Below are 288358 nucleotides of genomic sequence, written 5' to 3'. Positions count from 1 at the left end.
CGGGAAAGACAGTTCTCATACAGCCAGGCGAAGAAAAAGTGTCACAAACGATCCCTAAACAGAAGTTTGTGAATCTTAAGTCCAAATTACTCCTGTTCCTCCTCTCACGCCAGCGTTCTCCAGACGTCTGCAGATAAAACATGGCAGAGAAGTCCTGGACTCCCGCTCGGTCACATCCATACCCGTGTAAACAACTTCAAAGTTAAATGGCAGCTATCTCATCTCCAAATACAGGGCCAAATCCTCCTTCGGTCTCGTCTGAAGCCGCTGACGCTTCATCGTCGCAGCCTTCCACAGAGACCGAGTGGGTGGCTTTGACGCAAGCGCATATGCTTTGAAACTTCTGGCACGACGGTATCTCAGTGAGACTAGCAGCAGTGCTTAAAGGGACGCGGAAGAAAGAGAAAGTTTCTGAGTTTCTCGGCTGATATGTGGCTCCGTTTTTTTTTTTTTTTTTTTTTTTTTCCAGGGAGGAAGCATGTTCTGGTGTGTGGATAGTGGGTTTCATTTTTATAAGCATCATATGCACCTAAAAGGGAAATAATAACTGCAGAGACAGATATAAATGAACGATTAAAATTAAACTGTATTTCCGTGTTTATACACAAATCAGTGCATTTTTTCCTATTTTATTTGCAAATTTTCTCAATTTTTCTCCAAATTTAGCGTTGTCAGTTAGTTTTCCTCTGCTGGAGACCTTGATTGTGTCCGAGGAGGGTATAATCGCCTGACACACGCTCCTTCTGACGCTTGCGCAATCCACCGAACTCTTCTTATTCGTTAGTCTCACACATTGAGAGTCATGCACTGATCCTTCTGTACAGGCATCTCACACTACTAACCAGCATCCTTATGCAGCGTCGAAGACCCCACCCTCTTATATTGTGGTCACTAAAGTTTATCATTTTATCATGACCAGACTACATAAGCTACTGTTATGCCTGATCAGTGTATATAACACGATGCTACCGCCACTACATTTCAAATGAATGTAGTCCAGTACCTTAACCACTTCAATGCACTTCAAACTGGTCAGTGCATAGGATGGACTTAAAGTGTCTAAAGCACATCACTACTGGTCTTAGGAGCAGTTTAACTTTTTCTGGAGTGCTCAGTGACTGGCTGATGCCACGAAAACACTACCAGCGTAAATACAAAGCACCTGCTGTGAAGTACGATGGAGGAAGATTTTTACCATAGCTTTATCCTGGTCAGGGTTGCAGTGGGTACAATTCACTGCAGGGAACACCCTGGACAGGTTGCCAGTCTATTACAGGTTTAATCATGGCACACACACACACACACACTCTTACCTAGGGCAATTTTAGTATTCCCATTAGTCAAAGGAAACCCACACAGATACTGGGAGAACATGCAAACTCCACACATAAAGAACCATGACTAAACCATGTCCTTATACAGCGTCGAAGACCCCACCCTTTTTATATTCCAGTCACTAAAGTTTATTATTTCGTCATGACCAGACTACACCGATCAGGCATAACATAAGCTACTGTAGCTCAAATTGCTGAAGAAGTTAATGCTTGATGGGTCAGGGCTGTTGTGGCAGCAAAAGGGGGACCAACACAGTATTAGGAAGGTGGACATAATGTTATGCCTTATCGGTGTATATAATACGATGCTACCGCCACTACATTTCAAAGTAATGTAGACTGACTGTGTTTTAGCCAGTGGTTGACAGTGGATGCTGGCGTAACCACTTTATCAAATGTGTTGGCCAGACCTGTCTAAAGCACATCTCTACTGGTCTTTGGAGCAGTCAAAACTTCTTCTGACTGATGCCAGGAAACCAGCACGAGCCTAAATGCTAAACGCCAGCTGCAAAGTACGGTGGAGGAGGAATAATCTTCTAAAAATCTAGGGAATACCCTTTCCTGTTTCAACACAATGCAACTTTGCTTTGATGTGGACCGAATTTCTGACCTGGATTGAATTGCAATGCTGACCACAAGCTGCCCCATAGGTTGAACAAAAGTTCTCACATTCATATTTCAAAATCTAGTTAAAAGTCTAAATCTCTTTTTCTTAATCTGAAACGCAGTAAAGGTTGGTGCTGGAATAACCATTTTAACAAACATGCAGGCCTGACCTAGGCGGTTTGGCTGTATATTTATCTCGTCATCGTGTCTTGCCTTCAGCCGGACATAAACTTCGCTTCAGCGTTTCCAGATAAGCTCGGCTCAGTCGGCTCTGGGATGAGTCTTTTATAAACTTTGAGCTGTGATTGACAGGAGAGAAGTCTATTAGCCGAGATCGTTAACTCCGGAGAGCGCTGGAAGCTGTTATCGGCTTCAGACAGGCGTGAAGAGGACCGGTCTGGTTCACCTGGCAACCCGTGTACAACTCAAAGGTGTCGACCGGCCGATCCGGGCTCGGGCCGATACCGTGCGGACGGACAGTCTAGACGGAGAGCAGAACGTAACGGAAGCGACGTCCGGCCGCGGGAAGAAACGGCAGATGGAGAAGCTGTTAAAGTTAAACTGGTGGGATTGACTCGGCCCGTCTGGCTCGTCTCCCGGTCCTGGCGTGTGCTGGGCTGATTGGCGTGACAGTAAAAACATGCTTCTCTCGAAGAGCCTGACATGTACAGCGCTGTTCAATCTTTCCTCCGAGGACTCGCGGGCTATAAATAAGCAACGTGCATTAAATGCGCTGGTGCTGTGCAATGTAGCCTCAGCTATGATAGCTAAATTTTCATGTATGACTGGGTATAAATAATACCATGGGCATTAATATGAACTTTCCACAAGATTTTGACATGTCCCTGTGGAAATTTGTGCCCATTTCCATTTCCATTTTTACCATTTCGACACTTTTATTCAAAGCGACTTTCAGTATTGTGAGTATGTTAACTCAGCAACTGAGGGTTAAGGGCCTTGCTCAAGGGCCCAACAGTGACAACCTGGCAGTGTTGGGCTTGAACCAGTGACCTTTTGATTACTAGTCCAGTACCTTAACCACTAGGCTACAACTGAAGCTTTTATTGACTGGTCAGTGCATAGGATGGACTTAAAGTTACTACCGAGAAACATACATTGTTTTGCTCCTTAGTTCCAGTCCTGAGGGACCTTAAGGCTACGGCATGCAATAACAATACATATGATGGATTTAAAGTGTCTAAAGCACATCACTACTGGTCTTAGGAGCAGTCCAAACTTTTTCTGGAGTGATCATTGATCAGTGACTGATGCCGTAAATGCAAAGCACCTGCTGCAAAGTACGGTGGAGGAAGATCTTCCATTCTTTAATTGTCTGTTTTACCACAGCTTTAGTCTGGTCAGGGACACAGTGGGTAGGATTTACTGTCATTCAAGTCATTTCAGGAGAGTGAAGGGGCAGCACAAAGCGACCGATTTCTTATTTACTGCTACGGTTCTGGTGCGGTTTCCAAGTTTGGACGATGCAGCGTATTTGTCAGCCAGCTGCTTGAAAAGAGACACAATGCTATTTTCTGTGTAATGCTGCAGAACGTTTCGCTCTATTACTGCTCACGCCGTTCCAACCCGATTCTCCGCTCCGATTGGCGGATCGGCTTGGCGGAACCGCGCGCGCCCTGCAATTGTCGGTGCTCGGCGGTGAAAAAAGGTTCTCAGATAGAGATGCGTTCTCTCGGCCCCAAACATATAATCGGTGTAAATAAGCATGCCGGAAAGGGCCGTGCACGTGATTTGGATGTTGTCATGCCTTGTTTTCCCCCCAGTTAGAGCCGCCGCCCGGCGTCATCATCCGAACCCCCCTCCACCTTCTTTTATCATCATCGCTCCACACAGCGGCGTGGAAGCAATTTCTCCTGCTGTCACGCTCCACACCGTGCGAGAGGACCAATCTCTTTCTCTCTCTCTCTCTCTCTCTCTCTCTCTCTCTCTCTCTCTCTCTCTCTCTCACACACAGACTTCTCTCGCGCTGTGTTCCTGGCCGTCTGCCCGAGCGTCTCTTCTCGTCCATGCAGTGATGTTAGGACAGAGGACTGAACATGCAGGATCGTACACCATCATCATACACTTCTTTATTTACGCTCTTCAGCACTGCACCGGTATATAACATAATCATATACGTATGTATACATTACATAGCCAAAAGTATATGGACACCCAAACATGAGCTTGTTAGACACCCCGTTATAGAACAAGACGCATTTACAAGAAGTTGCTTCTTTAAGATTTTGACATGTTTCTGTGGGAATTTGTGCCCAGTTAGTCAAAATAGCAATCGTGAGGCGCTTATCTTGGACAAGTTATCTTGTCTGATTAGCAATAGTCATTGAGAACCTATTCAGTGGGACCAAGCATTTTTTCATGTCTTTATAGAGCTTGCTTTTGTATCACGTATTTATTTATTTAATTCATTTTATGTTCATTTATTTTATTTTATTTTTTTATTTAATTTACTTATTTTTATCATTTATTTTATTTATTTATTTTATTTACTTATTTTATTTATTTATTGTATTTATTTATTTTATTAATTAATTGTTTTTATTTATTTATTTATTTTATTAATTTTTTGCTTTTTGCCTAACCTAACTAATTTTAATTTGGCATACATTATTAGTTAAGGAGTTGAGTAGTTGTTAAACACATGAAATGTGGCTATCATTGCTTTTTCTTGTGGGTTTTTAAAAAAACATTTATTTATTTATTTATTTACTAATATGTGTTTATTTTTTATTAATTTATTTACTTATTTAAATAATTACTTTATTTATTTTGTTTATTTATTCATACATTAATTTTATTAATTAATATATTTTTTATTTTTTATTTTAATAATTTATTTATGTATTTTATTTATTTATTTTATTCTTTTATTCATTTATTTATTTATTTTTTGCTTTTTGCCTAACCCATTTTAATTTGGCGTACATTATTAGTTAAGGAGTTGTTGAACACATGAAACGAATGTCTTTAATAGACATCTTATTAAATGTAAACTTCATCCCAGGAAATGTGGCTAAATGGCAGCTAAAAAAACGTCCTCGTGAAGCTAACCGCGTCTAGCTTTAAATGTTCCAGAATACCTGAACATGTAATTTTCCCGTGCGACGTTCATGGCATCGGCGATGAATAGAAGTAAACCGACCGTCGGTGCAAAATAAAAAGAAGTCGTGAGGAAATAATGAAAATTCCTGCTCTGATATCCATGCAGCGTTCTCATCAGCTACAGAGAGGTTTGATGACAGTTCAAATTGAGCGCACCCCGTGTGCCTAACCATCCAATTTACACCCACAATAAGGCTTGTGCCTGTCGTCGGGCTTCGCCAAACCAATTCAATTGTGTAACTATGACAACAGATGCTTGCGCGGTGTTTGGGCTGGATTCGGTACGGAAGAGGGGTCGAGAGGATTTGGTGAAAATGGATCCACAGATTTAAGCTTTACAGAGGAAACAGGAGGTGTGGGCTGTGGCCTGGTACACCTCATCGTCTTAAACGACGCGTTATGGGTATAGATGGCGGATATATAAGGGGACAGGCATGGCCTGGTTAGCCAGACATCTACCGTGTAGCTATAGAACAGGATATGAACCTGTGGGAAGTGAAGGAGTTATTACCGGTCCTTGTGTGTAAAATTGTGCTCCGTATTCAGTCCACGTCCGTGAGATTTCATTGTACGAGCTTCCCAGTGGGGACACCACAAAAAAAGAGCAGGAAGTAAACGCTTCAACCAAGAAACACTTAAAAAACACTAAATCACTAAAGTTGACACTTAGAAGAAACGTCTTCATTATGAACATTAGGGTTTCTTTCTAAACGTAATAAAGGTCCTGACCATCAAGCCCAGCCAACGGTTCCACAAGAGTTATCAAAACGTACAGCCATAAATTTTCCCACTTTATATGGCAAATATGCATTTATTTATTTATTTATTTTTATTATTTATATTAATTTATGTATGCATTTCATTTATTTATTTATTTTTATTATTTATATTAATTTATGCATGCATTTCATTTATTTATTTATTTATAGATGCTTTTTGCCATTAAAGCATCCGCTAAATGCAGTTCATTCCAAACCTATTTAGTGGGATTATTTATTTATTTATTTATTTACTTTGCCTTAAAAGCGTCTATTAAATGCTAAGCTGTTTAGTGGGATCAAGCATTTTTTAAGTCTTTACAGAGCTCGCTTTTGTTTCTAGTGGATTTTTTACTATTTTGATTTATTTATTTATTAGTTTATTTATTTAATTTTTATGTATTCATTTATTTTATTTATTTATTTTTGCTTTTTGCCTAACCCATTTTAATTTAGTGTACATTATTAGTTAAAGAGTTGAGTAGTTTAGACACAGACACAGATCGGTCACTTTCTGGCCCTTCAATGCAGTTCGTTTCAAAGCTGTTCAGTGGTGCCGAGCATTTCTTCATGTCTTCATAGAGTTTGCTTTGCGTATTATTTCTGTTGTAGCTGAACTCAGCTGAACACATGAACTCAGTAGTTAGACAAGGTTTTTTCCTCTACACTCTGACATCTGAAAATGAATGTCTGAAGCTCTGTGCAGCTACTAGAGAAAAAGCTCAGACTGCAAAAAAAACCTCCATCATTTCACAACCTTGAGCTTTAAGAGTTGTGAGTTCTGTTACGAGTGCAATAAAATGCTTCTCTGGCGCCAACAGACTGAAGGGAAAAATGATAAAATTATAGACGGGTACTGTGGTGCCAAAGCAAACAGACTGAAGGTACCAATTTACCGTTCGAACATCCTGTCTCTTCTTTTTATCTTTACCCCGGACTCTGGGTTTGTGCTCGGCGGGGTCGCGTAAAAGCCGAGGCGTCTGAAGCTGTGGCAGGTCATTGGCGCTAGATTAATTAAACATGCCCATCTGTCCTTTAACTACTTCTTAAGATCTATAATGCGAGGGCGATACGGTGGCTAAGTGGGTAGCACTGTTGCGTCACAGCAAGAAGGTCCTGGGTTTGATCCCCAGGTGGGGCGGTCCGGGTCCTTTCTGTGTGGAGTTTGCATGTTCTCCCTGTGTTTGCGTGGGTTTTCTCCCACAGTCCAAAAACATGCAGTCAGGTTAATTGGAGACACTGAAATGCCCTATAGGTGAATGTGTGTGTGTATGTGTGTCTGCCCTGCGATGGACTGGCACCCCATCCATGTCGTTATTGTGTGCCTTGCACCCATTGAAAAGCTGGGATAGCCCCCCCTCCCCCACAACCCTGATTGGATAAGCGGTTAAGAAAGTGAGTGAGATCTATAATGCCTGCTGTTAACACACTGTTGACCACCGTGTTTTATTTATAGCCGTGAGGGACGCATTTTACGTCATCCTACACGCTCCCGAGAAGAAGGCATGTCAAAATCCTTTCCTTAAAATGCTGCCTACTGAGGTGCCTTCATTCTAAGTGATAATCTGACTGAATGACTGAGTAAATAAACTCTTACTGATTTTTTTTTTTGTATAAAGGTGTTCAAGTGTCCTGAAATAGTCATTTTTTATGACCAAAATTAATTATACAGTCACAGAAAAAGGAACTTTGTCAGTAATAATAAAAATAAAGTCCCAAAACTGCTGTTAAATATGGGATGTCCTCTACAAGTCTCTCAATATAATGTGTTTTTAAGAACAGTAGAAGAAGTAAAAGAAAGATTGTTCTGGTCTCTTTAGCCACATTCTGATTTGCATAATGGAGTTCCTCGTCTCGTAATTTCCACTTTATGCCCCTTAAGTGCGGCTGATTTTTCAAACCGGTCCCATTCAGGGGTCAGAGCGCCACTCGAATCCGCCTTAAATAGTGCGGCGCTCTGAGGCACGAGTCGCTGATCCTGAGCTCAGAACAGTGGGGTGAAACCCGGGGGAAGAAAACGAGTCTGTGACCCAGTGTAGTTTCTATAGAGTTTGATTGATGTGTGGTGACATACTCACTTGAGCCCAGATCCATCACGCCAACTGGAGGCGCCGTGGACTCTGGGAAATTAAACGTGCTGCCGCTGAGTGGAAGGGACGACGAGCGAGGCTGAACACGGACTGAGGTAAATAAGTGGGACCGGCCGAAGAGCTGCCAGATTATTCACACCACTGATGGTTTCTTAATGGAACACACTCAACCTGTCTGGATGCAGGCTCACAGATGTGTGCAGATGTTTAATCTGTCACAGTGATGTTTATGGCAGAAAGGCTAGCAGGAGGGTGGACTGAAATGTCTTGAATTTACTTATTTTATTTTTTCTATTTTATAGAATATATATTAGTATATGGATACATATAAACATACAGTATATACTGTGTACACACACACACGCACAGCAGGGGTGGGGTTTGAACCAACAACCTTCTGCTTACTAGTCCAGTACCTTAACCGCTAGACTACAACTACCTACAACGTATTTATATATTGCATGTTTAGTATACACAGTATATATACTGTACTATTATATAGTACAGGATATGACAAACAGACATAGACAGATTGACAGACAGACAGATACATATAGACAGGCAGATAGCTAGACAGACAGACAGACAGACAGTCAGACAGACAGACAGACAGACAGACAGACAGATAGACAGACACATATAGACAGACAGACAGATAGAAAGACAGACAGGCATACATATAGACAGACAGACAGATAGATAGACATACATAGAGACTGACAGATTGACAGACAGACAGATTGAAAGATAGACACAAATAGATAAACAGACAGACAGACATACATATAGACAGACAGATAGATAGACAGACAGACAGACAGACATAGAGACTGACAGATTGACAGACAGACAGATTAAAAGATAGACAGACAGATAGATAAACAGACAGACAGACAGACAGACAGGCATACATATAGACAGACAGATAGAAAGACAGATACATAGACAGACAGACAAACATATAGACAGATAGACAGATAGACATATTGAAAGATAGACAGACAGACAGACAGATTCTTTTTTTAATATATTAATATATACTGTATATACAGTATATATATATATATATATTTTCTCATCTGAAAAACACAACCCGTAATCTTCTCAGTTCGCTCGTGCACTCTGTATTCCAGACGTAGTAACGTTACCCAGACCTGAGTGCTGCAGTGTCCCACCGGTGATGGTGATCTGAACACGGGGAGATAAAAGACAGGGACAGGATGTGCGAGGACGGAGACGTGTGAGACAGGGTGTCAAAAGAAAGAAGATGAAAACACCTGTAGCTGCCTGATAAAAGGAGACCGAAGCTTCACCTTGAACCTGATTCAGTGTCACACAGAGAGACGTGATCTGAAGGATGGCATTGATGCTTGAAGAGCAGCGTAGAGTTTTAATAATAATTATTTAATTGACTTTTTTATGAATCCTGGATTGATGATGTGCTGTAAAAGATACATTCTGCTGTACATTGTACTGGCTGCAAAATTATTCCGTAATAAAGGCTGTAATTAAGCAACAAAATACAAAAGAATATAAAAAATAATTTAAAAAAATAAAAAAATAATAATAATGATCATATTTATAATATCAATAATAATGATATAATAATAATAATAATAATAATATTTTATAACAATAATAATAATAATTATGATAATATTTATAATATTAATAATAATAATGATAATAATAATGTTTATAACAATAATAGTAATAACAATGCTAATATTAATATTAATAATAATAATGATAATAATTATAATAATAATTATTATTATTATTATCATTATCATTATTATTATTATTATTATTAATAATAATAATAATAATAATAATAATATTTATAACAATAATAATATTTATAATAATAATAATAATATTTATAATAATAATACTAAAAATAATGCTTAGGATTTCACAATAGGATGGCCAAAAGACTTCAGTCAGGTGTCTACATACTTTTGGCAATGCAGTTTTTTCTGCTCCAGTATACATAGGGGTTGCTACAATATGCACACCTGGCAGTTTTTACTCCGGATGCCCTTCCTGGCGCAATTCTCTTATTTCTATCCGGACCTGGGACCAGCACAGAGAGCACACTGACAAGTGCACCTGATAATAGCTAGGCTGTTTAGGGCCCCTCCCACCACTCGTACATTAGCCAATCATGTCCAGACAGACTCCTGAATGGTCGATAGTACCACTGAGACTAAAGAACGCTCAGACGTAACATCTGATCCGGGAGTTTATTTTCTCATTAGAAAAAATAATCATGTTCATCATGTTTCAGATTTTTTTCTCTATCTGTGGTGTATCAGTAGCTGAAATGACTTTCATTCCTAACGACAGCTTGTAAGACCTCCGCACAGACAGGTCAGCCACACTTTGTCTGAGCCCACACCACGCTCGTCTGATACAGGGTTTTTTTCTCACTCTTTGCAGATGTCAAGAACAAGATTGGACAGAACAGGGCGAGATGACATCTCTCGAGCCGTTGAAATTCAGATAGTTATTACGGACACTCCACGCGGCTCATTCCGATGCTTTTGAGCGGGAGCGGTGGGTCATTTTGTTCTCTCGCGGGGAGCTCGGAGGCTGTCGGATCACTAAAGTGAAGCCTAGTGAGTGAGAAAATTGGCTTCAAGTGGATGAGACGGGCTGAAAAGACTGCAGCTCCGTCTGCCATTATGTCTAGTCAATATTTTGGAAATAACAGAGCGGCGTGGTATTTAATCACTCGTGCTGTGACGCGTGAAGCTTTCGGGACTGATGGATGGAACAATAGACAGGGGTGGGGTGTGTGATTTTTTTTTGTTTGTTTTTTTGTCAAAATAATTGTGTGAGATAATAGTCGAAGGATTTCAAATATGTTTGGAGGGACGTTTCATTGAAAATCATGGGCTATACGGCCAAAAGTAACAAGGAGTGTGGCTGAAACAACGGAACTCAATAATTAGAAGGGGTGTCCACATACTTCTGGCCATATCGTGTATGTTCAGGACAGGTGTCTGGGTCAGATGGTGCACTACCAAAAGTATGTGGACATCTGACTAGCTTTCAGAAAATCACGACCATTACAATAATAATAATAATAATAATAATAATAATAATAATAATAATAATAATAATAATGATAATAAAATAATAATAATAATGATAATAAAATAATAATAATAATGATAATAATAATAATAATGATAATAATGATAATAATAAAATAATAATAAAAATAATAATAATAATAATGATGATAAAATATTAATAATAATAACAATAATAATGATAATAAAATAATAAATAATATGATACTACTACTACTAATAATAATAATAATAATAATAATAATAATAATAATAATAATAATAATAATAAATAATGATAATAATGATTTTACAGCAACTACCAAAAGTATGTGGACATCTGACTAGCTTTCCAAAAACCACAACAATTAGATTAGAGGTGGCACAGGTCTCTATTTTCTCTATGGGAAGGCTGGAGTGCATCTGTTAGAATGTACTAGTTCAGTCAGACTCACAGTCAATGTTCTAATACATCCAAAAGTTGTTTATTGGGGTTGAGATCAGAGCTCTATGCAAACCACTACGCCTTCATGGACCTCTCTGTGCACATTGGGAAGACCCTTTTCCAAAATGTGCTGCTAAGCTAGAAGCAAACTCGTGTTAGCGATGGGTGTGGCCAATCCTAACGATACATGAACCTGACACGCCCACCAGACCAGGCTAGAAGGGTTGCGTACACATACACATCCTCACTAGGTCTTGGGAGAGACGCACGTCTGAATGCACAGGGTTAGTGAGTTTCCATCGGTGCTGCTGAGGCGAGAATGAAAATTTCCGGGAGCTAATTAACTCGAGGCCATCTTCATCACACGGCCATTATGCTGAGCGGCAGGGCCTGCAGGGGCGCAGGCCACTCGCTCCACACTTAGCCCCGCCGCTGCTTTAATTGTGCAGAAAATGTAATTTGTGTCTCAGTTCGAGTTCCCCGGGAGAGTGCTGCTCGCGGTGGGGGGGACTCCGGTCGCATGAATAGCTCTGCCATTCAACTAGTTATGTGTGTGTGTGTGTTTGGGGTGGGTGTTCGAGGAGTGCGTGGGCATGTGCCCTTGCCGTTATCAGTGCACGTCTGCAGCTTTGCGAGCACCTTTCTCATTGCACCGCGTTCATGCTTTGTTCGGTAAACACGGCTGTTTGTCGGCGCTCGTTATAAATCAAAACCTATTGTTGGGAGAGCGGGTTTAATGAGGAATCTGGGATTTTATTCAGTACAATACAGTGCACATTCTGATCATAATAATAATAATAAACATAACCAGTCCATTAGTGGTACAAATTGTTCAATCTTTGTACAATACATGGCCAAAAGTATGAGGACACTCTTCATAATCATTGACTTTAGGTGTTTCAGGCACACTCGTTGTTTACAGGTGTATGAAATTGATCACATTTTATTTATTTATTAGGATTTTAATGTCATGTTTTACACACCTTGATTACATTCATGACAGAAACGGTAGTTACTCATTACACAAGATTCATCAGTTCAAGTTTTTAATATTGAACACAGTCATGGACAATTTTGTATCTCCAATTTACCTCACTTGCACGTCTTTGGACTGTGGGAGGAAACTGGAGCTCCTAGAGGAAACCCACGTGGACAAGGGGAGAACATGCAAACTCCACACAGAAGGGACCCGGACCGCCCCACCTGGGGATCAAATCCAGGACCTTCTTGCTGTGAGGCAACAGTGCTACCCACCGAGCCACCGTGCCTCCAATTACATTTTAAAAGTAACACAATTGTGATTATGAATAGATGTGGGTTATAAATAGAGGTGGCTTATGAAAACAGGTGGGGTTTAAATAGAGACGGGTTATAAATACAGGTAGAATAAGAATAGTGGCGGGTTATGAAAAACGGTGGGTTATGAATAGAGATGGGTTATGAAAACAGGTAGGTTACGAATACATGTGGGATATGAAAACAGGTGGGTTGCAAATAGAGGTAGGTTATGAAAACAGGTGGGTAACGAAAAGAGGTGTGTTATCAAAACAGGTGGGTAAAGAAAAGAGGTAGGTTATGAAAACAGGTGGGTAACGAAAGAGGTGTGTTATCAAAACAGGTGGGTTACAAAACACGTGGGTTATGAAAACAGGTGGGTTACAAATAGAGGTAGGTTACATAAAACTGAAAACAGGTGTGTTTTATTAGAACGAATTGCGTCGGGTTACATAAAAACTGAGAACAACCACAGTGGTGTAATGTAGCAAAATAATACAACTTCTTTACAGTATTAAAGTACTTTTTTTTAAGTATCTGTTTTTACATCGTCAACTTTTACTTCACTACATTTTAAATAAAATAAAACTTTTACAACCGAGTTTTTAATGCTTGAGTTTTTACATCCGGGAAACAAGGACATATGGTCACTATTTACACAGTCTAGTCCATCTTATTCTGACTCCTGACTGACGTTGCTACGATTTTATTTATTTATTTTGTGTTCAATAAAATGTAGTTTGGAATAATTTCATATTTTTATGGAATAATAGAGTATTGTAGCGAATGATCCTCTTTACTAACTGTGTGAGTGTAAACAGAGTATTGCAAGTACACTAAGCATTGGTATGTCCAGTGTGAGTATTGCAGTACGTTGTGGATTCATTGACTCGTGTATTAGACATAGCTGTGGGTGTGCAGTGTTTTAGGGATTATGTATTGAGTGTAAAGAGTACTGCAGTACATTAGGCATTGGTATGTCCACTGTGGGTATTACAATATGATGTGGATTCATTGCCTCTTGTATTTTACATATTTGTGGGTGTGTAGTGTTGTAAGTGATTGTGGGAGTGTGTGTATGGTGGAGGGCGAGGCCTAGATTTACCTTCTTTGAAATGTACTGTGTACCTTGTGCCTGGTTTGGGGGAAAATGCTCAAATGAGGTTAGTGATTCTGGTCGAAACTATGTCTACCTTATGCTTCATGATGCATAAAGTCGATGTTTACCTTCTTCACAGTCTTCAGCTGCTAGTGGTCTTCACCTGTTGTAGGATATCATCTTAAGGTTTGATTACAGTTATTTGAGCTACTTTAGCCTCTTACTTCTGAACTCTTGTCAACAAGGCAATTCTGCCCTGCATAACTGTCACTCACTGGATACTGCTTTTTGCTTGTTGAGAAGGTGCTGATGGTCGATGTTCATGTGAGTTTCTCAGCTGAGGAAAGATGCAACAAGGCTTGAGGAACATTTTCTGCCCTCTGACCTCCTTGATCTGCTCTAATTTCAATTATTTCTCATATGTCTTGTCTTCTAAAGCTGCCATTTGTTAGCTAAATGATACAGTAACACATCAGCGCAACTGTAACCAAAACTGTCCAACTTAATTTATGGATTTTGTTTTTAGAATAAACAATTTCTGGTTAGCCAGCTTGTCAGAGATGTGATGTGAGAAGTTGCTTGGTTGGTGCATCAGTTTATTACACTAGTCTGCTTCCTCTGAGACCAGAGTTCAAGTCTCTGTTATTAAGTATGGCTGGGCATTCAACAAACACACTTGGGTTTGTCTTGTCTTGAGGAAGGGTTTGAGAGCCAAGCCTTCGTCTAACATCAGTGCCTGAAATTAAAAATGCTCTTTTGATAGAATTGGCACAAATTCCCACCGACATTCTTGTCTTGTGAGAAAGCTTCTCTGAAGCCTTGAAATGGGACATCTGACAAGTGGGTGGCTCGGTGGATAGCACAGTCATCTCACAGCTAGAAGGTCCTTGGTTAGAATGGCAGGTGGAGTGGTTTGGGTCCTTTCTGTGTGGAGTTTGCATGTTCTCCCCGTGTCTGAGTGGGTTTCCTCCAGGTGCTCCATTTACCTCCTACAGTCCAAAGATGTGCAGTCAGGTTGACTGAAGATAGTAAATTGCCCCAAGTGTGTGTGTGTTTCTTGTACCCATCGCGACCCTGAATAGGATAAAGCGGTGGTAAAATAGACAATGAATGAATAAATAAATGTCCAACAAGCTCATGGTCAGGTGTCCAAATACTTTTGCCAATATAGTGTTTAAAAAGGAGGCAAAATTATAACAGTACATTTTTTACACATTTATTTTCTGGATTTGTTTACTCAAAGTTTGACCCTTTGGATTGAATTTAATGTAATGAGGAATGTGGGCGTGGCGGACTTTGATTTTAGTAATCTTGAAAGCTAAATGTTTTGTAGACTTACGCCAGACATCAAATCTCATTAAGAGGACGGCGGCCGGCCTCTGGAGACCACGTCAACAGTCAAGACACGTACGGATAGTGTACCAGTATCACATTCATGCTTTTATTCACCCGGTCTGTTTTATCCTCCGCGCTAAGCCTTTATTCCTCGCTCGAACCCAACTCTCGGTCTGGGTGTCCGTTACTAATCAATTCCTGCGAGCGCATGCAAAGTGAAATAATAGCCTCTCCATGAAAGAAAAGTACAAGGGAATTATCCCATCTCGCGGTTTGTCTTTTCCATTCACAAGCCCCGATGGCTTTGTAATCTGTCTTTATAAAGCATCTTAATCTCTTAATTCACTCGTATCACTCTGCTGGCTGGCCCTCGTTTTCTTCTGGCAGGCGCTTTGTAGCCGATAATCCTTTAAACTGCCGGAGATTTCCTCCCTCCTACTGAACTTTGGCACCGACACCCTACGAGAGGTCTACTCTATAACGGAGCCCTAAAATCTTAGAGTCTTTAGATTCACTATATGGACAAAAGTATTGCTGCACCCCTATTTAATGACTGAATACATGCATTTCCACCACCACAATATATAAACATTGGAGCAGTAGTTTAGGGAAGGCCCTGCCCTGTCCTGTTCCAGCATGACCGCTTCACTTGTTTAAAGAAACTCCAGTGGTCTGCAAACTTTGGAGCCCTGACCACAGCCCTACTGGACAGCTTCGTAATGAACTGGAACTGAACTTCAGATGTTCTGACTGAATGGGCACAAATTCCCACAGACATGCTTCCGTCTTGCGAGAAGCCTTTCTTAGAAGAGTGGTGGCTGTTATAGCTGAAGATTGCACAGAGGTTTTAATAATATTAGTTTTTGGAACGGGACGTCCGACAAGCTCATGGTTTGCATGTTCTCCCCAATTCCTCCCAGTCCAAATACATGCAGTCAGGTTAATTGGAGATACAAAATTGCCCCTAGGTATGAGTGAATGTGTGTCTTTGTCCTGTGGTGGACTAGCGACCTCTCGCCCAGTGAATCAGATCCACTGCGACCCTGACCAGGATTAAGCGGACGCTTTTGTCCAAGGCGACTTACAATTATGACCTAATATAGTTTGAGCAATCAGAGGTTAAGGGCCTTGCTCGGGGGCCCAACAGTGGCAACTTGGCTTTGATGGGGCTTGAACCCACAACCTTCTGATTACTAGTCCAGTACTTTAACTGCTAAGCTCCTGCTGTTTCTAGAATAAGACCTAAAGCTCTCAGGAATGAATTTCGGTGGCTTTTACAGATCAAAGTAAAGAACTTTAACCCCAGGGTACAGCTTTGGGATGAATTGGAATATCGACTGTGAGTCAGGCCTTCTCTCTTTACTTCAGTGTTTGTAAACAAACAAGCTGTTCCAGTAGAATAAGACCTAAACCTCTTAGGCCAAATAAAGACCATTCACAGTCTTAACCCTAGGTTACAGCTTTGGGATGAATTGGATTATCGACTGTGAGTCAGGCCTTCTAACCTCACTTCGGTGCTTGCATATAAACAAACAAGCTGCTCCAGTTAAATTAGGACCTAGAGATGTAGTTGTAAATGATACGATGCTGCTATACAGTGAGACTCAGTTCTGTTTTGGGCTGTTCCCCCCCCCCCCCCCCCCCCTACCGTGTGCTCTTTTCTCGCCCGAATAAACAAGAAAACACAGCCTCACTTTATCAAATGAAGTTTTTTACTTGGTTAGCGTGCAGAACCTCACTTCCCTCGCCGCGTTCCGGCGGCACGAACAACTTAAAACTTCTTTTGACACCTGATAATAAATTGCGCGCGCGAGATCCAAATTACATTGTTTAACCCCGGACTCCTGCGGTCTATTGCTCAATGATGTATGGCTCTGGTTTATTCACACCAGATCCCATGGTGCACTGCAGCCTCGGGGCCAGGTGGTGGGTGCTAGCGCTATGACGGAGCCACCTATAATGTTTTGCAACCCCCCCCTTACCGCGCTTTATTAAAAACTATGAGGGAGAGCGTTCGGGCGGACACGGAGACTGATGGATACGTAGAGGAAAATGCGCCGATCCCCTGAAGCCGCTCGCCGTATTGTTCTCTCTCTCAGATGATTCGATTTCAAGTCGACCTGGTTGACAAAACAGTTGTGACACGTGTGCAAAACATTGTGGATATTTAATAGTGCTTATTACTCTACGAGGAATACAATCCAAACTAGAGGTGTATCCTTGCAAATTTGTGCCTATTTGGTAAAATAAAAAGCCTTCTTGTGGTCGGTCGCTGATTCTGGACAGAGAGACGGATGGTTGAGGTCAACATTAAAACCACCTCCTGGTTTCTACACTCACTAACCATTTTATCCAGACACAGCAGCACTGCTGGAGTTTTTAAACACATCACTGTCACTGCTGGACTGAGAATAGTCCACCAACCAAAAACATCCAGCCAACAGCGCCCCGTGGGCAGTGTCCTGTGACCACTGATGAAGGTCTAGAAGATGACCGACTCAAACAGCAGCAATAGATGAGCGATCGTCTCTGACTTTACATCTACAAGGTGAAACAACTAGGTAGGAGTGTCTAATAGAGTGGACAGTGAGTGGACACGGTATTTAAAAACTCCAGCAGCGCTGCTGTGTCTGATCCACTCATACCAGCACAACACACACTAACACACCACCACCATGTCAGTGTCACTGCAGTGCTGAGAATGATCCACCACCTAAATAATACCTGCTCTGTGGGGGTCCTGACCATTGAAGAACAGCATGACATGGGGCTAACAAAGCATGCAGAGAAGCAGATGGACTACAGTCAGTAATTGCAGAACTACAATGGAGCTGTTAAAATGGACAGTGAGTGTAGAAACAAGGAGGTGTTTTTTTAATGTTATGGCTGATCAGTGTATTACTTTTTATTTTCTGTGTAACTGTTGTTCCTGCTGTTTTAAAGTCATCCTGCGACTGTGAGCTTTGTTTTTGCTTCAAAAGTCAGAAAGGATCTTTGGGAAATCTTGTAAATTGCACCTGTTTCAGGACAGTTTGTGGTTTTCTGAGCTTTGCGGGGACTTCCGCACTGTCGCCTCACAGCAAAAAGGTCCTGGGTTTGATTCCCAGGTGTCTGCGTGGGTTTCCTTCGGGTGCTCCGGTTTCCTCCAACAGTCCAAAGACATTCAGTCAGATTAACTGGAGATACAATATTGCCCCAAGTGTGTGTTTGTTTGCCCTGTGAATGACTGGCATCCTGTCCAGGGTGTTTCCTACCTTTCGTCCAGTGAATTGCACCCACTTTGACCCTGGTCAGGATAAAGCAGAGATAAAACAGACAATGAATGAATGAATGAATGCTCTTCAAAGGCTTAGCTTTTGGTCATTTTAAAATAATTAAAGAGGTTTGGGGTCATTTTTCTATACGTTTGCAATGAATCGGACCCAGGACCTTCTTGCTGTGAGGTGGCAGTGCTACCCACCGAGCCAACCCCATATAAAGAATGCATTTATTTGTCATATATACCTGAAGTTATTTTTCCATTTATCTCAGTTTGCTTGGAAGCTGTGGTCAAAGCACAAGATTGACCATTGTACAGACAGAGTTAGGGGCCTTGCCTTGCATAGCAGAGCCTGGATTTGAACCGACAATCTTCCGATTGATAGCCCAAAGCTCCACCCACTAGACTACCACTGTCCACATTTTCTATATCCTACCAAGTGCTCCAAGTAGAGCTGTTCCACATGTCATGAATGTTTTTGGACAAAGTGTTCCAATAATTCAGCCACAGAAAAGACCAGTTGCGGAAATCTTTGCAATCCCTTATTACTGCCATGACATAGGTCCATTCAAGCAGCATATTACACTAACCCGATGTCTCTATGTGCACGTCATGGACTCAGATCTTTTTATTTTTTTCATGATGGGGGCAGAAGCTGGAGAAACCCGAAATGCAGCAGAAATGGGGCAGCTGTGGAGTCTGTGTTTAAAGGGGAGGAGACGGGCTGCCAGAAAAACTGTCCATTTGCACTTCAGCCTTTTGTGAGGCTACTGCGGCGGTGGCTATAATCATCGAGCCTGGACAAAAGGCACGGGCGGGGAGGACCGTTCACGGCCTGACGGGCATTTCACCTTTTCATCTGTCTGTCAGCACATCCCAGGATCGGTCTGGTCCCGCTGTCACATGATCGTGGTCGGACTGTGTGCATTAGCAGTGGGATTAGATGTACTGCAGCAACCTGTGATAGAAACATAGAAATAAACTAAATTAAAAGCTTACTGCTCTGATACTCTGCTCCATGCATGTTTTTATTGATGTATGATGCCGCCATACTGTTTAATGATGCTCCAACTGTCTTATTGATTGTGCCACGGTGGCACAGCTGGGCCAAATGGGTACATAACGAGGACCTAGCTTTAATCCTCATCTCCAGCTACCCAAGTTTTGCATGTTCTTCTGGCGAGGTAAATTCCTGAATCCTGCAACTCAAAATCAGGTTGAGACTGGCAGTGAGTGCGGAGTCGAGCCTCAGCCAATACGCAAGATACGGCATGAGGGAAAGCCCGTAGGAGGAGCTCTACATAGACAGCATTTTACGTCATCCTGTGCACGCTCCCGAGAAGGAGGCTGTTCGAAATCCTAGATGCCTAAAAATCCTCACTTCAGAGGTATCTTCATATTTCAATGTTATTTTGGCTCAAGAACGAGTGAGCATCCGACGCTGCCTTAGTGATCAAGGCAATCCCAGAATTCATTGCGGGTCGGGCGCTCGTCTCTCACAGAAAAATAAACATGGCTGAAGGGGCGGAGAAACGAATGGAGTTATTTTCAAACGTAAATAAAATATTACTGATTTTTAACTTGTATAAACTCGTACCGAGTGTTTTTATTTGCAAGTTCGGGCTTGTCAGGAAATTTAACCGTAATCGGTACATGAAGGAAGATGTTATATTGACGTTAGCGTGCTGTCCATTGGTTTTAATGGCAAGATGCTAAACGCAAAATGCTAAACCCGATGGAATCGCTGTCTAAGTAGTGTGTTCGAATAACCTGCCTTATAAGTCATTGACTTATTAGAATCCTCTCTACTAAGGCAGCTGCCTATGTAGACAGTAAGACAGCAAGGCAGCTCCCTAGGTTTTCGAACACACCTACAGTGTTTGGGGAAGCCCGGGGGAGGAGCGTCCCCACACACATATGATTATGTTATGTAATGTATATAAATATTTGTGTAATGTAATATAAGATACATACATAAGATACATAAATATATATGTGTGTATTGTGTAATATACTATATATATAGTATATATAGTATGTTATGTATATATTTATATATGTATAATGTATATATGTTATATAAATATGTTATATATATATATATATATATAAACATACATATTTGTGTTATACACACACATATTTGTGTTATATACACACATACATATATGTGTGTATATATATATATATATATATATATATATATATATATATATATATATATATATATATATTAATTTACTAGCAATTTTGTTTTCTTTGTTTAATGCTCATAAATTTGAAATACAAGTAGGTAATTTATTAATTTCATACAAGCTCTCAATAAATAGCCGTACGTTTATTTTAATGGCTTGTTTTTGATATAAATTGAGTTTTTAATAATTCTCTAATTTATTTCCGCAGGCCCGTTTTCCCTCAGCGCAGCCTCTTTTAACAAGTGCTGTACGACTTAAATAGAAATAAATGACTTGCAACCTAATCCCAGCGCTGAGCAGGATGTAATTTGTTATTAAATCATTTAATTTAAGGGCTGATGAGGAACTTGAGCCTCTTTCGCTTTAAAAAGACTCAAAGGTTAAAGAATTCTTGGCGGTTTTGTAACTGTTTTACGGCTATAAGGAAGGATTTTCGGTTCACTTTGTGTAGTTAATTACTCTGGTACTACACACTGGAGGAGCATTTCTCACTCCTGTAGAGCTGTGCCTGAATACAATACAAACAGATGGGGGCTAAGGGCCTTGTGTAGGGGCCCAACAGTGGGATTTGGCAGTTATAGGGCTGAAACATTGACCATTGATCAGTACTCGAGTACTTTAACTGCTAAGCTTCTGCTGCCCTATTAAAAGCGGAACCTGGAACTTTTATTTATACACAGCTCATGGTGTTGTATAGCATACTTGACTGTGGACAGAATCACTTATTTATTTATTTATTAGGATTTTAACGTCATGCTTTACTTACTTTGGTTACATTCATGACAGGACAGGTAGTTACTGGTTATACAAGATTCATCAGTTCAAGTTCAATCTTGTATCTCCAGTTCATCTCACTCACACGTCTTTGTGCCGTGGGAGGAAACCGGAGCTCCCGGAGGAAATCCATGCAGACACGGGCAGTGCCGCTCAGTCAAATGGGTCCTGAAATAGGACCTAGCTTTAATCCTCATCTCCAGCTACACAAGTTTAGCATGTTCTTCCGCCGGCTAAAAATCCTGTGATTTAAAATCAGGTTGTGACTGGCAGTGAGTGCAGTGTCGAGCTTCCGCCAATGAGAACGCAAGATACGGCGTGAGGAGAAGCCCGGGGGAGGAGCTATAATATACTTTTTTAAACTAAACCTGTGGTTTATAGATCTAAATGTACCGACAGAAATGTTTAAGCTGTTTGCTTTGACTTTTTAGTTGAATATTTAAAATATTTTTTTATAATATAATATTAATTTTGTTTTTAACTTCCTCTTTACTTTTTTTTTTTTTTTTTTTTTTTTTGCAGCAGCAGCAGCATCAACAGCAGCAGCATTAAAACCTGAAGTCCCAGCCATAAATTGCACATTACGGGCGACCAAATTGACCAGTGGAGGTTCCTGCCATTCTGAAACATTCCTGCCATGTCAACGACTGATGCAAAGCTAGTGAGTGAAATATGTTTATTTATATTTTTTACCTTATATGATATAGGGTGTAGGTAGCGTATGGGGGGTGGCTTTGTAAAACCTGAAAACTATTTGATAGTAGCATTTTTATCAATATTTAATAACCTTTTACATTTCAAAATACACCGACCAGGCATAACATTATGAGCACTGACGGGTGAAGTGAATAACACTGATTATCTCTTCATCACGGCACCTGTTAGTGGGGGAAATATATATGGCGGCAAGTGAACATTTTATCCTCAAAGTTGATGTTAGAAGCAGGAAAAATGAGCAAGCATAAGGATTTGAATTGTGACGGCTAGACGACTGGATCAGAGCATCTCCAAAACTGTGAGATGGGATGTTCCCAGTCTGCAGTGGTCAGTATCTATCAAAAGTGATTCAAGGAAGGAATAGTGGTAAACCAGCCAAGGCTCATTGATACACGTGGGGAGCGAAAGCTGGCCCGTGTGGTCCGACAGCTCAAATTGCTGAAGAAGTTAATGCTCGCCGGGTCAGGGCTGTTTTGGCAGCAAAAGGGGGGCCGACACAATATTAGGAAGGTGGTCATAATGTTATGCCTGTTCGGTGTATTTATATAATATTATTTATATCAATACAATAATAAAATGTTAGAATATGATCCCTATTAATAACATTTTTAAACATACACAATGATAATGAATTTATTGTGTTGTCACCTTCAAAACATCTACAATGTTTTCGATAAACTTATTTCATTCTTTTCATTACATCTTTTTGATTATCCTATCAGAATGTAACCTACCATGAAATAAATCCCTAAGGCGTTTCATGTTTTACTATTAAGTACACCCTACAAATATTCCACTTGCACACACACACTCACACTCACACACTCGCGTCTTCAAATCAGCGGATCAGCCGATTCCATCACGTCGTTTTGTTTGGCTGATTTTACATTAATTTATTTCTCTATTCATCAAGATGTATTTTATTATTTTCCGTGTTTCCTTTTCCCTTCGCTCTTTCTCGCAGGACCCTGTTTTACTTCCAGAGATTAAAGTCGTGCACTGAAAAAAAAAAAAAAACGCCGAGACTTTTAATCAGAATTAAATTGCGGCGTGGTCCTCGGGTGCCCAGAAAAAAATTCATTTGCAAGATTAATACAAGCAATAAAAGCCGCTCTAGTGTGGAGCAACAATTGTACACGGTGCGATTGAGGATCTTACTGCCGGGATTCAGGGGTCAACCTGGGTTTCACCTTGTCACGGTCTGTAAGGAGGTTTTCTTTCACCACCTTAAACATGCCAGTAGTTGAATTAGCTGCCTTGCTAATGTGCTGTGCTGTTCCCAGTGGTTTGAGGTGGCCATATTCTAAACGTGTCTATTCAATACTTATGACTTATATTTAGTACACATGACTTATAAAGACTGCTCCAAGGTCCAACAGCAGTGTGCTTTACACTACTGGAGCAATGAATTGGACTGTTGTTCTGTGGAACTTGGTTCAAACCTAGGGTTGTCTTCCTGTACATACCAGTATATGTATTTGCTAGTCTAAATAGCTCCTAGATGTGAGTGAGAGTGAGCGAGTAAACAGGTGTGTGAGGTGCTTTGTGATAGACTAGACTGATGGAGTTTCTAAACACCTCACTGTCACTGCTGGACTGAGAATAGTCCACCAACCAAAAATATCCAGCCAACAGCGCCCCGTGGGCAGCGTCCTATGACCGCTGATGAAGGTCTAGAAGATGACCAACTTAAACAGCAGCAATAGATGAGCGATCGTCTCTGACTTTACATCTACAAGGTGGACCAACTAGGTAGGAGTGTCTAATAGTGGACAGTGAGTGGACACGGAATTTAAAAACTCCAGCAGCGCTGCTGTGTCTGATCCACTCATACCAGCACAACACACACTAACACACCACCACCATGTCAGTGTCACTGCAGTGCTGAGAATGATCCACCACCTAAATAATACCTGCTCTGTGGTGGTCCTGTGGGGGTCCTGACCATTGAAGAACAGGGTGAAAGCAGGTTAAAATAGTATGTAGAGAAACAGATGGACTACAGTCAGTAATTGTAGAACTACAAAGTGCTTCTGTATGGTAAGTGGAGCTGATAAAATGGACAGTGAGTGTAGAAGCAAGGAGGTGGTTTTAATGTTATGGCTCAGTCAACAAACAGAACATCATGGTGGTGCAGCTGGTAGTGTGAGTGTCATACAGAACCAGGGTTCTAGGAACCTAGTACATGTGTTCATATAGAGTATATCATTAAAATGCCAATAATTTCACATCCTTTAAGCTCTTTAAGCGTCCACAGTCGGGCGCTTTACTCTAGTCTCCCACAGCAAGACGGTCTCATAAATCTGGGCTGTCTGTTTATATTACAAGATATATTTCTTTTACCACCATGGTCAGCATTTCTTGACACCCTATTAATACAAAAATATTAAAATTGCATTTTGACAAAGCAAAGAAAATGATCTGATAAATAGCTGGCAATAAATCAACCCTTGAGCTCTTATATATTTTATTAAAGTTAAAAATGCTCAAACTGGGCTTTTGTGTGTTTTTCACCGTCTGTCTGAATGCTCAGATTCGCCTAGGAAAAATACAATACAATATATCGAAGCCTTTGAGTGTTAGCCTGGAACTCTCCTCGTCCGGCGTGGGGGTCAACCCAGGTAAACAGTATACAGTGTAATTGAGTATATACGATTCGGGAAATGGGAAATATCCTAAAGCGAAAGCTAGAGCCAGAATAAATATATATATTTTATTTTATTGAAGGTGATGTTGGTATGCTGCTCACTGTATCCGTTTTAATATTAGACTCATAACTTCAGTGCGAAACTGAGGCGGCACTCATCAGACACCGAACACATCTTGGCCGATCGCCTACATTTGAAGCTGGGCGAAAATTATATAAATGTCATTTTTACTTCAGCATTGTGTTACTTTAGATGGTATTTTATTGAACCAGAGTTCTTTTTATGGCCTTTTCTCTCGCTCTTGGGTCTATTCGATGCTCTGTGAGTGCAGTTGGCAGGACCATATTTAGGATCTGCTGTGCATGATGGCCTTTAGCAGAGAATGTAATTTCAGGCTCCAATGGGAGAATGAAGAAAAAGAAGAGGAGCGATAATACAGTGGAAGGTCAAATATTGATTGCGTTATTGAGAGCTACTATAGGCAGGCGGACTGTAAAAAGCCGCCGCAGGCTAGATAGAGAAGGCGTATGAAGCCGGCGAACGAGTGCCATGCATTTCCACCGAGCGCAGGATTCACCACCAGTTCTTTCATTCCGCACCTGTCCGCTGGTGTTTAGTGCAGGCTGGGAAATCACGCCTATGTCCTTGTAAGGCAAGCGGTCCCAGTAGACCACGATGAGACTGCAGCAGTGCTGAATATGTTTGCTCTCTATACATTTCCCAACGCTCTGTCAGCCCCCGGAGAGACGCTTGGACCGAAAGAAACGTCTTCACCAATCAGCACGGCCCCCCTCAACCTTGGGCCGACGACCCGGCCAATACGATCCTTCTGTGAATGTAAGTAAAAGCGACACGCAGACGGAGGTTGTTAGCCAGACTTATTTACTCCCCCCTAAAAAGCTCGGTTGGTATAAGAAGCTGTTTGCTGCAAATGTGCAACCTTTCACCCCCCCACCTTCCCATCCTGCATTTCAAACGGACTTTTGAAGCTGCTGTAACTTTTAGCAATTAGGAAAAGTGGGCGGAGCTGGTACATATCAGCAGCGCTGCTGTGTCTGATCCACTCATACCAGCACAACACACACTAACACACCACCACCATGTCAGTGTCACTGCAGTGCTGAGAATCATCCACCACCTAAATAAACCTGCTCTGTGGTGGTCCTGTGGAGGTCCTGACAATTGAAGAACAGCATGAAAGGGGGCTAACAAAGAATGCAGAGAAACAGATGGACTACAGTCAGTAATTGTAGAACTACAAAGTGCTTCTGTATGGTAAGTGGAGCTGATAAACTGGACAGTGAATGTATAAACAAGGAGGTGGTTTTAACAGATTTAACTACATACGTTGAGTAAAGCGGTGCCAACTTCTAACAGAAACCCCGATCACTTGCACTAACGCAGCATCGCTCTTCCAGGACCACAATCTTGACCCTGGTTGCCCTTTAGGCCCAGATTTAGATGGCGATATGTCACCACTCAGCACGTTCTCAATTTACAAAGAGCTTTTAAAGCTGGTGTCTGCAGCATCCAGCATCCATTTAAGTATATGGAGACCTTTCTTGTGGTCTTAAAAATGTTAGCTAAGCCGCTCAGGTGGCGCAGCGGTAAAAAGAAACGCGCTGCAACCAGGGCTGGATTCTGAGAAGCGTGGTATCGAATCCAGCCTTGCTTTACCGGTTCGAAGCTGAGTGGCTATATGAGCAACGATTGGCCGGTTGCTCATGCGGGGGGTGGGACAAAGAACCGGATGTGGGTCTCTCTCTGTCAGAATGCGATTGCGTTCTCTGCCGGCTGATTGGAGGCGCTTACACAGAGATGGGAGGGGGTGCCCTTAGGGTGTGTCTCTCCGCATGCAACGCTAGGTGGCGCCAAACTCGTCAATGTGTGGGTGGCAAAGATGCATCTGGCTGCTGCTCGTGTTTCGGAGGGGATACGGGTTAGCTTCAATCACCTCCGTCAGGGCAGGGTTCGGCATAGACAGAGAGGAAGCACGATGCTAATTGAACAATTGGATGCGCTAAAAGGGGAGAAAAAGGGGTAAAAAAAAAAAAAAAAAAAAAAGCTAGTGTGCAGAGTACAAATGGAAATCATTTTGTAACTCTGATGTCGACGAGACCTGAACACACTGTCGGTGATAAAAACGTATTATTTTTTTTTTAAATAACTCAGCCGGGAACACAAAGTCTCATGCTGAATGAAAGAGAGAGACAGCATGACCAGAACATTGTGCCAGCATCTTGCTGCCATCTAGAAAGCGATCGTCCAACGGGTGTCCCTTTGTAATGATGAATGATGGGTGTACAGATGGGCTACAGTCAGAATACAGTCAGAAAGGTGTTCCTAAGTAAATGCTCAGTGAGGGTTCATATTGGCATTTTTTTTTTACATTCTGATGTTTGATTGAAGCATTAACTGAACCTCCTCACCCGAGTCTGTGGGACACGTGGTTAATATTAGCGAAACTGTAGTACTTTGCTCATAATTCACTCAACAGATCCAGCTGGATGTGCCTGAGGGAGGGAGGGCCGGATGGAGATTCACTGTCTTGCCTTTGCAGCAGAGACTCAGACTGTCCGGGTAAGGCGCCAGCATGAGTGGTGGAGGAATACAGAAGGAGTAGTGTGGTCCTTCCAAATACTGGCAGATGAAGCTGGGAGGTTTAAAGGAAGCACATGTTAGCCAGTGGCCCTTCTCGGTCAGTGAGAATGTCAGACGACAGGCAGAGGTCATCAGAGTGCTCAGGGAAATTGAGTATCTTGAAGTTATGGGTGAAAATAGTGATTAATGATGGGAAACGTATTTATTTTCCATATTATCTTCAAAAAAGTCATAAAGTCGTCCTGCTGACTCCCCGGTAGTCGAGATGCAGTTGTTAAATCCACTAGTTTTATTCCTCCCTCTTAAAGGTGAGGGACGTTGGGTGGAATAAAAGCTCACAGCATGTAAATACAGTGATTTGTAAGAGCAGAGAACCTTCACGCTTCAGTTTAGTGAACTCATGAAGCACTTTAATGCAGGAGAAATGGACTCTAAGAATATCACATTTAGAGTCTATCTGGAAATGTGACCCCCCTTAGAGTTCAACACTCCCAGTTTAATGTGACTGTGTAATCGGACTCACCCAGCGTGGTTATGTTCCGAGCTGAATTCATCACTCACGCCAAACTGCTCGTTTCCTAGTAAAACCGAACAGCTTTATTTAAATGTGGCTCTAAAATGTGAGTAAACGTTCCTCTGCCACCCCTATTAGTGCAGCGCGTTTATGAGTCACTTATTCATGTTAATGTTGTTGTGCTTTGAAAAGTTCCGGCCGTACAGATGTTTAAGCATGAACAAAAGTGACAGCGTTTAGTTATTTGTTTAAAGAAATGTTCTGGCCCAAAATCTAATGTTACACATTATTTCACTTGTAGTCCATAAATGGTTTTCGATTTTTGCCTCTGAAACATTAAAATAAAATGTTCCAGCAATTAAAGTTAGATCTTAAATTTGTCTTCGCCTCAGTCATTCAGGGGGATCAAATCCAAGCTATTTCAGATACAACAGCAATAATAAAAATTAAAAAAATTAAAAATAAATAAATAATAATAATGAATAAAATAAAAAATTAAAAAAATAATGATAATAATAATGATAAAGAAGCAATAATAATAATAATAATAATAATAATAATAAAGCAATAATAATAAAAATAATAATGAAAATAATAATAATAATAATGAAGCAATAATAATTAAAATAAATAATAAAAAAGCAATAATATAAAGTAATAATAATAACAATAATAATAAAGCAATACTAATACAAATAAAAAATAATGCTAATATTACCAATAATAAAGCAACAATATTACTAATATACTATTAATAATATAATATTAATTACAGTAATTTAAATAATGTATATCTTAATACTATTTTAATTATACAGTATTTTACTATTTATATTAATAATAGCAATAATAATAACAAGGTAATAATAACAATAATAATAAATTACAACATAATTATAATAATAATAATAATAACAATAATAATTAATGAAATCTTTATCCAATTGTTATTTTAATTATATATTTTTTATTTATATTAATATTAGGATAAAGAAAATATCTAATTTTAATCAAATTTTGCTTGACCTTGTTAATTATCCTATAATAATAAAAATAACAATAATTGTATTATTATTTGATTTAAAATGAGATATTTTGTTGTGAACATTTATCTAAATTTATGTGTAATGCTCCTACTCTTTCTTTGCCCTAGCTATTACCAAAAGACATTTATTATAAACGCTTTTTATAATCACAATCTCTTCATTTTTACTAAATGCTTTATGCTCATCAGTGCCACAGGGGGTCCATAATGAGAGTGTGATGCACTGTGATAGATCAGCACCATGGACAGAGTCCTAATCTATCCCAGACTCATATTTTTGAGCGGTCAGTTTACCTCCTACTTGTTTTTGACAGGTGACAGAAAAATAAAGTACCTGGAGGAACATAACAAACTCAGCATTACAATGAGTACAATGGGTTCATAACAATTTGAGTTCCAGCATGCCCATAGGTCCTTTTGATGGTGGACAGTATTTAGGATGGGCAGTTTGAACCTATATACACACACGGGTTTGATGCACTGTGTGTTGTGACACATTCACATCACCAGTATTCCCATTATACACAATCTGAGCCACAGTAGCTCCTCTGTTGGTCCGAACCAGTGGGCTGATGCTTTCTGGCATTTACATTTGTGGCATTTAGCAGACGCTTTTAGTCCAAAGTGACTTACTGTTATCACTAAATACAATTTGAGCAATGGAGGGTTAAGGGCTTTGGGGTCAGGGGCTCAACAATGGCAACTTGGTGATGGTGGGGCCTGAACCGGCAACCTTATGATTATTAGTCCAGTACCCTAATTGAATTAGGCTGAGCTACTGCTGTTGGGTAAATAGGAAGATTGTGTCAGGAAGGGCATCCAGTGTAAATCATTAAGTTATTATTGAGTTATGGTCGCCCAACAACCTGCCAGCGGTTTGTGCTACTGTCAGCATGGCTGCCTGTGATTCTCCAACCCATTTGTTTGGTGACTTGGTCCCTGTCAAAGTCATTTATTATGAAATACGTATTATCAGCACATTTTTGGGTGGTGGTCCGAATGTTTTGTCTGATCTGTGTTTATATCGCTGTGTGAGTCGTTATATATGCGCGTTATATAAGCTGTCTGGATGTTATGAATTCAGTCGAGAGAAGAGCTGGTATAACTTAATTTCTGAAACCCAGGTGAGCGTGGAAAGAGCAGCGGCTTTCGAGTTCAATCTGGTGTGCAGGTAGAGAGGAAATTACACCCAACACACCCGCAGGGCACTTTTTTATTTCTTTTATTAGATGTCAAGCTTTAGATATAGATTCACGCCAGCAGGTAAACACTCTGACAGCTGCTAGAAAGGATATTTTGTGTGTGAAATGGAGGCCGGATTAGTACGAAGGCGGTGGACAAGATAGAGAGCGAACTGTACTGGAGGGATGAAATACCCTTCCAGAATATTTTTCATAAATATATTTTACTGAATTTGATCATGCTTGTGCGTATGTGTACCTTACCCCTGAGCATTAACGGTGCCTTTATAGATGTGTTAGTCACCCATGTACAAGTTACCCATACCCAATAACCTATACCATGCCAGACACTGGCATTTAAACCGCTTTGGTAAACATCAGTAAGTTGTGATGTGATGATGTTGATTAGGACTGTAGATAGTAATTTTTTTTTATCTCTGACCATTGTGCATAGACAAAAGTTGTTTTTAAACTGTTGTTGCCAGAACAAACCTTGACTCATTGTTACTCATGAACAACTAAGTCTTCCCCTCTTCTTATTTTATTTTATTATATATTTTTTTAACTGTTCCATATTTTATTTATTTACTTATTTATTTATTTGAAATGTGCTGCATGCATTAAATTAGGGATTTGCATATACTCACAAAACCAATATAGCTGACAATGTTAAACATTTAGACATAGATTTGTAATGCTAATTTCAACTAAAAAACTGCGAAAGAAATTATTTCGCTCGTAAGTCACTAATTTTGTTATTATTTGCATTTTACTTACTGTCCAAAAGTTTTTAGAAATTAAATTTGTAATTAAATATTGTAATAAAAAATTGTTTTTTTTATATTATTATGAAAAATTTTCTTCTTCTTCTTCTTCTTCTTCTTATTATTATTATTAATCATTTTTATTATTTTCTTTTTTTATTATTAGTATTATTTATTTTATTGTTTTTATTAGTGGTAGTAGTATTCATTATTATTATTATTATTATTATTATTAATTGTTTTATTGTTAATATTATTATTAATTATTTGTATTATTATTATTATTATTAGCAGTATTATCATTACTAATATAATTATCATTTATTTTATTATTATTATTATCATTATTGTTATTATTATTATTATTATTATTATTATTGTTGTTGTTTTTATGTTGTTGTTGTTGTTGTTGTTGTTGTTGTTGTTATTATTATTATTAATATTAATTCAGGAATTCCAAGAACCGCTTTGACCCCTGAATTGCGATTTTTAATCTACGATTACATACAGTAAATATTTATGCCTCATATTTGTCAGCAATCCATTTCTGTCGTGGTGATATATTGTGTTCCTCGATGCCTTTATTTTCATCCCTTCACCTGTTCCTGCCACACATTTCAGCAGAATGTGTGGAGTCGATATCAACGTATATCTATTTTTTCATAAATCTGTCCTTTTGTATTATTCATGCTCAGCTACAGCGTGAATGTGAGTGGGTGCGTCCGTCTGAACGTCTGTTTATGAGCGAGCGTGTGTGTGTGTGTGTGTGTGTGTGTGTGTGTGTGTGTGTATAAGAAAAAGACTGATTTCTCGGCTGTGTGAACCCGCAGAACGGCTAATTAAATTCCAATGCAAATCCAGCAGTATTTGGCGACAGCTTGTGATAAAAACCCCATTGTGTTTAATGATATGCTTTGTGAATGTGCATGAGTGGAGATGGAACGGAGGGTGGGGGGTTGAGTGAAGCTCATGAAATCCAGGCTCCACTCCAGCCTACCTGTGGATGTGCTACAGGCTATGGGTGTGGGGATAGATATTCATTCATTCATTCAATTATTCATTCATCCATCCCTGCTGGATATCAATCTGCTGGGCACAAACTTTATGGTGACAGTTCTTGCAGGGAATCAAACATTAACCCACTTCACTCACTCACTCACTCACTCACACCCAGCCAGTCTCAGTAATGCTCTCAGGGCTACAATCACTCACTCACTCACTCACTCACTCACTCACACCCAGCCAGTCTCAGTAATGCTCTCAGGGCTACATTCACTCACTCACTCACTCACTCACTCACTCACTCACTCACACCCAGCCAGTCTCAGTAATGCTCTCAGGGCTACATTCACTCACTCACTCACTCACTCACTCACTCACACCCAGCCAGTCTCAGTAATGCTCTCAGGGCTACATTCACTCACTCACTCACTCACTCACTCACTCACTCACTCACACCCAGCCAGTCTCAGTAATGCTCTCAGGGCTACATTCACTCACTCACTCACTCACTCACTCACTCACACCCAGCCAGTCTCAGTAATGCTCTCAGGGCTACATTCACTCACTCACTCACTCACTCACTCACTCACACCCAGCCAGTCTCAGTAATGCTCTCAGGGCTACATTCACTCACTCACTCACTCACTCACTCACTCACTCACACCCAGCCAGTCTCAGTAATGCTCTCAGGGCTACATTCACTCACTCACTCACTCACTCACTCACTCACACCCAGCCAGTCTCAGTAATGCTCTCAGGGCTACATTCACTCACTCACTCACTCACTCACTCACTCACTCACTCACACCCAGCCAGTCTCAGTAATGCTCTCAGGGCTACAATCACTCACTCACTCACTCACTCACTCACACCCAGCCAGTCTCAGTAATGCTCTCAGGGCTACATTCACTCACTCACTCACTCACTCACTCACTCACACCCAGCCAGTCTCAGTAATGCTCTCAGGGCTACATTCACTCACTCACTCACTCACTCACTCACTCACACCCAGCCAGTCTCAGTAATGCTCTCAGGGCTACATTCACTCACTCACTCACTCACTCACTCACTCACTCACTCACACCCAGCCAGTCTCAGTAATGCTCTCAGGGCTACAATCACTCACTCACTCACTCACTCACTCACACCCAGCCAGTCTCAGTAATGCTCTCAGGGCTACATTCACTCACTCACTCACTCACTCACTCACTCACACCCAACCAGTCTCAGTAATGCTCTCAGGGCTACATTCACTCACTCACTCACTCACTCACTCACTCACTCACACCCAGCCAGTCTCAGTAATGCTCTCAGGGCTACATTCACTCACTCACTCACTCACTCACTCACACCCAGCCAGTCTCAGTAATGCTCTCAGGGCTACATTCACTCACTCACTCACTCACTCACTCACTCACTCACACCCAGCCAGTCTCAGTAATGCTCTCAGGGCTACATTCACTCACTCACTCACTCACTCACTCACACCCAGCCAGTCTCAGTAATGCTCTCAGGGCTACATTCACTCACTCACTCACTCACTCACTCACACCCAGCCAGTCTCAGTAATGCTCTCAGGGCTACATTCACTCACTCACTCACTCACTCACTCACTCACACCCAGCCAGTCTCAGTAATGCTCTCAGGGCTACATTCACTCACTCACTCACTCACTCACTCACACCCAGCCAGTCTCAGTAATGCTCTCAGGGCTACATTCACTCACTCACTCACTCACTCACTCACACCCAGCCAGTCTCAGTAATGCTCTCAGGGCTACATTCACTCACTCACTCACTCACTCACTCACTCACACCCAGCCAGTCTCAGTAATGCTCTCAGGGCTACATTCACTCACTCACTCACTCACTCACTCACTCACACCCAGCCAGTCTCAGTAATGCTCTCAGGGCTACATTCACTCACTCATTCACTCACTCACTCACTCACACCCAGCCAGTCTCAGTAATGCTCTCAGGGCTACATTCACTCACTCACTCACTCACTCACTCACACCCAGCCAGTCTCAGTAATGCTCTCAGGGCTACATTCACTCACTCACTCACTCACTCACTCACTCACACCCAGCCAGTCTCAGTAATGCTCTCAGGGCTACATTCACTCACTCACTCACTCACTCACTCACTCACACCCAGCCAGTCTCAGTAATGCTCTCAGGGCTACATTCACTCACTCACTCACTCACTCACTCACTCACTCACACCCAGCCAGTCTCAGTAATGCTCTCAGGGCTACATTCACTCACTCACTCACTCACTCACTCACTCACACCCAGCCAGTCTCAGTAATGCTCTCAGGGCTACATTCACTCACTCACTCACTCACTCACTCACTCACACCCAGCCAGTCTCAGTAATGCTCTCAGGGCTACATTCACTCACTCACTCACTCACTCACTCACTCACTCACACCCAGCCAGTCTCAGTAATGCTCTCAGGGCTACATTCACTCACTCACTCACTCACTCACTCACTCACTCACTCACACCCAGCCAGTCTCAGTAATGCTCTCAGGGCTACATTCACTCACTCACTCACTCACTCACTCACACCCAGCCAGTCTCAGTAATACTCTCAGGGCTACATTCACTCACTCACTCACACCCAGCCAGTCTCAGTAATGCTCTCAGGGCTACAATCACTCACTCACTCACTCACTCACTCACACCCAGCCAGTCTCAGTAATGCTCTCAGGGCTACAATCACTCACTCACTCACTCACTCACTCACACCCAGGCAGTGTCAGTAACCAATTTAGTGCTTCACTCACTCACTTACTCACTTATTCACTCACCCATTTACTTACTCATTGTCTCCCTCACTTATTCACTCACTCACTCATTCACTTACTCACTCACTCACTCACTTACTCATTCATTCACTTCCTCATTCATTCCCTTACTCATTCACTTCCTCATTCACTTACTCACTCACCTACACACTCACTCACTCACTTATTCACTCCCTCATTTATTCACTCACTTACTCACTCACTTCCTCATTCATTTCCTTACTCATTCACTCCCTCATTCACTCACCTACACACTCACTCACTTATTCACTCCCTCATTTATACACTCACTCCCTCACTCACTCACTCACTCACTCACTCCATCACTCATTCACTTCTTTCCACATTGAGTCAATATTGGCCAATGTACCTATATTAAGCATTGTAGAAAACCATCAACACTGTGTCACCAACACTACCTGCTTATGCAGTACTTTATAGACATCAATATGAGTAGTGTGGCACAGTGGGCATAAGTGTTGCATGGCATCATGATACATGGGACCTGGGTTTGATCCTAGCCTTTGGTTATTGTCCTGTGTGGGTATAGGTTTCGTCCAGGCATTAGGCTTCCATCCAGTTTCCAAAAGATACTGGTAGGTGTATTGGCAACCCTAACTTGTATGATTGAGAGAGTGGCTTCATTTCGATATGTTCTATGTACAGTCTCTACCATATCGATAGACCTTACAAAGAAATTTGCTATTTATTCTTAAAAGGGATACTTGACGTACACAATATGCTTTCAGCAGGCTTAGATCGGCTAATAACATCTAAATTGTTTCTCACCCCTTTCTTAATGAGTCTTTCCCATCCTTTTAGCCCAAATCACCCGACAGGTTCTCTAGACCTAAACCTGATCAAAGTCCAGGTTCAGGATCCTTCTATTTAGAGGATTGTGTTTAATTTCAGGGACATTTGAAAGCAGGACGACTGATCCTGGTCCAGATCTGAACCACATGACTCTTGTCTAGATCTGAGACGCTCTGTCCAGCCTCGCCAACTGATAAGAATTCGCCTCAGGTTGAGACGTGCAGCATAAAATGTGTAAAACTCAGGAGGGTTTAATACCTTCCTACAGAGTTAACCGCCAGTCAAACCCGGGCAGTTAGGAGAAACTGCAGCGGCGTAGGAGTTCATTTAACAGCGGTGATTTTACTGCGCACCCTTCGCTCCTGATGCGCCCGTCCACCTGCCCCCCCTCCCTCCGACTGGAGGATGTACGCGGGGAGGATGAGGAGGCCTGAGGCCTTCATGGGACTGGATGTGATTAACCTTGACAGGCTGTTTGTTCAGCTTTCGGCGGTTGCCCTCCCCTTCGGCTCACCCTCCTCGCTAAGATGAGACGGGAACACGGCAAGGGGTCATCGCTTCGCTCCGATGCTCCACACGCCCCTATATGCACTTAGAGAAACCGGTATAGCGGAGACGGTCCGGCCACATTCAGCTGGTCAGGCCTCCTGCTTGTTCCTGTGATCATGCGATTTCATTTCATGTGGTCATAAGTATGTGGACACCTTACTGAAAACTTGTTGGGCACCCAGTTCCAAATCCATGGAGGTAAATACACAGAATTTCTGTCATCACTGATAACTCAGTAGTTAAGATCGGCCTAGTAATCATAATCAGAAGGTTGCCAGTTCAAGCCCCACCACCACCACCAAGTCACCACTGTTGGGCTCCTGATCAAGTTTCTTTACTTCCTCCTCGCTAAGCCGAGACGGTCTGGCGCGTTCGCGGTCGCGCTCTCATCAGCTGATCAGCCGTCCTGCTCGTGTACAAGTGATTTCATTTCATGTGGTCATAAGTATGTGGACACCTTACTGAAAGCTTGTTGGGCACCCGATTCAAATCCATGGAGGTAAATACACAGAATTTCTGTCATCACTGATAACTCAGTAGTTAAGATACTGGCCTAGTAATCAAAAGGTTGCCAGGTTCAAGCCCCACCACCACCAAGCAACCACTGTTGGTTGTATTCAGTCAGAAATGTAACTCGTTTTGGAATCAATTCCTTAAAAGAATCACTTCAATAGAACGATTCCTTGCCGGTCGATTCTGGTCAGTTTCTCTTGTTTATTCAGACAGGACTCCTTCAGAACCCGTCCGTGATGAATAAATCCATTTACAAATTCTACAGGCGCGTCACACATAAAACAAACCGTCGTCCTAAACGAGTCTTCAGATGTAATTTTCTGAACGAAGGCCACGACGTTAAGATTGAAGAGTTTTCCCTCTCGCTCTGATTTCCATGTTCTTTCTCTTTCATGGAGGGAAAATGTAATTACTTTTCAGATTAGAATGAAAAACAAATGGCAGAAACTGAAAGAGCACTGCAGGCAGATTTTTTTGTGTGTGTTCTCTAATTATTTTGCCTCCCTGCCCGTGTTATTCAGGTATTCCAGCTGTATAATCACTATAACTGCTGGTATTTCAGAACCTGTAGTTACAGTGATTACACAGGCTGGTAGCCACACGGAACCATCATGATTATTTGGATGTGTATTTGGATAATCCTGTAGTTTGGGCAGTTTATTAATGACAAAACTAACTTTTAATAGCATACAGTTCAGGTGACTTTGTGTCCTTGTTAGTTCTTTAGTTCCAATCAGAAACACTGGGCACAATGTAAAAATACCATACTTTAATCCATCCATCCATTCATGTATTCATCTATCCATCCACCATCCATTTATCCATCCATCCATACATCCATACATACATCCATCAATCCAACCACTCATTCAACCACTCATCCATCCGTCCTTTTATCCATCCTTTCATCTATCCATCCATCCATGCATTCATGCATCCATCCTTCTGTCTATCTATCCATCCATCCATCCATCCATTCATGCATTCATGTATCCATCCATTCGTCCATCCATCCATCCATGCTTCCATCCATGCTTCCATCCATCCATTCATTCATACATACATCCATTCAATCTTTTATTCATTCATTGTCTGTTTTACCACCACTTTACCCAATACAGGGTCACGTTGGGTCTGATTCACTGGGCGTAAGGCAGGAAACACCCCAAACAGGTCGTCAGTCCATCACAGGGCACAAACACACACACAGTCATTGGAGGCCTTTCTACAAGACTTTAGAGTGTGACTGTGGGAATTTGTGCCCATTCAGTCAACAGAGTCGACCCACACAGAGGAATAGAGGAAACCCACGCAGACATGCAAACTCCACATAAAATTTAAGAAAGGACCTGGAAATTCCACCTGGGAATCAAACCCAGGACCTTCTTGCTTTGAGGTGACAGTTCTACCCTCCGAGCCCAAAACAAAGAAAATAAAAAAAAAAACCATTTCAATTTATTATAGTTTAAAATCCAGCATACATTTATCACACGTCCTAACCTGTAGTAATGTAACTCACACACAAGTAAAATATTTTCATTTGTACCCATAATGTGTTTTCCATTGCGTCTAAAAGCGCTATTATTATTTCCCCCAGGCCGGACGTCTCCGTAATAGATTCGTCCCTGAGCGCGGCATCGCAGGATGGCAGCGGAGTACAGTGCTGCCTCACAGTATCCGTGTTTTCCTTCAAAATAAACAAAACAATTTTCAACACGAATTTCTTCCTCCCGAAACGTTCCGCGCGTAATGGAGCGGCACGGACGCGGCGGTTCTCTTCGTCATCCTCGTCCTCATGATGAAAAATCTGAGGTGCGAGCGAGTGTCGCCTAGGCGCTCTAGAAGCGACGCAGCAATCTCGACTAGGGATGCGACTCCGGGTGTCACAAACAAATTCTAATTCGCACACTTAGTTTGTGAGGTTTTGTCATGTGACGGCTGATCATCGTCATTTATTTGTACGGAACCACAAATTAAGAGATGCGGACGTTTTCCTTTGATGTTCAATGCAAATAAAAAATAGACATTTACATTTTCGGCATTTAGGAGACGCTTTTATCCAAAGCGACTTACAGTACTATGACAGTACACTGTCTAAGCAATTGAGGGTTAAGGGCCTTGCTCAAGGGTCCAACAGTGGCAACCTGGCAGTGGTGGGGCTTGAACCAGCGACCTTTTGATTACTAGTCCAGTTCCTTAACCGTTTGGCTACAACAGCCCTGTATAATATAAGTTTATCTACAATTTACGGGCGTGCACACTGATTGGCCAAAAGTATGTGGACACCTGAACATAACTTTGTTAGATGTCACACAATCATTCATTGTCTGTTTTACCACTGCTTTATCCTGGTCAGGGTCGCAGTGGGTGCAATTCACTGGGCGAAAGGCAGGAAACACCTTGGACAGGTTGCCAGTCCATCACAGGAACACACAAACCTGACTGCACGTCTTGTGGAGAACATGAAAACCCCACACAGAAAGAACCCAGACTCCTCACCTGGGATTCAAACCCAGGACCTTCTTGCTGTAAGGCGACAGCTCTACCCACAGAGCCACCGTGCCGCCCCAAGCAAGAAGGTGGGAATCAAGCCACATGATTTCGAAGTGTGTGGAAATCTGTGAGGTTGGGTTCTGCAATGAAGGGGAAAATGAAGGCCTGGCTCACTGTCAGCATTCCAATTCACTCACTCACTCACTTTCTTAACCGCTTATCCAATTAGGATCGCGGATTCTGGAGCCTATCTCAGCTTTTCAGTGGGCCCAAGGCACACAGTAACACCCTGGACGGGGCTCCAGTCCATCGCAGACACACACATACACACACACCCATTCATCTATAGGGCAATTCAGTGTCTCCAATTAACCTGACCACATGTTTTTGGACACCTCCGCGTCCACAGAATTTGTTGTTAGTTTTCCAAACTCAGTTACCCGAGTCGTGTTTTTAGATGCTTTACTTTGAGATCTTGGGCATTTTGACTAAGCGATTGCTAACTGAATTGCCGTAGGATTGCTAGGACCTCATAGTGCAAATTAACCAGTAAACGTGAGGCACTTGAATGCTATGTGAATGAAAAACAGTAAGGTAAGGTAAGGTACTGGACTAGTAATCGAAAGGTCGCTGATTCAAACCCCACCTCTGCCAGGTTGCCACTGTTGGGCCCTTGAGTAAGGCTTTTAACCCTCAGTGGCTTAGACTGTGTACTGTCACAGTACTGTAAGTCGCTTTGGATAAAAGCGTCTGCTAAATGCTGTAAATGCAAAAGTAAAAGATGTCTGCTATAGGTGATTGTCCTCAGTCGAGCAAGCTTAACGTCAGAACAGCCTTGAAAGTTTTTCGGACAAGTTTTAAGGTGCTGATTTTAAAGAGGTGGCTTTTTTTTTACCGTTTTTTTGCGCCGGACATCGTAATTGATGCTATTCTGCACAACACTCTGCGGTCAGATCGCACCACTGACTGTGACAGTACGCGAGCAATTTGTTTTAGTCGCAGCGCACTGACCCACTCTCACTCCCCGAGATTAGTCTGGCATCGCGGAGACCAGCTTAGCCCCGTTATGAGCTTTCATCTCACACCATGCAGCTGGATTTAATCAGGTCGTTTGATGTTCGGTCCATGCGCCCAGTCTGTACGTTCAAGTGACGCGCGGCTACGCGAAGGAGGCACGTCGCGAACGGAGATGAGAGCGGGAGAGAACTTGTGTCACAAATCCCATCTCCCTGACAGCTGTCATCACTCACTTTTGGCTGGGGGAAAAAGACTGGGTAGACGTGGGTAGATGGAGAAAATGGTATTGAATAACCCCCGTGGTCAAATATTTTTTCAGGATTTCAGGCAGTGTGATAAATTAGATGCCCTCTGGATCGATACCTGCTTCTTTTTTTTCGTAGCTCAAGATGGGATTTGTCAAAATAGGAATTCAAGAAAAAGGTAGAAAGTAATAGGAAGTCGTGGACGTGTGAGGAGGTGAAGTGCGTGAACGCGGTCGTATAAAATATTACGCCGTGCTGAGAAATTTACAGTCGGTAGTGGATACACGCTGTGTCATCATTTATTTATTATTAGTTGTTTCTAGTCTGGCTAACTTTTGTGTATGGGCGCATTCACATGATCGCCGTGCGATAAAACATCATCAAAGTGCAAATATGAGACGAATCAGCATTTGTGTGGAATAACCATCAACTCTAGGCTGAAAGCTCCACATGTATCTGTGTTTAGCTGGATTTTCCTCACTGTTTCACTTTTAAACTTGTGTTTTACAGCTCGAGGGGCTGAGAAATGCAGAGAATCAGCTTTTCCAAGAGTCTAAATCGCTTATTGTTAAAAAAGCTACTAAAATAACGACACACGAGCACTAAACTTCTCTTCATTATTACTGCTCATAAGTGTCTCCACTAATGAAATTCCTTACTCGTTGTTTTAGTAAAATAAGTCACGTTAAGCGTACGGCTACGTCATATTAGCGTCACGCCACCTGATAAGACAGCGTATCACTAGTATTTGCACACTTGTGGACTTTGGTGTGCCGTCATCTTTCTCCAGGGAATCACTGGTAACCCAAAGGTCGCTGGTTTAAGCCCCACCACTGCCATGTTGCCACTGTTGGGCCCTTGAGCAAGGCCCTTAACCCTTAACCACCTCCTTGTTTCTACACTCACTGTCAATTTTATCAGCTCCACTTACCATATAGAAGCACTTTGTAGTTCTACAATTACTGACTGTAGTCCATCTGTTTCTGTACATACCTTTTTAGCCTGCTTTTGCCAGAGTAGGTATTATTTAGCTGGTGGATCATTCTCAGCACTGCTGTGACACTGACATGGTGGTGTGTTGTGCTGGTGTGAGTGGATCAGACACAGCAGCGCTGCTGGAGTTTTTCAACACCTCACTGTCACTGCTGGACTGAGAATAGTCCACCAACCAAAAATATCCAGCCAACAGCTGATAAAATGTACAGTGAGTGTAGAAACAAAGAGGCTTTGTAAATGAAGATATGTTAAACTGCTCCTACTGTCTTCTGCAGGTGAGTAACTCTAATTTTAATTTGTTCTCTACCATACCACTAGACCTTACAAAGAGATTTTAAAATCAGATGTAAGCTGGTCATGTGAATTTCATGAATACGTTTTAGATCACATTATTTTTCTTGCATTATAAAAGCAGAAATCTAAAAATAGTTTGGTCCGAATCGTTTTTCAGTGCGCGGTGTTAACGCGATGGAACCAGCACCAGGGGCGCCTTAGGAATTTCGATCGGGCTCGTCTTCAGCCCGGCTCAGTGCAAGTTAATGAGGGGAGTCTTAATTAAAATGTCAAGGTGGCATGATGTCCCATAATTCCTCTGAACCCCCTTCATCTCTTTCTGATCCCCCCCGGAGACCTATTAAGCGCTGGCCGGAGCGATATGAGGTTCAAAGGGGGCGAGCCTGAAGGTTCACCCGCTCGGCGGCTCATCACCGGTGCTATCCCAACATCCTCTCCGGCTGACCTTTAGCAGACAGCGTCCTGGCTAATGCGCTTGCATATCTAATGAGCGGGTCAGGCTTGCTCTGACAGGCTTTGTGCGAGATAAGACATTGCCTCCCACTGCTTGCCTGTCTTTAAATGTTACAGCCCTCCTCGCTCTCGTCCTCTCGTCCTCTCCGTCTTGTCTCTCTTCCATGGTAAAAGGTTGCCGGGAAGGACGCGGCACTAGCTGCTAGCCGCCAGGAGTTAGTATGCGGAAGCGGTAGTGTAATTCTGTGATAGTAAAATCAGTGATGTTTACGATGTCGTTCTCGTCGGAACTGTTCAATCCTCAAGGAAGCTCCGTTAGTCGTTGGGTCTGTCTGAAAACCTAGTGAGCTGCCCTGCTGCCTACTCCCTACCTAGGCAGCTGCATCACGTCGGATGCTCCCTTATTATTATTCAGTCAGATTATCACTCAGAATTAAGGCGCCTCAGTAGGCAGCATTTTAAGGAATCTAAGAATTTAGACATGCCTTATTCTCGGGGGTGTAGGATGACCTAAAATGCGTCCATGTACAGAGATCACCAGGTTTTCGGACAGACCCCTTATAAGGACAACTGTAGGTTCCAGATTTCCTTGGGACGGACACTAACAGTGCATTGACTAAAAGTGCAATTCCCAACAATTAGGCTGTTTAAGCCACACCTCCTCAGACATTTATCCAATCATGTCCATGTAGACGCCTGACCGGTCGATAGCGCAGCTGATGTTCGTATCCTATATCTCTAGATCTCAACAGTAGTGGACTAGTGTCACATGAGCACCCTTATTTATTATAATATATACAAAAATAATAGGGTGGTTCGGTGGGTAGCACTGTCACCTCACAGCAAGAAGGTCCTGGGAGCTCCGGTTTCCTCTCACAGTCCAGACATTAAAAACTTGAACTGATGTCATGAATGTAACCAAATAGTGTAAAAAATGACGTTAAAGTCCTAATAAATAAATTTTAAAAAATTTAAACAATAATAATATAAATAATATAAATAAATAATAAATATAAAACAATAATAATATAAATAAATAATAAATATAAAACAATAATAATATAAATAATATAAATAAATATAAAACAATAATAATATAAATAAATAATAAATTTAAAACAATAATATAAATAAATAATAAATATAAAACAATTAATTTATTATATAGAAATATAAAAATATAGATAGTTTCAATGACTTTGAATTTTAATTTGTTACGTGTAAATTTACGAATCACTGCTGTGCATTTTTATCTGCCATTAAATACTGTCCCAACATTTTTGGAATAACAGTAAATTTTTATTATTATATATTTTTATTTATTATATAAGATTTTTGTTTTAAAATACCCCATCTTTTCTCAATTTCTGCTGTATTTAAACACACTAGGTATCCATCTCTGTGGCATCTCTGCGACAGACCCGTTTCCCTCCCACTCCCGCTCAGATTGCTGAGCCTGGTCGTTCGTCCTCATCAGGGATTCCCAGCACACCAGCCCCCCTGATAGATGTCTCCCGGACGCTCCCTGACCCTACAGTAGACCCCCGGCCATCTCTCTTAACCCTCCCTGAGACAATTATCCCGGAGCTGGCCTCGGAGCGGCTCGCCCAGGGTCAGCGCTCCGTCGGCCTCGCCTAATGAAGCGAGCCACACCCTTACAGGAGTTAAAGGATCTGCTGCTGACATCTTGGTGCCAGATACCACAGCACACCTTCAGGGGTCTAGTGGGTCCATGTCTCGATGGGTCAGGGCTGTTTTGGCAGCAAAAGGGGGACCAATACAATATTAGGAAGGTGGTCATTATGTTATGCCTGATCGGTGTGTGTATATATATATACTGTATATATATACTGTATTGTACCCACTGTACAGTTTATTAGAAGACACATGCGAGTGACTGAAGTCTCGGCTGACTTGGCACACATCACGTGGCAGGACTCGACAAGAAATGATTTCTGGGTTGAACAGGTACTCAGACGCGGTGTCCTACGCCGGGCTTCCCGCTGTGTCATAGCGGCCTAATGAGAAAGAAATCATTTCCACTCCGCGGCCTTGTTGAAATAGATTGGTGTAGCAAATGGGTACGAGGTAGAGGAGGGAAGGCGAGGGAGAGAGATTGACAGGACCATGCTGTTAATTGCTTCATCGCGGGAGGCCTCATCTTCACAAGGTCCCACTCCCTCCTCCTTTTTGCTTTCCCTCAAACCCCTCGGTGGAGGAAGTGGCATGGCTAAAGGATTTGCGCCTGCACCGGGCCTCCCTGCGGCGCCAGCCAAACAAAGCCAGATATTTCAATTTCTCCTCTGCAGGAGATTTCTACTGTACTCTGCTCTCAAACCTTCCCCAAAACCATTTCTCCGTGCTATCATTGCCATCGTCTTGTTTTGTTTTGAGGATTTAATGAAGCTACTAAATTGCTCTCCGAACATCTGAAGGAGGCTTATAATCGGGCGTCTCGGAAAAGACCCGGAGAAACAGGACGTCCTTTGTGGTGTTAGGGCCGACTTTTGTACTCGCCGTGGGCGTCTATCCGAAATGTCAAACCTGCTGACAATGACACACACGCTGCGCTTTTAAAAGTGTCCTAATACAAAAGTCCTCTCATTCAAACATGGTACATCCGCTTTTATTTATTATAGTTTATTTCATTATTTATAAAGACTTCTTAGAGATACACTGGGTCTGTTTTAAATCCTAGTGAGCTAATTCTAATAAGACACTGAACTATTTAGACGCACTTATTTACTCAGACGGCGATTACGCTGATTACTACACCACAGTTTTGCCTACTAAGCTAACACAGTTAGCCCAAGGCCATTCAAACCAATGGGCTGAGGTGACACAACTCGCTAGCACGCCAACTAACGTCTCCCTCCATGTTAAACTGTCCCTGACGAGCATGAATTTACAAATAAACGACACTTGTATAGTCACACCTTTCTACAAATTAAAAATCAATGAGAATTTACTTTCATTTGAAAAGAACTCCGTTGGTTGCTCTGCATTCGTCCACCATATTTGACATTTCTTGTGAGAAAAGTCATGCCGCACTGAATGCTGGGATTGCCTTTAGTGCTGAGGAAGCATCAGACGCTCCATCGTCATCGAGTCAGATTATCACTCAGAATTAAGGCACCTCATTAGGCAGCATTTTAATGTTTACCGCCGAAAGCGCCAACAATGGGCACGTGAGCATCGGAACTGGACCACGAAGGCGGCCTGGTCTGATGAATCCTGTTTTCTTTTACGTCACGTGGATGGCCGGGTGCGTGTGTGTCGCTTACCTGGGGAACACATGGCACCAGGATGCACTATGGGAAGAAGGCAAGCCGGCGGAGGCAGTGTGATGCTTTGGGCAATGTTCTGCTGGGAAACCTCAGGTCCTGCCATCCATGTGGATGTTACTTTGACACGTCCCACCTACCTAAGCATCGTTCAGACCATGTCCACCCTTTCATGGAAACAGTATTCCCTGATGGCTGTGGCCTCTTTCAGCAGGTTAATGCACCCTGCTACAAAGCTAAAATGCTTCAGGAATGGTTTGAGGAGCACAACAACAACGAGTTTGAGGTGTTGACTTGGCCTCCAAATTCCCCAGATCCCCAGGCCTCCAAATTCACAATCGAGCATCTGTGGGATGTGCTGGACAAACAAGTCCAACACAACTTACAGGAGTTAAAGGATCTGCTGCTAACATCTTGGGGCCAGATACCACAGCACAACTTGGGGTCTAGTGGAGTCCATGGCAGCAAAAGAGGGACCAACACAATATTAGGAAGGTGGTCATGATTTTATGCCTAATCGATGTCCGACTGTCGTTCATTAGAAACTGTTTTAGTTACCAAGCAAGGGTGCTGATAGAAGTCGGAGCCGGATAGATATTTTTTATAGTCGCTACACAGACAGGATTCAGACTTCGGATGCCTTTGTACTACGGTGGCGGAATGGAAAAAGAAATTCATGCCGCAGCGGCACTCAACAAGTCTCTCAATTCAAATCATCCGCTGCACCATCTGGCCTTTTCTGATTCTCATCCACTGGCGCGTCCCGTCCCTGTTTCCAGAGCGCATCCTGCACCCTCTCGAACCCCGTAATAACCTGTAACCTTGGAAACAGAAACGGAGTGCCGATAATTCTCGGCGCTGGCTGTCCGCTACGCCAGCCCGACTGTGAAATATGTGAAATACTGCGCCGACGCCTGAGCTTCGAGGACGATTGCTTTTTAAGAACGCTCTATTTGTATTTAAATAGAACCGGGAACGAGAGGGGAGAGGGAGCGGGCGGGACGCCCGAGAGCAACGTATAGTTATGGGAGCGGGATAAAAGGAGCGCGGTATATTTTGTCAGGGAGAAAAATATGTACGAGAGATGCAGGACACATCGAGGACCATAGTTTTTATTTTCTGTCAGAGAAACCGGACTGACCCTGGCTCCCAAGGTTGCTCTCAGAGAAGTGCATTTTCTCCAGGCAAAAAAAACCCACCAAGCTCTAGGACTCCACCCAACCACAGCGAGAACTGTTACTCTGGAGAGAAGAGCTCTAGGACTCCACTCAACCACAGCGAGAACTGTTACTCTGGAGAAAAGAGCTCGAGGACTCCACCAAACCACAGCGAGAACTGTTATTCTGGAGAGAAGAGCTCGAGGACTCCACCAAACCACAGGGAGAACTGTTATTCTGGAGAGAACAGCTCTAGGACTCCACCAAACCACAGCAAGAACTGGTATTCTGAAGAGAAGAGCTCAAGGACTCCACCAAACCACAGCAAGAACTGTTACTCTGGAGAGAAGAGCTCGAGGACTCCACCAAACAACAGCGAGAACTGTTATTCTGGAGAGAACAGCTCTAGGACTCCACCAAACCACAGCAAGAACTGGTATTCTGAAGAGAAGAGCTCAAGGACTCCACCAAACCACAGCAAGAACTGTTACTCTGGAGAGAAGAGCTCGAGGACTCCACCAAACAACAGCGAGAACTGTTATTCTGGAGAGAACAGCTCTAGGACTCCACCAAACCACAGCGAGAAAAGTCAGGGAGAAAAATATGTACGAGAGATGCAGGACACATCAAGGACCATCGTTTTTATTTTCTGTCAGAGAAACCAGACTGACCCTGGCTCCCAAGGTTGCTCTCAGAGAAGTGCATTTTCTCCAGGCAAAAAAACCCCCACCAAGCTCTAGGACTTCTGGAGAGAAGAGCTCAAAGACTCCACCAAACCACAGTGAGAACTGTTATTCTGCAGAGAACAGCTCTAGGACTCCACCGAACCACAGCGAGAACTGTTATTCTGGAGAGAAGAGCTCTAGGACTCCACCAAACCACAGCGAGAAAAGTCAGGGAGAAAAATATGTACGAGAGATGCAGGACACATCAAGGACCATCGTTTTTATTTTCTGCCAGGGGAACCGGACTGACCCTGGCTCCCAAGGTTGTTCTCAGAGAAGTGCATTTTCTACAAGCCCCCAAGGCACCGTGGGGGTCAGCGATGGATTAGAAGACCAAGATGGCGGCGCGTTAACACGCAGCGGCCGCTCTGGGGTCGAAAAACGGTGTTTTTTGTTGTTTTGCAGAAAAGTTTGTAAGTTTTGTTTAGGACAGTTTTGTTTATAAACGTATGGAAACCACTTTTGACTCAGTTTACAACCGCCATACACTGCTACAATTGAGAAAACAATCAGAAACCAACCTCCAAGATGATCTGCGGCGTACTCTGCATGAACTCTGCCTACTTCGCGAACCAGGCCTGCAGTCCTCGGAGTTACCTGAAGCAGGTGACCGGGGGAGGGGGCGCCGCAAGCGGTGCTCGAGGAAGCAGAAGCGTGGAAAGCGAGCCGGGGTCCGTGCTAGGCTAAAAGCTAACCCAAGCCGGCCGGCTCTACCATCGTTATTCCTCGCAAATGCATGCTCTCTGAAGAATAAACTGGACTGTATCAGACTTCAGCGAACTACCCAATGTGAGTACAGAGACTGTTGTGTTTTAATTTTCACTGAAACATGGCTTAGCGACAACATTCCAGACAGTGCCATTCAGCTAGACGGGCTAGCATCGTATCGCGCCGATAGAAATGCAGCTCAGTCCGGTAAAACACGAGGAGGAGGCGTTTGTGTTTACATTAACACCGAATGGTGCAAGGACTCTGTGCTTGTTGTGGCGTACTGTTCTCCGATGGTGGAATTTGCTATTGTTAGATGCAGACCTTTTTATTTACCACGGGAATTCACCAGTGTGCTTATTGTCGCGGTGTATCTCCCACCCAGCGCGAACGCGAAGGAAGCATTAAGCGAACTCTACAGAGCCATCAGCGAACTACAGACCATTCATCCAGACGGACTGTTTATTATCGCTGGGGATTTTAATCATGCAAATCTCAAGTCTGTTCTCCCTAAATTCCATCGGCATGTGGACTTTGCTACGAGAGGAGCGAACACGCTGGATAATGTTTACACGAACATTGCCGGTGCGTACCGGGCGGAGCCCCGCCCCCACCTCGGATACTCAGACCACATCTCTGTAATGCTAATTCCAGCATACAGAGCACTCATCAGGCGCTCCAGACCTGTACAGAAACAGGTGAAAACCTGGCCAGAAGGATCCATCTCTGCTCTTCAGGACTGTTTTGAGTGCACTGACTGGGACATGTTTAGGGAGGCTGCAACATACGGCGATTACACTGATCTAGAGGAGTACACGACTTCAGTGACCTGCTACATCAGCAAATGCATTGAGGACGTCACTACCACTAGAACCATCACTTCCAGACCCAACCAGAAGCCGTGGATGACTCCAGAGGTGCGTGCACTGCTGAGGGCCCGAGACTCCGCTTTTAAAGCAGGTGACCAGCCGGCTCTGAGAACAGCGAGAGCCAGACTGTCCCGGGCGATCCGAGAAGCAAAGCGCGCACACGGCCAGAACATCCACAGCCACTTCCAGAACAGCGGTGACACACGGCGCTTGTGGCAGGGCATCCAGGCCATCACCAACTACAGGACGACTCCACCCGTCTGTGACAGTGATGCCTCCCTTCCAGATGCGCTGAATGACTTCTACGCTCGGTTCGAGGCGCAGAACAACATGTTGGCGAGGAAGACGATCCCACCTTGTGACGACCAGGTGCTTCGTCTCTCCACAGCGGACGTGAGGAGAACTCTGCACAGAGTCAACCCACGGAAGGCTTCTGGACCAGACAACATTCCTGGCCGAGTGCTCAAAGGATGTGCAGACCAGCTGGCAGATGTATTCACTGACATCTTCAACATCTCCCTGAGCAGCGCCATCGTTCCAACGTGCCTCAAGACGACCACCATCGTACCCGTGCCAAAGAAGTCATCTGTGTCATGCTTCAATGACTATCGTCCCGTAGCACTCACGCCTATCATCACGAAGTGCTTCGAGAAACTAGTCATGAGGCATATTAAGACACTACTGCCTCCCACCATGGACCCACTGCAGTTTGCGTACCGTCCTAACCGCTCAACGGACGACGCCATATCCACTACACTTCACCTGGCTTCTACACACCTGGACAGAAAGAACACTTACGTCAGGATGCTGTTTATAGACTTTAGCTCAGCATTCAACACCATCATTCCTCAGCATCTAATTGGAAAGCTGAGCACGCTGGGCCTGAACACCTCTCTCTGCAACTGGATCCTGGACTTCTTGACTGAGAGACCTCAGTCCGTCCGGATCGGTAAGACCACCTCCAGCACCACCACACTGAGCACCGGCGCTCCCCAAGGCTGTGTGCTCAGTCCACTGCTGTTTACTCTGCTTACGCACGACTGTACAGCGATGCACAGCACGAATTCCATCGTTAAGTTTGCAGACGACACAACTGTGGTGGGACTCATCAGCAACAACGATGAGTCAGCGTACAGAGAGGAGGTACAACATCTAACGGACTGGTGCCAAGTCAACAACCTGTCTCTGAACGTGGATAAAACCAAAGAGATGGTCATTGACTTTAGAAAGACACTAAGGGACCACTCCCCACTGCACATCGACGGCTCATCTGTTGAGATCGTCAAGAGCACCAAATTTCTCGGTGTTCATCTGGAGGAGAATCTCACCTGGACCCTTAACACCAGTTCCATCACCAAGAAAGCCCAGCAGCGTCTCTACTTTTTGAGAAGACTGAGGAAAGCTCATCTGCCACCCCCCATTCTCACCACGTTCTACAGAGGAACAATCGAGAGCATCCTGAGCGGCTGCATCACTGTCTGGTTCGGAAATTGTACTGCGTCGGACCGTAAGACTCTCCAGCGAGTAGTGAGGACAGCTGAAAAGATCATCGGGGTCGCTCTTCCATCTCTCACGGACATTTTTAACACCCGCTGCATCCGCAAAGCTCTCAGCATTGTGGACGATCCAACCCATCCATCACATGGACTTTTTACTCTGCTCCCGTCTGGGAGACGATACCGCAGCATCCGGACTAACACAACCAGACTGTGTAACAGTTTTATCCCACAAGCAATCAGACTCCTAAACTCAGTACTGTAACAATTTCCTCCGGACATTTTCTGCTGCCACACACTGAACTGTATTGACTGTTACTTGCATTTTTGACTATGTTACTTGCATTTTTGCACACCTCCTGGAAATGCACAATAATTTCTGCACCTTACTTGTATTTTGCACCATATTTACTTTTTAGGCACCTTATCTGCATTGCCAATTTTACGCTGCTAATGTACAACATGTCACTACCTCAGGAACCATTGTACCATCTATTCACCATCATGTATTAACACTTGTCTTTAGTCCTGTGTTCTAATTACTTGTTTAGATTAGGGATAATAAGGAATATCTTTTGTAGTTATTTATTATAGGATTTTTTGTATTATTGTTGTATTTGCACTGTTTTGTATTGTCTTGCACTTTTTGTACCGTGTTACACCGTGATCCTAGAGGAACGCTGTTTCGTTTCAATATGTACTTGTATGTAGCTGAAATGACAATAAAACCTCTCTGACTCTGACTCTGACTCTGAGAAAGGGTTATGCCTTGGAAAGTCTGCACAGAAAAAAAAGGAAGTGTGTTCCCGATCTGCCGGTATCACCGGGTCCTTAATGCGGCGTTTCACTTTTATAACCCCGGTAAAGAAGATTGATCTCCCCACTTTTGCCCTTAAAAGTGAGTCTTTTATGAGCGGGGAGCCTCGGCGGGCAGGATTTAAGTGATGCCCCGGCGCTGCTCGGTGGGAGCCGGGGGGTCCGTGGGGAGCGCAGGGCCTTCTGAACCGCCCGAACATATTCGCATTCAGATTCAGCCCAAGGTCTCACCTGCCTGCCCCGTTACTCCCCCTCGCTCGCTCGCTCTGCACCTCTCTTCACTCTTCCTTCAAGTACTTCTCCTCCTCGACCACTCGGTCACAGCTGGCGGATCGGCGGCACCTTGGAGACCGACCGGCGTTCTTACATTCGAGACAGGGATTTAAATGGATATTCGGCATCATCCATCTTTTCACTGCAGTGCCGTAGTTTCAGTTCTGTTTCTATCTTTTGTTGTATATTGGGCTGTCAAAAGTATTAGGACGTTCCTTCTTTTTAGTTTATAAGCATATGGAGTTTAACACTTTACTAAACTCACTACTACACTCACTGTTCATTTTATCAGCTCCACTTACCATACAGAAGCACTTTGTAGTTCTACAATTACTGACTGTAGTCCATCAGTTTCTCTGCATGCTTTGTTAGCCCCCTTTCACCCCGTTCTTCGATGGTCAGGACCCCCACAGGACCACCACAGAGCAGGTATTATTTAGGTGGTGGATTATTCTCAGCACTGCAGTGACACTGACATGGTGCTGGTGTGTTAGTGTGTGTTGTGCTGGTATGAGTGGATCAGACACAGCAGCGCTGCTGGAGTTTTAAATACCGTGTCCACTCATTGTCCACACGATTAGACACTCTTACCTAGTTGATCCACCTTGTAGATGTAAAGTCAAAGACGATCGCTCATCTATTGCTGCTGTTTGAGTCGGTCATCTTCTAGACCTTCATCAGTGGTCACAGGACGCTGCCCACGGGGCGCTGTTGGCAGTGACAGCAGTGACAGTGAGGTGTTTAGAAACTCCATCAGAGCTGCTGTGTCTGATCCACTCATACCAGCACAACACACACTAACACACCACCACCATGTCAGTGTCACTGCAGTGCTGAGAATGATCCAGCACCTAAATAATACCTGCTCTGTGGTGGTCCTGTGGGGGTCCTGACCACTGAAGAACAGCATGAATGGGGGCTAACAAAGCATGCAGAGAAACAGATGGACTACAGTCAGTAATTGTAGAACTACAAAGTGCTTCTATATGGTAAGTGGAGCTGATAAAATTGACAGTGAGTGTAGAAACAAGAAGGTGGTTTTAATGTTATGGGCCAAACCCAGGACCTTCTTGTTGTGACGTGACAGTGCTACTCACCGAGCCACCGTGCCACCCCCAGTCATGTATATTTGCTGGTATGTACTTGTCCATCCGGTTGAGTCCTGACTGAGTGATTATGAAGCACATGGCCTCCGGTGTCTAACGCCATTAGATGTGAAGGTCACAATTCTTTACCCACAACTGACGACTATCATCGCGCGGCGTGTAGCGAGAAGTAAAAGCTTGGGCACGGCACTCCATCAAACGATCCGCTCTGACTGATCCGGCCAGCGCGACGGCTTTCCAAAATGGTTTTTCCCCTCCTCCTCCTCCTCCTCCCGTCCATTCCACTTCCTCTCATTTTTCTTGCCTCTTTTCTCTAGAGAATATGATCTGATTTGTCATGGCGAGTAAAAAAACGTCCTAAAAAAATGTTTACTCTGATAAAAAACAAAAGAAAAGTGTCTCCGACGTGGTTTAATGTATTCTCTTAAAAGAATCGATGCGGCGACATGGAAAAAGATTAATTTATCACGCCATCAAACACAGGAAGCGCTGTCGAGAGGGACGGGTGTAAATTGTGAGCCGACGACGATGGATTTCTCTTTCTGCGTCTTTTATCGAGACGGCGGAGGAGACGGGGGGAGAGGAGCGATCTCAACGGCGCTCGTCAAAACTTTCTGACAGGGGGTAATTTTGATCCATTAGCTCTTTTCTGTTCACCTCTGACAATTTTCTACTCCTCACTTTTCCCTTCTTAAGATCCCGGGGGTTGAAAACCCTCCTGAATGCATCCGAACGCAGCATCAGTTTCACATAAAGTGTTACCGAGCTGCACACGTGTCCAATAAGCCATCCGGATATACGTATTACATCCAGATACATGTTTACGTCCGCTGTGTATAAACAGCCATTAGGCTAAAGGACTCCACCGAATGACAGCGACAACTGTTATTTTAGAGAGAACAGCTCTAGGACTCTGCACACATTACAAAGGCGTGGCTGCGGAAGAGGAGGGTACGGGTACTGGACTGGCCGGCCTGCAGTCCTGACCTGTCCCCCAATAGAGAATGATTTTTTTCGATGTTTTGGTTTGGCCGAACAGCCCACACCACTATGAATATGTATGTATATTTTCCAAAGAATAGCAATGCAATTCCGTCGCTAATTACACATCCTAGCGCCGGCGGTCATTAGCACGCACTCCCCGAATGCATCTCCAGCCTCTAAGTACCAGAGCCTCCGAGTTCCACAGTTTGGATCTGAAAATTCATCAGACCAGAATGCCGCGCTGACAGGCTCCATCATTAGCATATGCCATTAGCAGCGTAATTGCCTGTTCTTTAACATTACAACGCCGACGACGCGCGTTTCTCTCTTCTCTCTCTGGTGAAACAGCGTGGTAATACGCACGCTCTGTTCTCCAATCCCCACAACGTTTCATGCTGCACCACTCACGGATGAGATGTGGAGAGCGCACCACTTAAACCCGGCGTGTTAAACCGCTTCGGTATCTCCCGTCCTTCTGCTCTCGCAAAATGCGTCCTGTGCGAATGCTAAACGGTGTAAACAAACAAACAGACTAGCATTCATTTGCAGCGGAATTGTGTGATTAAAAAAAGTTTCAGTTCCAGTGTAATGGTACACAGTTCCAGTATAATGGTTCCAGTTCCAGTGTAATGGTACACAGTTCCAGTGTAATGGTTCCAGTTCCAGTGTAATGGTACACAGTTCCAGTGTAATGGTACACAGTTCCAGTTTCACAACAAAAGATTGTAAAGATCACATTTCCAGTACAAACGGTTTAAAATACAATATAAAAACTATATTCCTAAAAATAAAAGAAATGTACATTTCAGGTTACAAGATTCCAGTTCCAGGTCAAGTAATAAGTAGTAATAATAATAATAGTAATAATAATATAATTTTAAAAAAATAATAATAAAAAAAATAATAATAATATAGTAGTAGTAGTAATAATAATAATAATAATAATAATATAGTAGTAATAATAATAATAATAATAATAATAATATAATAATAATTATAATCATAATATAAATAACAATAATAATAAAAATAATAATAATAATAATAATGATAATAAGAATGCTAATAATAATAATAATAATAATAAAAATGATAATAATAATAATAATAAAAATGATAATAATAATGATAATAATAATAAAAGTGATAATAATAATAATAATAACAATAATAATAGTAATAATAATAATAATAATAATAATAACAATAATAATAAAAATATCAAAACAACACCAATAATAATAACATTCATTTTTTTTATTTTAAATACACATTTCAGTTTTTGCTTTTAAATGAGAATCTGGACTGTAAACAACTTACACTACAAATAATTACTCAGATACAAACCACCAACTACAAAACTACATCAGTGCAAATGTTTCCTTTCCAGTTAGCCGGCACTTTTGTTCTAGCAGAGCTAAGAAAATAAATCACTTTGAAAAGGGTTACACAGCCGTTTTTGAGGCTCTAGGACTCCACCAAACCACAGCGAGAACTGTTATTCTGGGGAGGACGTGGTTAATTTATGTGGTTAATCTGTTAAACATGATGGCTTATTTATAAGATATTGTTAGCTAATTTGCAATATTAAGAACAATAACATATTAGCCAGTCGATTTATTAATTAATTTATTGATTTTTGGTTGTTTTAGTTGTACATGTACATTTATTCCTACTGGTTACCTTTTCTTACAGTGGTACCAATGTAAGCAGACGGCTCATTTTCCTTTCCCCAGTCTTGGACATAAGCTTTGGGTAATCACTGTCCAGGCTTTGGATGAGAAATCTCCCATCAAGCCAAGCACACCCCAGGTAATAGCACAGCGGTGTGGGATTGATAAGGGCGGCGGAAAGCTCGCCCATTATCGGTGAAGAGCAGCGAGCGTGAGGGATTAGCATGGATCAGGCTTATCCCGGCCTCTCTGATTCAGCAGGGCGAGCCAACCGTTCCCAATTTCTACCTGAGGTAAAAAACGCTGTTATACGGCTATCACGGGTTCCTCCAGACACCACGGTCCGGCCCGGGACCGACACCACGAGATATCTAACCGGCGGGTCCGGGATCCTCGGGATTCTCTGGAGAAGGGATTATGTGGGATTTCCGGGGGTCCCCGGAGGGATTCTGATTTGCAAAAGTGTGTCAGCGTAGACGAAGGGGTTTAGTATATAAGGAAGATAATCTGAAGGGTGTCGGATCAGTGTAACGTGTGATTCTCCAGGTGTCACTTGAAATAAGGTTCTGTCATTATTCACCATTATACCACCTTAAAAAAAAAGATAGATTAATTTATCTGTGTCCGTTTAACACACTAGATCTGGATTTTTTTGAATCAATGTAACATGATATATATATTTTTTAATTAAAATAAGGTAAAAGTCACTCATGGTAAGGTGATGGGGGAAAAATTGAGGTTTTGAAGGTGTGGGAAGGGAATGAAATGCAGACGAGCCGAGTTAATAAAGAAACCGTGTTGTCAGCTCACCATCTCTCCCACTTCAAACATAATTCAATTTTCTCCACGAAAAGAAGGGAGATAAAACGGCTTTTAATTAAATTTGTTGTATTTTTTTTCCCACGTCGGTGCACCAGGTGAGAGACCTCAATTATAACGTTCTAATTAAAAAAAATCTATATAAATATATTACAAAAATAATAATGAAACAGTGAGGTGGAAATGTTAGAATCTTATGAAGTTCAGTCCATCTTATCACTTAAAATACAATTTTTATTTCTATTTTTTATTTCTGCATTTTCTTCCATTTTCTTCCCAATTTATCGTAATGGGTTTTGGGTGATTTTTTTTATTATTATTATTTTTTTTTTTATATGTAAATCATTATTAATCTGTATATATGTGAAATAAATACTAAAAGAAAATGAATTATAATAATAATAATAACAAAAGTGGGTTTTGGTCTAAATCATTATTACTATTTAATAAAACATCTCTGTGCGAGTTCTAATTCAGAAAGTCGGGAGTCTAACGTTACCAGATTTGCATTTAAAATGATTTTTCTCATCTTATCTTTACTCACAACACAATCATGGTAGGACGTGATGCGTTCATCAGGAACGTGAGTACCACTGCTTATCTACAATTAGAGATTGTAAATTAAGGATCACATTGTTGCACCTGTGGGTGCTGATATAGGATCAGATTCCTCGCCAAGTCATATTTCAATTAATATGATTACGCTGTGAGGGATCTGATCCTGGACTGTGTTTATCACTCTCTCTTTCTGTTCTGGTTTTTATCACTCTTCCTGGGGGAGGGGGGGGGGGGAGGGGCTGGACAGAAGGTTCGTGATTGAGTTGTTGTTCTGGAGCATGATGCCAGTCAAGTGTGTCCTCCCATGCACCTATAGCATCTTGTGTTAGGGAGAGTCCACCATGGTAGCACTTTAGACAGAGGGGGTGGTTGCCAGGTGAATGTAAAAGTGTGAAGCAGTGCATTCATCCATCAATCCTTCTATTTATCCATCCATCCATCCAAAAAACCAATCAATCATCCATACATCCATCCATCCAACCAACCAATCACCCATCCATCCATCCAACCAACCAACCAACTGAACAACCAAACATTCATCCATTCATACATACATCCAACCAACCAATCATCCAACCATCCATTCATCCATCCAACCAAACAACCAATCATTCATCCATACAACCAAGCATACAACTATAATTCATCCATCTATCCATCCATCCAACCAACCAACCAACCAACCAAATAATGAATCATCCATCCATCCTTCCATCCATCCATCCATCCATCCAACCAACCAACCAACCAATCATTCATCCATCCATCCATCCAACCAACCAAACAACCATTTATCCATACAACCAACCATACAACTATAATTCATCCATCTATCCATCCATCCAACCAACCAAATAATGAATCAACCAACCATCCTTCCATCCATCCATCCAACCAACCAACCAAACAACCAATCATTCATCCATCCATCCATCCAACCAACCAAACAACCATTCATCCATCCATCCATCCAACCAACAACCAATCATCCATCCATCCAACTAACCAAACAACCATCTATTTATCCATCCATCCATCCAACCAACCAACCAAACAAACAAACAAACAACCGTCTGTTCATCCATCCATCCAGCCATCCATCTATCCAACCAAACAACAGTTCATCCATTCATCCAACCAACCAAACATCCATCCATCCATCCACCCAACAAACCAAACAACCATCCATCCATCCATTCAACAACCAATTTTGTTATTTTCTTTAAAATTTGGTCTTTAAATCCCACACCCAACCTCTCATGCTTTCATTATTTAAGTAACACCTTCCTAAAAAACAACATGTCAGGGATTACACCTTGTTTTTCTGCCTCACATCTAATAGACGGTGAATAAAAGTGAAAAGACGAGGGAGTTTTTCTTCAGTCCTCGTTTTTACTTCACGCCCAGACAGGCGGAGGGACGGGAGACCAGCAGAAGGGAGTGGGAATCGGCTCAAATTGGCTGCAGTATGGGAGGTGGAAAACAATTACGCGAGCGAGTCGAATACGGAGACGGGGCCATCGCCGGCGCCGTAATGAAGAGGGGAGGCGGCGCGCGGGCTTTGTCCCACTCCTGTATTGTTTGAATGTGGGGAAATGACTCGGCCGTATTGTCAGGGCCTGAAATGAATTGCCAATTATATCAGATGGCATCTCGCCGGTGCTTAGGTAACATTTAAAGTGATGGATAGAGACAGGGAGGATATTTAGTGGATGCAGGTTTTTTTAAAGTCAGAATTGCAGAAATTTCCCTGTGTGGAATGAGACGAATCTGGTCGGCGGCTGGAATATAAATTTCTCCAGGGAATCAAATGCTGAAATTTAATGGAAAGCAATTTTTTATCAGTGAATGAACATGTGACATTAAAATGTCGGGAAAATGTAAACGTCGTTACGTCTGTCAACGTTCTGTTTACTGGAAATGAATAATGGCTCAGGGTCTGGATGGCTAGTGATCTCTCCACATACAGTAGACGCATTTTGCATCATCCTACGCTCCCGAGAAGAAGGCATGTCTAAAATGCTGCCTACTGAGGTGCCTTAATTCTGAGTGATAATCAGACTGAATGACGATGGAGCATCCGATTCTTCCTTAGCAGTGAGGTGAAGGCACAAAAAATGACAAACATGCACCAGAGCTGGGATTTTGATTACATCTTATCGAATCTCAGCTCTGCCATCCGGCTGGGCTGGGCGGCCACATGAACAACGATTGGCTGTTGTTCATAAGGTGGGAGGACCAGACCAGGGTTCCTCATAACTGGTGCAATTGCGACCAGGTAATGCTGATCAGGGTGTGGCTCTCCGTGCACAAGGCTGATCCGCATATGAACTCGCCTCGTGCAGGTACAAAGATGCAGTCGGTACTGCACACGTGTCGGAGGGGGCGTGTCAGTTGCGAAGCTCCTCAGTTAGCAGTGGAGGGTTGTATCGGTAGAGGTGAAGCGTAATGCAATCAGGGTAATTGGATACGACTGGATTAGGGGATTCTCGTATATTTTGTTTTCGGTACATGGAGGAAAACATTAGGTGGCGTGCTAGCGAGTTGTGCCGCCTCTGCCCTTTGGTTTGAATGGCCTGAGGCTAACCGCGTTAGCTTAGTAAGCAAAAACTGCACTGGTGTCATCACCGTATTTGCTGTCTAAGTAAATTAGTGTGTCTAAATAATCTACCTTATGAGTCGATGCCTTATTAGGCAGCTGCCTAGGTAGGCAGCAAGGCAGCTCACTAGTCGTACTCCTTAAATTCTGTGCGGCACAACTTTCCTCAGAAAAAAACTACAAACATGGCGGACGAATGCAGAGCAACTAACTGAGTTCTTAATTGAGTTTTTAATTTGTATAAAGGTACGATGATACACAGAGGGAGAAGTCAGCTGGCGTTCTAGCAGGTTGTGCCACCTCAGCCTATTGGTTTGAATGGCCTAAGGCTAACAGTGTTAGCTTAATAAGCTAAAACTGTGCTGAGGTAATCATCGTAATCGCTGTCTAAGTAAATTAGTGTGTCTAAATAATCTGCCTTATGAGTCGATGCCTTATTAGGCAGCCACCTAGGTAGGTAGGCAGCAAGGCAGCTCACTAGTTGTACTCCCTAATAAAAGATTTCTAATCAGAATGAAGATCATGCGTCCACGAGCTGACGAAAATCTGACAGCGTGTCTGATTTAAAGCAGATTTAAATGCGTTAACGTACCAATAAATTGCGTTCATTGGTGTAAACATGGTGCGCCAGTTAGGGAGGGAGGGGGGGGGGGGGGGGGGGGGGGGAGATTTACTTTTCTTTATTGTCTCTTTTTCCTACTACGGGCGAACGTAAAAAAGAACCGGGAGGCTTTTCGCCAGCGATGAATCATCTGAATGAGTAACAATGGTCACCTACGCACGGCAGGTCTGTTTTTACACACTGAAGCTGTGCGCGGTGAGTCAGTCGTACTCCAGTGACCCCACGATCGCTATAAACGGATCCGTCGTGTTTACAAATTCGTCCGATCCTGAAACCAGACGGGAATTAAGTTTAAGACTGGCGGACTGGCATGCCAGTTCATGCGACATCCTTTTTAATGGCGCTGACGGACAAGAGCGGAGCACGGGGTCCCGTCCCAAGGCTGCAGAAGTGGCGGGAGGTCAGCCCTGGCACAGGTGCTTCATACAGGTGACACAGGTGGCAGTCTGTGTGTGAATAAAGCGTGTGTCAAAAGGACGAGCGCTGACTGACAGGTCTCATCAGGGACGGCTTAATGACGCCCCCCGACCACCAATTAAGGCTCATCAAGGTCCCCGATTGAATGTCGCCGATAAATAATGCATGGCCTCGGTAATTCCACATAATCTTGATATTAGAGAGTCAAAGGTGTATGCATTATTAATGGGACCAAATTGGACTTTAATAAGCGCTCCGCCGAATCCTACACGCTGAAGGAATTCGCTTATGTTAATACGGCTTTATTATTAATAGGCAGAGCGCTTTCCGAAATGTTAACCGACTAAAGCGCTCCGGAGCCAATTCCCGAGATTGACGACCCTCGGGCACGGGAGAACGCGAGCGCCGCTTATTTATTTATCCGTCTACCTGTGGCGTGTCGGCCCAGATCATTAGATCAATAATTTTCTCATCAAGTCATTAGGCGGGATCGGAGTAAGCGTAATTAGGCGCACCTTGCACGCGTAGGACAGCGCATCGTTAGCCGTATAATGACATGTGATGGACTGTTGGAGTTTAAACGAACATAGATTGGTGAATAGCGACAATCAGGCGATCTGCGTGGGGCGTCGGCATCGCATCGTTCGAACGAGTCGGACTGATTTGAATTATGCCACCAACATACACCATATGGACAAAAGTATTTGCCCCCTTTTTTGCAGCTGTAAAAACCTCCACCCTACTTGGAAAGCTTTTTAAATGATCTTAGAGGGTGTCTGTGGGGATTTGTGCCCAGCATTTGTATAGCAGGGCACTGATGTTGGTCAAAAAAGCCACAGTTGATGTTCCCATTCATTTCAAAGCTGTTCAGACAGATCCGTCCACTGCAGGCAGGCCACTCCAGCACACGTACTCTGTGTTAATTAAGCCACACTATTATAGTACATACAGATGTCGCCTTGATGGCAGCTTGTGTGTCTTAAAAATCCTAATAATATACAATCTCACTCATTCACTGTCTTAACCGCTTATCCAATTAGGGTCGCGGGGGGTGCTGGACCCTATCCCAGCTTTTCAATGGGCGCAAGGCACACAGTAACACCCTGGACGGGGCACCAGTCCATCGCAGGGCAGACACACATACACACACACACGTTTACTTATAGGGCAATTCAGTGTCTCCAATTAACCTGACTGCATGTTTTTGGACTGTGGGAGGAAACCGGAGCTCCCGGAGGAAACCCACACAGACACAAGGAGAACATGCAAACTCCACACAGAAAGGACCCGGACCGCCCCGCCTGGGGATCAAACCCAGGACCTTCTTGCCTAATAATATACAGTCAGGTTTTAATTTTAATTAAGCATAAGAAAACAATAAAGAAGTAAAAGTAAACAGCAGGTTTTATTGTGTTTGTGTTTTTATATTATATTTCTGTTATTTTTAGTGTGTCAAAAACAGCCTCATTATTTTACATTAGCCTAAAATATATGCAGTTCTACAGGACCATGGAACGCATTAACAGGTTTCCCATACATCCATATGGGAAAATGTACCTTAAAACTCAACGTCTTTTAAACTCAACGCCACTCCCAGAACCAATTGGCGTTGAGTTTCAAGGTACCACTGTACTACAAGAGTAGTAACTGGACACCTGGCAACCCAACCCATTTGTCGTAGAGAATATGCTCCAAGTTTTTTTTTTACATGCCCTCCCAAACCACGCCCGACTGTAAAGCAATTATTTAAAACGCCGCTTTCTTCTCACGTTAGCATTCAGCCCCTGGTGCCACTTCAGAAATCCAATCTGTGCAAGAAAAACAAGCGAATACTTAAAACCCACTCGTCCGCGGTCGCGTCGGCGGCGCGTCTGAGGCCTCGTTCTGTTCCAGTTCTCTCCGTTAATATATTTGGCAGAGGTGCCAAGATGCTGCTGTAGCTGGCACTCAGAGAGGGATCAGAGCCTGAGACGCTATCAGAGGGAAGCTAAATGAAAATATTCGGTGGGGGGTGACGGGGGTGGGAGGTGGGGGTTAGGTTGGGGGGGGGGTGTTTTTTCAGCGTTTGAACTTCGTCTCAGTTCAGATTTGCGTTTCTTGCTGATGGAGCTCGGAGACGATTATAGTTTGTGTTTTTTTATATTTAATTCACACGCGACGAGCCGAGAGGCGGAAATATAACGTGTTCTTTTACTTTTAATCTCTGATTTACATTTTTTATTTACATTTTTGCCTTTTGTGCTCCACAGTTTGGAAGATCAGATAAATAAATAATAAAAAATAATTTATCATGTGTTTTTTTACTAGTTAAAAGCTAAATTCATTTTATGATGCAATACAGGTGGCACATTTACATTTGCAGAAATACCTGAGGTCGGTAATTAGACTGGGTGTCCACATACTTTTGGTCATATTGCGTAATTTCATTCATTCATTCATATTGTATGTTTTACCACTGCTTTATCCTGGTCAGGGTCGCATTGGGTCTCTCTCTCTTTATCCTTTTATCACGCTCTCTCTCTCACCCAGTCCACTCTCTCTTTTACGCCGTCCACTCTCTCTCTCTCTCTCTCTCTCTCTCTCTCATCCTGTCCAGAGTGAGAATGGACGGGATAAAGAGAGAAAGTGGACAGTGTGAGAGAGAGAGTGGACGGCATAAAAGAGAGAGTGGACGGGACCATGCAACCCTGACCAGGATAAAGCAGTGGTAAAACAAACAGTCCACTCTCTTTCTCACCCCAACCATGCTTTCTCTCACCTCGTTCACTCTCTCTTTCACGCCATCCATTCTCTTTATCTAACTGTCCACTCTCTCTCTTTCATGCTGTCCACTCTCTTTCTCTCATCCTGTCCAGAGAGAGAATGGACAGGATAAAGAGAGAAAGTGGACAGTGTGAGAGAGAGAGTGGACGGCGTGAGAGAGAAAGAAAGAGAATGGATGGTGTGAAATAGAGAGTGGACGGGACCCTGCAACCCTGACCAGGATAAAGCAGTGGTAAAACAAACAGTCCACTCTCTTTCTCACCCCAACCATGCTCTCTCACCCCGTCCACTCTCTCTTTCACACCATCCATTCTCTTTATCTAACTGTCCACTCTCTCTCTCACCATCGCCACCCACTCTCTCTTACCCTGTCCACTCTCTCACGCTGTCCACTCTCTCTCCTACCCAGTCCACTCTCTTTCACCCTGTCCACTCTCTCTTTCATGCCATCCATTCTCTTTATCACACTGTCCACTCTCTTTCACTCTGTCCACTCTCTCTCTTTCACACAGTCCACTGTCTCTCTCTCACCCCATCCACTGTCTCTCTCTCACCCTATCCTCTGTATGTTTTACCCCGTCCACTCTCTCTTACATGCCGTCCACTCTCTCTCTCACCATCCAGTTTTTCTTTAATTCAGTCCACTCTCTCTTTCATGCCATCCTCTCTCTCTCTCCTCTCGTTCACTCACTCTCTCTCTCTCACTCTTTCCCTCTGAGTCCATCCTCCCTTATTTTCAGTACCTGTTGGTTTTCTTGCTTGTCTGTCAGCACAGCTGCTGTGGCAGATCGAACCGTACAGGTGTTTTTTATTTCATCACGTTTACCGTCTCCGGTTTCGGCAGGCAGCGTTGAGTTGGGTTGGGGGGAGGTTGAGTAGGCCGAGGTGAAGCCGGTGAAGCCCGGCATGTGACAGACCTGGCACTTCATCAGATGCATGCAACACAGGGCTGTAACAGACTTCCTGACAGAGCGTTCGATATATTGACAGGACCTGTCACTCCGCCCGGTTTGGAGAGGTGCACCTCTGGCACTGATGGCGCGCCTTCGATTCGCCATCGCTGTCCCTCCATGCTGACTTAAAACCCAGAATGCCCTGGGCAGGTCAGTTTGATGGGCAGAGAAATGCCCACAGCAAGCCAACAGATCCTCCGGACCATTTGTTCTCAGGGTTTGCAGCCAGAAAACTCAATTCAGTGTTTAGAATTTAGGCCTAAAAATTCATAAATAAAAATAAAAATGGTTCTTTAGTTCAGGAAACAGTTCTAGAAGAATCTTTATTTGTATGCCAACTTTTAATTCTGCGGACGGCTCTTTTAGATCTGAAAAGGGATTCATTTACTGTCTGATTTCACAACTGCTGAAATGGGTGGATAAAAAAGGGGGAAAGAGGAAAGCACAGCTCACCAAATGCCAAAAGTATGTGGACATCCCTTATAATTATTAAATTCAGGTGTTCCAGCCACACCCATTTCTAGGCCTTTTAAAGGCCGGTTCCTGTTTTAGCATGCTGACAGACAGAGAGACAGACAGATGATGGATAGATAGACAGACAGATACATATATAGACAGACAGACAGACAGACAGACAGACAGATAGATACACAGACAGATATCCAGACAGACAGACAGACAGACAGACAGACAGACAGACAGACAGATAGCTAGATAGACACAGACAGACAGATAGATAGACAGACAGATATATAGATAGATAGATAGATAGATAGATAGATAAAGACAGACAGGTAGATAGACAGACAGACAGACAGACAGACAGACAGACAGACAGACAGACAGACAGATAGCTAGGTAGACACAGACAGACAGATAGATAGACAGACAGATATATAGACAGAATAACAGATTAATAGATAGACAGACAGGTAGATATACAGACAGACAGACAGACAGACAGACAGACAGATAAATAGATAGACAGACAGTGAACTGGCTACCCCCAATTACCACTTGGGTAGGTATGGAACGCCCTGCACTGAGCCTTGCACCAAGTGTAATCAAGTTGGCGCCCAACCTTATAAATGCTCTGGACCAAATGGGCACAAATTTCCACAGGCACCTTGGCTACCAATGGCCTAGGGTTTTTAAATCGGATGGCCAACAAGCTTGTGGTAAGGTGTCCACATACTTTTGAACAATGATGTACGAGGGTCTGATCCAAACCGACACTGTACACAATCATGTTTCATTTATTGATTGCCAGGTTGGTCCCAACCCCTCTTTTGTCTGGAGAGAAAACGTTGGGTGAGGGGGAGTCGGTCTAGAGAGGCCAATGTCACGGTCCAGGAGCGCCGTCCCGTCGGAGGGGTGTGCGCTCGTGTGCGGAGTCGATCGCCGGGCGCGGCCCCTAAATTTCCATTGACATTTCGCCAGAACCTGCTTCCAATTAACCTTCAAGTGTCTCCTCACCCCTTCATGCTGATGAGTTTTTTTCCCTAACAAGCAGGCTAATTTGTTATTAGCAGGATGTGGGCGAGCGTGGGCTGCGGTTTGTCAGCCGGAGGGGTGGGAAGATGCGGGGTGGGGGGGGTTGATGTATAGCAGGACGGATGCTGGCTGGGATTAGTCTCTGTCAGCTGGCAGACGCGGCTCGATTCTGCCCCGCGTATATCCGATTTCATAATGACTAGGATGGCAAAGTGTGTGTGTGTGTGTGTGGGGGGGGGGGTTAGGGTTAGGGGGGGGTGATTATGTAGGAACTAGCAGAAATCCTCGCCCGTACTCGCTGAAGTGAAGTACGTCTTTTATCTTTCATGACAGCAGTGCATTGTTTGCTCGACGAGCGGTTTCGCGCGCCCTCACACGTAGACGTTCTTCCACGATTTGGGACGCTCCCGCCCCCGGGGTTCGCTTACAATGCTGCCAGGACGCTGAAGAAAGAGACAAAGTCCGGGCAGTGCAGGATGAGAAAGTCGAAAGGAGGGTGGTACAGGGGGGAGGGGGGCGCAGACTGCCCCTGCGCCGCCCTGATAAGGCGCCTCTCCTCTTCTGCCGCGAGCCTTTGGAGAAGTGCACGGAGCAGAACCCACCCAGGAATCTTATCTCCTCCAGCCTGTATCACAGCCTCTGCCCAGGCCCTGGTCATTTAGTTCTAGCACACACACACACACACACACACACACACACACAGTGCTTCGACGCCATACCAAATCACACTGCCTGAATTTGTCAGCATTGATTCCTTCTGGAACGTTCTGTAACTTAGTGCTGTTATTGTACACGATATTGGGACACATACTCATCACTCCTACAGGGGTTTTATGATCGACAAATCCACAGCCATTAATACAGAGTTGGTCCCCACTTTGCAGCTATAACAGCTTCCACTCTTCTGAGAAGGCTTTCCACAAGATTTTGGAGTGTGTCTGTAGGAATATTTGCCCAAATATTGTGGACATACACCGATCAGCCATAACATTAAAACCACCTCCTTGTTTTTACACACATTGTCCATTTTATATAGGAGCACTTTGTAGTTCTACTATTACTGACTGTAGTCCATCTGTTTCTCTGCATGCTTTTTTATCTGCTTTAAGGTGGTGGATCATGGTGGTGGTGCGTTAGTGTGTGTTGTGCTGGTATGAGTGGATCACTCATGTATCGTCCGTGTCCACTCACTGTCCACTCTATTAGACACTCCTACCTAGTTGGGCCACCTTGTAGATGTAAAGTCAAAGACCATCGCTCATTTATTGCTGCTGTTTGAGTCGGTCATCTTCTAGACCTTCATCAGTGGTCACAGGACGCTGCCCACTGGGCGCTGTTGGCTGGATGTTTTTGGTAGGTGGGCGATTCTCAGTCCAGCAGTGACAGTGAGGTGTTTTAAAACTCCAGCAGCACTGCTGTGTCTGATCCACTCATACCAGCACAACACACACTAACACACCACCACCATGTCAGTGTCACTGCAGTGCTGAGAATCATCCACCACCTAAATAATACCTGCTCTGTGGTGGTCCTGTGAAAGGGGGCTAACAAAGCATGCAGAGAAACAGATGGACTACAGTCAGTAATTGTAGAACTACAAAGTGCTTCTATATGGTAAGTGGAGCTGATAAAAGGGACAGTGAGTGTAGAAACAAGGAGGTGGTTTTAATGTTATGGCTGATATAAACTATATAAATATTAGTTTTCTTGACTGTATTAGACTAACGTGATGTGTGTTGATGTGTGTGCTTCTGTATGGGTGTGTCAGGATGAGCTTCATGGAGTGTTTTATCGCCGAGGGGTCTGTCCCTGAATCTCAGCGTCTGTGAAGCGTCTGTGAAGCGTCATCCGCTGCCCCGGGAACTTCCGTGCTCAGTTCAGCTCCGTCTTATGTTAAACTGCAATCTGGCGTTCTTTATGCTTTAAGCTTTATGCTACAGTCAGAAGACTCACAAACATCTGAGGAAAAAATAAAGAGAAGAATCATTAGTCTAGACCTTTAGGATTGTGGACGCTTGACCTGATTTCTTATGCTAATGAAACAGAACCATGCACGGTTCCCATATGGCACAGAGAGACATCAGATAGATTAGAAGTAACGTCGTCACTGCGGGCGCTTTGTGTTTGAGTGATGTACATGTACACGTGTGTATTGCTGGGCTCCTGCCCCTACAGGTCATTCTCCTCAGGGATCTGTGTGTGTGTGTGTGTGTGTGTGTGTGTGTGTGTGTGTGTGATTGGCATATGGAGGTCATTAGGAATGGGAAGCAGGACTGGAGATGGACCTCAGCAGCTGTGTCTCGATGGCACACATCTGCTTTAGAGAAACTGAGGGTCGTGTTCATCAGTTACGTGTGTGTAGGAAGGAATTGATTCCGACGTCGTACACACTCGTACTCGAGTGAGACTCACATCTGGACTAAAACACTGGCGGCTCGGTGGCTCGGGGGGGGGGGGGGGGGGGGGGTAGCACTGTCGCCTCACAGCAAGAAGGACCTGGGTTTGATTCCCAGATGGAGCAATCCAGGTCCTTTTTTTATGAATATATATATATACATATAGTATATATATAGTATATATTGTACAATATATAATATTTGTGCATTTTCTCCCCTTTTTCTCCCTTTTAGCGCGTCCAATCACCCGACTGCGTCATGCTTCCTCTCCAACAATGTCGATCCCCGCTCTGATTTAGGAGAACGAAGCTAACCCACGCCCCCTCCGACACGTGGGCAGCAGCCATATGCATTTTGTCACCTACACTTGACGAGTGCAATGCGGATCAGCACTGTGTACAGAGAGACACACCCTGACGGCACTCTTTTCCCGTCTCTGTGCAGGCGCCATCAATTAGCCAGCAGAGGTCGTAATTGCATCAGTTATGAGAGAGTCCCTATCCGGCTTCAATATCCCACCCCTATATGAACAACAGGCCGACTGTTGTTCATGTGGCCGCTCAGCCACACTCAATACGATGTATTCGAGATCCCAGCTCTGGTGTTCTGCTTTTTACCGCTGTGCCACCCGAGCGACAATCCGGGTCTGTGTGGAGTTTGTATGTTTTCCCTGCTCAGGGGTTGAGGAACTGGACCAGTGATCGAACATTCAGCACCACCACTGCCAAGGTTTCATTATTGGGCCCTTAAGCGAGCAAAGGGCCTCAACCCCCATTGGTATTCGGTCATAATCGTAAGTCCTTTTGAATAAAAATATCTGCTAAATACCTTGATGTAAATGAGTCATTAGCTCAGAAACACGCCCGCTAAGAATTTTCCAACAAGTAATCTTTTCCTTGATGTGAGCTAATTAAAATGTTTGAGAAGCCAATTAAGCCTGACATCATCTACCTTTCCAAACATAATTACCGGAAAATAGACGAACTAGGACAGAAAAAACGTGTGATCACGATTTTACATCTTTCTCCTCATCACAATTAGCCTTTAGATATTTACGTGACATTCTGAGTCTATGCAAATGGGATTCCAAAGTACAAACCCTATTTCCAAAAAAGTTGGGACTTTAAGTGTCTTAAATCTTTATTTAACTGATAAAAGTAGACAGAAGAAGATTTTCAATGTTCTAATGATTAACTTATTGTATTTGGTAAAGGGCGGCACGGTGGCTCGGTGGGTAGCACTGTCACCTCACAGCAAGAAGGTCCTAGGTTCAATCCCCAGGTTGGGTGGTCCGGGTCCTTTCTGTGCAGAGTTTGTGTGAGTTTCCTCCCACAGTCCAAAAACATGCAGTCAGGTTAATTGGAGACACTGAATTGCCCTATAGGTGAATGGGTGTGTGTGTGTGTGTGTGTGTGTGTGTGTATCTGCCCTGCAATGGACTGGCGCCCCGTCCAGAGTGTTACTGTGTGCCTTGCGCCCATTGAAAAGCTGGGATAGGCACCACCTCCTTGTTTCTACACTCACTGTCCAGTTTATCAGCTCCACTTACCATATAGAAGCACTTTGTAGTTCTACAATTACTGACTGTAGTCCATCTGTTTCTCTGCATGCTTTGTTAGCCCCCTTTCATGCTGTTCTTCAATGGTCAGGACCCCCACAGGACTCCCACAGAGGAGGTATTATTTGGGTGGTGGATCATTCTCAGCACTGCAGTGACACTGACATGGTGGTGGTGTGTTAGTGTGTGTTGTGCTGGTATGAGTGGATCAGACACAGCAGCGCTGCTGGAGTTTTTAAATACCGTGTCCACTCACTGTCCACTCTGTTAGACACTCCTACCTAGTTGGTCCACCTTGTAGATGTAAAGTCAGAGACGATCGCTCATCTATTGCTGCTGTTTGAGTCGGTCATCTTCTAGACCTTTATCAGCGGTCACAGGACGCTGCCCACAGGGCGCTGGCTGAATGTTTTTGGTTGGTGGAGTATTCTCAGTCCAGCAGTGACAGTGAGCACTGCTGTGTCTGATCCAGATCCACTCATACCAGCACAACACACGCTAGCACTATTACTACTGCTGATTCTATTCCTCTGATTTATGTGTCTGGCGTCATTTTTTACTCTAAATTAGACTGGACAGGCATTTTTTTTTCTTTTTTTAGATCTCACCCAATGCCCAGAAGACTTGATAGCAATTTAACCGTCATGTGAGTTACCGATGTCTGCTGTGTGTTTATGATGTCTGTTTTAGACATCGATTATCTTTAGAAGTCCAGTAAGATCGAGCGATTAATTATCCCGGCCTCTGCCGCCTGGCTTTACTTTAAATCTAAATATTTGATGAGCTGCGTTCGTCCCGCTGCGTTTGGGAGATCAGAAGGACCGGGTGTTTTTGGGATAGATAACGCCGGGGTCGTGCGTTCAGGTGCGGGAGGAGAGATGGCAGTGCCGTCTCCGTGGCGGCTTGCATTTGATGCCAGCTATCTCATCACTCCCTATTTTCATGCTAATGAAGGGAAAGATCAGACCTCTGACGATTGGCTGTGCAGGCGGGTGACGGGTGTCTGAAGGAGACGAGGTGACTTTGAACTCAGCGCTGTGCGTCTTCTTTTGCCATGACACGTGGGTGAGGCGTTTCCTCAGCTTTACACAGCTAAGGTCAAAAGTTTGCATGATTGTGTAATGGACATATGTCATCACACTCTTGGGACTCGAATGTGAACCAAAATGCTGCAGAAAAGTGAATAATTTGTTAGTGTAAAACCAACAAAGGCTATTTAGCTTGTATTTTTTTATATTGGGATACATTATACCCCTGTTGTTTAGTTTGCTAGCTTTCTGCTAGCTAGATTAGCTGTTAGCCATCACTTAAACCACTATGCCAGCTCGCTATGCTGAGGCAGTACATCATATTAATTTTTTACTGAAATAGAACAAACACAAACAACCACAAACTGAGTTGTTGTTTCTTGGGGTGTCACCGGGACCGGGATGTCGGCGGTAACCAATGCTATCCTTGCTAACTCTGACACTGCTTCTGCTTCTCACTAGCTTCTTCTCTTTTGTTTTGAAGACCGTACACACGGCTGTTCCCTTAAACGCTTTTAAGAAGCAAAGCCAAGCTTAATGGGTCGGGCATGTAGCCAGAGACCGGGTCACACCGGGGTCGGTAAATGTTAACCTCTTAAAGAGCATCCAGGGACGGGCGGCGGAAACACGGCGCGTAAACGCTGTAGCTCAGAGACATCATTAGATAATGGTATTGAAGCTCCCGAATCCTCCTGAGAGGGGGGCTGGGTTAGGACGTGCCAATGCGGTGGACATGGTCCATGTCAGGTGTCAGGAATAATGCGCTGGCCAGCCACAGAACAACATCTTCTCTTCTTATCTGCTAGCGGTCTTTGTGATGCTTTTAAAATAGCCTGGGTGCTATTGTTAAAGATCGGACATCTGATTGACCCTACAATGCCCCTCTTGCTTGCACCGCATTAATGCGGACAGAGATGCCAGTCGCTACAAAACATTGTGGCCTGCCTTAGACCTGTATGTGAAAACGTATGTCTAAGCGCACATGATAGGAAGACAAGACGCTTGTTTTGACAGAATGAGGCAGGCCTTAGATCAGGACGGGATGCATGGGAACTCTTACAGGGGAGCGTAGAGCAAATTTGGCCTTTGTGTCATAATATACAGCAATCCTGACCCTGTAGGTACAAGTGGTCCAAGTCCAATCATTTCCTTTATATGCACTGCCCAAAAGTCTCCAAAAACATCAGTGCCTGACGTCACAGATGCTTTTAACTTATCTTATGGGCACAAATTCCCACAGACACACAAAATGCTGTGGAAGACTAGAGTACTTCGACATCATCAAAGTTGTTTTTGGAAAGGAATGTAGCACAAGCTCATGGTTGTGTGTCCCAATACTTTTGTCCATTTGGGGTCTGTCTTAAAACCTAGCGAGCTGCCTTGCTGCCTGCTCCCTACCTAGTGAGCTGCCTAAGTACAGAGGATTTTAATAAGACATCAATCTCATAAGGCAGATTATTTAGACACACTTATTCACTTAGACAGCAATTACGCGATTACATCACCAGTTTTGCCTACTAAGCTAACACAGTTAGCCTCAGGCCATTCAAACCAATAGGCTGAGGTGGCACAACCCGCTAGCCTGCCAGCTAACATCTCCCTCGTGTCCCAAAAGCCCGAATTTGCAAATAAACGACACTTGTATAATGACACCTTTATACAAATTAAAAATCAACGAGAATTCATTCACATTTGATAAGAACTCCGTTGGTTGCTCCGCATTCGTCGTCCGTGTTTGAAATCTTTGGCAAGAAATGTTGTGCCGCACTGAATGCTGGGATTGCCTTCAGCGCTAAGGAAGCATCAGACGCTCCCTCATCATTCAGTCAGATTATCGCTCAGAATTAAGGCGCCTCAGTAGGCAGCATTTTAAGGCATCTAGGAATTTAGACACGCCCTCTTCTCGGGAGTGTAGGATGGCGTAAAATGCATCTATGTAGAGAGAGTAGGTTTTCAGACAGACCCATTATAGTCTATATAATCTGCCTAATGAGTTTGATGTTCTGTTAGAATCCTCTCTACTGAGGCAGCTGCCCAGGTAGGTAGGCAGCAAGGCAGCTCACTAGGTTTTCAGACAGATCCTTAGACTTTTAATTTCATGCAGCAGTTTTCAGGAGTCTTTAGACAAGTTAAATAATTGTTATGACGTGTCCGTGTCTCCCTTTCAGTCCATTAGGGACACAAATGTCAGCGCACGCCTTGACGTTTACTTTACAGCGCGTTTGAGACTTTATGTAAATGACAGAATTGCACGAGACGTCCTCAATACCGCAAGAATTCACATGGGAACCAGTAACACTGACAATCCTCATAACCATAACATCATTTCTGCCCCGTAAGATCAGACAAGATCAGACAGTTTGGTTAGGACCGGCGTACGAATCCCCTCAGGACCGTCTACACTCGCTGTAGAGAAGCAGGTGCCACCTACCCCCCGTAACAGCTTCTCTAGGGAGCAATCAGCGGCTCTGCGGGTCCAGACACCACAGTTGTCATCAGAGAGCCGGGCGGTGATGACATGACAGGAGGTGACACGTCTCACTGTAGCTCAGGTGCTCGGAGGCGGCCGAAAGGTCAGAAGTTGCAGGTCCCTTGACCCCTGATTAAATAAAAATAACAGTGTGGGGCGTGATGGGGACTCAGAGTTCTCTTTTTCTTTCGCTGTGGTCACTGGATTTTTGGCAGGTGTGCTGAGGATGAGATTAGAACAAATTAAATGAAATTTAATTCTCATAATCTCAAAATCTCATAATTATATTAGAAGGAAATCTGAGCTTGGCAAGTCACGAACCCCTCAGTCGTAAGAAGAGCTGCTTTTTGGGAACAGCGGTAGCCAAATGGGTAGCTCAAATTCAGGCTCTGCTATGCAGCCACTATTGGGCCCTTGAGCAAGGCCCTTAACCCTGTCTGCTCCAGGGGCGCTGTATGATGGCTGACCCTGCACTCTGACCCCAGACTTTACAGTGAATGTATTTTGGGTTTGTTTGGTTAATTAGTATCTACTGCAGGCACTGCCAATTATGCCCGCTAGATGGCGCCCAGCCGACCAGTGGCAACACCGAGTTTCGAACCGGGGAGTTCAGAAACTCAGTGCTAATGTGCAAGCGGAATATCCCGCTGCGCCAACCCCTTCTAATATTTAAATAAATTAATAACATAAAGGGAATTATATGCTTCCGAATTTGCAGCAACAGTTTAGGGAAGGTTCCTTTCCTGTTCCAGCATGACTGCGCGCAAGCTCTATAAAGACGTGAAGATAAGCTCCTGACCTCAGCCCCACTGAGCAGATTTAAAATGAATCGGGAATGTGAACGGAGGTTTACTTGACCAAATATTTCTTTGACTGAATGGGTACAAATTCCCACACACATACGATAAGATAGATAGATAGATAGATAGATAGATAGATAGATAGATAGATAGATAGATAGATAGATAGACAGACAGACAGACAGACAGACAGACAGACAGACAGACAGACAGACAGACAGATAGATAGATAATCCCAAAGTCAAGATAGACTAGTAATCAAAAGGTTGCTGGTTCAAGCCCCACCACTTACAGGTTGCCAATTTTGGGCCCTTGAGCAAGGCCCTTAACCCTCAATTGCTTGGATAATAATAACACTGTCACAGTACTGTAAGCTTCTTTGAACAAATGCGTCTGGTAAATGCCGAAAATGTAAATGTGATAGTTACACCCCTCCTCGGTCAGGAGTGGAGGTCTGCGAAATACGATTGGCTGATTGAATACGACTTAAAAAGCATATAATTTCCTTTATGAGAAGCTTTCTCAGAAGAGTGACTGCTGTTATAGCTGTTATACCATTTGTTTTTTAAATGGGACGTCCAGTAAGCTCATGATCAGGTGTCCGAATACTTTTGGACGTCTGGAACGTCTAAGCACATAGATCTAATCAAACCTTCATGTCGTGACTAAATAATAATCCCTAATTTCAGATCATGGTGGATGTACGTTCTGCGTTCCTGTACAGGCCCTGTTTTCCACCAGTAGCGAGCTGCGAGCGGCATACAGCTGTGATTGAGGATTCGAGCTCGGAGAAACACCCAGCTGTGTCGAGTGGTAAAGCGCTAATCTGTTTCCAATACAGCTTTAACAACCGGAGGCTCTGATGCACAATATTACCACTCATTCGATAAGCAGCCTCTCAAGAGTAAACAGCAATTAGAGGGAAAAATTGTACCAAATCATGCCTTTATTTGTTCTGTAGGTGCACTGGGTCTCCGCCTGAACGGGTTTTTTATGACTGGATGGGCTGGAGGAGAAGCTGGTGCACTTTGTGTTACCGAAGCAAATGAGCAAAGTCGTCCAAAAATAATACAGTTTAGGCCATAAACTGCAGATTTATCGAGGCACGTGTCCCCCCCCATCCCCAATATTCAGATATAATCAGAATACCCCAAAAATACTCATATAAATGATAAATACACATATTTTACTCATTAGCTTTGCTTTATTTTAGGATCGGTTAGCGTTCCTATTAGTAGTTGATATGGCAGGAATGTTTTCCTTCACTCCCCGGTAAGATTCGTTCCCCCTCCATCCCCAATGTTCAATTCATGACCACAGCCTTGATATTACTGCTCAACAAACAGGTACCGGGGTGTCGTTTGGGTGTCCACATATGCTTGTGTGGTGTACACAATATGATCAAAATTATGTGGATGCCTGACCCTGTGTTGTTTCAGTTAGCAAGGAGGGAAGGGGTGTAACTATCACATTTAAATTTTTGGCATTTACCAGACGCGTTTTTTCAAAGCAGCTTACAGTACTGTGTTATACAGTATTATTATTATGCAAGCAATTGAGGGTTAAGGGCCTTGCTCAAGGGCCCAAAAGTGGCAACCTGTAAGTGGTGGGGCTTGAACCAGCGACCTTTTGATTACTAGTCTAACTTGACTTTTATTTTGGGATTAATAAAGTGATCTATCTATCTATCTATCTATCTATCTATCTATCTATCTATCTATCTATCTACCTACCTATCTACCTACCTACCTACCTATCTACCTATCTATCTATCTATCTATCTATCTATCTATCTATCTATCTATCTATCTATCATCTGTCTATCTATCTACCTACCTACCTATTTACCTACCTACTTACCTACCTACCTATCTATCTACCTACCTACCTACATACCTACCTATTTACCTACCTACTTACCTACCTATCTATCTACCTACCTACCTATTTACCTACCTACTTACCTACCTATCTATCTATCTACCTACCTACCTATTTACCTACCTACTTACCTATCTATCTATCTATCTATCTATCTATCTATCTATCTATCTATCTATCTATCTATCTATCTATCTATCATCTATCTATCTATCTATCTATCTACCTACCTACCTACCTATCTATCTATCTATCTATCTATCTATCTATCTATCTATCTATCTATCTATCTATCTATCTATCTATCTACCTACCTTTCTATCTATCTATCTATCTATCTATCTATCTATCTATCTATCTATCTACCTACCTATCTAGCTACCTATCTATCTATCTATCTATCTATCTATCTATCTATCTATTTACCTACCTACTTACCTATCTATCTATCTATCTATCTATCTATCTATCTATCTATCTATCTATCTATCTATCTATCTTTCTGTCTGTCTGTCTGTCTGTCTATCTATCTATCTATCTATCTATCTACCTACCTTCCTATTTACCTACCTACCTACTTACCTACCTATCTGTCTGTCTGTCTGTCTGTCTATCTATCTATCTATCTATCTATCTATCTATCTATCTATCTATCTATCTATCTATCTATCTATCTATCTATTCCAGTTCAGTCCAGTACCCTAACCACCAGGCTACAACCTCCAACACCCCGTTCCAAAACATGCATCAGCCGATTGCTTCTTCCACCTGAATGATGCGAGTTCATATGGGGATCCGTATCACCCACACAGATCCCAATTAAATCTCGTCTCTTTGTAGGCACCATCGATCAGCCAGTCCAGATCCCAAGGCTGTTTCGGCTTTCAAGTCCTGCTGTTTGAATGAGGTGGTGGAGGAATACAGAGGAAATACCGTGGTCACTCCCACGCCGGCTCTTCTAGTGTCTATAGAAATCCGAGTGAGTTTACCCACGATGCCACCCTGCTCTGAATGACCCCATTCATTCCTTCTTTTGGTTCCCTTTCTCATGATCTCTTGATATGAGACTGTGGCACCTCAGTTTAAGGCTCTACCCAAACATGTGTTTATCTCAGCAACACTGCATCCTCAAAACTGGTGGTCCTGACAACATTGGTCCTTGTTTGGTTTAAGGATGGACATGTTAAATTAGGTGTGTGCCAGCCTGTTGCCCAACTCGACCAGCATGGTTGCTGAGGTCACCAGAACAGCATTTGGAAATTGGGTGTAAACAGTGAGAAAACATTTTTGCCAGTTTGGATGATCCAAACCCCCTAATTTCTCTGCTCCACAGGGTTCAGTGTTCACAACAATCTGAAGTTAATTTCCTCCAGACCTCTGCGATCCTACAATCCTCATCTCCTTTGGCCTTTCCTCCGCTTATCCTGCTAAATGACACCATGATGATATGTTTTCCTCGCAGGCTCAAGGCTCGGCGAGATTTAGAACTTCGTCCTGGATGAAGGACAGGGTACGAGTGGTATTAATATGCAAAGTAGGTAATATGGCACATTATCAATCTACTCAGGCAGGTTGCTCTGCATGAAGTTTGTTTATCTGCTATAACTGGATTTGATTTGGAGGAAGGTTTCAAGGACGTTTTATTCATTTGACTTTGTCGTGTAGTGAAATATTTGTTTTAGGACACCAGTTCATCACATGCAGTCGATAAACTTGGATTTATATGATTTCTTAATTATTCTTTTTCATGACTAAACAATTAAAACAACTCTTACAATTTTTTATAGCTGTTAATTGTTGTTTAATACCTAGAAAACCTATAATGCCACTACAGTGGACCCTTGACTTACGAATTTAATTGGTTCCAAAGGGCTGTTCTTAAGTCAAAATGTTTGTTAGTTAAACCTATTTTTCTCATAAGAAATATTGTAAATAGAATTAATCCGTGCCAGACCTCCCAAACCCCCCCTTACCTAACCTTTCTAATGTCTTAAATGCTCTTTTTTGTTATAAATACAAGTGTATTTTCCCTTAAACCCTAAATTATAGAATAGACATTTCTGTAATAAACAATAATAAACAACAATACACAGTAGTAATGTACTGTACATAAAAAACACACACATCACATTTCAGTACAGTACGTGTGCTGTATAATACACCATAATACATTTCCTTCTTTTTTATATAAAATGTATCTACCAGAAACAACAATAACTCTCATATTTCTCTATTATTTCCTTCTTTATTTCAGTAGTGTTGTATTTTGTAGGAGTAATTGCACGAAAGAAAGAATACTTTACTGAGCCAATTTCTTTCTTCTCTCTCACTCAATTTCCCCTCTGTCTGATACACAGTGACAGCTATTGGCAGGAGTAATTATACAACACAACAAATAGTAATTTTTTCATTTTCATTTCCTCTGCACTGTCTTTGGGGACATTTTAATATTGAATTTTACAAAATATAGAGGAAACATCGGAAAAACACTGTCCACTGTCCGAATGTTCACTCACTGTATATATATACAGTATATACAGTATATATATATATATATATATATATAGAGAGAGAGAGAGAGAGAGAGAGAGAGAGAGAGAGAGAGACGGTTGGAGTCAACTTGATCACAAATCAACTTGTTCACAAATTTCTGTTCGTAATCAGAAATTTGTTCGTACGTTAAGTTGAAAAAGATAGTTCAAAACCCAAAATTTTCGTATGGTAAACCGTTCAAGGGTCGACTGTATTCCGTATTAGAGATTATGATTGACTATCTCATAGCTTATTCAACTGCTTCCATTAATATAGGTCACAGAAAAGTGTATTTTTTTTACCAAGGAAGGAAACACAACCCAAATAAAACCTGTAAACCTGTTTATTAAGGCAGTTTGTCCAAGAATCACAAGAATCCAAGAATCACACACAAAGGAAACAAATCTACCATCATATAGAAACTGCTGGAACACATTATGAGATCCAGAGTCAGCAAACTTTGTTAATTACACATCATTGCACAATGAATTTCCATATATACACCGATTACGCATAACATTATGACCACCTTCCTAATATTGTGTTGGTACCACTTTTGCTGCCACTGACCAGCACTGACCTGTCGAGGCATGGACTCCACTAGACCCCTGAAGGTGTGCTGTGGTATCTGGCACCAAGATGTCAGCAGCAGATCCTTTAACAAATCCCACAGACGCTCGATTGGATTGAGATCTGGGAAATTTGGATACCAATTCAACACCTCACCTCGTTGTTGTGCTCTACTAGGTTTTTAGTTTACATCTCATTTACCTTTACCATATATGGTTATAGTAGGATAGGTACAGTATATGATAACCGAATGATTTTTTTTGTTGAAGCATGAACTGCGAGTGTGAAGTTAATAAAAAACCTTGACTTTGAGAGCAATACGGTAAGAGCGGCTGGCAGTATATTTTTATGTTATGTTGGACTGAACCCAAAGCTGTAAAAGCAGAGCATGGAAGCCAGAGCGAGCGCACCGTTACGTTCTATCCCGCTCGGTTATCATATATGGTATCTATCCTACTATGTCCATATATGGTGAAGCTAAATGAGACGTAAAATAAGAACCTGGTGTCAGCAGCTCCGTTTTATTTGCTGCTAGAATTGTTACGTAGAATTTCCTTTAAATGAATCAAACCTGAACGTGAAGCTACTGATTAAATTCATTTCTGACAGGAAAGCAAAACATCACTGAGTTTACTTTTCATTTACAAACTGAAAATGTAGACTCGGTTTCTGACTTTATTAAACTCGTTTCATTCTGAGAGGCGGCACGGTGGCGCAGCGGGTAGCGCTGGCTCCTCAGAGCAAAAGTGCCTGGGTTTGATTGACTAGCTGGATGGACAAAGTCCTTTCTGTGTGGAGTTTGCATGTTCTCCCTGTGTCCATGTGGGTTTTCTTTGGGTGCTCTAATTTCCTAATCTAAAGACATACAGACATTTAGTCAGGTCAGTTGGAGCTACTAAACATGGATGGATGGATGGATGGATGGATGGATGGATGGATGGATGGATGGATGGATGGATGGATGGATGGATGGATGGATGGATAGATAGATAGATAGATAGATAGATAGATAGATAGATAGATAGATAGATAGATAGATAGATAGATAGATAGATAGATAGATAGATAGATAGATACCCACTGCTGGGATTCAAACCCAGGATCTCCTGTTTACTAGACAGGTGCTTTAACCAACTAAACCCTAAAGCCCATTGCCCTAAGTGTGTGTGTGTGTGTGTGTGTCCCTGTGATGAACTGGCGACCTGTCTGGAGTGTTTTTTACCTTTCGCCCAATGAAATGGACCCACCAGACCCCTGACCAAGATAAAGCGGCAGTAAGACAGACAATTAATGAATGATTTTCATTCTGCACAATATGGGTCATCGAGGCAAAGTGACGCAGTTGGCAGAATAGATGGCGTACAGCAACATGGGTCCTGAGGATTTGGGTTCAATTCTTGCCTGTAGTCACTGTCTGTGGAGTTCACTTTTTTCTTTTTGTGTTTATTTGTTTTGGGTGAGCGAGTGGGTGACCATGGGAGGTGCCGCCCTCGGATAAACCAGTGCCCTGATCTTGATGTGTTGCCACCTCGTGACCAGTTTTCCAGCTGCCACCAGTCCCACCGTGACTCTTACCAGGATAAGGCGGTTGGTAAAATATAAATGAGATGGGTCATTATCTGGTCATTTGGGGGTGTGGGTTTACTAAAAGATTTGCTAAATATCTTTCGGAGGCCCTCGGGTGGCATAAACTCTCGTTCCGGGTTCGATTCCGAGTTGCATCTGTAGTGTAAATCTAATGAGGACGTTTAATCAGTCTGGGCAGGACTGATTAGGAAAATGAATGGTACATGGTACAAAGAGATACTGGATTGAAATATGAAGTTGTCGTGATGCTTCGTAGTAACCTGGTAGAACTTGTGCATTGATGGAATCATGTTGTGCAAGATTAAATAAGACGTATCCAAGAAAAAACAACCAGTAAACAAGTACTAATCAAGGAAAATAATTCTGAATCACTGGCACTTGTGTTTGGTTTTTAATTCAATCAATATAAATCTCATGTTGTGGCATTTATGCGGGAGACAAAAGTAGGTTCGAGGCTGAATACGTATTGAAGAGCTCGAGCTCTGTAGGGACTCGTTCCACATGATTATGAGCAGGTGCTCGGCAGCAGTGTGTTATTGTCAGGCGGGAACAACATGCCATGCTGGTGGGCCATGGTGTGGAAAAGCAGCTTGTGGCTGCGTTAACACGTGTTTGAGTGGTGACTGTTCAAGTCCGAACCTGCAACTGGTGTGTGTGTGCTTGCGTGTGTGTGTGTGTACGAGCAGGCGTCTTTTTGTCTTAAATTTTCACTCATCAATTGATAACAATGTTGAGCTTGAAGGTTTATGGACACTTTATTAGGAACACCTAACACCTCTATACTTGCTGATTCGAACAGCAGTGACACAGTGCATAAACCATACAGATCAGAACTTTGTAGTCAAAAATCACAATAGGGAGAAAACATCCAGTGTGTGGCAATTCTGTATGCAGAAATGCTTTGTTGGTTGAATAGGTCAGAGGAGAATGGCTAGACTTGCTTAAGTGGACAGAAAGGCTATTGCAACCAAAATAAGCACCCAACACAACCCTGGTATGCAGAAACGTACCTTTGAAACAGGCTACAAGAGCAGAAAACCACATCAGGGTTCAATTTTTTTCAGTCAAGAACATGAATCTGAGGCTACAGTGGGCACAGGTTCACAACAAGTGGTCGGAAAAATTACCTGGTCTAATGAATCTTGGTTTCTACTCTACAGTGCAGAAGTTAGGTTCAGAATTTGATATAAGCAACATGAATCCATGGACCCAACCGTCTTGTCAACACTTCAGTCATGCGTTGGTGGTTTAATGTTGTGGTGATGATTTTTTTGTGCCAATCAATGGACTCTCTAATACTAATAAAGAGTGGTTTGAGTACCACAGTGCACTTGAGTATTGGTCCTGACCACAAGCATCCAATGATGGTCCAGTATTATATAAAGATATTGAGAAATAATTTAGTATAATCACAATCTTCTGATTGCGACAGCTGGTAACTTCTCTGTGCAAACATAAATAGGGCTAGTTTGACTGTGCCAGTACAAATTGGTCCTATAATAAACAATAAACGCACAGGTCTGATAACAAACACGTTACTTGTATAATAAACACGACTTTTGTAATAAACCCTTTGACCCTTGAATAAACACACATATCCTTTGATAAACTTACTTCAAATGTAAGAAGCTTTGATCTTATAATAACAGTGGACCAAAAATAAACACGCCGGTACAATTATTGTAAACAACTTTTATTTTATACAGCAATAAACATTCCATTTTGGTCAGATCATTTTTATTGAATTTCCTCTGATTGCGACAGCTGGTAACTTCTCTGTGCCCACATAAATAGGGCTAGTTTGACTGTGCCCAATAAAAAGTACAAATTGGTCCTATAATAAACAAATTGCTCTTATCATACAGAGAAAAACGCAGAAACTGAAAACCAACACATAACTTGTATAATAAACACAGCTTTTGTAATGAACCCTTTGATCCTTGGATGAACACACAGCTCCTTTGATAAACTTACTATAAATGTAATAAACCTTTGAACCTATAATAAACACGCCAGTACAATTATTGTAAACACTTTGCTCTTATCTTATACATCAATAGGCATTCCATATTGCTTTTAAAATAAGCACTTGGTCCTAAAATAAACGCGCTTGTCCTAAAATAAATACTAGGCTCTAACAATAAACACCGCGCTCTTAAATTCTAAACGCGGCTGTCGGTGCGCACCGCTCGGAGGTGCTCACAGTCTGTGTCTAAAAACCACTCCCAGCACTACAGGCGTGTGTCTGAGAAACAAAACAAAGAGAGAGACAGGGGAACGTCTGTATAAAGCTTTATATAACCGGACAGCTTATTTGTGGTGTTAAATGCTTATTTATTGTGTTTTCAGAGCGCACTGTAGCTGTGTGCGTTTATGCGGTTGTTTCAGCACCGGGAGCTGTTCAGACACAGGGGGCTGAATACTGGTCAATGGGTTCCTTTTAGAATCACCTAAATCTGGACATGCTGGAAAACGTCATCCTGGGTGTCATACTGATAAAAATAGAATTGAATAAACAAATAGAATAGAATAGAATAGAATAGAATAGAATAGAATAGAATAGAATAGAATAACAATACATCTTTGAATTTACGCATTTCCGATTTTATTACACAAATTACAAGAGCAAAACGTTTTTTTACTATAGCACAGGGTGAAGTTGTAAACGGAAAGTCTGTCATTCACAAGATGACATACAAAGAACTCCACAAACCCTGATATTTTCATTTATAGTACCTCTTCCCTGGCAGAATGTACCACATCAAGGTAAAGAAAGAGCGGGTGGTGGTACAAATACATTCTACCAGTGATATTCCAAAATACTATGGTATCACGGCAAGCATTGTAACACATTATTACCCTTAGATCTGTTTTTAATCATATTTATGATGCTCATGCATGTTTTAAAGTGCAAACTTGGAATTTAGGGAAAACTAGAACGCGTGCGCACCCCTACGGTCCCGATGTGGTCGCGTCCTGTACGTTTAAACCGAGAGGACACCCGTAGCGTGTTCCCGACGCAAAAATAAATAAATAAATAAATAATAAAAGAGTAGCTGAAGGCAGGCGAGAGAGGAACAGAGGTGTAAATACAAGGCGTGAGCAGTCCCTTTCTTTCTCTCTGTGTCTGCGCGTCTTTGTGTTAAAAAAGAAAGAAAAGAAAGAAAGGCGCACAGAAAGGACGCACATTCCAGGACCAGAGACGGAACGCGCATCCTTCTGACTCGTTTCTTTCTCCACACGTCTGAATATTTTAGAAAGCAGGACCTTATTTTGACACATTCCGGCTTTGGGAGGACTCTGAGGAGCGGACCGCCGCTTTTGTCGCCGCTGATCATGACAACTTTAGCGAACGGCCAGGCGGAGAGCGCGGCGCACGCAGCCACCGGCGCAAACGGGCTCGTGAACGGAATAAGCCACGTTCACGCTTACGGGCACGGGCACGGGCACAGCGCGCCGGGCTGCGCCACCATCCCCATGAAGGACCACGACGCCATTAAGCTGTTTGTGGGTCAGATCCCGCGCAACCTGGACGAGAAGGACCTGCGGCCGCTCTTCGAGGAGTTCGGCAAGATCTACGAGCTCACTGTGCTGAAGGACCGCTTCACGGGCATGCACAAAGGTAAGCGGGGGGTCCGGCTTGGCACGGCTGGAGATGTTCGCTTTGATCCCGGAGTGGATTTTCTTAAGTTGCTTTCTTTGTTGTTGCTTATGCAAATCAGTTTCATTTGCAGGCTGTTGGTTTTGGGAAGCGAGATGCACTTGGCACTTTGAACACTGTGGCCAGTCCTGGTTGCACTGGAGGGTATTTGTGCAGAATTTGGGTATTTAGCTAGAAACAGAGAAGACAAGTTCGATTTTTCAACATTGCGAAATAGCATTTTTTTTTTTTGTCTTTTGAAGAGCCTAAGGTATATTAATAATATAATACTACTATTAAATACTATTACTATTAAATACTACAAAATGCTCAAAATGATATTTTTGTGCGCTGCCATTCAGTAATGCACTTGTTTCTGTTAAGTGGCACACAAAATAGTAAAAATAGTAGGTGGGACATGGGAGCATGTATGTGTGTGTGTGTGTGTGTGTGTGTGTGTGTATATATATATATATACAGTAGTACCTGCCACGTCAGTACCAATAGGAAGGGGTGTTGAACAATTTCTGCATAGGCTACAAGTACTGGTTGCATGGGAGGTTGTGTGGAAGGTATTGTCCATTTGTTCATAACCCAATCCAATCTTAAATTGCACTTTGAAAGTCTCATATACAATATTAATAATCTTTTTACAATACGGTTAAGGTCACAGTTAGACTTTGAACATTGTGGCCAGTTTGGATGCCCTGGGGGGTATTTGTGCAGAATTTAAGTATTTTGCTAGAACAAAGTTGATTTTAAAATATTTTTTATAATTGCAGTTATTATCATTATCATTTTTCTTTTGAAGTGACTAAGCTATATTAATAATAAAATACTAAAATTATACGATATGGCCATATCTCAAAATGATATTTTGTGCATTGATGTTAGTAGGAGTGTTGACATTGATTAGCCACTGTAATGCACTAATTCTTGCAATCACCATACAAAATAGTAGGTGGGACATGGGAGCATATCTGTGTGTATTTGTATGTATGTGTGTATGTATATAGTGTGTGTGAAGGATATGAAATCAGCAACAGCTACAGTAATGCAGAAATATTTGAAGTATCATAGTATCATACAAAATACATATGGTACAAGACAGTACCATACAAGCATGTGCTTGCCACATCAGTACCAATAGGAAGGGGTGTTGAACAATTTCTACATAGGCTACAAGTACTGGTTGCATGGTTGAATGGAAGGTTGTGTGCTGGTTATTTGTTGAATGATACATTTGAGATCTTGCTCTGATTCAGATTTCAGAATTTTCTGTACATTGAAGTTGATCATAAATGTGTAAGGTATTGTCCATGTGTTCATAATTCAATACGATCTTAATAATCTTAATATTTTTATATAATCTTTTTTCCAGTACAGTTAAGGTCACAGTTAGGATTAGAGTTGGGGTTCAGGACAGGTTTATCATTATAAATTGCAGTGAAAGCACAAATCAATAGAACATTTGAAACATTTTGAAGAGTATTAAATCTGTAATCTGTGTTGCAGAAATCATTGGACGTACCTTACTGGATTGTAAACCATTATGAGAGCACAGGCTTGAACATTGTGGTCAGTCCTGACTGTGTGTGCAGGTGTTGCAGATAGCATAAACCCATAATAAGATTTCATGTCAATTTTGTTTAAATAATAGAACAAAATAAATACATTCATGAATTATTTATGGAATATGAAATAGGAAAAGTCAACTTGAGTATATATTTGGCACTTGATTGTGTTACCACTGAAAAGGTGCTGAACGTTTGGGAACATTTGGAATATTGTATAAAGTCCTGGCAGCATTAAAGAATGTGTGGTAATAATTGGAATGACTACTAGTAATCAATACAGTTTTGTGTTTTTATGTTAGTGTAAAACAGAAAATTAAAATAAGACGTTTATATCTTCCTCCTGTTGCATGTAGGGATTGCTTTATTGTGTAGGCTGAGAGTGAAGTGACACTTGAATGAGGTAGCTGTGTTCAGTATTTGTCAGGTGTTCTTTAGGTGTAGGGTTACCATCATTTGTTCATATTCGGTGTTTAATTTAGTATTCAATTATAGTATTTAGTATTAGTATAGAATATAGACTCTCAGGATCAGACTAAAGTGTAACTTCACTGGTCATTGTGATTGTAAGAGTTGTATGTCATACTGTCATATTTTAATCTATTCTGGTTTTACAAAAGCATGCAGAAGGTGAATTGGCTGCTCTAAATTGACCCTTGGTGTTAGTGAGTAACTGGCTGTGTGAGGGTTTTATGCCCTGATATGAACTGGCATCCTGTCCCGGCTGTTCTTGCATTCTAAGTGTTTTTTTCTGACTGCCATTGGACCCACAGCAGCCCTGACCACACTCTCAAATACACTCAGAAATACTAATATGTAGCTTTTCCTGTTCCTGGGGTGGAGACCTTCAGGGTAAATTTCTTCACCTTTACTGTGTATTTCTTATATAACTGGAACATTACTTTACCTTATACATAAGAAGTGTGTGTGTGTGTGTGTGTGTGTGTGTGTGTGTGTTTAGTTCTAACTCCACCCATCTTAACAAAAGAGACTAGAATAGTTTTACTATTATAAACGTAATACCTTAATACCTTTACTTAATACCTACATTAAAATACCTTTAAATAATGACATTTTCATACCTATACTAAAATACTCCTGGTCAGGGTCGCGGTGGGTCTGATTCATTGGGCGAAGGGCAGAAAACACCCAGGACAGGTTGCCAGTCCATCACAGGGCAAATGCACACACACACACCCACACAATTTAGACTGTGGGAGGAAACCGGAGCTCCCAGAGGAAACCCACATGGACACAGGAACGCCGGGAGAACATGCAAACTTCACACAAAAAGGACTCTGGCTGCCCAGCCAGGGAATCGAACTCAGGCCCTTCTTGCTGTGAACCAACAGTGCTACTCACTGCAGCACTGTGCCACCATTATTATTGTGGGCATGGAATAATTGTAGACTAATGCCAACTAGTAGGCTACTCTTCTTTATTTAGGTAAATTAACCATTGCCTTGCAAATTTAAACAACCTCACCCCCCCACCCCCACCCCCACCCCCACCCCGCAGTACTGGTGCTTGTGCCACCCCTGGAATAAAGTACAATGCAGCAGGATACTAAATACTACGAGTACAAAGATTTATTTGTACCTGAAGGTACCACCCTCAGGACAGCATATGTGCCCTAAATTTATTGTGTTCTGCACTTTTCTCAGTCCTAATAAAATTCTACCTTCAGTAAATGTTTTATAATTGAAATATTCGACAGCAATGACAATTATTCAGCATCGAACATCCTGTGCTTTCATTCTGTAATGAGTCCTTCAGTATGGAAGCTGAACTCTCACACGGCGTGACGCCGCTGGCTCGTCCTAATTACAATCCGAGTGGGATATCCGTGGTGTGATCGCTGAAACCTTGCGTCATACATGTGCCGGGGGGTCTCCCCAGAACCCGGTCCCCAGGGTGCCATTATTTTCCAATTTTGACTAATTGATTCGCTTCACCCCGCAGGACAATGTTTGACTCGGGGGGGGGTTGCGTTCGCACCTAATAGATCCATCTATAACAGAGAGCCGGGGGAGCGTGAATACAGGAGGGGGATCCTGGTCTAACCGAAACAAAGAGATGTTCAGCATGTCCCGGGTAATGACGGTATTAAATATATAAAGCAGCAGAACGATGCTTATAAGCTGAGCATGCGGAGGAGGACGGGAAGCTTATCTTTTATTAATAGTGCAACTGTACCAGCGACTCCCAGTCCGGTGGTTAATCATGTTGGCCGTGAACTATGGACGTCCTCATGGGCTGAAGCCTGGAAGTGTCTCATTCTTGGGACAGAGTCTGCTTTCATTAACACTTCAGTGACTGCTTTTTTTTTCTTGTAGAGATTTGCAAAGCTGGTTGCTCAAGTTGCATCACCTGTGTGAATGTGTGAGTCCACATTATTCAACGTTTGATTTTTATAGGCTCGTTTACCCTGTTTATGAATATTATATTATCTTTTCTGAGTTATTATCCTCCGAGTTCCTTATTCTCCGATCCCGAATGCAGTTCTGTCATGCATGCATAAACTGCAAAGGACTGTTTATCATCTAATCTTGGCTGTGTTTCAAATACCTATTTGAAGGATTTGTGTAATTGAATAGAAATGTGCCAACTGCCAGGCAACATAAAATTCATGAATTAGTCTAAGGGCTTTGATCCTAGCCCAAAGCCGCCATAGATTTGTTGATTCTGCAGCAGCTAAGGGGTGGATATGCCAGGGTACATTGTGTAATAAAATATCAGTATACATGCAGCTTACTGTGCATTAATTTTAGATTGTATTTGCACCTATTAGACCCATCCACAGACCCTTTCATCCCTGAGAGTAAGACTAAATCTATATTTTTTGTCTCTAGATATATTAGATGTACGTATATGGTTATATACTTTATATATACATGTGTACAAGGGATCTTCAAAAAGTTTCCACACTTTTATATTTTGGTTGGAAACGGTGAGGGTGTAGTAGGAGGAGTAATCGGTCGTGTCTGAGAGACTGAGAGACGCTTATAGTCTGGATTTAGCGCCATCTGATTAGCGCCAACTTTTTTAGACGCTCAAAGAAGCTTTAAGGGGAAGAAGATTTTCATGTGATGTGTAAGAAAATGTAATTTTTAATATCATATTTATTTATATTAATATTTGTGTTATATTTAAATTTAATTTATATATATATAATATATATATTATATATATATATATATATATATATATATATATATATATATATATATATATAATTTTATCATTGGATTTAATTATATTTATATTTTATATATATATAATATATAATATATATATATATATTTTTTTTTTTTTTTTTTCCACGTGTTTATTTTAGCAGAAGAAAATTATTTAATTACGTGCTTTGTAATTAATTATTATAATAAAACTCTCTTTATTTGCCCGTATAGTCACTTTCACACACCAGAAATTTGGAGGCCATGGGAAAAGGTTTTATATTTATGTGTAATATATATATTAAGTTGCATTATGTATAATTGTGACCTGAATGGGTGTGAATTGTCAAACTTGGTGTCTGCGTAACCCAGAGTCATGGTTCCATCCCTATTTGAATCGCTTTATTCTCCTCTGAATGTTTTGTACAGCTTTGACACGAGTCTCTGAATTTCATGTTCGCTTTTCCAGCGCTTCATCTGTGATGTACGATCTCTCCGGTTTCCTTTTCATCTCTCTGTTCTGTCGAGCAGTTCCGTCTCACCCACCTCCACCCGCCACGCTCCTGGTTCTCTCCGAAACGGTTAGAAAATACAGCGCGAGAGATGGATGGAGGGGTAGCGGCCGTGCATAAACCACCGAGAGCTGTCAATTATCCACACTTGGCCGTGTTTCAAACACCTATCGGAAGAGTTTGTGTAACTGAGTAGAAAAGTGCCAAGCGCTAAGCAATATGAAATTCATCGAATTAGGCAAAGGACTTTCGATCCTGCCTTAAAGCTGCCATGGCTTTGATGATTCGGCAGCACTCGGGTTGATATACCGGAATGCGCTGGATTTTTTAAATATCAGCATATACAGAGCTTAGTTTGCATTACGTGGAAATCGTATTTGCATCCTAGAGAGGACGGACAACCTAAATACTGCTTTCCTACACTGAATGAAAGTGCTTGCTAATTAGAGTAACATGATTTTGAGTTGTATTTTAGGAAAAATATTAATCTTCCATTAATAGTGCTAATATGTGGTGTCTTTTTAGTCCATAAAATACAGATGCCTACAAAGTCTGACCCCAGGAACCATCTGCTTTTAACCTCCTTATATTTACTGTTTGTATAACTAGTTATACTTCTCAGTTTGTTCTCCTGTTCATCTCTCCAGTTCAGAACATGGCATCTCACCACCTTCACTAGCGTACCCCGGTTTTAATGTTGTATTCGGAGAGCATAGTAAATAGTCGGTCGTGGTTGTGAATTAACCACAGACCTGTCCATCATTTACAAATGGCTCGGTTTCAAATACCTATCTTAGGGGTCTGTTTAATTGAGTAGAAACGTGCCAACTGCCGAGCAATATAAACATGATTGAATTAGGCAAAAGGCTTCGATTCTGCCCTACAGCTAACATAGATTTGTTGATTCGGTGGCACTCAGCTGCTGATATGTTGATATATATACAGTGGGTAGCACTGTCGCCTCACAGCGAGAAAGTCCTGGGTACGATTCCCAGGTGAGGAGGTCCGGGTCCATTCTGTGTGGAGTTTGCATGATCTCCCCGTGTCTGTGTGGGTTTCCTCCGGGAGCTCCGGTTTCCTCCAACAGTCCAAAGACATACAAGTGAGGTGAATTGGAGACACAAAATTGAGTAACTAGCTGTCCTGTCATGAATGTAACCAGTGTGTAAAACATTAAATTGATAATAAATAATAAATAAATAACTTACATACACCTTGCTTTGCATTACTGTTACTATAGATTGTGTTAGCACCCATCCTCGACAGTACAGACATCCTGAATCCAGCTTAGTGTCCGTTGATGAAGGGATGTATCTTAATAATAGTGCTTGGTAATGATACAAAGCAGCAGTAGATATGGTTATGAATATGGTTTTCCATTCACAGTGCAACTGTAGTAGTGGTGGTAAATCGTGTTGTCCAAGGAAGTGTCTCCTTTGTCGATCGTACCACAGTTGCGACCCTGTTTTATGGATCTTTCTTTTTTATAATGGTTTGCAGAGCTGCATCCATGCGTTGCATCCCATCCCACACCATGTTTGGACAGATATGCCAGCGCTAAGATACTGAACCCCAGGGTCCGAATCTCGGCTCTGCTACCGGTCGGCTGGGCGCCCTCTATCAGGCACAATTGGCCCCCCACAATTGGTGGGAAAAGATTGTATTAATAAGAGGTGGGGTTATCAGCGCTGGGTGAGGACCTTGGTTGCCCAGGGAGCGCAGAGATCGGGGCATGGCTCTCCGTATACGAAGCCGACCTCACGTGCAAATCCCCCGAAATACAGGAGAATAAGAAGGTATTGGTAGGACTGCGCACTCGTCGGAGGGAGTGTGTGTCAGGCGAATATACACCCTGCTTGGGCACCATCGGAGGAGATGAAATGCATTGAGTCAAAATATACCAGCTGCCTAAAGCCACCAACCTATCGCATCCATATATGAACCGCATTTCAACCTATTGCATTTTCAGTTTACACTTCATACACCCACTCACTTCTCTTTTTACCCCTTTTTTCCAGAAACCCCCCCCCCCAAACACTTTCTGATATTCATCATTCAGCCCGGTTTCATCTCCCGCCTCCGCCGCCACATCGTCACGCCGTATTGCCTCCTCCGTTCTTCTGCATCTTCACGCCTTTCATCCGCCCACTCGCGTTTTCTACCTCTGTATGACACCCCCATCCTTCACCCATTCATACGCTCCGAGGGGGTTGTGTTTATTCTTCGTGTTGCGCGTACGCACACGGACTTCTCTGTGGGTTTAAAATTGCATCCTGAGCTGAGCGTGAGGCTTTTGACTCCCTGTAGACCAGTAAACACCAGTCGGATAATGGAAATTGCTCAATCGCGAGATAAATATTTGCTTTTCACTGGATTATCGGCATATATTAGAGTCTTAGAATTGGCTGTCCATCAGAGGTGATAATTGACAGTGCTTTAAGTGGAGGTAGCATAGTGGTGCAGCCAGTAGGGTGAGTGCCACAGCGTAGTGGTTCTGAGAATATGGGTTTGATCCTTGTCTTTGATTGCCTATAATAGGATAATATTTATACACACATACAGTAAACTGTATATTATTATTATATTATATACACCGATCAGCCATAACTGACATTACTGACTGTAGTCCATCTGTTTCCACCACAGAGCAGGTATTATTTAGGTGGTGGATCATTCTCAGCACTGCAGTGACACTGACATGGTGGTGGTGTGTTAGTGTGTGTTGTGCTGGTATGAGTGTATAAGACACAGCAGCGCTGCTGGAGTTTTTAAACACTTCACTGTCACTGCTGGACTGAGAATAGTCCACCAACCAAAAAAATATCCAGCCAACAGCGCCCCGTGGGCAGCAACCTGTGACCGCTGATGAAGGTCTAGAAGATGACCAACTCAAACAGCACCAATAGATGAGCGATCAGCTCTGACTTTACATCTACAAGGTGGACCAACTAGGTAGGAGTGTCTAATAGAGTGGACAGTGAGTGGACACGGTGTTTTAAAAACTTCTACAGCATTGCTGTCTGATCCACTCATACCAGCACAACACACACTAACACACCACCACCATGTCAGTGTCACTGCAGTGCTGAGAATGATCCACCACCTAAATAATACCTGCTCTGTGGTGGTCATGGGCTAACAAAGCATGCAGAGAAACAGATGGACTACAGTCAGTAATTGTAGAACTACAAAGTGCTTCTATATGGTAAGTGGAGCTTCAAAGTGTCAGAACTATTGCTTGTATAGTGGTAGCTTCACCTCCTGTTGATCAGCTAATTATGTGCATTTGATTAGCAGCTCCTAAATGCAAATTACCTTGTTAATTGCTATGAAAGCCATTAAGGTGTAAGATCTTTTGCCCATATGGTTTCTACACATTGGCTGTCTTTTTAGAATGAAATCAAAGGCGTTTCATTTATATGGAGTTTAGTTAATGTCAGATCAGACTTATGTTGAGACCATGTGAGAGCGATTGCAAATATTAGCGTCCCATAGATGACCAGCCCCAACAAAAGATGATTATTTGGATTCGTGATGCAAGGACAGACGTTTACCAAGCCATTATGTTCAGATTTTCACTTCATTAAGGCTAATGCAGGTCCTGTCTCGAGGAGCTTTTGAGTCCCTGAATTGAAGCTGCTGTTGATGCAAAAGTGGAGCGTTTTTTTAAGCTGAATGTCAAGCACTGGTGAGGAGAGAACATCTTGGGATTCTATAATAAAACAGCTACAAGGAAAGGCTTTCAATTCCACACTGCACTGCTGAATTCACGTTCTATTTTTGAAAGTTGTTTTTGCCTGGTCTATTTTTGTACCAGGCTTTATGGCGCACATTTCATTTTACAGTACAGAATAACTCTAGTCTCTTGGATTCTTGTTGTCAAACTCATTGCCCACTGGACACTGTGACATAATCATAGATAGTGCCAATGACCGACACCTCGGACTTGACCTTGGATGATAAATTGACCATAATTAATGTTAACATGTGCAGTAAATTTCCACACGTCCTCGGATTCATTTCTTTCTGCTTTACTTATATCCAGAGTGACTTACAGCTCAGCTGTACCATCATACAGTCCAGGTGACTAAGGGTTAAGGGCATTGCTTAAGGGTTCATCATTGGCAACTTGGCAGTGGTAGGGCTTGAACCGTAATCCTTTCAATCAATAGTCCAGCACCTTAACCGCTGAGCCACCACTTCCATCCCAATCAAGATAAAATGGGTATTGACAATAAAAGCAAGATTTATTTTGTGAGTCTAAGTTTTCTAGATGTTTTTCTGCAGTCCATACAAATAAGCATTCTTTAGTCTTATGCTCAGTATTGGTATCGGGTTTGATTTGAGCAATTTCCTTTACTCAGAAGTGTGTGATGTTAATGACATGGCTCTACTTGTTCGAATGAGGTGACTCGATTACCGCAAAGATCAGTCAAGTAGTCTGTATGGCTCAATATCGATATTAGAGCTCATATCAGCTGATATCAGCTTTAGTATGGATCAAAAATGGACAAAAAAAGTCGTGTCTACCAAAGACCATCAAAATACACGACAGGACCGGATTTTCAGATTTTAAGCAGTTTGTGAGGTTGATTAGTATTAAAGTTTAGGTCCAAGACGTAAAAAAAAAAAAAAATCACTGCAGTCCGCATTATGCTGGAAACATTACAAAAATCTACAGTAATTCTTAGCCTTACTATACTGGATGTTTTTTTTTGTCACCTACAACACATTCCGGGCGGCACGGCGGCTAAGTGGGTAGCACTGTCGCCTCACAGCAAGAAGGTCCTGGCTTCCATCCCCAGGTGGGTCGGTCCGGGTCCTTTCTGTGTGGAGTTTGCATGTTCTCCCCGTGTCTGCGTGGGTTTCCTCTGGGTGCTCCGTTTTCCTCCCACAGTCCAAAGACGTGCAAGTGAGGTAAACTGTAGATACAAAATTGTCCATGACTGTGTTCGATATAACCTTGTGACCTGATGAATCTTGTGTAGTGAGTGTAACTACCGTTCCCGTCATGAATGTAACCAAAAGTGTAAAACATGACGTTAAAACCCTAATAAACAAACGAACAAACAACACATTCCAAAAAAGTTGGGACAGAAACATGTTCACCTTTTGGTTATGTCTACTAATACAGTATTTTAATAATACTTAATAATTTGGTCACTGAAGACACCAACTGATCCATTGTTATTTACTAATTTATTAGGATTTTAATGTCATGTTTTACACACTTTGGTTACATTCATGACAGAACAGGTAGTTACTCGTTACACAAGATTCATCAGATCAAGTTTTTAATCTCAAACACAGTCGTGGAGATTTTGTATCTCCAGTTTACCTCACTTGCACGTCTTTGGACTGTGGGAGGAAACCGGAGCTCCCGTAGGAAACCCACACAGACACGGAGAGAACATGCAAACTCCACACAGAAAGGACCCGGACTGTCCCACCTGGGAATCGAACCCAGGATCTTGCTGTGAGGCAACAGTGCTACCCACCGAGCCACCTCCTGATCCATTGTAAAAATACTTACAACAGTTAGCAGACGCTTTTATCCAAAGTGTCTTACAGTATACAGTCTAAGCAATTGAGGGTTAAGGGCCTTGCTCAAGGGCCCAACAGTGGCAACCTGGCAGTGGTGAGGTTTGAACCAGTGACCTTGTACTTACTAGTCCAGAACCTTAACCACTAGGCTACAGCCCTGCCTTTAGTTTACAGTCTACATAATTTTGTGAAAAACAGATCTGAGTGAAAGAGGAATAATAAGTGTATAGACCAGTTTTAAACTTCACGTTTATGCTTGTGCACCAATAAAATGTGTCAGTACGTGTCCTAGCACCTAAACGTGGGTGCAAAGGCTCAGCACATCCAGCCCAAGAACAATACAAAAAAGATAAAAGCACAGATAAAAAAGATGTAGAGAAACAGGAACTGGAGCAGATCTGGGTTACAGTGATGAAGCTTCCATTCTTCAGCGATTTGGTTTGGCGTCTCGGGGTGACTCAGCAGTGCTAATAGAGCGCGATTGTCCTGGACACCAGCAGGTGCAGCGAACGCTCGGAGAGGGACTGTAGTGTAACGTCTGGGGCTTCAGTTCCCAGTGCATGCTGGGATGGGAGTTTAGAGACACCCTGAATACCTGGATCACTCAGCTAGCTCAGCCTCTGGTACAGCGAGATCTGTATCTCGAAACGTTATGTCAGCTCTACTGTTGTAGAGCCACGTACCCTACAGTTGGTCTTCTTGATCTGTTAGTTAAAGATTTAATAAGCTATTTTAATAGATATTAGCTAAAATCATTTGGGTCTATGTACTATATATGGCCAGAAGTATGTGGACAACTCTTCTAAAAACAATAAATAAATAATAATAATTGATGATACGCTTGTGTGACATATACTGTGTGACAACAGTTTCCACCTTTAGGTCCACAAATGAATCCTTGGACAAGTATGGTGGAAGAAATATGGAACGTCGATTGCAAGCCAAGCTCTTCTTGTCCAACATCGGTTCCTGGCATTACAAATACTCATTTCACTAAATGGGCACGAATTCCCACAGACATTCCTCTCGTAACTCAAAACGCTTATTCAGGAAAGTCCAGGCTGTCAGAGCAGCAACTCCATGTTAATACTGTTGGTTCTAGAATAGTTCTAGAATTCCAAACTAGATCATGATCAGGTGTCCACATACTTTTGGCTGTGTAGAATAGAATGTAATAGAATGCCTTTATTTGTCATATATTCATATACACCTGTTCAGTACAATGAAATTGTACTCACATTCCACCTTGTTTGGAAACTGGGGTCAGAGCGCAGGGTCAGCCATCGTACGACCCCCTGGAGCAGACAGGGTTAAGGGCCTTGCATAAGGGCCCAAGAGTGGCTGCATGGCAGAGCTGGGATTCTAACTCTCAACCTTTCAGTTGATAGCCCAAAGCTCTACCCACTAGGCTACCACTGTCTCTATAGTGTATCTAGAGCAGAGTTTAAAGATCTATTGGTATGCCCTGTTACCAGATACCACAGGTTACATGGCTTCCAAGTTACTTGTAAGCGCTGATGATTGACCACAGCTGGTGACTTCTCAGTGCTCATATAAATAGGGCTTATTTGCCATTGGAATACCTGTACCTAAATCTAATGACAGCAGAGATTCTTTAAGTCTCTCTTCCATAAGTGCAAAGTACATGGAACAGTGGAAAAGCTAAAGGAAGCTGAAGAAAGATCCGGAACGCTGGTGTCACCACCTCAGTCAAGCAAGCGTTTCGCTGATAAGCCAGATCATTAGGACCACCCACTTAATATTCTATCAGAACAGCATGAGACATCTGAAAACATCTGTATTCAGTACCAGGACATACCAGCAGGTCCTTCAACGTCAGTACGTAGTGAAGTGGATCGTCCACAAGTGGAAAAACTGGATTCGTTGGACCAGTTGATGTTCTTCCATTGTCCACTTTTGAAGCCTGTCTGCCTGTTGTAGGTGGATTTGATCTCCTGACTTGAATGGCATAAAAATTAAAGGCGGGTTTGGAAACTGTGAGTCCACCTGAGGGACCCTTGGGATATTGGGGACCTTAATCTATTTTGCCAATAAGAATGGAACAAAACTGGAGGGGAAAAACTGGCGTGTGTTAGTCACAGCTCTCCTCAGTCAGGAGTGGAGGTCAACATCAACATCAGTAAAGAGGAAGCGTAATGCGATCGGGTTATTGGATACGACTAGAAAAGGAGAAAAATTAGGGGGAAATGTGAATTAAAAGAAAAAATAGAGGTTATTGTTTTCCTCCACTGTTTATTATACATAAGATATGCCTTCAAGTATCACGATTTTGCGTTGTTTTTCCCACACCACGCCCAAGAGACATTTGGCTGTCCTTGGCAGAGAAAAAAAGAAGGTTTGGGTGTTTTTTTTCCTGCTGCAGCTTGGTGTTAATTCAGCTCGTATCTTGGCACCAGGATTTCACTCCTCTTGCATCATCCGCGCACACAGCAAGCGCTTCTGTTTTTTTCGGATTTGTATCTTCGTGAGTCGCCCTTGCTGAATCCTCTCCGCTGTTTTTTTTTTCTCGCTCGGCTCCTGCGCGATCGTGCCACATGATCAGTGCTGAGCGTTTTGTTTACGAGCGAGGCAACACGTGTCGCCGTGGGGCGGCCGGATGGATGAACGGGACCTAAGGACGCGCATGCAGATGCAAATGCGTAGCGCGGGTTCATTTTTCAGCCGGGCCGGGGGGAGGTGGCTGCGCCGCACCGCGTCCGTCCGTTATTATCGGAGGGGATCGCCGCGGGGGCGCGGCCATCAGGCGGGAAGATGGTTACTCACCCTGAGCGATGACTAGGCAATCGCAGAGAGGTGGAGAAGAGAGACGGGAGGGTGGCTCATCTGGGAGCTTTGACCTTCTCGTGGCCCTTGGAAATTACCGCAGCCCAGGAGTGGGAACCGAACTGGGTCAAAATCGTTCCTTTCTACTTCAGGCACTGACCTGGAAACAAAGAAAGAATTCCCAATTTTGTCCCACTTAGACTTACGTACAGTTACTTACGTATTATATACATGGTTACACCGATCAGTCATAACATTAAAACCATCTCCATGTTTCTACACTCACTGTCCATTTTATCAGCTCCACTTACCATATAGAAGCACTTTGTAGTTCTACAATTACTGACTGTATTCCATCTGTTTCTCTACATGCTTTGTTAGCCCCCTTTCACACTGTTCTTTAATGGTCAGGACCCCCACAGGACCACCAGAGAGCAGGTATTATTTAGGTGGGGGATCATTCTCAGCACTGCAGTGACACTGACATGGTGGTGGTGTGTTAGTGTGTGTTGTGCTGGTATGAGTGGATCAGACACAGCAGCACTGTTGGATTTTTAAAACACCCCACTGTCACTGCTGGATTGAGAATAGTCCACCAACCAAAAATATCCAGCCAACAGCGCCCCGTGGGCAGCGTCCTGTGACCGCTGATGAAGGTCTAGAAGATGACCGACTCAAACAGCACCAATAGATGAGCGATCGTCTCTGACTTTACATCTACAAGGTGGACCAACTAGGTAGGAGTGTCTAATAGAGTGGACAGTGAGTGGACACGGTGTTTAAAAACTCCAGCAGCGCTGCTGTGTCTGATCCACTCATACCAGCACAACACACACTAACACCACAACACCACGTCAGTGTCACTGCAGTGCTGAGAATGATCCACCACCTAAATAATACCTGCTCTGTGGGGGTCCTGACCATTGAAGAACAGGGTGAAAGCAGGCTAAAAAGTATGTAGAGAAACAGATGGACTACAGTCAGTAATTGTAGAACTACAAAGTGCTTCTATATGGTAAGTGGAGCTGATAAACTGGACAGTGAGTGTAGAAAAAAGGAGGTGGTTTTAATGTTATGGCTGATCTTGTGCAGCACTAATCCGACACCTCTCGATAACCACCGTCTCTCAAATAAGTGGGTCATACCAGACCACCGGAGGTAACCGGCCTGAACCTGGAACGCGCAAGAGGGAATAATTGAACAGGAAGCGGCGTCGCATCTGTATCAGTGTCAAAAACATCTCCAAAAATATGCAAATGCCCTCACTGCATTGCAGAAACCCACACCGCAGGTATTCCTGAAATCCCCTCGCACTGAAAGATTTATGTTTCACTTTAGCGCCTGTGTTGTGCGCTCATTTATTTCAAACAGAAAAGAAACTCTGCAGAGCCCAGCCAGACGAACCAGGGTGTAGCTATAAAAGTTTAACCATTTTTTTTCCCTTTGTTAAAGCCTGAAGGCCGGCTCCTTCTTTTCTTCCTGGTGCCAGATCACGGTTTTGATTCAGCGCCCGTAGTGTGGTGTGGTGTGGTGTGGTGTGGTGTGGTGTGGTGTGGCGCTGAGAGAAATGCTCTCGGAGAAATAAATAGCTGCGGGTTTCGGGGCACTTGCATCATCTGGTGAGGTGCTGTGAGTGTAAAATATTCGTGAGATGGGAGGATGAGCTGTCACCCAACGTTGGAAATATGGAGAGGCTTCTATCACACTCACCGAGCACTTTATTAGGTACACATAGCAGGTACCTGGATTTATTTGTTATTTTATGAGCTACGTCAACTATACAGCCAACCATACAGGGTACAATTACTGACTGTAGCACATCTGTTGCTCTGGAAATGGGACCTCTATATGACCCTTGCTGACCAGATCTTACACAGGTTGTGGACCATTCTCAGCACTGCAATGACTAATTTTGGTATGACATACTGGTATGAGTTTGCCCAGTGAGGCAGTGTTGTTGGGATTGAATGGTCCACCACCCAAACATAACCCGGTCAGTATGGGGTCCCATTGGTTAATTAATTAATCCCATTAATTTAATGATTCAATTTTTCTTAGCTACATCACCCATACAGATAGACTTTTGTGGTACTATTACTGAATGTAGCACTGAATGTAGTTGGGATTGAATAGTCCACCACCCAAACATAACCTGGACAATCGGGGTCCCATTGGGGTCCCTTCTGGCTGTGGATTTAAATGATGGGTCAAAAATATACATGCAGCAACATCAATGATTAATTTGGTGGTTAATCATACATAGGCTTTTGGGGTACAATTACTAAAATGTTGCTCTGTACATTGTGTCACCCCCTGTACCACATTTATCAATGGAAAAGGACGTCCATAGGACCCTCGCTGCCCAGATCTTACACAGGTTGTGGACCCTTCTTAGCACTGCAGTGACACTAATATTGGTATGGCATACTGCTACAAGCGTGTCCAGTGAGGCAGTGTTGTTGAGATTGAGTGGTTCACCACCCAAACCTAACCCGGTCAGTATGAGGTCCAATTGGTTAATTAATTTTGAGCTACATCAACGATACAGATAGACTTTTGGAGTACAATTACTGAATGTAGCACTAAATGTAGTTGGGATTGAATGGTCCACCACCCAAACCTAACCCAATCAGAATGGGGTGCTATTGGGGTCCCTTTGGCTGTGGATTTAAATGCTGGGTCAAAAATATACATATACAAAAACATACTTCTATGATTAATTTGAAGGTGTATAGAGTTGTCATAGCCTCCTTATTCCTTGCCATGATTATGCAAGATTGACTACAGCTGGTGACTTCTCTGTGCCCATGTAATTGTGGCTATTTGACTGCAACCGTCTAAGCAAGATACATTTATTGAAAAGTCAGGATTGTCGCTGTCGTTGGTCACTTTGTCAACAAATCCAAATTCTCACTGACACCATATGCTGAGCAGAGATGAAATATGATCCAAGAACCATAAAGAAAGGTCTGCAATGAAAGTTTTACATGGCAGTGCTAATAAGAATCTACTTTTAATAACCATTAAATGCTCCTGGCAACATGAAAATGATCGGAGCTTTGAATTGGTGGTGTTTGGCCAAATTCTCTGGCACAGACATGACTGTATACTACAGTCCACATATTCTCCACAGGGTTGAGGTCAAAACTCCATTCTACACTGATTTAACATTCCAAAACCAATTTGGACGTGTGCCTCAGGTTGTTGACCTTTTGAAAAACCTTAATTAGTCCAAAATTTAACCTCCTGGTGGGCGGTCTGGGGCTTTATACAGTACAATGCAAAATAACACAGTTCTTTTGGCAGCTAAATGACTCCAAAGTTTAACATAATGCTTGATTTAAAGTACATGGTTGGGGTAAAATGTCCCAAATACACTTGGTAAGGATATTTTGGTTATTGATTTGAAGGTTGAGGGTTCAAGCCATGATAGCACCAATCGATCACTGTTGAGCCCTTGAGCAGGGTCATTAAGTCTCAGTTACATGGAGTGTATCATATCTTAGTTGGAATTTGCTTTGGGTGAAAGCGCCAAATGTCTAAACATAAATAGTCATTGTAGCCAAATAACACAGATCTGGACAAGAACACGGTCAGATTTACCTGCCTGACAAGCTAGCTTTTAAATTTGAGTTTTTTTACCTACCTGTATAAGGTCATACATAACAAACACAACATCAAGAGCACCAGCGACGCCACCGAGACTCTGCATATGTTAGATCCACACTGGTTTGATATCTGTTGGGGTAAAAGCCTGAGAAACGGCTGTAAATGTCAGAAATACACAAACACATCTGACTTTTTACCGTTTCTGAAAGGTTCAGTACAGTGTTTACTGTTTGTTTTGACAGTGTGGGTTATACAGGCAGCCAGATAAAGAGCACAGCATGCAACGCATGCACACAAAAGCCGAGTGTGAATACAGAAATGGCTGGATTACAGATCTGGGCCAGGACTATCCTCCGAACTATCAGAGGGAACGTGCTGTGCTTTTTCTCTTGACCGTACAATGCTTTTGGGAGACGAAAGCCCAGATCGTTTTCATTGCAAGGACTGATTTAAGTTGAAGAGCGTTTTAATTACTCTTTGGTGGAGAGGCTGGGGAGGAACAGGGGAGGCTTTTAGAGCTGCATTAAAGATAATCAACTTTAGTTTTTATTGGTCGGGGATGGTCAGCGAACAGAAAGCCCTGATCTGAAGCAAGAGTCTTGTTCAGACGTCGAACTCTCGCCCACATGTACAGAATGTACTGACGGGCAGTTGTAGCCTAGTGGTTAATGTAGCCTCACCACAGACAGATTGCCATTGCTGTGCCTTCATAACCCTTAATTGCTTAGACTGTATACTGTCAGCAGTGTGAGCCCCTCCTAAATGCTGAAAATGTCAATGAGTAGAGAATTAGAGAGTGCGGGTGCTGGCAGATGTGTGTGCTGCATGACACTGGCATTTTGGGCATGTATAAATACCCCCCTTAGGTCCAGTTTATAGTGGTTTAGCATCAAAATGGCCAAAAAGGAATAGATCAAAATTATTGGGGCAAAAGCATCAGCCATATAATCTGCTTAACTAGTTAACTAACTCAGAACTAACTAGTCGGAAAGCTTTACCCTGCAGTAAGATGATCTGGTGGCTTTGTATTTTGTATAGGCCATTCTGCCGGCACAATTTGGGTCTACTTTTCCACTTATGGGTAAAGCTTATAGATAATTTGGTTATAATAGGGCTGGTATACTGGCGTGGCTGGTGAAATGGGTCCTTAAGACATGGGTACTATACTCTGCTCCAATGAAGAGTCTGCTCATGAGGTGCCGGTCTCATGTCTGTTCTGATGGGAGTGGTCTCTTCCAGGGTGCCTAGCCACAGTAAAAGGAATATTTAAACTGTTAATTGAACCCCAACAACTCGGCATCTCATCCAACGGACACAGAAAAGGTCAGATCGGGTTTGTCGTCACTGCTGCTGTGGTCGCTGCTGCGGTTTCTGGGACTGGTCTGGGTGCTGGCATAGGTGGACGGAGGTCATAGAGCATAGCGTGACTCATCATGCTTAATGGGAAAGCAGATTTACCCAGAACCCACTGACAGATAATAAGAATCAGCCAGCAACTACCTGTTGGAGGGGAAATGTGATAGCCGCAGAGGAAGTACAATGGGGACTTGGAAATGACTAAATTAGGTGAAAGAAATCCTATGGAAGATTCGGAACCAATGTGTCAGCACTCCACCACCAAAGACCAACCAAAGAAGCATATTTTGGTGGAATGATGTTCCTCCAGTACATCCAGTACAGTTCCATACCAGTACAGTGTGTTACCTGTCTGTGAATTTCTATTCGCATCACCTCGTGAACTAACAACCTTTGCCACTACACTGGTTAAATTTGGAGGAAAGAAGGGCATGTTTGTCGCCCCGCTGAACAAGTTAGATTTACACCAGCGCTGAGTGGCATTTCCAGCAGTCACCTCTCATACGGATCAATGCTGCGTAGGTCAAACAGAGTACGCGGCCAAATTAAACCAGTGCTTGTTCGAGGCTCGATGCGAACCCCTTACGCGGTTTGAAAATGCTGGTTTGCCGAGGCACTTTATGCTTCACAGTTCTGGGTTTCATCTGTTGTGCAAGATTCAATTTGTTTGCTGCTATTTCTGGAAATTGCGTTTTCATTGTAAGAACTGTGGTTATAGGGAAGAAAAATGGACTCGGCTCGCACACTATGGAGTACTTTGATTTGTCAAGGAACGCTGTGAAGATGAGGTGTGGTATTCACATATCAGAGCCAATTAAAGATCGAAGAATCAATCATTTTCATTTTTATTTATTTAGACATATCTATTCCTCCCCTACAAACCCACAGCATTGTGAACGCAAGAAGGACGGCAGCCATGTGAACACATTGGGTCTTGTCTTTGCCAGAATTCAACATGAAGCCATAACACCCATAAAGTCACCATTGGAGCAGCAACAAGGTTTAAGCCTATCCCGCCTTCCTTCCCTCAGACACGACTGCTTAGTCTGTAATTTACCCGACCAGGCCAGTGACACTGCTAATACGCGAACCTAGTGGGCTAGTGGACAGTACAGTAAAGTGGGACAATCACTCAATGTCATGGACCTGTCAGCAGGTTAGAAATTAATAATATTTTATATATAATATCATCTAAAGGTCTAATGTAGAGTTTAACCGTTTAGCAAAAATATTTGGACACCTTAGCATCAGTATGTTAGACATCATTGTACAAAACAGTGACCAATTTCTGGCTTAACAGGCTACACTGTTCTGGAAAGAAGGCTTCCCTAAACTGTTGCCCCAAAGTTGGAATCATGTTACTGATTTTAGATTGATTAAAATCACTGATTACAGTTGGTGTCCACATACTTTTGGACATATAGTTTACAGAATTTGTACTTTTAGTTTTGAATTTGAGAGCGGATTTTGGTCAGCGAGTATTTATTTATGCCTAAAATGTACACACCGATCAGACCACACCCCTTCCCCCAAAAAACATGCTTGGCAGTGCCAATTTTGGAACGACCTGGAAATATTAAATAACACCCATAAAGTCACCATTGGAGCAGCAACAAGGTTTAAGCCTATCCCGCCTTCCTTCCCTCAGACACAACTGCTTAGTCTGTAATTTACCCGACCAGGCCAGTGACACTGCTAATACGCGAACCTAGTGGGCTAGTGGACAGTACAGTAAAGTGGGACAATCACTCAATGTCATGGACCTGTCAGCAGGTTAGAAATTAATAATATTTTATATATAATATCATCTAAAGGTCTAATGTAGAGTTTAACCGTTTAGCAAAAATATTCGGACACCTTAGCATCAGTATGTTAGACATCATTGTACAAAACAGTGACCAATTTCTGGCTTAACAGGCTACACTGTTCTGGAAAGAAGGCTTCCCTAAACTGTTGCCCCAAAGTTGGAATCATGTTACTGATTTTAGATTGATTAAAATCACTGATTACAGTTGGTGTCCACATACTTTTGGACATATAGTTTACAGAATTTGTACTTTTAGTTTTGAATTTGAGAGCGGATTTTGGTCAGCGAGTATTTATTTATGCCTAAAATGTACACACCGATCAGACCACACCCCTTCCCCCAAAAAACATGCTTGGCAGTGCCAATTTTGGAACGACCTGGAAATATTAAATGTTGATGGTGACTAATGGTAGTTAATGGTAGCAGCTGAAAGACCTGAGGGACCAGCTGACTGGTTGTTGGGTGCCAAACTTTACTGATGCCAGATGACTAAAGGCTTCTGGTACGGACCAACAGAAGAGCAACAGTGGCTCATATTGCAGGTATATAATTTAAATACTGGTGATGAGGTGACCACGCCCCAAGACACTTCTTCCAGTCAAAGTGCCCCCTACAATGGGCAGACTGGTATAAGAACTGGACATAATATTCATGGATGGAGATCCACGGTCTGATAAATCCTCCAAGATCATGTGGATGATGCGCTCCTGGCTTACTAGTGTAGAAACACAATAAATGTTGTACTGGAGTCTGCATGGTCATTTCTTTTTTTTGTTCTATACATTACAAAACACTTTTTTTTATATAATGCAATTACCCAAATCAATCAAACACGTCTGACCATTTTTCTACCTTCTTTACGGCAACCTGGTAACGTGCAGTGCATCACAGTATGAAGACATCGCTGCTTCGAGCTGCAGACGCTGGAGCTGGGCTGGTCTCCCGGGTCGCCTGCGTATGCTAATGTGGCATTGTGCATCACCGAGTTGAGTTTTCATTACGCAGCGTGTGATATACGGCGGCGCTGGACGGAGGCCGGTCGTTTCCGTTGTTCTGATTCTGGTTCTGATTCTGGTTTTGATTCTTCTTCTGATTCTCAATGTGATTTGTATTCTAATTCTTATTTCAATTCTGATTCTTATTCTGGTTCTGATTCTGATACTGATTGTGATTCGTATTCTATTTCTTGTTTTGATTCTTATTATGATTTTTGTTCTGATTCTAATTTTGATTATTGTACTGATTCTTATTCTGATTTGTATTCTGTTACTGATTCTGATTCATATTCAGATTGTGATTAATATTCTGATTCATATTCTGATTCTTATTCTGATGCGTATTTGAATTTTTGTTTTGATTCTTATTCTAATTGTGATTTGTATTCTGATTCTTGTTCTGATTCAGATTCTTATTTTGATTCCGATTCTTGTTCTGATTCTGATTCTTATTTCGATTCTGATTCTTATTGATTGTGATTCGTATTCTGATTCTTGTTCTGATTGTGATTCTGATTCTGATTTAGATTCTGATTCTTATTTCGATTCTGATTCTTATTGATTGTGATTCGTATTCTGATTCTTGTTCTGATTCTGATTCTTGTTCTGATTCTTATTTCAATTCTGATTCTTATTCTGATTCTTGTTCTAATTTTGATTGTTATTCTTATTCTGAAGCACAATTTTAACTTTAGCCACAATTTTTAAATACAGCCACAAAGGTGAGGCTCTGTAATACTGCCCAGTTTTGTCTATAGGAGTAAATAAGTGTATAATGCTCTGTGATGGGCCGTTACCCTATTCCGGGTTTATTCTAGTTCAGTCTGTGTTTCCAGACCCACAGCTTCCCTTTTAAAATCATATTTGGTAAAAACAAAAATAACAAATGATAATTACATGACTTTAAATTTTTAAATAAAATGAGATGGTAAAAATGATGATATAAGAAATATGACAGAATAGCTTGTAGTCATTTTTAATAACACTGAGATCATATCTAGACCACATCTAGACCAAAGCTTTACAATATTAGTTTGTTCTCTGGGAGGCTTATAGAGATGAAGAAGTGTGTGTGTGTGTGTGTGTGTGTGTGTGTGTGTGTGTGTGTGTGTCATAACGGCCTGTCTTATCACGAGCTTTACATTCATCGAGCAGAAATCCAGCTCAGGAGCTTGTATCTTGGAAGACACTCGAAGCATTTGCATACACTGAGAGTGTGAAACAGTAAACCATTATGAGTTTATAATTAGCTCGGTGTCTGTTGAAACAGTACATTTGTTATTCATAGGGGAATGAGATTTTTAATGGAAGCATTGTCATCAAATAAATCCTCATTAGTGATTTTTCTCACTTACTGCTGAATGAGAATCGAATTTTAACGTTGGAATATTTATTGGATCCGGAGCCGGCGGAGTTAAGCCAACCAGATATCAACTATCGCCAGCACAACTCCAAACACTTCTTGGCTGAAAGCGATGCTGTCTGCTTTTCCCTCTGTAGTGCTGCTCGTGGAATATTATTCCAGTACGCGATTTTTTTAATATATGGATAATAAAATGTGGGGGTTTTGGGGGGGTTGGTAATAAACTCTAAATTAAAACCAGAAATCGCTTTTATTTTCTTTGCACGGAACTCATGGCACATTCATTCTCAGTCAGATGAGCCTCTTTCTCTCTTCTATAACCCTCTGAGCTGATCTGAGGAAGGATGGTGGGGATGTTAAGGTGTTTTGGATGCATTAAGCACATGCATTAAGGCGGCACGGTGGCTAAGTGGGTAGCACTGTCGCCTCACAGCAAGCAGGTTCGATCCCCAGGTGGGGCGGTCCGGGTCCTTTCTGTGTGGAGTTTGCATGTTCTCCCCGTGTCTGTGTGGGTTTCCTCCGGGTGCTCCGGTTTCCTCCCACAGTCCAAAAATATGCAACCAGGCTAATTGGAGACACTGAATCGTCCTATAGGTACCTGGTCGCTAGGGTGCATAAACCAGTGTATTACATTGTAGTGCCAGTCCCAATCCCAGCAAAGACTAATGGGAGCAGCCGAGGAAATGGATAGATAGTCTATTAAAATTATCTTTTCTGATTGGCTGGCAGAGCAGGTGTGCATTCATTTTATTTATCAGTACATCCATAAAGTAAATTTAAGGAACCCTGCACCTTAAAAAAGGAACTCCGTTCTGTACCACACAACCTTTGAGCCACAAGTCGTCTCGTCTTGATCCACCATTCAGAACTCAAGGAAAACAGGCATCAAGACTCTTCTCTGTACCAGCACCCAGATGATGGAATTAAATTTCCACTGCTGGAGCCTTTCCCAGCTTTTCAATGGGCGCAAGGCACACAGTAACACCCTGGACGGGGCGCCAGTCTATCGCAGGGCACACACACACACACACACACACACCCACTCACCTATATGGCAATTCAGTGTCTCCAGTTAAACTGACTGCATGTTTTTGGACTGTGGGAGGAAACCGGAGCTCCCGGAGGAAACCTATACAGACATGGTGAGAACATGCAAACTCCACACAGAAAGGACCTGGACCGCCCCGCCTGGGGATCAAACATAGGACCGTCTTGCTGTGAGGCGACAGTGCTACCCACCGAGCCAACGTGCTGCCCGCCCACAGGTGTGAGATAACTCATTATGTTAGGACATGAGGTCAGTTTGGTTGCATTTATTTATTTTTCTATTGAATAATCTTTACTATATAGGGTAGTGGACAAAGTATTTTTAGATGCTTCTTCAATACCCAATTTTTTTTTAGATTACCCTTGTCTCAACATTTTGAAATGTTCTGCAGTAATAATTGTGTAACAAACATACAAAAATAAATAAATAAAAATGATAAAGTAAAGGTAAAACATCACGTCTTGGTGCTGTTTTGGTTTATTTATATAGTGGTCACAAATGAATTTGCATTTCACAACAAGTCCCAACTTTTCTGGAATTTTCTGGAATTGGGTTTTGTAAAAAGAATGCAGGGATGAAACAGGAAGATGAAAATGCGTAGGGCTGAAGGAAAATGGTAATAGGAAAGAAATGGTAGGTGGACGAGATGAGAAAGAGAGTAGGGGAGTCCCAGAGACAGATGTCACCCTCCCTGCAGATTGATGGTGTTTGGCCGCTCTCCACCCTCGGCAATGACCCCGCTGTCCTCTGCAATAATTTATAGATGACGTTTTTAAAGATTTAAGCACTATTCTGTGACCAGTGTGGCCCCGGATCCACGATGACCTTCCGGGTGCGGCGGCAGGGGCTGGAGTGACTGAATTTAGTGGACGTGCACCTGGGCAGATTGCAGCTGTGGACTCGGCTGCGGGATGATCTGTGGGTTTTTTTATTCTGATCTCAGTGCAGAGTTCTGATTAATGAACCGTCTCTGTGTTTAAAGACTGTGATTGATTAAACGGGACCTGGGGCTTAAAAAAAACTGATTTACCTGGTGTTTAATCTCTGTGGCTCAGTACATGGTAAAACAAAGAATACTAATAATACTAATAATACTAATAATACTAAAACTATAATGTGGACCATTAAGATCCAACTAATCAGCAGTGGTTGGTTGGGCAGCGGTAGCTCAGTGCTTAAGGTACTGGACTCACCAATTAGGGTCGCGGGGGGGTGCTAGAGCCTATCCCAGCTTTTCAATGGGCGCAAGGCACCATTTTGGTTTAAGCCTCACCGCTGCCAAGTTGCCTCTGTTGGGCCCCTAAGCAAGGTCCTTAACCCTAACCCCTCAGTTGTATGTGTAAGTGCGTGTGTGTAGTCTGCCTGAGTAGCTTCTTTATTTTGCAGTGTGTTGACAGGAAAATTACCATTTGGCATTTGGACTGGGAGTGAATCCCATGTGGTGGTAGCTTTCATTTTGGACACTCACTCTTCACAAGTTCATTTCCTGGCAAAAATCAGATCAAAATCTTTATCACGTCCAGCTTAGCAATATGCTGGTGTTATACCATCAAACATGAGTGAATGAAGAAGGAATGCAGCTGTTCTCCAGCTGTTCTGTGTCCAGTGGGTTTAGGTGGGCCTGAACCTGACTGGGTTGTAATGTTTTGGATAGCTGAATAGTACAGGAGACCCTCAGGTATGAACCGTTGAGGAGGGGGTATAAACCTAGTGGGGGTTTATCCGGCACATTATCTCTAATTTGCAATTTAATGGCCTCTGAGATCCCGGGCTAACCCTAGCAGCCTGTGCCTTAGCATGCCAGAGCTTATTAGCGTAGGTTTTTAATCACACCACCGGATCCCAGAACAGCAGTGTTGTCCATTCCACCTCACGCCGCCGAGGATGGGGCTTTGGTCCTCATCAGGAAATGACGATGAACAGCAGGGGCCCGTGCTCATCATTTACATTTACATTTACATTTTCTGCATTTAGCAGACGCTGTTATCCAGAGCGACTTACAGAAGTGCTTCCATAGTAAACATTTCATTTCTTAAGTTTTAGTAAACAGTCGAAGAACACAAATCTGCTGAAACCTGTTTTTTTTTTTTTTTTTTTTTTGGGAAATGGAACAAAAATCCTAGAAGAACATGAAGGGTTTATAGGGTTTATAGACAACTCTGTGTGGTCACCCTGACCTGGTGTAATGGTCTGTTAACGATGTCCGACTCCGGACGCCTGTGGTCCTCCCGACGTTCGTGGGCCGACCGCAGATGCAAATTGTCACGCAAATTGGTTTCTGATTGAAGGCTGGAGACGCTCACACTCCAAATCAGTTTGATGATCTGTTTGAAATGGAGATGTTAAAATGAAAATGTGTGCTTTGCTCAGCGAGAGAGAGAGCAGCTGGCGTGCCAAAGGCATAAATATTAATAATTATGAAGTCTGTAGAAACGCTTCGCAGCGAGAGACTTCTCAGTCAGAGTTGTTTAGAACCGCGTTTCATTTATAGCAGGAAAAAACGCGGAAGCTCGGGTGTCGGGATGCCACGGCGTCGAGTTATGCATGCTCACGAGCCCTCTGGTCTAAGGTGTCCCGTGTTGATGCGCGACTCGCACCCAGTGCCAGACCTGTAGTGTCAAAGATTGGGATGAAATTGAACTCGTAAACCTGGGTTTGATTCTTGTCTCTGGGTTTTCCTTCTAGTGGCTAGTCCAAATTACCAAATTACCACCCAATGGATTGGCGTCCAGTCCAGGATGTTTTGCCTTGTGTTCAGATTAGAATGAACCATTAATGTAAATAAATTTATTTAATAACGCTTCCTATCTCAATACCATTTTGAAAGGGCCATTCGTATGTCATGATGCTTCCACCACCATACTTCACTGTTAGTATAGTGATCTTGGGATCATATGTGCAAACCTTCTTTCTCCCAACATGACAAGTCGAGACCCATTGTTTCCTTGATTATGATGGGAATTAACTCGTAAACCTGGGTTTGATGCTTGTCTCTGGGTTTTCCCTCCAGTGTCTAGTCCAAATTTACCAAATTACCACTTAATGGATTGGCGTCCAGTCCAGGATGTATTGCCTTGTGTCCGGTTTCTGTGGTGGACCTAACAAGTCCCTGATTAGGATGAACTGTTAATGTAAATAAATCTTGGGATCATATGTGCAAACCTTCTTTCTCCCAATATGACAAGTCGAGACCCATTGTGTCCCTGATTAGGATGGGGATGAACTCGTAAACCTGGGTTTGATTCTTGCCTCTGGGTTTTCCTTTCAATGTCTAGTCTAAATTATTACCCAATGGATTGGCGTCCAGTCCAGGATGTATTCCTGCCTATGTCCAGTTTCTGCAGTGGAAAGGACTGGGTTTGATTTTTGCCTCTGGGTTTTCCTTCCAGTGACAGGTCCAAATTTACCAAATTACCACCCAATGGATTGGCGTCCAGTCCAGGATGTATTGCCTTGTGTCCAGTTCCTGTGATGGACCTAACCAGTACCATATTAGGATGAATTGGTTGATGTCAATAAATTTCTTCGCTGTCACTTTCTACCTCAATGCCATTTTAAAAGAAGCATCCGTATACCATGATGCTTCCACCACCATACTTCACGGGATCATATGTGCAAACCTTCTGATATTATGTTCTTATATTTTAAGATCAGATCCATTGTGTCCAAGATTAGGATGAAAATGAACTCGTAAACCTGGGTTTGATTCTTGTCTCTGGGTTTTCCTTCCGGTGGCTAGTCCAAATTTATCAAATTACCACTCAATAGATTGGCGTCACGACCAGAATGTATTGCCTTGTGTCCGGTTTCTGTGGTGGACCTAACTAGTCCCTGAGTAGGATGAACTGGTTGATGTAAATACCTTTCTTCGATGGCGCTTTCGACCTCAATACCATTTTAAAAGAAGCGCCCATATACCGTGATGCTTCCACCGCTATACTTCACTGTTAATATGGTGATCTTGGGATCACTATAATTCACCAGAGTTCTGATATTACGTTATTATATTTTATATCAGACCCATTGTGTCCGTGATTAGGATGAAAATGAACTTGTAAACCTGGGTTTGATTCTTGCCTCTGGGTTTTTCTTTCAGTGACAGGTCCAAATGACCAAATTACCGCTCAATAGATTGGCGTCCAGTCGCCTTGTGTTCAGTTTCTGCTATGGACCTAACAAGTCCCTGATTAGGATGAACCGGTCAACGTAAATAAATGAATAAGGGTATTTTATCTGCGATGTTTTGATTTGTGTAGCTTTTCCAACTCTAAAAATAGCTTTTAAAAGCATTGCATGTTTACAAATCCTATTATGTCTGTTTAATGTCCTTGAAGTTCATTTTCAGTCCACGTTAGCTTTAGCAAATGACTTAATTGCATTAAATAGGGGAAAACTGACAGATTAGAAGCCATTAATGAGCGTCGTGCTAGCCAGCGTATTCCCTGGACGGTACTTTTGTTTGTTTGGCAGGCAAGACGAGAGAAGAGAGTGCTGGCGTCACCTTGAAACTAAACAGCGAGCGAGAACCGGGTCATTATGTCTGGACTGAAAAGAGCCTCAGTTATCCCCCATCTCAGCTACTTTCTTTTCTTCTGCCCCTTCTTGCCTCCGTTTACGATCATTTTTTTCTACTCTCCTTTATGTTTCACTTTCCTGACCGACAGATAAGTCTAGTTAAAAGACCCTGTCTGTGTATAAATAGCTTCAGATGAATTATTGAGGGACCCTCGGCCGCTAATTATCCCAAAGGAGCCTCCTATCCGCGATGACATCAAAGATGGAGAGGAAACAATTAGACAAGCCTTCTCCTGAGGATTACTGTTATGGAGAACGGAGGAAATGTCTCTCACGGGCCCTTCGTCATAGCTAATAAAGCCAATTAAGGCCACAGGATCGATGGACTCCGAAGCGGAAGCGTAATGATTTACGTCTCCAAACGTCCCGTCCAGCTGGGTGGAAGGACAGGGGGACAGTGAGGGGACAGAACTGGGGAGCCAGCCAGAATATTAAGAAGATAGGAAGGACGACGCGGCGGGGGCAGGTCACCCTGTCTCCGGCTCAATTAGCTCCACTGGGCTGGTGTTTCCCTTTTGTCCTGCCCCGGTGCTGCCACGCCGCAAAATCTCCTACTACAGCCAATCAACAGCTCTCATTAGTGAGACATACTGGTGCCAATGTTGCAGTATTTTAATGGTGTATTGGGCTTTTTTTCACTTAGCTTAAATGTTTCCATCTTTTTGTTGTCTTATTACAGTGTCAGATTTGTTTTCTTGGCCGAATTTAGTTGTTATGTGTCCTGGTGCGTCACTTTTTCTTTCATGTTTTTCCAATGATGCTTTCTAGTTCAATAATAATTTAAAAGCAGCACCAGCATATCACGATGCTTCCACCACCATACTTCACTGTTAGTATAGTGATCTCGGGATCATATTACGTGCTTATATTTTAACATCCAACCCATTGTGTCCAACATTGAGATGAAAATGAACTCGTAAACCTGGGTTTCATTCTTGCCTCTGACCACTCAATGGATTGGTATCCAGTCCAGGATGTATTGCCTTGTGTCCATTTTCTGTGATGAACCTAATTTTTTTCAATGTCGCTTCCTACCTCAATACTATTTTAAAAGCAGCACCAGCACATCACGATGCTTCCACCACCATACTTCACTGTTAGTATAGTGATCTCGGGATCATACTGTATGTGCAACCCTTCTTTCTCCCGACTTAACAAGTTAAATAATTGATGATATTTAATAATATTGTGTCCTAGTATCTAAAAATCGTTCCTGTTAATCAAAACTGCTTGTGAGCTAATTATAAAAGAGACGTAGTTGCTTATGAAGGTTGCTTATTGTTCTCTGTGTATTCGTTTCTGCTGTTTTTAGCTTCTGTCTTGCCTTCTTATTATTAATCTGGGAATTTATTGTCAAATCTTGTATGGATAGGTTGTCTGGGGACGAATTGTGGTTCAGCAAACTTTTCAAGAGGTTAAATGGCTGGTTTCCCACATAAAGCCACATATTTACAAAGGTAGACTTCTAATAATGTTAGCTAGATTAGTCTTGATGCTTTGGTCCAAACATAACTGGCTTAACCTAGTCGTGTTTATTTATTCATGTGTGTTTGGTGCTGCCTGTATACTTTGGGTAAAAGAAAAGGATTATTATTAAAAATAGGGACAATTTAGTGCAGCCAATCCATCTTCTGCATGTTTTTGTGGGATAAAAAAGAGCCCATATGGACACCAGCAGAGAACACACCTTAAAACAGTGAAAAGAGTGACCCCGGGTCCACAGGACCTGTGTTCGTGCCCCATTTTGCTTCCAGTATGTCACAATCATAAACATTTGATTTAACTTTAAGGTAAAACTTTAAGCAAATAGCAACACACACACTTACACACACACACACCGTTTTTTTTTAGCTCCAGCGGTGCGGTGGGAATATTTGGTGCACCCAAGACATTTCTTGGCATCTATTATTGTAACCTTCAGTGCTTGTATTTCAGAGCTTGGCAGACTCACTCGGTCTCGATACTTACGGCCAGTTTGCATTTCACCCTGCACCACCGGCTGCTAATTCATTCACCCCGCCAGCTCAGAGCCGCTCCGATATCGGGCTGCTCCCTTACTGGCCTGCGATCAATCCTATTATCTGTCTGTAGGGCGACACGAAGTACCCGTACATCCCAAAATTAACTTGGTAAAGACAAATGCGCTCCTGTAAGATTTGTCCACGGATCTTCATATGTTTGCAGTTTGTTGCCTTGTCAGGCTGATGACCCTGAAGGCTGTAAGTAGGTCCCTACTAAATTCACAGGAAAATGTGCTTAGTCATTAAATTATACTCATAATACACAACACACAGCACAGCTACTTTAACGGTTGAATGTAAACCTAGAACATCCAGCGACGGTTCTGTCTCAAATATGAAAATTCTCATCCTTGTTTTGACACGCCCCCCTCTGTGTCCACAGAATTGGTTGCGGTTTTTTTTCAAACTTAGGTACTCGAGTCGTGTTTTTAGCTGCTTTATTTTTCGACATCTTGGACATTTTGACTAAGCGATTGCTAACTGAATTGCCGTAGGATTGCTAAGACTCCTCATAGTGCAGATTAACCAATGGACGTGAGGCACTTTAATGCCACATTTACATCTACATTTTGGGCTTTTAGCAGACGCCCTTATTCAAAGCGACTTACATTACAGTTACAGTATACAGTCTGAGCAATTTAGGGTTAAGGGTCTTGCTCAAGGGTCCAACAGTGGTAACCTGGGTGGGGCTTGAACCAGCAACTTTCTGATTACTAGTCATGTACCTTAACCACTAGGCTACGGCTTGCTCAATTAAATATACACTGCAATCACCTCTGGTCTAATACGCACCACCATGTAGCTATAGATATAACAGGCACGATTGACCAATCCTGAAGGAGTAAATGAGACCTCTGCTGTCCAGTCAAGGAGACTGCACAACTGGTGGATGCTTCACTGAGAGTGTATCGTGGTCTTTGCCACTGACAGGTGAAAAGAAGTGGCCAGCCCAGTAGTGCACTTGTGTCGGATGGGGCGCGTGAAATTTGGCTGCTCTTCTTGGATCTTGAATTGGAAACAAACCAATTGGGGGAAAGAAAGAAAGGGCAGTTGTAACCTAGTGGTTAAGGTACTGGACTAGTAAGTAGAGGGTTGCTAGTTCAAACCCACCACTGCCAGGTTGCCACTGTTGGGCCCTTGAGCAAGGCATTTACCCTTTACCCATTTACCCTTGTGTAAATGCATATATGAGCAGCTCCGGTCCACACAAAGTCCTTCACATGCAACACATTAGAGCCGTCGCTTTTTCTCTTCTCGCCAATCGATTAGCAGGACCGCGCCAGCCTGCTCTTCTCGAGGCCTCACAGATGGCACACGCTATCTAAACAGGGGGGGTAACGTGGGGTATTGGAACAGTGCCACCTCAAGGTTCCACTTCACCAACAGGCAGTGCATCACTCTACTGCTTTCTGTTATATTCATCTGCACTTGTGTGTAATTCTGCCAGTATAATATCACTCAGGATGAGGAATTATCAGTCTTACAACCAGCAACTGAATATTCAAGGCTCGTTCAAATAAAAAAGAAATGAAAAGAACGGCCTGGCATGGTTTCTGAGCAGTAATTGAAGATTTCTTTATTTTTGCACCCTTGTACTCCCTTACCTGCCCTGTCTTCTGCTTTCGCTCGAATGACTCTCCGAGCTCGTATTGCACCCCTCGGAGTGCATTTTTATTTAATCAGGGGTTTTACTGCTTCCAATTAGATATCTGAGGGAGACGCGCGGGAGAGGGGCAGGCTGGAGTATTCCGAAAGACCTTGAGTAGTCGGAGCGCAGAGGACGGCGTATTTAAATCACAGGCGCCTCGCGGGGCCGGCGGGAGACGAGGTTAGGGAAGCTTCGTCTCCCTCGGTATGTAGTGAAAAGCAGAGGATGGACACGGCAGCCGGACGTCAGTCGTTCACGCTCGGGACTGTCTACGTCTGATCAGCAGGTATGGACTTTTAAGAGACGACGTGAAGCTTTGAGACAGTCGGACGTCGTTGAGCTGTTGCTGAACTACAGTACATGTTGCAGTGCATTTTCACATGGTGTACACATTCGCTATACACTCACCGAGCACTTTATTAGGTACACCTATCTGGATTGTACATTCATTCATAATGCTGATGCCTGGCACACTTTATAACCCTCTTCTACCCTATTTATCGATAGAGACCCCCTAATGCCCAGATGTTGTATGGTTGGTGGATCACTGCACTGATACCACCACAGAAATAACTTTAATCATTAAACACTTCAATTTAAATGCACAGACAGTCAAATAAAATTTACAGACAAGCAATTTTCCTCCAGGATCTTTATGTATAGCGGGAACATGTCTGTACGCTCCGTGTAGATACTAACCAGTGAAGTATGTTGTACTGCCATGGCATTTGCTGGCATTTTATTTTTTGCTTGGCATCAGGTATACTGTGGCAAGAGCACACAGTAGGTCAGCTAGAGTTTAGAATCACCCAGAGGTGATGATGAAGCTGCCGGTGGTGAACGCAGGAGGGGTAGAGGGTTTGACTGCCTGGATCAAAGCGCTTCACTTGCGAAAAGCAATATTAATTACAATCACTGTCATTAAAGCGCAGCGATTTCCCCGGAGCCTGTCGTTCAATAGTGTGAACTTCTATTCTGAAGCTGGTTTTAAATGGATGTGACTGGATCATTGATAAGCTGAGCCATGTAGTTAAAGAGCATCAATTAAAACGGCACTTCAGGTCTGATCAACAGTGAAACTGTTCCGTTTCATCAGAACTTAATAAACTCACGGTTTAAAAGAAAAGGAAAACAAATATGGAAAAAGTATTGGGACGCCCCCTTTAATTGTGTTGCAGTACCAACAGTTCATCATAGCACACTGAGTCACAATCAGGACCATGATGAGAATGATCTGTCTCTCTGTTTATAAAGGCTACATTGCACATCTGTTAATATTTACTGCTCAGGACACTTTCATAATAGTTTATTATATTACATATTAAACATCTGTATTCTACTTATATACATACATAGTATTGTATAGTATCTGTCTATCTGTGTCTATCTGTCTATCTATCTGTCTGTCTATCTATCTATCATCTATATATCTGTCTGTCTATCTGTGTCTATCTGTGTCTGTCTATCTGTCTGTCTGTCTGTCTGGCTATCTATATGTCTATATGTCTGTCTATCTATCTGTCTATCTATCTATCTGTGTTTGTCTGTCCGCCTGTCTGTCTATCTGTCTTTGTCTGTCTATCCATCTGTCTGTCTGTCTGTCCGTCCGCATGTCTGTCTATCTGTCTGTATGTCTATCTATCTGTGTCTCTGACTGTCTGTTTGTCTATCTATTTATCTGTGTCTATCTGTCTGTTTGTCTGTCTCTGTCTGTCTATCTATCTATCTATGTCTGTCTGTTTATCTATCTGTTTGTCTGTCTCTGCTTGTCTGTCTGTCTGTCTTTCTTTCTGTTTGTCTGAGCATCTGTCTCTGTCTATCTGTCTGTCTGTCTGTTTGGCTATCTGTATGTCTGTCTGTCTGTTTATCTATCTATCTATCTATCTATCTATCTATCTGTCTATCTATCTGTCTATTTATCTGTCTGTCTGTCCATCTGTATGTCTGTCTGTGTGTCTGTCTGTTTGGTTATCTATCTGATAAATGAATTATATAAAGGAAACTCTATGCTTCCAACTTTGCAGTAACAGTTTAGGGAAGGCCCTTTTCAAAGCTAACTCTGTGTACAAAGCTAACTCTGTAAAGACGCACCAAACACGTCAAACCACGTCAGGACCACGCTGGCACAGAACTTTACTACACTAAGTAAATAAACACTTGAGTGTAATAATTATTATGAGTGTCTATGTAGTTTTGGCTTTATAGTCGAGCTTTTGTGTGTGTATTAAGTGGAAAGACATTTCACAAGATTTTGGAGTGTGTGTAGGGGAATTTGTTCTCCTTTAGTTGAACAAGCTTTTGTGAGGTGAGGTACTGATGTTGGGTAAGAAGACCTGGTTTGCAATGCAGTTGCACAGTGTGTGTGTGTGTGTGTGTGTGTGTGTGTGTGTTTTTAAGCGTGTCTTACTGGGGGATACTGTTCACAGAAGCAAGAAGATCTTATCATCCCTCTCTCTCTCTCTCTCTCTCTCTCTCTCTCTCTCTCTCTCTTTCATTCCTCTGTCGTCCTTTACATTAAACCATTTACTCTAGCGTTCACTCCAGTGCCCCTCCACTCACTCACTTTTTTATGCAATCTCTCTCTCTCTCTCTCTCTCTCTCTCTAGCTATCTCTCTCTCTCTCTCGCTTTCTCTGTCCCTGTCCTGATAAAGCGAATGCCTCAGCCGGGAAAAAGACAAGCAGAATTGCTTTTAGAAGGAGAATATAAATAGTTACCCTGCCGTTTTAGTTCATCCACTCTGTGTGAGTGTTTGTGGGCACTCTGTTGGGTCTGAATGTCCCCATGGTCAGGGGCATAAGAATATTGGCTTCATGTATATTGGCCCCCCCCCCCCCCCCATCCGATAAAATAAAATGTAATGTTCAAATATGTTTCTCTGCATTAATAAAATATATCTTTTACAACTTTATGGCATGGTGACGCAGTGGGTAACACTGTCGCCTCAGAGCAAGAAGGTCCTGGGGTTGATTCTCGTGTGTGGAGTTTGCATGTTCCCCCTCATGTCTGTGTGGGTTTCCTCCGGGAGCTCCGGTTTCCTGCCACAGTACAAAGACGTGCAAGTGAGGTGAATTGGAGATACAAGATTGTCAAATAGAAGTAGGGTGGCACGGTGGCGCAGTGGGTAATGCTCTCACCTCACAGCAAGAAGGTCCTGGGTTTGATTCTTGGTCCTTTCTTTGTGGAGTTTGCCTATTCTCCCCGTGTCCGCTTAGGTTTCTTCCGGAAGCTCCCAATTTTAGCTACTAAAATTGCCCTAAGTGTGTGTGTGTGTGTGTGTGTGTGTTTCCAAGGTGATCAGACAATGAATGAATGAATAAATCTCTGATCAGCTATGCGTCCATATGATTAATATTAATATTTAATATTTGATCAAATTTGATAAAATCTAATGAACGTTTTTGTCTGACGCCTTGTCAAACGTGGGTGTGTCCAACCAATAAACTGATTCTTCATCCTAAAACCAGTCAAAAACAGTCTATAGGTGGATGTATGACACCTTGCGATTACTTGTCCAAGGTTTCCTGGCTTTGTGCTTAATGTGGTTGCACAACCCTTGTGTGTGTGTGTGTGTGTGTTACCATGTCGGCTAACATGGCAGAATGACAGTTCCTCAAGAGGAGTCAGCCAAGCTGTCGCACTGAGCTCCTCCCGCCGCTAATGAGTCAGAGTTAATTAAAAAACGCCGGCCGGGGCTGCAGGGGACGCACGTTCACCCTGACGAAAGCCCACCAGGGTTAAACACGCACCACCGTCACCGGCGGGGCACATTAATGCTGAGTCACGCTTCAGCCTTTAGAGCGAGATTTATTCTCCTCGATCAACAAGCTAACCAGTGTGTGTGTGTGTGTGTATGTTGGGTGGGTTGAAGTCAGGGGGGTCTATTTCCAAAAACACAGAATTCAACCACTTGCAGCATTTTGGTTCAATTTTGATCCACTCAAAAAAAAAATTCAATTTCTTCGAGGATATGAAGGTCCCTCTGATTAAAACATTTTTTTGAAGGATAGTATTAATGTTTTGGTTCATAGGTGTATATTTATTTATTATTTTTTATTACAGTATTAATATCTAACATTATTCTTCTCCATTTCCCCCCCCATTTTCTACTCTAATCTAGTCGTATCCAATTACCCTGATTGCGTTACGCTTCACCTCTACCGATACAACCCTCCACTGCTGACTAAGGAGCTTTGCAACTGACACACGCCCCCTCCGACACGTGTGCAGTAGCCGACTGCATCTTTTCACCTGCATGAGGCGAGTTCATATGCGGATCAGCTTTGTGCACAAAGAGCCACACCCTGATCAGCATTATTCCCCCTTGACTCTGCACAGGCGCCATCAATCAGCCAGCAGAGGTCGTAATTGCACCAGTTATGAGGAACACTGGTCCGGCTTTTCCCACCCCGAACAACAGCCAAACGTTGTTCATATGGACGTCCAGCCCGGCCGGGTGGCAGAGCTGAGATTCGATACGACATATTCGAAATCCCAGCTCTGGTGTGCTAGCATGTTTAAAGAATTTTATCCCACTAAAACTTGTTTTTTTTTATCATATCTTAGTTTATTTTTACATTTATTTACTTGTTTGTTTAGTGAAAAGACATTACATGTGTACATTTATGTACCAGTGGCTACAGGCTTTAGATACAAGTGAATAAATATCATGTCTGTCCATTTTAGCAACATATTAGGTTTATTCTTATTACATCTTCTAAAATAAACACATATTAGCATAAATATTAGCATCTAGCATATATTAGCTTTAGCAGAGTCATATTTACCCACTTTGTTTACAGATGGGATGCTAATTGTTTGAAAACTGGTTCCCTGAGGGAGCGAATCATTTACTACTGAGTAAGAAGTCTCCATCAGCTCGGGGGGGGGGCATTCTCAGCACTGTACAGTGTATTGCACCGGTGTGAGAACAGCTCTCTGGTTAGAAATATAAAGCCTAGAGAAATCCAGTGACTAACAAACTAGAGCAGGATTAACACGGTACATCTACAGGTGTTGATAATAAAGATGAACAGTGTTTAAAATCCCAACAACACTGCTGCACCTGATACACTCACACAGAGCAGCACATACTACCATGTCATTACAATGTAGTGTCAGTGCGGTGCTGAGAATGGTCACTCATCAGGCATTTGGTCAGTTGGCGAATCATATAGGTCTTTATCGATGCCCTCCAGCCTATTCATCGATTAAAAACCATACAGAGCATCAGACAGACAGACTACAGTCAGTAATTGTATACTCACAAACCGCATCTATATGCTAGGTGTAGCTTATTCAATAGACGTGAATATACATACCAGGTGTACCTAATAAAGTGCTCGGCGAGAGCATCTCACGCCCCCGCATGCCAACAAGACGGAGATTAAAGCCGACAGATATCCGATGGCGCGTTAACGCCGAGTTCGTCCTCTCGTCTCTTTAACACGGAGCCACTCAAGAGCAACGTACGCGTGCGTTCGCTGATTCTTTATTCTAACCGCCTGTTCATGTCATCTAATGAATTTCTCTCTCTCTCTCTCTCTTGTTTTCTTTCTGTGTATTTCAGGCTGTGCCTTTCTCACGTACTGTGCCAGAGAGTCAGCGCTGAAGGCTCAGACGGCCCTGCACGAGCAGAAGACATTACCAGGGGTACGTCAGCCTGTTCTCTAATACACACCCACGTCCACGAGAATGATCGTTCTCATCTAATACACACAAACACGTACCATAACCAGAACGATGGGTTATTATTAGGACTGGCACCGATCTGATACTCTGTATTGGTCCGATATTGGCCCAAATCATCGGAGGGAAAAAAACGTGTAATCCAATCCGATACTGTTGCTTAATGTTTGTTTATTACACTTTGGTTACATTCATGACAAGAACGGTAGTTATTTATTACACAGGGGTGATCAGTTCACAAGTTTAATGTCAAACACAGTCATGGACAATTTTGTATCTCCAATTAACCTGGCTGCATGTCTTTGGACTGTGGGAGGAAACTCATACAGACACGGGGAGAACATGCAAACTCCACCCGGGGATTGAACCCAGGACCTTCTTGCTGTGAGGCGACAGTGCTACCCAGATATTTTTCCTCTTTCTAGTTTCTGATGGTGTTAAGAAACAACTTTATTTGGCTCAGCTTAGTTCTTATTGATTAGATGAGCTGTTAGGGAAGGAACGGATCTTTTTCTGGGCTGCTCGCCTGAGAAGGCGTGTTTTTATGTGCTCCTGGCTGTGAGCGCTCCAGTGCTTTTACTTTTTCCACATTAGGGTTTTAAGAAGGTGTTACTGCACTAGTAAAAAAAAATATTAATTGTTTGTTGTTGGTAAAGCCCAAGAAACTAAGAAATGCAAAGAAATAATTTTTTAACATTTTTTTTTCTTGGTGAGATCATAAAAGGGATTAGAACATTTCTGGAAGTTTGATAATGTTCTGTTTGCGGGTTCCTCATTCTGAACAGTCCCATGGAAACTGGTTCAATGAATAGAAAGTTTGGGTATTTGTAGTGAATAGACACATCTAAGACCAGCACTAAACCAGCTTCAACCAGCTTCAACCAGCAATAGAACAGTAATTGGCAGCCATCGTGGCAGCTAATGTTTAAAAGAAATAAGCCTAGTGCATAACTTGTAAGGACTTTTGGCATCTGCTAGTAAACATATGGTACATATGCACTCAAGAAAGCTTACAGACAAGCATTACGCTTCCTCTCTACTGATGCTGACCTTCACTCCTGACTGAGGAGAGCCATGACTAACACACGCCCCCTCCGACGTGTTCGGTACCGACTGCATCTTTTTACCTGCACGAGGCGAGTTCATATACGGATCAACTTTGCACTCAGAGAGACACCCTGACGTCTTTTGGCATCTGCTAGTAAACATATGAGTACATATGCGCCCAAGAAAGCGAACAGACAAGCAGTTATATGGCATAATTAGCATTTAGCATTTTTTATTGAAAGCACAATGGACACAGGTTAATTATCTATTCAAATTTGTGTCTGAACTGGATGGAAAAGCATCTATCTCAGAGGAACAAATGCTGCACACACACACACACACACACACACAAAAAGTAGTCCCATGTCATTTACCGGTTGATGACTGAGCGAGTGTAGCATGAGCGCTATGTGGTTTGGTGTTACTATCAGTTTAGCCCCTGTGTAAGGCATAATAATCCACAACCTGACTCTCTCATTCCATTATGAAGGAGCGTAGGCATGGAAATGTAGAGTCAGCCACTGCAAATGAATTTAATTGAAGTTACTACCCATTGCTATCGTTTAATAGGCATGCTAATTAGCAATCAGGGGCGCGATGCAGGAGGCAGAGGCTCTTTTTTTTCTCTGCCTTGAATCGTCGACGCTAAGCGAACAAAACAAACTTCACTGGACTGACCTACATGTTCAGCAAACCATGATAAGAGAGAGAGAGGTGAGGGTGATGTATATTTCTATAGAGAGGGTAAAAACGAGGAAGCTTTGATGTTATCCAAGGTGAATCTACCAAAAAAAAGAAAGAAAGAAACGAGTTCATTAGTTGTGAGGAGGAACTTTGAGAGATGAGAAAATCAGTGGCTTGTTTAATCTGCTGGAGAATCTACTGTAGCTTTTCCCTCGTCCTCCCCTGAGATCTCTGTCTCACTTCTATTATACCTTCTCTTCCTCTACCGTCTCTCTCTCTCTCTTTCATACGCTCGCTGGGAGGTTGGTAAGGGTGGCCGATACAGAACAGTACAGTACAGTAATAGCCTATCAAATTACTGATACATACAGTATCAAATAAAATCATACTGCTGTCGAAGGTTTGCTAATGATGCGCCAGCCAAACACTGCAGCCAAACTAAAGTAGTCGCAGCTCAGTGGTTAAGCTCAGTGTTTGAGGTACTGTACTAGTAATCAGAAGGTTGCCACTGTTGGGCCCTTAAGCAAGGCCCTTAACCCTCAATGCTCACATTGAGTTCAGTCATAATTGTAAGTTGCATTGGATAAAAGCGTCTGCTAAATGCCGCAAATGTAAATGTAGCTCTTTGAAACTGGATATCTGTCCATCCAGTCATTCATCCATTCATCCATCCATGTATTCATCCATACATTCATTAATCCATCTATCCACCCATTAATTCATCCATCCATCCATCAGTCCATCCATCCATTCATCCATCTATCCATTCGTCCATCCATCCATTAATTAATCCATCCATCCATCCACCCATTCATCCATCTATCCATTCATTCATCCATCCATTCATCCATCTATCCATTCATTCATCCATCCATTCATCCATTCATCCATCCATTCATCTATTAATCCATCCATCCATCCATTCATCTATTAATCCATCCATCCATCCATTCATCCATTAATCCATCCATCCATTCATCCATCCATTCATCCATTAATCCATCCATCCATTCATCCATCCATTCATCTATTAATCCATCCATCCATTCATCCATCCATTCATCTATTAATCCATCCATCCATTCATCCATCCATTCATCCATTTATCCATCCATACATTTAACTGTTCATGTAAATAGATGTAGATAAAACCCAAATAAAAAAACCTAAACAGATGATTTCAGCCCTTATTTAAACCCTCATTCTTCTCGTACTTCCATTTTTTAACGTTTGCATCAGTTTTTACCAGTTTTACCCTATTTTACCCTCTTTCACTCTCTACTGTATTTCCTTTTCCCTTCACTCTTTAATCCTGTCTGCCCCTCTCTCTCTCCTGCCTCTCCCTCTCTTTCTTTTATCGTCTCTCGAACCCTTTTCCTTTCCACTTTTATACTCTCTCTATTTGCTGCTCTCACACTCTTTTCCAGTTCACTTGCCATCTTGATGGATTTTAGAAAAGTTGTTTTTATGTTGGAACGGTCTATGATGTGCACTGTCCTGAATCACTGTCAGCCGAGAAAAGAGACGAGGAGGAGGAGAGGAAGGAGGTTCAGAGGATGCTGATGCTAATGTTAGCCCAGAGCTAATGGTAAAGAGACTCACTTTTATGGTACTTTTATGGTCATTTGTTTTCAAAGATGGTTCCATTCATTTCAACTAAGTGGTGAGCTTACATAAATTAAAATAAATCATTATTCCACCTCCACCAAACGTGCCATTTGTAAAATTCATGATGAATTCATGCACCTGAAAGTGTTTTCATTAATCTGAAGACTTGTATTGAAGACTACTTCAGAGTTTTTGTGCATTTTATATCTCTAGTCAATGTCTAGAAAACATCAGCATTGCACACGATGATCTTAGGCTTGTGTGCACTCGTTATGTTGGCAATATGAGTCCAGACTTAAGACCAGACTAAAAAAAAACACTTTTATGGTACTTTTATGGACTTTAATGGTCAATTGGTTCCAAAGATGGTTCTATTTACTGCAAGTGGTGAGCTTACATAAATAAAAATAAATCATTATTCCACCCCCACCAAACGTACCATTTGTCAAATCCATGATGAATTCATTCAACTGAAAGTGCTTTTATTATTTTGAAGACTTTTATTCTACTACTCTAGAGTTTTTGTGCCTTTCATGTCTCCGTTCAATGTCTAGAAAACATCAGCATTGCACATGATGATCTTAGGCTTGTGTGCACATGTTATGCTGGCAATACGAGTCCAGATTTAAGACCAGACTAAAAAACACTTCTTTATAGATTTTAATGGTCAGTTGGTTTCAAAGATGGTTCCATTTTCTTCAACTAAGTGGTAAGTGGTAAGCTTACATAAATGAAAATAAATCATTATTCCATTGGCATTGCACATGGTGATCTTAGGCTTGTGTGCACCTGTTTGGCTGTGGAAAGCTAACACATAAAGCCTCATATAATAGCTGAAACACATCACTTAGCATAACACACAGTTTTCTAATTTTCTAAGCTTGTCTGAAGCTTTTTATTTTTATTATTATTATTATTATTATTTCACCATAATCACACTTACAGTCGACTCTCGACTCCACCAGATCTATCACAGCTTGGAATATGACGAACTGTTTAAAATAGAGGTTTGGCTACGTTGATCTGATGTACTTATTAGCGAGTAATGAGACCGAAATACTCAAATCCTGTCCGTTCAGTAAGACAGACTTTATTGCTGGAGGTACAAACGCTTCCCAAGAAGGCTGTCTGGCGAGATATCTCGGCTCTAATTGAAATGCAGGATAGATCCGAGTCTATAGGGACACTTTAATGTTCCTATAAAATAAAAAAGAAGCACAGCGTGTTTCCAATAAAGTGGAAATACAGAACGTATCCAACTCCAAATTGCTTTTTTTTCAAGTTAAAGTTGATGAAAGCGAGAGCTGAGATTTGTTAGATTTTGGGGTGGGATCTCTTTGTGACGGGTGTAAAGTGAGGCATGTCTGAATTGAGCTCTGCTGTGCACCACATTTATTAAAATCTCAGCAGATTTACTAGAGTTCGACGCTTCAGAAAGACTATATTGATCCTGGCACGGTACCTCATTACAGGGGAGACGGCCGGCACACACCCTGTGTGTGTATATCTATACAAATAGCACCAGGAAAAATATCTGGCTTGTCATTTTTATCCAGATAATCAACACCTGCATCGATTTTATATGTATTTATGGTCAGGACCCCCATAGGACCACCACAGAGCAGGTATTATTTAGGTGGTGGATCATTCTCAGCACTGCAGTGACACTGACATGGTGGTGGTGTGTTAGTGTGTGTTGTGCTGGGATGAGTGGATCAGACACAGCAGCGCTGCTGGAGTTTTTAAATACCGTGTCCACTCACTGTCCACACGATTAGACACTCCCACCTAGTTGGTCCACCTTGTAGATGTAAAGTCAGAGACGATCGCTCATCTATTGCTTCTGTTTGAGTTGGTCATCTTCTAGACCTTCATCAGTGGTCACAGGACGCTGCCCACGGGGTGCTGTTGGCTGGATATATTTGGTTGGTGGACTATTCTCAGTCCAGCAGTGACAGTGAGGTGTCAGCGCTGCTGTGTCTTATCCACTCATACCAGCACAACACACACTAACACACCACCACCATGTCAGTGTCACTGCAGTGCTGAGAATGATCCACCACCTAAATAATACCTGCTCTGTAATGGTCCTGTGGGGGTCCTGACCATTGAAGAACAGCATGAAAGGGGGCTAACAAAGCATGCAGAGAAACAGATGGACTACAGTCAGTAATTGTAGAACTACAAAGTGCTTCTATATGGTAAGTGGAGCTGATAAAATGAACAGTGTGTGTAGAAGGTGGTGGTTTTAATGTTATGGTTGATCAGTGTATAAACTGTTAAGATTTAGTTTAGGTTTATGTATAAGAGACTAATTCAAAAATGTAGCTCCTAGTGAAAGAAGTACAAATCCCAGATGTCTAGCATCCACAGTTACTAGTAAAGTACGCACATGAATGTGAGTTTTCATATAAAAATAGTTGCTTATGAGTCACGTCCAGGCAGCAAGGCTAAAAGCTAGCGTAGCGTGACATATGCACACGAGCCAATAAACGCACCACGTCCCACACAAATGTTTTACCAACTCGCTAAATCCACGGCTGTGTGACTCAGAAGTGGTGGGTTGAATAAAGACTGCGTGGATCGATGCACGATTTCTGACCCGGTGTAGAAATACGCGTCTCACGTGCGGGAGGCGAGACTGTGACGGATGGAGGAAGAAACGAGGCAGGGCAAGAGTCCGGAGACAGAAACGTTAGGGAAAGGGTCACCTCCTTCGCATTTACGCTATCTCTCGCCTGTGTCTGTTAGCTGATGGTGTGAGATAATACTCCGCGCCAGAAATCCATGCCATTGATTGGCTGTGCAACCCACTTTCGCGGCCGCTCTTTCAATAAGTCACCGTCCTGGTCGATATGTGCGTGTTCCCTGGGCAGAAGGGAGGAAACGAAGTGCCTCAAACTTCTCCAACATTCACACTCTTCAAGATAAATACTTGAACATAAGTATGATATTTATATGGCGGGAGGGCTTCCAACTCAATCTGGCAATTCAATCTGAGTTTTTTTTTGTCCGATTTGGTCACTTTATGGCATACACCGATCAGCCATAACATTAAAACCACCTCCTTGTTTCTACAGTCCATTTTATCAGCTCCACTTACCATATAGAAGCACTTTGTAGTTCTACAATTACTGACTGTAGTCCATCTGTTTCTCTGCATGCTTTGTTAGCCCCCTTTCATGCTGTTCTTTAATGGTCAGGACCCCCACAGGACCCCCACAGAGCAGGTATTATTTAGGTGGTGGATCATTCTCAGCACTGCAGTGACACTGACATGGTGGTGGTGTGTTAGTGTGTGTTGTGCTGGTATGAGTGGATCAGACACAGCAGCGCTGATGGACTTTTTAAACACCTGTCACTGCCGGACTGTATATCCACTGTGTCCACTGATGAAAGTCTAGAAGATGACCAACTCAAACAGCAGTAATAGATGAGCGATCGTCTCTGACTTTACATCTACAAGGTGGACCAACCAGGTAGGAGTGTCTAATAGAGTGGACAGTGAGTGGACACGGTATTTAAAAACTCCAGCAGCGCTGCTGTGTCTGATCCACTCATCCCAGCACAACACACACTAACACACCACCACCATGTCAGTGTCACTGCAGTGCTGAGAATGATCCACCACCTAAATAATACCTGCTCTTTGGTGGTCCTGTGGGGGTCCTGACCATTGAAGAACAGCATGAAAGGGGGCTAAAAAAGTATGTAGAGAAACTGATGGACTACAGTCAGTAATTGTAGAACTACAAAGTGCTTCTATATGGTAAGTGGAGCTGATAAAATGGACAGTGAGTGTAGAAACAAGGAGGTGGTTTTAATGTTATGGCTGATTGGTGTATATGCCACAATAGTTGCTCATTTTGCATCTGGCGTTAATATTCAGTTTGCTAAAGCCGTAGCTAATCATGCAGCCTGCTCCTGGCACCCCTGTGATTGTGTCATATACCAGTAAAAAGTATGACAGATACTGTATAACTGAAGTGTTATTAGATTCTCAGGATAGTTGGTTTACCTCTAATAAAAGACCTCAGTGTACAAGCTGACGTCAAATGTCCACGTCCACTTGAAAGAAACACATTAATTTCCAGGAATTTCAGTGTTTCTGTATCGGGTATCTTTTTAATTGCCGGTACCACTTCATGGCTTTTCTTTGGCCCAATTGCCAACTTCACAATCTTTGCTTGTATACTGTATGCTAGTAGAATCCTAAACTCAGCGATTGTGGCATCTGTCCCGCTGTGATTGGTTTTATTAAAGCGTACGTTCTCCCAAATCTCATTTCAGTCGCGATGGCCAGACAGTTCGGAAGACGAGCCGAGGCGAAGCGAAACAGTGATAACAACACAAGAATAAAAGCGGGACAGAACACCAGGACTTAGCCGTCTTTTAATTATTGATGGCCACTTCTGGCTGGGATTGGGTGGTAATTGCATTACAGGTCACTTCTCAATAGCAATTTGTGAAAGTTGTGGTGATGTGTTCTGGGAAGCGATCGATAGGTGCTGTCCATAGCGCTGGATTCACAATGGATCACAAACTCTCCGCCTGTACCCTTATTTTTCTCTCTCTATAAGAGTCAGATGTACAGCGGTGACACACCATGGTGTGAATTTGCAGTCCACATTGTGCCTGGTGTTTAGAGTTCAGTCTACTAAAGCTGTACCTCATCTGGTGAACTGCCCCCGGTACCACTTGATAATTGCGCTCTGCATGAGGCGTAGAGTCGAAAAGCTGCTGTGACATTGTGAGAACTATCAATGGCAGAGCTGGAAAATTGCTCCCGACGTGCTGATTGACTGATGAAAAAAAAATGTGCAGAATGCCTTTATTTGTCACATATACAAGTGTACAGTGCAATGAAATGCTTTGCCGTGTATCCCAATGCATTTGGAAGCTGCGGTCAGAGCGCAGGGTCAGCCATCGTACAGCGGCCCTGGAGCAGAGGGTTAAGAGCCTTGCTCAAGGGTCCAACACTGTCCCTTATATATATATATATATTACATTATGCTTTCTCTCTACTGATGCTGACTTCCACTCCTGACCGAGGACAGCCGTGACTAACACACCCCCTCTAACACGTGTGCAGTACCGACTGCATCTTTTCACTTGCACAAGGCGAGTTCATGTGTGGATCAGCTTTGCACCCAGAGAGACACACCCTGTACACATTATCACTCATCTCTGTGCAGGCAGCATCAATGAGCCAGCAGAGGTCTTAAGTGCATCAGTTATGAGGAATCCCCAGCGGCACCTTCCTTGAACAACAGCCAATCATTGTTCATGTCGGCGTCCAGTCTGCCGAATGGCAGACGTGATTTGATGGGTTAGGTTCAACCCCACTGAACAACTTTTTGATGAATTAGAACATTGATTGTAAGGGAGGGCTTCATCAGTTCCTGACCACATAAATGCTTTTTTGACTAGATAAACAAAAAGTCCTCTTTGACACACTTTCTGAACTAAAACCTGCTTAGAAATGCCTCCAGTTAGCACTCAGGTGGCGCATGGGTAAAACTCACTAGCACACCAGAACTTGTGAGTTCAAATCTTAGCTCTGCTGGGCGCCTACTTGTCAGGTTGGATGCCAGATGCCTCATAACTGATGCAGTAACGACCTCTGCTGGTTGATGGTGCCTGCACAGAGACGGGGAATAATGGAGATCAGTGCATTACTCTCCGTGTGCAAGACTGAGCTTAATGAGAACTCGTCTGCTGCAGGTAGAAAGATGCAGTTCGCTATTTCACACGTGTCGGAGGGGGCGTGTGTTAGTCACATCTAATCACATCTATACGTCTGCCATTCGGCTCTCAGGAAAGGAGGTCAACATCAGTAGAGAGGAAGCAAAATGCAATGGGTAACTGGACACAACTAGATTGGGAGGGAAATTGGGGAAAATGCAAAAAAATACATTCATTCAACTTTTCCATGTTGATGCTTGTTTCCTAGTCTAATGAGTGCAGTCTGACTAGCCCTATTTATATAGTCAGTCAACATCACTAACATGGCAAATGCATAAATACCTTTTTAGACAAAGTGTGTTCCAATCATTACACTCCAGTCCAGTATGTGTTTCTTACAAGTGTATTCAAACTTTAGACATGAACTATACGTACTGTAAAGGTTCTTCATACTGAATACATTCAGAACAGTCTGTTTAGTATTCAGTCAGGAATCTTTTTATCTTTTCAGCCAAGTATTCTGCTCAGCCCTGATTGATTGCCTCTCTCAGACTAGCTCTTTCCATTCTCGTTGCCTCGGAGCATTCTTAATTTCTTTTACCGTCCCGTCCTTCTTTCTCTCTCTGTCACGCAACTGCTGTGTCATCCTCTCTCTCGCGTATCCTTCCTCCGTCTCTCTCGCATATCCTTCCTCCATCCTCCACGTCCCCGTTCTCTCAAGAGGGGCGCGATGGGAGGGAACGCTGGATTTTGGCTGCTCTAAATGCAGCCGGTGTGTGTGGGTTGCTGCTGTCGATGGAGGAGACAAAGCAGACAGCGTTTGTTAAATCATGGATTCTCAGTCCTACATTCTCTTCCTCTTGTTTCGGTTGTCTCGCTTTTATTCTCTATTTCCCTCTTGACTGGTGGCTTAGATTCTTTTTTTTCCTGTCTTTTTGACTTCCAGATGTTGTTGCGGTGCGTTCATTAAATATTAATTGCTGACGGATAATCTCAGACATGCCTGGAATAGGGAGAGAATTCTACTGTTGTAGCATTCACATTTAACACACTGTGTGTCAGGTCATGCTAATATGCTCGGCCACTTCTGGTTCTGTGTGTCTGTGCGAGCCGGTTTGGGTCGTTACAGTAAACAAGCATTTAGAACTAAAATGAAGACAGAAGAAAGGTTATGTACATAAAACAGTTGCCTGTTGCCAAGTCTGAAATAAATGAGTGAATGAATGAATGAATGCCTTTATTGTCATTGTATATAAAAATACAACTTTATTACAAAAAAAAATACTAAATGTTCTGTGCAACTCCTTGGGAAAAAGAAACAAGAAAACACTGTGAAATACACACTAAAACAGTGAAAAAGTCCTTAAATATAGGATCTAAATGTATAAAAAGAAAGAAAGGTATATAAAGAAGTGTAACAGTATTGCTCGTACAAATAACAGTATTATTGCACTTCAGTTTACAATGATATTGAGGTGGGGGGGGTAGGAGGGCAGTATTTATTTAAAATACTTATGTACTGTATATACTAATGTATAAAATACTTATATATATAAACTACTGTCACATTAACCTGAAGGCAAGTTTGTCTGGATGGTTTGATTTAAACCAGGAACGACCGTGAATTAGAAGCTGTTGCAACATGAGTGACACTGTCTACAGTCAAGTGAGCTTGACATTGTTATGGGCTTAGAGATTGCTGTGCAAGAATGAAACCCCTGCTGCTGCTTTTCTCTTTGTGTGATCAGTAGCAAACTTTAGTTTAGGTTTCAGGGTGCTGATTTTGAAGCCTGAACTTCTTTATTATTAGCCAACCTCTAGGACCATGGTGTAAATGTAAAGCAGGCTCGGTTGTGAACAGTCAACCTTTTTCACTTGGCCACAGTGGACCTTTCACACATGAATTAATAAATTGGAATAGTAGGCCTATAATAGATAGATTGGACTGGGTAGTACTCTTTAGAACGGTCCTTGATAGTACACTTCATATCTGCAAGAAAGATCTCTTAAGATCTCTTAGTCTTCTTGCCCTTTTGGATGCTTTCATTGGACCAAATCCTGCAGGACAATCTTAATACTTATCCTAGCTATGCGGACCCCACCCAGATCTACCTTGCATACATATCTTGCTTAGAATTCTCTAAATTGAGGCATACTTGTCACTTAATAACCTCCACAAATATAAATAATACATCCGAAACCATCTAAACACAGCTCATTCTGCCACACCCCTTGCTAGCAGGGCTATAAAATGTTTTCTGTAACATAAGTCAAGTCAATGTAAGCTTGACTGTGCCCATTTAACAAAACAAAGTCCCTAAAGGAATGGTTGTTGAGTTTGGTATAGAGGAACGCTAGTGTCCTTATTAAAGCCCAGAGCTCAACCTCAATGAACTTTTGTGGGATGCTGATCGTGAGGCAGGCCATACTGTCCAGTATTCTATATGCTGGATATATTCTGGCTTAATGCCTGACCTAACAAAGGATTTTTTTGCCAGAATAGGCTCTGGTTTTAACAGATCCTTTCCTTAATCTTGTAAAAAGTCTTCAAAACAGTGAAAGTTATTACAATTCCAAGTGAAGGAAGAATGAATGGTATGAAGAATGGCTTTTATTTGTCATATGTACATATACAGGTGTATAGAACAATGAAATTCTGTTTCTGCATATCTCAGCTTGTTTGGAATCCATTGTAAGGCACCCTTGGAGCAGACAGGGTTAGGAGCCTTGCTCAAAGGCCCAACAGTGGCTGCATAGCAAAGCCTGGATTTGAACCGACTGATTGCCCAAAGCTCTACTCACTAGGTGGATGGACTCCATATTTATGCACATAGTTTAGGAATAAAACTATTTATTTTACCAGTGGAATGATCTGGAAGTATGTAGAATTGGAAGAATTTTAATTGCGATTGCAATATTTATATATTAATTGCTGATGAGTAAAGTTTAAGTAGGCTCTTTTTCTCAGTTAGATTCCAAATGATCCAAAGTTAGATTCTGTCCTAACTAAGCTGTATCTTTGTGAATTTTTGTGTATTTCGCAGGCATATAAAATAACTCTGCTCGAGTTGGTATTTTTGCCCTTTTGGATTTATTTTTATCTCACAGTTGAGTCATTTCAAATAACTTCATGCACCAGTTCCTGAGCTTGCATCCGTGCGCTAAACAAACTGTCTGTGCTTTCCATTTCCTCCAGCCTGAATCTCACTCTCTCACTTCCACGCCGTCTAACTATTTCTCCGGAGGACTTGTTCACACTTTTGTGTCTCACCTTTCCACATGGAAAAACAATCAGCCTGACTCTGTCAGTACTCTGTCTTTTCCCCTTTTTTAGCTCCTGCTCCATGTTTTCTCCTTCATCCTGAGAGACTCGTTGTAGTTACACATCTTTCTGATATTGTTTTTTTATCTATTGTGCTAAAAAAAAGAAAGAATAAAAAGTATACATGTACTTGTCATATGTCTCATCCCAAACCCATGGATGTGAGTATTGAAATATATCATTTGTCCCATTTTTTTCTGTAATGATTAGGTTATATATAGTTTGGGACAGTGGTAGCCTAGTGGCTAGAGCTTTGTGCTATCAGTCAAAAGATCGTGGGTTCAAATCCAGATTCGGTTTGCAACCATACTGCCCCTGCGCTATGACCTCAGCTTCCAAACAAGCTGGTATATGCGGAAAAAGCATTTTGTCGTACTCTACACATGTAAATGTATACTGTATGTATGACAAACACAGGCTTTTTTCTTCTAATGATTCACCACTGCAGGAGGAACATTCTTCTGTACAATTAGTAACAAAACATTTGGAACTAATTTGAATTATTTTATATACAATAGACTTTAAATGAGATTTTACATAAAATTGCCTTTAATTAAATTCAAATTGACTTTTACCAATACCTTCGTAGGTTAGATACAGACAAAGAAAGCTGCCTCCCACCCTAGTGTCCATTGAAGAAACACATGACTGGCAACCCTTTAGCACCTTATGCATTGAATTTTCGGTCCTTTATTGGTCTTGGACCAAGGAGGATGGAGGTCCCTGCTGAGTCTGGTTCCTCCCAAGGTTCCTTCGTGTAATTTTAGGGGGTTTTTCCTTACACTGTTGGCCTCGGCTTGTTTAACAGGGATTTTTGGTCTGTCGGCCCTGGATTCTGTAAAACTGCTTTGAAACAGTGTCTATTGTGAAAGCACTATATATCTAAATATAGATGGTAGGTAGGTAGGTAGGTAGGTAGGTAGGTAGGTAGGTAGGTAGGTAGATTCTTTATTGATCCCGAAGAAAATTAAACTTGACTTGACTTGGCAGGTAGTCTTGGTCTTGTCTTGTTGTAACTAATATTGTCCTGACTTCTACAAGACTGCTATAAAAATAAGACAAACAGATTGATTAGAAGAATTCTCACTCACTCACTATCTTATCCGTTTATCCAGTCAGGGTAGGTTGGGGTGCTGGAGCCTATCCCAGCTTTTTCAATGGGCGCAAGGCACACAGTAACACCCTGGACGGGGCGCCAGTCCATCGCAGGGCAGACACACACATACACACATTCACCTATAGGGCAATTCAGTGTCTCCAATTAACCTGACTGCATGTTTTTGGACTGTGGGAGGAAACCGGAGCTGCTGAAAAAACATGCAAACTTGAACCCAGGACCTTCTTGCTGTGAGGCGAGAGTGCTACCCACCGAGCCACTATGCCGCCCTAGTAGAATTCTTTGTGTAAAAAAAACAGTGTTAATTTTGCATAGAAAGTTCAGTCCAAAGTCAACAGTATTGTGTGTAGCCAACTACCTTAAACAGTTAAACAAACACTTTATGAAGCCGTTTCGGAAACATGCTTCCTTTAGCCGTTTAGTCCTTGTCTAACTACATTTGTCAGACCTTGTATTTTCTCCCTCTGTGTTTTCCCCCCAACGCTGCAGTCCATTTTCAGTCTAACAGCTCGGCAAGTTTTCCAAACAGTCAAGAGTCGAGGTTCATTCATCACTCAGTTAAATTGGTCCAAAAACTCATAGCCAGCACAGGGCCGCCTGTTCTGTACTGCGGCTTTGCTGTATTTGTAGCATTACAGAGCACTTTTTTCTACACAAACACATTTTCCGAGCACTGAGATAGGAAGTTTCTTGGCCTGACTTGACTGTATGTAGGAGCTGATCCAGCTCTTCCTAAGAAATACAGATAGTGTAAAGTTGCTCGGTGATGTACCACCGCTGTCACACAGCGCTACTAGTCCACAGCTTCTGATAAAGTTGTGTTTTGATTGCTGTGTGTGTCTCCGACTCACAGATGCAGTTTCAAACCCCCGTCTCACTTTCCCGACGGCCCTGTGCTGCACGAAAAGTCTACATCATTAGGTTTTAGTAGATATGCTCTATAATTAGGCTGAGAAGGTATGCTTAGCTTGCAAAACGTAATTAAAACAGCGCAAATATGGATTTATGAAAGTGGCACATCAGTAATTGTGTTTTATCAGGCTATGATGTAGCCTAATGCCAATTAGCCTTGGGAGAATGTCCATTCAGCAAGGAAGGAAACTTGTTAAACAGCCATGATGTGTTGTCAGCAGAGGCGAGAAACGCTGCCGTACTTTAACACGTTTTCCTCCCGGTTGTGTTGCAGACAAATTGCCTGTGTAACTTTCCACATGCTTCCAGTCTACACTAACATCTGCGGTGTTTATTATGTCAAGCCTGGTTAAAGACTGGGTTTCATCCGGCGTAGAATTATAAGGGAATTCATAAAGCAGAATTGCATTTTAAAATCTGATTACGGGAGAATTCATTACATCAGTCTGAGCTTGTAAATGGAAACTGGGAGTGTGTTTATGTGGACTGGAGCTTATTGCAAAACTGCTTACACGCCGCTGTGAAGGTGGCTGGCCTGCTTGTCCCTTGAGTGAAGTGAGCTGAAAAATGCAATTGAATGGTTTTTCTCGGCTTTATGCAAATCTGCAGGTCTGTGGGTTTTATTGTGCTCGGTGGAGAGAGGCGAGACTCGACAGCACAGTGGATGTTTTTCCCTCCATTTCAGTCAGAGTCAAACTTAACGTACACTTGTAATATTATGGTAGTATTTGGGATTTTAATTATTTCTTAATTTAATTTTTCAATTACTTAATTTATAACACAAAAAGACATGAAATGCTTTGTTGAATATTTTTATTTTTAAATACACAGTTTTGTGTGGCACGGTGGCTCGGTGGGTAGCACTGTCGCCTCACAGCAAGAAAGTCCTGGGTTCGATCCCCAGGCGGGGTGGTCCGGGTCCTTTCTGTGTGGAGTTTGTATGTTCTCCCCATGTCTGCGTGGGTTTCCTCCGGGAGCTCCGGTTTCCCCCTACAGTCCAAAAACATGCAGTCAGGTTAATTGGAGACACTGAATTGCCCTATAGGTGAATGTGTGTATGTGTGTCTGCCCTGTGATGGACTGGCGCCCCATCCAGGGTGTTACTGTGTGCCCATTGAAAAGCTGTGACCCCATTAAGTAGGTTTATACAACTATGTGCCCTGTTTTTTGGGGTTCTGCTTATATTTATTGGTTTATGGTGCCTGGTGAGATGCTATTAGAGGTTAAAAATTATTAGAAGATGGGATGACAGGACAGAACTACCCCTTAAATTGAACAAACCTCTGTTTGTTACACTATGTATTTATTTATAAGGATTTTAACGTCATGTTGTACACACTGGTTACATTCATGCCAGGACAGGTTGTTGCTGCTTTATAAGATTCATCAGTTCAAGTATTTAATGTCAAACACAGTCATGGACAATTTTGTATCTCCAGTTCACCTCACCTGCATGTCTTTGGACTGTGGGAGGAAACCGGATCTCCCGGAGAAAACCCACGCAGACAAGGGGAGAACCTGCAGACTCCACACAGAAAGGACCCGGACCGCTCCACCTGGGAATCGAACTCAGGACCTTCTTGCTACCCAGCCCAATGTTTGTTAAACTAAATATCAGACATAAATGCGATTCACTCTATATGATCACCCTATAGGTTATAACCTAAGGACACTGCAGAACGGTCATATATTAAGTCCTATAGTCACCACCCCTGGGAATGAATTAAAAGCAGGCACTGCACCAGCGACAGGACGGTTCTGGATTCAGTTTGATTGCCATACTGTGCCGTCCTACACTTTTCCCAGTGAAAAACTGCCAGCCATTGTTGATTAAACAGAGCTGTCCATTAGTGTGATGAGCTGCTGTGGGTGAAGAGGCTATCCCGGTGTTTGCAGGCTGACAGTATTAGCGCCCACACCGCAAGCATTTAGGAAATGTCTGTTTGCTTGATGAGACTAGAGGTACTAACAGCTGCCATACTGATCCTACCTCGCCAGCTCTGAGCGAGGCACAGACACGGCCTCGACTGCTGCAGAGAAGCTGAAAGGTTGCTCGGGAAGCCGCTAAATGATGTGTGTGCCTTGACTTACTTATACCTAGCCTCTGGCTAGAGCTAGAACTAGCTAAAGGGAGATTATAAGGTCTCAGAGAACTGAGCTGGATTCCATGATTAACCTTGTACGCCTGCCAGTTCTGAGGCATGCTTAATGCTGTCGAGTTTAGCAGAGAAAGTCAATCTTATGCCACCTTTAACCCCAACGTACAACCTCTAACATGACATAAAACCTCCCTGGGAAACCTCTAGGGCCGAGGAGGAGGAGAGACGTCCCAGCGAAGGCACAGTCGCGTTCGTACATGTGCACTAGACGAGTCTCAAGTCTGGCAGGCTTTGGCATCTGCCGAGGCGTACTTTATGAATCAATGTCACACCCAGTGAGAGGAAAATGATTACGTTGCAAAGTAGAAAGAGGGCGGAGTTGAGGGGGAAGAGGAAATTCACTTTGATGGATTGAGTCCCTCATGGGACAACCTTGGAATGTTTTTTTGGACAGGAACCCAACCTGCGCGAGATGAGAGCTTTGCTCTGGGTTGTTTTGTCTCGTGCCGTATCACCTCTGTCCTCCCGTTATCACTCTGCAGGGCTGCAGCAGGATCAACTATCCACCAGCGATTCTGCACTGACAGCTAATTAGGAAACCTGCTAAAAAAAAACAGGGACCTCATCGTCCCCCTGTGCCAAGTCGATCGTTCGCGGGCATTAAATAGGCTGGCAAACCATAGACCGAGATACGGCGTATTGTCATGTGGATCGCCGGCACGAGGTAGGTAGACGCTAGTTTCAGACTGATGAATCGCTGACAGGTTTTGCAGCACCACACAGATGGTGCAGCCTGGCGATCGTTATACTTGGTGTGGTCCATCATTAAGGGTTCGGGCTACATTAAACAGACTAATGACCTCCCAGTGGCCACAGATAGAGGACTGTCATTTCAAATGAGAGTAACGGGATGTAGTACATTAGTGGTCAGACAGGAATGCGGTGGGGTTGAGGTGAAGCTGGTGTGGAACCTTTATAACATTTTGTCTGGATATCATGATTTTTATTTGTCTTTGGTTTTGCAGTTCCTTTTCTCAATGTTTTTTAGTTGGAAAGCCCCTTATTAAAGGGTATATAAAATTATTACTTAAATATGCTAAATAATGCTTTATGCTTTCAACTATGTGGCAGCAGCTTGAGGAAACCTCCTTTGCTTTTCCAGCAGTAACTTTGTGCACCACTGTGCCCAAGACATGATGGGCATCACTTTGTGTGCAGGGGCAAAGTCATGCTGGAACTGAAAAAAAAAAAACCTTTCACAAACTCAAAGAGAAAAAGAAGAAAGAGAATTGATAAACATTTGGATGCTCTCACGCTGTGTTTATTTTTAAGGCTCTTTTAACTTCAGTCAAGAAACAATAACATATAAATGCATCTGTTTTTATTTTGTCTGTATGTCTGTTTGTTTAGTCTACAGCTTGTGTGAATTTAATGCATTAAAAGCGTGTGTTTTAGCTGTTCACATGCGGGTCAAAACACAGTGGGGTCTTATGGGAGTCCATCGATAAATGAGTTAAGGGGGGATGACAACGTATAATGAGCAACAGATTGGCCACATTCAGTAAATGTACATCTGCAAGTTCATCTGTATGATAGGTGTAGCTTATGAAATAATTAATGCATGTAGGTAGCAGATAGCCGTTATAGCTGTTATTTTCAGTATTCAGCCCTGTGTTCGGGTTCAGGCTGGCAAACCAGAGTTCACGGTAATGACAGAGCAGAACGGTTCAGCTGAAGTCTCTACACGTTCTCTACCGAGCTCCCTGTTTTATATTTCCTCTCTCTTTTCATCTCGTTACTTTAGGACTTTAGGGCCTTTCATTAAAGTTTAAAGCTACAACTCTCTATGAGGGCAGTTTTGATGAATTAAACAAGCTGCGCTATTCTACGCACACTTTCTCTCGGCCTTTGACACCCACGCCCTTCTTTCTCTCGCTCTGTCTGTGTTGAGGTTTCTTTCGCATCATTTTCACGTGGACGATGGAAAAGAAAGAGAATCGGATCTTCTATGAAACAGCAGGAAACCAGGAGGGGGCTCAAAGGAGCCCAGATGTTTAAAACGGTTGCTGACTTCATAGTGATCTAGCTTATCGATTAAACTTCTGAAGAACCTTACCTAAGAAAATTCACCTTTCATTCATCCATCATCCAAAGAGAAAAAACACATTGCTATAAAACAAGTCTTTGCCCCTGAAGACTTCACCTCTGTTATTGCACGTTTGTCACACTTTAAATGATCATTTCATCAAATTACTCAAAGAAATAAGGAGTAAAAACTATTGAAAACAAAAGTGCATTTTGTTAAACACAATTTTATTTATTCTTGAAACAAGTTACCCAACATGCACATTAACCTTTTAAGACTGTATAAGCCATGTCGGCATGGACTTTGCTGGAACATCTATATATTGTGCTGGTCCCCCTTTTGCTGCCAAAACAGCCCTGTCCCATCAATGCATGGACTCCACTAGACCGCTAAAGTTCTGCTGTGGTATCTGGCACCAAGATGTCAGCAGCAGATTCTTTAACTCCTGTAAGTTGTGAGGTGGGGCCTCCATGGATCGGATTTGTTTGTCCAGCACATCCCACAGACGCTCGATTGTACTGAGATCTGGGAAATTTAAAGGCCAAGTCAACACCTCAAACTCGTTCTTGTGCTCCTCAAACCGTTCCTGAATCATTTTTGCTTTGTGGCAGGTAGCATAGAACCAGCATTAACTTCTTCAGCAATCTGAGCTACAGTAGCTCGTCTGTTGGATCGGACCACACGGGCCAGCCTTCGCCCCCCAAGTGCATCAATGAGCCTTGGCCGCCCATGACCCTGTTGCCAGTTTACCACTGTTCCTTCCTTGGACCACTTTTGATAGATACTGACCACTGGACCACGGAAACACCCCACAAGAGCTGCAGTTTTGGAGATGCTCTGACCCAGTCGTCTAGCCATCACAATTTGGCCCTCGTCAAACTCGCTCAAATTCTAACATCAACTTTGAGGATAAAATGTTCTCTTGCTGCCTGATATATCCCACCCACTAACAGGTGCCGTGATGAAGAGACAATCAGTGTTATTCACATCACCTCTCAGTGGTCATAATGTGACATTAATATATAATTATATATTATTATATAATTATATAATAATTGGACATTACAATTGGTAAATATACTGGAAAAAAGGGGGAAATGCAAAAATAAAATAAAAAATGTAAAGAATCTGCCAATATGCAGAGAATTTGACATTACAGTTGGGGAACTGGATACAACTAGATTGGAAAACAAAGCGAAAATGCATTGCTGAGTGTATGACATTAGTATTGGTCCAGCCTGCTCTGAGAGTCCGTGTGTAGACGTACACTGATTTATAATGTATAGTTCAGTGGAGAGCGTGTGTTTCTGCCAGTAGTATTTTCTTATCCATTAAAGATGGGAACTGGAGACTGGGAGTGTCTATATATTAATAATAGGAAGCATGATGTTGGTGGATACTGGCTGACTTGTTTGCTAGAGGGGAAATGTTTCGATCCTGTCTGTCGTTTATACACTCCTCCGCTTCCCACTGTGGAGAGCTAAACACTGCAGGGGTGCAGAGCGTTTGATACTAAATCCACTGTCTTACTGTCACTCCCTCTCTCTCTCACACACTATTTCTGTGTGTGTGTGTGTGTGTGTGTGTGTGTGTGTGTGTGTGTTTTATATACAGCAGTGTTATTTAAAATGTGTGGCGCAGCAAAATAGCTGGAGGGAATAAGCATAATGGATGAACTTTTTTCATAATACATTCTGATCCATATTAAAATAAAGAGTGCACGAGTTTTATTACACGTCCACACTTTTAAATACAAACTTCAGTTCCAAAGTAGCTGAGACACCAGGAGAAATGCTAATGAAAACAAAGAGCAATTCCGTGATATTGTTTTTGACCTGTATTAAATGAAAAACCATATAAAACATAATGCTTTATGTGTTACTTTCCAAACTCTCTTTGTAAGTACAGCATAACTCCAAAAAAGGTTGGGACTGGAGCATTTTTACTAGTGTGTTGCATCACCTCTTCTTTTAGGTGACAATTAATAATCATTAGGGAACCGAAGACACCCATTGCTCCTGTTATATTCAGCTATGCAACCATGCACAACCCCACACTGTATTAAAGCGAATGCATCTGTTAGAGCAACTAGCAATGAAATGCTTTTTTATAACTGCACGGTCGCATTTAGTACTAAAGAACAAAAGAAAAACCTAATGCACATGATATACATAGTTTTTTTACAAAAAATATATATATAGAGACAAATTTAAGTTGAGATGAAAAATAGAAGAAAAGAAGAAAAAATGCAATATCAGGTGCAATATATATAAAATATATGCAATATGAGAAGCAATATAAGCCTTTAGAGTTAATACAGTGTGCGTAAAGTGCAAACCAGTGTTAGATATTTAGATGGATGGATGGATGGATATATGATAGATAGATAGATAGATAGATAGATAGATAGATAGATAGATAGATAGATAGATAGATAGATAGATAGATAGATAGATAGATAGATAGATAGATAGATAGATAGATAGATAGATAGATAGATAGATAGATAGATACTTTATTAATCCCAAAGGAATTAATAGTAGCAAGTTACATAAATCAAAAGGTAAAAGTAATAATACATACTACAAAGATTCACATTATACAAACAAGTATCTGTATAATCACAACAACACTCAGACAACACACTACAACAACAGGACCTGAGGGGGAAAACTGCACAACAGGACCAGTGTTGTGCAATTTTTGACTGTATATCCATATATCCAGACATATATACAGTATATATATATGTATATATACTCACATGTGCATTTACATGCTTATATTCACATCTTTATATATACTGTACATATAAATATGAGGGATCATCAAAAAGTTTCCGCACTTTTATATTTTGGGAGGAGTAGTAATAAGTCGTCAGAGAGAGCTTATAGTCCGGATTTAGGGCCATCTAATTTCCACCTTTTTGGACGCTCAAAGAAGCTTTAAGGGGAAGAAGATTTTCATGTGATGATGATGTGAAAGCAGCGGTGCATGAGAAAAATTTTTTTGCTGATGGCATTAAAAAGTTGGTACAACGCTGGGAAAAATGCATCGGAAGGTGACAATGTAGAAAAGTGATGTGATTTGTTTTTAAAATTCTTAATAAATAGAGTTTAAAAAGTGCAGAAACTTTTTGAAGAACCCTCGTACATATCTGTAAACATTTCAGAGCAACAGTGTTCTGTTTTCTTCAGCAATGTCCATTCTCATTTCAGCATGGCAACACCAAGCCACATTCCTGCTTGTTATAACAGCATGACTACATGTTTCAAGAGTGCAGGTGCTGCAGTTTGGACCTGTTTCACATTTATTTGGGTTGTGCATTCTGAAGTGCAACATACAACAGCTGAACGCTCATAACAGTCTTAATAACAGAAGAATAATCAAAGGCTCTAAAATGCACAAATTCAGAATATTTAGTTGCTGACATTAAATTTAGAATAGTGTCTTAATAATTAAACAGTTTTTATTGGAGACTTGTGAGGGTCTGATGTTTAAACGCTGCAGATAGAAAGAAAGTCACATTGGGATGAGCAGCGTCCCATACAGAGCTTCACAGCCAAGGTTATAAATAGCTCCAACAAAGGAACGAGTGTAATTTCTCCTCTCTGTTCTCTCCGAGTCTCTGCAAGGTCCCCGAAAGTTCAGTTTAATTAAACGTGCGAGGTTGTGGGGGAGGTTAACTAAGCGGCAGCTCGCTGCATCCCTTGGCCCGGGAAATCAGTAATTACCCTGCTCATTAGCACCGAGGGGCAGGAGACAGGCTTGGTCACACCTCAGTCGTCACACAACACAGCCGCACTGTGGACATGCCGACTGTAATGTACGACCCTGGAGAGGATGTGAAAATACCCGTCAGGAGATGGACCTGCTGTATGGATTTAACCGTCACTGGGAAGCTTATAGAAACTGGAAATGTGGCAGTGTGTGTAAACAAGGTTAGACAAGCTGAACCATGCCTTCGTTTCTACATTTGTATTCCAGAAAAAAACATTTAGCTATTTACTGTGGCTTTACATTTATATTGAATCCCATTTCATTCATGTTGTGCCACCATTTTATCCTGGTCAGGGTTGCAGAAGGTCCGGCTTCCCTAGAATCACCTAACGCAATGCAGTTACACACCCCAGACAGGTTACCAATCCATCTCTCAATGCTTCACTGTGTCAGGACCTGGACGTCTTGCAGGCCATTGTCGGATTTTAATTCTATGTCCTCGTATGTCTATAAGTAATTTGAAAAGTCAAATATTTATACCATTACTATATGAGCAAACGTAGATGGACAGCTGACCATGAGCTTGATGAACTCTCCATTCAGTTGTCAATTTTCTGGGATTGTTTTTTGGGGTGTCCCTATGGGAATTTGTGCCTAGACAGTGAAAAGAACTTTTGTCAAGCCAGGCAATGATGTTTATGATTACTGTTGACGTTCCAGCCTATCCCAGTCATTCTGGAACAGGAACGGGCATTTTCTAAACAGTAACCAAAAAAGTTTGCACCTGATAGCAACGGTTAAACGGCTGAAACACCCAAACTCAATATTGAGGAGGTGTCCACACACATTCGGCCATATTTAAATAAACGCAGTTTTATCTGTACAATGGCCGACATAAAAGTCGTATAAGCTCATACAAAGAAACCCCGGCTCTATTTCATTTTGTCTTGTTGATATCGGATTATTTTTCGTTCGGTACGTGTGCGTGCGCGTGAGCCACGTCCTGCGTTCGGCTGAGCTTTTCCAGGCAGGCGACGGGCTTCCAACAGGCCTTCGCCTCTCGCCTCCGTCCCTCCCTGCTGATTTGATTAGGCCACTGGCTCGCTGTGTGTGTAATTGCATTTGCCTGTTGCTATGTGTTTAAGAATAGTCTCCATCCCTGTAGCCCTCCCCGCCAGATTTCCCAGCTGCCTCGGGGAGCAGCGGCGGGATAACAAGTCGTCATGACAACCACACTCGGATCAGGGAGCCGGTCTGTCGTTTTGCCACTCACTGACTTTGCACTTTTTGGTACCACCGAGGCCCCCCGTACACACACACACACACTTTTATCCCAGTGATTTTTCTTGTCAGCATCTTGATTCGACCTACCTGTGGCTCCCTTCACCTTCCTAATATTGTGTTGGTCACCCTTTTGCTGCCAAAACAGCCGTGACCGATCGAGGCATGGAGTCTGACACCGTTCTATAAAAACCAGCATTAACTTCTTCAGCAATCTGAGCTACAGTAGCTCGTCTGTTGGATCGGACCACATGGGCCAGCCTTTGCTCCCGACGTGCATCAATGAGCCTTGGCCGCCCATGACCCTGTCGCCGGTTTACCACTGTTCCTTCCTTGGCCAACTTTTGGTAGATACTGACCACAGCAGTCCAGGAACACCCCACAAGAGCTGCAGTTTTGTAGATGTTCTGAGCCAGTCATCTAGCCATCACAATTTGGCGCTTACGCTCACCCATTTTTCCTGCTTCTAACATCAACTTTGAGGATAAAATGTTCACTTGCTGCCTAATATATTCCACCCACTAACAGGGTGGGATAAAATCATTGCAGGACCCAAATTTCTCAATGTGTCACCCATGTTTGAGTCGTACTTTTGAGGGATCACTTAAGTACAGGGGCTATAAAAAAGACTACATGGCACCGACATACACTCTACAGACACTGAGCCACTGAGAATCTCTGGGGTATCAATATTACTGTTATACTGCAGATATTAAGGTTGATGTTTTTATGACACTCAAAGTACACTGAGCTATGATGTAAGTCATGATGAAGTTTAAATTACCATAATATTATCATAAAACAACATTTAACCAAGGTCTTGTCAATGGACACTACAACAAACAAAAGCAGTTCCGATACCAGAGTAACTCTTTTTAAAAGCTTCTGTGGGGTTATATTATTTGTAATGAAGAGTTTATGTAGGTATCATGCCGCTGTATAACCCCCCAATTAAAAGTGACCCATTTTCTTTATATAGGGTTTAAATCTTATTAATGCCACATGATAGGAGCTAGATTGGCCCAGGCTGTGATAACAGCTTTGTTCTTTGCTACGGCAGCAGATCTGGGAGAAAATCGTAAACCACAAGCTGTTGGCTAATCATTAATTTGTCCTGGGAAGGTGGGCTTTCACCGGGGCGCCGGCCCAGCACAACCCCTGCCAAACTCTCACCAGCAGATGTAAGGTGCTTGTAAATTGTGTTGAGCAGATAGGTCAAAGTTTTCATTTGGTCGTGACCCAGGTTAATAAATCCGGATGATATAAGCAACTCTCCGGGCGCTGACTCTCCAGATCGGCTACAGACTTGGTACTCGGAGTAGCTCTGCAGCCTTTTCTGTACGGTAGGGCATGTCGAGAAAAAGTGAAGGAGTCTGGGCAAAAACGGGCTAATCAATAAATCGATATGTTTTGCACCATCAAGCCAGTGAGCGCGCTCGGCCCACGAAGGCACGCAAACACACTCGGTGACACAGAACGGAGATGCGTTTGCCAAAAGACATTTTATTGTTTAAGCAGAGGTATGTTTTTTTACTCTTTCTATTACTGGTTTTGGATCATTAAGCTATTGATTTTTGTTTGGCGGCGTAAGTGGTGGGCCAGGTCTCTTGGGGGAGAGCCAGGCAGGGTTTTCTTAACTTGGAACAGACAGTCCAGTCTCCTCCTGAGACTCACTGCATTTGTCTTTCAGAGAGAAAGTAAAAGAGAGAACATTCACGCCGGCCATAATTCATAAATTATATAACAAGCCAAGTTTTATACAGCAAAACACTTTCCAAAATTGTTCCCTATTGGCCGAAGTAAAAAAAGGTTTGTCCTATTGGCAGGTGAGTGCAAATTTTAACTTTATGATACCAATGTCATCCATGGCCGGGAGTCTAAAGGATGAAGTTGCTCTGTGGGTGCTAAGTACACAATTTCTGATGACTTGTACAGAATGGAGCACGTTCTTCTGCAGAATGATGTTGCACGGGCAGCAAAACAGATGGTTGCTGGTCTCACAGAGCCCCCGTCCTCCCAGGTTAATAGCCGTCCTGCTCAGTGGGTGGGAACGAGCAAGCAACTAAACTGAGGGGAAAAATACTCATCTACATACATGCAGTGTAGAACATTACCATATCATACCAGAGTTGTTACAGTAATAAGAGCAGCGCAGCATGTGTTCACTGTTTGTGGCATGTTTTCAGTGGCATAATTTGGGTTTGTTTGTACCCTTACAATAAAGCTGATCTTTTTCTATTCTATTTCCACATTCCCTTCCAATTTAGTAATATCCAGTTCCCTAACTGTAAGTTCCTCTGCTGCAAACCTCCATCCTATAATTCAGGAGTCCCCAACCTTGTTTGCACCACGGACCGGTTTCATATAAGACAGGGGCTTCAAACTCATTCTCACAGAGGTTCACATCTGCATTATGGTGGCCCTCAAAGGGCCGATTGTAACGTATCCTGCTGTGATTGCAGTCGGCCTTTTAAGTCTTGGACAGTTTGTTGTTTTTCTTGGAGGCTAAATTCTGCCAAATTTATAATGTATATTTATAACGTATATCTACATTTATATTGTACTCCTTTACCACAGACACAGCCTCTTAACACGAGACGTACCGCTTTCTCTTCTTAAAGCACAAACTTGTTTTCACTTATCTCATCTTTCATTAAATTTCCTCCTTCTGCTTTAGTTTTCTCTTCTTGTACATTTTGGGATTATTTGTAAATATTTCTCAACATCACTTGTTGGAAAACCGCCTCAGTTAAACGCTGATGTAAAAACACTGCCATTTAGTGGCGGGATGTGGTCACTTTGCAGGTCACAAAATTGGCATGCATTGTGGGAGATGCAGTTTATGTACAATTTTACAGTGTATTTTAAGACAATCATACATCTTATAAGCTTGACACGTGATATGAGATATAATTTCATGGACTGGCAGGGGCGGGAGGATTTAAAATAAAATTGTACAATGATCTTAATAAAAAACACAAAGTGCATAACAATACTACTCACCAATGATGGAAAATCAGTTGGAACCCTGACGCCCCCACCTAGGGGGGATAGGAGACAGTAGCACCCGAAAAGTGTTACTTATGTCCAAGTCTACTCCATGACTTTGTTTTGGTTGCCATCACTGCAGAAAATCCTGCTTCACAAAGATAGGATGTTGGAAATGGAACCAGTGTTTGCATTGCTTTTGTAGCGATCTCTAATTATTCTTTTTGTGTGTCCCGGTACTAAATGACCCATGGACCAGTACCGGTTCACGGCCCAGTGGTTGGGGACCACTGCTATAATTCACTCCACTCCTTTTCCACCGGCCAGAGACGGGGTCAGGTCTTTTTACAATGGGCATCGTCTCAAAGCAACTTTACAGAATCCAGGACCGACAGACTAAAAACCCCTGTTGAGCAAGCCTTAAGGGGAACCAGACTCAGATAGCGGTATTGTGTACCAAAATGATGATGAGGTCAGTAAGAGGTTTAATAAGTAGGTAAATCATTTGCTGTATCCCTCACCAGAAATCCCAACTGAATCCCTACTACTAAACATGTGAGATTGTGAAAGGACTCCTCACCGTGAATATCAGAATATCTTTTTAGACAATATTTCCCAGAGGAATGGTAATAAATCCCTCCGGCTCAGTTCCAGAGAGATTTCCAGAATCTACGTTTGTCTTCATCTTCAGACAGAATTTAAAACAAATATCGTATTAGCCTACATAGATTGTGTTCGATTGGCTCAGCCTTAAACAACAACTCTGCACTTTGCTACAGCAGCAGAACCGGGGTAAGATCATAAACCACGAGCTGTCATCTAATTGCTAAATTACCCACAGAAGGTGGGCCTTTAGCAGGACACCAGCCCGGGAGGTAGCACAACCCTTGCCAAAGTTTTAGCAGCTCAGCAATACCTCAAAACAACTCGGTTTTACATCGCGATAATTGCCCATAATTTACTTACAAGTCGCAGAGAGTGCATACCTTGCAAATTGAACGTGTAAGTACAAACATTTACTCGGTGTCACGATGGTTAGGACATTTATCAGACTTCTAACTTTTTTAAATTATTCATTCAGAGGAAAGAAATAGCAAGATCCGTATTTTGAATGTTAGTATGTTTATATATAAAGTTAATAATGGCATAATAATATCAGCATAATACTTCTGTTTACTATCAAAACTGGGCGGCACAGCGGTTCGGCTCAGAGCATTAAGGTCCTGGGTTCGATCTCCAGGTGGAGCGGTCCGGGTCCTTTCTGTGTTGAGTTTGCATGTTCTCCCCGTGTAGTGTGGGTTTCCTCCAGAAGCTCCGGGTAACAAGAAGTTGATCATGACAACTTAAACAATATATGTATACATATACATATACATGTATACAGGTACATGGTGGTGGTGTGTTAGTGTGTGTTGTGCTGGTATGAGTGGATCAGACACAGAAATGCGCTGCTGGAGTTTTTAAACACCTCGCTGTCACTGCTGGACTGAGAATAGTCCACCAACCCAAAATATCCAGCCAACAGCGCACCGTGGGCAGCGTCCTGTGACCACTGATGAAGGTCTAGAAGATGACCGACTCAAACAGCAGCAATAGATGAGTGATCGTCTCTGACTTTACATCTACAAGGTGGACCAACTAGGTAGGAGTGTCTAATAGAGTGGACAGTGAGTGGACACAGTATTTAAAAACTCCAGCAGCGCTGCTGTGTCTGATCCACTCATACCAGCACAACACACACTAACACACCACCACCATGTCAGTGTCACTGCAGTGCTGAGAATGATCCACCACCCAAATAATACCTGCTCTGTGGTGGTCAGTAATTGTAGAACTACAAAGTGCTTCTATATGGTAAGTGGAGCTGATAAAATGGGCAGTGAGTGTAGAAACAATGAGGTGGTTTTAATGTTATGGCTGATCAGTGTATATACTGGTAACAATTGCAGGGTTTCCAGGTTTTTCCTATCTAGAGCTTCCAGTGTGTGTATTTTTTCTTGGCCACCCCTCACAAAATAGAATATAAAGTAATAACACAGACCATATTTAATATGTAAAATCTGCTGCCTATTATCTATTATATCTGTACATCAGTTCAAGTCCATAAACTTGCCGAAATGTGTAGTTTTTAATGTTAACTTCCCTTTCGCCAAGTTACAGACTTGCACATTAGACATCATTTCTGCAGGTTCCAATCATAATGACTGTGCAGCTTCTCAGATGCCCAAACATCTGCTCTTTAACCCCACGCAGAGAACTCGCTGTTCTCCGCCAGCTCCTGATTGGATGTTTTTTGAGCACGATTCGGGTGAAAAATGTGTCCATTAATAATGAAAATGATACCTTTGCGGTATAGGGGCTTGGCTTGCCTCCCTGAAAAAGAGAAGGAGTGAATTAAAGAAACAGGGCCGAGCTGTTTCTCACACTCGGTGCAGCACAATATTTCACATTTTCTTCAAAGGTCAGAAACATTAGGCAGCGTTTCCTGGCAGCGCGGTGCGGCAGTATCTCGCGTGAGCTGTCTTACTCTATTTCTCACCAGCTGGTTCTTTTTTCTTTGGGTATTGTGTTTTAAATTATTAAAGATTTTAATCATCTTCCAGGAGGCTGCGAACTCTCTGGCAGGAAGCTTTGGGTGGTGCAGCGTGTGGAGAATAGATGAATAGGGGACGTGTATGAATGGGTGGCGGAGATAAGTGTACCTGAGAAACTGATTTCACTGACTCATGCTCTGTGCCTTTGTTGTCTTTTGAAGGTGAATGCTTTTTTTATTCGTTTCTGAATCGCATTCATTACATTGTGTATGTTTGCAAGAAAGAGACCTGTGGTGTTCATTTAATGCTTTTTATGGTATACAGACCAGGATAGACTTCTTGAAGGTTGTGAGGTCATTTGTAGTGAATTTTAGGCCGTGTTTGGTCTGCAGGGGTGGTTTATTCTGAATTTTCCTTCCAATCTAGTCGAATACGCTTATGTGATTGCATTTTGCTTCCTCAATTGCTGCAGACCACTCCTGACCGAGTCACGCCTCCTCGGACATGTGTGCTGCTCCATCGACCGGCCAGCAGGGGTCGCAACTGCAGCCGTTTTAAAAAATCATCTACATCATTCCCTTCCTAGAACAAGCCAATCATTGACCATAATTGCCCATAATTTACTTACAAGTCGCAGAGAGTGCATACCTAGCAAATTAAATGTGTATGTACAAACATTTACTCGGTGTCACGATGGTTAGAACATTTATCAGCAAGATCCATATTTTGAATGTTAATACGTGTATGTTTGTACATGAAGAGCAGCAGCCAACCGCTTCTTTTCACCTGCGGTCGGCTGCTGCTCCATTGACCGGCCAGCAGGGGTCGCAATTGCAGAGGTTTTAAAGAATCACCTCCGCCTTTTCCTTCCCTAGGACAAGCCAATCATTGTCAGCTTTTCAAGAAGCAAAACGTGATTGGATAGTTTGATACGACTAGATTGGGAGAAAAATTAAAGGAAAATGCATTAAAAATACATTTCTACATTTACATTTTCCTCATTTAAGAGATGCTTTTAATCCAAAGTGACTTATAGTACTGTGACAGTATATTGTCTAAGCAAATGAGGGTTAAGGACCTTGTTCAAGGGCTTAACAGTGGCAACCTGGCAGTGACCTTTCGATTACTAGTCCAGTACCTTAACCACTAAGTCAAAGTAAATTGCCCATGTGGATACACGCACCACATCATTTTCTGTACATCCAGTCCGTTTAAACCGTTTATGCGATTGTTAGCGTCTGTAATAAGATCCGAACATTTTCTGAACATTGTCATCTAGGTGCATTCGCGTTAACACCGGGCGAGCGAGTTTCCCGCTGGTTTTATGTTCTCGTCCTGCCGCGTGCGGTGTTAATAGTGGATCATTATTACATGGTGAGCAGCAAAGTGGCACAGCTGGTGGATTAGGTGCCGCACAGTGACATAGATCCTGCCTGTGCTCAATATAATGTACATAAGCTAAAGCGTGTGGTTTTATATCATGGTTTCAGGCTTTGTATGAGATAGCCAGTGTGTTTAGTACTTAAGATACTTAGGATTTACAGTTGTGACAGTATACAATCTAAGCAATTGAGGGTTATGGGCCTTGCTCAAGAGCCCAACAGTGGCAACCTGGAAGTGGTGGGGCTTGAACCAGTGACCTTTTGATTACTAGTCCATAAGGATGTAACGATGCACCACAAGACAGTTAAAAATCGATTCACATGTGTAACGATTCAAATCGGTCTACATGTATAATGAATTGATATTCACTTTAAACAGCAGAGGGCACTGGCGCTATTCACCTCGCCTGTTTGACATCACTACAGGGTTGCCAGGTTTGGAATTTTCTAGCCTAATTTATTTATGTTCATTTATATTCATTTATTTATTTAATGTGGGATTTATTTCATTTCAAGTTTTTTTTACACAAAAAGGGAAATGCGCAGCATAGTTTGTACCTACCTCAGAAATAAAAGGACATTCATTATTTAGATGAATAAAAGATAAACACAAATACAGTATTTAATTTTTTTTAAGAGAAATAATAAAAGGGGCGGCATGGTGGCTCGGTGGGTAGCACTGTCGCCTCACAGCAAGAAGGTCCTGGGTTCGATCCCCAGGCGGGGTGGACCGGGTCCTTTCTGTGCGGAGTTTGCATGTTCTCCCCGTGTGGGTTTCTGTGTGGGTTTCCTCCGGTAGCTCCGGTTTCCTCCCACAGTCCAAAAACATGCAGTCAGGTTCATTGGAGACACTGAATTGGCCTATATGTGAATGGGTGTGTGTGTGTGTGTGTGTGTGTGTCTGTGTGCCTTGCACCCATTGAAAAGGAAACTTTGTCATAATTTGTCTTCAATTTAATTTTGTTTAAAAAATCAGGAAAAAATCATATCGTGAACCCAGTAACGTGAATCACATTGTGGGTAGAGTGTATCGTTACATCCCTACTAGTCCAGTATCTTAACCACTAGGCTACAACTGCCCAGTTTGACTGTTCAACAGATAAATGATTAAAGTGAACCAGTGATTCATGATCATCCAATCGGATTGTGATAAACCACCCAACCAATCGAATTGCAGGACGTGAGTATCAGAAACCGGTGGAAAACCTGACAATGAGAATAAGTTATGCGAGCGAATGTTTTACTGGAGAGCGTCGTGCAGAAGTGCAAGTGTCGAGGTTATTGTCTGAGTGCTCATGGGAGTGCGTTTGCATGAAAGTGCTTCACAAGCACAGATGCGAGGGTTATTCTTTGTGATGATGGCTGAGATTCGAGGAGCTGCATGTGCTCAGGTGTGGTATTGTGTGGATATCAGAGCAGGTGCTCGTATTAGACACTTACTATTCTGAGGGTTTCTTTACAAGCCGTTCGTGACAGGACACATTTTTGAAAGATCGCTAACGTTTCTGCACCAGTACGTCTGCCTTCGTTGTAAGGTTGGATAGCGGCTCGTTTGCTTGGCTTCGATTCATGCCTTCGAGACAAGCAGCTGTCGTTGGTTTGTGCGCAAATGATGACGCGTGATCAGAATTTTTTTAACTGTTTATTACGAATTTAAAAAACAAACTCCATCTTTTTTCTACACAGTCACCGTCCTTTGCGATGCATTTTTTCTCCCCTTTTAGCGCATCCAACTGCCCAATTGGATCATGCTTTCTCTCCACCAATGCAGAACGAAGCTAACCCACACCCCCTCCGACATGTGGGCAGCATGCCATATGCATCTTATCACCTACACTTTAACGAGTGCAATGCGGATCAGCACTGTGTACGGAGGGACACACCCGGACAGCACTCTTTTCTCATCTCTGTGCAGGCGCCATCAATCATCATAACTGCATTAGTTATGAGAGAGACCCTATCCGGCTTTAATATCCCACCCCTATTTGAACAGGCCAATCGTTGTTCATGTGGCTGCTCAGCCCAGCCGGCAGGCAGAGCTGAGACTCGATACGATGTATTTGAGATCCCAGCTCTGGTGTTCAGTGTGTGTTTTTACCGTTTCGCCAACTGAGCAGCCGTACCAACTTTTTAATGCCGTCAGCAAAATATGTTTTTGGTTGAGTGTGTAGCCACTGATGCAGCACTGCTTTCACATCATCATCACATGAAAATCTTCTTCCCCTTAAAGCTTCTTTGAGCGTCCAAAAAGGTGGAAATCAGACGGCACTAAATCCGAACTATTAGCGTCTCTCAGTCTCTCAGACACGACCGATTACTCCTTTGAAGACCCCACCCACATAGTCCGGTCATCCCGCCCTAGCAGACACAGTGGCCAATTATTGCCTGCTGCAAACACTGCCAGTTAAGCCGGGGTGGTCAGAGTCTCTGCGCTGGTGTGCTAGCGGAATATCCTGCTGTGCCACCTGTGATATTTATGGACGCTAAAGCCAAAATAAACATTCACTAAACTGAGCTCTGTCAAACATTAAAAACTGCTGGAACACCGGTGTCACTGTCCACACTTCCACTGTCCACCTTTGCATTGCCTGGGTTTACAGGCAGCCGTGAAATAAAGAAATAAAGAAGCCCACGCTTTAAAATCATAACCATAAAATCACACCATAAAACTTAACCGAGGTTCGTTACGGATCAGACGTATAAATTAGGAGTTTTGGCCACAATGACTGGAAGTGTTTTTTATGGTTATGATTTTAAAGCTTAAGGGGCAGCTGTAGCCTAGTGGTTAAGGTACTGGACTAGTAATCAGAAGGTTGCTGGTTTAAGCCCCACCTCTGACAGGTTACCTCTGTTGGGCTTTTGGTCAAGGTCCTTAACCCTAAATTGCTTAGACAGTATACTGTCACAGCTGTAAGTCTCTTTGGATAAAAGTGTCTGCTAAATGCCCTAAATGTAAATGTGAAGCGGGGGCTTCTTCATCATTTGTTCACTTGAATCAAGATGTTGAATCACTCACTCACTCACTTTCTTATCCACTTATCCAATCAGGGGGTGCTGGAGCCTATCCCAGCTTTTCAATGGACGCAAGGCACACAGTAACACTCTTGAGGGCAGACACACACACACACACACACACACACACACACACATTCACCTATAGGGCAATTCAGTGTCTCCAATTAACCTGACTGCATGTTTTTGAACTGTGGGAGGAAACCGGAGCTCCCGGAGGAAACCCACACAGACACGGGGAGAACATGCAAACTCTGCACAGAAAAGACCTGGACCGCCCCGCCTGGGGATCGAACCCAAGACCTTCTTGCTGTGAGATGACAGTGCTACCCACCGAGCCACCGTGCCCTGGATGTCGAATCATTTGTTTAAATAGATGTAAAGCAGATACTCATGATTCCTCTCATAATCTACATAAATATGTTGACCATGTTTGCCAAGGTTTATTGAATTACCTACAGCTTTAGTGTACGATCAAATGCTTGCGTACACCTGACACATATTTAAAACCATGTACATTAATGTGGAATCTGACTTTGCTGCTATAACAGCTCACATCCGACCACATTTTTTATCTCATAGAGACCTTTGCAGGTCAGTCAAGGTCCTTAACAGGAAACTTGCCACATTTTAGTGGGCATTTCTTTGGGTACCAGATGGTTGTTTTGCTAAAGCAGTAAATTCATTCACTTACCCAAATTTGTTGCCATAAACTTTGAAAGCAAGATATTATCTGTGATGTCCACATACGCTGTAGCAGCAAAGCCAAAATAATAAAAAAGAGCTGCAGACTTTGTCTCCATCACCAAGCTGTTACTAGCGTAGCCTGTTGTAGTGTAAATCTGCCTTTCACCACAGCAGACCTGAAACACAGTTCATCACTCCACAGAACGCATTTCCACTGCTCCAGAGTCCGATTCCATTTCGCTTTACAACACTCCCGACACGTGGCATTGCCAGGGGTGATCTTAGCTTGTCGTGCAGCCACATATCCTTCGAAACACGATCCATGAAGCTTTTGACAAACATCTTATTTAACGACATTGTGCCTGAGGCAGGTTGGGTCATTAGGGATTGTTGCAACCCAAGACTGAATGAAAGCTCAGGTTCATTCTGTAAGCGTGTGAAGTTTCTGCTACAAGTAGTAGAAGATTATTCGGCTACGGTTATTATTCTGAGGCTGAAGCACTGTTGGTGGCTACTGGAGCAGTGCCGGAGCAGAACTAGCACCAGAACTTGCAAAAAATAAAGCATAAACACCAAGAAAAAGGCGAGAACAAAGCGAGACTCCAGACAAAACAAAGCCCCAAAATCACACAGTAAGCAGAGAGACGTGCGCCGGTTAGTGGACGATTACTGAACTACTGGTCTTGTTATGCTTCTCGCGGGAATTTTAAACAATCCCGGACATTCAGTTTTCCAGATTTTGTCTGTTAAATCCAAAATGGGGGGCCGGTAAAACAAAGATTCCACTGTAAAGATCTATATAAAGAAATAAAGAAATCAACAACATTGGTTCTTGTAAGACCATGTGTGATGTCATGCAGTGGCGTAACTAGGAGCTCATGGGCCCCAGTGCAAAAAAAAAATAAAATTTGGGCCCCCCTCATCAAATTTTTTATATATATATATATATATATATGTATACGAGATGCTACAGGTCTTTTGCTGCGTGCAGTGATGAAGGTGTGGGAATAAAGGCACACCACAAGGTAGAGTCACTTTAACTCTTTAGTCAGGACTTCAATGAGTGTTACACTTTAGACTGCCTAGCTTCAGCACTCGAACTTCAATGCTGGGGCCATACGGCGAGTCTCATATACTAAACTAACTAACTGCAGAAAGTCCAAACACACGTGTATAATCCGGGTGCTGCATTCTGATTGGCTGAGCTGAATGTCACTCACATATCACCGCTACAATATTGTAATATAATAATAACGACCTAACGAGTGCAGCTAATAGGGGGGCAGTGCGGTGGGGGGTTGAATTCATGTCGTGGAGGGCCCGCCCCAGCCATGGGCCCCAGTGCACCTGCCCCCCCCGGTAGTTACGCCCTTGATGGCGTGTAATGGACTGCTGTTCTTGGGATGTGCCCTGGAACAATCACGTCCCTGATGAAGACAGAGCCGTTGCTGAGGACGTATGGACAAATCCTGACCAGAAGCAAAGCTCACGTCTTCATTCAGTCCCAGTTTAAGAAATAAAAAATGTCAGACAGAGATGGCGCTGTCTTTTAGCTGACCATTTGGCTAATTAAACATTTTAGTCACCGTGTCCTCTGAAAACTGTAATTTGCCTAAAAGCGCATTTTATCTTTTCTTAAATGAACGACACGTCAGTTCAGAAAATTTCTCATCAATAAATATTTCAGCTGATGGAGACTAATCACTGCAGCGCTACTATAATAAAGTGCTGTTTTTAAAATCAGGCAGCGGTTTCATGATGGATATTTTCCATTAGTAATTATAAGTTGTTCAAGGAGAATACAAAAGGGAAACACAGGTAGCTGTTGGGAGAAGTTAGCAATGTTACGTTACACACTTAGCACGTTGGCGGCGTAATCGATCATTGTGAGCATGCAGGGTGTGTGTTCGCAAAACCACTGACCGAATTAGCTTCGATTCTCCATGGTAAAGCTTCATGGGGAGCAGAAGGAAGCTCTTAGTGGTATCAGCTGTTCTTCACAATGTGTGTGTGTGTGTGTGTGTGTGTGTGTGTTCTATATTTAATCAGACAGGCTGCTGGATGGCTGATGATGGGATAAGAGAGTCGAGCCGGCATAAAATATTATGATGCGTGCGCTACGTTTCGCTTAACTGGTGTATGCATTTCGTCTGACATGCTAATTTAAAAGATGCTAGGTCTGCGGCGTAATTGTGCGCTGATTTACCAGCCTTGTCACTGACTGTCTTATGATACTCGTTTTGTCTCGAATGGAACCCTGAGAGGAATTATATGTAGGACGCCTTTTATCGTATGACATCGTATAGTTTTTTTTTTACTGCAAGTTTTAGCACAGCACATTATCGCTAAACTAGCAGCGGCCGTATTTCTGATGATGAGCACAGACACAATTGCTCACCCTAAGTATGAAATGAGACTAAAATCAGTGTGGTCGCATTATGTCAGCTAGTTAGCATGCTGTTTACCAGTGCTGAACAAGCACATTATAATTTGTACATTGTTTGCTTAGTGTTTTTTATACTGTATTGTCTGTATATTGCAAACAGTGGTTTACAAGATGTAACATAAAGCCTCCACATGGGGGCGTTTGTGTACAAGTTTATTTTGTTTTATGTAGCTATTAAAAGTAGTTTATTTATTCTTATTTTTTTCTGCAATCCTTTTGTTTATTTAAAAAAAAAACGCTGGTCTAACGACCAGTTATAGCGTGCCTTATAAGTAAGACAGCCGCTATCCTAAAATCCTGTGCGGTGAACAATAGTTCCAGTCTTAAATAAGAATATCAACACCTTTTTTACATTTTTATCAGCTCTTTTTTCTTCAGGATGAAAGAGATACGCTTCTGTCTCGTTCCTCCTCTCACACATTCACCTCCAGCGACTCTGTACAGAGAGCAGCACAAGGTCAGGTTCATGCAGCCAGATTACGAACCGAGCGCCACTCAAGCCCTGATTTCCCCTCCGGTGATGTGGAAAGAAGGACGACAAATGAAAGCTCTTCTATCAAACTCATAAATAATGTTCCAGCAATAACACGAGTGCACTTAGTGCCGTCGCTTTTGTGCCAGGGTATTAAGGGAGAGATCAGAGAGGCGGGGAGGGACAGGGGAGAACGAGACTCCCTTGTTTGGGGCTTGTTTTTCATTTTTTATTCATTATATAAGTAAAAGCAAATACAGTCAAGTCAGGTCTGTGCTGCGGAGTGATTAATGCTCACTTCTGGGAGAGAACGTAGGATTTATGGCCAAGTAACAATGCACTGCAAAGTAAGCTGCCAGAGAGAGAAAAAAGGAGGGTAGAAAAAGAGGATTAAACAAAGAAAACATGGAAGAGGAGTGAAACAGAGTACAAGGGGAGGATGGAGGAATGGAAGGAAGTAAGGAAGAAAGGCAGATGGTATGGGGAAAGGATTGAAGAATGGATCAGATACATTTAAAATAATGTACAAAGTAAAAGAGGGGAAAAGAAAAAGAAAATTGGGAAGGGAAATAGGGTAGAGGTAAAAAAGAAAAGGATTCAAAGAGGACAAAAGAGGTAAGACATGGTCGGGCAAAGGAAATGGCAAAGAAAGAATGGATGGTAGTGGAAAAAAGGAAGGATGCAGGGACACATTTAAAACAACAGCTGTTGAACAAAGTGCAGTACAATCTACAATGAAACATATAAAAGTAAACATTACAAAAGACAATAAACATTAAAACAATAAAGTGTACAACAAAACCCACATAACACGAGGAATTACACAACTCTCTAACTGTGTTAAAAGCCAAAGAATAAAAATATGCTTTTAACCTAGACTTAAAAACAGTCAGTGTAGGGGCTGTCTTACCATGCACAGGAGCTCATTCCAGAGGTTGGGGGCAATAATAGAAAAAGCGCGATCGCCCCTATTCTTCAACCTAGATTTTGGTACGATCAGCAGAAGCTGGTCTGCTGATCGAAGTGACCTAGATGGGATATATGGTTGCAGGAGATCTGAAATGTATGATGGGGCAGACCCATTTTGCGCTTTAAAAGTGAACAAAAGAATCTTAAAATCAATTTTAAAATGCACAGGGAGCCAGTGAAGAGATGCAAGTACCGGAGAGATGTGTTCTCGCTTACGTGTCTTGGTCAAGAGGCGCGCAGCAGCGTTCTGAACTGACTGAAGATGTGAAAGACCAGCCTGACTAACACCAACATACAGGGCATTACAATAGTCAAGTCTGGATGAAATAAAAACATGTATAACCCTTTCAAAATCCTTCCTAGATAAAAATGGCTTCACAAGTGAAGTGAAAGTGAAAGACGGGAAAAGAAAACGAAAATTGGGAGGCTAAAGTGGGTAGAAGTAAAGAAGGAAGGGTTCAAAGAGGACAAAACAGGTAAGAAATGGTTGAATAAATCAGAAGGAAGGATGCAAGGGGAAAATTGAGGCAAGAATGAAGGTGGGGGTGAAGCGAGAATGTAACAGTGCAAAAGAGAAATTTAATGAAGAAAAAGGAAACAGAGGAGGCAAGAATGAAAGGGAGGAGGAAAGTAATAAGCGAAGCAGGATAGCCGGAAGAAATCTAACAACAGAGGAAAGAAGAGATGAGAAAAGGTAGCATGGCGGTCAAACGTAGAGAGGCAGAAAGGTAAAAAGAGAGATAGAAACCAGGCAAAAAGAGGGAAAAACGGACGAGCGTGTACGAAAGAAGAAGTAATAAGAATAAAAGGGTAAAATAAACCAAAGAGAAAGCAGAAGGGAATTAGAAGAAGGTGTGAAGTAGTAAAGGAAGTCTGTCTGTCATCCACAATTCAATTCAGTTTAATTCAAATTGAATAGCAGAGCTCAGACTTTCTTATTGCCAAAGGCTCAGTTACAGATTTAAGAAACGGGGGCGTACACATGTGTACATAGGGCCGGTGGTAGCTTAGTGGTTAAGGTACTGAACTGGTAATCAAAAGGTTGCTGGTTCAAGCCCCACTACTGCCAAGCTGCCATTGTCGTCTTCTTTACTGAGACTAATCATCAAAACTTTTTCAGTAGGACTGACGGGCACAGAGACCAAATCCTTGCCTTCTTTCCTCGGAATTACAGGCAAAGAGGCAAGGCTTTAGGGCGGCACGGTGGCTAAGTGGTTAGCACTGTCGCCTCACAGCAAGAAGGTCCTGGGTTCGATCCCCAGGCGGGGCGGTCCGGGTCCTTTCTGTGCAGAGTTTGCATGTTCTCCCCGTGTCTGTGTGGGTTTCCTCCCACAGTCTAAAAACATGCAGTCAGGTTAATTGGAGACACTGAATTGTATGTATGTGTGTGTGTGTGTGTGTGTGTGTGTGTGTGTGTGTCTGCCCTGCAATGGACTGACGCCCCGTCCAGGGTGTTACTGTGTGCCTTGCGCCTATTGAAAAGTCCCCCCCCCCAACAGGGACCCTAATTGGATAAGCGGTTAAGACAGTGAGTGAGTGAGTGGGTGAGGCGAGGCCTGATGAACTGGGCCTGATGTGGTAACAGAATTTGGATTTGACAATCAATGCCTCTGAGAGTGGCAGCTCAGTGGTTAAGGTACTGGATCAGAAATCAGAAGGCTGTTGGTTCAAGCTGCCATGTTGCCATCGCTGCCATGTTGCCACTGTTGGGCCCATGAGCAAGGCCTCTTAACCCTCAATGCTCAAATTGTGTTCAGTCATAATTGTGAGTCGTTTTGGATAAAAGCGTCTGCTAAATGCTACAAACGTAATGACTAGTTGTAGCCTAGTCGTTAAGGTACTGGACTAGTAATTCGAAAGGTCGCTGGTTCAAGCCCACCACTGCCAGGTTGCCACTGTTGGGTCCTTGAGCAAGGCCCTTAACCCTCAACTGCATAGACAATATACTATTACAGTACTGTAAGTTGCTTTGTGCTTTGTTTTGATGCTCTACTATCTACTCAGTTCATGGCTAGTATTCATCACTAGTCTATAAGCACTCAGTTACATTTGCTTGTTGCTTTCTTATTCTCGCACTAGCCGAACTGCTGAAGAAGCTTTAATGTGAGTTAAATAAAAACGAAGGTTTAACATTATTTCTCTTTACAGTAACAGAACACATAAACCTGGAGACAGTCCTGTACCCTTAATGGTGCCCGGGAGAGAAATTGGGCTGCAGCATGTTGCTTAGGAGGCTAATTTACCAGAGGCCGTGTCACACTGTTTTGAGAGGCAGATAAGAAGACTTCCCATGATCCTTTGCTCTTTGTTCCTGTAATCATTTGTGTGGGGAGCGTTCCATTATCCGTAATGCTCTGCCGTGCTTGCTAGGCGAGGCTGTTTAGCTTCACAAAGGTTTCTCGCTCGGAGTATTTAGGTGAATGAGGATGTTCAGTGAACGTCTGGGTGCAGTTTTTCATTCATTTTTCATCCTGTAGACTGTGGGAGCGCTCATGTGTGTGTGTGTGTGTGTGTGAGTGTGTGTGCGCGTTTATCTGGTGTGTGTTTGTGTTAAATCATGGCACATGAATCATGGGATCGTGTTGTTGTGTGTTGTCCAGTTTGCTCAATGCTGCCATCTTGCTGGAAGTGCCAATCTGTTGCTCTGGTGCATGGACAGAAATAAAGCAGGAGCAGCTGCTCCAGGGTCTTTTTTGTCCTTTATGCGTGTGGACGGTGCCACCCATGTTCCGGCGTTTTCTCTTTTTTCTATTTATGTATGAATTTAAAGTAGCCAATCAGTCGTTTACTGCTGGTTATCCCCATTGCTTTCGAGGAGGGTTTATTTGCCCTCATACCCTTCATTTTCGCCCCGTGCCTCGGTGGAGTCACACATGAGGTTCCTTCGCTTCTCTGTCTCGAGCTCAGGGGTGGGCAAACTTTTTGGCTCAAGGGCCACCGTGGGTTTTAAAATTTGACAGAGAGGCCAGGCAAGTAGCAGATGGGGGGGTGGGAGGGGCAACTAATATAGATTACATGTGAAACTCATTACCTAGGAAGCAAAGACTTACTTTATTCGATTTTAGTGGGAACACTGTTGTTGATCACCCTTTTTGACAGGGTAAAATCTCGGTCGGTAGCGCCATCTACTGGAATCAACTGAAACACGGGACATTGCAGGATAAAAGGCGAAATTAATGCAGTGTTGTGGACAATTTTGTAAATACTCGATGGGCCGGTTTATACAGCCTAGTGGGCCGTAGTTTGCCCACCACTGCTCTAGCTGCTAATCAGGGTCCTCGCACAGCGTTTGAAAACCTGTTTTGTTAGTCCAGTCTCTGTTGCCAATTTTGTCTAATGCTGGCACTGCCAATCGTGCTCGCTAGATGGCGCCCAGCCGATCAGTAGCAGAGCTGAGATTCGAACCGGGGTGTGCTAGCGGAATATCTGTTCCAGCGTTTTCTAATTCATGGCGGGTTTTTGATGGTTGTTTTTGCTCAGCAATAAGGGTCAGGCGGGAGACCACTGTTTTAATGGTTGCAGTTAGACTTAGGCTTTATTCTATGGGCACAGAGAAGTCACCAAACCAAATACGAAAAATTTACGATATGATATGACAGTAATTACATTTACATTTTTGGCATTTAGTAGACGTTTTTATCCAAATCAACTTTCATTACAGTTACAGTATTCAGTCTGAGCAATTGAGGGTTAAGGGACTTCCTCAAGGGCCCAACAGCAGCAACCTGGCAGTGGTGGGGCTTGAACCAGTGACCTTCTGATTACTAGTCCAGTATCTTAACCACTAGGCTACAGAATGTAGTATACGTCAAATGACCCCTTCTTTTCGCCCATGGCTCGGTGGATTCGCACATGAGGCTCTTCCACCTCTGAACGGTCACCTCAGTCTGCTAAGCAGGGTCCTTTCAGAGCGCTGAAGACCCCACCCACTTTATTAGTCCGGTCTTTTCCCGCCCAGAACTCGATAGCCAATTTTGTCTGCTGGCGCCCAGACGATCGGTATCAGAGCTTAGATTCAAACCGGGGTGCCCATTCCTGGGTGGTTGTGTTTGCTCAGCAATAAGGGTCAGGTGGGAAACCACTGATTTAATGGTTGCAGTTAGACTTGGCTTTGTTCTATGGGCACAGAGAAGTCACCGAATGTAAATTAAATGTACATTTTTGGCATTCAGCAGGCACTTTTATCCAGAGTGACTCAGTTGTGACTATACAATCCAAGCAATTTAGGGTTAAGGGCCTTCCTCAAGGGCCCAACAGTGGCAACCTGACAGTGGTGGGGCTTGAACCGGCAATATTCTGATTACTAGTCCAGTACAACTTCTTTTTTCTGCGCTTGTATACAAAGACGTGACATCTCTCATCCATCTTCCCTCTCTCCTCTTTTCTCACACTCTGTTTTCCGTCCTGTCAGTCTCCCTTTTGCGACGGAGGTCTTAAGTGGCTGAACCAGGTTCCTCCCCGCTCCCCGCCCCCTTTCCCGCTGGCTGCGCAGCGATTGGCATTATTAAAAATTGATTGGCGCCGACCGCTCTGCGGTGTGCATGTATTATTGAGGTGGTGTTGGCTGGGAACCTGCCACGAGTGATGGTGGAAAAATGAAACACTTTTAAATGGTGCGAGGCTTCACACCGCGCTGCTCTCGGGCTGAAAATTAAACCCTACACACACACACACACGCACACACACGCATAACACTCACATCTGTGCTGTGTACATACTGACCCTGAACACTTCATCCTGGTCAGGCACATCGTGAGTCTGGCGCTTAACATGTTCTCCATAGATTTCCGCCTACTCAAAAAAAAAACATCTCAAACTTTATCCTCCACAAATTCATGTGTGTTTCCTTTGGTCCTAAATTTAAAATCTTACTATTAAAGTCAGGCACTTTCCTTAAAGTTTCTAAAGGAACACTATTCATGATCCAAGAAAATCTGTTGAGGGTTCCAAAGTCTAGGTCTAGAGCTCTAAGACTCCACCGAACCACAGTGTACAATTTACTCAACAATCTGATGAAAACTTGCATGCACAGTATAAGTAATCCAATCCAAAATGATCCGCATGTGTAGAGTACCACTTATTGTACACGTCACCATGACAACGAGCATCACGTGAGTCCAGTTAGGGTAAGGGAAGCAGCGGTACTCTAAAGAACCAGATCTCAAACCTTCAAGAAGGTCCTGGGTTCGATCCCCAGGTGAGGCGGTCCGGGTCCTTTCTGTGTGGAGTTTGCATGTTCTCCCCATGTCCGCGTGGGTTTCCTCCGGGTGCTCCGGTTTCCTCCCACAGTCCAAAGACATGCAAGTGAGGTGAACTGGAGACACTAAATTGACCATGACTGCATTCAATATAACCCTGTGAACTGATGATGGTAGCAGTGGTTTGTGAAAAGAGATAAACAAGACTGCTATATGGTGACAAGTAAGTGTGGGTGGTGCACAGTACTCAGGGTACTAAGCGCTTGGGTTTAAACCTCATTTACCATCACTGTCTTTGGTACGTTCTACTCAGGTCCATTTGCTCTCCAGTTTACTTTGCACCAAGGTGTGTGTATGTGTATGTGTGTGTGTGTGTGTGTGTGTGTATGTGTGTGTGTGCCTAGTGTTTGCAGAAGGTTCTGGGCCCACCACAAACCTGACCAGGTAGCAGTGGTTTGTGAAAATAGATAAACAAGACTGCTATATGGCGACAAGCAAGTGTGGGTGGTGCACAGTACTCAGGGTACTAAGCGCTTGGGTTTAAACCTCATTTACCATCACTGTCTTTGGTACGTTCTACTCAGGTCCATTTGCTTTCCAGTTTACTTTGCACCTAGGTGTGTGTGTGTGTGTAAGTGTGTGTGTGTGTGTGTGTGTGTGTGAGGACATTTTTCTAAAGCCAGACCAAAAATAAGAACCAAAAGAACACCGCAGCGCTCTCGTTCTCTTTTCTCTCTCCTAACTCTTGCTTTTTGTCTCTCGCCCACACACAGCTGAACCTCCTTTAAAGCTGGGTGTCCCATCACCGAGACGTATTTCAACTGTACAGAATGTGAATGCTGCACCTGTCCCTTTATATTCAGTCTCGATTCTAACATCTGGTTCTTTTTCTTTCTTTCCTTTCCCTCTTTCCCTTTCCCGCCCCTGTCCTCTCTCTCACATCCCTGTCCTCTCTCTCTATCGTCTTGGTCTCGCCGGTCCAGATGAACAGGCCGATCCAGGTGAAGCCCGCCGACAGCGAGAGCAGAGGAGGTAGAGCTTTTTCCTTTTCTCTTTTTTCTCGATTCTTTTCTCATTTGTACATCCCTGTCGTCTTAAATCAGCATCACCATTACTGGAAGACGTCAGGCTGACTCAGGTTCATGGGTGTCTTATTTAACAGTGCACCTCGGCGAAAGCTGACAGGCCTGCGGGACCCAAAGGACCTGGCCTGCACCCCGGTTATAAAAATTCTATGTCCGCACCTGCCTTTGTTTAAAAGTAATGAAGAGAAGTATTAATGCATTTTTAAAATACCTTTAAAATGTTAAAACGTTACATTTCGGCAATACAGATGTCAGGTGCCTTGATCAGGGATGAATGGTGAGATAGGATCAAACCACAAACAATTGAGCACCAGTTCTCAGTTGGCTGTGTCTGAGGGAGGGAGGCTGGATAGAGTTTCTTCTTAAAGTTTTTGCATCAGTAACATCTGCAGCCTGGTTGAGGCATTGGCACAAATAATGAGGGTACACATAGGGTATAGTGTTACTTTGTACACCTTCCTGTGAGAATCCACTGACGGGCTGATATAAGAAAGGCAGCCTGCAACTTTACAAATGTCAGAGGGGGGCGGTAGCTAGTCTGCGGGCTTTCTTGACACAGTCCATTTTATCAGCTCCACTTACCATATAGAAGCACTTTGTAGCTCTACAATTACTGACTGTAGTCCATCTATTTGCTAGTCCCCTTTTATGCTGTTCTTCAATGGTCAGGACCCCCACAGGACCACCACAGAGCAGGTATTATTTAGGTGGTGGATCATTCTCAGCACTGCAGTGACACTGACATGGTGGTGGTGTGTTAGTGTGTGTTGTGCTGGTATGAGTGGATCAGACACAGCAGCGCTGATGGAGTTTTTAAACACCTCACTGTCACTGCTGGACTGAGAATAGTCCACCAACCAAAAATATCCAGTCAACAGTGCCCCATAGGCAGTGTCCTGTGACCACTGATGAAGGTCTAGAAGATGACCGACTCGAACAGCAGCAATAGATGAGCGATCGTCTCTGACTTTACATCTACAAGGTGGACCAACTAGGTCGGAGTGTCTAATAGAGTGGACAGTGAGTGGATACGGTATTTATGATCTACTCATACCAGCACAACACACACTAACACACCACCACCATGTCAGTGTCACTGCAGTGCTGAGAATGATCCACCACCCAAATAATACCTGCTCTGTGGGGGTCCTGACCATTGAAGAACAGGGTGAAAGCAGGCTAAAAAAGTATGTAGAGAAACAGATGGACTACAGTCAGTAATTGTAGAACTACAAAGTGCTTCTATATGGTAAGTGGAGCTGATAAAATGGACTGTGAGTGGTGGTTTTAATGTTATGGCTGATCGGTGTATGATCAACAGTAAAATGAACAACATAAATAGATATGTGAAATGTCATGTAAAAACCTGTATAAATAAAAAAATTATTAAAATTGGTATACTGTACTACTGGGGAGTCTCTTCAGACCATATTCCTCATGTACACGAGCCACCGAAATGTCGCAAATATTGGCATTACTGCTAAAAATTTGTGTACATTAAGTGAGGAAGGGATGGAAAACACGGACTGTAAGTTTTTCATCAGGAATCGGTTTCCTCTTCGGTACTGTTCCCTAAGCAGAACTGAATGATTCAAACTAAGACAAAGACAAACACCCGAGAGGATTGGACAGACCTCTTCCCCTCTCCCTGGCTATCTCTTTCTTCCTCCCTTCCATCTCCTTTTATTCACACTTGACAGATCAATTGTCTTCGCCCTATCCGAGCGCCGCATTTATCCGGCAGTTAGGCCTTTAAAATCACCCCGTGTCCCTGAAAAGCCTCTCGATGCTTCTCCGAGACGCCGCTCCCCCCCGATCCGTCTCCCCCCCTGCCATCCAGACACGGATGGAAAGATGGAACGGAGCTGGAGGTCAGTGAGAGAGAGGACATGGACAGGAACTGAGATGATGAAGTCGTGACTGAGAGCAAAAAGAGAAGCATAATAAAGGAAAGGATTAAAAAATACACCGGGGAGACGAGCTGGAAATAACATTCGGAAAAAACACTCGAAGAAGCTTAAAATACATGAAATGGCCAAAAGTATGTGGACACTATGAACTTGTTAGACATGTTATTGCAAAATCAAGGGCATTGATATGGCATTTTAGCTGCATGTTGCTAACAGGTGTATAAAATCCATTGAAATAAATAAATGAAATGCCAACTTTGTGGTAACACTTTGGGAAAGGACCATTCCTGTTCTAGCACTTTATTAGGTACATCTATCTGGCACCTACCATACATATATGAACTTCGTGGGTACACAATTACTGACTGTAGCCCATGTATTGCTCTGGATGCTTTGTTTGCTCCTTGTACCCATCATGCCCCTGGCTGGAGCACTGTTCTTCCAGAACTGACAATGAGGTGTTTTAAATCCCAACAACACTACTGCACCAGCTACACGTATACAGTACTACACATACTACCATGTTCATACCATGTTAGTGTCATTGCAGTGCTGAGAATGGTCCACCAACCCAGTAATGGTCAACAGTGGTCCAAAAGGGGTCATTATGTATTGAAAATGGGGTACAGTGGAGTTACAAAGTGGGGTTACAGTCAGTAATTGTACGCCTATAAATATATTAAATAATTATGATAATGAATTAATAATAATGAATGTTCATAAAAGACAGCTATACCTAATATATATATATTCAGGAGAGCTCACTCCTCTAACAATATACCATCTAATGTAGCACAAAAACATGTAGACACGTAGAATGCTAATGTGGTGGAGTTCAGTTGTTTGTGTGTGTGTGTGTGTGTGTGTGTGTGTGTGTGTGTGTGTGTGTGTGTGTGTGTGTGTGTAGTGGGGGTTGTTCTTGATATGCGCACTACGCTCGTACCTGTTCAAGGCCAAAGGAGAGATTACATTTGTCGGCCAGGCAAGACATGCTGTCAGAGCTCACTAACACACACACACACACACACACACACACACACGCTTATTATTATTTTTACCACAGCATTCTTCTCTACACACACAGACATCATGTACACACTGATATTTACAACCACAGCTCGTATTTGGTAACAAATCCACATTTAATCAGCTGTTTGAGCAAAAATAAAATGTCTAGAATGTTTTACTTGGCACAAGACACAGTTTTTATGTCTGACGTTGTGTTTTACTTTAACCACATATCTAGCATCTTGCTAACAGGATATCACACCAGGTTGAGTTCGGTCATCTTAAACTGGCTTGCTTAAGTGGCACTTTATACAGTAGACACCCCTTGTAATTAGTGAAGTTATAAGTTTTGGGCACAACATATGATGTTAATTGTAACATGTTTATAGAGATTTAGTGGATTTTCCTACCAAAATACAACCAAATGGAAATAATCCAGCCTTGCCCCAGTGATTTCTGAAGACGTCTCTACCACACTGTCCGAAGTATATTTATTTATTTATTTTATTAAGATTTTAACCTCATGTTTAACACTTTGGTTACATTTATGACAGGACAGATAGTTACTGGTTACGCAAGATTCATCTTGCATGTTTTTGGACTGTCGGAGGAAACCGGAGCTCCCGGAGGAAACCCACTCAGACACGGGGAGAACATGCAAACTCCACACAGAAAGGACGCAATGACAGTGCTACCCAGCAAGCCTGAATTATAAGAATATTTAGTACCAGTAAGGGCAGGACACTATAGCTCCTAGGAACCTTGGTTCTGAACCTTGGTTCTCTCCTGTCCTCCTTAATATTTGGAGAAATTTCACCTCTCTATGTGTCTTGTCTGCAGAAGGAAGATTGACTACTTTAAATCGCCCTCTGGTGTCTGATTATACAGCCATATTTTATGTCATTTTTAAATTTTGGAATCCCTGACAGTTCCCTAAGCTGCCATGAAGTACACAAAACCTTTTACTAGACACTAATTCCTGTCTTTTACACAAATATACAAAAATATGAAGGTTTATTTCAAACAGAGTGGATTTTTACTGCCCTTGGTGTACTCACGCATTGCCCTTAACGTTGCCAGGTGGTGCCAGACTGACCAGGATGAACCCGGCAATGAAAGTAGACATACAAATACGAATGGAGATTTTAACCTGCAGGATACACACAGTCTGAACTAAAACCATGTATAAAAAGTGTCATTTCTGGTGTGTGTGTGTGTGTATTATTTATTTAAATGTGTAGTTTTTGCTTGAACAGTCGCCACACACCAACAACCATTATCCAGATGTTCTTTTTCCGTGCCAGGGTTTATATTCCGGAGTGTGTGCGCTGATCTGATCGTCTTCCATCCTTTGTTTCCAGATTTGCCGTTAGCGCCCTTAAACAATGCAGTGTTTGTATCCCTCCCCTTGATCGACGGTTTAATAATGTCTTCACAATCATGTAAATAACGGTGTGAACAATAAAGCACTCGGGAGGCCACGAAGCCCCGGACTGGAAGGATTTCACAAAACCTGCGTTTAATTACACATTTCATTACACTGCCTCACAGGCATGATTTAGATGAAGAAAACACAGAAGTGGTGCTTTTATTTGTGGGATCTACAGCAGGTTAAAATCTCTGTTTATATTTGTACGTCTACTTTCAATTCCAGGTTTATCGTGGTCAGAGTTGTGGTGGGTCTGGCACCACCTGGCAACAGTAAGGGCAATGCATAAGTACATTTACATTTTCAGCACTTAGCAGACGCCTTTATCCAAAGCAACTTAAATTACAGTATACAGTCTGAGCAATTGAGAGTTAAGGGCCTTGCTCAAAGGCCCAACATCAGCAACCTGGCAGTGGTGGGGCTTGAACCAGCAACCTTCTGATTACTAGTCCAGTACCTTAACCACTAGTCTACGGCTTGCCCGTGTGGCCGGGACATGGTCAGGGCACCAGTTCATCTCAGGGCATCACACACTCATTTAGTCTTATTAAGAGGCAGTTTTAATTATTAGATCTACTAAGTAAATACATGCAGACACAAGGAGAACATGCAAACTCTCCTTACAGACAGGACATGGTCCTGGGTATCGGGTGTCAAATATCTAGGGTTAGGGAAAACACCCGCAAGCGCTTTTCTCCAAAAGTGATCTAGCAGTGATATTATCATGTCTAAGCAACTGAGGGTTGAGGGCCTTGCTTAAGGGCCCAACAGTGGCAACCTGACAGAGGTGGGGCTTGAACCAGCGACCTTTGGATTACTAGTCCAGGGAAAACACATTTACAATTTTGGCATTTAGCAAACGCTTTTATCCAAAAATGACATACAGCACTGTTACAGTATCATGTCTAAGCAATTGAGGGTTAAGGGCCTTGCTCAAGGGCCCAACAGTGGCAACCTGACAGTGGTGGGGCTTGAACCAGCAACCATTGGATTACTAGTCCAGGGAAAACACATTTACATTTTTGGCATTTAGCAGACGCTTTAATCCAAAAGCGACTTATAGTACTGTGACAGTATCATGTCTAAGCAACTGAGGGTTAAGGGCCTTGCTTAAGGGCCCAGCAGAGGTGGGGCTTAAACCAGCGACCTTTGGTTTACTAGTCCTTTTCCTTAACCGTTAGGCTACAACTAAAAAACTACTAAAAATGGTCAAAATAGAACAATTGGCAAGGCAATTTTTTTTCCTTTCAGCGTTCTAGCTCTGTAGCTGGGGTCAGACATTGTACCTGGGACAGAGAGGGTTGAGGGCCTTGCTCAAGGGCCCAACAGTGGCTGCATGGCAGAGCTGGGATTCAAACTCTAAACCTTTAAACTGATAGCCCAAAGCTCTACCCACTAGGCTACCACTGTCCCAATGCCATGTAACCTCCATTTAAACGTGATTACTGAGATCTGAATCAGACTTTTTGTCCATCGAATCAGGAGAACGTGTCTGACGAGACTGTCCTTCCATGCCGATCTTTCGAACCCTCGTCCGTGTGTTTGTGGTGATCGTTACCTGATTGTGTCTCCTTCAGAAGACAGAAAGCTGTTCGTGGGCATGCTGAATAAGCAGCAGTGCGAGGAGGACGTGCGATGCCTGTTCGAGTCGTTCGGCAGCATCGAGGAGTGCACCATCCTCAGAGGACCCGACGGAAACAGCAAAGGTGAGAAGCTGGACTTTAATAGTTTCTTCATGTGCTGAAGCAGCTTTTTTGTTTGTTTTTACAGTTCTTGGAAACCTAAATTGGTAAATTCAATCTTTTTTCTTTATTTTAATTTTAATTAGTGAAAAAATGAATGTGACCAGCAGGAAATCTATATGTGATAAGTTTTGCAAGTCTAAGCAGAAGCGGATTTATGTGGACGGGAAGTCTGACGCAGCATTTGTGTGATTGCTGTGTCATATTGTTGATTGCAAATAGGTCTTTGTAAATCATAGCTGTGACGTGACATGAACTTTGTCAACATTTGCAGAGCAGAGCTGAATTTTGGTCACAGAACCGGTCCGTTTTTGTTAGAAATGTGTTCAGTAGGGGCGCCCAGGCCCGGGTGGTGCAGCGGGATAATCTTGGGTTCGAATCTCGGCTCTGCTACCGGTCGGCTGGGCGCCCTCTAGCAGGCATAATTGGCAGTGCCTGCAGCAGATACTAATTGGCCACCGTATCTGATAGGACGAGACGACCGGACTGTGTGTGGGTGGGATCTTCATACGTTGTGTACGGACCCTGATTGGTGGAAGAGACGCCTGTGCAGAATGCATGGGTGAGAAAAGGAGGGCTGTGCACGTGTCAGAAGAGGCTTAAACAGTGACGTGCTCTCCTCGGATGCAGTCGGGTATCCCTCAGCAGCGGAAGACAAATTGAGTGCACTAAATGGGGGGGGGGGAAAGAATGTGGTTGATAGGGGCACCCAGGTGGCACAGCAGGATAATACGCCAGCACTAATCAAATCTCGGCTCTGCTACCGGTCGGCTGGGCGCCCTCTAGCAGACACAATGGCTTCCAGTCTGCTGGGTGGAAAAAGACCAGACTAATGGATGGGCTTATCAATGCTGTGCAAGGACCTCGGATGCCCTGGGTGCCTGTACAGAAAGTAGAGAGCAGGGTGTGGCTCTACATACGCAAAGCCTCGGAAGTATGGAAGTATAAGGACTGGGCAAACGTCAGAGGGAGTGTGTGTCAGGCAAATATACACCCTTCTTGGACATCATGGGTGTCCCCAGCACCGGGTTGGCTACAATTAATTGCGACCCAGTTCCTCAGGATGCTGCATAAAGATTTGGTTAAACTGGAGGAAATCCCATTCATTTATTTAATAATAATCTGTTTGACCATGACTTATCCTGGTCAGGGTTGTGGTGGGTCTTGTTCATTGAGTAAATGGCAGGAAACACTCCGGACAGGTTGCCAGTCCAATACAGATCACACACACACTCACACTTGACTACACGTCTTTTTTTGATACACAGAAAGGTCCACGAATTCAAACTCCGCTCAGAAAGTATCAGGAATCGAGCCCAGACCCTTCTTGCTGTGGGGCGACAGCGCTACCCACTGCGCCACCACTCTGCCCACTGGGAAATCCCACTTTAGTGCAAAAAAACACATCTGTTCTGTATATTTGGTCCGTGATCATGGCCTAATATTTTGCGCGGCGGATCCTCTGGGTAATATTTACATCAACAGCTGTGAAATTTAATTAGATAAACGTGAGCCGCAGCTCTGTGTGTCGTGGGCCGCTCATGGCACACGGGTCAGCCGCTATGAAGCTAATAAATGTGTTTTTAATGTACGAAACCTGCTATATAAATAGCAGCATTATTATTATGAATATTGTAGTTATTTACAGTCGAGTGGTGACCTTATCACTGTAGCAGGTTGATGTCATTAAAAACAGGAGAACAGAAAGTCCTATCCGAGCACCGTTCATTATATTTACGATTATTTAGGAAGTGACACTACCAAGGGACTAAAAGCTGGTGTGTGTGTGTGTGTGTGTCAGGTTGTGCATTTGTCAAGTACTCCTCTCATGCCGAGGCTCAGGCGGCCATCGGAGCTCTGCACGGGAGCCAAACCATGCCCGTGAGTACCAAACATATCAGAGATAGAAGGAGCCTTCCATCAGGATTATATTCCTCACTGTGTGTGTGTGTGTGTGTGTGTGTCTGTCTGTCTGTCAGGGAGCCTCTTCCAGTCTGGTGGTGAAGTTTGCAGACACAGATAAGGAACGCACCATTCGGCGCATGCAGCAGATGGCTGGTCAGATGGGCATCTTCAATCCTATGGCCCTGCAGTTTGGAGCGTATGGAGCCTACGCGCAGGCAAGTACACACACACACACACACACACACACACACACTGCTTTTCTGTTTCATTACACACCCACTATCTACCAAAATAAACCAGCACTGTAATACACGACATGGACAAAAGTATTGGGACACCCCGTAATTATTAAATTCACATGTTTCAGCCACAACAATCACAAACAGTGTGATAAATCAATTCTGTGAAGGAAATTCTATGCTTCTAAGTTTGTAGCAACAGTTTAGGGAAGGCCCTTTCCAGTTCCAGCATGACTGTGCCCCTGTGCACAAAGCAAGATCTATACAGACATAAAGAAAATCTTTGGAATGAAATGGAACATCAATTGAGGCTTTCTTGACCAGCCATACAAATGCTCTTTTGACTGAATGGGTACAAATTCCCACAGACATACTTCCAAGTCTTGTGTTTGAAATGGGACATCCAGCAAGCTCAAGGTCATGTGTCCAAATACTTTAGGTCATATACAGTCATTTCGCTTTTAGGGTGGTAGTGTTGGTTTCGCACAGTACAGTCTCGATACCTGCTTCAGGTCACTGAGAAAGTTCTAATGACACCCCCCCCCCCCATACACACACACAAAGCATACCAGTGGGTAGATTGCCCCAGATAAAAGTGTGTCTTTTATATGTGCTTTGTCTTTTATATTTATCCATGTTTTACATGTGTTCATGTCTTTCAGGTGCAGCAGCAGGCGGCGCTGATGGCGTCTGTAGGACAGGGGACGTATCTCAGTCCCATGGCTGCATTCGCAGCAGCTCAGATGCAGCACATGGCCACCATCAACGGCCTGCCAGGAGCCCCCATGACCCCCACATCAGGTCCGAACCAAAAACCACACACTCGTACACGCACGCGATTCCAATTATTCAGTGCAATTTGTGCCCTCATATTTCTTATCATCCATATTCATTATAACAACCCTCATTAAATTCATTTTCTTCACTTTGCGGCCAATTAGCTTTCGGTTTTTAACAAAGTAATTTCCATAACCAAAATGTTTGTGCTGTTAAAGATTAAACGTGTTTTTTGATCATAAATAAATATTTATTCCAGTAGTGTTTAACACTCAGGGATTTCAGGGATTTTATCGCAGTTTCTGTAATTAATGTGGCTTTTTGTTTTAGTTTTAATCCATTATTATTTATATTTTTTATATTTCTTTGCTATATGAGTAGCTCTTAGGTAAACTAATGTAATTAAAAAGATAAAGAAAAGGAAAATAAGAAGAAAGAGTAATTACTTGGTTTTTTGTTTGGATTTTACACCCTTCGGTTACATCCACGACAGAAACGTTAGTTACTCGTTACACAAGATTCATCATTTCACAAGGTTACGTATATCGAACACAGTCATGGACAATTTTGTATCTCCAATTAACCTGGCTGCATGTTTTTGGACTGTGGGAGGAAACCGGAGCACCCGGAGTAAACCCACGCAGACACTGGGAGAACATGCGAACCCACGCGAACTGATCGAACCCAGGACCTTCTTGCTGTGAGCTACCGTGCCACCCTAATTACTTGATTGCTTGTTTTTTCAGGAGGAAGTACGCCCCCTGGCATTACCGCTCCCACAGTGACCAGCATCCCCTCACCCATCAGTGTTAACGGTTTTACAGGACTGCCCCCTCCTCAGGCCAACGGCCAGCCGCCAGCCGAGGCCGTGTTCACCAACGGGATCCACCCATACCCAGGTATAATACTATATACCGGTGGTCCCCAACCACCGGGCCATGGACCGGTACCAGTCGTCATTTATTATTAACGGTTCTAACCGGATTCACTTTTAATTACATCCGTCTGTTCCTCTTGACGCACTTGACACATACACCGACAAGGCATAACATTATGACCACTGACAGGTGAAGTGAATAACCCTGATTATCTCTTCATCACGGCACCTGTTAGTGGGTGGGATATATTAGGCAGCAAGTGAAAATTTGATCCTCAAAGGATAAAATGGGATTTAAACTCTCAACCTTTCAGTTGATAGCCCAAAGCCCTACCCATTAGGCTACCACTGTCCCTATAGGCATCAAAGACCCATGTTTATGTGCAACACCCCCTGCTACCTTCCTGCTACACCACTGTGCCGCTCCTTCGGCTCAAGGGGGTCAAAAAAATGGATCTCAGTGAAAAATAATGATAATTAAATACACAAATTTAAACTGGCACTTAAACTTTAAAGGCTTAAAGGCTTTATGTTACATCTTGTAAACAGGTACTTGTGTCTCGTAGACAGGTTTACAGTGTCTGTGTGTTGTGTGGAATCAAGTCCGGTTGTCCTGAATGGTCTCTGTTTTCCGTCTCAGTCCTGCAGGAGGTTGTTTTTAGAGAAGACTCAGAGAAGGGAGGCCTGGGTGTTGCACAGCGGAGTTGTTTCGGGGTTCAGGGAAGCTGCTTCCTCTCGTCTCTCTCTGAAGGTAACGACGTTTCCTTCTCTCCTCCCTTGTGTGTCTTTCCTGATGCTTGTGTTTTGTCTATATATGTGTTTGTACAATATGAATGGAACTATGAGAGCAGGTGATATACATTTGTTTATATAGCGGTACCTTGAAACTTAAAGTCAGTTGGTTCTGGGAGTGGCGCCAAGTTTAAAAGATGTTGAGTTTCAAGGTATTTTTTCCCATAAGGATGAATGGGAAACCTGTTAATGTGTTCCATGGTCACGTGGAACTGCATAAATTATAAGCTAATGTAAAATAATGTGGTTGTTTTTGACACTTAAACACAAGATTTTGAGTTTAGGGGACATTGAGTTACAAGGTACACTATATAGCCAAAGTATGTGGACGCCTTACTATGAGCTTGCTGGACATCCTATTCCAAAACTATTGATGTTAACATGAAGTTCATGAGTCCTGGTTTGTATCTCAGTTTTGGCAAGCAGCCACTGTTGGACCTCTGAGCATTTAGATTTACATGTATGGCATTTAGCAGACTCCTATCCAAAGTCACCTGCAATTGTGAATGACTACAATACAAGTAATTGGAGCTTAAGGACCTTGCTCAGGGGCCCAAAGGTGGCAGCTTGGCGGTGGTCGGGCTTGAAGCAGGGACCAGTCCTCCTTTTTGTTTTTGGGAGGTGGGAGGAAACTGGAGTACCTGGTGGAAACCCAGGGTACATCGAGTTACAAGGTACGACTGTACACTATATAGCCAAAAGTATGTGGATGCCTTACTATGAGCTTGCTGGACAAGCCTTTGGTGCATATCTGTAACAATTTGTGCCCATTTAGTCAAAAAGTTAATCAGTCAGGCACTGACTGACATAGTCAATTCCAATTCATCATTTGTCCCATTTATTGGGTGGTCAGACATCTACCGTACATGATTGGTTAACGTCTGAGACGAGGTTGCCAAAAAAAACCTAGCCATTACGAGGTGCACTTATCAGTGCTCTCTTAGTGCCGGTCCCAAGCCCAGATAGAAATAGGAAAGATGCGTCAGAAAGGCCATCCGACCCCTAAATCCGAGAACAGCCTGAAGAAAGTAATGAATAAAGAAAAGCAAGTGAGCGTAATAAAACAACCCACTGCTTTATGTGCATGTAAAGCTTTGTGGTGCTGGTCATTTTATAGCTGGTGATATGTCTGTGCTAGAAACGCTCTTAGTGTGAGATCAGCATGCCGTCTAGCCCTGTCCTTGATCCTATATGTCAGTGACAAGCCCCCGATCTTTAATCCCGGCAAATGAGCTCCGGCTAAAAGCCGGTGGAAGTGGATATTGCAGTTTGAGCTCGGCCGTGTTGAGCTGAATGAAGAGTGATCTAGGCGAGTGGTCGCACGGCGCGGCGTTTATTGCAGCAGGAGCTGGCGGTGGATTGATGTGCTGTGTGGAGGTGGAGGTTGAGCTGTATATTGTTCTACTCACTCTGTACCTGCCAATCCGGCGCCCCACCGCCCCACGGAAACTTTGGCAGAGCTCGAGCTCCTTCGCATGGCTTAATCGTTCAGATAGGATGGAGGGTTGGAGCACGGGAGGGGGTCTGAACTCACTGACTCCGAGTTTGCATGCACGCACGAATGTGGCCTTTCGCTTTCTGACTCGTCTCTCATTTCCTCTGCTCTCTCTCCAGCTCAGAGTCCTACAGCAGCCGATCCTCTTCAGCAGGCGTACGCAGGAGTGCAGCAGTACGCAGGTCTGTCACTCGGCATGAGAGTTTAGGCATAGTTTACACACACAGAAAAAACTAATAGCCACAATAACATTTGGACCAAATATGTGCACGGCGAGGCCAGGGATTTATTAAGTGCTGGGTTGAGGGTAGTTACTCGCAGAATACATATTGAATCCAGCAGATACGATCAAAGTAAAGATCTGAGGACGTGAATAAGGGCAGAAATGTATCGTAGTCGTGGTAATTACACACAGAGAGCAATTATAGAAGGGACAAGAGACTAACCGCCAATAGGTCAAGTACAAAAGTATTGGGACACCCCTTCTAATTGTTTGAATTCATGTGCTTCAGACACAACAGGTTTCATACATCAGTTATATGAGGGTTCTTCAAAAAGTATTTTTTAAGTATTTGAACAAACTCCAGCGTCGTACCAATGTACCATCAGCAAAAAAACTTTTTTGTTTCAGTGTGTAGCCTCTGATGCAGCGCTGCTTCCACATCATCATCACATGAAAATCTTCTTCCTCTTAAAGCTTCCTTGAGCGTCCAAAAAGGTGGAAATCAGATGGAGCTAAATCCGGACTGTAAGCGTCTCTCAGTCTCTCAGATACGACCGATTACTCCTCCTCCTACTACACCCTCACCGCTTATAACCAAAATATAAAAGTGCAGAAACTTTTTGAAGATCCCTCGTATAATAGAATGTATATGCTTTTGCGAAGGCACTTTCCTCTTCCAGCATGATTGTGCCCCTGTGCACAAAGCAAGATCTATAAGAACATGAACAAAAGCTCAGTTTGTGCCAACTTTAGTTAGTATATGTATATGTCTACATGATGCCCTGAAATACATCAGTACCCTGTCCAGTGTGTAATCCTGCCCACAGTTATCCTGACCAGTGGTGAACGTGATTAAAATACAGCTAATAAATGTTCATTAGGTGTAGCATGTAGGTAACATTTGACACATGGGCGTCTGTGTTTGTGTCTCAGCAGCCTACCCAGCTGCATACGGACAGATCAGCCAGGCCTTTCCTCAGCCTCCTCCCATCATCCCACAGCAGCAGAGAGAAGGTAGGCTAACCACAGTTCAGAGCTTTACATACACTTGTAAGGGACGTGTATGCCGTGACAGGCTTGGAATTACAAGTAACCTTGCTGTACTGATATAAAGAAGTGCATGGAACAGTGGTCGACTGCCAAGGTTTGGGAAAAAAACCCTGATGGTCAGATCTATGAACAAATTTCAGTCAAGCTTTGAGATGCTTTTTAACAGGTACTTTGATTTTCTTCCACCTACCCAACCATGCAGAAGGTGGATTGACTGCTCTAAATTGCCCTTAGTGCCCTTAGTTAGATGGGGGCACTGAACCCATCGTGACCCTGACCTAAATAAACAGTGTAAGACAGTGTAAATGAACCAATGCGCTGTACATTTGTGAGGGTTTTGTGACTTGGCATTGGCCTGATTGCCTGTGGCTTTGCCTCCCTCCAGTGGCTGGCATGGTAACAGATGCTCTTACTGTGTGTAACTCCATACACTGGTTTAATGCATGTGATGTAATTCATCACTGATTTGGTAAATCTTTGGACTCTCAGGTTTTCTTTCGTCTATCAAAAAGATCATGAAGATAAATAAATGAATGAGTTACTGAAGCCAGCTGGTGTGAATGTGATGAGCTCTGTCGTTTCCATCCAAATTATTCTGACTTCCTCTTTGTATCTTTTCTATCTTCACTTTCTCTCGTCACGTCGATATATATATTCTCTCATTTCTCATCATACGACCCCTCCTTCCCGCTTCATCTCCATCTCTGTATCTCTCTGTGATTGTAGGGCCGGAGGGCTGTAACCTGTTCATCTACCACCTCCCTCAGGAGTTTGGGGATGGCGAGCTGATGCAGATGTTCCTGCCTTTCGGTAATGTCATCTCCTCCAAAGTGTTTGTGGATCGGGCGACAAACCAAAGTAAATGCTTTGGTGGGTAAAAACGATAAAACACCTGCAAAGATTCCTATCACTCTCTCACTACTAATGTTTTGACCTCATTTCTCTACCACAGGAAATAAAAAATAAACACCCAACAAAGCAAACAATCCCGGCTCAGTAACTTTTGCTCAGTGATCAGTCAGGGATATTGAACCGGACTCTCAGGAAATCTGCTGAGATGCGAGATGTGTTGTACTCATGCCCAAAAAAAAAAAAGAAAACAGGCTCTGGATTGGAATAAAACTTATCTCCAGTTCCACTGGGCTGCTCACTTATCTGAGGCAGGATGAGCAGCGGGGGATACAGCACTGTTTGATTGGTACTTTATCTTAAGCTTCTGTAGTTCGTGGAAAACTTCGCTGAGATGTGAGGCGCTAAAATGCTGACCTAGCTCAACCGGAGGAAGAACGTGCGCTTAAATGTGAGCATTGAAGCTGTGAAATATTACAGTGGCAATAAAGAAGGAATATTAGTTTAGTTAGCAGATGATAAAGATTTAGCACTGTAAGACCACCCCCCCTGGTCTTAAAACATAAGATTACACAAAAGGAATATATAGGGTATAAAGGGTAGATGGATGGATGGACGGACAGACAGATAGACAGACTGATAGACAGATAGATAGATAGACAGGCAGACAGACAGACTAACAGATAGATAGACAAACAGACAGTCAGATAGATAGACAGACAGACAGACAGACAGAAAGACAGTCAGATAGATAGATAGATAGATAGATAGATAGATAGATAGATAGATAGATAGATAGACAGACAGACAGACAGACAGACAGTCAGATAGACAGACAGACAGATAGACACATATACATACATAGATAGAGAGATAAACAGACATAGATAAATAGACAGACAGACAGAGAGGTAGACAGACAAACAGGCACAGACAGACAGACAAATAGACAGACAGACAGTCAGATAGACAGGCTGATAGATACATATACATACATAGATAGAGAGATAAACAGACAAATAGATAGATAGATAGACAGACAGACAGACAGACAGACAGACAGACAGAGAGACAGGCAGAGAGACAGAGAGACAGACAGACATATTGATTACACCTTCATTATATATTATTACACATTTCAGGGATGTCCACACTTTCTGGGAACAATGAATAACAGTATAACACTCCGAAGTCAAACACCCCAACCCGCTGTGTTAAACTTAAACCAAACCTCAAACCCAACAAACATCAAACCCAATCCCAACCCTCAGTTTCAGATCTCAGATCTAGTTCTTCCCTTCCCCCCCACGTTCTCCTCAGGCTGAGACGACTGCAGTACAGCGTGATGATCTGTAGGAAGTCTGGCTCGGGGCTGATAATGGCAGAACTTCTTAAATCTTAACCTGAGCTCTTTTTGCTCTGATCTTGCCAAAATGTAAACAGTTGAACGTGTGTGTGTGTGCTTTATGAAAGTCTCTATAAATTTTCCAGGTTGCTGGCTATGTTGCTGCTTCCACAGCAGAGATGCTGTGCGCAGCTCCTAACCATGCCAGGGTGCAGAGGTTTATGTCTGTCAGAAATCTGATTTATTTTCAGTTTATACCTGAATCTGAAATATATATGAAATATATACCGCACCAACCGGGGAGTTTCTTAATAAAGCTTCAACGTCAATGTCGCCACAAAGGTCATTGCAAACGTTACTGAGAAAAGTGAACTGAAAGACGTGAGTTTGGGCCAAGTTTGATGTTTTTGGAATAGTTTATTGGGAGATCCAAACTATCAAATTCAATCTTATATGATGTGGATTTTTACTATTAAAGAGCTAACTGTAAGAACTGGGTCTTTTTAAGTGTGTCAGCTCAGCTTTAATGGGAAACTAATCATCACAGCAAAGACATCCTATTTAGTTTCCATTTAAGAATATATATGTATGGCTGCTCAGGTGGCGCAGCGGTAAAAACACACGCTGGAACCAGAGCTGGGGTCTCGAATACATCGTATCGAGTCTCAGCTCTGCCTGCCGGCTGGGCTAAACGGCCGCATGAACAACGATTGGCCTGTTGTTCAGATAGGGGTGGGATATTAATAAGCCTGATGGGGTCTCTCTCATAACTAATGCAATTACGACCTCTGCTGGCTGATTGATGGCACCTGCACAGAGACAGGAAAAGAGTGCTGTCAGGGTGTGTCTCTCCGTACACAACGCTGATCCGCATTGCACTCGTCAAAGTGTAGGTGACAAAATGCATTCGGCTGCTGCCCACGTGTCGGAGGGGACGGGTTAGCTTTGTTCTCCTCAATCAGAGCGGGGATCGGCATTGGTGGAGAGGAAGCATGACGCAATCGGGCGATTGGACGCGCTAAAAAAAGGGAGATAAAGGGTATATATATATATACAGTATATACGTATATATATATTAAAAAAAGAATATATATGTATATATAAACTTTCCTTACTACATTTGGCTACTGAAAATTATACCTAGATGCAAATAAGTGTGAACACGTAAACATGAAGACCTGTAAATAATTAGCATTTCCCATTGTGAATTCACTTTACTGTGTTCCTGGTACAGGCTCTGGACCTCCCATGACCCTGATCAGTATAAAGTGTATACTAAAAATTACATAAATGAATACAGTGACGTTCACAACTTTGTACAAATCACGTCTAATATTTTAATAACTGTGAACTCTGCAGCTTTGTACCACTGACCAGTGTGAGTTAGCAGTTAGCCAGATGGCTGTTAGCTCTGTATCTACACTGAATGGTGATTATTTTGGAAGATTTTTGCAGTAGACAGTGTTCTCTACTCTCACTTCGGTTATTGGTTTGCAGATCCCACCTCAAGGGTAAAAAGGAAAACACAAATAATATTGTTTAATAATTAAGCTATAGAAATGTACTTCCACAAATGACTTGTTGCTATGTAATAACTAACATTCAAATTTTGCATTTTGGGCGCTTGGCTGGCGCAGCGATAAAACACAACAGCACATTGTTTGTTTATTAGTTTGTTTGTTCCATTTTTCTCGTTTTTTTTTCCCGATTTAGCGTAGCCAATCCTCTGCTGGGGACCCCCAGGGTGTATATTCGCCTGACACACACTCCCATTGATTTGTGTGCAGTCCAGCAATCCCTTCTTGTTCTCCTGTACTTCGGGGGATTTGCGTGTGAGGTCGGCTTTGCGTACAGAGAGCCACGCCCCCTTTCTGTACAGGCGAACAGCATTAAGAACCCCACCCCTTAATCCAGTCTTTTCCACCCAGCAGACTATATATATACAGTATATATATATATATTGGTTTCAACTTTATATGTATATGTTTAATTAGTTTATAAGACCAATTCAGGGGTTATTCAGGCACATTTTAATAGATTTTTATCTACTAGCCACCCCTCAGTTTGTTAAGCCCTCCCCTGTATCGTACACTTATGTAATATTAGAAGAGATTTTCAGAGGGGGTTTATGAGAAACTTTTGATTGATATTGTGTTGTAGGTTTGCATGTTGCTGTGTTGACGGATATTGACATGATCGTGTACGCTGTTGTGCTGTACGGACTGCTTCTGTGAATAGCTGTTTACTGTGAAACATTTCTCCTGTTTTCATGTGACTCCAGTAAACTTGTGGTTGAAATTCCTCTCCGTCTCATCCCATTACTACCATTCGATTCTCCCTCTCTCTCTCTCCACCTACCTTTCTTTCTGATCCTGCTCAGCCTAATCATCCTTCTGTTTAATCATGTCTCAACATCCGTGTGTGTCCTTGTCTCGTTTCCTCGTCTCTCTTATTAACCCTTTGACGTGCTTTCTGTTTCCATCCCTCTCCCCTCTCCGCCTCTCATCTCCAGGCTTCGTGAGCTTTGATAACCCGGCCAGTGCCCAGGCCGCCATCCAGTCCATGAATGGCTTCCAGATCGGCATGAAGAGACTCAAAGTGCAGCTTAAGCGGCCGAAAGATGCCAACCGACCCTATTAGCTGCACCCCTGATGCCCCTCACCCTGGAGGTGAAGGCAACTGTAGCACCAGGGGAATAACAGGTCAGTTCAGCACACACACGCAGTAATACTGTATATAACGCACTACACCAGTGGTCCCCAACCTTTTTTGTACAACAGACCGGTTTCATATAAGATATAATTTCACGGACGGGTTGGGTGTGGAAGGATTTAAATTAAAATATACGAGCATAATAAAAAACACAAAGTGCATAACAATACTACTCACCAATGATGGAAAATCAGTGGGAAACCTGAGCTTTTTTTCACTGCAACGAAACGCTCCCACCTTTGGGTAATAGGAGACAATAACACCCGAATAGAGATCCTTAAGTCCAGCCTAAATTATTTATTCTTTCTGTGCGGCCGGTAATAAATGACCGGTCCGTGGCCCAGTGGTTGGGGACCACTGCACTACACAGCCAAACTATACACACAGAGGAATCTTACAGTCATACAGGGTCTCCAGTTTTTGGAAAAGAGAAAAAGTTTCCTCTAATCTTGGCAAACAGTGTTGGCTGATATTGGGTGACAAGACGTGCCCACAAAAAAATACAGCCTGATGCAGCATTATTCATCCAGATTCCAGTGTTGATGTGCTTTTCACTACTCCAGATGATCCTCAGCACTGCTCTTGGTGGTCTTAGGCTTGTGTGACTGCTTTGCCATGCATAGCTAATACATTAAGCTGCTGACACACAGGTCAGGCATGTAAGCTTGTTTGGTTGTTATCAAAATGGGGAGATGTTGTTGGTCCTAGACACTTCCAGTTTACAGAACTGGCTCTCACAACTGACCATAACTGAAAGAATTTCCATGTGGAGTCCTGTGTCACTAACAAGTATGAAGATCCTCAGTATGACCCCCTTAATAGAATCTGTTCACAAGGCTTTGGCTGTGCAGTGTATTGTACATTGGATCTTCAAAAAGTTTCCGCACTTTTATATTTTGGTTGGAAGCGGTCAGGGTGGGAGGAGGAGTAATCAGTCGTGTCAGAGAGACTGAGAGACGCTTATAGTCCGGATTTAGTGCCATCTGATTTCCACCTTTTTGGACGCTCAGAGAAGCTTTAAGAGGAAGAAGATTTTCATGTGATGATAATGTAAAAGCAGTGCTGCATCAGTGGCTACGCGCTCAACCAAAAACATATTTTTGCTGATGGCATTAAAAAGTTGGTACGGGCGCCCAGGTGGCGCAGCGGGATATTCTGCTAGCACACTAACGCCGAGATTCTGAACTCCTCGGTTCAAAACTTGCTGTTGCCACCGGTCGGCTGGGCGCCATCTAGTGGGCATAATTGGCAGTGCCTGCGACAGACACGTCTCTGCTAGGGCGGGATGACCGGACTATGTGGGTGGGGTCTTCAAATGCTGTGTAAGGAGGACCCTGATTGGAAGGTAGAGAGGCACCTGTGCAGAGTGCATGGGTGAAAAAGGGTTCCGCTAAGGGCTGCACGCAGGACGGAGGAGGCGTGAGCAGCAATACACCCACCTCGACTGCAATCAGGAATCCCCCAGCAGCGGAAGAATTGGGAGAAAATGCTTAAATAAAAGTTGGTACAACACTGGGAAAAATGCATGGGAAGGTGACTGTGTAGAAAAGTGTAATTTGTTATTGAAATTCTTAATAAATGGAGTTTAAAAAAGTGCGGAAACTTTTTGAAGAATCCCTTATACTGTACATGGGTACAATTTGATTTCTAATTGAATTCTCTCTCTGTTTGTCCCGTCGCAGGTTTTGTAGGACGGGAACATGTGTTGACTAACGCTAATTACACACAAAAGATGGACGGGGGTTGACTTGACACCTTGGAGAGGCGTGTTGGACGTATGAGCCGCACAACACACCAAAACCAGTGGAACATTAGGAGCTCGGTGGAAACTCAGAAGAGCTGCCGTGATCCGCAACCGTATCGGATTTTTTGCTTATATAGGACAACTCACAGTATTAAAAATATGAAAAAGAAAAAGAACGGCCTCAGAAGAGACTGACTCCACGGAGGAGCCGTTTATGAAAAGAATGGGGATAAAGAATTTAAAAAAACACTTTTGAAGCTGCAACTTTTAAGGGGGGAAGGTATATTACGGGACTTTTTAAAGCACTGTTTTAAAGTAACAAAGTTTTTTTTTGCTATCGGAAGCAAGAAACTTTCGGAAGGATGTGACACTTCAGGACACAAGCCTGCTGTGCTTGGGGATGGCCATCTTTATCTCGGAGTGCCTGTCTGTTTCCAGAGGCAAGGGCTGGCACGAAGAACCGCCGCCACACTCCTCTGGGAGACTCAATCTGTCATTCCTTAGTCGTGTAGGGACCAAAAGACCAAACCTTTTTATCGATAATGAAAAAAAAAAAGACTCGTAGCTGTAACATACTCAGACACACTGCATCTCTTTTGCTGTGCCAATCGGTTTAAGAGTTGTATTTATGAAAAAAAGCTATGTATAAGTAGAATATATATGAATATATGTATAAAGGCATACATATAGATTGCTGATATGCTTTTGAATACAGGCAGGATTTTTTTTTGGAGGGTGCAGTAAGGCTAGTTTACAAGACTTGATTGACTTTTTTTTTTGTTCTTTAGCCATGGTGGTGGGATGAAGCGGACGCAGAAAGGCTTGTTTCATATCGCAGCCTTACCTTTTTAACTCCCAGTGGTTTAAAACGTACAGACCTGTTTCTGTTTAACGTACGTTATGTATAGTAATGAAGACGAAGCGCAAAGATATCATCATGTATTCATATATGCAAATTGAGTATATATGTATATGGATACACGCAGAGATATTAACCGAGGCTATATGTATTTATATACATATATTTTATATGTGTGTACATATATATAGAACCAGCTGTTCAACGTAGAACTGTAATTCTTTTGTAGATTTTAGCTGCTCAGCAAACGGGACGAGTCTCATATCCGGCAGCTCCCGACCCGCAGGCATTCCTCTTTCTAATAATAAACGTATGCCAACCGACATGGATGCACATTTGAACGCACACACACACAGACAAGTGTGTGCGCCTCGCGACAGATATGTATATATGTGTATATGCTACCGAAAAATGCAAAAAGGCCTTCTCTGGGCTGAAAAGATTCAGGCTTAAGAGATTCAGGATCATTTCCACACGATAGGGGAACGTCTTTCGCTGTTCTCGTAGACATATCCGACCGACAGATCTCGGCCCTCGAAAACACGCACCACCACGGTATCGCTCTCAAATTCCGGACGTGGTGCTTTTTGATGTCCCGCGTCAGTGCATGTAGCATCGGGTCGCCAGCGGGCTCAGGTGTGTCACGTCACCTGGTGCCACGGACATTAGCACTGTGCTACGAACACTGCTACGATGATGATGTCAAACCTTTTTGCAACCTTCAGCTACTGCAACAAAGCCTTCAAACATCTGGTGTAATGTAACCCCAAAGGAAACTTTCGCCTAGGGTACCAGCGGCGGGCATTATGTACATGTACGTGTTTTGCTAAAGCTAAAGCTATCATTCGCATTTTCGTCCAGTGTGTTTACAAAGAGCTCAATGTATTTTGCTAAGCTAGTTTTCGCGTGGTATTAGGGCTACTACGAGGGGGGGGGGTCTTTACATTTCTATTGCTTATTAGAAGGTTTTAGAATTTTATTTGCTTTGCACTGAATTTCATCAGAGGTGGTCAAAGTGAGTGTGTTCACATGGACGGAATAGTCCAAAATAATGACCAAAATAAGAAGTTTGAACTGAACTGATTTGTTTCCACATCTAGATAACTGTAGATCTGCATTTGCGAGGTTTTCCTTTGTCCTTGGTTGGACTTAAATCCAATCCTAGACTTATTAGGACCTTCAATTATGTCCAGTATTAAATCCTGTCCAGAAAACCACACCTTAAAGAGATGAAGCTGTCTTGCTGATACCACATTTTACTATTGAAACCAATAGGAGCCTTTGCACGTATACACACTTTTAACCTGCTTTCCTTGCATCAAAATGGTTCAAATAACCTTTCGGCCAGCGGGCATGTTTTGGGTGGTTGGAGAAAACTGGAGTTACCAGAAGAAAAACTATGAACACCAAAGGAAACATACCTTTCTTCATAGAGATGATAACTTTATTGTCAGTTCCAATTTCCTTCTGCAATTCCTTAGCCGCTTGCACCACCCCCACACTGGCAGCACCTCAACCAGAATCCGAGGTGCCATTATGATATGCCATCTCGGACACAGACAATCATGTCTAGATGCCCTTCCAGGTTGGTAGCACTGCTGAGAACTTGAGAGCTCAACCTCTCATCACTTAAAGACGTAGCTCATTAGACCACTGCGCCACCCAAGTGCCAATATCACTATATTGACTTTTCATTCAGTGTGTGTTATGTGCTTTGGGACGCAGCCAAACTTCTTCTCCATGATGATTATGCTTCTGTACATCATAATGGTTATGGAGATGTATGTGCATAAAAAAGCATGGGCTCAAATCCTGGCAGCTTCATCCGATTTCTCCAAGATAAGGTGATCATACATTGGACTACAAATGTATCATCACTTAAATAAGTGTTCAAATCTAATAATCAGATTATTAGTGTGTATGTGAACTCACTCACTCATTATAAGGAATTCTAAAATCTTTCTGGCGTCTTTGGAATCCCGGTAAACATTTAGGAAGGAACGAGGGAAGTAAAATCGATCTACCTGCAGACAGTCGCTGAATGTTGTTTTACACTTTCCAGACCTCTGATAGATAGTTAAGCGTTCAGGTACGATATCCAAGCTGTATCATCACATCATCACAAGTGCTCATCCTGCTCTCGACCCATACCTTGCTATGTGTTGCATTTTTGCTCAGCTTGCTTTGTCGACCCACGCACCGTTTAATCTACAACTGTTTACATAATTTTCCAATGTATGGTTGGTAAGCTACCAAGAACCAGAGCAGAAGTGTTATTATTTTATTAACTATATAAATATATACATAAACGACTGAATATACTGTAAAGGTTTTTTTGCTCCAATTTTCCTCTGTATATAGGTTTGCATATTTTATAGGACTTTTACTTCTAACTACAAGGACTGAATGATTATGAAACTTTTAAATCATTATGATCGAGTTATGATAAAAGAGGGGACTAATACGCTCTGGTGAAAAGTTAAACCGGGGTAACTGGCATGGTTATAGTGGATAGGGGGATTGGAAGGGGGTAGATTGGGAGTCTTAGGCTGACGTGGGTAACACTTTACTAAACGATGGTGTTCACAGAGCTACATGACACCTACAAAAGTTTAATAACAGTTCACAGGACATGTTATTCCACTCCCTTACGTGCAGATGTCACCAGGCTAATAAAGTACCACATAAATGGTCTAGAAAATTTATTTTCTAGTAAAATGGAAGATTTACACATCAATAAAATTTTACCGCCCAGTAATTTTAGATTCCACAGTATGATGTGATTGATTAATTGTGATTTAAAAAAAAAAAAAGGATAATTCCAGACATGACCGACTGTGTGTTATGATACTTTCCAGGCTGAATGATTGTACATTAGAATGTCAGTGTTCTTTTGGTGTCTCAGAGTTAAATACTAAAGTCCCTCAGATACAGGTTTGGTCAAAATGTATAGAATATACATCCGATATTACGTAACATGAACAGAAATCCTTGTTAAAAATACAAAATAGTAAAAGGAAACTAACTTTGATTAGGAACTCGCTGTACTGATGTCATTTATAATTGGTCATGACAACAACCACAAATTATACTTTGTTTTATTTATTCTATAAGTTTCTGGCATTAGTGTGTGACCCTTAATGGCTTAATTGACATCTTGAGCTCACAAGTTCCAATCTCAGTTCTGTTAACGGCCGACCGGGCACCTACACGGACAATGATTGGCTAATCCGAGGGAGGGAGGGCCGTAGGGCTTTCTCATAACTGCTGCAATTACAGGGACAGGGAATAATAGAGATCAGTGCAAGACGTCACGTGCGTGTTACAGATCTCCATATAAACCCACCTCATGCAGGAAAAGTGGTCGGACACTGCACACGTTTTGGGGTGTGTGTTAGATATGGCCCTCCTCCGTCAGGAGTGGAGGTCTACAGCGGTAGAGGTGGAAATACTAATAATTGGATACGACCAGATTGGGAGGAAGATGGGGGGTCTGGTTCTAAGCTAAGCTGTCCAGGATGGCTAATTCGTAAGCATTAGAACACAGAAAAATATACACACTTCAGCTACAAGGTGTATGATGTTTTAAGACCAGCCTGGAAAGTGCAACAACACAAAACTGACTGCAAAACTGACGTGAACTGGCTTTTGATAGCGGTCACTTGTAATAATAATTAATAATAATAATAATACTCCAGAAGAGTTTGTGTAGGTAAAATGTACTCATTTGAACATTGCTTAAATAAAGTGTTACCTGATTCTATAGTTTGACACTATAGTGGAAGAATGATATCGCAAGATTCGGCGTTTATGACTGATCTTTTCTTTGCCATGTTTATGTCTGATGTTACATTCTGCTGATTTGATTCACTCTGCTGATCTGTTGTCTTGCACAAATTCAATGAATGTCTGGGTGGAAAAAATCCTTTATCTAAAAAAAAGTAAAACTATATATATGGACATTTGCTTCCTAAAATTCACATAAAAGCTACAAAGCTGACGTAGCTAACAAGTAGCTGATCCAAAATGTAGATACTTGCTTCTAACAACATAGATAAACTACCCAGTTTTGAACAACACTAGATTAGGGACTTTAATTTATACATGAAATAATTAAAGGATTTTTTTTCACCCAACTTTCCTGCACAGGGTCTCACTTGCAAATTTGTCTGAATTCAGACAAGCTGACTGGTCCAAATATCAATAAACCATATGAATAAATGTGTATAGCCTGAACGGTTTGTCACTTTATACTTATTGTCTTTATGAAAGCTTTTTTGAATTCCTACATACTTGGAGTGAGATCCTGCCGCTAACTCATCTGTCCCCTTAGCTTTTCCTTGTCGATGCCTGCTGTCTTCCTAAACTACATCCAATCACTGACTGATGTACTGATGAAGGCAATCACAGGCAAAAAAAGAAAGTGTAACTTCTTATGAAAATATGAAAAGAGGAACTTTTTAGAGCACACTTGATGGTGCTGGGGGGGTTTCTGTGTAAACGATTGCTAAGTCTATCCCGTCGAGAGAAAGCTATTAGCAGCCTGAGTGCTTTAGCTGCTCTTGCTGTAGCTCAGAACTGCGCATTTCTTCTGCTCCCTGGACTCTCGTTTTGTAATTTTACTGAATGATGCGTCTTCGCTTAGCCCGATAATAAAGCACAGTCTAGAATAAACCAGCGTTATGCCTCCGAGATTTCCTGCTGTGTACAAGTTTGTGTGTGTTTTATCTTATTGAGCGTTTTACAGGTTGGTTGCGTGGCTGATTATAGTCCGCTGCCACTTCAAGTTAAGGAAATACGCAAAGTTGGGGAGAATTAAACTTTTATGAAATAAAACACAGGGTAAACCAAAACTGGCTTTTGTCCACCATGGAAGTGAATATTGTTTCTGAATTAGGAATATACATGTCAAAATATGCACATGTTGCCAGTTAGTGGAGGACTTTCATTGACTAATGCCACAGGCCAATGAACATTAGAAGCTTAAGGTAATATCATTTATATTTTTTTATGCATTTTCCCCCCTTTATCTCCTTTTTTTAGCGCGTCCAATTGCCCGATTGAGTCATGCTGAAAAAGGTTTACATTTTGACAAACAACTGAGTTTACAAGACACATCTGGAAAGACTTTGAGACTAGAAATACAAGGGATCTTCAAAAAGTTTCCGCACTTTTTTATCTTCATTGGAAGCGGTGAGGGTGTAGTAGGAGGAGAGATGCTTATAGTCCATATTTAGCGCCATCTGATTTCCACCTTTTTTCCACCTTAGGTTGGGCTAACAGCAGCCTAATGTGTTTGTCACATTCAAGTCTTGGCAGCGGTACCACTGGCCTGGCTGGGCGCTCAACACGCACAACTGGCCAAATGGGGAAATCACCTTCTTTCAGCTGCGACAGTGACTCCTACTGTCTGCTCTTACTATGCAGGTGGAAGCATGTGCTAACCACATTCCAACCTGACCAAGCTCGGATATCGTGCGGCTGGTCGAAATCGCCAAGGTGAACAATTTAATTAAGGCAAATAAGGTAAATCCAAACTGGGACAATGGCAATAAATAAATAATTTACTTTAGTTTATTTGAAAAACGTACACAGTGAACTGATCACTGTATTTAAGGATGAGGAAAACACAACATATGTATCTGTCTTATTTATTATTACTGGATTAAGCAGTTTAAGCAAAATCAGCAGCTATTGGTAAATAATAAAGGCAGATATCAAGGTTAGGTTCTCGTAGCTTTAACTAAGCCAATTTACCTTCTGTTTCTTTGACACAATGTCTATTGTAAAAAGCACTAGACAAATAAAGACTTTTACTTTAAAATGTTTTATTTAAAATAAAATATGCCAAAAAATAAATAGGTTTATTAACAGATATAAAAGTGAAGTTAAGAAAAACAAGTAGCAAAAACAAGTCATGATTTCTTTCCTTATTAATGAAGCGACACTTTAGAGTTACGAAGGAATCACAAAAACTGATTAAAGAGCAACAACATTAGAGACGCCTTAACTATTACAAAACTTCGTGCTGTCTGATTAAGATTAAAAGGCAACAGTGAAACCTCGTGTACGTTATTAAAAGGCTTACGGCGTTCACATTAAGGTTCGGGTGAACTTCTCAGCAGATGAAGAAAATATCCTCCAGGATCTGACTCTCCTCCAGCTCTTCGTGTGAGGGCTTCATCTGAGCTTTGGGAGAAATCAGGGAGTTACGAACACCGCTGTGAGGCTGGCGAGGACCGGTGAGACTCCTGTGAGCGGTAAGGTTTAATCTGCCTCCCACTGTCTCACCGATGGGACTGAAAATGTCCAAGAGCTCAATTAAAGACGAGTCCAACCTGCACGAGAGAGACGATGATGAAGTGTTGGAATAAAAACAGGCTTTAAAGATACAAAAAAGTCTGGCTTGATACTGATAGGCAACTTAAAATATAAAGATCTTAAGGTGTTGAGATGGCCAGCATGTAATCCTGAGATAAAGACAAGGCCACAGTAGCCATTCCATCAGTGCCCTTCTCTAACATATTAATATGATGGTAATAGGAGCACCCTGACCTAGGCAATGTGGCTGTAGTTTTTTCCAATGAACTAAACTGAGCTTTAAATTTTGTTTTAAATTTAAATCTTTTGTTTTAAAAACCACACAAAGAAAATGGCTATTTCATTTGTTTTATTTATTCTAGTGAGGTCAGTAACAGCTAACCAACAATTTGCATTCCCCAAGTGCTGACCATTGCCAGTGGTATGTATGCACATCCATTTAAATCTCATTATTTGTTGGCGAATACAGGTGGCGCACCAGCCCAATAGGCTGGCCCACCACCATAGAGAGTTTGACATGACAACTGACAATTGTGCCCATGCCAGAGGGATTGGGTGCTAGTCTGGAGCTCTCCTCAGCCACATAGATGTAGAAAGAACTAGAGCAGCTTGACTTAAAGAACATGGAAAATGCAAATGAATGTATTTCCTTTTCCTAAATTGGATTTTATCATACGTTATTTTATAGATATACGGAGGTGTTCCATTTTTATATTAGAAATTATCTGACAATACAATACAAAAAAAGAAAGATTAGGTGCTGTCTACATCTATAAGGCACTATTGTGCAGCCCTGGCACACTAATATTCCTATTGGATTTAAAAGGGCAGTAAAGCCTGAGATATCGAACTGGCACGAACACAGAGAGAATGTGAATGAGGTTTTTCCTTCCTCTCAAGACAGAATGCATAAATAGTATAATAAATAAACAACGATTAAGCTAATAGTGATTCCACCCATCAGTCTGGGGGTTTGATAAATTATTCAACAACAGCAGAATCAGATGAGTGCATGTCAGATATAAAATATGAATACCTAGAAAGCACTCCTCTGATGTTGACATAATTCACACTTCATTTGAAGCAGCATCAATTTGCATCAGTGTGTGATAATATAAACCACGCGAGCTCCTAGATCAATCACTACGCCTTGTGGATCCCACATTTCTGAGCCACCGCGGCTGCTTGTTTGTTTAAAATGAAAATGTTTATGAATATTAGCTTTCTAATAGAGGATTTTTGGAAACCCTTGGAGTCCGAAGTTGCATACAACAACTTACATGAACAATTTGCTTGCTGGTGAAGAAAGTTCTATACTATAATTTAACGTTGTGTCCTGACCTCCAAATGTTTCTGTATGTAGATGAATAGGGCTAGTTTAATTTTAACTATTACAAAAGCACATGGAACAGTGGTCTCTTTGCCAACATCAGAAGGAACCCTAACTTAAACAGTCCTCTAATGCTGGGAGAAAATGTGTTCAGATGGTCAGGTGTGATCCAAAAACAGCCAAGAAAACAGTATTGAAAGTCAGGTGATACTGCTCACGGTCAAACAAGCTTTACACGGCCTAGGTGGCGCAGCGGGATCCTCCGCTAGCACACCAGCACCAAGATTCTGAACTCCTCGGTTCGAAACTCGGCATTGCCACCGGTCGGCTGGGCGCTATCTAGCGGGCATAATTGGCAGTGCCTGCAGGGATGGCTGGAATATGTGGGTGGGGTCTTCAAATGCTGTTTAAGGACCCTGATTGGCGGATAGATGCGCCTGTGCAGAGTGCATGGCTGAAAAAGAGTTCCGCTAAGGGCTGCGCGCGAGTCGGAGGAGGCGTGAGCAGCAATACACCCACCTCAACTGCAAATCAGAGATCCCCCAGCAGCGGAAGACGAATTGACTACACTAAATTGGGAGAAAAATGCATAGAAAACGCATTAATTAAGCTTTACATTGCCGAGTTTTAAAGGCTACCACACAAAAACGTTCATTATCTATTAGACAGAATGGTGTTCCAATCAGTAACAAAACAAGAAAACTTCCACAAATCGTTGAAATCCAAGGATTGCCAAGACATTTACTTTATTTTGTGTCATGATGTTAATTCTGCACAGCATCAATATTGTATCATCCATCAGCCGAAACTGCATATTGTCCCTGAGAAACATATAAGAGACGGAAACCACCATGAAAAAGAAAACAATTCTGATTAGAGCAGGGTTTTCGGATATAATGATGTTTTCCACAAGATTTCGAGAGCCTCTCAAAAAGCAAATTCAGCTGTTAGTTTCTCCCCCGAGTGAGTGGCACTCGTGTGGTAATTATGAAAGATTCATCATCAACTCAGTGTTCTCTGTATTTGGAAGTTTCACGATCTGCATAAAACAAGAAGCTGGAATTTAGAAGGAAATCACAAAGGCATGTGCGGAGTGAAAAAGTCTATTAATAAGAACAAAACAGGAATTCATACATATTTTGTTTGTTTATTAGGATTTTAACGTCATGTTTGGTTACATTCATGACAGAAACGGTAGTTACTCATTACACAGGGTTATATCGATCACAGTCATGGACAATTTAGTGTCTCCAATTCACCTCACTTGCATGTCTTTGGACTGTGGGAAGAAACCAGAGCACCCGCAGTAAACCCACGCAGACACAGGGAGAACATGCAAACTCCACACAGAAAGGACCCGGACCGCCCCACCCGGGGATCGAACCCAGGACCTTCTTGCTGTGAGGCGACCGTGCTACCCACTTAGCCACAGTGCCGCCCTCATACATATTATAACCAGAAATAAAAGGGTTAAAATTTAATGTAAAGCATCTCCACACACAAAAATATATGTATTTTTAATATTCCAAAAGTGAAAACTGAGATAAGAAAAAATAGAAAATAACATATAAAAACAAACACTGACAACAGGCGGGAAGAAAGAGTCCATTTGGACCTGAGCCACATCCTAACAGCCTATCAGCTACTTGTTGCCGGGCAGTTTTAACTGAAGCGTACGCTGCCATTGGCTGTTTTTAGCAGGCCTGTGATTGGGCAAAATCTGTTATGTTATTTTTAGATGTAATTCATGAAATAAAAATAATATATCAGCCATTCAGTATTTAGTATTAAAATGTATGTTTTTGTTTACATAAACTGATGGCTGACATTTAGAAACAAAGAGCAGAATCCTCTCACACCTGTTCACTTTTGTTTTTCCATAAGCGTCGAAGTGAGCGCCAAAAAGGGAGGGGTGATCGTTAGGGTGGAACTTTGGCCATGCTCCCTCTCGAAATGTGAGAATTTGCATTTTTATGTGTTGATTTATTTAACGGACAGGCATCTCAAACAGCCATCCATCAACAGACGACACTGCCGGTATGAATAATGCATCACGTACCGCCGGTCACAATCTATAACAAGGAAAGGGGGTATAGTTTGGACAGGCGAGGGGGAGTCGGGGTTAGGAGGATTTTGCTGGAGAGAATGCTAATGTATTTGGGAGTCAAATCTACTGAAACTTTCACTGGTTCTTCCGCTTGTTAATTTGCTATTTGACATTACCGACATTACCGGGGCTGAGATTATTTTGCTGGCTTCTGTTGCTATGTAATGTGTATCATTACAGTCAAGTCTTAGTAAAGGAATAAAAACTATTTGTTTTATTTGTTTATTAGGATTTTAACGTCATGTTTTACACTTTGGTTACATTCATGACAGGAACGGTAGTTACTCATCACACAAGATTCATCAGTTCACATGTTTATATTAAACACAGTCATGGACAATTTAGTATCTCCAGTTCACCTCACTTGCACGACTTTGAACTATGGGAGGAAACCAGAGCACCCGCAGGAAACCCACGCGGACATGGAGAGAACATGCAAACTACACAGAAAGGACCCAGACTGCCCCACCTTGGGATCGAACCCAGGACCTTCTACCCACTTAGCCAATTTTCATTTACGCTTGGAACATCTACTTGACTGTAGTTAAATGTCACGCTTCCTTCATATGCAATCTGATTTATAGTAAATACAGGTTTTCAACCCACATTGTTTACATCAAACCAAGTAGGAGCCTAGGAACCAATCTGAGCAACAATTTCCTGACAGGGACGCCAATTGTATACTACTACCTGGTGTTTAGTCGAAAACCAGTAAACACATCACTGGGTTCTGGATCAACAAGATTTTATGCTTTATTGTATGACCATCCAATACAATGAGCTCATAGAGATGCCTCTATCCCCTCTTCACAGCTTTTCCAGCCCCCACTCTATTTGGGAGTGTGTCTGTCGGAATCTCTGCCCATTCTGTCAAATAAGCTCCTACTTGGTATAATGTAAAAATGTGGGTTGAAAACCTGCATTTACTATAAATCAGATTGCACATGAAGGAAGCATGACATTTAACTATACTTAAGTAAATGTTGCAAATAAATGAAATGTTGTAAATGAAAATAATTAACAAATTAGGGTTAATTATTTATATTATTTTAGTGCAATAATTTATCAATAATAATAATAATCAGATTTTTCGACAAAAAGGTCTGGCTCACAATCACAACCAACTTCATTTCAAAGGTCATTAAGAGGGTGGAGACAACTGCAGTTTTCACTAATCTTTATAGGCCTCGCTCTGTGCACAGGTCCACAGTCTTGACCCACTAGACTTCTAACAATCTGACAACGTTATTAGACGTGAAATATCCAGTGTACGTCTGTATGTTCAATCTGTATTAGTGAGTTAGAAGTGGAATTCGACAGTGTGTAATATCAAAAAATGCTGCCACAAATCCCTGACTGACATAAACTTTTAGATTTAGCCTGGTATTATCGTGAACAAACTGAAATTAGAATAGAAGAGTTGTTAGACAGAGTTTCATACTGGTATCAGTACTCAGCATGGGCCAACATTTGAGGATCAAGTACCATTATCAAAGAGGAAAATGATATCAGCACATCCCTAATTCAAAACCCTTACGGCACAGCCTTGCTAATCCCAAACACTATAATAATGACAAGAACTGAGAAACAGCAGGCAAACACACATTTTAACACACATCTTTCATCCACAGCACCGCTAGATGGTAAGAGAAATTTCAGCCTTGGCTTTACAGAGCCAAACAAAAGAGTGTTTATCAGCTTCTTCCTTCTCAGACCATGCTTATTTTACCATTCTCATTAAAAATGTCTGCAACGCTCCAGTGCTCCTTTCATTTGGAAGCCAAACGGCAATATAAAATTCCTAAACGGGCAAACGCTGACAAACCGCATGTCAATTTCATCCCAATCAGGAGACGGCAAAATGAAGGGGCGGCATGCAGTGCCCACAGGCAAAAAAACATTCATTAGTTACTCTGTCTATCAAAAGCACACTCAATCTTTCCACCAGAATAAAAATAACATCGCTTTTCATTTGCTGTGAATAGAACCAGAAGTGGTCTGAGTTTAAGTACTGTACTTGTATTTAAAAGCAGCAGATAGACCTATTTTGGAAACTTTTCTGAAAAGAAAATATGGGGATCATCTAAAGTTTTAATTGCTGCTCCTACCGTGTGTAAAAATATCAAATCTTTGATGGATTCTAACCATCAGCAATAGACATCGAGCTGCTAATGAAGGGACATTTTTAAACTACCTAATAACACAGATCTGGGCATTGTACGGCCAGCGGGCCGAGCCATCCCCATCCGGCCCGCATGAGGGTCAGTGGCAATTAAAAATCAGAGGTACATCACACATGCCATATAACAGGATTGTTTTTATTTTGACGGGAGCGCTATTTCTTTACATTTCCACAGGTTTCTATTTACGTGTGTGAGACAAGTGTATCCAGCTTCACTGTAATGTGTCGGCGAACAGAACTGAGCGAGTCTGACTGTCAGAGACGATAGAGTTTTTAATGAGACATGAACTTCAAAAGTCAGGAGTAAAGCTGTTCAAGGATCACAATTTAAATCTAGGGTTTATATCGCCGTTACGGTACTAAACACAGAGAAATGCAAGAACTTGAACGATGCAGAGCGTCACATCTGAAGCTTCGCTAACTAAACTGCAAACCAACACGGACTTTTTATACAGTTTTACACATCCAGGACTGGAGCAGTTAAGATCAGCTTTGTGATATCCAAATAGTAATAGCACCTTGTGTAAAGTTAATGCACATTTGTGTTCACATTTGTTTTTAAGAAAGTTGACTAAATAGTGAAATAATGTTCATTTTCTGATTGTAACACCTACTCTTAACAGTAGCAGCTTATCAGAACTGTAAAATTTAGGCAATAAAAAGAAGTCTTATTAATATTGAGCAGAATGAAATTCACCCTATTAGTCCGGCCCTCCACAACAGTAACAGTTTCTTATGTGGCCCCTTGGAAAATTTAATTGCCCACCCCTGTAATAACAGGTTAATAACAGACTCAACAAATTGATCCGCAAGGCCGGTAATGTTATGGGTGTGGAGCTGGACTCTCTGACGGCAGTATCGGAGAGAAGGATGCTGTCTAAGCTGCAGGTTATTATGAACAATGGCTCCCACCCACTTTATGACACAGTGACGAGACAAAAGAGCACATTCAGTGCAAGACTCATTCTACCAAAATGCACCACAGAGCGCCACAGGAAGTCTTTTCTACCTGTGGCCATCAAACTCTATAATTCCTCCCTTAATGTGTGACACTATGGTTCATCTGTGCAATATTCAGTATTCATATGTGCAATAATAATAATGTGAGCATTTTAATTATTTAATTATGTGTAAATAACTTTTTAACTTCTATTTGCACATTTTTCTTCTTCTTTTTTCTTTGTTTTAAGCTAGTAGAGTGTTTATTCTTTCTACATAAATGCGTGCTACTGTAAGAACTGCAATTTCCCTCTGGGATCAATAGAGTATTCTGATTCTGATTAATACAAGCTACAAGACATCACGTTTCTCAAACAAATCTGGGCTTTGCTATTGGTTTACATTTCCTTCACACAGGGAGGTTAAACACTCTTGGAGGGGAGTGTTCCACGCTGCACATATACACTATTACACATAAATAAATGACCTGTAGCAGGTGTGCACAACAGGAGCCGGAGTCCAACACAGTGTGGTGATTTGTGCCCGCTTTTTGCCGCCCATTAAGCCTGATGATTAACGGTTGAGGGAAATCAGGTGTCTGAGCAAGAAAATCAGCAAACAGTGCTTGACGAGTTGTGCACCCCAGGCCTATGGTACAGAAGTGCGGGCAGCCACAGCATGTCATGGGATGCAGTTCGACTGTTAGCTTAAAATGAGAGGCTATTGCAAGTACTATGCACAGGGCCAGCCTGTGTTTACCTGACCTAGTAAAAAGATAGATTCATTTATCTAACTGCTAGGCATTGAAGCTGAATTTATAACCCAGATAATGAGTGTCCATGTTACTAATGGCCGATGGCAGTGAGCTTTAGACCAGGGTTTTTCTAACTTTTTTTCAAGCAACCCACTTTTTTCACATTTAAATTTTTATCGCGACCCAGGTAACACAACCGATGCACCAAAGCAAAACAAAATGTATTTATTTCATTAAAATGGTGTCAATCTGGTCCCATTGTGGGTTACACGGTGTAACACTAAAGTCTTCACATGGGGGCGTTCATGGACAAATTCATTTCATGTTTATGTGCCTGTAAAATTTGTTTATTTCATTATTATTACTATTCTCTGCGACGGGACACCTGTGTTTTTCGGGACACCTGATTTGCTCAGACACCTGATTTGGTTCACGACCCACACAAGGGCCCGACCCAGGGTTTAAGAAACCCTGCTCTAAAAGACTTCAGCTTGATATATTGCATGCTACAGGCTTGTGTGCAGTTGCTTAGGCATGAAGGTTTCTTACATACAACTCCTGACAAACGTTTCCATGAGATATTTGGAACCCAGTAGTGAATGTTTAGTCTAGGAACCCACAATCCGTTTCTGTGCGCTTGTCTGGCATATGGCTTCGAGGCGGAGCTGTTGTTGTTCCTGGCTGTTTTCAAACCGCAAGATCAGTGTATGAGTTGATCAGGCTTGGTTTAGCAGGGTAAACATTCGACATTCTGATGAATGGAACCTTACGGCAAACTTTTAAGTACATTTCACTTTACTACTTATGTTTGTACAGACAGATGACAAATTTTAGGACAGCATTTGGCCAAAATAATCTTGCAATCTTTAAAAATTATAATTTTTTATTTGAATAAAGCAATCGTCTTATATAATAAACATATACATAAATATATGTATAAACTATAACGGGGCAAGCCACAGCCTAGTGGTTAGGGTATTGGACTAGTAATCAGATGGTCACTGGTTCAAGCCCCACTACTGCCAGGTTGCTGCTGCTGTTGGGCCCTTGAGCAAGGCCCTTAACCCTCAGTTGCTCAGACTGTATACTGTAACTGTAATGTAAGTCGCTTTGGATAAAGGCGTCTGCTAAATGCCGAAAATGTAAATGTACTATAAAGAAATTACACAAGCCTATCACTAATGTGCAAGCCTGAATCCCCAGATAGTTCAAAGCAATAATTCAGTTCAGTAACTATTAAAATATTCATGAATTTGTAAAACACTAATTTATTAAAATGAGATTTAGAAGAGTGGTAGCTCAGCGGGTAAGGTACTGAAATAGCAGTCAGAAGGGCACTGGTTCAAGCCCCACTGCTCAACCCTTAAACAAACCTTCAGTCGCTTGTGTTGTATTCAGTGACACTTCAAATAAAAGTGTCTGCTAAATGCCATAACTGTAATTAAAATCTCATTCATTATGTTTAAAGGTGCTGGTTCTGGATCGACATACTATCTTTGAAAAGCAAAAACCCTTAAAATGATAAGCTTCATTGATTTGCTCAAATCGGATTCAGCTCTGAATTATGCATAAGAGGAGTCAGGATGGTGGACTGCAATAAAATATTTATTGTTAATAAATAAGCGAACATTTCACCGAGCTTGTTAGCTTAAGCAGAGTCGTGTCAACACGGTCTTGCTTGGCTGAGCAACAACTCAGCCAAGTTCTTTCAAAAGAAAGAACAGAAATCGGTCATGTTCATCTACTTTCAGATCAGACCTGGAGAGCTGAATGCGACTGGGATTTGAGTTCTTCCAATAGTTTCTGCACTCATGGGTGTCGGATCCATTTCATTACAATAAACTAAGAATTTAAATGCGAAGCGAGCGCTCAGAATCCAAGGATGCTGCTGATCATTAACCAACGCCGTCTGCACTTCACGTTCTGCAAGACAATGAGATTCCCGTCCGTCAGTTCGCTCGTTCTCCAGCCGTTATAAATCACCAGCGTATGCAAACCAGGCGATTCAGTCGAACCAGGCGCGGATTATCAAAGATCTGAAATTCCATTAATGCGATACACTGATCAGCCATAACATTAAAACCACCTCCTTGTTTCTACACACATTGTCCATTTTATCAGCTCCACTTACCATATAGGAGCACTTTGTAGTTCTACAATTACTGACTGCAGTCCATCTATTTGCTAGCCCTCTTTCATGCTGTTCTTCAATGGTCAGGACCCCCACAGGACCACCACAGAGCAGGTATTATTTAGGTGGGGGATCATTCTCGGTACTGCAGTGACACTGACATGGTGGTGGTGTGTTAGTGTGTGTTGTGCTGGTATGAGTGGATCAGACACAGCAGCACTGCTGGAGTTTTTAAACACCTCACTGTCTCTTCTGGACTGAGAATAGTCCACCAACCAAAAATATCCAGCCAACAGCGCCCCGTGGGCAGCGTCCTGTGACCACTGATGAAGGTCTAGAAGATGACCGACTCAAACAGCAGCAATAGATGAGCGATCGTCTCTGACTTTACATCTACAAGGTGGACCAACTAGGTAAGAGTGTCTTAATAGAGTGGACAGTGAGTGGACACGGTATTTATGATCCACTCATACCAGCACAACACACACTAACACACCACCACCATGTCAGTGTCACTGCAGTGCTGAGAATGATCCACCACCTAAATAATACCTGCTCTGTGGTGGTCCTGTGGGGGTCCTGACCATTGAAGAACAGGGTGAAAGCAGGTTAAAAAGGTATATAGAGAAACAGATGGACTACAGTCAGTAATTGTAGAACTACAAAGTGCTCCTATATGGTAAGTGGAGCTGATAAAATGGACAGTGAGTGTAGAAACAAGGAGGTGGTTTTAATGTCATGGCTGATCAGTGTATATCACAATACATGGCATAAAAAGAGTCAATCAGCTTATAAGATACTGCCTTTATGAAATACAGAGAACTCTTAACAAATGACGTACAGTAATCTAAATAGCCAGAGACATCGTAAGCAAGGCATAGTCAGGACCGTAGAGAGGTGGGAAAAAAAGAAAGACATGCTGTCATGTTAATTACCTTTCTATGTTAAAGGAAAACAGTAATGAATTTCCTTCCGTATTTTAGCGTGCCTCTCTCACTGGTATTCAGTGATTCATTCTCAGCCTCTCTCTTTCTCATTACGCAGGACGGGGGGGGTGAGCGCGTGGCCTGGCCTGGAGAACTTTGTTCAATTACACCTGCTGCTGAGGCCTGCTACGCTGGCTAATGGGACTCAGCTTGGCTCCTGTCAGCCTGAGCGCTAGTCGGCGAAAATCTTCATTCTGTTCATCCACCGGCACCACGGCGAACAGACCATCAAGCTTTTCCAGCTTTCCTCTTTCTCCATTTTCATCCATACATCACCGCCACCCACGCAACAATCCCCCGGTTCTTTTCATTTGCATAAAAAAAGCTTTATCGTAGAAGCAGCATTCCCCAAAACACAATTAATCCTTTTTACACTAGACTACACACTTTCCTCGGCGGTGGGGAAAGCAGCCCTGCTGTGTTGTTCAGACAGAATTTCTGAAACGTCGTCTCCCCCCCCCCCCCCTCTTTTCACTTAGCCCAAAATCACGCTGGTTTAATTGCATTTATTCAGACGGGTATTTCATTGGATTTGTGCCGTTGCGTTTGTGCGGCGCTTCTGTCGCGTGGCACATTTTACACATCGACAATAAAAACCTCGCCTGTGAGCAAACTGACAGGAGGACCGAAACGCATTGCTTATGAGAAAAGCAATTCTTCATAAGAATTATTGATAGCACTATCACGAGAGAACAATATGGAATCATCAGGAATATTATTTTTTACTTTTGCAACATGGAAAATTAATAAGAAATGAAAAACAAAACATCCAAAGCTGTTTCTGCTTCTCTTGTTTATCCTTAAACAAGTAAATTATTCATACAGAGTAGAAATGTTTTATATTCCCAATAGTTTTGTCATCCTTCAACTACGATGGTGTGGATTTATGTTTGTGTATCTAGTTCTGCTTATGTGTGTGTGTTTTTTGTGAGATTAACACTTTTTTGCACAAAAACAAATCCAGTATTGCTGTTAAAGAACAATCTTGCAATGTGCTGCATGATCAGAATAATAAAACAAGATCACGCGATGGCAAAAGTATCAAATTAGGTGTTTCAACCACACCCATTGCTAATGTGTGTATTAAATAAATCACTTTCTGAGCACTTTCCGAGCACAGCGGGATATTCCGCTAGCACACCAGCGCCGAGATTCTGAACTCCTCGGTTCGACCATCTAGCGGGCATAATTGGCAGTGTCTGTAGCAGACTCTAATTGGCTACCATGTCTGCTGGGTAGGGAAATGACCGGATTAAGTGAGAGGGGTCATCAAATGCTGTGCAAGGACCCTGATAAGCAGATAGAGGCGTCTGTGCAGAAAGCATGGGCGAAATGAAGGGGTACGGTAGGACTGCGCACGTGTCGGAGGAGGCGTGAGCAGCAACATACCCTCCCCGAATGCAATGACTATGCTAAAATCGGGAGAAAAGGGGGAGAAAATGCTTAAATAAATAGAAAAAAAACTCTGTTCACATTACGGTGAAGCTGGATACACTCGCACACACGCACAAATGTAAACTGAGGGAAAAAAACTCTGTCCCTTCTAAATAAAAACAACGCTGTTGTATTGCATGTACAACGTACACTTATTCACGTCTGATTTCTAATTCCCACTGACCTCACGCGGGCCGAATGGAGACAGCCTAAGGGCCGAATGTGGCCATACGATGCCCCAGGTGTGGGTTAGATTAAGCTTGAGGGTCTAACTTGCATTAACTCCGCTATAGTATTACTTAATAAAAAGGGAACATGTTAATGTGACAGTTCCTCTTTAATGTGAGGAACACATTTACTTACTTGGGTGGTTCAGGGGTTCTGGGATAGCTTGAAGGAACCAGGGGTGGAGGAGGGTGGAAGTTCTGGGAGCGCACAGGAGAGGTACCCATATCCTGCTTTGTAACCGCAGGGACTTCTTTAGGACAGAAATACAACACAATACAACACAATCGTCAATAGCAGAGAACGATTTCATCTGCTTTTTCATTCAGATGAACATGCACGGGTATTACCGTGTACAAGTGTGGGCTGAGGCGGGTGAATATTCCTCTCTGAAGGTTGAACATCATTTACCGGCCGTCTGACACTTCCCTTCAGAACCTGCAGCCCACCCGCGACTTCTTCACTGCTGAAAAAAATGGAGAACGAGAGCGTAAGATGAAGAGCTTGGTTTTTAGGAAAGACAATCTGGTGGTACAAGCTCCCTGCTGCACACATTCTCCCTCGATTCATTACGGAAGCAGCACCTGGATGTACTCATTTCTCAAACAGTCAGAGGGAACTTTGTAAGGGAGGAACTCGGGATGTTTACCTGGGTAAATTCACGGATGCGCCGCGTTGAGGATCTTCATTAAGAGCAGTTCGATTAAAAGACGGCCCTAATTCGGCTTGAACTGCTTGCTGGAACCTGAAAGCAGAGGGTGCCGCCGTGTTAGTCATTAGTTCGTTTTTCTCTGTTTTTTTATTTTATTAGGTTTATTGGTTACATTCATGACAGGACAGGTAATCACTGATTACACAAGATTTAAACACAGTCATGGACAATTTTGTATCTCTAATTCACCTCACTTGCACGTCTTTGGACTGTCGGAGGAAACTGGAGCTCCCGGAGGAAACCCATACAGACACAGTATGGGGAGAACATGCAAACCCAGACTGCTTCACCTGGGTATGAAACCCAGGACCTTCTTGCTGTGATGTGACAGTGCTACCCACCGAGCCACCGTGCCGCCCTGTTAGTTATTACACGTAGTATTTTCATGGAACTGTTGTTGGTGTTGCTTTTGTGACATCCGGTGTACCCAGTGTTTTTGGGTGGAACTGGTCCTGTCACGTCCCTGACCAGGATAAAACGATTGACTACGAATGAAGCCGCTTTTCATTTCATACTGTGTAAACACTGTAGATCTCTGAAGGATTCATGTTCATAATTTTGAGATTTTCTGTCTAGAGAATTTTATTATAAAGCAGCTTCGAGTTTATTTCCTGTCTGATTAGAAAGCATTTCTAGTCTTCCGCTGCTGGGGGATCCCCGATTGCATTCGAGGAGGGTATATTTTGCCGCACGCCCCCTCCGACGTGTGCGCAGTCCCTCAACCCCTTCTTTTTCGCCCACGCCTCGATGGATTCACACATGAGGCTCCTCCACTTCTGCACAGGAGCATCGGGCTGCTGACCAAGGTCCTTGCACAGACCCCGTCTGCTTTATTATTCCGGTCTTTTCCCACCAAGCAGATTTGATGGCAAATGATGTCTGCTGCATGCAGTGCCGATTGTGCCCACTAGATGCCGCATTGTTTGTTTGTTCGTTTGTTTATTAGTATTTAACATCATGTTTTACACTTCGGTTACATTCATTGCACAAACATGATCAGTTCACAAGGTTATATCAAACACAGTCATGGACCATTTTGTATCTTCAATTCACCTCACTCGCATGTCTTTGCACTGTGGGAGGAAACCGGAGCACCTGAAGGAAACCCACGCGGATACGGGGACAACATGCAAACTCCGCACAGAAAGGACCCGGACCGCCCCACCTGGGGATCGAACCCAGGACCTACTTGCTGTGAGGCGACAGTGCTACCCACTTAGCCACCGTTCCGCCCCTAGATGCCGCATTATCATTTTTTACATTTATTACTGTTAGGAGAGTTAGGGGTGAAACTACAGGTCAATGATAAGTCAAAAAACCTCGCCGGTAGTGCTTACACAAATCCTTGATCAATCAGCTACTTGCGTCTGCATTAAAATTCCGAATGTGTCGTACCTGCTGTGGTTGAGGCGGGACTGCCGGAGCTCCTGGTTCTGTCTCAGCAGCCTCTCCTCTTGTTCGGCTAATCGAGCCTGCAGCTTCTCTCTCTCCGCCTCCAGCTGCTTCTTCTGAAGCAGCAAACGCTGGCGCTTTGCCTCCCAGTCCTGCCTGCCGACGGGGGGCAGCGTCTCGCTGTGCTCCACGCCACAATCCTCCACGTTTGTTGGTCCCAAGCTGTGCCGTGAGCACCTGGGCACCGGGGCGCCACAGGACCTCGCGGCCACCTGCTCCCTGTTCGATTGCATAACGTGTGCAGGATCGGTCCGTTCCCCTCCGGGACACCCGTGGGCATGCAGAGTACCATGCTCAAGGCTGACGTGGTGCCGACCACAACACGAGGGCGTGGAGGGTGGGATGTTTGTAATCGAGTGAGTGCAGACCACCGACTCGGGCCTGTTTCCAGGAGGAGGGAGATCCAAGTAGGAGCCGTCGAGAGCAGCACCTCTGCCACCGTGGGCACTGCGTGATGTTCTCGCACTGCGGGCACTCTGTGGAGTGAACAGAGACATGAGTCACTGAAAGCTGCTTGATAATAATGCAGCTCGACTGTATGGAGAGTGTGGATGGATTATCTACCAGCATGCACAGCAACCCAAGGTCATCCAAACAAGAGAAAAACACTCAGAGCAGTGTTTATGTACCCCTCTGTTTTTTTGCGTTACGGCAATGCCTTTTTTCTGTTAAGGGCGTCCTGTTTTCATGCATTACGAGTGTGCCATGTTTGTTTACAGCTGTACCATGTTTGCGTTACCAGGTTTTGTGTTATGCAAAGAATGCATTTGGCAGACACGTCTATTCCGAGTGACTTACAAGTCAGCCAGAAAACACTTCAAGCAACTGTGGCAGCTTGGTGGTGGTGGGGTTTAAACCCCACTAATCTTTCAATCAATAGTCTATTACCTTAGCCACTGAGCTACCACTGCCCCAGATGTGACATGAATTGGTGTTATAGATGTGTGATATACACCGATCAGCCATTACAATAAAACCACCTCCTTGTTTCTACATGCACTGTCCATTTTATCAGCTCCACTTACCATATAGAAGCACTTTGTAGTTCTACAATTACTGACTGTAGTCCATCTGTTTCTCTTAATACTTTTTTAACCTGCTTTCACCCTGTTCTTCAATGGCCAGGCCCCCCACAGTACCACCACAGAGCAGTGTGTGTTGTGCTGGTATGAGTGGATCAGACACAGCAGCACTGCTGGAGTTTTTAAATACCGTGTCCACTCATTGTCCACTCTATTAGACACTCCTACCTAGTTGGTCCACCTTGTCGATGTAAGGTCAGAGACGATCGCTCATCTATTGCTGCTGTTTGAGTCGCTCATCTTCTAGACCTTCATCAGTGGTCACAGGACGCTGCCCACAGGGCGCTGTTGGCTGGATATTTTTGGTTGGTGGACGATTCTCAGTCCAGCAGTGACCGTCAGGTGTTTAAAAACTCCAGCAGCGCTGCTGTGTCTGATCCACTCACACCAGCACAGCACACACTAACACACCACCACCATGTCAGTGTCACTGCAGTGCTGAGAATGATCCACCACCCAAATAATACCTGCTCTGTGGTGGTCCTGTGGGGGTCCTGACCATTGAAGAACAGGCTGAAAGGGGGCTAACAAAGTATGTAGAGAAACAGATGTGCTACAGTCAGTAATTGTAGAACTACAAAGTGCTTCTATATGGTAAATGGAGCTGATAAAATGGACAGTGAGTGTAGAAACAATGAGGTGGTTTTAATGTTATGGCTGATCCGTGTATATAGCCTAAATAAGGTTCACACAAGACAAACATCACACGGCTATGTTGGCAACAGCTGTATGAACGATCTGAATATGAAGTTTAAATAAAAATAAAGAATGATGAGGGTTTTCCCCCATGGTACGACTGACATTTACACATAACTGGCCTTTAATATTGAAGAAGTCACTGTGCTCTGCTAAAGTTGTTTTTAATTATGAGCTATGATTCAATATAAGACACTGTGTAAATATTGATTGAATGAACCAGCTACGAACCAGACATTTCTAAGCACAAATTTCTTCAGATTTAGACCCAAAGTGAAAGCTTACCTTGCAGTGTGAGTGGGACTGACTGGCCTGGGCGATGGACTTGTTGAGTTTTTCTTGCTGATGGGAAAGATACTGCTGATAGAGTCCCAGCAGCTCCTGACATTCCCTGTACTGCTGCTTTAAGCCTGAAGCCAAGGTTAAGGGCCAATGCACACTGAATAACTTCACTACTGGGTTCGTTTAAAACTACAGCCACTCTCCTCCTCCTGCACTTAAAACGATCCACTTTCCTCCAGTGAGGTTTTACCCAGCTAACACTGATATGGTGAGGCAGTTGTGTAAAGAACAAGAGTCTAAGAAGGAAAAGCAAGAGTTTGACATTTACATGTAACTTTAAGCCATCAAAACTATTAAATAATAATAAAATAAACCCGCGGCTTCATAAAAAAGAGGGATCTACAATTACGCATGGTATGCTAATTAAAAACATTTCAGTGGTTGCTTTCTACAACTCTGGACCAACATTTTTCCTAATTACTGTAAATAAACTACACTACTACCTAAGCTATAGTGCAAAACTACATAAAACATCAAGATACCCAATATAGATATGTCAATTCAAAACCATAGCTATTAGCTATTTATTTATTAGGACTTTAATGTCTTGTTTTACACACTTTGGTCACATTCATGACAGAACATGTAGTTACTCGTCTTGCTTGTCTTTGGACTGTGGAAGGAAACCCACACGGACACGGGGAAAACAACCCGGACTGCCCCACCTGGGGATCGAACCCAGGACCTTCTTGCTGTGAGGCGATAGTGCTAGCTACAGAGCCACCGTACCCATCATACCCAGTCAAGAGGTCCGACAGTGCTACCCACTAAGCAAACGTGTCCCATAGCTATTAATATGGATGAGTCCACATTAAGCCTTTAATTGTCTCACCAGGAAAATAATGTTTAAAAATCATTTCTTTGCATTTCTTAGTTTCTTGGGACTTTACCAACAACAAACAATATTATTATTATTACAAATAATATTTGTTTACTAGTGCACATAGTATTTTATTTAATAAGCCTCTACCAGACAGGTGAGACGAGCATAAAAATTATGCAACTTTTTAGGGATGATTTTCAGCTTCAAGCTTCAAGTTGACATAAAAATTAGAAAGGCTAAAGAGACACAGTGTCTTCTACCAATATGTTTGAGTTTAACACATATCAACCAAGAAGTAGATACGGCCCAGACAAGATTATTTAAATACAGCTTATACAGCTGGGCAGTTGTAGCCTAGTGGTTCAGGTACTGTTGGACCCTTGAGTAACCCTTAATTGCTTAGGCAATATACAGTCACGGTGCTGTAAGTCACATTGAATAAAAGCAGTCTCCACTATTCTAGAAAGGCGTTCGATTAAGCCTGAATGTGTCCAATCAACTGAACAGACTTACCACTTACATTTGGTAACCGGTAACTAAGCGGGTAGGGGTTTAGGTTCATATGAGTGTTTGATAAATAATAAGTTTTCTTTTTGAGATGTTTTGTTTACTGATCTGAAACTATGTAGTGTAACAAGTAATAACAGAGGAAGGACAGGAAGAGTCTGGATCTTCCCGTTAAGAAGCTTTGGCGGAGTGAATACCAGGGTCCAGACAGACATTACAGCAGCTGATGATAAATCCTTGATGAACTCATGCAGCCGGAGCTTTCCCGACATCGCGAGAGCATTGAGTGAAAATAAGAGCAGACTTTTAAAAAAGTGTTACTGGTTTCTTGAAGGCAAGGGCTTTACTGAGTCTGCGCCTGGGTGGTTGGGGGTGAGGCACAGTGCCAGTCTTGAAGACAGGGAGCTTGCGTGCACACACACACAAACTGCAGCAGCTAGAAGAGAAGTGATCTGGAGCTGAAGCTCTGCCACGGCGGGTGGGCCGACTAATGACGACGTGACACTGCCAGCTCAGCCGATCTCTCTAATTCCCTCAGCAGCCCACGCAGGTGCTTCTACTTTTACACCTTTTATTAGGAAATATTCGACAACCAAAGTCTGAAGATATAAGCGCATGTAATAATCCTAGATTAAAGGATAATAATCTTGTAGTCTTTGATAAGTTGGAAGAAGTTTGGACATCCGTGTCAAAATTATGGATTTTCTTAAAGCATAGCCGATGGCGTCCAAGTAGGGCGTATATTCGCCTGACACACACGCCCTCCGATGTGTGCGCAGTCCATTAATCCCTTATTATTCTCCTGTACTTTGGTGGATTTGCGCTGCTACACTTCTATACAGGCGCCCTGGGCAACCAAGGTCCTCACACAGCATTGATAACCCCACCCTTTAGTCCAGTCTTTCCCACACAGCAGACTGGAGGCCAATTGTGCCTGATAGAGGGCGTCCAGCCGACCGATAGCAGAGCTGAGATTCGAACCTGCTGCGTCACTTGGGCACCGACTTTCTTAATTTTTAAAGAAGTAAACAAAACCCTTAGCACAAAATACCTATTTTATAATATATTTAAAGAAATCGACATATTTGTAATTGTGGTTTGTGCAAAATGATTGGAAAGCACATAACCTCAAACCCATCCGACTACAAAGTCACCCAACCAACACTTTTGGTTACCAAATGCATCAAACTTTTTGTTGGTTGTGGACAAGAAGTTTGTTTTCCCCTTCATCAATAAGTCTACAGCACTTGTATTCGAAATGTCTCTGGCTTTTCCAGATGTTTTAAGGGGTCTTTCTTATGACTCCGTTATGCAGATCAGGTTTGTGACAACAGAACAGAGCAACGTGAGGGGTCCAAAGACTCCATACAGAAACTCCATACAGAAATGCAACTCCATACTCCATGCAAACTCCATACAGAAAGGACCCTTAAAATCAAACCCAGGAACTTCGTGGTCTTGGCTGATCCTGGCTCCATGTGGCGCAGGTGGACAAATGTGTGCATTCGATTTTCTGTGTGAGCGTTCCCTAAACTGGCCTGGCATTTACATTTAATTCTATATGCTTCCCCATGTATTCTGACATTTACAGACATTACCCGGGAAGTGACTGATGAGGCGCTGATGCACGTCGCCTTCTCGTGAGCAGGCCTCTCATTTTAAACGAGGATGGAAAGCTTGTCGGGCGCTCGTACCTCATCTGAGCGCACGCCGTACAGGCATCCCGGTTGCTGACGTGAGGTTTTCGGATATTCGGCTAGGCGGGCGGGGCGAGGCGTAAACACACATTATCTGCGGGAACGCCGAGCAACTGGTAATCTGGAGCGAGTGGAGCGCGACTGATAAGAATTCTCCTGCTCAGCCCACCGTACTGGCACCTATCCCGGTCACCTGCCAATCGGAGCGAGCTTCACGGGCCTGAGAGAAGGCTCGCCCGACGTCTGCTCCTCCCACGTCCAAAAATACACAGTTTGCATTCGATATTTCAGATAGGCACTGTCAACATGATTCACTCCCCTGTCAGACGGCGCAGAAATGAAATAATGAAATCCGCCTCAAGGTGGAACAGAATCCTGCCGTCGAGAATATCTCAGCACTGCCAAGTGTGTGTGTGTGTGTGTGTGTGTGTGCACACGTGTGTGTGTGTGTGTGTGGGCTCTGTGATGCAAATTGATTAGAAGGACAGCTATATTTCACTTATTACAGGAATGTGGTTTGTCATTTCCAGTTATCAGAACGTGTGGAGAAGTAATTACTCATGAAAGCTCTTGAGTAATGGGTTTGTGATGGAAAGCTAATTTTTGCCCCAAAGAATCAGATTAACAAACTCATAAACAGCAAACAAACTACTACAAAAGTGGTTTTAGTATTCCCATCCATCAACGCTACTCAAAACACAGTCAGGCAAACTTGAAGAAGATTAATGATATTGAACGATGCGTTCAATTTCCCTCTTTTTGTCTCCTACAGTGCTTTTTTAGAAGAACAAAGTTAGCGCTGCTCTTCGTAATGGAATCTACAGCTCAGAGACAGAGCGTAGGATGCCAAAGACAAACTGATAAAATTCTAATTTCATTCCGAGCCTCAAATTTCATCTCACAGTAGATAATTTAATGATTTTTTTCGCTCCTTGCTGCTATCCAAAGCGCAGAGATATCCCCGAGACAACAGTGCGGTGGTCCTGCCAGATAAGGCCGAGCTGATTGTTCTGGGGATTATTTGACACGAGTCTCCTTAAGTGAGTTTGCATTTCGTTTTCTTCTTAACCTTTCTGCACAATCTATAAAAAAAACCCTGAGTCTCTGTGGTGCCTCACGGCAGGAGGGCCTGGTACAGTTTGTCTTGGACTAAAAATTGTTTTTAATAGAGTTTGAGGTTCAGTGTAAATGCCAGCACGGCGAGCCGAAGTGCATTTAATTGAGTTGCGCGCTGCTAATTTCTAAGCGCAGGTGCCAGCGGGGCAATTTAGAAACCACTGATTACCCCTCATATGTCATGGTGTTGGGCAAATTTGACAGTTTGCCATTCTCTGACCTGCAAAATACTGCAAACTGGCCGTTTACAAGAGAGACCGAGAGCTGAGTGAGCTGCTTTATGTGATCCTGAAAGAATGATGAGCTGTCAGAGGAAGAAACCCCTCAACCTTAACCTCACTGTTCCCAATAGTCATGCCAGCCATGCCAGGACTTTTAATCTGACAGAAGTGGAAACATAATTCATCAAACCTACAGAGAAGGCTGGTTTCCAAACCTGCAATTACTGCCACAGGATACCAAATAAAACTAGCCTATAAAACTGTGTATAGTTAATAATAATTGTACAGTAATCATGGTCAATCTCAATCAAAATCTTTACTACTAATACACGCCCAAAACATGTGTAACATCATTAAGCAACATGTGCTGTTCTAATAAAAAAAACTGTTTGTATTGAAATAGCTTTCTGATACAATTCCTACATAACTGTAAAATCAGAGTACCCCATTTTTTTTACACACATTACCAATACATTAATCGCGATCTCACGCCTCGTTCAGACGCCCACTAAAGCGCTGCTAATCAAGAAAGTTTTCATTCATCAGTAGCCAGTTTGTGCCATTTTTGCATGTTTCCTTTTGTAACCTCCACTGTTTGTGAAGATGAGTGTGCAACCAAGCACAAAGAAAACAAAAACGGTTCGATTCAGGCGAGAACACTGCAAATACGGCTGTTACGTTCATACGTGGAAGAAGCCGATGGACAATATTCGGATCTCATGTTACAAACCCTACAATCTGACATTCATATAAAGTCAAGGGCCTCTGCTGGACAATTTTGGAACTTGAATCAAGGTTTAACCTCAGAATCAAATGCTACTGAAAAGTTACTGTGATTCAGTGGCGTTCTGTATGCTCAGAAGTTATATTGTAATATAATAATAACGACCTGGCGAGTGCAGCCAATGGGGGGCAGTGCGGTGGGGGGTTGAGTTCAAGTCATGGAGGACACCGCCCAGTGAGCTCCAGTGCACCTGCCCCCCCGGTACTTACGCCCCTGCTGTGATTATTACGCGTAATGTGTAACCATATCTATCCACATACTGTATATATGGACAGAGTATATAAAATCCTTATATATAAGATATACAAGATCCTAAGATGTTAAAAAGTTGCCTCGTCTAAGAAAGATCACAAATGTCCAGACTATGGTCCTCTCTGCGGTTCTTTATAGTTGGAAAAGCAGGACAATAAAAAAGCACAACAGCTTGTGAACTTTTGTGCTCTCAAAGACTTTTGAGCGTATCTTGGATAACAAAGAAGACAAATCAATAAATACTGGACCAAATCAAACCTGACCTCTCAATGAAAGCCCAGATAACCATAGCCATTGGATACAGTTAATTGGAAAACACAATAATGCTTGGAAAAACTGAAGAGGACAGGTACAATTAGAGGAACAACAAACGAGCCATTGAGAAGCATGAAGACCCAAACAGAAGACCTACATAACATCACAACATTCAAGTCATTCGAATGGAAGCTAAAGACCAACCTTTTCTTCCAGTCCTGTCTCCCTAGTATGTTCGAACTATTATAAGGTGTTTTTAAAAATATAAATTATTATTATTTTGATGCTAACTGATGTTAATTCTGGATTGTTTTGAAATAAATAATAATAATCTCAGTGTAGATCAGATGACAGCCACCAGCCAACACCTAAATATATCAGAAATCTAGAAAAAAAACTGCTACCTGAAGCAAAGCCTCAGACTGCTTATCAAATAGATGCGGTCTGACAGGTAATTGTGTGGGCATGACCTGTATTTAGGGAGCCAGTGTTTCTTCTTCTTTGAAATATGAATACGCTTGATCAGTGCTCATGTTGCATCATGGGCTTAAAATCTACATGTAAATCAATAATGATGGTTGGGGATTTTTTTTAGCTTAGATAACACTGCCCCCTGCTGTACAGTCATTGTATTAGCCAAACTGATACTGAACACGTTACACTCACTGCTTACTCCTACACATACAAATGAATTGTGGGTATACATTTGTGCCTACACCAATCTGCTGCTTTATACACTTTGACACTGACCAGATGTTATTTGGGTGGTTGCCCATTCTCATCACTGTAAAAACACTAACATGGTAAGGCAACATTAACAACAGGTGGGGAGTTTGCATGTTCTCACAGTCCAAAGACGTGCAAGTGAGGTGAATTAGAGAAAATTGTCCATGACTGTGTTCAATATAACCTTGTTTAATGAGTAACTACCGTTCCTGTCATGAATGTAAGCAAAGGTGTAAAACATGACGTTAAAAAATCCTAATAAACAAACAAACATTAGATAAAAATATGTAACTGGAGTTTTCTGGCTGCTTGTACCACCCCCGTGCTGGCCAAGGACAAGTGAGATTATCGTGTGCCCCCCTTGTTTCACGTCTCAGGTTTTCGTATTCCCAAATTTTGATCTATTTTAACCAAGGAACTGAAAAGCGTGCATGCACGTGTGCAAGAAATGATGTAACTTATATGTGCACTGTGGGGAAAAGTAATAATCATGCAGCTAAAGTTGCATAAAAAACATCTAATTTACATTTGAATATAAAAAGCACATCCACAGAAGTGTAGAACAAAGGATACTTTCTCTTTCCTGTTCGATGAGTTCATTTTGTTCTTCAAGCTGCTGAATCTTTTTCTCAAACGTCTCCTGTTCATCTCGGAGCCTCTGTACCGACTCCTCTTTCTCCTCACTTACCCTGCAGGTGATGGAGATGCCACAGAATCAATATTTACAAAGAGGTGCCATCACAAGACACCAAAACTGGAGGTGCACCCACCCAGAAATTTGTACCCTTAAACTCATTGTTTCCCTTAAACTAAACTTACATGCGATGTAAACAAAGGGGTAAGCGTTAGGGCGCATTCACATGAGAAGAATTAGGGCGCTGCTGTGCCATTGTTTCCTATGGAGTAAAGAAGTCATGCCTAGCTTGAGCTGTGCTGAGGTTTTATTGTATTTTTATTCATTTTAAACTATTTTTCAATTGTATTTCAGTGTTTTTATATTATATTTGTGTTATTTTTGATATGTGTCAAAAGCAACCCCTGATTATTTTACATAAGCCTAAAAAATATGCAGTTCCACCTGGATCAGGTTTCCCATTCATCCTTATGGGAAAAAATACCAAATCAACGCCACTCCCAGAACCAACTGACGTCAAGTTTCAAGGTACCACTGTATATAAGCTCAGTCTTACTGAAGTTAAGTTTCATATGATGAGCCGACATCCATAATGAGATCTCTGCCAAACATGCTGAGTGATCTGAGACTTGGGTGTCTGGACTAGCTGAGAATAATCCTACAAGCTCATGGTCGGGTATTTACATGCTTTTGTAACCTAACTTGTAGCCCATCAAGGTCACACTTTCTGTCACACCTTCACTTAGAACCTACTTGGTAAATGTAATTATGTGTCAGAACTAAATCTGTAGACACTCTGGCACCTTAAAATGGAAAACCATGATTTTACAAAGGTCCTTTACCTCGCCAGCTCCTCAATCAGGTTGGCAATGCGACGCTTGTCTTCTGAACAGAGGTCCTTCAGTGAAGCCTTGCTTTTGATCTGCAGTTTATGAGAAATTTCCTGTGTAGACGTAAAACAGAACACATTGTTATTATAAAAGCAGAACCATATTTATCTCATATAATGGGTGGGCGAAGCAAATGCTGGAATACCTGAGCCTGTAAAGCATCTGACACCTGGGGAGAGGTTTTGGGTTGAGCTGAAAATGCAGAGGTCTTCTGTAATAAAGAATTCACCAGAGGTGTGTCTGTCATCTTGCTCGACTTCTTCCCATGTGCTTGTTCAGGGTTAGAAACGATCCTGCCTCTGTTCTTCACCTGATTACTACCAACGGACACTGACTTCAGTCCCATCTTTTTGCTCACTCCTAAAAAAGGAAAGCCAAGGAAAAAAGAAATACAGCTTTAAAAATATATATTTTACACCCTTGTGATCTCTACATCAAATAAACTGTCTTCAGAATCTTGAACTATTTTTGATGATAATTTCTGTGGGGTTTTTTGTAGTGATCTCAGGCCTGTCTGACCTTATCTTCAAGCAGTAAGCATTCTTCTATGTAGCTGAGTTCAACAAAAGTGTCTTGAAAACAGAATCTTGTTTGCAGAGATCTATGCTGATGTAATAAAAATAAAACTCTATTAAATTCTAGGAAAAAGCAAGAACCTTTTTACTAGTGGTCTCAGACTTTTAGCCTCCACTGCATGTATGTACCAAGTTGGAAAGAAATGTGACTTAATGACGCCAGCCTTAATTATGCTGGCTTCTTCAACAGAACAAAACATATGTTAAAATCTACCATTAATTACGTTAGGAAACTTAACTAATGTAAATCACTTATTGGCTATTTTATCAGGTCGATGAGTGTTTTGATCAGTGTTTCATGTCTAATGATTGAGGTAATGATTGAAGATGCTCCTCAGTACATGTATAAATGTGCAGTGGAGAGAATATGTGAACTTAAATAAAAAACATGTTTTGTTGTTATGATTTGATGCTTTATAAGGCTTACCTGGAACAAACGCCACAGCCTGCTCGTCTTCTGATGCTTTACAAGGTTAAGCAAAAATGGGTTTCACAAAACAAATTAGAATTCAGCTGTTGTGAAAAAGTATTTTGTTGCACAGTTGCATAATTGTATCAGAACTTTAAAGAAAATATAAGAAAATGACAACATTGTGAACACAAAGTGACGGCACAACTAGTTATTAAGTTTAGGGAGAGCGTTTTACATAGGTGATATAGGTGTTGCGTAACTTTTTGTAAATAACCAAAATATTTATTTCAGACTGAGTTTTCTCATGTTTTCATAGTCTTTGATTTTGTAAGAGAGTTTATAGAATAGAATAGAATAGAATAGAATAGAATAGAATGCCTTTATCTGTCCTATATACACATACATGTGTAGGGTACAACATTCTTTCTTCGCGTATCCCAGTTTGTTTGGAAGCTGAGGTCAGAGCACAGGGTCAGCCATCATACGGCGACCCTGGAGCAGACATGGTTAAGGGCCTTGCTCAAGGGCCCAATGGTGGCTGCATGGCAGAGCTGGGATTCAAACTCTCAACCTTTCAGGTGACAGCCCAAAGTTTTATCCACTAGGCTACCACTGTCCCATTATTTGTATAGATTGAAATATAGATTATAGAAACTAGATAAAACAAATCTGAATAAATGCTTTTAAACAGTGTCAGGCATGTTTCACCAGACTCTAAATCTGACTTTAGACTTTAGGAATAGTGCACTATATGGTTAATAAGTGCGGGTTGTTTTAACTAGTTTTAACAAGTTGACAAGTTAATGTAGAACTACTAAGCAAGCAGGTTAACAATTTGCATCTCTAGAAGACTTATTAGGATACCTAGATAAGCACACTACATAGTATATGTACATAATATCAAGTCCACTACAAGTACAAGACCTCTCTATTTAGGACACAGCCCACTGTTTTGAAAATATTATAATAAACATCAAACTCTGGATACGTCTTAAAAATGCATAATAATAATAATTTAAAAGCTGAAAATAAATACATTTAAGCAATATTTAAATATATGTTGTTGAAACAAGGATACTGTCGGTAATCCAATAAATCCCAGCGTCGACAGTCCCCTCAGCAACAGCCGCCATACTGAAACAAACCGCCAACTCGGAACAACTTAAACAGCTCCTCCTGCTTGACTTTGCACAATTCTGATTGGTTTGTCGCCTCAGCATATGTCCCGCCTCATTTTTATTATTCGCTATACAAACAGTCAATCATTCTAGGAACCAATCGAAATTGAGTATCATCTGTTGTGGGCGTTGCTGTATTGGAAGACCGGTCAACACAACACAGTAGATTTATTTTCATACCCGTTTTCCTAAATGTCCACCAGGATTGGCTAATAGTTTTCACGCTCTGTCAATCTACCAATAATATGGAGAGCTAACAATGACAGCCAATCACAGTTTAGGAGGCGGGATTCGTCGGAAAACAGGTAGGTAATCAAATTTATCAAATACATATACAGTATCGCAGAGACAGGTGAGAATGGAGGATGCTAAGGACGAAACGACCTCCCTCAAAGGCTTTTCAGAAAGACTTACACTTGGAATTACTCGGGTTTTAGGTGAGTAATTATGACAGTACAAATAAACACTTTGGGAAAGGTAGACAGGAGCATATTTTGAAGCACAGGCTGGTTTTAAGGCTGTCATGCATCCTATCAATGCACCTAGTTGCCATTTTCTGGGTAAAAACATATGCACTAAATACTAAATAGCCAAAAGTATGTGAACACCCATCCTAATTATTGAGAACATAAATGCTTATTTGATTTAAAGGGCACACATTCTTACATTCTCACTGCAAACTACTTTAAAAAAAGCTGTCCAGAAGAGTGGAGGCTGTTATAGTCTCAATAAGGCAGGAATTCCAGGTTATTTGCCAAGGTTAAGGAATCAGATGACCAAAGGGCTTGCAGTAAGGTTTAAACATACTTGATACTTGATTTTCCTTGATTCTTAAACAGACCGGAATGTGGAAAATATGTCAGCACATAAACAATGGTCGGCATCATAAAAACTGATACTTTCTCATACGTACCATTATGTCCTCAGAGAACCTTCCCAACGTGTCAGACGTACAGTTTGCTGAAAGAGAACCCGCAGAGAAACGATGCCTCCTCTCATGGGAGCAGGTAAGGGTGGAAAAGTTTCAATCGAAGTCAAAAGTTTACATTCCCTTGTGACGGACAAGTGTGTCATAGCAGTTTTGGGAATAACTTTATACAAAGAATTCTTTTTTCTATTAAACCACAAGGTTAGACAACACTCTGGATTTGAGCTACTCATCACAAGCATTCCTAAAATAAATAAACCTTTAACAGATTTGCTGTTTGTGTTCTTTAGAAAAACAACTGTGTTTTGCCAGAAGACCTGAAAGACTTCTATCTCACAACCGATGGCTTCACCCTCACTTGGAGCTCCAAACTGGAAAGTAAGTGCATTTTGGTTTCTGATCTGTGGTACTTGTGATTTTAAACCTCTCTGTTCAGCTAAATTTAGTATCATTCAAAAAAATATCACCTACTATGCAAATTAGTATGCCGTTGGTACCTCCTTCAAAATCCAGAATGTAATTTGGCCAGGAGTAATCAAACATTTGCATACAACTGTATGTTTAAGTTGCACCCGGCTGCATAGAAAGATATAGCCCAGAAAATATGGTACACACAATAAAATATGGAGTTGAGTTACCGTTTGTGCCTCTGCCAGCCTACACTTTTCTAGGGAGGTTTACCATAAGATTTTGCGGTGTGCCTGTAGAAATGTGTGGCCATTCGGTCACCGCTGTATGGTCAGTCACTCATGTGAACTCACAAGCAACATTCAAGTTCATCAGCTAGAGTTCCTACACACCAAACATGCCAAACCATGTATATGTGGATCAAATGGTTCCTTTTCTAAACTGTTGAGATCAATTAAAAGTAATTTATTCTTTTTGTATCCCTGTTAACAAAAAGGGAAGCAAAGACACCTTAGATCAGTCATTACCAGGGGCCATAAAGTGAATTCTATTTTGTGTAATAATGAAAATAACTTTCTACTTTACAGATGAGTCCGTGCCTGTTGGTTGTATGGTCATCAACAGTGTTTTAAAACTCTGTCTGCTGACTCAGTCAAATATCTACTCACTCCCCAGCGCACCCACGTTAGATGATCTTGATTTTAAAGATGATTTTGAAGGTAAGACTCTGTTATTTATTAAATAGCAGAGTTTTTACAATACAGTTATACATTATATATTAATTAGATCATTTACATTGACTATGTGCATCTTTTTTGCATATTCTTCAGGATCAGAAGGCCACGAAGAACCACACTTTGATTTCCGCAGCCGAATCTTCGAATTGGATCCCTGTAGTGGCAACGGCAGGGTCTGCCTCGTTTACAAAAACTGCACTTTAGGTAATCGTTAATCGGAATCTTAACACAGAGAGGGTAATGATTAATATTAGGATTAATACTTTGTTTAATACATTCAATGTAATTCTACTGATTAGGTGCTGTGACTCAGCAAAGTGAAATCTGGTTCCTGGACCGCTCCCTGTACTGGCATTTCCTCAGCTCTTCCTTCACTGCATACTACAGGCTCATGATAACACATCTGGGACTGCCGGAGTGGCAGTACAACTACACTCCATATGGACCCAGCCCACAAGCCAAAGTGAGAGTCTCAGCGATCATTAATCGCTAAAGTTTGCGTAAGACCTCGTTAAAAGCAGCTATATTGTGTCATTCTTTCTGTATTTAGAATCTTTGAACCTCAATATAATTCTACCACTAATGTCTAGGGTTTGTATCTTTCCCTATTCACAGCCTTTCAGTGGCATTTCTGCACCAGACACCAGGTTGCAGAAATTTTATGTTTGCTACAATTTCTAAGCTACACAGGATAAAAATGTAAGTTTTAAAGACCTGAGCTCAGGGCTACTAACACCAGAAACTCATCATTAATGTCGCTTGGCAAAGAAGGCGTGGTCAGGCTGAGACTACAAGATCCTAGCCAAAAATGGTCTACCACTGTTACCACATTTAGCAATTTAACCATGACTTAACATTTTAGTTTTTAGTGTTTAAATGGTTGGTATTTATCAGGATTCCCCGAATGTGTTTATGATAATATGCACTGTAGATGAAAAATACAACTGGTGTAAACCTCAATCCATCCCTGCTGATTAAAAACAAGGCTCATTTTTACCCAGCATGATTGCATCATCTGTTTAGAATTTCATAATGTGCCTAGTCTTAAATAGTTCCAGTCCCAAACACTGCAGTTAATAAAAAAATATATTAAATGTTTTCTTTCTACTTTGGAATTAAGGAATTTAGGTTTGTAAATTTGCCATGACACTACTGGATATGCATTCCTCTTTCTGTGAGAGTGATAAGACTGTTTGTGGTATTTTTTAGCGGGCAAAATAGTAACTGTATATCTTAATATCTTTCCCACAGCAATGGGCATCTCTTTATCAGCCTCTCACGTTCAGCGCCGACCCGCCTCTAGATCCAAGTGCTGAACCATTCTTAAACAAGCTAGATCCAGCCAAAGCTTTCTGTGGCAAAGCCAAGCCTCCTGCTCCAAAAAAGAAGCAACCTGGTCCGTCCCAACCCGGTGGAGGAGCTCCCAAAGGCCGAGGAGCACGGGCAAACAAAGCGTGAACAGAATTCCACAGCATCCCCTAGTTGCTAAAGATGTGGTTGTATACACATACCTGTACATGTGAAAACTGAAATCAGGCTTATGCAGGAAGAAACACCGCATGTTCTGCTTAAGAGGCCCTTGTGTCGAGGTTATACTAGCTGTAAACTACATGTGCATGGATGTAAGACGGCTGGCACGCTTTCTGTTTTCATTTGAAAAGGAGAGCAATTAGAAGTCAGTTATCACACCACTGTACATAACAGTGTTACTTTAATTTTAAGATATATAGAGTATGTATTAATGCACTTTTGTAAAATTGTTGTTGCTTAAAGAAAACAAAATGCTCTTTCACTAAACAGTATTTCACTAATTGAGTATTTTGTGGGAAGCAAAAGGGGTGCCAACTCCACATTAATGCCAATGCTTTTGAATTCTGATGTCCAACATGCTCATGGCTATTTACATTATGTATGTATGTATTTATTTATGTATATATGAATGTATGTATTGTGTTGTGACAAAACATTTTCTTGCCTGTTATAAAGGTTTCGTTGTTGACTTTCCCTCTACTGCCCCCACAAACGCACCCATTGTCACAAAGATCGCAAAACCATGGCTTTAGATTCGATTTCTTCTCTTGTACATGATTTCCATGGAGTTTATGAAGTTATTTATTTATTACACATTTATTCAGATCAAGGTTTTTCACTTTGCACATCATGTAAACCATATCACATCACATTACATTATGTCAAATATATAGTGACTTGTACATATAGCATTTCAATTGGATCGACTCAAACAAATTACTAGAAGATTTTTAACAAACTTGCTGCCTCGACTGAGCATTTCTATAACTGTCTGCAAATTGCTGGTTGTGTAGTGAGCCAATAGTACTATTTTACTAATTAAATCTAACTAGCTAAGTAAAGTCACACTGCTTCACAGTTTGTAATTAACTACATGACACAAGCCACATAGGTACCACATAGCTAGCTTGCTAGCCATGTCATTGTGCAGTAGATCATGACCTCTGCTGGCTGATTGATGGCAGAGTTGGGGAACAATGCTGATCAGGGTGTGGCTCTCTGTGCACAAAGCTGATCCGCATATGAACTCGCCTTATGCAGGTAAAAAGAGGCAGTCTGTACTGCACACGTGTCGGAGGGGTCGTGTGTCAGTTGCGAAGCTCCTCAGTCAGCAGTGGAGGGTTGTATCGGTGGAGGTGAAGCATAACGCAATCAGGGTAACTGGATACGACTAGATTAGGGGAGAAAATTGGAGGGAAAATAAGGAGAAACACGGAAAAAAAGGCTATGCGAATAAGGCTTCAAGCATGATGTAGGCTACAGCTCCCACTATTTTTCACACTATATTTTTTTCCAATTCGGCAATCCTGTTGTTGCATTGTTGCTTGTCTGCTTAGCCTGCTCCAGGTTAGCTTTACTTGCATTACTAGATCTGTAGTGGATTATCACCTATCCCTGTACAAACTAGCATTCATTTCTAATATCCAGAAATAACTCCTATTTGAGGTCTGAATTCTACTTTCCTTAGATTCATAAATGACTTATATTGTATTCATCCATGTTTAGTTTATAAATGACTTACATTATAATGCAATACTGTCAGGGTGGAAGGGAACAAACAGGGATTTTACTTAGTGTGACACATTAGTCACATGAAGTCACATTAGCCTTGGAACATTAAAAGTGTGTTAAAAAAAAAGGAACAAAAATACCTTACGCACCAGTTTAGCCATTGCTGAATGTTTAGTCTGTAGCATAAGCTGCTACCCGTAACACTTAATATTGCTTATTATCATGTGTTTATTAGTCTTCATGTTGACATTTACATTCATTCTTTTGTTTGAAAAGTGACCTGTAGTTGAGGGTTAAGCGGTCCTGCTTGAGTAGAAGAGGTAGGATTTGAACTTGTGACCATCTGATTAACAGCCCAGAGCCTAAACTAACAAACCAACACAAAATCCAGATAGTTTTACCTGAGCTTGCTCTCTGATTATTGTATAGTGAATTTAAAAAAGTCTTCAATCTGTGTTCAGAGAACCAAGCAGGTCCATACTGAAGTAGTAGAGCTTCTGTTTCACTGTATTTCAAGGCATTCCAGTTTTCTCTTGGCCCCTCTTATATCTTGTTTCTTTTTGGCATTTCCCATTGCATGATCTCCTTATTACTCGATAGTTTCAAGGTTCACACGGACACTTCTGCATTGCATTTACTGCACAGATCCAGTGGAGTCGACTCGGATGCTTCTTTCTCTTTATGATCTTTGTCAGTATGTGTGGGATGGAGCAGCTCCACAAATGTTTTATACATTAAAGCGCCAGTCACTCCACCTACAAACGGTGCCACCACGGGCACCCACCACCAGCTGTTGCCTGCCCTGCACGAAGCAAGAAGGGCATTATAATGTTGCTTTTAAACAGAACTTACCCAAAAGACATACCTACTATTTGTTTGATTGTTTTTTTTTTCACAAGAACCTGGATTGCCTTGTTTTATTTAGAAAGTACAAGTCAATCAGACTATCTTAAAAGGTGATCTTACATTTATAATTAAATATAGAATGCAATGTGGGGATTTAACTATTTTTACTGTAATGAAAACCTCACCTTTTGTTCTTCATTTACCTGAATACCTCTGATCCCCAGCCTGTCATGGCTGTGAAGAGTCTTGGTGCAAAGTCTCGTGTGGGGTTGATGGCATAGCCACTGTTGCTTCCCATGGACACTCCAATTAGAAGTACAAGAGCACCTACGGCGAGGGGCTGTCCACCGGGTGTTGCTGGCTGGTTTTTCTGATCTGCCAGAGCCATTAGACACAACAGCAGCATGGCGGTACCAAGCACCTGAGTAAAGCAGATATGAATATACTGGCAAACTCAAGAAAGGAATACAGTTGATCATTAAGAAATGAAAAAGTCCTGGCAGGACTTCATAAGCATGCTGTCTGACTTCCTGATCTTCAATAAACTATAACTGTTGACTACTCTGTGCCCATATCTATCTATTTCCTAGGCTGCTCCTGTCAGGGGTCGCCGGCGGATCGTGATCTGCATTATTGATTTGGCACAGTTTTTTCCTGACACAACCCTCCCTACATATCCGGGCTTGGGACCGGCACTACAATTCACTGGTTTATGCATCCTAGTGGTTAGGTACCTATAGGACAATTCAGTGTCTCCAATTAGCCTGGCTGCATGTTTTTGGACTGTAGGAGAAAACTGGAGCTCCTGGAGGAAACTCACACAGACACAGGGAGAACAAGCAAACTCCGCACAGAAAGGGCCCAGACCGCCCCGCCTGGGGATCAAACCCAGGACCTTTATGGACCAGGAACAGTGGTACTTTGCCAGACTGGAATGAAAATCCAAACCCAACTTCATAATGGGAGGAAATTTGTCTGAGTTTGGACAGGTTGTCTTACCTGGTCTAAAAATCCAAAATGTATTGAGAGGTAAGGTGCTGGATAAGTTGCAAAGATCCCTGCTGTAGCTTTCGTTCCAGACACAGTCAAGTTACCGTCACAGTAACTGAAGATGGCATCTATAGAACAAGTACAAAAAACTATGTAAGTTTAAAAACATGGTGTGTGCATTTGAATGGAGACTAAAATAAGTTTTGAGGTTCAGGACATGATTGTTGCATTAGTATTTACCATAATAGAGAGTAAAAATAGTTCCAGCAGCCAGGAAGGATCCTAGAAGCTGTGCAACTATGTAAAGTGGAAGCAATTTCCAGCTCAGGCGGCCAAACACACACATGGTGAAGGACACAGCTGCATTCATGTGAGCACCTAAACAAACACAATACTGTTGATATAAAGTTCATCTTGTCAGGTGACAGCATAGCAAAAACAAGAAGATAGATACTCTGTATGGCCAAATAAATGTGGGTAACCTTCCTGATAAAATATGTTAAACACATTTGTTATTTTGTTTAAAAAGGCACCTTCCTGTTCCAGCATGACTGTTCCCCCAGTGCACACATCAAGGTCCATAAAGACATGGTTTAAAAAGATTGGTGTGGAAGAATTTCAGTGGCCTGCACAGAACACAACCCCACTGAACCCTTTAAGGATAAACAGGAGTGCTCATTACAAGCCAGACTTTCTTATCCAGCTTTAGTGTCTGATGTTACAAATGCTCTTTTGGCAGATTTGGCACAAAATTACACAAAATCTTTATAAAGCTTTATAAAAGCTATAAAAAGCTTAATAGCTGCAAAAGAGAGGGGGCTCCATAATAATGCCATGGATCTATCAGGTGTCTAGATCAGTGGTGGGCAAATTATGGCCAGGGGCCACATACGGCACACTACCGACCTTTGTTAAAGTCGAGTCTATCATCTATACACACAGACATTTCATTCTTTGATTGATAATTTATATTCGTTCACCCCCCATCTGCTACTGGCCCGGCCCGTCTGTCTAGTTTTAAAACCCACTGTGGCCCTTGAGCCAAGAAGTTTGCCCACCCCTGGTCTAGATACTTTTTGGCTATATAGTGTATATACCAGCACGCAGCTCATAATAAGAGCAGTATGTATGTTTCAAGTTCCCTACCTGATACCTTCCCACCAGTATGCACCCCCATCGCCACAGCAAGACCAAATCCAAGATTAATGCTCAAGTAATCTCCAAAAATTCCCCCTCCTGTGACCACCTGGGCAACAGAACCTAGTCCAAAAACCTGAAGAACACATGCATATAGTTATTGTGTGTGGTGCTCAGCATTAGATTGTTGGTAATAATATGCTAGTGTGTGGGACTTTTAAGCACCTTATTGTGAATGCTGGGAGAAAAATAGCACTCAGACCAAAAAAATAAAGCCAACAATATAATAGAAACTGTTCAGTGAATAAAGACATGAGGATGGTCAACAAATATTGTGCAGAGGGATAGATAACAGCTAACAGCAGGTCTGTGTTTAGCTTTCGATTGATAAAAGGTGGAACGGGGAGCCCGGTGGACAAACTGTACAGAGCAACAGACGCGTGTCATTCAGTAATTCTTTACTCTCAAAGTCCATCTGTATCGAATGTGTAGTTTATAAAATAATCATAGACAGACGTAACATAGACAGACGTACCTAATGAAATGCTCAGTGAGTGTAGACATTTGTGGCGCTATAAAACCCAAACATAAATCATCTTACCATCATGACAAACGTGCTGAGAGTTTCTGCCAGGCCGACCCGGACATACTCCTTCCTAAAACAGGGTGAGGAGCTAACCATTGTATTATCCTTGCTAGCTTTGCCTTCCTCTGGCATGTTGACCAACTTGTTAGTTCTCTTCCTTTCACAACTGCTGGATAAAATCTTCTTCTCTTACTGCAATTCCTCTTACAGATTTCACTAAGGAAGTTTTACTAAAGTCTAAAGCAGAAAGGAAGCTACTTGTGTTCTACTTCCTACACTTCCTTTCACTGATCTGTGCGCATGGTTCACTGTGTGGGCCTCGCGTTACACGTCAATCCCTGTCACACACCCCTAAATCAGCCCTATGCGCTTCAGTGGGACAGGGTTTTGGCATAGTGTCAGAGGGTTCGCTATGAGGTCATGGGGCAATGTGGTCATTCCCAGTTAACATGACCTTCAAATTATCTTGATAAATAAACACCCTGTTATAAAGTTTTACACCAGTTTTACACCCCTATGGATGGGTGTGAAATCAATAGAGCTAAAGCTATTTAATAACAGAGTTTAATATAAAGTACAGTAAAGCTACAGTAAGTGTGATGGAAACTAAACTCATCCACAGTACATTTGCAACTAAACGTTTCTAATCCCTTTGGAATGATAATATACACCGATCAGCCATAACATTAAAACCACCTCCTTGTTTCTACACTCACTGTCCATTTTATCAGCTCCACTTACCATATAGAAGCACTATGTAGTTCTACAATTACTGACTGTAGTCCATCTGTTTCTCTGCATGTTTTGTTACCCCCTTTCATGCTGTTCTTCAATGGTCAGATGGGGCAGTCTGGGTTCTTTCTGTGTGGAGTTTGCATGTTCTCCCCGTGTCTGTGTGGGTTTCCTCCGGGAGCTTCAGTTTCCTCCTACAGTCCAAAGACATGCAAGTGAGGTGAAAGTGTGTAAAAGCGTTAGGGCAGTTGTAGCCTACTGGTTAAGGCACTGGGCCAGTAATCAGGTGGTTGCTGGATCAAGCCTCACCACTACAAGGTTGCCACTGTTGGGTCCTTGAGCAAGGCCCTTAACCCTCAATTGCTTAGAATGTATGCTGTCATAACTGTAAGTCGCTTTGTATTAAAGCATCTGCTAAAAGCCACAAATGTAAATGTAAAACATGATGTTAATTAGGCTTTATTAGGCTTTTATGGATAGCATTTAAGTAAGACACAAATATGTGAGTCATTCTATAATTTGGGGTACATTCCATGTCCAATGATAATAATTATATTTATTCTAACTATTTTCGTTAAAAATGTCATATTTTACCTATTAATGGAAAACATGTTGTAATATCACAAAAACATTATGTGCATCCTATGCTTCATTTAGCTTGAAATTTGTCATGATGTTCCTAAATGAACAGTTTTTGCTGTGTCCGTTTTTTAAGTTGAGGGTGCCTTGGTTTCAAAATAATGAATAAAATTATTAAGGGCAACAACATCTATTTTTTTATTTATTTCAATAGTTTAAATACTAAAGAAAAATAACATTTTTTAAATTGAGTTTCTCTTTTAAATAATTTAAATATATTTATTTATTATTGTCCGCAAAAGTTCTGTCAGTTTGTTCTAAAACTATGTGACCAGCATTACATGATATCATTTTTCTCTGTAGAGGGCATATTGAACAAACTGTGGTGAATGTTCTCTTATTTTTAAAAATATTTTATCTATAATAGAACATTGTCAATGTGTATATTAATTGACCGTCAACTATGTTACATACATTGTTATGGTTACAATTTTTTTTTATAATTTTAATTCAAATGTATGTTCAAATTAGACTTTCAAGAAATGACATGTGGTCAGCCAGGCAAGGTCTACCACTGAAGTTATGGGTCAAAATAGGGAAATTGTCAACTAAGTTACCTGTCAACTAAGTTACCTAGTAGTCTACATCTACTTGCCCTTTTAAATAAAATAAAAAATAATTATGTTTAAGCTTTGCAGCTAGTGGATATGTTACACTAAAGGAATATATTAACTTGAACCACTGATTGTTCTGTTGAGAAAGAACATTGTTTTTGTACTTTTTGGTGATGTGAAATGTACCCCAAATTATAGAATGACCCATGTGCTAGTATGTCGAAGTTTGACTTCTCTTTTTAAGTAAAAGTTCACTGCAGATGGTTCCTATTACTGAGTAAAGTGATTTGGGACACAGCCTGGGTGTTCCTCTGTAAGCAGACTGAGTGTGCTGCAGAAGTATTGCTGTAACTTTTGGACTTGGTGCGCCTGTAGACTTTGGAATTTCCGTCCCTTCGTCTCTGATCTCCTTTCTTATTGTACACTTTTCATTCTGCGCTTCGGGGAGAACCTAAACACGGCAGGAAAATGACCTGGCAGCTGATGGACATTGTTTCTCATCCCTTATGGATGGTGAGTACGCTCGTGCTGGCTGCGGTGGCGCGAGCGCAGCGCAGAGGCTGGTGGGATCTGCGCGCCTGTACGGTTCAGCTCGCGGGCAAAACTGCCATCGTTACAGGAGCGAACACAGGTACAACATGCATCAGTACTTACTATTTACTACTATATATTATATTAATTATATTATATTATATTAATTATATTATATTATATTATATTATATTATATTATATTATATTAATTATATTGTATTGTATTATATTATATTATATTATATTATATTATATTATATTATATTATTATATTATATTATATTATATTATATTATATTAATTATATTATATTATATTATATTATATTATATTATATTATATTATGGCATTATTCCTGTTTTGTACGGTTTGTTTTAGCTTGATCCTTTAAGTGTTTGTTATAACTTATTTAGTGCAAACCACACATCCACAACTCCGCAATAACAAACCGATTAAATATTCTATTCTATTTCAGTATAATCAATTCTGTTGAAAGTCTGTCCAGCAGTTAGCTATCTGTTTAAGGATTTTTAAACCTCCCCACTATCGAATCTACAAAGAATAGAAAGTGCAGAACCATGATCCTTAAAGTTCATAATAGCTTGTGTATAATACAGCACTCATAGTCAAAATGCATATTTTGTTGCATTCTTATAAAAATGGTTAAACAAACTTTGCAGCAAACTTTTATACATACTCATAATGGTGTGGTATGCAAAAAAAGTGCACTTTTGCGTCATTTTCAGCGACTTTTCTTTGTGGAACGCTGTAAGTTTTAAGACATTACATGCACTGCAGGTTCAGGATCTGCCTACATGTTTTTATGGTGCTAAACTCACAGCAATGTAACAGATGTTATCAAAGCTTCAGTTTGTTTATTTATTAGGATTTTAACGTCATGTTTTACACACTTTGGTTACATTCATGCCAGAAACTGTAGTTACTGGTTATACAAGATTCATCAGCTCACAAGTTAAATGTTAAACACAGTCATGAACAGTTTAGTATCTCCAATTCACCTCACTTGCATGTACTGTAGGAGGAAATCGAAGCTCCTGGAGGAAACCCACGCAGACACGGGGAGAACATGAAAACTTCACATAGGAAGGACCCGCACCGCCCCACCTGGGGATCGAACCCAGGACCTTCTTGCTGTGAGCCACAGTGAGCCGCCCCAAAGCTCCAGCATGCTTTTCTTCAAATAGTAAATAGTATGATCCCGCATTAAATGCTGCTTTTTATTATTTAAACATGCCTGCTTTAGTTTAAAGCCCATTTACTCTCCTCTGTTTATGTTTGAATACACATTACAATAACCATAACCTAGCATTGAACAGGAAGGGGGAGGGGCATTCTGAAACATTCCTGCCATATCAACAAATGATGGGAACATGATGGATCCTAACATTACAAACATATCTGAACATCCCCAGTGTTTATAATGATTACGGCCTTGACACAGTATATAAACACTAACGGTTCATGGATCTTAAAAATCATACCAGGGTTGACTAATGTGTCCTAGTTCCAAAATTGTTAAATTGTTGGTTAAAGTTACACTGCTAATAAATGTATAACAAAAATTATTTTAAATACATTATGCTCCCAAAATTGCGCCAATAGCTGTAAATAGTGATAAAGACCCTTTTCTGTGCCCCTGTGCACTAAGCCTTAAAGACATGTGGATGAGCACACACACACATAAACTCAGAGATTATACACAAGTTTAAAAAACAACGTAAGAGACCTCTCCAAACCACACCCCATCTACTACAAATGTAAAAGTATCAACAGCACAGATTTGAAAAAATGCAGCAGTGTGAGTTTTTTTCAAGAAAATCTAGCTAAATCTGTATGTTGCATCAAAAAAGCTTAGCAAACAGAAGCCTTTTAGGTTAGAAGGTGTGTTATCTTCACAAAAGACTTTATTTAAGATTAACCAAAGTGTCAGTACATGATACTGGTTTCTGTAAGACCCCAAGTCTGGCAGGTGAAAAGAAATGGTAACTGCACACGTGGCTGAGGGGGATCAGGGTGTCTGCACAGATGGACTGTTCAAATTACAGTTTAAATGTACTGTATAGTTTACAGAATGTATAGAATATTGTCATTGTAGAACATTATTTTGCAGACCTAAGAACAATGTTTTCCCTTATAAGGTCTTTGATTTCTACAGGTCTTTTTTTATTATCCTAACAGCGTAAACTCAGGTCTCCAGCTCTGCTAAAAAATAACCTCAAATATTCAGCTTTTTGCTGTAGTTAGTTCCCTCCGTTCTTTCACATCTTTATCTGTTCTTTCAACTTATCTGTGATTTTGTGTCTCTTTTAAAGGCATCGGAAAGTTCATAGCCTTGGACTTTGCGCGTCGTGGGGCCCGGGTCATCCTGGCATGCAGGAGTGAGGCACGTGGGACAGCTGCAATGAAGGAAATACAGCAGCGCAGTGGCAACCAGAACGTGCACCTCCGGATCGTCGACACCTCCTCTCTCGAATCTGTCCGCAATTTCGCCACTCAGATTTTAAAAGAGGAGAAAGAGCTCCATATACTTGTTAATAATGCTGGGGCTTCAGGTAGTCTGTTTGCCTATCTGTCTATTTATATCTCAGTAGAACATTGTGATCTTCCCAGCATGTCTATGTGCGCAACAAGGTTAAAAGTATGTGCACATCTGGATATTACATACAGTCTTATGCAAACGTTTGGACAAAATCCTGGTCAAATTTCATGTTTTGTTCACTTAAAATGAAAGTAGGTTAACATACTATGTTGCAGGTCCTTAGCGTTAGCACATTTTAATGCACACACTGTTTATTTGCTGATTTTAACATTTCTGTATTATTGTCTGGGCATGTTCCAAACACCAACTTATCAGTTAGCTTACCAAATGAGTGGACTTTTCCCAGAAAGATTTCCAGGCATATGTAAACTTGAAAGTCACTGCACTCTCGTTCAGGTTTTGCAAGCTTGGGTAACCTACCACACAGTGGCTTATGAATATAGTGCTCACAGATGTTTCTGTTTTACAACAACAGCACTTACAATTAAGGCAAGAGAAATGGCATTCATATGGTTATGGCATGTACTGAGCTCCTCAGTATAATCCATTCCACTGCCAGTATTTATCTAAAGAGATTGCAGAGACGTATGCTTGATTTCATTGCTGTAGGTGTGGCTAAAATGACCAAACAGTTGTCCATGTAGGGCATCTACATGTTAATCTGTATATATCTGTCAAGTCTTCTCACTTATTGTCTTTATATAACATATAAACGCAAGCAATATGTAATCCAAATATAAAATGACTTGGTACAGGTTTGTCCAGAGCTATCACAAAGGATGGACTGGAAATCTCCTTCGCAACCAACCACGTTGGACCCTTCCTCCTCACCAGTCTGCTTCTAGGTTAGATCTTACATTTGTTTTACTTCTGTTATAGCAGCAGAAACTGAGCACACAGACACTCCTGCAGATAAAGTCAAAAGTACATTTATTTATTAGGATTTTAACATCATGTTTTACACTTTGGTTACATTTATGACAGTGCTACCCACTAAGCCAGGGGTTTTCAACCTTTTTAGGCATACGCCCCCCTCCCCTTGGTGAAGCAGTGCTCAGTCGCGTATACCAATCGCTGCTTCCACCACGCTCCCCTCCCCTTGATGAACCACGGCTCAATCTCGTGTGCCACCGGTTCATAATAGTAATCTCGTAATGCCACGCCCCCCCCCGGTCAGCCACTCTGGGGGGGGGGCGCCCCACAGGTTGAAGACCCCTGCACTAAGCCAACGTGCCGCCCCAAAAGTACATTTAAAAAACATTTAAATAGATGTGTATGTTTCTGCAACTGTTCTTAGTGTTAATGGTGTAGAAAGTTCTATTATGTCATTTTACTTTGTGGCAGGGCCTTCAGTTCATGTTAGTAATTATAATTGACTACAGATTGAATTTGCTGTGTCAAGAAGTTTAGAAATCTCTGCACAGAACACGGTTGCCAATGTTAAAAAGATAACCCAAAATGTTTACCCTATGGTAAGAACAATGTTCTCCAGATGGTCAGATATAATCCAGAACTACCAACAAGATTACTTATGGTTATTTATGGTCTGTTATTAATAAAAACTGTCAGAGTTTAGATAACACTATCCACAGTCAAGCTACAAAGTTCCATGGCATTATAGAACTTTACACCAGCAGAGAAGTGTGTGTTCCAATTATTTTGGTAACTTTATTAATCACTTATGGGTTTGTGACAAAGTCACAAGAAGAGGGGAATCTATTCTTAGTGATATCTCAGAAATATTCCTAGCAAAAAACAGTATATTCATAACAATTTTTTAGGTGTGTTTACTTTATGATAACAATACCTTAAAACTTTGACAAGGGAAGGGCATGTGTTTGATGTTAATTGTAAATGAAAAGTTTGTTTAGTATATAACATTTTGTTAGTGGAGGGATTGTGAATGGAAATTTTATATTTTGTTAGTTATTTGCATTAAACTCATAAGTTTCTGCTTTCTTAGTTCAATTAGCAGAGGTAGAAGAGACTTTTGGAAGGTTTCTTAGGTCTAGAGATATGTTGACCTTGGCATGGGCATCTTGCTTCCGTGGGAATGCATGGGTGTCAGGATTGTGTGTGCGGGGGTGCACGTGGGGTTTTGATAGTGGTGCATTCTTGTGGAAGTACGCCATGTTTCTAACAAACTGACTATTCTTGTAGGATGATAAACAAGTTTGGTTTGGGAAGTTGACCTTGAGCTGGGTTGCTGAGCAGAGTTAGCCTGAAGGGGCAGTAAGTGGGGTATAAATACTGTGATAGGGCATACAGAGTCGCCCTTTCTCTCCTGTAAAGGCATGTGTGCGTTTGCATTGAGATTGGCCCTCAGCAATAATAAATTGATTATTTGCTTTTATCATTATCCCGGTTGTCTGTGTCAATCTTTAAGGGTTATTTTGAATTCCCACAACACTTTCTAATTCAACTGTATGAGAACATTTATTTATTTATCTGTATTTACCACCTTGAAACACTTGTGATTTAATAGCGTAAAATTTTGTGTCATTTAATATTACACACATACTCAGTATAAAAAATACAGCAGTGAGCCAGCAAATCATAATACTGTAAACTTTAAAATGAGATCAGAATTCTAATTGTGTTACATTAAGTGTTTTACATAACAAGTGCTACAATATTTACATTTATTCTCGAGATCCTTCAATTTTAGTATTTAGTTGCACAAACCTAATATACAGACCGGCTTTTTTCCAGACTTGTTGAAGAAATCAGCTCCAGCGCGCATCGTCAATGTCTCCTCAACCAACCACAGAAGGGGCAAGGTAGACTTCTCTCATTTTAGAGGTGAGAACCTGACGTACACGATGGACAGCGTGTACAACCACACCAAGCTACACAACATCATCTGGACCAATGAGCTGGCACGCAGACTGCAGGGAACAGGTAAAGCAATTACAAATATTACCTAAAATGAGCCAACTAAGGGCAAATCTTACCTGCTCTCACAATGTTACTCTGCTGTCAGTGTTAAATGTATAATTTAAGTTTTCAGGAATATTAAAGTGTTGCTTTTTTAAACATATGATGCCAGTCCACATGCCAGTGACATGCCCCTGTTCAGTCCAATGGTTTGGGGAAAGGTTTCTAAACTGAGTATGCACGTAATCTACTATAATCACTCATGGACTTCTTTTCTTTCCCCTCTTCTCACATTACTTACCTCTTTTCCCACATCAGGATGTAAGGAAGTTGAAGTGGGCTCATTGTACATTATTATAAGATTAACCCGAGTGCCTCTGTACAACAACTGGTAACATAATGCTGTTTTACAATGCCAGTTAAGACCTCTAGTAGTTTTAAAGGGTATAAAGATACCCTTTTTTATATTTTTAAACACCTTGCTGTCACTGCTGGACTGAAAATAGTCCACCAACCAAAAATATCCAGCCAACAGCGCCCCGTGGACAGCGTCCTGTGACCACTGATGAAGGTCTAGAAGATGACCAACTCAAATAGCAGCAATAGATGAGCGATTTACATCTACAAGGTGGACCAACTAGGTAGGAGTGTCTAATAGAGTGGACAGTGAGTGGACATGGTATTTGAAAACTCCAGCAGTGCAGCTGTGTCTGATCCACTCATACCAGCACAACACACACTAACACACCACCACCATGTCAGTGTTACTGCAGTGCTGAGAATGATCCACCACCCAAATAATACCTGCTCTGTAGTGGTCCTGTGGGGGTCCTGACAATTGAAGAACAGCATGAAAGGGGGCTAACAAAGATGTGCTACAGTCAGTAATTGTAGAACTACAAAGTGCTCCTATATGGTAAGTGGAGCTAATAAAATAAAGGTGGTTTTAATGTTATGGCTTCCAACAAACCTTTCAACAAAATTCACTTGAGCTTGTAAGTGTAGAAGCTCTTGAAAAAGCAACAGTAGTTAAACTGGAATTGGTGAATGTCACCAAGTGCATGAGTGCCATAAAAACAAGATCATGGAATAAGGCCGACTAGCTCAGCCACTCAGTGCCAAGCCTGGATAAAAATAAGAAGGATTGCGTGAGTTAGAGAATTTGGTACAAAACTGTGTCAATTCATGTATGCAGACCAGCCGAATTTTACCATGCTATATAGCACCAATTCCACCCTAATTCCACTTCTGTTTCCCATAAAATAACTTTTTGCAAAAACTTTGTAGGGATGATGTGAAAAAAGCCTAACACTGTTTTAATTCTTTTACATGAATTACAGGTGTGACTGCAAATTCTTTGCATCCTGGTGTGGTTATGACTGAAGTAATGAGAAACTATAACTGGCTGGTACGATTCATCTTTAACGTGGTGGGAATAGTCTTCTTTAAGGTAAGTTTTAGACAGACCAGTGTAGAAACGAGGTATATATGGAAGTAATTGTTATATCCATTTAAAGTGTAACTGCCTGCATTAGTAAATACAGATGTTAGGCAGCTACTCAAGAACTGAACTGTGTAAAGAGAGCTAGAGTAATGCACCTCACTCCCAACCATACTTTAGTACAACCCAAACCAAAAAAGCCCTAAAGTTACAGGGCTTAAATCTGTTTATCACTTTTACTGTAAATTTGAAGTAAGTATGCAGTTGTTTTACTCATGTGAAAGTATAAATACTTATTCAAAATTGAAAAGCTAACGTATGATTGCTATTTTTTTCTGGAAAAGAATGTGGTCACAACACAAATTGAAAATAAAACTGTTGCCACAACACAAAGTAAAGGGGTCTAAATATTTTTTGAACCCCATACTCACTAGGGTTGAGGTTATTTGGGAAGGTCATTTCACATTGCAATGCATTAAATATTATATTACATATATAACAAATTAAAACATCATTATTCATGGCCGCTCAGGTGGCACAGCGGGAAAAACACACGCTGGAACCAGAGCTGGGATCTCAAATACATCGTATCGAATCTCAGCTCTGCCCTCCGGGTTGGCTGAGCGGCCACATAAACAATGATTGGCCTGTTGTTCAGATATGGGCGGGACTAAGCCGGGTGGGGTCTCTCTCTCTCTCATGACTGGTGCAATTACGACCTCTGCTGGCTGAATTATGGCACCTGCACAGAGATGAGAAAATAGTGCTCTCAAGGTGTGTCTCTCTGTACACAACGCTGAACTGCACTGCACTCGTCAAAGTGTAGGTAATAAAATGCATACGGCTGCTGCCCACGTGTAGGAGGGGGCGTGGGTTAGCTTCGTTCTCCTCAATCAGAGCAGGAATCAGCATTGGTGGAGAGGAAGCATGATGCAATCGGGCAATTGGACGCACTAAAAAAGGGAGAAAAAAGGGGAGAAAATGCATAAAAACAAAATATATTATTTAAATTAAAATTATTAAAATTATTCATTTCATTACTGTGACAAAAACAATGTTAATTTTTAATATGGTTTGAAAAAATTAATTACCCAGTTATGTAAGGGAAAAAGACAGCAACACACATCAGAGTGCTTTTTGACAGATGTCCAAAATGTAAAAGCAGTCTTATCAAAGAAATGATTAACAGGAATCATTTTATCTTTGCTTAATACATTTACAGTAACATTTTGCTACTCTGCAAACATCCTGGTGCATTTTTACAAAGCTTTAGATAATATGATAATTGGACATAAGTGATTAGGGTAAAAGATATACTGTTTACATCTGTTGGATATGTACACTGCAAACTAGACTAGTGACTTTACATACAGTTAATGCAGCTTCTCTGTGTCTGTATCATTACTTTGCAGTCCTCTGAAGAAGGTGCAGTCAGTACAATATACTGTGCTGTTGCAGAGGAGACGAAAGGAATCACTGGAAAATATTTTGACAGCGACTGTTCCCTTGTCCTTCCCGCTCTAGAGGCCTTAGATCCAGCCATAGGAGCCAAAGAATTTGAGTACTGTGAGAGACTGACGGCCAAACTCTGACTCACTGGAACATTACAGCCTGTTTTTTATTAGTATTACACAGGAAAGTTCTAACAACTGCCAGTAAACATCAAAACAATGACTGAATAAAGTATGACTTTGTATACATTGTATCTTATTTCTCATTTTTAAATCCAGAACAATAACTTACAATAACAATAATTAACTGCAAATAAGGCCTGCAATAGATTGGCGCCGTGTCCTGGGTATTCCTGCCTTTCTCCCAACAGAATAGAGAGTTTGCACAATAGACTGTATCTGGTCTTGTAAAATTGCTTTGTCTGTGATTGCTGAGATGCAATCATTGTTTGCCATCACTGGACTTAACACCAGATGATAACCAAACCATTATGAATCCTCGCATTGTATCTAACACTAGGCATTAAAAAAACCTTTGGCCAAACAGTCTATTTAAATTTAGAAAATCTGGTCAAAGTTTACTAATCATGACATATTACTTTTTTTAATATTGTTCACGGGTCAGATGTGGACCTTTAATACAAAAGATTTTATTGGTAACATGGTGAGCATTCTTAAATGGGCATTTAACAACTAACCTGTAAAATACTGTCTATGTTATTGAGCTTTTACTTGCAACTTTGGCAGATGCTGGTATGAAGTTAAAGTCACACTAATTGCCTTAATCACTTCAAAATGTCTGAGGTTAAAAAAACACACTTTGTTGCAGCCAGTTAGTTGCAACATTAAATATATTAACTTTGTAAAAAAAAATTTTTACATTTTAAAAATTAAAAACAGAATTGTTTGCAACTTATTGTTGTCAGTTTTTATTTCCATTTTTGGAGAGGAAATAACCCTATAACCCTAACCCTAGATAACATTTTTAGACAAACATGTTATTCATGGTAAAGTCGCAAAGCAAAAACTAATATCATTATAAAGGACTGTCTCACATTTGCTGAAATGCACACTAGCAACCTCTCAAACTATTTGGGACAATGCTCTGTAATCTAATGAGTCAAAGGTGAAACTTTAGAAGACATACGTCCTAGTTCTATTGACATAAAGTCTACACAACATTCCACAAAAACAAGCTCAAAGTCACAGTAAAACATGGTGGTGCTAGTAAAATGCTTTAATTATGTGGCAGAACCAAAAACGGACAGTTTATTCTTAAAAGACCTGCAATGTGGCAAAATATTTAAAATTTCACACAAAAAAGAGGGACAGTTATTTTTAATTGAAATGTTTGATTATAGTTGTTTAAGGTGACAAAATAGTAATTAGGTTTAAGGGAGTATTGATTAGGAATCATGGTGGCAACAATCAGTGTTATAAAATGCACTTACACTTAGTTATAAAATACTTACACTTAAAGGGGGCAATTTACGTAACACTTACACTGTTATTAATTCTTTTATTAGCAATAACAATGTAGCTAGAAAGCAGAAAGAAAACACTTTCATTGACAACCTTTTTGTGCTGATAACTGTTTTACAACTCTGTTCTACAACATTTCTGTTGATGTACTCAAATAAAAGAAGCAATATACATGACAAATACTACACATACTTAAGTGTAAATTAATGTTACTGTAAGTGTAGTGTTACAACCTTCCTCTAAAACTATAGCTTTAGAATTATCCATCACTAAGACTAATTAACTATAACGTTTTAACTTATAATGTTTCTTAATAGTGTTGTTAGTTTAAAAATAGTCCTATTTATTGTTCCTATGGGCGGGACTAAGCCGGATAGGGTCTCTCTCTCATGACTGGTGCAATTATGACCTCTGCTGGCTGATTAATGGCACCTGCACAGAGATGAGAAAAAAGAGTGCTCTTAGGGTGTGTCCCTCTGTACATGCAACTAGGCTGCACTGCACTCGTCAAAGTGTAGGTGATAAGATGCATACGGCATGCTGCCCACGTGTCGGAGGGGGCGTGGGTTAGTTCTCCTTAATCAGAGCAGAGATCGGCATTGGTGGAGAGGAAGCATGATGCAATGGGGCAGCTGGACGCTCAAAAAAGGGAGAAAAAGGGGAGAAAATGCATATAAGAAAAAAAAGAAAAGTCCTATTTTACAGCTATTACAGCTTCACTAGGGGTGGGCGGATCGATCCAAATATTGATAGCATCGATGCCAACGTTGGTATTGGAATCGGCACGATACTAGTGTGATGGGATCTATACTTTAGTTTTTATTTTATTTTTTTAAGTCAGAAAAGTTTTGTTATTATATTATTATATATGATTGTATGAAAAACCTCTAACTAAAAATGAATTTAAGTTCATTACAAAAAGCCTGGAGTTTTGAATTATGTTGGTTACTGTTAGAGTAATCTGTTTATTGTTGAATTCTGTTGATTACTTTTAGAGTAATCTGTTTATTGCTGTTTGAACATTCTGTTGATTACTGGTAAAGTGCTTGTAACTATCACCTTCTTTAAAAAGAGTGAAATCTTGTTACTGCTGTAGTGCCTTTGTTTTGCTGCAATCTCAGTCAGTAGGGAAAGTTTTGTTTTGTTTTGTTTGTTTTTCTACTTCCTCACCATGTTTAGTAAAGGTCAAATTGCCCAGGATATTGGTAAAGACTTCTGGAAGCCTCTTAACTATAAATGCAGCACCTTAGTTAAGGGAGGGACTGAAATGCCTGAGTGGACTGATTTAGATTTTGAAAAGTTAATTAATGACGTAGTAAAGAAACACATTAATGAACAAAAGAGAAGTCAGTACTTTTCATCCAAGGATGAAAAGTACTGACTTTTCACTGTTAATAAAATATGGACTCCTGCTGAGTGTAAAACAGCTTTAGGCTTTGGCCTCAGGAATGTCTTTCCGTTAATAAGCAATACTGGGAATACAAGTTGAAATCAATGGATGAAAGGTTAAAAGAAGCTGAGGCTGAGGTTAGTTGTAGAACTAACCAGTGAATGTAAAAAAGCATGAAACAGCTGCTATAAATGCCCAGAGAACATGTGTGAAACTTAGGCATTCACTAATCTATCTCGAGCAGCAACATGCTAATTGCATATCTAAGCCGAAACGTCAATGAATGTTATGCTAATGAATGTGTCCGTTCTGAGTAAAAGTAATTAATAATCCACAGCGCATGGCCACGTCTTCAAAATGGCCGATGGGTTTTTAAAGGACATTCCACTGTTATTTTAACTTGTTTTATGTGTGTTATATGTAATTGAGTAGTTTATATTATTATGTAGTTTCTTTGTATATTTGTACTGTCTATGCCATTTAATTGTTTTTTTTTTCACACCAGTCCTGCATAGCTTTTTTGGCATATTGTAATTGTTTTTCTGTGTGTTTGGTTAGGTGCTGGGGTCCAGGCGGCAGTCCAGTCCTTGGTGGTGGTTCCTCCCACATTTTCTTTCTTTGCCAGGTGAGTGTAATGTCACGGGTGTTTGATTCATAGACCTTTTGATTTTCTTGGCCTGTCCTGGTTGCCTGGTAAGCCCAGCAGTCTTTTCTCTTAGTTTTTGTCTCCGGTCTGGGGCTAATTTATTGGTATTTATGGTGGGTAACTGGTGTGTGTGAATTTTATTTTTGCCAATTGTTTGTGATGTTTAATAAAGTCTTTTTTTTGGTTAATTTGAAAACCGTCTCTTGCCCTGTGGTATTATTGAACCTGTGTGATCTTGTATGTTAAAAGTTAAAGACTTAGAATTTCCTGTGGGTGAGATTACCCCAGGTGGTGTTGTCGCAACACTATATTTCCTTTCTACTGCCACACAAGCTCCATGGACTGCATCCATAAACAACTCCAGAACTTGGCTGCATGAAATAGGCATTGTCCTATTTTGTATTGTTATAACCCCTATAAATGTTTGTTTTTTTCTACTTATTGTCTGTATGTTTCGTATTTGTAGATTTTTGTTTTGTGATTCTCCATTAGGGAGAATCAAAGGGCGGATTGAGAGATTCACCCCTCACCTACTCCCTTTCCCGTCTCCTACAGACACCCAGTCCTTTCTCCACACACCTTTTGTCATCTTGTATCCTGACCCCCCTCTTGTATCTTGTATTACCCGTTATAAAACCAACACCCCTTTTATCACACTACCCCAACCTTTGTTCACCTTTGTAGTCCCCCTTTCCATTGTCATTTCCTTTCCCCTTAACCTCCTCCTCTTTTTCCTAATTCCTGCCCCCATTTCTTGTGTATATAAAGTCTCCCCAGAATATGCCTAGTTAGATTCTGTCGGTCTTCCAAGCTGTGCCCATACACCTGTATGTGTTAATGAAGAGTCTCCTGGCTCCTGTATGCAGAATTTCTAATATAGCCATATCTATATACACATTGACATACAGTACATACGCATGTGTATGAATATACTTAGGTACACACCTAAGTATACACGTATATACACATACATACAGTACATGGCTACAAGTAGGGTCCTTAGCTATCACCCCTGGTCCTCGAATGCTGGAGTTATAGGGCCTAATGGCTCTGGGGACAATTGACCTTTTTAATCTGTCCGTGGAGCAGTCTGTCTCTGAACAAACTCCTCTGTTTTATGATAACAACACTACACACTGTCAGTATACAGTGACTAGAAAGTGAAGCATCCAGAAACAAGCAATCTGACGGCGTTAAACATCTGAATTCCACCTAATGGGAGCAGCTACTCATAAAAATGTATTACATTTATGTGCATGTCACATCATTTCTGAAGGTCTGGTCAGTACAGTATTATATTCATGCGGTAATGTTGCAACAGCGCCTGCAGGTGGCGCACATGCACCTGTTTTAATTTGTAAGGCGTCTAAAGTATCGCGAGAACTTTAGATTGACAGTGACGTTTTTGAAGTATCGCGAGAATAGGACGTGCTGTTCACGCAGGCGGTGTAGATGAGCAGAGCGCTGCTTTCTTTCCTGCAGGAGTTTGAGGAGTGAGGAGCTTTTACTGATTCGTGTTCGCACCAACACTGTATTAACATGGTAAGTCATGTATTATACACAGAGATGTATCCAGTAGTAGATTGTAATTATACCTAGTAGGAGATGTATTTGTATTAAAGGTGAATTTTAGTTCATAACTTGTATTCAGATCCGTTTTGCAGGCTGTATTGCACGTTAGATACTTAGTGATGTTTTCTTTGAATGTAATCTGATTTTATTTGGGTATATTGGCAGTATATAGTGTTTAATTTTATATCAATAGTATTTAATGCTCTGAGAAACGTTCCAGCACTATTTTATCGCCTCACCAGGCCTGTAGTAGCTGTAAGGCCTCGTCATGGCTGATACGTCATAATATGAATTATTTATTTAAAGTCTATATTTGTCACTACCATGCAGCTATCTAATATAATTTACGTCCTTGTGTACGTTAATATAAAGGTATTTGTTAAGATTGCAGACAGGCTTGTATAATCTGATCTGCGTGCAAAACACGTGGTTTGATGCGCAGCATGCTGGCGGGTTAGCAGCTATGCTAACAGCAATGCTAAACCACAATAAAATAAAAACCTTAATTCGTCGTACTCCGATCGTCGATGCGTTTTATTTATCTGTATAAAATCAGGATTTCATTTAGTTTACGTGTTTAAACCAGTTTATAGTGCACTAAATGTGTTGAATTTGCAGTTTTGTGGCCCGCTGGAGAAACCACGTGTTCACTTCAACGTGGGGCATGAAATATGTAATCACTTATTTAGATCTGATTTACTTGCGCATTTTACTTTAAATATACACTATATATTCACATGTTTATACATATTCATGAAAGCTATTCGTTTGCTTAAAAGCGATATTGTTTAATATGCTTATTTTATACAACATTATATTGCAACTTTCAGATATATGGTATGATCTGAGCTTTTTGCAGTGTTGCTGTTAGTAGTTTTATTTTTTTGACAAGCTTTTAATCCAGTGTAATGTCGTGCCATTGGTGTGTGAGGGGTTATGATAGTCCCTTCTATCCACTTTTAATTTTAATATTCATTGTATGTATGCGTTTTGTATGGTCCACAAAAGCAATCATGTTTTCTTTGTGTAATCAGGCTTTTCTCACTTTACTGAAGCTTAATAAACTGTTGATTTGTACTGTGTAATGTTTCTAAGTATCTATTGTTTTGTGGTTCATCATGAACCAACAAGTGGATTATTGAACTACTTGTAGTGACAGGGAGTTTTAATAACTTGCTTTGGTTTGTTTAGCTTGTGTGGGTCCAACTATTCCCCTACCCGCCATCTCATCTCAAAACAATTATAAAAGCATACACCACAGCAGATTGGCAAAAAGAATGGCAAACTCATACCACCAACAAACTCTGAGATCCACTCTACCACAAAACGGATAGAGCTCAATAACCCCCAAAAAAACGAAGGGAACGTTGACCCATACCTACTTGCTTGACCAGACCCCCCCCTCTTGCCCCCTATATTGCCATCTTCTATACATGCCAACAGATAAACACCAGAACAAAATTCTACAATCCGAAAAGCTCCAAGGAAATTTTCACCTCAGTACCTCCCCAATAACGGCTTAGTCTTGGAAGCACATGCATTTAAAAACGCCATATAAGTTAGTGAAAAAAAACAATTAAAACTTTACAACCCAAGTTATGCAAACACTAACCATCATAAGCACAAGTACAGAAAGCAGATCAACTCACCACTTTGACTTTTAAAGACGATCTATTAACTAGCCATGATAATAGACATATCGGCTGATGTGACTTTAAGAATTAAACAAACAAACCTGTGGTCATTTCCATGTGATTGTTTTTAGGTGCTGTTACACGTGCTGTTCGAGCATGCGGCCGGATACGCCCTGCTCACAGTCAAAGAAGTGGAGGAAATTGGGATGCTGCTGCCTCAGGTATGTTAAAAAGAGAAACTGATTGCAATGCTTTGAAGAATTTGGGTCATTTATAATTGATAGGGTACTTCTCTGTAAATAAAGTTAAAAATGACTGATTTAATGCTGCTCCTTTTTGCTTAGGTCGAGGAAAGCGTCCTGAACATCGGAAAATTCAACTCGGTGGTAAAGCTGGCTGGGTTTTTCCCATTTAAATCTGCCCAGGGTGCTCTGGAAAACATAAATGCAGTTTCAGAAGGTGGGTACACTAGCTCTTGAGATTCAGGGAGATTTGTAGACTGTGTTATGATGTCAATAATCTGTCAATCCACTGATTTATTGTGCTGACAGCTTTCCAAATAACTGAACACTTAAGCTGAAGTATATAAATTCCAGATTGATGTAGTTATGATGAACGGCTACCCTGTATTAATGATTTGTGTTGTGCTGTTAGGTGTCGTCCATGCTGATCTGAAGCTGTTTCTGGAGACGAATTTGCCCTCTGGTGGTAAAAAGAAGGCTGTGTTGGGGGTGGCTGATGGAAAAATCGGAGCAGCCTTGCAGGAGGAGTTGGGTCTGTCTATCCAGACTGGAGGAGTCGTGGCAGAGATCCTTAGAGGTTTGTAATGTCTTAAAGTGGCCCTTGAGTTCCTGCTCTGTAGTGATGTATCTGGATCCACTGATCTCTGATGTGTTATACTGAAAAGCTGAACAGAGCATGAACTTTAAAACCATTTTACAATAATTACCATGTTAATGGACCAGTAATAATGAGCTGAATTGCGCTAATAGGTCTTTTAATAGCTTTAGGGTATTGGGCAGTGTACTCGTGCAGGGTGTGTTCAGATCCATATCCTGTCCTTGTAATAGCTGAGTATAATAATATTTTGAAGTGTCTGTCTCTATTTAAGGCTTTAGTGTTTGTTTAGACAAGAGCTATCACAGTAAATAGGTTTTGACCTGTATTTGTGTGAATAGTCTTGGTCTGTCTGGCATGTGCTGCACCTTGTAGACCCCTGACTGCCCGGTGGTCATGACATCGCCTTCTTGCTCACCCCCTTTTATCTCCTTTCTGTTCGTAGGTGTTCGTCTTCATTTTCACTCCCTGGTCAAGGGTCTCGCAGCTCAGGCCGCATCCAAAGCCCAGCTTGGTCTGGGACACAGTTACTCTCGAGCCAAGGTCAAGTTCAACGTGAACAGGGCTGATAACATGATCATCCAGTCCATTGCACTGCTAGATCAGCTGGATAAAGACATCAACTTGTTCTCCATGCGTGTGCGGTATGCCTGGGTTATTGAGTGTTTTCTGCTGGTGATACTATTACTGGGATAACAGGGTTGATGCTGTCAAGAATGTTAATCAAATGAATGTGAAGTATTGCCATCTGTCACATTTTATTTAGTTTGGGCACAAATGGTCAAATTCCACTGAGTAAAGTAACGAGGTGAATTAGGAGAGGCAGATACTTCAATGTACAATTAATCATTTGGTTAGTACACACCTTAATGCTCTCCTGCTTACATTCAATTTAAAATTTGAACCTTCTAGTGCCCTTAAAGATATTTGGAAGTTACTAGAAGCAACTTGTGCTTAAACCCAAACATTTAAATCTGTATAGACTTCATCTATTTACATCTTTGTCTACTTAAAGGCAATTTATATGACTTAACAGCGTCAGCTTTGTTATACTGGTTTGGCTGGTTGTTTCTGCATGGTGTGTGACGTTTTACTGACCGGCAAGAAAGTACGTTGGCCCAAAGTGTGACCACTAACCTAAACTTGATCAACCAACTTAATCCATATTTACATCGGTTCAGGCAAGTCCTGGATAGAAGTCCTGCAACGTTCTTGTCTAACACGCTGTGTGTGGTTTGCTGTGTGGTGTGGCATGATTAGCAGCCTCCCAGTGCTTACCACAGACAGCGCCTCCTACACCGCTGACTGTACAGGAAAAGGAGGGATAATAAACGCCATTCTTGGGCGCACTCGGTCGGTCAGTGGGGCAGATCGCCACCTGAGCGTGGAAACAGCCAGCCCGGTTCGGATTGTACCTGATGCATTAAATCTCTGGCTTGGTGGTGATTGGACCAAATTTTAAAACGTCTTTCCTTGTGTGTAGCGAGTGGTACGGCTACCACTTCCCGGAGCTGATAAAGATCGTGAGTGAAAACGCCACCTACTGCAAGGTGGCTAAGTTTATTGGGAACCGAAAGGAGCTGAGTGAGGAGAGTCTGGAGGCTTTGGAGGAGTTCACGATGGACAGTGCCAAAGCGCAGGCCATCCTGGATGCATCACGTTCTTCTATGGGTAAGATATGACTTTATGGCTGTCATTCAGCTCAGAAGTAATGATGTTTACATAATCTGTCAATCCACTGAGTAAATGTGATGACAGCACTTCATTAACTGAACATCTGAGCTGTGTTAGGTTGCCATGTCTTCACAAATAAACTCGGTTTTATGTTATTAATTATTAAGTGTACTTTAATTGTTGCTCTTGTGCCTTCAGGAATGGACATCTCGCCCATCGACCTCATCAACATCGAGAGCTTCTCCACCAGAGTTGTCTCTCTCACAGCTTACAGACAAGAGCTTCAGGAGTACCTGCGCTCCAAAATGAGCCAGGTGGCCCCCAATCTGGCCGCCCTCATCGGTGAAGTGGTACGTAACTTAAGATTACGATTATTTTGCTGTTTTGCAATGAGACACAGCAGCTAATTGAAATGCTTGAAAAGCTGATAGAAATCTGGTTCTTATCTTCCAACACTAATGACTTTCCAGTTGCAGCTTTGACTAAATGGACTTGAATTCATAGTTTCAATCCGAAATACTGTGGTAAAGGCTTTAATAGTTAAAAATGACAACTGGATCAATACCTAAACTCTTCATGAGTATAAAACTGAAGATACTCGTAAAGGTAGACAGAAGAAGAACGACTGACGTGATCTTTAAAGAAAATATTCAGTGGTCCTGCCATGAATGTAACAGATGTGTTGACATGGCGTTAATCCAATAAATGAACTAAGAAAAATTTGCCCAACTAGCTTGTGGTTGTGTCCACATACTTTTGACTTGTCAAATAGTGTATTTAAAAACGACAGTAAAACAAGGATGTAAGTTTGGCCATCAGCTTTGTATGGTCAGTGACTGCTTTGGCTCCTATCATGCCTCAGCCAAAAAACCATGACCAATGTCACACATTGTCTCTTGTCCTTTCTAACTGGTAGCAGCAGTTGTCTTGGGTAGGGGGTGGAAACAGAACACAAATCATTCACTACGCACGTCTAACCAGTCTCTTCGATTTCCAGGTTGGCGCTCGTCTCATTTCCCACGCCGGCAGCCTGACTAACCTGGCTAAGTATCCAGCCTCGACGGTGCAGATCCTGGGAGCGGAAAAGGCCCTGTTCAGGTACTTGGGCTCCCCGTCCCTGCAGGGGCTTCAGGCGGCCGCTGTGATGGCAGGGCAGGGGCAAAGCCGCAGCGGTTGATTTGAGTGTGTGTCCACACCAAACGTGATCCCGCTCTCACATGCTAACCCCCCCCCGGTCTGAGCAGCCGCGCAGGGCTCTGAGAGGTAGTTAATGTAGAGGTGGTACCCACGTGGCCACTTGTTTGGGTGTCATTTAATTCTGCGCGGTTTCACTTGTACTGTTCTAACCTGTGGTGTGAATACAGGGCGCTGAAGACGAGAGGAAACACGCCGAAGTACGGCCTCATTTTCCACTCCACGTTTATCGGTCGGGCCGCTGCCAAGAACAAGGGGCGCATCTCGCGCTTCCTGGCTAACAAGTGCACCATCGCCTCTCGTATCGACTGCTTTTCTGGTGAGCTTTAGAAATGTAAACCGCTAATGATGGGCACAAGTAGTCTGCCAGGGTGTTGTGTTTATAAATGTTAATTTTTGGTATGAATATCGGTTTATCAACATTTAAGCCACTGACTGAGATGAACCCATAAACATATAATAATAAAATTGCCACTTTCACATTTATTATTACTGCTGTATATTATGAACTGCCTTTATATAGTCAATATTACTTTATACTGTGGTATTATATTTACTCTAACAGTATTTACCCTGCTGGAGCTGCTGTAACACTCGATTTTTCCCCTGTGGGAATCAATAAGGGAATCTTATTGTTGGCTGGATTTGATGCCATTTACACCCTTGGTTAGACATTTGATGTTTTAGATTTAGGTGGGAATTTGGGGGGGTAAAGCAGCTTCATTTTGCCCTTCACTTGTACGAGCCTGGCCTTGCTATGATGTCTCTATTTTTCGTCAACAGTATCCCACCCTGCTTCAGGGCTGGATGTTGAGATTCTAAACTGAGCAAAGCCAGCAAATCAAATATAGCCTCTGATTAAACTCATTGCATTGCTAACTCCTGTATTCTCGATTCCAGAGGTTCCGACCAGCGTGTTCGGAGATAAACTGCGAGACCAGGTGGAAGAGCGTCTCTCTTTCTACGAAACTGGAGAGACGCCCAGGAAGAACCTGGACGTAATGAAGGAGGCGGTTGTAGAGGTACGTAGTGGACGTTCAGCATCGGTCCTGACTGTGAATGATGACTCTTTCCTTCCTGACTCACACGTGGAGGCACTAAACTGATTTAATGAGCCTGACACAGCAACCAAAAAAAAATCATCCCAATAACCTGATGAAGTCTGTGTTAGCGTTCGGACTAACGTCGTTCTTTTACAGGCTGGCGAGGCGGCAGCAGAGATCAAGCGCAAGACAGAGAAGAAGGAGAAAAAGAAGAAGAAGCGAGAGAAGAGGAGACTGGAAGCTCTGTCCACTGCTGAAGGAGACGAGGAAGAGGTGGAAGCCAAAAAAGCCAAATCGAATAGAGATGCTCATGTAAGTCCACTTTAAACCTGTAGTGGGTGAACGTTTTGGTTCAAGGGCCACACTGGGTTTTAAATTTTGGGCCAGTAGCAGATGGGGGAATGAACTAATATAATTTACATGTGTAACTCTTCACCTACCTACTTTATTCAGTGGAAACTGGTGTGGTCCCCCTTTTTTGCCAACGTATCAGCTCGGCTTTAGCAGAGGTCGGTAGTGTTTTTGAGTGCAGGGTATTATGTACTTGTACTTATAAATAAATATATAACATAAACTAGCTTCACCTGTAGTGAATACATATGAACAGCATATTTCAACAGAGAGGACCAAGATAAATCTGCTCATCCCTTGAAATCTAAAGCTGCATGACTAGACTAGAGGCAGGACCCACACATGGCTCCGTCTCTGTAAATGTCATGCCAGAGTAAAGCTCCTCCGAACCATTGACACGCCCCTCACAGTGGGTTTGATCACTGAAGTGAGCAGGACAGATCTTCTCAGTCAAAGTGCAAGTTGGCAACAACCTGTTCTGGTTTTGTTTCTGAAGTATATTTTATGATTCCTCAGGAGAACGGAGAGGAAGCTGACAGAGCCGTCGCTAAGAAGAAAAAGAAGAAGAAGCAGGCGGTCGAAGCAGAGGAGGAAGACGTAACGACGAACGGTGTGGACGAGCCGACTCCTGCGAAAAAGAAAAAGAAGAAAAGCGAAGCGGTAGAGCCCGAAGCAGAGGACGAGGAGCCCGAACCGAAGCAGTCTGAGAAGAAGAAGAAAAAGAAAAAGAAGGTCGCGGATGAATGAGCCTCCGTCCTTCAATGCTGAACTGTTTTATTGTACAGTACTTTGTTTTTGTTTAGCTTGAGCAGTAGAAGTGTTTGTGATCAGAAGGTGCGCTGATCAAAAAGCTTTTTTTTTCTTTTTTTTTTTTCTATAGACTAAGCACCTGTGACATATTTGTGCCTTGATCGAATTAAATAATCTGCACCGAGTGCTGACGCTTCTCTGCTTACTCACATTTAATAATTTCCACCTACTGTGAATATCGTTTGTGTTTCATGCATTAAAAATAACAAATCATAGTTGATTAGCTGATTCAAAGCCATTTTGCAGCAAATCCATTTATAAGGAATGAAAGGTGAAGTTCACCATTTGTTTCAAGCACATACGGAACCTTTTTCCCAGGAATCAGTGCAGCACCAGTCCTGGTCACACCAGAGATCTTGCTGAATTGTTTCCCCCCCCCCCCTGTGATTTGTTATTTATAGGGATGTAACGATACTCTACATGCGATGCAATTCATGATACGATTTTTTCCCCCAGATTTTTTTAACTGAAATTGAAGACAAATGAGTTTTCTTTTGTTCTCTTAAAAAAGAGAATAAAATACCGTTTGTGCTTATCTTTTATTTATCTAAATAATGAATGCCCTTTTATTTCTGAGGTAGGTACAAACTATGCAAAACAATTTTGAATTAAGCCCAATTTGGCTGAAAAACCCAGGAACTGGCAACCAGGTGAAAAGTGCAAGTGCTCTCTGCTGTTTAAAGTGAATCGGTTCATTTTGCATGTCCAATCGATTTGAATCATGGAATTTTTTTTGCATCTGTCTTGTGCATCTCGTTTACATCTTTAAACTAATCCTTGAGAATAAACTTGTTGGACACAAGTCTACATGTGTCGTTCCTACAGAATAGCACAGCTAGCTGCTCTGCTCTGATAACCTTTGAAGGGACAAAGGGGTGCAGCAACTTCAAATAATCAGGAGGCTAAATTACTGTGCAGCTGTGAAGAATCTGATTGTATTTATGGGCACAGTTGGTGTATCAGATTGCCAACAAACTCCAAGTGCGTAAGACCTTCTGTACATGGAAGATCTTATTCGGCTTCCCAAATGTATATGAAAAAGAAAACTTGCATTAAGTAGCTGGCAAAACAGATCAAATTGTGAGTTGTAAATAGGCAACATGCTCTGTGACTGAACGGCTAATGTTTGTTCACTGTGGTAAAATGTGTCTCATACATTGTTATTTACCTGGCTAACTGGGTAGCACTGTCGCCTCAACAAGAAGGTCCTGGGTTCGATCCCTAGGTGGGGCAGTCCGGGTCCTTTCTGTGTGGAGTTTGCATGTTCTCCCCATGTCTGTGTGCATTTAGGGTTAGTTCCTGCAGACTTTTCATGTTTACAAAGTTTCCTTAACACCAAGCAATTGAGCTGGACCTGAACTGCTAGTGCTGTGGCTCCTGGTCAATACCCTGTGACCGACTTGCTACACAAAATGAGACTGTACTTTTAAACAGGGTGAATGTCAATGACTGTTTGTCCTGTGCTTCATATCAAGCAAATCAAATATTTTTATAAGTGGACGTGTGGAAGAGGGGTCAGTATGATGTGTATTGACCTGCTGAGGGATGTCGAGCTGCAGTAACTGTAATGGTACCGACTAAGCTTTCGAAATTGTGTGTATTATATACTGAATAACTTTATCACCCAGTTTTATCTGAAAGGGTGAGCGTGTAAAGGTTACAAAATGTACTTATAATAAAATGTTTTAAAACAATCCTGACAATCGAGCATTTGTTTTAAGTGTTGATCTTATTTTTGGTGATTTTTACTCATACAGACACTGTATACAAATGTATACGTATCTGGCTGCATTCCAAACTGCATACATAGGGGATCTTTCTACATAGATGCATTTTACACCACCCTACACTCCAGAGAAGAAGGCTGTCTACATTCTTAGATGCTTTAAAATGCTGCCTACTGAGGTGCCTTAATTCTGAGTGATAATCATCCAATGCTTCCTTAGCAGTGAAGGCAATCCCAGCATTCAGTGTGGCACAACTTCTCAAAGAAAAATACAAACATGGCGGACGAATGTGGAACAATGAATGGAGTTCTTTTCAAATGTAAATAAATTCTCGTAGATTTTTAATTTGTACAAAGGTGTACAAGTTTACATTTACATTGGTTACGTTGGTAACCATTTACTTTGGTTTGAATGGCCTGAGGCTGTGTTAGTAAGTGAAAACTGCTGTAAAGTAATCACTAAGTAAATAAGTGCATCTAAATAATCTGCCTTATAAATTTGATGTCTTATTAGAATCCTCTCTACTTAGGCAGCTGCCCAGCTAGGCAGCCCACTTGGTTTTCAAACAGATCCCTAGTTTGTTTGTTTATTTATTAGGATTTTAATGTCGTCATGTTTTACACTTTGGTTACACTCATGACAAGAACAGTTACTTATTACACAAGGTTCCTTAGTTCACAAGGTTGTATTGAACACAGTCATGGACAATTTAGTGTCTCCAGTTCACCTCACTTGCACGTCTTTGTACTGTGGAGCACCCGGAGGAAACCCACACGGACACGGGGAGAACATGCAAACTCCACACAGAAAGGATCCGGACCGCCTCTTGCTGTGAGGCGACAGTGCTGCCCACTTAGCCACTGTGCCGCGCCCTGGTTTGTAATGATACCTTTAGTACAATGAGTGCACAGTTGGGTGTGATTTGAAACACAGCCATGTGGAATGCCATTCTACTTTGACTTTAGAAGGCACAGACAGGCTCATACAATTTTCACCCAATTTCAGGTCAAAATCCCAGTTCCTACCAAACTTCAGCTTCCGCCCACGGAAGCCCAGACACCGTGCCGTCGTATAAAAATGAGTGACAACAGTAAGAGTTTATAGTCAGATATTTTATTCAGACGACAAGGGTAAAATCAATGTTAAAATGATTCAGATAAAAAAAACGAATGTTTAAGCCATTTAATGGAGGGGGAGGGTTCACAATTGAAGAGGGTATGGAAAACTGAAGCAGTTAAAAACCCCTTCAATAAAAAAAAATATATATAGATTTATCACAGGTTGATGGGGTGTGTGGAAACATACAAAAACAGTTTAAAAAAGGCTTCACCATCAAATGATGCTTAGCGTTAATGTACACCATTATTAAGTTCATGTTATGTATACAAAAGAAATCTCCCACATTATGGTGATGTCGGGTCAGGTTCAAGTATATGCACCTTCCATTTATCGTATCTTCTTAGCCGTTTTGAAATCAACAGAAACGTCCTTCAAAACAAAATGCAGTTAACCACATTTCATATTCTACCGATACATATATACTGTATAAATACATACATAAATATATTTTACATACAACAGCCAAAACTTTGAAAGGGGCGAATGAGACCTAAGGGACGAGAGATGGTAGTGTGTGTGTGTGCGAACGTGTGTGTGTGGTGTTCTTTTAGCTTGTTGCTGTGGATAGTAGTCCTCCACTCTGACCATGGTAACAGGGCATGCTCAGGAGGGCAGAGGCACTCTTGCACATTTTAGTTACCCCAGTAAGGGGAGCTGCCGTAGCTGGATTTATTGACCTGGGTCTTCTGCTGCATGCTGCTGCTCTGGTTCCTCTGGTTGGGCCCAACCTGCACAAACACACGTAATCAGAGAACATAAGCACTGTAGATTCCAGTCGCATTGCTGATTCACATGAATGACACTGTCCTTGTTCGATTGATTATCCTGGTCAGGGTCACCGTGGGTCCGGTTTCATATGGAAACGGTAGCCGCAAGGCAGGGTTCTAATCCATCACAGGGCTTCAGCCAATCATATCTGTGTCAACGGCCCCAGTGAAATTTGCACCCGGATCTAAGCAGTGGTGGGCTAGCAGAATACACAGCGGTTAAAGTACTGGACTAGTAATCAAAAAGTCACTGGTTCAAGCCCCACTACTGCCAGGTTGCTGCTGTTGGGGCCCTTGAGCAAGTCCATTAACCCTCAATTGCTCAGACTGTATACTGTCACAGTACTGCAAGTCGCTTTGAATAAAACACCTGAACTGCGTACTTTTGGCCGTATGTGGTATGAGGTGTCTGTGTGTGATGGACTAACCTGTCCGTCCTGGGTGAGGTGATGGTGCAGCAGCTGAGAATGGGGCTGCTGGTGAGCAGGCAGGATGTGGAGGAAAGGCGCTGGAGCGTAACCAGGCGCGCCACCGGGGTTCAAAGGTCCTGTCCCTCCAAGAGCAGAGGGTAGGTTGAAGGGAGGTGGTGTGCCGGCATGGAAACCCTGTTTATCAAAGGACTGCAAGCAAAAGAACAGAATAAATGACATGAAAGGTTAAAAAAAAAAATCATTTAGGTTAGGTTACGCCACTGAAAAAAATTAGCCGCGATTTGCTACCTGCGTCTTGTAAACGGTTCCACTGATGTCGGGCACGCCAGAGTTACTGGAAGTCACCGAGACACCTACAGAAATATGACAACAAGGAATATTTAAACATCCTCACTATATGGACAAAAGTATCAGGACACCCCCAAGATTTTTTAATTCACGTGTTTCAGCCACAACAATCACTAACAGATGATTAATATAAACTAATATGCTTCAAAAGTTGCCACAACAGGTTAGGAAAGGCCTTTCCTGTTCCAGCATGACTGCCCCCATGTGCACAAAGCACAGAGCTCTGACCTCAGCCTCAATGAACAGCTTTGGAATGAACGGGAACTTACTTCAACTTAGGCTTTCTTGACCAACATCAGTGCCAAGGCATACAAATGCTCTATTGACTGAATTGAACTGTTCGAGAAAGGTCTTTGTTTATTTCAGTAACACAACACCCCCCTAACAAAGTAAAAGAGAGGATAAACAGGTGTGTCAAGTTTGGTTTGGATGAACCTGACTTGCCTGCAGGCCAGGTCTTACTGACTAGTAACGGGAAGCTGTTCCCGAAAGAGTGGAGGCTGTTATAGCAGCAAATAGTGACAAATCTAATGTTAGAGCTCATGATTTGTGATGGAATGCTCAGCCGGCATAGGCATATGTGATTATTGATGTCCGCCCTTTAACTCCCTTTAAATCTAGTCATTTCTGATTCCCGACTGAGAATCTGCTGCCGCTTGCACAACCCCTGATCAAGGACAGTCGGGGCACCACATGTCCACTTTGTCACGTGTCCAAACTGCGGCCACTTTATATTGCCTGCCAGCGTTGGGGTCCCACGCAGAGCCGTATCACAAGTTTGCTACACCACTGTGCCACCTAAGCACCCTATGTTTCCACTTTGACTACTGGCTGTGAGTTGTGTGTGTGTGCTTATGTGTGTGTGTGTGTGTGTTAAAGCACCTTTTCCTGGTCCAGAAGCAGCAGATTTGGCTTGTGACTGAGAGCTGTTACTGTACCCTTTACTGTACTCTGCTCCCGCTGGGCCTTGTGTCAGGTCATCATACCCTGAGTGAAAACCGATAAAATATAAATCCCTCTAATAAAGATATAATTAAGCAATCAGTTTAATATGCATGTTGCATGTATAATCTGTGCCATGTGTTTTAACAGGTTATTTAGCCATAATTCGGGATAAGAGGACAAGAGGCTTTAAAAGTAATTAAAGGAGGACAATGACCCACATTCACAGGGCACAAGGGGTTTCTAAATTCTAGCATAAGTATTTCCCATCTCCTGAACTCCTAAAGTCACTAGATTGTAACGTAATTAAATACCTCAAGGCAGCCCTTTCCACAAGCTTTTTGCTTCACCGCTCACCTGAGCTGAAGGTGTGCTGGCCATAGCCGCTGGGCTGCTGGAATGGTGTGTTGGGATTGCTCAGACCCATGCCGTGCTGCTTGGCAGACGCGGTTGGCATGAACATCGTGGGCCCGTACTGAAAGGCGCTGGGTACACCGGGCATGCCCGGGTAATAGGGCAGGCCTGTGTAACTGTATCCGGGGGGCAGGGTTGGGTTGAGGAAAGCTTGCTGGGTGCTGTGGTGACCTTGTGGCTGAGGCTGGTTCTGGCCTTGGCTCTGTGCCTGCGGAGGCTGCACCGTCTGGGGAGCGTGAGCGACAGACAGAGGGGTAGGGGGCGCCGGCGAGGTGGAGTCTCCTCTGCCAAACTTTGTAACTTCACCTGTATGGGGAGAGAAATAAAGAGCTGAGTGTTTTTAACCGGCTTGTAAGCCAACTAAAGAAATAATTCATGACTAGCTTGAGCAAGCTTTATTATTTTTAACATTAACGGCTTCAGTGAATAAAAATAAGAACATTAATGTAAACCACTGACACAAATCCCAACACAAAGACTAGCAGAGTGGCTCCACCTTGATAGGAACCCTTCTTGGGGTATTTGAGTCAAAAATAATTTAAATAATAATAAACATAGTCCAAATAACCTAATATTAGCCACTTTTACTCTGTGCCTATTGCACCTAATATAACCCCTCTTACTTTACTACATGATGATTCACACTCAGCACTCAGTTCTGCCACTGTTTATAGTCTTTGCTCAGTAAATTAACCAACAGTTATTGTTTGGCTTTGATTCCATTTTATTCCTGCACTAAAACAGAGCTCAAGGACACACCACGTTACCTGAGTAAGGATTATTGGCTAAGCTGCCATCTCTGCTGGACAGGGTTGCGGTCGGCCCTGGGAATGTGATTCCATAGTAATCCTGTGGAGTGCAAAATGTAAATAGAGTGAAGCAAATATCCCTTTAAGTATCACGAGAAAAATGTTCTTTATTTTAATAGTTCATGAATTTAAAATGTGTGTCAAAACGTTTAACTACTTATTGATACTCATGAAAGCGGTGAATAATAATAATAATTTTGCATAGAGCTACTAAACTCTTTCGGTTGGGGATGAACTCACCATTGGTAGTCTGGACTGCAGCATGTGGAGGTCCTCATAGCCATAGATTTGCTGCAGGACACAACAAAGAGAAGTTCGATCAAAACTTCATATATAGGCATAAAAGCCCCAACGTTTAAGCAAAAACAAATCTTATACAACTTCAACACTAATGAATACAGAAGCCAGTGATAATGGTGCATTATTCAAACCAGACTAATGTACACAAACCAACACACTGCTGTGCTACACGTTAGACGAGTGAAAGCTGATCTGTTAACAGAAGGCTCGTGAGTTACCGGGTATGCAGGCAGCAGACCTCCGGGTCCCATAATATACTGATTTGGCAGAAGAGGAGGAACGCCTTGAGATAAGTTAGGAGGTGCTTTTCCTGTGTAAAAAATCAATAACAAAGTAAAAAATAAATCAATAACAGAACTAAAATGAAACAAGTCTAGAATATTCTTTGAAAAGTGCCTTTATTTTGCCTCAGATGCCCTAAACGATGTGATTTTAGATCTGTAATACTGTAAAATATAAAAGTGCTTTAGGAAACAAGTGCTGTCAAAATGAGTCGGAAATGTAAACATTTGTTGACTTGAATTAGAAAAATGTACATCTCAATGCAAAAAAAGAACATTCTTGAAAGTAACATTAATGGTTATAACGTGGTTGTATATTAGGTGCAGCAGTGTCGTTGGGATTTTCAAACACCTCATTGACAACACTGGAAGGAGAACAGTGATTTAACCACTGGAGCAAATTCTGCCCAAAAAACTTTATATAAAATGTTACGTTTTTTGCTTTATTAATTTATTAGGGTCCATTTCCACTAAGACCTAGAACTGCAGGCTGCTGCTCCCTAGAGACAGTGGTAGTCTAGTGCAAAGCCGAAAAAATGGGTTGCAAAGAAAAATAATAATAAAAAAATTTTTTTTATTAAATAAACCTGCCTTTTGTGAAGGCTTTATGTTACATCTTGTAAATCACAGTGTGAACAGATTGTACAGAGAAAAAGAGAGACAGAGAGTAAGATGCTTTGCTCGCTGTCGCTGTGGATTATCGCGTGGAAGATTGTGCGTTCAAATCCCGACTCTACCATGCAGCCACCTAAGTGTCCAATTTTAGCTCACCCCTAGGATGAGTCGAGCTCTAGTCTAAAGCTGTAATAAAGCAAACTGTGTCTAACCTGTAGAGGAGGATAGGAGGGGTGCAGTCCTGATGGCTGAGGGTGCGGTGAGTCCATTTCCACTCAGCCCTAGAACTGCTGAGTGCAGGCTGCTGCTCCCTACACTGCTGACACTGTTACTGGACAGAGATGACGCCAAGGGGAATGCTACCGATGATGCAGCCAGAGAGCTCACACTGTCCACATTAGTGTACTACAGATACAAGAGGTGGGGTATTTTAGTAAAACAAACACACACAAACACAGACACAAACAAGGCATTTAAATATTCCACTCACCGTAAGTGATGAGGTGGTGCAAAGAGCGGATACTGACGAGTGGCCGCTGCCGACGTGACTGCTGGGAAGAGGAACAGTAGTGAGTCAGTGTGTCACGTGTGCACTGCTATAAAAAAAAAAAATGACTCAATGGGACGAACACACTCACCTGCTGAGGCCTGAGAGGCTGGCAGACGGCAGTTCAGGGGCCAGACTGGATAGAGATGAGCTGTGGGAGGTAACTGATGAAGGTAACAGAGACAAGGGGGCAGAAGGGGCCACACTGGTGCTGTTGCTTAAAGAGGGAGGAGATTCTGGCTTTGGGGTAGAGGAACTCGATGTGGCTACAAGCAGAAGAAATGATGAGTTATAGCATGCCGATACAAAAACATTACACATATAATCAGATGCTTGTTAAGTATACACACAACAAAGGACTGAAACTGTGTTTCTTACTGTTTAGTAATTTTCAGTCCGGTATTGAAGGTTTTGGTATAAAATCAGCACCAACAGGACAGGACTATTTGGTTTATTGGTATCGTTATAGAAGTCCAGGCTTTGGCTGGGTCATTCTAGGACATTCACTGGACCTTCTGATACGAAGACTCTATTTTTTCACAATAATTAAAGCCACTGTGGTATCCTTGCCATGATCTATGCCTGGCTACAATTTGATAAGATAAGATAGTCTTTTATTATCCCACAGGGGGAAGCAACATTCCAGAATATAGAAAGTGTTTATTCATATATTAATAATAGAAATGTAAAAACATATAAAGAGTAACAGTATATAAACAATAACAGTCTTTAAGGTTGTTTAACAAGTGTTGCACTGAGATTAACAACCAGTAATATATTACGTTATTCAAAGCTCGACAGAATGATGTGTTTAGTGTAACTGTATTCACTCTAATAAAAACTATGACAAACAGAAAATGGGAGCTGGCAAAGGGCAGCTCAGGGGTCAGGCCGGATCGAGATGAGCTGTGGGAGGTAACTGCTGATGGTAACAGAGACAAGGGGGCAGAAGGGGCCAAAACAGTAATATATTGCGTTATTCGAAGCTCAATAGCATCTTTGAAAACGTGTGTTCAGCAATGATGTGTTTAGTGTAACTGTATTTACTATCACTCTCACGAACTCACTCTAACTCACTCACTAACTCACTCACTCACTAACTCAAACTCACTAACTCACTCAGTCAGTCACACACTCACTCACTCACACTCACTCACACTCACTCACACTCACTCACACTCACTCACACTCACTCACACTCACTCACTCACACTCACTCACTCACACTCACACTCACTCACTCGGTCGGTCAGTCACACACTCAGTCACTCACTCACTCGGTCAGTCACACAGTCACTCACACTCTCACACACTCACTCAGTCACACACTCACTCACTCGGTTAGTCACACAGTCACTCACTCACACTCACTCTCACACACTCTCACACACTCACTCACTCGGTCAGTCACACACTCACTCACTCGGTCAGTCACACACTCAGTCACACACTCGGTCAGTCACACACTCAGTCACTCAGTCAGTCAGTCACACACTAACTCACACACTAACTCACACACTAACTCACACACTAACTCACACACTAACTCACACACTAACTCACACACTAACTCACACACTAACTCACACACTAACTCAGTCACTCACACACTCACTCACACTCACTCACTCACACACTAACTCAGTCACTCACACACTCAATCACTAACTCAATCACAAACAAAAACAAAGTAAAACTACTTTACTTACAATCTAAAGCAGCTGAGGTCCTGACACCATTAAAACCATTCTGCTCAAGGAGAAAAACAATGTCAGCATTTATTTGGGAAAAAAAGCCAAACCACAAACATATGTGATGACACTGCTGAGCTAAAGGAAGAAGCTCAGCAATGGACTCATGGACTCACTGTCACAGGTCCAGATGACTCCTTGCTCTGGGAGAACGACAGTCTAGAGTGAGGAGCCACTGCACAGTCGAAGCTGTTTCCAGTTGAGGAGGCTACCGACGACGTCGAGGAGGACGAAGAGGAGGAGGACGAGACGGGCGCCGAGGCAGAGCTGGGAGTGGTCAGAGAGGGCGCGAGGCTGGGTAGCGATACGGAGGGAGGAGGGTAGATACTGTCAGAGGAAGCCAGGGGCAGCAGCAATGGAACAGGACTGGCCAGAGATTCACTGTATACACAAAGCACACGATGCATTCAGCTCTCAAAGTGAAATACAATTAAAGTACAACTTTTTATGCCACAGTGCTTAATCTGTTTTACATTTTCAGAATCTGACCAGCTTATGTTTTTACGTTTATTGTGGAATCTGCTGGGTCACAAATACACATGCAGTAAAAGTTCTAGAACATTTTGTAACTTCATGGACCCTAGTTGGAGACATTTTTTTTGTGTTCATATAAAAAAAACACAATTTTTGGCAATAATCTTATAGTGAATTATAGTTATTCGTATAATCTAACGTGTCTTTTCAAGTCTATTAAACTTTTGACTTCAACTGTATACTAAGTTCTGTGCTGACCTGATAGGTTTGGAGTAGAGGCTGTTCTGGGTCTGAGTAACAGGAGCAGGCTCTCGTGTGGCTTCGCTGTTGCAGATCTCGCTCTGGCCGAAGTCTGGCAGTGGCGACTCGGAGCCAAAATCCAGAGCCCCAAATTGCACATTTAGCCCAGAAACATCCGTCGAGCCTGGCATCTCCACTGCAGAGGATGGTATCTACAAACAGAATGTTTTTTATTTACAGCACACGCATTTGCAATCAGTGCAATGCACTAAAACACAGTCCGGTAAAGCTAAAGCAGTGCAGTTTCACTCCTAATGATCAGTGAACATAGAGTCTGGTGCCCAATGTTTTATTTATGGTAAAATTCTCATTTTTATTTTGTGTTATTTATGCATTTTCTCCCATTTTTCTCCCAGTTTAGTGTAGTCAATTTGTCTTCCACTGCTGGAGGATCCCTGATTGCAGTAGAGGTGGGTATATTGCTGCTCACGCCTCCTCCGACCCACACGCAGCCCTTAGTGGAACCTTTTTTACCCATGAATGCTGCACAGGCGCCTTTCTATCTGCTGATCAGGGTCCTTACACAGCGTTTGAAGACCCCTCACACATAGTCCGGTCATCTCACCCTAGTAGAGACGTGTCCACCACCTGGGCACCTTAATTTTTCTATTTTTATAGGATATTAAGGAATTGTCGTCAACCCTTAAAAAACCCAAATCAGGGCTTTATGTGATAGAGTTCAAGCAACAGTGCAAAAGGCCCGGTCAGGCACTCAACAGATACAAGTGGCCACGTCTGAAAAAAGAAAGGTTAAATAAGCTTTTGTATTCATTGTATTCATTTTGTATTCATTGTATAAGGGAAATGGATATGACTACATGGATATGACTATACTGGAAGGAAAAAAGGAAGGTGGAAGTAGGCAAACACTATTTGTAGGTCAAATTTTTGTGTGGATTGGGTAGAAAAACATTCTGTTCTGTCCTAATATATTTTGATCATTCTAACATTCATTGAGGACAGGTACTGGGTATCCATTCTTGATTCCTTAACTTTATTTGAGGTACGTTTTTTGTTGCATTATTTTTTTTTACCCTCCCCAAACACACACACAGCCGGTTTAAATTACCTAATCATCCAAGCTTTTCTCTGGGAAGGAGCACAAAACACGTGTACAGCATTTTTACAGGAATGTTCTTCTAGCTATAAACAGCATTTATCTGATTAAACCCTATAAAACTAAATCAGCTCTCTACTGATTAAAACAGACCCTGGAGGCCTGCCAGACACTTTCCTCACAAAATGCTCACCTTGGAGGTGGGAGGTATCCTTCGTTTCTGTGTCTTTATCTGGCGGTGCTGGGTGCTGCTAGACTGCGAGTCTGCAGCCTGAGCAGAGGTCAGGGGGGATTGAGATGGTTCTGGAGCTTTGGAGAAGGCCTCCAGTGGAGCCTGGCTGGCCGAGGGGCCGTTCTTAGGGGGAGGACTTGGCTGCCTAGCCAGGGGCAGAGACCCTGTGCTGCTCAGACAGCTCTGCTGCCTCTGGCTCAGCTGGCTTAGCACCAATGAGGGCTCTGGTTGCATCTTAAACTCCCCTGCAGAGCGCACAGATGAAAAATAGTTTTTTTAGAAATGGTACAAAGCAGCATTGCTGTGAAAATAAGTGTATTAGTGGAACTTACGACTGAATTGAGAGGGCAGTGAAACAGAGCTCTGTGTTCCAGGAGGTTTGATACCCCAGGTTGATGAGGGGGCAGACAGTGGCGCACCCCCCAGTGTCCCTACAGGTGCACAGTTGTCCCCTGTGCTGGGAGGTTGGGAGGTAATCTGCCCAAGACCTGGTCCCTTCAGTTGCTCCAGTATCTGTTGTCCAACACACGCGAGACAGATGGTTCATCTACAGTTAAGAAAAAAAACCAACAGCACAAAGGTTACAAGGATTTCTCACCCAGCATGAAGACAGCCTTCAGAACAGCAAACACCGCACCCACCACTATGCTGTTCTGAGATGCAGCTAGCAAGTGTCGATCACATGATGACCTGATGCCCACTGTTGCCTTATCTGAAGAAATAGTTATTGTTCAGTTTATTCCAGAAAAACACATTTTACCCAGTTCTTCCCCTAATGTCATTAGTCAGTTTATAGTTTAGTTTAGTGTTTAGTTTTTAACACCATGTCTGACATTGGGTCATATTCATGACAGGAATGGTTGTGATATGTCTTTTATTCATTATTCTGTTGTATTTATGAAGTTGTGTCTGTTGTTTATGTCTGTCCATTCTATGTGTTGCTTTAGTTTTATTGACAGGAAGAGTGTTTTTGCTTTTGTATTGTTGAATAGTTCCTTCATGGCCTTTGCTGTTAGAATCTGTCGTCTCACATGGTCCTAAATGATAGATTCCAGGATTAAATGTTTTACTGTAAGCTGTGTTTGGCATGCTGCATAATATGAGGCAGCTTCACCCTTTATCAGATACATGTGTGTTAACCTGGTGTCCAGTTGGCTTGTAGTCGGTCTCTTTATTTCGCAATTTCACTAGCAAGCAGGAAAATATCAGACTAGTGAAGTTGTGCAATAGTGCTAACAAAGCAGCAACACTAAGCAATAAGAGCCAAGGAGTCATTTCTGCCAGAGTAAACACTGGGCTGTATGTAAATTTACTTTAAGTTGTTTTTTAGGATTCAGCAGTGTTTAAAAAAAGTCCTTAGGCTCCAAAGTAGGGCTACAAAAAAGCACTGGAATAGCAGGCATCTTTGAGCTCATTTGTATAGACGAGAGTGGTACGCCTAACAGCAATGCGGTTAATAAAAGCCCAGAATTTTAAAAGGTGATTCTAAATCTTTTATTATATGTCTTTGTAGGCATCTTACCAGGGTGGCATGTGCGTAGCTGGTAGTGCCAGTAGTGGTGCCTCCGTTGCGGGTTGGCTGGTGGTGGGAGTTGGTAAAGACGAGGCTGTGGCCGAGCCCCTGGGACGAGGGGGGTTTGAGATTATCGATCTCCTCCCTGACTGCAGGCTTCTGCAGCAGAGATGCCAGGTCCAGACTGTACACAACACAGTATAACATACATACATTTAAAGAGCCGTCAGATGTCAAAGTAATAGTAACAGTAAAAGCTTTTAATATCGAGCTGTGCCAGCAGGAAGTCAGGGATTACCTTTGTCCAGGTGTGATGTGATTCTCGGCTGGAGGAGCACATGAAGCCATGAACACTTTGGTCTCGGAGAGCTGACGGGAGAAGATACACCTTTCATTAGCTTTACAGTCGAATGGAAGTCAAGTGGAATTCTGGGTAACAGATAATAGGTACATACGCTCACGTCCTCACTCCAGTCTTCAGCCGCCCAGTCCTCTAGTGGGCTCCGCCATGCCACTGTGCACCAATGATGGACAAATACATCAACAAAAGTGTAAACAAATGTCCAAAGGACCAAATACTGGTGTGTTTCGGCACTTCTTTCTCACCTGTACCATCTGACGTGTCATTGGCCCCTGATTCCCAGACGTCAGCATGAGAGTTGGTCGTTCTGCTCTCCGCGGTGTAGTCCGCTGGGTTAAATGTACTGAAAGAAGAAAATGGAAATAATTAAGACAGCCCCATGTGGAGGGAAAAAAAAGTATCGTGATGGGTTCAAGCGTTGTGTTCCTTACCCCATTCCCTGTGCTGTGAACCTGCTGGGTCCTGGCGCCCGGCCTCTACCCCGGCCTCCTGGCACTGCACAAACAAATAACATTCAGATTCTAAAAAAACTGCTGAAGATATGGAAAGGGTAACACGTGTGAGCGGACGTGCCTCTTGCTTTCCCCCTACGACCACGGTCAGCTCCTTTCTCCGTCGATGCCGGGTCTACACCGTTCTCCTCAGCCCGCGCTAATATATGAAAACAAATAAATTCAGAGGGAGGGAGAAAGACAGGAATCATTAATAGGTACATATAAAATTTATGACTTCATTTTTTATCTGCTTTATTACATTAAACACACAGGCTGCAGGGGAAATGCATCCTGGGCAAAACAACACTTAATAGGACGTAAGGTTGGATCCCAGTTCACTAGAACATAATTGTACATTTATACCACACTTGCTTTTCAAATAAAGTCAAAATAAATAAATCGTAAACAACCCACAACTGTTCTCACCCGGCCGATTACGGCTGCCCCCTTTTCCTCTGCGGTTCGCTCCACCACGAGCCTTACTGCCTTCTTTCTCGCCTCGCTTCTCCCGGTTCTCCTTGTTCTCCTTGCTCTCTGAAGATGTGCCATCCTTTCCTATGCTCTTTTTCTTTCCTACCGTCTCCCAGGAGGTCTAAAGGAGGCAGAGAAACCAAATATGAATGAACTGCCAGATATGCTAATATGCTGTCAAAACAGTTCTGACTATCTGAAAGAGTCCTGTGGTATCTGGTACCAGGAGGACCAGAATCTTGGCCGGCCAATAAACTGTGGGCGGTTTGTGGCTTATCTCTTTAAGGATCATGATCTATGAGCACCCATCGCTGTTTTGGAGCTACTTTAACACAGCTGTTCAATGATATAGAGGAAATTATGCTTCCAACTTTGCAGTAACGGGTTAGGGAAGGCTTTTTTCCTATTCCAACATGATTGTACACCTGTGCACAAAGCAAGCTCTATAAAGACATGAAGAAAAGCTCAGTTTAAAGAAACTACAGTGGCCTGCACAGAGCCGCACTGAACATCTTTGGAATGAACTGGAACATCAGCTGAGGAGTTCTTGACCAACGTCAGTGCCGAGCCATACAAATATTTAGCTAAAATCTCAAAAGAAGCATTCTCAGAAGAGTGACTGTTGTTAAAGCTTAAAGATTGCATAGAGGTCACTCTATTTTAATAGTTTTTGAAATGAGATGTCCAACAAGGTCACGGTCTGGTGTCCAAATACTTCTGGCCATATAGTGTATTTTACCAATTTAATGCCTCATTTATGGAACACAAGTAGTCTCGTTGGAACAAATGTTTGGGCACACTAGGTGTGTTTAAGCTTGATGATTTTCAGCACTAATTTACCGTATCAGAGGTACCCTCCAGCAGGAAGTTGATTGCTCTGTTGACATCCTCATTACAGTCATGAAGAGCAACCATGCACTCGTCCTGGTTCTTTCCAGTCACCTCCATGAGCTAGAAAGGAGACAGGCAGACAGACAGACTTGATACAAATGCAACATAAGGAAATTTCAAACAACATCTACAAACATTGGAAATTTGGAAATTACTTTATTAAATCTAAAAGGGAAAAATCCAGAAAAAATAAACAAAAATGCTAAAAGGCTGGTTCATCACCTGGTTCACTTTATCTTCAAAATCTGCATCATTCTTGTCATAAATCATCTGAGCGAGTCGGATCTGTTCGGCTGTAGCCTGGACAAAAAAGGACAAGTGTGTTGTTTGTTACTCCAAACACACTAGGGAAGGTCCACGCACAAAATAAGCTTGTGCTTAAACATGTAGATGACATGAATGATATGAGGTCTTGTTTACCTGAAGCTGTTTCTGTGGCTGTGTGATCTGTGTGGTGGTGGGCAGCACTTTCTCCCGAGTGCCCCGGGCCCGGTCGCTGCCCAGTGAGGTCATCATATACAGTATATACAAAAGAATGTATGTACAAAATAGAAAAATCTGAGGAAAAAAATCAAGATATGATGGTAAGTTATTGACATAGGTCGGTGTTACAATCATTACACAACTACAGGGGTTGGACAATGAAACTGAAACACCTGGTTTTAGACCACAATAATTTATTAGTATGGTGTAGGGCCTCCTTTTGCGGCCAATACAGCGTCAATTCGTCTTGGAAATGACATATACAAGTCCTGCACAGTGGTCAGAGGGATTTTAAGCCATTCTTCTTGCAGGATAGTGGCCAGGTCACTACGTGATGCTGGTGGAGGAAAACGTTTCCTGACTCGCTTCTCCAAAACACCCCAAAGTGGCTCAATAATATTTAGATCTGGTGACTGTGCAGGCCATGGGAGATGTTCAACTTCACTTTCATGTTCATCAAACCAATCTTTCACCAGTCTTGCTGTGTGTATTGGTGCATTGTCATCCTGATACACGGCACCGCCTTCAGGATACAATGTTTGAACCATTGGATGCACATGGTCCTCCAGAATGGTTCGGTAGTCCTTGGCAGTGACGCGCCCATCTAGCACAAGTATTGGGCCGAGGGAATGCCATGATATGGCAGCCCAAACCATCACTGATCCACCCCCATGCTTCACTCTGGGCATGCAACAGTCTGGGTGGTACGCTTCTTTGGGGCTTCTCCACACCGTAACTGGGAAAACAGTAAAGGTGGACTCATCAGAGAACAATACATGTTTCACATTGTCCACAGCCCAAGATTTGCGCTCCTTGCACCATTGAAACCGACGTTTGGCATCGGCACGAGTGACCAAAGGTTTGGCTATAGCAGCCCGGCCGTGTATATCGACCCTGTGGAGCTCCCGACGGACAGTTCTGGTGGAAACAGGAGAGTTGAGGTGCACATTTAATTCTGCCGTGATTTGGGCAGCCGTGGTTTTATGTTTTTTGGATACAATCCGGGTTAGCACCCGAACATCCCTTTCAGACAGCTTCCTCTTGCGTCCACAGTTAATCCTGTTGGATGTGGTTTGTCCTTCTTGGTGGTATGCTGACATTACCCTGGATACCGTGGCTCTTGATACATCACAAAGACTTGCTGTCTTGGTCACAGATGCGCCAGCAAGACGTGCACCAACAATTTGTCCTCTTTTGAACTCTGGTATGTCACCCATAATGTTGTGTGCATTGCAATATTTTGAGCAAAACTGTGCTCTTACCCTGCTAATTGAACCTTCACACTCTGCTCTTACTGGTGCAATTAATGAAGATTGGCCACCAGACTGGTCCAATTTAGCCATGAAACCTCCCACACTAAAATGACAGGTGTTTCAGTTTCATTGTCCAACCCCTGTATGTTCATCCATCCAATAGGTCTCCATTCACTGCACAGGACTTTTACGTTCTTTAAGTGTGTCAATTGGGTTCTTTCATGCCTCCTTGAATTTTGTGTGTAGCACAGCAATAAAAAAAGTCTAAAATTAAATCCTACAATTAAAAGCATAAAGATTTTTGTAATTTTTCCTTTAGTGGTTAAAGTTCAGTCATCAAAAAACATTTAGTAGCATTTGGTGTTAATTCGTTATTATTCCCCGGCCAAAGAAAAACACTGATTTCTAGGTAGATGGCAGATGTGTTTTTATTTTCTTTAGAAAAAGACGACAGCTCTGCCTTAGTAAATCTAATAAAGGTTTAATGACTGCAGCATTTCATCATTTAGTTTTTTATTTATTAGTTTTTCCACTGCCAGATCTTGCTGTTGGTAAAACAAATAATGAAGAAAATTAATGCAGGGTTTGTGGTAATACCAAAAATTCTATCAGACACCAAGTCTTTGTAGTCGATTTATTATGAAACAAGCAGGACAGTTTTATTAAACACTTCATGTTTCTTACTCAGCAGATGTTTGAAAATAAGGAGCATAACATTTTTGTTGACAGAGATGAAGAGCCTTCCTAAATAGAAACACTGGAGAAGCAAAAAGGAGAAGCAAGCCGTGAAACAAACAAAAGGACTGAGCTTAGGGACACGCTACCAGATCAACAGAACTTTATGTATCAAAACTGAACGTGAACTGTTTATATTTTATTTATTTTACTACAGTAACCTATTCACCCTGACCAAAAGTGAGGTGCCAGCCAGACACAAAACAGCAGGATTATGTAGGATGATAATCCACCTCAGCACATCACTCACTTATTACTCACTGAGGGTCATTCAAAGCCAATCCACGTTTTGAATGTTGTATGGAATAGCTACAATAAGTAATGGTGAAAACATGCCAAACTTATTTATTAATGCTTAGGCTGAGGATTGCTGGGCTGAAAGGATTCCTCATTGTTTCTACAGTTGCAGCCTCTACTAGATGGTCAATTATGCCTCAAAAATAGAATATAATGTAAATCAGTGCTTGACTCTCCATATGCTGTGTGAACCCGTCTCTGGCAAGTGAAAAGAAACGGTCGGCTACTACATACGTGTCGGAGGGGGCGTGGGTAAGCTATGGCACTACTGGTTCAGGGTAGGGGTCTGCAGCGGTGAGGACGGATATATGTGGGTAACTGGGTAAAACTAGATTGGGAAATAAAGATGTATAAATAATTTTAGCACATTTTCAGTCATCGGTGGATGCTATGCAACTGATCTTTCACACAAAAAGCTGTAAGAACAGCGAGTACATCGATTAGTTGTTTTTCTCTCTGCATCCGTTACTGTAGCATCTCACAAACAGCTGCTGTGTCAAAAATCAATCTTTCTAAACAGCGTGTAGGGAAAAAAGTCACCATTTTATTGCTAATAAACTAATTTGATCCTCTGTGTAGTTCATACTTATTTAGCTTATTTGTTTGTAAGACGCTTTAGCACCAGCGTTTTACTTTTGTGAGTACTATAGTATACTCTGGCTGAGACAGATCTGCCTTTTTGCTCAGTGTTTCCCAGCAAAACTGGACCCACAGCGACTATGACCAGGATAAGGCAGTTATTGAAATAAAAAATTTCTAAACCACACCAGTAATAATCAACTTTTTAAATTAAAAGTAAAAACAATGTGTTAAATAGCAACAAAAAAAAAAGAAAGAAATTAAATGAAATTGTTATTTGTTATTTATATTAATTGTTGTAATGCCTATGGCCGTTGTAGACAGTCTAAACAAAACCTGTGAACTACTCAGAATCAGATACCACTGAATCATTGCTACAACATTTACATTATAGTATAAATAAATCATTAAAGCCATATGGCCAAAAATGGTTTGGGTCTTACAAATCTAATGCTGCCTCTAAAAATATAATATTCATTGTTGCTCTGATATAAAATAATTAAACCATGTTGGAGGATATTGACTAGATTTATTGACTACCATTAAAATAGCTGATTTATACTGGGTTGTGTGTTGTCACACACACACACAAAACACACACCTAACAAGTATAAAGCCTTATGATAACCTCTGCCTCAGTCTGGCTTATTATCAGGTTTGTAGATAGTGTTTTGATGGAGATTTTGCACTGCTTTATTGTTTTGGTACATTTAGCCAGGTAAAGCGTCCCATCATTTCACCTTATTATATCTACAAAATCATTAAGTTGGATAAATAACATTTTTCATACTTAACAGTGCATTAGATGTGGATGTTTGGCATATATGCGATTACATTTCTAATTTTTAAATGCGAAAAAGTACAAGATCTAGACAGCTGATCTCTAGAGGACTGAATATTCTGGTATTTTGAAACACAAAATACAAAAATAAATAAAATAAAAACTTCTGCTTGAATATGGAATTTGAGTACATGCTGATATGGTATATGATGATGTTCAGACTAAAATGTTCAGAAATGTATTTATTTATTAGAATTTTAACATCACGTTTTACACCCATTCATGACAGAAACGATAGTTACTGCTTCCACAAGATTCATCAGTTCAAGTTTAATATTAAACACAGTCATGGACAATTTTGTATCTCCAGTTCACCTCACTTGCACGTCTTTGGACTGTGGGAGGAAACCGGAGCTCCCGGAGGAAACCCACACAGACACGGGGAGAACATGCAAACTCCACACAGAAAGGACCCGGACCGCCCCACCTGGGTATCGAATCCAGGACCTTCTTGCTGTGAGGCGACAGTGCTACCCACTGAGCCACCGAGCCGCCCAAAATGTTCAGAAATAAGAACATCTAAATTTTAGGCATCATGATAATAAAAAATTTTAACTGTTTATGCATCCTATATGTTAACTAATTATCTGATTTATAATCTAAGCAGAGTAATAAATACATTAACATTTGACCTGTTATTAATTATATATTTTTTAAATACAATTTCACATTCACAAATCAAAGCCTTTAGTTTAAAAATTATAATTTAATTAATTTGAAGTAATTGAATATTGCACTGTATTAATTGAATGCAGTTACAATTAAACCAAAATTAACATCTTTTGCTTACTAAATAATTACATAAAACATTATTAGTAAATCCAGCGATAGTCGTGGCTTTAAATACCTCAAATAACTGCGATTAGACGATTATGTAATAGTCGCGACCGAGCTGATGATGTATTTAAACAACACTGGATGTTTAAAAGGAGAACAAGTCAAACAAAAGGACTGAGTTTTCCTTCCTATGCTTCGAAGAATAAAGGATTATTTGGCTGTTTTAGTCGGTGCTTTTGTATTACTGAGAGGATTCGTGTAATAAAATCAGTGATTGATAACTGTGATGTTTGAAGCTGTGATTTAAGAAAATAAACGTGGATTTTCCAATGTAAACAACAGACTGGTGGAATTGCTAATGCAAACCATAACAACTGCAGTGAACTGGGGAGCAAATTAGCAGCTGCAGTTAGCCTGCTAGGACAAAGGGCTCAAAGCTAAACTGGATCTGTGGAGCCCTTTGTCCTAGCAGCCTAACCACGATTAATTTGGTCAGGAATGTACAGATTTATATTATATTCATCAGCGCTAATCTTGTGAAAAAGGCCGCACACGCAGACACACACATATATGCACATATACACAAACACACACTTATACACACCACCTAGCTTAGCAACTCGTTACAGCATGCTAACGGCTAACAAAAAAAAAACGACAAACACCAAGCAAAGCAAACATTTTACACTGTTCTTTTTGACGACTCACAAAACTACAAACAAAACACAATTGTCGTCGAGACATTTCCAAACATTAAATGCGTATTTGAAAGCAGCGGGTAAGATTGATTTTTATCTTTATTACCTGCTAACACGCTTTACTCGGTCCAGCAGCAGCAGCAGATACGGTCACGTGACACCCCCGGCCAGGCGCGCCGCCGGTGCAGAACAACAACGAGAGCGCGCACACGTCACTCAGAAACAACGGAATAATAATAATAATAATAATGATAATAAAAAAAAAATAATAAAAAAATAGTAAAAATAATAATAATGATGATAATAATAATGATAATAATAATAATAATAATAAAATAGTAAAAATAATAATAATGATAATAATAATAATAATAAAATAGTAAAAATAATAATAATGATGATAATAATAATAATAAAATAATAATAAAATAGTAAAAATAATAATAATGATGATAATAATAATGATAATAATAATGATAATAATAATAAAATAGTAAAAATAATAATAATGATAATAATAATAATAATAAAATAGTAAAAATAATAATAATGATGATAATAATAATAATAATAAAATAATAATAATAAAATAGTAAAAATAATAATGATGATAATAATAATAAAATAATAATAATAATAAAAAATAGTAAAAATAATGATATGATAATAATAATGATAATAATAAAAAAATAACAATAATAAAAAAAATTGTAAAAACAATAATGATGATAATAATAATAATAAAAAATAGTAAAAAAAAAAAAATAATAAAAAATAGTAAAAATAATAATAATAATGATGATGATGATAATAATAATAATAAATTGTGCATGTTTTAGTTTAGCAGTATTATATTTCTCACAGAGCCAATCAGAAATAACCTTAAATTCAACAACAAAAATGTTGGGCCACTGTCACCCTCGGCTTCCTCAATAGGGGTTTTTGGTCTGTTGGTCCCAGATTCTGTAAAGCTGCTTTGAGACAATGTCCATTGTAGTGTTATACAAATAAATTTGACTTGACTATTTTTGTTGGTTTGGATTGTTTAATTATAATTAAAGGTGCACTAGTTATTATCTCTGAGCCTTAGTATTGGCTGTGTAACATTTTTTCCTAACTCGTCTGGTTGATTTTTGAACTGGTTGATTGTGTTACTTAAGTAAGTGAAATTGAAAGTGTGAAACCGTGTTTTGTTTATTGGTCTGATACCCATCAGTGTGATAGATATGCTGTAACGGAAGAACTCAAAGTGAAAAATGACTTTTTTTACCACTATAAAATAAAAATGTCGTACACCAGACATTAGGTATACTAAGATGTGAAACCAAGCACTTTCTTTTTGTATACAAAATAATTGAAGCCACACTGCAAAATTAAAGTGGAAGAAAAATACATCAATAGATTTTTATTCATTACTTTCTTTTTAGACATTTGCTTTAATCCGTTGCTTTTGTTTCTTGTCTTGAATGTTTTCACACTCAGTTTGTAAAAACACTCACATAGTGTGTATAAAAAACGAGGGCACCACAAAAGTCATGAGTTAATCCACACACACACACACACACACACACAGATTCAAACATTTACATAAAATGTAGTCTTTCGATAGGAATTCAAATATGTGTAGGTATATCTTTATATATAAAATACCTTTCAAAAGTGATGGTTATTTAATGAATATGGCTGTAATTACAAGTGGCTATTTGTTTTTAATTATTTTGCAATGATCTATGAAGGTTTCATGTTTAAAAAGAAAGAAAAATAACCAGCAGTCTTTCACAGAAAGACTAAGGAAAGGCAACAATGTCATTGACTACTGCCTAGCCTCTGTTAAGTTAGACAAGAGGAGGTAAATAATCTTTCCTCTAAGGTTTAAAAGCAACAGCGCTAACAAAAATTATTGTACTTTAACAGCACAGGGCCTAGTGACTAAAAAGGGGAGGAAATAAATTATAGCTGTTTAGAGAGAAAAATATCATTACAAACATGATGACCTAGTCTCTCTGGCAAAGTAGAGACAACAAACATAAAAAGTTTACTTTACAAGGTAGCAACCACAGAATCATTTTCCATGGCATGAATATTCAAAAACAGTCGCATTTCTTCTCTACCATCCGAGGAAACCAAAAGAAAAAAGGAACAAATATGAAGTCATCGACAATCATGTAAGCCCGTGATCGTGTGTCATACAACCTTTGTGGGCTTTTTTGTTTTCAATCCTGAATTCTTTTGTGACCATTCGGGCAAAATATGGCAGGACAGATACTAAGTCAAGTTCGCTGACCACACACAGTCATTTCTACTGTTCCTCTTATTTGGAACACAGTCCACAACAAACATGAGTGATGAATCATCAAAAAGTCCACACCGACATACTTCCTCTTGGCCTCAAATCCTCAAGACATCACACGAAAGGCTAAAAAACAAACCGAAACAAACAAAGCATCCAAGTTCCTGGAGAGGCTGTTAAATATTTTAATGACTTCACACTTTGAGTTCTCAGAGGCAAGCGCCAGCAGATACAGAGCGAGTGTGTGCTGCTTTCCAGCCGCTCGTCTTCACACAGAGGACCTTCTCTGAGCCCGGGCTTCACAGCTGCTCGGCTGCATCGCACACATATAAAAGTCGAGACACAGAGCAAACGAGTGGAAAAGAGAGGTGGAGAAATTGTACAGTAAGGTAAAAGTGAGAGGAATTATCTTTGTGCTCCTGAGTCCAGTAAAAACAGAAATGGAGACATAAACGAGAGAGACAGACAGACAGACGATTGAGAACATTAATTTAGAAAAAAAAATAGCAGGAAAAAGCTGAGAGGAAAGTCAAGGCTAGCTCCAAAGACCGGCGTAGTTTCCGTGCAAACCCGAGCAGAGAGGTCCTCCAGCCACAAAAAGCTTGGTTCCAGAGTCATCATAGCAATGCGTATAGACGGCGTTGGGGAAGGAGCTGATGTCTGAGAAATAGCTTCTCCATGTCTCATCATGGTTCTGGGAGACAAAAGAAAGAAAGAAGGCAAAACTGTTAGTACAGACGTATACAAATATTGCTTTTAGTTTTGCCAACCTAATGTCAATTACAAAGCCTTAAACACAACCAGCCAGTGTAGGTGGTTCACTAGTTTGAACACTTGAAGTGGTGGCGAGCTAATGGGTTGGACCGCTGCTCCACCTGTAAACCCAGGTGTGAACGCAATTGCACTCTAATGACACCCTCCCTGAAACTAATCCAGACTTGACCCTTGGTGTGGAACAATGTATTGGAACCCAGTGTGTATGGATATTTATTTATTCCTTTATTTATTAGGATTTTAACATCATGTTTTATACATTTTGGTTACATTCATGACAGAACAGGTAGTTACTGGTTATACAAGATTCATCAGTTCTTTAATCTCAAACACAGTCATGGACAATTTGGTGTCTCCAGTTCACCTCAGTCGCACGTCTTTGGACTGTGGGAGGAAACTAGAGCTCCACAAGAGACCCAGACCACTCCAACTGGGAATTGAACCCAGGATCTTCTTGCTGTGAGGCGACGTGTGTGTGCATGGGAGGGGCGAAGCAACTACAAGGGTTTACTACCAAGGGTTACTACTGTCAGCACAACCAGCATAAGACAAGGCATGACAGAGGCATCCCTAGGATTCGAACTTTGCAGAGAACGCTTTAGCATAGTGCCACTTAATCCCAGAACACATTCTTCCAGTCAAGAACTAGGAACAGTTCAGCATTATGTACCAAATGTAGAACCAGAGCAGGACCACTAATATTTTCTCTAACCAACCTACTCACAAGTAACGTCAGTGTAACCAAAACGTTCCACGTTTCTAATTTCTAGATTTAAAATAATTAATCAATGGTATACCAGCCAGCCTCTTCCAGTAGAGAGCTTCAGAATGCCCTCTGCAGTGCACTTCCGGTACCCGCCGGGTGTACTGGATGCTCCATCAAGGAAACGCTGGGCCCTGATGTCGTAGAAGAGCAGAGAGCCGTGACCTGTGCCCACCGTCACTATGTGCTCGTAGAAGCTGACGGATCGAATTCCTGTTCAAACATTAAAATTAATATTTAACTACAATCTAACAGACTTTGACGAGTAAACGTAAATGAGCATGGAGGAGTAACGTACCACTGTTACGTTCTCTGGAGTTCACGGATTTGATGTTTTGAGTAGATTGCCGAGGGTCTAGAAAGGACACGTGTGCTTGAGAACCGACGGCGTACACAGACCAGTCCAGTCCGTATGCCAGGCACACGTTTTCCTTACAGTAAGGGAGTTTGGTTGACAGCTCCTGAAAACCAACATCCAAGCAAGATCAGTCATAAATACAAGATTTATATAGAGTTATACTGCAGAAGGAAGCAAACCTACCTTGCACAGGTTATCCTCTGCCTTCCATAAATGAAAATAACCATCTAGAGACACGGCACCCAATTCCTGTTCAAATACACAGAAGAAATATGCACCAAGACTAAGTAAAAGCTCAGAAATAGGGTTACTGTTGTTTATTAGCTGTTTATATACACTGTTTCTGCATCCTTTAACATGGATGACAGCACAACACTTGGCGGTCCGAAATATACACTGTATATGGACAAAAGTATTGGGACACCTAATTTTTGAACGTGTTTCAGCAACATATGACCCTTTTCTGTGTCTCTATGCAAAAAGCTCTATAAAGACATGAAGAAAAGCTCGGTTTGAACAAACTCCAGTGTCCTGCACTGACCTCAGCCCCACTGAACAGCTTTGGAATGAACTGGAATTTCTTTACCAACATCAGTGCCCAAACATACAAATCCTTTTTTGACTGAACGAGCACAAATTCCCACAGACATATTTCAAAGTCTTGTTAAAACCTTATCAGAAGAGTGGCTGCTGTTATAGCAGGAAAGATCACATAGAGGACATGCTATTTTAATACTATTTGTTTTTTAAATAGAACGTCCAAAAAGATCATGGTCAGTTGACCACATACTTTTGGCCACAGAGAGTTTGCTCTAACTGCATAATCTGAGCAAGAAGAGACGGCATCGTAATGGTACTGATACTGACCTTATGGCTGTTATTGAAAGCTAGGGCGCGCACTTTGCAGTTGTACGGGTGGGTGTACTCCTTAGGGATGTCTTTTAGGGCACGATGGGAGATGTGGGCATAGCTGGGGACCCCTTCTTCAGCCTGCTGTTTCTCTGCCTGACTCAGCACCTCCTCAGACACTTCCCACAGACCCATGGAGCCATCCCGAGAACCTAGAGCACACGATGCAGGCAAGAATTTAGGCACTTTTATTCACTCGAGTCAAATGAGCTCATTTCTCAGAGCTATACCCCTTTTCATTCCAATTTAGACAGATATTAATTGCTCAAAAGGTTTGCATGTACATTTATTTGTTAAACATGACAAAAATAGAAGCACATTTCAGTTCAGCTCAGGTGAGAGCCATGTAGTCCACACATCCCATCACAAAGTACTACAGTGCTCTCCATTGTGGAGAAGCTTAAGCCTGCTAAATGAAGTCCATTCAGTGCTTTGCGTCAATACTGTAAGGAAATATCTAATGGCTTAGTATTCTTCTCTTACCTGACACAGCCATAGTGTCACTGATCCAGGCAATGGAGAAGATCCAGTCATTGTGACCGTCCTGCCAAAAGAATGAAAGATTGGGTCTTAAAGACATATAATGATAATAATCTCTTCATAAACACATTTCTTACTCAGAGTTAGCATCAAAAGTTCCATCAATTGCTGGCATTTTTATTTACTTTAGCATTGGTCAATTAAAATAATATTGAGAATAAATAACAAAACAAAAAAAATACACTCACGTCTCCCACGCAGACCGGATCAAGAGTCGGCAGGCGATACACAGCCATGCTGTTTGGGTTATCTCCTCCAGTGGCCAGCAGGGTGCGTGAAGGGTTGAGCTCAATGGCGTGGATGCCGCAGCCCTGCTGAGCATCCAGTCCCCCGGTCAGGCCTGGGCCGTGAAACCCAGGGCCACCCAAACCATTCACCCCCATGGAGCTCCCACCTCTCCCCTCTCTGTCCTTTAGCATGGGGATCCGGGTTATCTGGCCCGTAAACACGTCTACCACAAAGAGCTAAAAAAGAATCAACACGTAAGTCGACCAGAATTCGTTTACAGATGTGTTTCAGATTCAAAACTGTTGCACTTAATCGTTTTCCTGAGTAAACACTAAAATCTCACCGTATTGCACTTGGTCCCACACACCACCTGTCGATGGTTGAGCCATTGTGATGCAAACACCTTGTTGAGGCAGCCCAAGGTAAACTCGCGCTCTCTGAGGATTCCTGGAACGCGTCCTGCTGCGAAGCCACGTAAACTGCGCTGGAACCCCCATTCGTGCTGCTTCTGTGGCCGGACCTCTCGGCCCCGGATGGCGCACACCAATGACTGACGGCCCTGCCAGCACTGCTGAGCATGGCGGGATGAAGAGGACACACGGGCACGCTTGCTCACAGACTGGCACCAATCGAGCTGTCGGTGGGGAAGATAAAGGCAGAGTTAACTCCTGTATACTCCTTAGGTGGCTGCACAATCAGCTGCTTCGTGTGTGGGCTTCAAGAGTGCTATAACCTTTATTTATATAGTGCGCATTATGCACTGAATGCAGCTCAAAGGGGGTGGAATAATACATATAAAAAGATGTGTATTAGAAGACGAAGTATATCTATAGCCGTTAACAGTAAAGCCTGTCACACATGCAGCCGCTGGTCGCCACTGGTTGGACTGCACGTATTTATCTTTATTTTGAGCATGAAATACCTGTGGGTCTAGTGAAACCTGATGACTGCATGACTGTCATCAGTGCCCTTATCCTTGCATTAGCATTGCTTTTCCAGAAACATAGACAAAAGGATTTTTGTTAACCTTTCACTTCACTTTTGTAATCCTAAACTAGTGACAAAGGTACACTGCACTGTGAAGCCATGATGGACACAATCATTGTGTAAAGGATTAACAAAGCAGTACAAAGAAAACTGAGCAATGTAGTCAGTAATAGATTCTAGTGCCTGTACTGAGACAAATATCACAAGTTATTTAATCATTAAAATCACATAATTATTTAATAGAACAACATTATAAGTTCAGTAAGATTTAATTTTGATAGGACATTGTAATGCATCCTCACCCAACCTCAGTGGGCATGAGCCAGTTTTGTTTAGACACATGTAAAGTAAAGAGGAAGACTTATATCATTTATTATTTTAATTATTATTTATATTACGTAGATCACAAATATTGAAGCACAGTGTTGACTCAATTTCTTAGGCCTTAGGTTACCTAAAGAGATGCAGATGCACCAAGAGCACCATTGTATTTAAATGACATGCGTTTTAAAAACCTATTTGTGTTTACTGGTTTTCTGATTGTATAAATGCTTAACGTTTTATTCGGGGTAAAACAATGTTAAAATGGGTGGCACGGTTGCTCGGGGGTAGCACTGTCACCGCACAGCAAGAAGGTCCTGGGTTCGATCATCTGGTGGGGCGGACCGGGTCCTTTCTGTGTGGAGTTTGCATGTTGCATGCTCCGTGTCTATGTGGGGGTCCTCCGGGTTCTCCGGTTTCCTCCCACAGTCCAAAAACATGCAGTCAGGTTAATTGGAGACACTAAATTGTCCAGGACTGTGTTCGATATAACCTTGTGAACTGAAATACTTGTGTAATGAGTGACTACCGTTCCTGTCATGCATGTAACCAAAGTGTAAAACATGACGTTAAAATCCTAATAAACAAACAATGTTAAATCTGTGGGGCCCTAACCGAGCAGATGAATTGATTCCCAGAGACGAGAATCAAAAAAGAGTCGATTCCGTACTCGACTCAAACAGCTCTAGCGGCTACAACCTACCTTGAATAACCTGGGAACATATGTTGCGTTTAAAACGTTATACGTTGTGATATTAAAAGGCATGTTAGAACACAGATAGAATTGTATTTAAGATGCATTTGTTGCGAAACTGGGCGTTTTAGGGCACAGACATATAATTAGAAATATATCCTGGTCAGAACGCGGCCTGCTAGCATGATAGCTTACCAGCATCAGTTAGCTAGCCATCGTTAAAGTAGCAACACAACACACCAGGTAACCCTATTAGCAACCAAAACTAACAAATATAACAGAGAATAATATTTATTGTTAACAAATATTAGCTAACCAGGGCTGGTCGATCAACCCCAATTCAACCGTCGATACGTCCTATATTGGATGTAAACATATTCTTAAAACGCACTTCGATTACAGTGATGTAAACAACTGACTATCTAACAAAACAACCTTTTAAATATTGAATGTATTAAATATCTGTTCGTGTACTGTGTAAATCTAAGTCGCGTTAAACTAAAAAAGCGTTTGTTTTTAAGTATTTTGGAAACGATTCTTAAAAGCATCGACTCATCGGATTCGATTCGATTCAGTAAATTCCTGAATCGTTAAGCATACACAGGGACTTGCTAATATTATTTAACATCAGTGAAGATGTTTCCAAGCGCCACCTTATACTAGAGCACCGAATAGTTTAAATTGTTTACTGTTTAACGTATAGACTACTAATTAGCACTGTTAGCAGAACAGCTAACACCCGCATTACATTTAGCTTGCCTGCTAACAGGAGCGACATTAAAACCACCAGCAAATACGTATACATAAGCAAATACAGCAACATGTATTAAAACTGATTAAAATACTGATAAATATATATATAGACTAGGACCGATATTCAATTTATTTCGAACAAGAAGACACCCTGAACTGTAGCAGTTAGCCAGCATGCTAACAAACACAGCTGCGAGCACCTACCTGTTGTTCTTTGAACTCCGCCGCTTTTCTCTTCCTGCTAACTGTTTTTCTCGCCATAATCAGACACACACAGATCCCGCAGCCACATGGAGCCCAATAACAGCGGGAGAGACGCAGGAAAATGGAGCATAAGACGGTGGTGCTACCGAGAGAGCGCTACGGTCGGATCCGCTATGAACCTGAAGCCGATCCGAGTGCCGGTGCGTCCGTTATGAGGAGACGGTGTTTCCGTTATCAGTCAGCCGAGCTTCTCTCCAGGTTCGGGAGGATCGTGGATGATAAAAGCTGCATGAATGTGATGTTTGGATGGAGATTCGCGTTTATCTTTGCTGTAGTTCTGCTCTTCTCCTCCACACCGCAAATACGTCATTAACGGAAGTTCCGCAAGTCAAACGTCAACACAAAAACAACAACCCTAAACCCCCTGCAGGATTTCGTCCGATTTGTACTGCGCATGCGTGAAGCCTGTATACCGTATATATTCTCCTTTCGGCAGCAGTAACCGCTATGTCCTTGTCGGGGTCGCGGTGGCTCAGGGTTAGAGCCCTCACAGAAATCCTGATAACCAGAAAAGACAGTCCCGCCCATGTACTTAGCGGGCTATTATTATTTATTAGGATTTTAACGTCATGTTTTACACACTTTGGTTACACAAGATTCATCAGTGCAAGTCTTTAAAGTCAAACACAGTCACGGTGGCTCGGTGGGTAGCACTGTCACCTCACAGCATCCGCAGGTGGGGTGGTCCAGGTCCTTTCTGTGTGGAGTTTAGACACGGGGAGTGTCTGTGTGGGTTTCCCCCGGGAGTTTCGGTTACCTCCAACAGTCCAAAGACGTGCAAGTGAGGTGAATTGGAGATACAAAATTGTCATTAAACGTGTGAACTGATGAATCTTGTGTAACCGGTAACTACTGTTTCTGTTATTAATGTAACCAAAGTGTGTAAAACATGACATTAAAATCCTAATAAATAAATAAACAAACTAAGTCATGGACAATTTTGTATCTCCCATTTACCTGGACTGCACGTCTTTGGACTGTGGAGGAAACTGGAGCTCCCGGAGGAAACAGATCTGGACCGCTAATTGCTGTGAGGCGACAGTGCTACCCACTGAGCCACCATGCACTTAGCGGGTTAAGATGATGGGGCTGTGTGATGCCAGTCTAACCAGACCATTCAATTATACCTAATAACCACTTTGCCCTTGTAAGTGTTGCATCGGGTCACGGTCAGAAAGCCCGCACAGAAGTCCTGGGCATAATGGCAGTGCTGCATATGCACTTAGTGAGTACTGCTCTGTTCAAGTCCTACCACTATCGTACTCTGTGTTTGTTATATTACAGGGGCTGCAGCGATCATTATGTTCTAACTTTGGGGTACTAAATCTATTTAGGCCAAATGCCCAATTTAAAAGGCTTTAAGGAAGCCTTTGTAACCCCACCATAACCTTACTGCTCAGACATGGGTCATAATGCCCCTGTTCCATTGCGTGGTACATGTTGGTATGGTACATTTATGCCAAGTGACCCATACTGTACCCAAGTACCCATGCTAATTCAGTTACTCGCCTTGACCAGAGAGCAAGCATACCGAAACAGGGTGTATATGTGGGGTAAGAACCTGTACAGACCACTGACTGACTAAACAAAATCGAGTAAACTTGAGTAAAACAATAAAAGTGCCATATTTAAAACCCACCTAAATTGGTATTGTGAAGAACGAAGGAAAAAACCCTGTCCTTGGGAAAACCTAACCTACCACAACCCTAACCAGGATAAAGCAGTGGTAATATATGAAAATTAAATGAAAACAAATCCATATCATTACAAAGACCAGTAATCTGTTTAGGTAATTTGCAGGTTTCACATTCTTCTTTCAAATCATACAAAAGGTGGATTAGCTGCTTTAAACTGCCCTTAGGTGCGAGTGAGAATACTTGTGTGTGTGTGTGTGTGTGTGTGTTGTCCTGCACTGAATTGGCACCTGGTTCAAGGTGTTTTTTTTCAGGTGGCACCAAACCCACTATAACCAAACTGTAATACACCAGACTTCATGTGAACACACACATGCCTAGAATATAATCAGAATACAAATAAGTAAAATACTGGTCACATCCAGGGTGCTCAGGTGGCGCAGCAATCTATTTTGCTAGCCCACCACCATTGAGATCTGATCTGTGATTGATTCTCAGCGGTGCTATTGGCTGGCCGGGAATCTACCCTGACACGTTTGTTTACGTCTAAAGGAGGGGGTAGCCGAAGTCCTGCGATGGTTTGGATGCGCCAAATGATTCAGGATGGAACAGGACTGCATAAAGTGTGACCATGACCAGGATAAATCATTTAAAAATTAAAAACAAAGCAAAAACAGAGCATTTTAATGTAAAGTACTTATGGTAGAGATTTTCCAAGTCTTTATTACAGACTGAAGATATAAGTAAGTGATCTTCAACAAATTGAAATAGTTTTATAATAATATTTATAATTCTATGTGCTTGTGTCATCTAGCCCTTCGGCTCCAGGTTTCCTGTCTCTTAAATGTCATTTTTCCTCCAACATGCACTGTGGTCATTAGTTCTGTTAATGGATTTATTTCACATGGCAAAGAAACTGATTTTTTTTTAAAGACAGAATGAACAAAAATCTGGTTTTGTCTGGTTTATCAGCTCAACAGCTGCACATTTGATTAAACAAACAAACAGCAGAGACAGAACAAAGAAATGAAGCCAGTCAGTAGCAAGAACAGAAAGGGCACTTCTTTCAGGTGTCTGTTCAGACATGACACGGGTGTGTATTAGATTCGCATCGAATTAAATAGTCTGCGTCCAGCAGCGAGAGATAGCAGCGCAGTAGCAGAGTCCGTGTCCCGTAGAGCCGCGCTCACACTGGGTTCCCCCCAGCTCCGTCTTTCCAGCACCACCAAAAGCCCCCTTGCCATCCGTGGCGATAAAGAAGGAACGATGGCGCTGTCTTCTCCTGCCCACAATCGCACGAACAATACTTAAAAGGTCAGAAATAAGACAGGATGAATGGTCCAATCAAACTCGACCTCAAAGGGCATGATTTAAGGGATGTGTGTCCAGTGGTCCTGTGTGAGACACTCTTAGCAAATACCCCACCTTTATTTCCTTCACATGCTTGCTCTTCCTGTCTCTCAGCGGTTGCAGTGTTGAAGGGTAAGGAAGCGGGGGGAGTGGCTCTAGGGCGAGACCGCTCTGGTTCAGCTTGCAGCAGTGCGAGCCATCAAGTCCTCCAGAGCTTTGTCTTGGTCATTATTGTGCATTAACAGGACTTCTTTAATGGCGTCTTTCTCAAAGCCCATCTCACCAAATCGAGACATCAGCTGTAAAAACTGCAGAGCCTGAAAGAGAAAGAAAAGAATAAATAAGAAAGACCATTATAATTAAAAGACCAAATTATAATTGGATTTCACGTCCTGTTTTACCACTTTCTTAAATGACCATACGATTACACAAGGTGGGTAAATGCTTATGTATAATATTTATCTATAAAAGTCAAGGAAAAAAGAATTGAACCAAGTGTTTTGCAAAAATAAAAACATCTGTTGTGTTCAAGGGGCTGAAAATTTCTTGTCTTCTCATGTGCAAGTGATGGACAAACCTTTTCCTCAGAGCACTGGTACATCTCCAGACACTCTTCCACTGCTGTGGCGTCGAAGCCTCGTTCACACAGTCGACTGTGAACGAAAAGGTACTCCAGCACCTGTAATTAAAACAGGGAAGAAAACATCCTTCACTTTCAGGCAGTAGATAAACTAGTCCCATTTTTTTCCTGAGCATTTAGAAGTTCTAGAACAAACCTGTTCGACGTTCTGGCCTTGTTTCTGCATGGCTCTAAGAACCCCCTCGTAAGAGTAGCCCATTCCCACTATAGTCTCCACACACTGGCGCTCGCTGGGCGAGAGGCTGTTCAAAGCTCCGCCCGCATGCGACGTGCATGAAGGAGCGCCGGCTGCAGGGGCCGGGTTCGACTGCAGGACAGAGATGTGAGAGAGAAAAAACACGGGATCAGAGTGTGTTCGAATTTCAAAACCAAACTGCATCAAAGACAAACAGCAGTCATGTTTTAGAAGGTGCAGCACAAGACAAATTCATTGCTTGTTACATTATATGACATTATTTTTAATAAATATTATTTATTTATTTTATTAGGATTTTAATGTCATGTTTTTAAGTAGTAACAGGTAATCACTGGTTACACAAGATTCATCAGTTCAAACGAGTGTCAAACGCAGTCATGGACAATTTTGTAGCTCCAATTCACCTCACCTGCACCCGCAGGAAACCCACCCAGAAAGGACCCGGACCGCACCCACCTGGGAATCGAACCCAGGACCTTCTTGCTGTGATGCGACAGTGCTACCCACCGAGTCACTGGTGCAATAATAATATAACTGATCTGCTATTGTAAAACGAGTCGAGTCTAATCCTATGTACACTGGTATGGATTACTCGAACAAACGGCACATTTTCTGTTGCATACACATTTACGTCACGCTCTGCCGTTCTTTAAAGGGTGGCTTTAAAACAAGCAGCACAGCAGTCACACTGTAAAGTTATGTTGTAACTTTATCAAATATAAAGATCATGTGTCACCATAATGCCCTATAATCAGACTCTATCACATCCCAGCCTTTTCCCACTTAATTAAAGGGCCACTAATGATACATTCAGCTCAATTGTAGGTAGCTTGATAATGCTATGAGTATGTCATTTAAGGACAGGAAATAAAAAGACAAATAGAGGCAGGACAGACCAGCACAAGAGGCAACAAGACGTGGTGTCATTCACTCTGCTAATGAACACAGTACGGCTGTTGTCTCAGTTCCGCGTCACACAGAATCTCAAGACAAAGACTTTACAAACACTAATCGCTTGATCCAACACGAGCTTTTTAACTACTGTTAATTCTGTGTTCTATTCCCACCAAACTGCAGAAAGCACAACAAATCAAGTTTACTTCTACTGCCACTTCTGAACACTGAGGATACTTAATTAATGCCGATAAATTACAAAGCCAGTCTAGAAAACCAGTGTTTGTGCCAAATTACACCCAACCCTACTGAGTCGTAAACCCTATTTTAAGAGCCACATTCAAATTGAGACGTTCCCCTACACAAACAGTCTGAGAGGTGCAAACACTCCCATTACATAAAAATAAGTAGTTGGTCACTTTTGGCTCTTGTGTGCTGTAATTTAAAGGTTAGGTTTATTTGGTTTCCAATTTTTACCACCCCTTGATCCATGTCAGGGTTGCGGTGGGCCTGGTTTCCCCAAAAACACTGGTAGCAAATCAGGAATACACGCCGGACAGGGCACCAATCTATTCAGCCATCCCCATCTGAGACAAAAGTGCCAATCAGGTCTGTGTAGGCACATGATTGGGTGACAGAACCTGCCGAGATTCAACCCCAGATCTTGGCGGTGGTGGGCTAGTGTAATAGACCACTACAGCACCCGAGCACCCATTTATTTAGTACAGTCCCGGGCAAATATTTAGACTCCTCTGTTCACACATTCTCTAGAGGAAAGAAACGTCTGGACATTTTTTGATCATCTTTTGATGCAATTTTACTCTCTTTTCTTCTAATTTAGTGCTGCTGGGGACCCCAATGGCGTCCAAGGAGGGTGTATATTCTCCTAATACACACGCCCTCCGATGTGTGCATAGTCCACCAATCCCTTCTTATTCTCCCATACTTCTGTAGACTTGCGTGAGGTCGGCTTCACATACGGAGAGCCACGCCCCGATCTCCTCCTCTTTCTGTACAGGCGCCCTGGTTAACCAAGGTTCTTACACAGCGCTGATAACCCCGCCCCTTAGTCTGGGCTTTCCCACCCAGCAGACCTGAGGCCAATTATGCCTGCTAGAGGGCGCGTCCAGCCGACTGGTAGCAGAGCCGAGATTCGAACCCGGGAGCTCAGACTTTCGCACATTATGTCTGAACATATAACTGCACGACTGTTCATTCGCAAAATTTTACAATAAAAAAAAAAAAGTACCACTGCAGCACAGACATGCACATTATGTATGAACAACTGCATTAGCCCTGTGGCGCCACTTGCTTTGTGTATAAAATATGTTTCAGTACCTGCTTTGGCATTCCATTGTGAGCGTGACCTGGTAACTCTACAGCCAGAGTAGCACTAGTGTGTGGTGTTGATCTGACCAGGGATGGTGGGGTACCATTAGGTAAGCTGCGGGATTGTGGTGGTGCTGCTGGGTATAGATTAAAGGGAGGGTCTGTGGGAGAATCGCCCGGGTCTGACAGCTTGGGGAAAGTCAGTGAGCGAATGTTGCACGGGCGTCCAGTGTCCATTTGCCCAGTGGGGCTTCCCATACCCCCAAGACCAGGCTGT

The 288358-nt window shown here is 42.1% G+C and overlaps 10 protein-coding genes and 1 non-coding gene across 16 annotated transcripts in view; 6 read left to right on the top strand and 5 right to left on the bottom strand.

Annotated features, from left to right (window-relative positions):
- Positions 1-83243: 83243 nt before the first annotated feature.
- LOC134330822 (CUGBP Elav-like family member 4) lies at positions 83244-83938 on the top strand. The gene has a single exon (XM_063012089.1). It carries the CDS (start codon positions 83501-83503, stop codon positions 83936-83938), a length of 438 nt encoding a protein of 145 aa, XP_062868159.1. The 5' UTR covers positions 83244-83500.
- Positions 83939-121392: 37454 nt separating this feature from the next.
- Positions 121393-186513, top strand: celf4 (CUGBP, Elav-like family member 4). Its single transcript, XM_063012055.1, has 13 exons — positions 121393-121467; positions 165736-165784; positions 171762-171890; positions 173728-173807; positions 173906-174053; positions 174734-174871; positions 175594-175746; positions 176365-176475; positions 178131-178193; positions 179168-179248; positions 180011-180094; positions 183991-184180; positions 185873-186513. Exons 2-12 carry the CDS (start codon positions 165736-165738, stop codon positions 184116-184118), a joined length of 1164 nt encoding a protein of 387 aa, XP_062868125.1. The 5' UTR covers positions 121393-121467; the 3' UTR covers positions 184119-184180; positions 185873-186513.
- Positions 186514-192648: 6135 nt separating this feature from the next.
- kiaa1328 (KIAA1328 ortholog) lies at positions 192649-219525 on the bottom strand. 3 transcript variants are annotated; one of them, XM_063011715.1, is made up of 11 exons: positions 219457-219525; positions 218394-218429; positions 217537-217751; positions 217344-217444; positions 216441-216556; positions 209430-209554; positions 207310-207842; positions 205852-205947; positions 205553-205668; positions 205341-205455; positions 192649-193131 (listed from the first exon to the last, which is right to left on the bottom strand). In XM_063011715.1, the coding sequence occupies exons 1-11, from the start codon at positions 219509-219511 to the stop codon at positions 192912-192914; spliced, it is 1728 nt and encodes a 575-aa protein (XP_062867785.1). In that variant the 5' UTR covers positions 219512-219525; the 3' UTR covers positions 192649-192911. The 3 variants fall into 3 exon arrangements, with proteins under 3 accessions (XP_062867785.1, XP_062867786.1, XP_062867787.1); XM_063011717.1 differs by lacking the exon at positions 192649-193131 and adding an exon at positions 202385-202462; XM_063011716.1 differs by lacking the exons at positions 218394-218429; positions 219457-219525 and adding an exon at positions 217911-217964.
- Positions 219526-219903: 378 nt separating this feature from the next.
- On the top strand, positions 219904-223628 carry tpgs2 (tubulin polyglutamylase complex subunit 2). Its single transcript, XM_063012249.1, is given in 8 exon segments — positions 219904-219993; positions 220484-220563; positions 220775-220862; positions 221480-221611; positions 221723-221833; positions 221929-222092; positions 222881-223064; positions 223067-223628. Coding segments are annotated over 8 exon segments (924 nt in total). The 5' UTR covers positions 219904-219914; the 3' UTR covers positions 223153-223628.
- Positions 223629-223728: 100 nt separating this feature from the next.
- aqp7 (aquaporin 7) lies at positions 223729-228545 on the bottom strand. The gene is made up of 6 exons (XM_063012250.1): positions 228246-228545; positions 227654-227780; positions 226748-226885; positions 226517-226635; positions 225721-225938; positions 223729-225473 (listed from the first exon to the last, which is right to left on the bottom strand). Exons 1-6 carry the CDS (start codon positions 228360-228362, stop codon positions 225281-225283), a joined length of 912 nt encoding a protein of 303 aa, XP_062868320.1. The 5' UTR covers positions 228363-228545; the 3' UTR covers positions 223729-225280.
- A 1982-nt stretch (positions 228546-230527) lies between these two features.
- Positions 230528-239264, top strand: zgc:64106 (uncharacterized protein LOC393348 homolog). Its single transcript, XM_063011260.1, has 6 exons — positions 230528-230786; positions 233022-233261; positions 234004-234093; positions 235961-236149; positions 237466-237575; positions 238979-239264. Exons 1-6 carry the CDS (start codon positions 230624-230626, stop codon positions 239156-239158), a joined length of 972 nt encoding a protein of 323 aa, XP_062867330.1. The 5' UTR covers positions 230528-230623; the 3' UTR covers positions 239159-239264.
- A 4725-nt stretch (positions 239265-243989) lies between these two features.
- nop56 (NOP56 ribonucleoprotein homolog) lies at positions 243990-251775 on the top strand. Its single transcript, XM_063011086.1, has 12 exons — positions 243990-244077; positions 245873-245962; positions 246086-246200; positions 246396-246560; positions 247024-247222; positions 248062-248249; positions 248451-248602; positions 249250-249350; positions 249617-249765; positions 250347-250468; positions 250646-250801; positions 251357-251775. The coding sequence occupies exons 1-12, from the start codon at positions 244075-244077 to the stop codon at positions 251585-251587; spliced, it is 1671 nt and encodes a 556-aa protein (XP_062867156.1). The 5' UTR covers positions 243990-244074; the 3' UTR covers positions 251588-251775.
- On the top strand, positions 250501-250569 carry LOC134331008 (small nucleolar RNA SNORD57). The gene has a single exon (XR_010015079.1). It is a non-coding gene; the product is annotated as a small nucleolar RNA SNORD57 (small nucleolar RNA).
- Positions 251776-254474: 2699 nt separating the features above from the next.
- ubap2a (ubiquitin associated protein 2a) lies at positions 254475-268285 on the bottom strand. 2 transcript variants are annotated; one of them, XM_063011034.1, is made up of 27 exons: positions 267915-268285; positions 267717-267794; positions 267444-267554; positions 266559-266724; positions 266212-266289; positions 266070-266133; positions 265884-265981; positions 265733-265791; positions 265576-265646; positions 265287-265461; positions 264357-264417; positions 264097-264291; positions 263726-264009; positions 262434-262627; positions 261818-262082; positions 261660-261699; positions 260042-260216; positions 259894-259954; positions 259616-259808; positions 258726-258817; positions 258448-258498; positions 258166-258247; positions 257342-257704; positions 256925-257029; positions 255983-256047; positions 255692-255883; positions 254475-255224 (listed from the first exon to the last, which is right to left on the bottom strand). In XM_063011034.1, the coding sequence occupies exons 1-27, from the start codon at positions 268110-268112 to the stop codon at positions 255129-255131; spliced, it is 3612 nt and encodes a 1203-aa protein (XP_062867104.1). In that variant the 5' UTR covers positions 268113-268285; the 3' UTR covers positions 254475-255128. The 2 variants fall into 2 exon arrangements, with proteins under 2 accessions (XP_062867104.1, XP_062867105.1); XM_063011035.1 differs by having other exon boundaries at positions 259894-259951.
- Positions 268286-275604: 7319 nt separating this feature from the next.
- dcaf12 (DDB1 and CUL4 associated factor 12) lies at positions 275605-282377 on the bottom strand. Its single transcript, XM_063011954.1, has 9 exons — positions 281979-282377; positions 279363-279653; positions 278980-279255; positions 278735-278795; positions 278210-278403; positions 277526-277591; positions 277283-277445; positions 277019-277197; positions 275605-276141 (listed from the first exon to the last, which is right to left on the bottom strand). The coding sequence occupies exons 1-9, from the start codon at positions 282033-282035 to the stop codon at positions 275983-275985; spliced, it is 1446 nt and encodes a 481-aa protein (XP_062868024.1). The 5' UTR covers positions 282036-282377; the 3' UTR covers positions 275605-275982.
- A 1976-nt stretch (positions 282378-284353) lies between these two features.
- ubap1 (ubiquitin associated protein 1) overlaps positions 284354-288358 on the bottom strand; it is a 9675-nt gene continuing 5670 nt past the window's right edge. For 2 of the 3 annotated variants that reach the window (XM_063011927.1, XM_063011928.1), the window contains 4 exons: positions 288091-288358; positions 285799-285969; positions 285600-285701; positions 284354-285339 (listed from right to left, as the gene is read on the bottom strand). The exon at positions 288091-288358 is cut by the window's right edge and continues 539 nt beyond it. In XM_063011927.1, the coding sequence (XP_062867997.1) occupies positions 285199-285339; positions 285600-285701; positions 285799-285969; positions 288091-288358 (682 nt within the window). In that variant the 3' untranslated portion in view covers positions 284354-285198. The remainder of the gene's footprint in view (positions 285340-285599; positions 285702-285798; positions 285970-288090) is intronic. The other variant, XR_010015023.1, reaches the window with a different exon arrangement.

Source organism: Trichomycterus rosablanca, chromosome 16 (genome assembly GCF_030014385.1).
Source record: "Trichomycterus rosablanca isolate fTriRos1 chromosome 16, fTriRos1.hap1, whole genome shotgun sequence".
Lineage (NCBI taxonomy): Eukaryota > Metazoa > Chordata > Actinopteri > Siluriformes > Trichomycteridae > Trichomycterus > Trichomycterus rosablanca.
Note: the sequence above shows the minus strand (reverse complement) of the source record. Positions and strands in the feature narration are given on the sequence as shown.

Bases quoted from the DNA above. Each gene is read 5' to 3' on its own strand.
- LOC134330822 (XM_063012089.1), top strand. From the start codon at position 83,501: ATGACAACTTTAGCGAACGGCCAGGCGGAGAGCGCGGCGCACGCAGCC.
- celf4 (XM_063012055.1), top strand. From the start codon at position 165,736: ATGAACAGGCCGATCCAGGTGAAGCCCGCCGACAGCGAGAGCAGAGGA. The intron at 174,054-174,733 runs CACACACACACA...ATGTCTTTCAGG, and splicing joins AGCCTACGCGCAGGCAAGTA to TGCAGCAGCAGGCGGCGCTG. The intron at 174,872-175,593 runs GTCCGAACCAAA...TTGTTTTTTCAG, and splicing joins CCCCATGACCCCCACATCAG to GAGGAAGTACGCCCCCTGGC.
- kiaa1328 (XM_063011715.1), bottom strand. From the start codon at position 219,511: ATGGCGGCTGTTGCTGAGGGGACTGTCGACGCTGGGATTTATTGGATT. The intron at 217,445-217,536 runs GTATTCCAGCAT...ACGTCTACACAG, and splicing joins CAGATGCTTTACAGGCTCAG to GAAATTTCTCATAAACTGCA. The intron at 205,456-205,552 runs GTAATACCCGTG...TCTGTCCTAAAG, and splicing joins TCAGCCCACACTTGTACACG to AAGTCCCTGCGGTTACAAAG.
- aqp7 (XM_063012250.1), bottom strand. From the start codon at position 228,362: ATGCCAGAGGAAGGCAAAGCTAGCAAGGATAATACAATGGTTAGCTCC. The intron at 226,636-226,747 runs GTAAATACTAAT...CTTGTTCTATAG, and splicing joins TATTTTTACTCTCTATTATG to ATGCCATCTTCAGTTACTGT. The intron at 225,474-225,720 runs GTAAATGAAGAA...TGCTTCGTGCAG, and splicing joins TGGGGATCAGAGGTATTCAG to GGCAGGCAACAGCTGGTGGT.
- zgc:64106 (XM_063011260.1), top strand. From the start codon at position 230,624: ATGACCTGGCAGCTGATGGACATTGTTTCTCATCCCTTATGGATGGTG. The intron at 233,262-234,003 runs GTAGTCTGTTTG...GACTTGGTACAG, and splicing joins TAATAATGCTGGGGCTTCAG to GTTTGTCCAGAGCTATCACA. The intron at 234,094-235,960 runs GTTAGATCTTAC...GCTTTTTTCCAG, and splicing joins CCTCACCAGTCTGCTTCTAG to ACTTGTTGAAGAAATCAGCT.
- nop56 (XM_063011086.1), top strand. The intron at 247,223-248,061 runs GTATGCCTGGGT...CCTTGTGTGTAG, and splicing joins TTGTTCTCCATGCGTGTGCG to CGAGTGGTACGGCTACCACT. The intron at 250,469-250,645 runs GTACGTAGTGGA...GTTCTTTTACAG, and splicing joins TGAAGGAGGCGGTTGTAGAG to GCTGGCGAGGCGGCAGCAGA.
- ubap2a (XM_063011034.1), bottom strand. From the start codon at position 268,112: ATGATTGTAACACCGACCTATGTCAATAACTTACCATCATATCTTGAT. The intron at 267,555-267,716 runs GTGATGAACCAG...TCTCCTTTCTAG, and splicing joins TTGAAGATAAAGTGAACCAG to CTCATGGAGGTGACTGGAAA. The intron at 259,809-259,893 runs GTGAGTGGAATA...TTGTATCTGTAG, and splicing joins GCACCACCTCATCACTTACG to TACACTAATGTGGACAGTGT.
- dcaf12 (XM_063011954.1), bottom strand. From the start codon at position 282,035: ATGGCGAGAAAAACAGTTAGCAGGAAGAGAAAAGCGGCGGAGTTCAAA. The intron at 277,592-278,209 runs GTCAGTATCAGT...GTATTTGAACAG, and splicing joins CTTTCAATAACAGCCATAAG to GAATTGGGTGCCGTGTCTCT. The intron at 277,198-277,282 runs GTACGTTACTCC...ATGTTTGAACAG, and splicing joins CTCCAGAGAACGTAACAGTG to GAATTCGATCCGTCAGCTTC.